A 288,358-nucleotide genomic window follows, 5' to 3' on the forward strand; every position below is an offset into this window, starting at 1 on the left:
GAAGAAAGCAAAGGCTTTTGGGCAAAGAGACTTCAACACTATTCCTGCTTTTCTACTTAGTAAGCAGAATTAGTAATTTAGGGGAACATATGGCTCATTTCTTGCCAGTTGTACACTGTTGTAAAAAGTTTCTCTGAAAAAAAAAAACAACCCACCAAAAAACCCAAACTGCTTTATGAGATGTGAATTGCATATAAGGAAAATCAGTCAGAGGCCATAACAAATGAGAACAGACGAAGAAGTGGATATACCCTGCAAGTGTGTGAAATGGGGGTTCAAACTACAATTGGACAATTTAGCAGAGAAAACAAGGTTACCCTCTCCCCCCAGCTGAGAAAGTGAGCAGACATTTGGGCAATAATGTACAAATTTTAATGTACTAATTTTCTTCCCTGTACCACATACTGGAAGGCGGCACTGAATTTCTTCTTTACCAAACAAAATGAGATATCTAGAAGAACCAGGACTTGGCGTATCCCAAGGTGGATGAATTCTTTCTCACATGACTGGTGGCTGTGTATGTACAACTGAGTTATGGAGAAGTCATTGGCTGCTGCTCTGAAAGAGAGCTGAAACCTGCAAAACAATGCATTCATTTAGGAAAATAATACCAGGAAAGAAAGTGAGTGGAGAAAATACTCCCTTTCTTACGTAGCTTGGTTGTATGTTGTGAAAGGCAGTCTCTTTTTTCATTTTCTGAATATAAATTCTGTGTCCAGAATACTGTGTTCAGTCTCCTCTTTGGTTGAACTCTGCTGCAATTAACTTTTCTTAAGTTGACCTTTATTCTCATGGTAAGAAAGATCTTAAATGTAAGAATGTTACAGGCTCATGATGGAAGGTATAAGGTGAGATTGAGATTTGGGATGAATTTATGTGTCATTTTAAATTGATATTTCTGTATTTTTCTAGCTTTGAACATACAAAACCATGCCATTCCAGGGAACTTGGAGCTCAGAATCCAGTTTTCCCAAAGGCATTGCTCTTTTTCATCTCCCACCAGCATTTCCTTGAGATTTCCTCCTCAGTATTTGTGCAAGTCTTGAAGAGAGAAGTTGACAAAATAGAGCATGGATTCACCCTTTGCTTGCAGGGTGGTTTTTGGACCTTTGTCACTGACTGTCCAACATTACTTGCTTGAGCCCACTGACAGTCTCTCCAGCACGCTTGTTTCTGAGGGTCCCAAATTCCCCCAGAACTGCATCAGGTTCACCAAGTAGATGATTAAGGTGCCTATTATTAAGCATTATGAAAGAGTCATTTACAAATTCTATGTGAAGTGTTTTATAACTAGAGAAGAAAGTGAGGCAATAGTTTTAAAGCCCAAGCTGTCAGAAATTACAAATGCTGACATACCCTGTGCTGAAAAAATTTCTAACACTTACTTAATGTCATTAATTGCTCAGGTAATAAAAATCAAACAAGTAGTACCTCTAAAAAGAATATGTACATATAAAAGTAAGACTTGCCAACACAGCTGGAAAGCTAGAAAGGAGGGTAGGAAATTACTTAGCTCTATGCAATCTTTTTGTAGCACATTCTGTACCACTGGCCAGTCGTGGTATTTCACAACACAAGTAGTAAATCACATCTACCATAGTGTGTCACACATAACAGATTAAAGAGGTGAAGTCCTGTTTTCAAACCAATGGTGCTTTAAAATCATCATTAGCATCTATGATCTATTACTGGGAAACTGCTATCAAACGGTATAATAAATCAATGGGTTAGAAGCACTCAGTACGCTGCATCCACATCACACTTGCACTTTTTATAAATGTTCTTTTGCAACTGTATCACTTGTAGATAAATACAGATAGGCCTCTTTATAGAGTTCATTGTCTAGTAGCTCCCTCTGTCCTAGTCTTTTGTCACAAAAATCTTTCAGCTTTGGCCCTTGTTTTCATTTCAACGTAATGTGCAGGTTGACTAGCACAAATTGTATTCCATGGCCTCTATTAGGAAGATCAGAACAAATTCCTATCTGGCAATACAGTACCTGGCAGTGGCACTGCAGCGTGTTTGCCATAGACATGGGGTAACTCAGAACGCTTTTCAAATGTGCATCTGCATAAGAACACTCCAGGCAAAATGTGAGGGAAAATATGGATGAAGGAGAATCATAGCTTGGTCAGGCAATGCTGATTCTGCATATTTTTACTATGATTCTTTCAAATGAGAAAAACCCACAGAAACTAATTGTTCTTTCTGCATATAACATGCTGATTATTCTTTAGATACAAAACATACTCTTACACCAGTTAGTTGACAGGTCTTCATTGCTTAAGAAATGGAACCAAGGACTCAGTCTACAGGGAAAACCAAATGCAAATATATACTACCTATGTGTTAAAGTAAGTATAGCCGTGTAATGAGTTCCTTTGTCTTTCAAAGCTCCAAGTGAGGTTCTAGATAAAGACCACGGACTCCTTTTCAGATACTGTGCTGAATAAACCCAGTTGACATGGGTTGAATCTTGTCCAACTGGATGTGCTGGATGCACTGCTGGATGAGTCTGATAGCCACATCCAGCAGCATGGACAGCACTTCGAATGCTCAGTTATTGTCATAACTTGTTTACAAGTTCAAATGCTCCCCAAGACTAAGCACACCATAAAGTTAACATTCAGAAAATTTTAGAAATAAATACCGAGTCCTGGAGGCTGGGACTCTGTATTGTCACTGTTTGAGGGAATTTGCTGCTACCCTTATTGACTGCAGGATAGAAACATTGAAAAAAAACTACACTGGGTCATTCTTATAACATTTTACATTCTGTTATGATCATTCATCTCTCTTTTAAGGGTCTGTACAGTTGAATTTATGATAGTAAGTCAGATAAGTAGGAGAAAGAATATGAAAAAGAGAAGCTCACACTCTTTTTTTCCCCTTATTTTTTTAGGACATACCAAAATATTACTTCCTCTAAAATGTGAGCTAAACATAGCTTGTGGTGATGTGGTGTAGGATTAGGAATTTTTTTATTCTAGATCTTGCTGATCTGAAACTCACTCAGGACTTTGCAGCTCATTGCATTATTCTTGTGTATATATACACATAAAATTACCTTTAAAATAAAATAAACATATCTTCTTACAAAAATCCAACAACATGACTGAGTTCTTTTGCCAAGAAAAGCATAGCCTTCAGTGCAAAGGTGTGACAGTGGTGACAGTACAGGTCAGAGTATGCAAAGTAATGTTCATTATTCTGTAATTTTTCCCTAAAGACTATGACCGTCAGTGAAAATAAATAACATTTTGAAAACAAAGTTAACGCAATTATTCATAGACTGGTTTGGATTAATTGGCAGAAAAGCAAATATTTCAGTTTCATCGAAAATCAAGCCCTTATTTAACTCTCAATGTGTAGTTCCCATGGTAAATACATTTTAACGGGATGGTGTGCCTGGTTTGTGCTTGGTCATTCAGCTACAAGAAATCAGAGCTGTGCCCCATAAATCAATCTGAATAGTATGCCATAAAACTGCAATAAATTTATGAGCTGCCTTAAAAAAAACAGAGCATGTATTAAGTATTTCATGTTGTACATGTATGTTGTACAGATCACAAGTCAAATATTTGACTCTAGAAATATAACTGTGGGTGGTTTTAAAATGGTAAAATCTCATTTGGGTCATCTGAAATCCTTTGTATTTTAGTATACTCCCAGCCTGAAACGGATCTTTGGGATCCCTCTCAGATTTATTGGAAGATCTGGCTGTGAGTCACTTCCAGGGAGTCTTGCTGAAGTACCTTGAAGATAACATACATTTGTGCTACTGGAAAATCTTTACTAATGAGAGAGTGTAGCTGTGTTTGTGACAACTCTGGTTGTTTCTATACGCCATTCATTTAATGGATGACAGAAGGGTCCCAGAGTTGTATGATACCTGCCCCTCACGGAGGCTTTTTATTCTCTATCTTAATGATTAGTATCTGATGCTCTCACAGAATGATGCTAAATGCGCAGAAGGCTAAATAGGTGGAGTAACCTTTTGCTAGTGTTTACAAGAAGAGATGATGTAAAAATATAGAAAATGAGAGTTGCTTAAGTTTAAAAATATGAAGACTTTTTAGTATTGTCTGCAGACAAATTAAAAATTTACAACATCTTAAGAGATACATGGAGGTTCAGATATTCTAGGCAGTGGTGACGAGGCTGCTTCTGACAGCTCAGGTCCAGCAGAACCAATGCCAAGCCAAACCTCGTATACATGCCCAGACTTACTACAACTGCTGCTCAGCACCTCCATGTTCTGCTGGAACATTTATTAATTGAGGTTTAACAGCGTCTCTATGTGTGTGCGTGTGCTACTGCGCTTCAGCCTTCAGCCAAGGCTCCTGTGTTGAGTTGTTTGGGCTGGCTCTGCTGTTGGCTGGCCAGAGGCTGCAGGTGCAGGTGGCTCAGCCTGGTGGTCCTGAAAGCTGCCAGGCCCCAGTGTGCTGAGGTAGAGGAGTGCAGGGGAGCAGCGTGGCTCAGTTAGGAAACCTCGTGTCTGAAGACTGGTTGGAGTCCTTCTGAATTGCCACTGGGGAGCTGACAGCAGTATGCTTTGGGTGCCAGAGTCTCTAAATTGTCTGAAGCACAGTACTGGTAACAGCACTGAGTGAGCACAGGGAGCTGCATCTTTCCTGAGACACCAAGCTGGTTTTGGACAGCCACAGTCTCTCCCATGGAAACAGAGGAAATATTATGCTGGGTGGCTTTAATGACTGGTTCATGGAAAGTTAAATATCTGACAGAGCAAACAGTAATGATGTCATTATCCTCTTTCTACCTAGAGAGAGTAAAATAAAGGAAGGAATTTACTAATTCTAAAATCCTGAAGGACCTACTGAAAAGGGAACTTCTCAATTATAAAATGCTTGAAATGATAAATCAGATAATGATATGCTGTGTTGTACTGAACTTTTCCTCCTTTCCTTGTGTATATACATGCCTTGAATTAACTATCTCAGGTTCTGTTTGAGATCATTTTTTAAATGAAATCTAATTTTTATTCAAACATACTTGGTCCAAACCATGGCAAAAAATAGTAATTCCTTATTCTGTAAGGATTTCAAAATATAAAAGTTAGAAATATGACTGAACATATGACTTATTATATCTAACATGAGTTACCATGTTAGATATATGATAACTGAAATAAATATTCATGTACATATGTATCTGATATTATTTTATACCAAAGAAACATTCTGTAAGGGACACAAATTGAAATTTTTTTGACTTTTCATGTTCTTGAGAAGTAATATCATGAGTGATGCTGGTGGTGTAAGTGACTTCTGTATGAATCAGTTTATTTAGGCTGACATATGTGGGATAGATTTAAGGGGGAAAGGTATGAACTCGAATCTTAGATGAAAGGTAGTTACAGGCTCAACCCCCATTACTTGTATTTCCATTGAGAGATTAATGTGTTAATGTTTCAATTTTCAGGATGCAAAGGGGTGTCTCTTTTTTTCAGCATCTGGATATTTGCTCAGGATCAAGATTACTCAGGATTGGTCTACATGCTTTGTTTCTTAGGTGCTACTAACCTACAGATATTTTGAACCTATTTTCCTTCAGAAAGCAAGAACTTTAAGTTATAATTCATCATACTTAATTTTTCATGCAAGTTACTGAACATCTTGTTTAAATCATGCAGAAAATGTTGACAGGTATTTCAATGAAATGAAATTTCCCCATTAAGAGCTGCAGTTCATTTGGTTATTTAGCATACTGACTAAAATACCGAAATTAAAAAATCAGAAAATGCATCATTTTTCCAAATGTGCGCCTGTATTTGTGCCATCGGTTTCTGGAAATTAAATACTTTTCCACAGTTTTACATATTTAAAGTTAACAAAGATTCTGAAAAAGCTTGTTATCTTAGAAATGAGTGATCTAAAGATAGAAATCTGTTGCGGTGTGTACATTGTAGGTATTCTACTGAGACAACAAAGAGATTAGAACGGAACAGAAGAAAATAAAAAAGAAATAGAAAAGAAACAGAAAAAGAAATAGAAAAGAAATGGAAGTATTCTATCTGAGAGGGACCTTCAATGACCATCTAGTCCAACTACTACTCAGAATCTTCAGATAATGAGATTGACTATGTGACTTCATTTTTACAGAATGTAGAGAATGTAGAATTTTAATGCTGTAAGAAAGGTAATATCAAAGTCAAATGGAAATCATTATAAGCAGACTGCATCTTCCAGTTGAAAAACAAAGCTTTGTGTGTTTCATGTTAACTTTATAATGAAAACAGGTTGTAAACAAGACTGACAAAAAAAAAAAAAAGATTCAAATGGTGAAGGAGACTCTTGTGTTCTCAGCAGCAGTGGTGAGGTACTAGATGAGATTCAGAAGCCATCCATCCAAACAAGTATAAACCATGCTGCCAGCTGTTTCCCATCATCTGCCTCTGTGCATCCATCTGCATATATGGTAATGGCAACATAAGGTCTTCTTTCACTGAGTACAACCCTTTGTAGGGCTCTGCTTTTCTGCTAGTGATACACTCAGGTGCCCTATAAACAGCCTATGAGAAAACAGTGACTTTGGCTGATCATGATCATCCTCTACTAGTATTTCTCCTTCCCTGCTCTCTCTTCTACAAGTATGTCCTCACCCACAGCAAAAGAAGAGAAATTCTGAAAAGATCTGAGTAAAAGGCATACCTGTGTCTATAGCATTCATGTGCCTAAAGAAGGACAGTCACACCTGTAAGACACATCGCTTCCAACCTCCATATCTTCCTTACAAAACTGGCAAAAAATTGTATTCTGTGTGCCCTCTTAGGGCTTTTGCTACCTTTGAAATGTAGGTAATCAGCTACACCTCCTGAAGTTCTTCATGATGGTGAAACCTGTAATTAATATTTTAAAAAGCCCTGTTTGACAAAAGACAGCAGTATTTCATTTTAATCTCCTCATGTCTTTAAAACAGAATTTTGACAACATCTGCGGATTTCCTGCCCTATTTCTCTCACTCCAAAAAACTTTTTATAAGAAGTGTGGAAACATTTTTTTTGAAAGAAATCTGTAAAGCCTGTTACTTTCCTCAGATGTTTTGAAAAGTAGCCAAAGAAATACCACTAAAAGAAAATATTTTTTAACATCTTTCTAATTTTGCTTTCCTCAGTAACTTGGTATTTTAATACATGTCAGGGGCTGCATGCCTCCAGTTCTTCTGAAAAGACAGAGTTCTGAAGGTAAACATACTGGATACTGTGCAGAAATAGTGTTTTTCATGAAGTGTAGACTTAACGTAGCAATATAGACTTAATCTCGCAGAAACAGCAGCAGATGATATTCTCCAAGATTATAAAAGCCCTCTTCTGAAGCCACAGTAGAGCAGATCCCAAACCATTTGGGTGCTTCAATCTCATATATCGTAATTCAGCAAGTTTGGATTTCTTTTAAACTGAGCTTCCACTAGTGCTCCAGGGCAGCCTTGGTTGTAGCGATCATAAGATGGTCGAGTTCGAGATCCTCAAGAAAGTGAGAAGAGTGTGCAGCAAGCTCACTGCCCTAGAATTCAAGAGAGCAGACTTTGGCCTCTTCAGGAACCTGCTTAGTAAGGTACCATGGGATACAGCAACAGAGGGCAGGATGGCCCAAGACTCTTAGTTGATATTCAAGGATCACCTGCTACAAGCTCAGGAGTGTTGCATCCCAACTAGAAGGAAGTTCAGCAGGAGGGCCAGGAGGCATCCTTGAGTGCATAAGGAACTGCTGAAGAAACTTTGAGGGAAAAAAGAGGCTTATAAAAGGTGAAAGCAAGGACAGGCGGCCTGGGAAGAATACAGGGATGTTGTCTGGGAAGCTAGTGACCAGGTTAGGAAAGCTAAGGCCCAGTTAGAATTAAACCTGGCTAGGGATTCTATAGTTATATTGCAAATCAAAGACAGACTAGGGACAATGAAGGCCCCCTCCGGAAGCTATCAGGAGAACTGGCTACACAGGATTTGGTGAAGGCTGAGGTTCTGAATGATTTCTTTACCTCGGTCTTCACTGGCAAAAGGTCTGACCGCACCACCCAAGTCTTGGAAGGCAGACGCAGGGACTGTGAGAATGAAGACCTTAGGCCCACTGTAGGAGAGGATTGGTTCGAGACCATCTTAAAAGCCTGAAAGTACACAAGTCCATGCAACCTAATGAAATTGATTCAGGGGTCCTGAAGGAGCTGGCAAAGGAAGTTGCTAATCCACTGGCCATTATATGTGAAAAATCATGGCAGTCAGGTGAAGTTCCCGATGACTGGAAAAAGGGAAATATAACCCCCATTTTCAAGAAGGGAAAAATGAATGACCCGGGGAATTACAGACCAGTCAGTCTCCTCTCTGTGCCTGGCAAAATCTTGGAGCAGATTCTCCTGGAAGGCATGCTAAGGCACATGAAAAACAACAAGGTGCTTGGTGACAGCCAGCATGGCTTCACTAAGGAGAAATCCTGCCTGACCAATTTGGTGGCCTTCTATGATGGGGCTACAGAACTGATGGACAGGGGTGGAGCAGTTGATGTCATCTACTTGGACTTGTGCAAAGCGTTTGACACTGTCCCACACGACATCCTTGTCTCTAAATTGGAAAGACATCAATTTGATGGATGGACCACTCAGTGGATAAAGAACTGGCTGGATGGCCGCACGCAAAGAATTGTGGTCAATGGCTCAATGTCTGGCTGGAAACCAGCAGTGAGTGGCGTCCCCCAGGGATTGGTGTTGGGACCAGTCTTGTTCAACATCTTTGTCGCTGACATGGACAGTGGGATTGAGTGCGCCCTCAGCAAGTTTGCGGATGACACCAAGCTGTGTGGTTCGGTTGATACGCTGGAGGGAAGGAATGCCGTCCAGAGGGACCTTGACACACTTGTGAGGTGGGCTGAAGTTTAACCATGCCAAGTGCAAGGTCCTACACTTTGGTCAGAGCAATCCCAGGCACAGCTACAGGTTGGGCAAAGAAGAGATTCATAGCAGCCCTGCAGAGAAGGACTTGGGAGTGTTGGTTGGTGAGAAAATGAACATGAGCCAAGAGTGTGCACTTGCATCCCAGAAAGCCAACCATATCCTGGACTGCATCAAAAGGATCATGACCAGCAGGTTGAAGGAGGTGATCCCGCCCCTCTGCTCTGCTCTCGTGAGACCTCACCTTGAGTATTGTGTGCAGTTCTGGTGTCCTCAACATAAAAAGGACATGGAAGTGTTGGAACAAGTCCAGAGGAGGGCCATGAGGATAATCAGGGGACTGGAGCACCTCCCGTATTAAGATAGGCTGAGAAAGTTGGGGCTATTGAGCCTGGAGAAGAGAAGGCTGCATGGAGACCTCAGAGAGCAGCCTTCCAATATCTGAAGGAGGCCTATAGGGATGCTGAGGATGGACTCTTCATTAGGGACTGTAGTGACAGGACAAGGGGTAATGGCTTAAAACTTAAAAAGGGGAAGATTAGATTGGATATAAGGAAGAAGTTCTTTACTGTGAGGGTGGTGAGGCACTGGAATGGGTTGCCCAGGGAAGTTGCGAATGCTCCATCCCTGGTGGTGTTTAAGGCCAGGTTGGACGAAGCCTTGGGTGACATGATTGAGTGTGAGGTGTTCCTGCCCATGGCAGGGGATTTGGAACTGGATGATCTTAGGTCCTTTCCAACCCTAACTATTCTATGATTCTATGAAGCTCTGCATCACTTTTTGTTACTTGGAAAATACAGCATTGACGGAGAAAGAAAAGAGCATGTGGTTGTCCTGGCTTCAGCAGTAGCAGTCATTTTCGTCCTTCTTGGTAGCTGGTGCAGTGCTGTGTTTTGACTTTCGGCCTGGGGACAGAACTGATAACAATGATGTTTTGGTCTGGCCAAGGACTTTGGGAGCCTCATGCTCTGCCAGGGAGGAGGGGAAGCTGGGAGGAAGCAGAGACAGGACACCTGACCCAAACTGACCAAAGAGCTATTCCATACCACAGCACGTCATGCCCAGGATGTAACTGGGAGTTGGCTGGGAGGGCTGGGAGACTGCAGGGTTGGAGGAGGTATCGGTCGGTGCTTAGTTGGGGCTGGGGGGCAAGTTATCGGTCAGCTGGTGGTGAGGTGTTGTATTCTCTTCCCTTGTTATTTCCTTTATCATTATTATCCTTGGTGGTAGCAGTAGTGATTTGTGTTATACCTTAGTTACTAAACTGTTCTTATCTCAACCCGTGGGAGTTGCATTCTTTTTGATTCTCCTCTCCATCCCTCCGGGAGTAGGGGGAGGGAAAGAAGGGGGGGGAGTGAGTGAACGAGTTACCTGACTGGGTTTAAACCATGACAGCGGTGCATGACAAAACATCCTCTACTGCAGTAGCAAGTATTACTTTGTTTTTATTTGTATCACAATATATATAGACTTGGGATGTTATTCTGTACAGCTGACACAAGTGTTTCAAATGAAGAATTTTCAAAGCCAGTTTGGACAGAGCCATAGGTGACATGCTTTAGTGGGAGGTGTCCCTGCCCATGGCAGGGAGGTTGGAATTAGATGATCTTAAGGTCCTTTCCAACCCTAACTATTCTATGATGCTATGATTCTAAGAACAATAACTGTATGCAACATAAATTAAATGATTTTTCATTGTGTAACTGTCATAGATCTTTTTTTCCATGCATAAGAACTGATTGCTGGCAAATTTTGCAAATATGAAATGATCTTGATTGAAAAATATCCCATTCATTTCCTTATTTTCAAAGGAAACATGAATATAAATTATTTCTTTTTAAACATTATAATTTCCAGGCACAATAACCAAAAATAAAGGAAAAAAAAAAGCCTCTCTTCTGTTTCACTGACATCAGCAAGGTTCTCAAAGCACTTTGGAAGGCTGAGTGAAATAAAACTCACTAAACCAATGTGTTAGGGCCATAATGTTATCACTCGTGTATTACAGCTAGGGAAAGTATGGAGCAGAGCTACCAAGAAGAACTCGTGAAAGTCAGAAGAACCAACATCTGTCTCAACTTGCTTGTGTGTTTTATCAGCTCTCCTGTTTTTCAGTTAGCTCTCCTCGCTTTTAAAAAACAAAGCAACAAAGCATTGTTGCATAAAGATTATCCACTCTTCCCCAAAATCTGGAGTGAAAAGCCATCCACAGTTAGTAGCAGCAATTTAGGTGAAGCTTGTTTCCATATGAAAAAAAAGGCTGTCTACTGAGCTGTGCAAAGGATACAAATCTTTCCTTGCAAAATTGGGTATTACAGATGGAAATATTCAAGTTCGAAAAATTCAATATATATTCAGATGGAAAAAATTCAAAATTCAAATATTCAACCCAAGTTGCACATGCGTTGAAGCTGTATTGTCCCTTTACAAAGCTGTCAGACTTGTTTTGTCAAACATCTTTGCATAGAGTACTCTGACAACTTTAAGGCACAAGATAAGAGGTATAGGTTAGATGATGCATGAAATTAGCTGAAGAATCAGAGATCATCAACTAAAGGGATTAAATAAAAAAAAAAAAATCAACTATGTAAAACTGGTTTCCATAACACATTAGATATATTTCCACTTTTATATGTTTCACCTATGAAATACCTGCATAACAAATTAGATTGACTCTTAACTTCTGCATAACGCCCTTACTCTGAAAGGAAGTGTAAACAGAATAACAATAGGCGCAGACATCATCTGGGAGAGCCTGCAGCTCCCCAGAGAGTCAGTGGATTACTTCTAAGAGATCTGATAGAGATAGTGTTATAATGGAATTATGTAATCAGTGGATCACAATTGAGCTTGCAATAGTGGGGATAGTGACCATCCTTGAATTTGAAAGAACACAAATACGTGTTACCGAGTATAAACTCTGCTGTTATTAGCTGAACCTCTGGACAAATGTTACGGTGAGTCCAAAGCATCAGATGGATACAAGAAATAAAGAAATTATTTAGCCTGAGAACTGATATCTGTAGATTGAAGGCAGACTTATACCTCAAGGCTACCATTTCAATACCCTTGAGGAGAGGAGCTACTGCTGAGCTGTGTAGCAGCCACCACCACCACCTGCCTGCTGGGAAGGACTACGTAGAACCTGCAGGGCTGGTCTCTTCATAGCTAGCCATGTGATACCATTTCTGCATGTTTTCTCTAAAAATGGTCAGAACACTTTCCTGTATTAAATAAGGACCTTTCTAAGAGGTGGGAGAGAAGTGAGGGGTTAGAGCAGAGGAAAGAGTGTCTGATGTACCCAGTCTCTAACCAAGTGCGCTGTTGAGCTCCTGAACATAACATCTAGTTTCACTGGGTTTACATGAAAGACATCTGCAGGAAGGATCTTTCCTGTTTCATCACTTTAGGTGTGATTAACAGTGCTTGTACTTCCACTGTTGCACCTGCAGGTAGTGAAGAGATGTATTCACAACAGCAAGCAATTTCACAGCGGGAAAGCGTTATTTATTACTACCATTCTAGCTAAAAAGTTTGAGACTGCAAAAGAGTAACACATACAAGATCTCACCACTCATCTGTAATTTGCATTTTTCATGGATACAAACCTGGCTGGCTAATTTGGAAGTTATTTGACTTGAGACGCAGCACACTTTTACCTTTTGATGGATTCAGTATGAAGAGAAGATGTTGTGTTTTCATCACTTAGAGCTAGGAACAATTTTCAACTTTGTGTCTTCTAGTTTCAAACAAGAGAAAAGAATTACTTGCCAGAGTAGCAGACTGTTCTGTATAATTCAGCATACTTCCAGCAGCTGCCATCAATGCTGTGGCTGTTGCTGAGAGCCTGCCCTTTCCTGATAATATTTTTACAAAATTATACAAAAGCAGTGTTAGTGGAGCAGGGGAAATTCCTGCAGCACAGGTGATGAGCATTGCAATGAAGGAAATGAAATCTCCAGCTGCTGTATTTTCTTTGATCAAGGACTCAAGATTGAAGGCCCTCTCAAAACACTGGTTTTCTTCTTTTCCAGAGCTGCTCATATTTAAATACACATAAGCAGATTGCTCTTCCTTTTTTGTCCATAACTCAGAGAAAGGTCAGTTTTGAAACAAGAACACAGATATCAAGGCTGGGACAGCAGCTGGTTGAAGAAATGCTGCCAAGAAGAAATATGACCCAATACACAGATGCTGTCTTGCATGGGCTGTGGAGGGTCTCCTTCTCTGCAGCTGCTGCCAATGGAGGCACTGGACTCATCTCCTGTTATGGCTGATGTTGCAGAATGACTCTAAGAGCAGGACCATAGAGCCCTGGAGGACTGTGCGAGCAAGGCAGGGGGTGGCCCCCACAGGTAACTGGAAACCGGACATGGGAGGAGAATGTGGAGGAAGCTGTGGGGAGCTAACCAATACTGTTGTGCCAAGGAGGAGTGGCTGAATACCACTCCTATATATGTGTGAACTGCGTCACAAATAAAGTAGAAGTTTGCTTATCACCCATATTGGGTTGGCCTGCCTGCTTCTCCTCGCCGCTTACAAGCTGACTTGCTGGGTGGAGAGTGACCACAAGTAACTACAGAAAAATAGAGAGGAACATTTGGATGAATCTAGTCTCATCGAGCAACCACTGATGTGATTTGACTTTCTAACAGCTATGACTTTGTAAATAGGTTTACCCCTTTACATTGCCCCCAAACCAAATCAAACCCGTAATTAATTTTCTCCTCCCTCTCTAGAGGGAGAAGAATGCTGTAGCTTATTTTGCTAATTATGTGATCAACATATAACTGTGAAATACAAAAATAGTAACCTGATGCCCATCTACAAAGACTGGTAGTAGGATCAGGGGATGGAATTTATCAAGCGATACTTGTTGAGGCCATACAGGGAATTTTCTCCACTCAGCTGTATTAGGCCCATCTTGCTGCTTTGGTTGCGTTTCACTTCCTTCATGAAACCAAAGTTATTAGGACAGAGAAAAGAAAAATCAGTGCTATGCAGTCTACCTCTTTACATTTCAGTTTGAGTGGCTGTGCTTTTAGTTCTTTATCTCTTGTTACCATTTATCACAGATATCACACTGGATATTACACTAATATCCCCAGCTTCTTAGTACCTGTTACTTCATTTATGCAATGAACTGTACAGCCCTTGTGGGAGCCGTGAAAGTGTCATACCTACATTTTAGTAGTCTATGAACACTTGAGGTCTCTAATATCATTCAAGCAGCACACCAGGGATGTTGCCATGCAGAAAACAGCATTTGTATTATAAAATTCATGTTTCATGGTTGCTTGTCTTCGTTTTACAAAACTCTTTTCTGCACCTCCAGATCTCTATAGGGTGCTGTCCTAGCAGCTTTTGCTAGAAATTCTTGCATGCAAAATCCACCTAGTTCAAGCATGTAACTAAAGACCAAAATTTAAGCAATTTGAAGCAAAAAAAGCAGATCTTTTCAGTCAGCATGAAGAGGGAAATGCCTTTGAAGGTTTCCAGTGGGAGGACTTCCTGAGGGAAAGTTTCCGTGGGGGAAATCCTACCCACTTTCTTGAGCATCTGAACTGAAGCTGGTGGAAAGATGGTACACATTTGAAATACGCCACAGATAAACCACATATAGAGTGAATGTTATCTGTCTTTTCTATGTGACATTCCATACCAGGACCCAGTACAGGTCTGGCAAAGGGCAAGCTAAAAGAGCAAAGCTTACTTGTAGTTTTGGTAATGACAAAAAGAGATGAAGGGTCTTCCAGGTGGAGATAGACTGTCAAAAACTGAAAAGGTGGAAGACACCAGCATCCTTCCCCTCACTGTGATGCAGCTCTCAGGGAAAAGCACCCTGTGTTTCTGAAAATGAGTGATGCCTGTGCATAAAAAAGATTGCACTGTGTCTTTCCTAGACAGCTTTCTTCTTGGAAAGCTTACTTGAAAATCTAGTTAGAAGATTAGTCTTGCATGGCTTAAAGCTATATGTAGTCTAGGATACCTAAAAAACAAGGCAGCCTTCTGTGTCTAGCTTGAAAATATACCTATTAACTTTTCTTCATGTTCCTTACTTAAGTACAGCCCCAAAAAATTATATATTACAGTAGATAATTGTCATGGTTTAAGCTCAGCTGTAAATCACGCAGTCTCTCTCTCACTCCCCCCCTTTTCGTTTCCCCACTCCCGGAGGGATGGGGATGAGGATTGAAAGAATGCAACTCCCATGGGTTGAGATAAGAACAGTCCAGTAACTAAGGTATAACACAAATCACTATTGCTACCACCAATAAGAATAATGATAAAGGAAATAACAAGAGAAGAGAATACAATACAACCCGCCGACCGATAATACCCAGCCCAACCAAGCAGTGAACTAGCCCTTCTGGGTAACTCCCCCAGTTCTGCATCCTGGTCATGACTTGCTGTGGTATGGAATACCTCTTTGGTCAGTTTGGGTCAGGTGTCCTGTCTCTGCTTCCTCCCAGCTTCCCCTCCTCCCTGGCAGAGCGTGAGACTCAGAAAGTCCTTGGTCAGACTAAACATTTGCACAGTAACTAAAAACACTGGCGTTATCAGTGCTGTTCCCAGGCCAAAAGTCAAAACCACAGCGCTGCACCAGCTACTAAGAAGGAGAAAAATGACTGCTACTGCTGAACCCAGGACAATAATATATATTGGAAAAAATGCTATGTTTGGACTGTTACGTATCACATTTTAATTTATTAATAGAATACATATTTTAGGGGCAGGTAGAAGGAGTAAAATTTACAAGTAGCTGTTGGCTGTAGACTACTTCACGGTCAAGGCATAGCCTAACAACAAAAATGAGATTTCATGAAGGCATAGTTTTACTTACACTGTCTTCCTTCAGTTTAGTCCCTCAGCTAGCAAAGAAGGTCTGCACCTGCTTCTGATGTGACTCAGAAGAGTGAGTCCTGCTTCTGCTTAATGCTGCCTCAGAGTTCAATCTCTCCATAAAATAAACCTTGTCAGTGGTGAGTTTGGTTGTGTCATATATTCTCAACTCAACAAAACATGTTTGTAAGAGCTCCCATAGTGCAATTGCCACAGGGATGCATCAATCAAATGGGTAAAGTTATAGAAGCATAGCAACCCATTAAGGACTTTTTATCCTATTATTTCATCAGTTATGTACATTATGCACAGTGGTAAAATATGCAGTCTTTGAAATAGGAAGAAAAAGTAAAAAAAAAAAAGGAATATACTTGCAAAAAACATATCCGCGTACTATGAACAGTAGTTAAACAACGCTACACGCAAAAGCAGGGTGCCCTCTTGTGGCTACTGGGACAAGCAGAAAATAGGAATTTAACGTATTTTTTGTGTTACGGAAATATTCTGCAATAAGACTCTTCTATACTGGAAGTTATTTGTACATATTACTTCCATTATTTCTGAAGGATTTTTTTTTAAATTATTCGGGTAAGCCCCAGGAAACACTTTAAATTTACACAGTTCAAAGTTTTTTTGTTTTCAGTTTTGCAATAAAATGCTGTATTATTTTTCATGAATGAGACTTTCTTTTTTAAAAAAATGCAAGGGGTATTATCTGGCTACTCTTTTTTCCCCCTGTATGTTATTAAATATTATTTTAAAAATTTTGTTTACTTTTCAGTAGTAGCTACCAAAAATGTGTATGAAAATATAAAACCATTAAGATCTCAAAGCAAATAAATGACAATCACTATGTATGCTAACTTATATCATTAATTTTCCAAAACACACTTTTTTTTTGACATTTATTCTCTCTTTTTTTCCTCCCACAAAAATATATTTGAGATAGTTCATTTCACAGCTGAAATGGGAACTGAAATGGGTTTCATCTGTGGACCTGACAAAAGATTGTATGCCAAAATAGTACTGATGAATGTACTTTAAAAAATGTATTAAGATATTCTCAATTTAATAAAACATCAGTTTCATGAAGATATGTTTTAATTATAACATCAGAAAAAAAATCACATTTGGAAAATAAATCTTGCAGAAGGCAAGATCATTGAAGAATAGAGTTTCTGTATCTTTCCTCTTCAATTTCTAGACTTCTGCTTAGGTCTATATGTTTTGCATTAGGAATTAACATAACTTACTGTATTTTCTAGCAATTTATCCTTATTTAAAAGTTGAATTATCTGTATGCTTTCATAGTTACTATCATATTTATGAATACACAGATATTCAGCATTAAAACCTATTTCTTAACAGTTAATACGGAAGTCCTAATACAGTAAAATAAAACTATGCAACTCTTCCTTTTTTTAGTATGTCTACATTTGAATGAAAATTGGTTTTCCTTTATTACAAAATAACACAAAACAATTACTTCTACAAATGAATCATTAACTGTACAATGATACAGATAAATTGAACTAATTAACTACCATATTAAGTATATTCTATTATTTATCTCAAGATTCACCATGAAGTATGAGTCTGTTCTCAGCATTTCAATAAAGTATTTAAGAGGAAATGTTATTTTATAACATTTCTTAATGCAAATCAATCACTTTCAGTGTTGACATCCTCAATCAATTAACATATGAAACAGTCCTAAGTATAACAGTGCTTTCACTCAGACAGCAAACAGATGAGAAAAGAAAGAAGATTAAAAAAAAAAAAAAAAATAAGAAGAAAACCAAAAGCTATTCTCATCCTCCCATGAATTTCTGCTCAGAAATTGCAATAAAATTTACTGTTTTATCAAGGCTTGCTGGAACTTAGTTTCCAAGAGTTACCAGAAAACCAGACGCTCAATTTTTCTGTGTCATGCAGAGACAAGATGGGAGCTAAAAGCTGCACTCAGCTGTTTTTCTTTTTGGGAGAACATGGTAGGATTAAGTAATCACCATTTACTACATATTTTTGTAGCTCACTGTATTCTGTGAAATTTGGCATCTCTGTTTGTATCAAGTTTTTATAAATACTATTTTTCATTATATTACTAGAAACGTGTGTAAATATGTCTGGAACAGTAGGTGCCAATCAACAGACATGTGCATACCTATGCACACACAGGGAAAGAAATTACTTTCAACTATCATTGCCAGGTATGTATCTTTCTAATCATTGGTATTATGTGTAAATATTTAGCAACGTAGCAGGTTGTCGTTTGTTTTTTTTTTATATACTTCTGTATTCTAACATCAATTGTGAAGTGAACAACTTCACTTTTGCAAAATTAGCAATTTTTTTAAAAACTGAAGCACTGGAAAAGTAGAAACTAACATTTGCTGCGTGAGACCTTTAGTATGTTAAAAGAATATGTTCTCATCAACAGAGGGCACTCTACGGTTTTCAAAGGATCCTAATAGAAGCATAAAAGGGTTGAGTAGGACTCACTCTGGTTTTCGAAGAGCCTTTAATACTGATCCATCTATAACTTACTGGAAATGCTACTGATTTCCACAATACCATAGAGCACAGCAATGAAAGAGAACCCCATCATTTGATAAAGTCAGATACTAGGATTAAGCCTGTGATGTACACAGCTCTTAGTTACATCTTCAAAATTGTAAATTATATGTAAAAGTTGTAATGTACTCTGAGTTAAAAGTGTAATTAGTAGTGCGGAGTTTTACTCTTGCTGGTTGTCTAAAAATTATGACTTTGAATATCTTAAGTGTAGACAGGTCAGACACCATTGCTGTTCCATAAGGGGTATTTCTTCCAGTTCATAGTTTCCTGGCACCAGTCTAACTTGCGCTATCTGTTTTACTGACTATTTTGATTTCTGTTGTTAACCTATTTTCAAACCAAAATAATTGCATTTAATCTAGAACTGTGAGGAGAATTTCTTCAAAGCAAATTAGGTATTTTTAGCTTCCATGTCTAGAATGCATGGAAGTAGAGTAATCTAATAAAGATGTAACACAAAATAATTCATTGACATAATGTAAGACATCACGAATTACTTAAAAGGAAACTGATATTTTCAAATAGAAGCCAACCTGTGAGAACTTGGCAGGAGTACTGCACAGAACTATCATACATTAAAGCAATGTGCCTGCTTTTATATAAAGTAGACTGATCCTGCTAAATACCTTAAAACTCAAACTGGGAAAGTGATGCTGCATGCTTTCCCTGAAGACCACAGGAGTTAAACAGCAACATAGTTTCAAGTATGTGCTTGTGTGTCGTTAGTAAATCCTGCAGCCATGTGATGCACATGTAAAGGTGGGTGCACATATGATAAGCAGTACAGGCATCTCTAGATAGAGATAAGATGCAAAGGGTTAAGGCGGAGAAAAGTGCAGGAAGTCCTCATGTTATCCTTTCACCTATATTAATCCCACCAGGAATTACTGTATATTATGTGTTTGTAATTACAGACAGTAAGAGAGCCAGTGAAGAACTAGGCAAAGTTTAGAGGGCAAATTTTTATCTCTTGGCCATGCCTGTGAGCATGGAATGAACTGAGGGATTTCAGTGAAGCTGCTGGAAGTGTACATGGATCAGAGCCTAGCCTTCATAAGGAAAAGGGATTCATTTATTGCAAACCTGATGAGTGGAAGTTAAAAGCTGTTTTCCTTGCTTTAACACTTACGTTTGCCAACAGCTCTTTCCACATTTATAAACACAATTCCCACTGGCTGCCAAATAACCCTAAATTCATCTCAGCATATTTTTGTGTAGTAGGCATAAAAATAATTATGCCTGATCAAATCCTTTGATGCTTTCACATCTTACAAATCTATAATAGATATCAATTCTTGTGATATATCTAAACAAAAATTTCACGAGTTTGAGGCAGGTTATCTTCAGAAGGTTACAAAGCAATAATTTATTAGGTAAGCCAGGTTGTATTTTATGATTTCTTTCCAGCTTGAGTCCACAGTGTCTGGTAAGCAACAGCATAACTTGGGGCAGTATGCTGTGGGAGATTCAGGTGTTCTTTCTGTTTCCAGTGTCCTGTACGTGGACTGTTTTAACATTGTAGGTATCTCAAAAAGAGCTGTATAAGAGAAAGGGACTTTCAGAGTGATGCTACAAAATACCTCTTCTCTGAGGTATGTTTTTTCCTCCTGTAAAACTGTGTCTAGCAAGTGCTGCTGAATACTGTCCCTACAGGAATATGTGTATCTGACTTGCTCAAATATGAAGTGTGCGTAATGCTAGCCATGCTTGTGAGTGTGGAGCTACAGAGACTGAGTTTTGCTTCTTCCTGCTGTGCGCATAATGCCTTTCATCACATAATATTTAACCTTATGTGTTCTACCACAGCCCTGAATAACACTTCATTTTAAGTGTGCCAGCATTAATAACTCATTAGGTATGCACTGTAATAACACTGATCATAATTAACTCATTCTGTAGCCTTTGAATGTTGTACGTACTCACATGGAATTCCACTGAAATTCAGCATTAATTAAGGTATCGCCTAATTTTCTCAGAGAAACACGAGCATGCAACCTGTCTCATGAAGTAACTCCCTTAACATCTCAGATTGGTCCAAATATTTGGAGTGTATAGGTGTTGTGAATATGTTGGAAGTATTCCCTCGCTAAGGAAAACTGTATATTGCATGGATAAATTATGCATGAACAACAGTGTCTAAAATACAAAACACATATGCCTATTCTGTATGTCATTATGTAAATAGTATATTGCACTGCATTTAATAGTGATAAATGTGTTTCTTTCTACTTTACAAAAGATGAAAATAGCCAAGCTGCCTTTTTAGAACTTAAAACCAAAGCTATACAAGAAATACCTTTAAATTAAAAAAAAAATCTCCTTTTAATTCTCTAAAACTGTAGTCCACATATGCATATTAATATATAGCAGCTCAAGTAATTTTGTTATATCAAATACCACCTTAACCACCTTGCTTGCTGCAATGATGTTGTGAGTTAAATAATCTCTTTTAACTTCAAATAGGCATAATATTGTCATTGTTTTTTAAAACATGGAAATCTGAATATTAATACACTGTAAAATAAAAAGACATGTTCAATTTCATAACAACTTAGTGAAGCACATAAACAGCTCGATGATGTCAATGCATCCTTTAAAATTTTCAGGGATTATTATCTTAATTGAGGAAAGTCATTTTAGGCAAAAATGGGCAGGGAGGGTCTCAGCTTGCAACTTGATTTTCTGTACTACAGTTTTGTGAACATTCTTTCAAAATTGCCCACTTTTGCTCATTTTCTAATGAGGGAGATGGCAGATACACGTAAAGCATATTTATATATTGTGTATTCTCACAAAGCCAGATCATTATTAACAATATATTTGGGATGTCTGTTTTAGCTTGTTTGATATTCCTAGGTTTGTGGGGAAATGTATCTGAATTATTTTTTTTTGCTATGTTAAAAACCACCTTGGTTATAAAAGCGAAGTTTGAAAACTGAAAGCAATGCCATATGATTTAAGCTATTGTCTCATATGTCTAAATCATATTCATTAAACTATCAGACCACAAAGTCCTCTGAATTAATTTCTCTTGGTCTACATGAAGCAACCAAGGAATTAAAAATAAACAGAATTCAGCCATTAAATGTCTTAAAATAATATTAATTTCTTTTACAGTTCAAACCTGTATTGGGGAACATTCTCACCACTGGAAATCAATGGCAAAGTTTTAATTGACTTCAACAGGGCCAATATATCATCTACGAGATTTAAAGTTGAGTGCTATATTTTTTAACCCACTGCTCTGCAAATTGCAGCTTGATCAAACATCTGTTCTTCTTTAATAAGTAACTATGACTCCCATTACCAGCAACAGGTGTTATTTCTAAGCAGAAGAGGAATCCCAATATTACATACAATATTAATTAGTGAGACAGCAAATATGAGACAGACATAGCATAGTAAGTTTCTTAGAACGTACAGCATAAATATTTTGATATGAAAGGTGAATTTTCTTCAGAAACACTGAGGAAATATGACCTTATACTAGTATAGCCTGCATTATTCAGTTTATTATTTCTTAGATCTGTCTTAGCTACTTTGTGGGGAGACAAACTGCTTCAGAGAATATAGACAAAGGTGTTTTATTACCCATCATGTCCACCTTTGAGTTTTTCAAAATTTATTAAAGTCAAGACTTGAATTCAGCTCTCTAATTTGAACAGATACGTCTTTCATTCCAGGCTTTTTATTTTCAGAGTTCAGGGTCTTTATTTTCTAGAAACACTAAAATTAATGCCATACAATCTTGCTAGATTATATAGTCTGAATTTATTTAGGCAACCTCTAAGAGGGAAATTCACTTTGAGAGCCTTACTGTAGCAATAAACATTTTTTAGCTTGTCCAGTGATCATCACCTCATGATAACTCCCAGGGCAAGAACTTTTAAAACCCATTTGATCAAGTCACTAGGACAGCATATTTTCCTTTAGTCTTTAATTTCTGTAACGTTTATTATGTGGAAGGAGAAGTAGATCCTGAATCATGCAGCTCAGCTACCAGTTTGACCTTCCCAAGGGCCAGATGGATCTTCATCACATGGATGCGGATCTAGTCACTTCTGTGGAAATGATCTAGGTGCAATTTTCTGTTGGTGTATTTGGCATTTTCTTATTATTTAGGTAAGCAAATCTATTTCCTTTCTCTCAAAATTCTCTAATTCAAAAATAAGTGAAATATTTTGTCGGTCTCAAAAAATTCAAAGAAACGCTTTAAATATATGAAAGACCTATATGCTTCTTCTCTATGTTTTCTGTTATGCAGTGGTACATCAAAAAGCATCAGAGGGGCATTAGATATCACTCCTCCTTTTGCTCCTTGCTTATGAAAAGTAGGCTGCAACAAGAATAATTTAGACTATGTATTTTGGAAAACATGGCAGAATACTGTTTCCAATAGGAGAAACCTGTAGTTGAAGCAGAATTAGATACTGCAATCAGAAAATAATGCTTTCTCTTCATATTGTAAAATAAATTAATAGGTGAAAGCAAACAATAAATGTAAAGTTGTAAGAATCAAAATCGTGGAAAGAATGTTAAACAGATAGGGTTGGTATGAAAAGAGTAAATAGAGTTGGAGAGAATACCAGAGAACTGATTAACCCTGCAAAAATCTCCTGCTAAGGTAGTGTTTACCTTAGCGGGTTAGTGCTATGTTAATACATTTAACTATAATACAACCTCAGCATCAACACAAAAGGGGCATTCTTTCAAATTAAATAGAAGGAATGTGAAAGCAACACTGTCATATGCTTTTGCTTCACTTCTGATTTGTTTAGTTTCTTTTCACTAGTGGAAAGAACTCATTTTTCTTCCAGATAAGTGTAGCTGTTTATTGCAGTAATAAAAATTAAAGTCATAATGATAATAAAAAATTATGATACCAGAATACAGACTAGAACTCAAGCTCATCAAGAGCATGAACTATCACATCATGTAAGAAGTATCTCAGAAGTTTTTCAGTTCAGAGAGAAGTCACATCAATGGTTATTTAGTGGGGCTCTTTAGGGTTGCCACAATAAGCAAGGTTTTCAAAATGTCTTTAGATGTGTAAAGATGCTACTGAGTACCCACTGGAATTTATACACATACCTCAGTGTCACCAAAATATGAGGGAATGATATGCTTAATCTACTTCAGATTTTTTTTTTTAAATCACATGCAACATATATCTCTGTTTATCCCTCAAAACAGCTTTGTATACATTTGCACATTGTTCCCAGGTGTCTTGCACTGGCAATGCCTACTTCATACTGCCCCTTCAACATCACCTTGAAAAATATGTCATTAAAAAGTAAATAGTCTTCTCAATAGTAATCTTTAGATGATCGTTGCCTGTTTGAATTCCCATGTTGAAAGTGCCTCCCAGAAAGTATACGTGAGAAAATAACGCTGCTAGTTTATTCTCATACCAGTGAACAAAGAAGGAGGAAAGCACAAATGAGGTGTTCCTGCTTAGAGTAAGAAATGTGATTGAAAAAAATCAGTAACTCTTTACTCACCAAGGAATGAACTTCTGCTTAAAAGGCCAATGTTGCTTTGAGCATATAAAAAACACAAATTTTAACAGAGGCGTGATGTCTGCATCAAATATTTTCTTTTTTGGTATCTCTTTGTGGCAGTACCTGTAGATTCAAGTGGCATTAGTTGAAGTCTAATATTCATGGTAAAGGAGTGTGAGGCAATAAACTGCTGTTTTGAGTGAAAAAAAGGTAGTCTGAAGGTGAGGTATTCATCATGCACATAGTGATGTATTGCAAATGTAGTACAGACTAATGGAAAAGATCCTCAGGTCCATCTTCTTGGTCTTCAGTGTAGCCTTGGGCAGTGGGAGATAAATCAGAAATAATTGACACAAAATGAAATGTAACTGAGTGACTCTGGCAAGACTATCAGACAAACCCCATGTCATGTCAGTGCTGTTCTCCAGTCTGTCAGGTTGACCATGCAGCTTCAAGACCTATTCCATACAGAAAAAATAAATAAAAAATATTCTAGAAAAAATGCAGAACTTGTTCAAAATACAAACAGCCCTGAGATTCGAGGACTTCAAGTCTGTCCTAACCAGTGCATTACAAAGTTTTTCACAGTTCCTTACTGATTTCATAAATCCAGTGCCACAGGCAGGCTCAATACCACAAACTTAAAGACTAATGTCTTTGGTTCAACAGGCTAATGTCTTTGGTTCAGTTGGTCCTGAAATGTTCATGTATGAAGAACCAGAAAACAAGTGCTGCCATATCTTAGCCTCATTCAGTGTCTAATTTTAAATACTGACTGCAGACTAAAGGCAGAATTAAAAATATCTGAACAAAACTGCATGTCATTAGATCTCTCTTTGTTAAGGACATGCAGATAGGGAACTCGTGCTGACAGCAGGAACTCAGTCACCTACTATGAAAAACAGTGAGTGCAGTAAATGCAAACAAATGTCTGGTCTAAGTCGTTAGCTAAAGAAGTCATTGTATAAAAATAAAAATTAAAATATATTATCAAGGAGTCACTCAGATTAAAAAAAAAAACAATTGCTGGCAAACATCCAGTGAAAGGCAGAGTAATACTCCTAGTTGTCAGGGACTGTGGGATGTTCACACCACCCTTCAATCTATACCTTTATTTTAATACATTTCAAAGGAATTCTTCATAAAGCCTCTAAGAACCATGAATATGGCTAAAAGAGTAATAGAGTGATTTGTGGTTTGTCCCCAGCTTTCCATCCCTCAGGGGATACTTCATTCATATTTTTCAGAATTTGTCTGTAACCTTTAGGTCTAGGGGTTTAGTTTGGGGATTTATTTTCCTCTCTTCGGCATCTCTAGAGCTGGGTATCTAAGTCTGTCCTTTTTATCCTTAACTCTCCTTATAGCCAAGGAGAAGTAGAAGGCACTTTTAGTGGGGATTTACTCCAGCCCAAGAAAAATGTCTGAGTTGTGTGAAATAAATTCTTTCTGTGGTCACTGCTCCTCTTTATCTTCTCTAGCTTTAGATGAAACCAAGAATAACAGTTGCAGACTTCAGCATCTACCTCTGGGACATCTACAGTCAGATGAGATGAATCTCAGCTCGTAAAAGAAGTATTTCTCTCAGTGCTAGCTGAGTTTATTACACAACATCCTGCTTTGAGGAGCTGGTGGTGTCTGGAAAAAATATTTAGGAACCAGACCACAAAATCTACCTGGTACTATTTACATTATTAATCATTTCCTGATTGTTACTTTCGAGCAACTGCTCTATTTTGATGTTTATTTTAAGAGGTCCCACCCTGCAACCCACATTCTCAAGGAACCTCTGTCCCAAAATCTGAACAGGTAGAGGCATCCACAGAGAGGGAGGACAAAGCCATCATTTGGGGGCAACCATAGCTTCCAAAATAGTGTTATGTTGAGGGTGACAGGCCTTTTCCTCACATCTTTTTCTGAACACTTGATTGAATGGATTATTTCAGATTTACATCTGTTCTACATTTTTATGAGGGGAAAGAAAATGAAACACTTCACAATGGATGTGATGATTTTATTTTATTTTTTTTTCTAAAGAAATTACGTGCTTAATATTAATGATGAACATTAAAAAATTCAGTCACCTCCTGTGCAATGGACATTATGCTCTTGGCATCCCTGCAAGAAACAAAGCAGAACAATTATGAGTCATCAAATGTATTTGTCAGAGGATTTTGTACTGCAAAAAAAAAAAAAAAAATCCTGTTCATGTTAGCATAGTGTTGAAAGACAAGGAGTGAATTATAGCTTGGAAAGTGATGGGATAGATATAAACTCCAAGGGTCCAGAGGCCAACTGACTATATAGGCTCAGCTGGAGACAGAAAATACATGTTATGTATTTTTTCAGTGGATTCTTCCATTTATTCTGTTAGGAAGTAGTGACTCCCCAAATCAAATGTGAGTTAGGCTAGAATTTTAATCATACTGGAAATGTTGCCATTGCAATTGATATTTGAAGATCTCCTAACTGATTGTTATGCTATTTGTTCCACTGTGAATGCAGAGAACCAGCGACACAGGAACAGGAGCTGTGGATAACAGTAGAGACACAGCAACAGGCATGCAGCTAGCCGAAAAGTGTATTGCTCCTGGTGAAGTGGTACTTTTGTGTCCTTTGTTCATGGATGCCAATATCAAGGAAACTCCTGGACATTTCTAATAACCAAGAGAGTTTACAGAAGCTTTCTCATAACCTTTAAATCTCCTCTGTATTGTTGTCATTGCTCAGAGAGTGCTCTAAGAGGTGATTCCAGGGGTACAGGCAGATAAGTATCTCTCTGTTGGCATTCTAATATAAGTGACCAGGACTAATTTAGAAAAATCACATAACAATTTTGTTAGGTATAGCAGAAGAGCTTTAATTACAGAAGGAACGTGACTGGTATTGGAGATATTCATTTTTTACAATGAAGACATGAGTTAGGCAATTAGTGCAGTTTTATACCCACATACAGGATGTGATTTTAAGATAGTTAATGAAGACTTTGAAACCTGATGGGTTGGGATTGAACTTCAGGTAGGAACTGATTCTCTCACCACTTAACTCCATTTGTAGGCTTGCAGAATATTGGGAGGCTTTAATCAATGTTGGAAGTTTCAGTGGGTGCATATTTATTTTCTGTCCCATAGGAAAAAATAATTTTTATAATAAACCAGCTCTGACTCCATGAGAATATTTTTTATAGAATCATTGTAAGATTACGGAAGTAACTTTTAGAATAAAGTGAGGACCTACTGACTGCATGTCGTGGTTTAAACCCAGTCAGGTAACTTGTTCACTCACTCCCAGTGAGTGGTGCCGAGCTGACAACAATCGAGGTCCGTGTCCCCCCCCACCGGGGTTCTCCCCTTCCCCACTCCCGGAGGAACGGGGAGGAGGATCGAAAAAGTGCAACTCCCATGGGTTGAGACAAGAACAGTCCAGCAACAAATGTACACAAATCACCACTGCTACTATCAACTACAACAATGATAAGGGAAAATAACAAGGAAAGAGAATACAATACCACCGGTCAAGAAAACGAGTTCCACCTGGAAGCCCGTGTCCTGCCGGGTAACTCCCAGTCACCCCCCACCCCGGCCATGACGTGCTGTGCTATGGAATACCTCCCTGGCTAGCCCGGGTCAGGCGCCCCGTCTCTGCATCCTCCCGGCTTCCCCTCCTCCCTGGCAGAGCATGAGCCTCACAAAGTCCTTGGTCCGGGTAAACATCACTTAGCAACAACTGAAAACATCGGCTTCACCAACACTGTTCTCAGGCTGGAAGTCAAAACACAGCACTGCACCAGCTACACAAAGGAAAAAAAACATGACTGCTACTGCTGAACCCAGGACAATATCCACCCCTTATTCCATACCATTCACGTCATGCTCAGATCCCACATTTTCAATACACCATCGCTCTCCCATATATATACATCCATATACATACAGACCAAGAGGAAAAGATCATTTTCTTAGTGCATGGACCAATCCCTATAATGCTGCCGAGTCCATTCGGTCCATGATGTTCCAAGTTCATTCTCTGTTGGGATGATGGCTGGAGGGAAGTCAGGGCCAGTCACTGGTGACCTGGAGACATCTAGTTGATGGGCTATAAAAGCATTACACAGCAGGCAACAGCATACAATTGAGTTCACTGGCTGTTTTCCCCTAAAATCAAATCCCCTTGAGGTATACATCGGACTTCCTCATCTTCCCGCATTACCCACCAAGTATATCCAGGTCCCTGAGCAAAAGCAATCCCACGAGTGGGTTTGCCTTTACCTGAAGCAGGAATTACCCAGACTGTCTTCCCCAGCAAATTCTTCATATGCACCACGGGAAAATTGTCCCCCTCTACAATATGTAAAAGTTCTGACTGGGCTGGGCCAGCCCTGTTGGCAGATCCTCTGGTGTTGACCAACCAGGTGGCCTTTGGTAAATGTGTATCCCAATGCTTGAAAGTTCCCCCACCCATTGCTCTCAGTGTAGTTTTTAACAGCCCATTGTACCATTTGATTTTCCCAGAGGCTGGTGCCTGATAGGGGATGTGATACACCCACTCAATGCCATGCTCTTTGGCCCAAATATCTATAAGGTTATTCCGGAAATGAGTCCCATTGTCTGACTCAGTTCTCTCTGGGGTGCCGTGTCGCCACAAAATCTGTTTCTCAAGGCCCAGGATAGTGTTCTGGGCAGTGGCATGGGGCACAGCATGTGTTTCCAGCCACCCGGTGGTTGCTTCCACCATGGTAAGCACATGGCGCTTGCCTTGGCGGGTTGGTGGCAGTGTGATATAGTCAATCTGCCAGGCCTCCCCATATTTATACTTCAACCATCGTCCTCCATACCAAAGAGGCTTTAACCGTTTGGCTTGTTTAATTGCAGCACATGTTTCACACTCATGAATAACCTGGGCAATAGTGTCCATTGTTAAGTCCACCCCTCGATCACAGGCCCATCTATATGTTGCATCTCTGCCCTGATGGCCTGAAGTGTCATGGGCCCACTGGGCCAAAAATAATTCACCTTTATGCTGCCAATCTAAGTCCACCTGAGCCACTTCAATCTTAGCAGCTTTATCCACTTGTTGGTTGTTCTGGTGTTCCTCAGTGGCCTGACTCTTGGGTACATGGGCATCTACATGACGTACCTTCACCACCAGGTTCTGCACCCGGGCAGCAATATCTTTCCACAGTGCAGCAGCCCAGATGGGTTTACCTCTGCGTTGCCAGTTGATCTGCTTCCATTGCTTCAACCACCCCCACAGGGCATTTGCCACCATCCATGAGTCAGTATAGAGATAAAGTACTGGCCACTTTTCTCGTTCAGCAATGTCCAGGGCCAGCTGGATGGCTTTCACCTCAGCAAACTGACTTGATTCACCCTCTCCGTCAGCAGTTTCTGCAACTTGTCGTCCAGGACTCCATACAGCTGCCTTCCATCTCCGATGCTTTCCCACAATACGGCAAGAGCCATCAGTAAACAAGGCATACTGCTTTTCACTTTCTGACAGTTTATTATATGGTGGGGCCTCTTCAGCGCGCACCACCTCCTCCTTTGGTGACATTCCAAAATCTTTGCCCTCTGGCCAGTCCATGATGACTTCTAGAATGCCTGGACGACTGAGATTTCCTATTCGAGTTCGTTGTGTAATTAGTGCAGCCCATTTACTCCATGTAGCATCAGTTGCATGATGTGTAGAGGAGACCCTGCCTTTGAACATCCAGCCCAGCACCGGCAACCGGGGTGCCAGAAGGAGCTGTGCTTCAGTGCCAATAACTTCCGAAGCAGCTCAAACCCCTTCATAGGCTGCCAGTATCTCTTTTTCAGTTGGGGTATAGCTGGCCTCAGATCCTTTATATCCCCGACTCCAAAAGCCGAGGGGTCGACTTAAAAATTGAAATCTCCTGTGCAGGTCCCTTGACCTTCCTCCGTTTTATGGCAAAACCAGCTTTCAGCAGGATTTGGATTATTTTCCTCCCTTTCTCAAAGACTTCTTCCACTGTATCGCCCCACACAATAATGTCATCAATGTATTGCAGGTGTTCCGGATTTTGCCCCTGTTCCAGTGCAGTCTGGATCAGTCCGTGGCAAATGGTAGGGCTGTGTTTCCACCCCTGGGGCAGTCGGTTCCAAGTGAACTGGACACCGCTCCAAGTAAAAGCAAACTGTGGCCTGCACTCTGCTGCCAAAGGAATTGAGAAAAATGCATTGGCAATATCAATCGTGGCATACCACTTGGCTGCCTTTGACTCTAGTTCATACTGAAGTTCTAGCATGTCCGGTACGGCAGCACTCAATGGTGGTGTGACTTCATTCAGTCCACGATAGTCTACTGTTAGTCTCCATTCTCCATTAGAAGTCTACTGTTAGTCTCCATTCTCCATTAGACTTTTGCACTGGCCATATGGGGCTATTAAATGGTGAGCTGGTCCTGCTGATCACCCCCTGACTCTCCAGTCTACGGATCAGCTGATGGATGGGAATCAGGGAGTCTTGGTTGGTGCGATATTGCCACCGGTGCACTGTTGTGGTCGCAATTGGCACTTGTTGCTCTTCAACTTTCAGCAACCCCACAGCAGAGGGATCTTCTGAGAGACCAGGCAAGGTGGACAGCTGCTCAATTTCCTCAGTCTCCAAAGCAGCAATACCAAAAGCCCACCGGTACCCTTTTGGGTCTTTGAAGTACCCTCTCTTGAGGTAGTCTATGCCGAGGATGCATGGAGCCTCTGGACCAGTCACAATAGGGTGCTTTTGCCACTCCCTCCCAGTCAGGCTGATTTCAGCCTCCAGCACAGTCAACTCTTGGGATCCTCCTGTTACTCCAGAAATATAGATGGATTCCACCCCTTGACAGCTTGATGGCATCAGGGTACACTGTGCACCGGTATCTACTAGAGCCTTATACTTCTGTGGGACTGATGTGCCAGGCCATCTGATCCACACAGTCCAGTAAATCTGATTGTTCCCTACCTCCACCTGTCTGGAGGCAGGGCCCCTCTAATGGTCATCACAGCGTTGGACACTTAAGTCGTGGTGAAAGGGATTATTCTTCGTTATCACAGGAGCTGGAGTAAAATCAGCTCTTCCACTCCATCTGGGAAACTGCTCACCAGAGACTGAAGCCGTAGCTCTCATGGGACGATCAGTCTTGGCCCTTGCTCCCCTCTTCAGTTCACTCACCCGTTCCTCCAAAGCTGAAGTAGGTTTTCCATCCCACTTTGTCATGTCTCCTCCGTGATCCAGCAGGTAAAACCATAGGGTACCCCGTGGCGTATACCTCCTGTATCTCCTCTCTTGAACAATAGGACGCCTTTTGTTAATAGCTGAGACGTGGGTTGGTACACGTGAGGAGCTGGATAAATCAGATAGATCGTCCCTCAATTGTTCGAGGTCCTGGGACAGTTTTTTCACAGCTGAGATGACGGAAGGGGTGGGATTGTCTTCGAACTCTCGGAGTTTATGAACCATTTCATCCACTGTTAGTGGTACTATGTCATTCCAGGTTACTGTTGCCAATGAATGGGCATATGATGACGGTGCATTCTGTGTAAGTTTTCGCCACATGGGTCGTGTACATTCAACTTCATCTGGATCTATGGGTGTATCCCCGTTATTCGGCTTGATGTGATAGAGCATCTCTACGATGGCCGATTCCCTCAGAGACTGGATGCCTTTGTCTATAGGAGTCCACTTGGCCAAACGACTCATAACATCGTCCTTGTACGGAAACCTTTCTTTCACAGCTGCCAAGAGCCGCCTCCAAAGGCTGAGGGACTTTTTCTCTCTTGCAATTGCTTTGTCAATTCCCCCTTCTCTAGCAAGTGATCCCAGCTGCTTGGCTTCTGTACCTTCTAGTTCGTGACCATCGGCGCCATTGTCCCAGCATCAGAGTAACCAGGTGATGATGTGCTCCCCTGGTTGACGGGTAAAATCTTTTCGCATATTCCACAGCTCGGTTGAGGTCCGAGGTCGAGAAGTTACCTCTTCTTCTTCTTCTTCGTCATGTGATGATGACTCCTGATCAGATTCTGGACCGGGTGGTGAATTCATTGGTTCTTCATCTCGCTTCACCCTTTTTGCCTCCTTTTTGCTTGTTCTCTTACGTACAGGGGCAACCGATATTGGTACGAAGTGGTCCTCTGGTTTGGCTGCAGTGATTATCACTGTGGTTTGAGTAGCAACTGTACTTGTTGCTGGGGGTGGTGTAGCTGCTGTGCTTTGAGCTGGGGTAACTGCACTGTCTGTTGCAGTTGAAGTTTGAGCAGCTGCTGTACTTGCCGCTGGGGTAGTTGCGCAGTTCATTGCAGCCAAAGTTTGAGTAGCGACTGTTGCTTTGCCCTCAGATCCGCTGACATTCTTTTCCCTTTGAAGGTGCTGGATAGTGTTGAACAAGGCCCTGTAAGCATAGGCCAAGCCCCAGCACGTTGCCATGATTTGTCTATCTCTGGTATGGCCAGAATGACCACACACCTCATTTAAGTGTTTTACTAATTCTTCTGGATTTTGCAGTTGTTCAGTAGTGAAATTCCAAAGTACTGGAGGGGCCCACTGACCTAGATACTTGCCCATACTATCCCACACACCCAGCCACTCATGGCTGTCCAGCCTCAGGGAAAATCTCTCGGTCCTCCTACATCGTTGTTTGACCCCAGACAAGACCCAAACCTGACTCTGCTTAACTCTTGAAATCAGTAGTGGGCAAAACACACTCTGTATGCATGTTAGCATGGTGATTCCCATCACCATCAGCAAACAAGTCTCAACAGCATTAAAATGCCATTCAAAAAATTCAAAACTCTCAAATGTAAATGGTCTGGGGGGACGACTAGGAGGGTAAAAGGATGTCTCCTTCACAGGTTGAGCACCTGAGAAGGAGAAAAAAGATGTGTAATTGCTAAGCACCTCCATCATATACCTCCCAAAGTATAAAGGTGGTGACCACACTGGGAAGATAAGCCAGATCAGTTTCATGATCAATGATTCTATTGTATTACAAGTCATTACCATAAAGTACAATGGGACAAAAACCTTAGCCCAAGCCCCACACTTGAAAAACACTAATACAGCAAATACCGGATGGACATAAGATACGATATACTGAAACTGTGAGATCAAGAGGAACAACCTTGAGAGCCAATAAATCAGCATTGTGACGAGTGACTACCAATCCAGTCAGATCTGTTCTTATCTCAACCCCTCGGGCCCCATGTTGGGCGCCAAAAAGAACTGTCGTGGTTTAAACCCAGTCAGGTAACTTGTTCACTCACTCCCAGTGAGTGGTGCCAAGCTGACAACAATCGAGGTCCGTTTCCACACACACACCCCCCCCCCCCCCCCCACACCAGGGCTCTCCCCTTCCCCACTCCCAGAGGAACGGGGAGGAGGATCGAAAAAGTGCAACTCCCACGGGTTGAGACAAGAACAGTCCAGCAACCAATGTACACAAATCACCACCGCTACTATCAACTACAACAATGATAAGGGAAAATAACAAGGGAAGAGAATACGATACCACCGGCCAAGAAAACGAGTTCCACCCGGAAGCCCGTGTCCTTCCGGGTAACTCCCAGTCACCCCCCACCCCGACCATGACGTGCTGTGGTATGGAATACCTCCCTGGCTAGCCCGGGTCAGGCGCCCCGTCCCTGCTTCCTCACAGCTTCCCCTCCTCCCTGGCAGAGCATGAGCCTCACAAAGTCCTTGGTCTCGGTAAACATCACTTAGCAACTTAGCAACAACTGAAAACATCGACTTCACCAACACTGTTCTCAGGCTGGAAGTCAAAACACAGCACTGCACCAGCTACACAAGGGAAAAAAAACATGACTGCTACTGCTGAACCCAGGACACTGCATGTTCATGAAGTCTGAGATTCAGCTTTCTGCAAAGGCTTGCAATAGGTCCTAGATATAAGTCCTTGACATGAAGCTTTGGTAAGACTTAGGGCTTTCTGTAAAGAAATAGAATTTTAAAAAGATGTAGGAAACATCCATTTTGATACAGGAATATTTTTCTGTTGCAGTACTTCCCAGATTTTTTTTTTTTTTTAATTTTGAATAATAGTGTGAATTGAACTTAGTTTAGCATCCAAACTAACCACTGGAATTTTATGTGCACTGGAGTTTCTGATGCCTACAAATCAGGGAAGAAAAATCAAAGTGGGAAGAATTATGATAATTCCAGATACTTCTATCCCAGCAGCTGTCTGCCTTCTATTAGGAGGGTATTGTTCAGACACTCCAAAAACTATCCAAAAGCAACTTGCAAGAGAATTTTTGTTTCAAGCATGTTTTTTTCTACATGAGAAACTATGAAAGCTCCTCTGTGGACCTCAGTGACATCTTGTGGGAGCTACAAGTAGGATTTTGTGTTTCAGAGGGTTTCATGCACTGATTTCTTTCTTTGTAATAACACTATTTCATTATCATCATAGGATAGGTTTCTTGTTATGAGTGCTTTCTTCCTTATCTTTTCTCCCATGAAAAAAATCAGACCTGCAGAGAAAGAACATGAAGGTCTTAAATAAACTCCATCAAGTTATGAGCTCAGTACAGTGTTGCTCTCAAAGTTGCAATGTTTATTTGACATGCATAAAAATAATGCATGAATGAAGAGAAATAAATATCTACAGAAGCTTTTTCTCATGCTTTCAGACTAAATCGCTAAGTTCATCTGAAAAGAAGTTTTTATCTCTGTCAGCCAGGTTGGCAAGACAATTGTTCCATTTCTCAAAACTAAACCATCACAAGAAAGGTTTAAATTAACAACTCAGCACCATGAATGCGCTCAAAAAACCCATAAAATGGATTTTCATATAGCTCACAATTGTGACCATCTACCAGCTTTGGTGGAGCTTCTCCTGATTTAAGATAGCACACTGTTACAGGGATTCTCATCCCACTGGCAACTCATTTAACTTTAGTTGTTAAAAAATGGTGTTACTTCTCTGATTTTTTAATTTAGGCTTCTTCTACAGGCACCTTCAGAAGACACTTCATCTTGGTTAATCTTAAGGGTGGCCCACACAGATAATATCCTGAACTGCTGCAACTAAATTTGAGAAAGATACTGCTGCTCCTGCCCAAGGCATGATTTAAATTATTTTGGCAATTCTTAAAGGCAGAAACTATGTTTTGTGCACTGAAAAACAAACCGCTAAATAAAACTTAGAATAAATTATGACATTGTCTACTCTTGCACGTTCCCTAAATCATTGGTACTGGTGTAATTGTGAAAAACATCGTAGTACTGAAAAGATGCTGATTGCAAGAACTTTTAAAATCATTCCCGATGTTACAGTTTAACTGGAAAAGTGGCTTTGATCTGGAAGGGAAGAGGCAAATCCTGCTTTTAAATAACTGCTGAATTAAAAGAAGAGCAGGGGACCTGGAAGAACCCTGTGGGTCAGTGAGCCCAGCTCCTGTGGGACAGTCAGCTACCTGGATGTTACAAACCAGGACTATCATTTCAGCTCTAATGTTAGGCATGCAGCCAAAGCAATTCCACAGACTGAAACAGCCAGGATAATCCTGGCTAAGATTTATGTTACTCATGGAGACTAGCTACGGGAAAATGCAATTAGCACAAAGCCAATGCAGTGAGTAGTGCAACTGTACTGTTCCCTACTATAATTCTGCCATTTACACATGTTAAACCAAAGATACATAAAGGTATGCTATTAGCCAGGCATTCACAGATGCCTGATACATACATTTTAAAAATTATCCATAGTTAGTTACAGTGCTCACTGGTAAGATTCCCTGTAGATTTTAATAATAGTAAAAAAAAGGTCTTTGTATTTTCTGAAAGGGATTCCTATGGCATTTCTTAGTTTGACTTTAATTCTCCAGCTGTTCCACTTTAAGATGACGGAGAATATGCAAATATATGGAAAATATAATTTTAGGCTTATAGTTAAATAATTAAAAAAGCCTAATAACACATTGGCTTATAATATGATTTCCCTTGTTATAAAAATGTCCCTGTTTTGGTTTCCCTGGTTAGATATACCAGTATGTTTAGTCACCAATTTACAAGGGAAATACATGTTTCTGTCAGGTGTTTAAATAACACTGTAGTGATTAAAATGTATTTAATAAGAAAACATATATATAGATGTGGTGTTTTACAAAAACTCATTAAATCTCTGGGTTAGTAATTTCAAATATTAAAATATATTAATACACCTTGTCTGGTCATTTGTGCCTATATAAATATACAATGAATTGAACATGCTGTTATGATGTAAATGGGGTAATATTGGCCATTAATAATAGTTCATTAAAATGTATAGTTACTATTTTTCTAATCCAGTGAATCTGATTTGCTATTTTCAAGCATCTTGTAGTACCTGCCAGCCATACAAGCTATGCAAGAGCACCACCAAACTTTAATTCTCCCACTGGGATGGAGGCTGGATACAACTGGACACTGCCAGTGAGTAGCTGAGCTGACAGTAAGCTGAGGACTGCCACATCCAGCTGAAGGAAGATGGAGCCCTTTGACAAGACTGTCTAAAAAGCTCATGAAACAGGTCCCAAATCATTGCCATCTTCAGCTCTATGCATGAAACAAATTCGCTCAAATTTCAGCTTCCGCTTTGTAAACCTGTATGAACTCTGGAGTTGTTTTATAGACTTTCACTTTTATAGCCAACCACAGCAATGGCTGGATGGATGCGTCTCATAGCAGTCAAACCACACAAAATTTACAAGTGTGTTAGCACTTCCATGCACTGATTTTATTACCTTCACAGGGTGGGACTGCATGCCATGAAGACTGATCCTGATTTTGCTTCTGTTCATAATAGCATAAATTCACAGACTTAAAGGTAATCCTTGTTTAAAACAGTGTCTACCAAGAATCTGCTTTTGATTCTACATGCACAAAATAAAGCCCAACACATTTTGTTTATAATATTGTCAAAGGTAAAGCAAACTCCAATATGACCCTAAATATGAGTAGGGTAGCAAATATGCATACTTATAACTAGTAAGGTTTTCCAATAACATTTTTAATCCCCCCCCCCCAAAAAAAATCACGCTAATTAAACCACTTTGCAGTGCTTAAAGTTTCAAAATTTTTGGCTCAAATGACAAAATATGACAAACAAGGTAATTCAAAACTGACACCAGTAGGCAGAATACTAACTTTTCCAGTGCAAACACTTCACCTCAATGCAATACACAAGGAAGAAAGGTCAATGATACCTGTTTTTCAAAGAAATAATACATACAAGTATATTGCACAATATACTACAGTAGTAGCAGATGCGGTTATCAGGGTTTGACAGCATTTTCACATAAATTATTGTGTAAACACAGTTAATCATTACATACAGGTGGTTAGCCACCTGTTTAATTCAGTTTCAAGCTGATTTACACAGATTTTAAGTCAAACAACCCCCTCCCTCCCCTCCAAAATTATAGTTTTGCCTGTGTATCAACTACTGTGGACAATTTTATTTCCCTTCATTTACCACTGCCCCACAAAGACACACAGAGAAAGTAGCAGCTTTGGTCCCCCTTACAGCCTTGCTTTAGCTGATAAATTGCAAGAAGCGCCATTACACAGGTAGTACAGATGGTGCCAAGCCACTCCAAAATGATTTTTTACCTGCTGCATGAACAGTGTCTATTTCATTACTTGTGTTTCACCACTGTGTCTCTAACTCATGTTTCTGGTTATATACTACAGCCCATGCGGAAGACCTGTTACAAATAGAAACAGCTCTTCCACAGGTGTTGTGTAGCCCAGATAGTTATGACTTACAAATCTCAGTTGTTGTTTGGGTACTCCTGATCCTTAGCACATGCAAGTTGTAAGATGTCGAGAAATGCTAACAAGCAGCTTTACAGTAAAGTAAAAACAAAGCAAGGATCTCACTGCACCTGGAGGTGGGAATCCCAGCATGAGCTCAGCACACATAGCTCTGCTTATGCTACTACAATAAGGGAAATTGATTCTCATCCTGTTGTTGGACAAATTAGACCTGAATCTCAGTCTAAATTTTTCATCCTGTGTTTACCTGATTCAGCTTGTTATTGTATCCTGGTCAGGTTACAGCTGTCACTGACCACTGGGGTTTTTATTTTTCTTCCCTTAACATGGGTTAAAAATCTAAAATTGATAAGCAGACCGTGTTTTCACCAAGTATTCTAAAACCTGTCAAAATACCCAGGGAACTGTTAACATTATTACGCCCCTTCTGACTTCATAACTACATATATCCTACTTGATTTTTGGGATAGCAGAAGTCTTTTTTATCAGCTCTACGGAACTGGGAGGGGCACTTCAGGCCTCTGGACATGTGACATGTGTCCCTGAGCTCAGGCAACAAATGTAGGTGCCGCATCCCAAGAAGACATGCTCAGTGCAGCTCTCAGGTCCTATTTCCTCTCACTAAAGAGGCTGGTAGCAGCAATGACTTTGTCACTTCAATAGATTTGAGTCTTTAGAAGTTTGTGACGTTAGAAGTTTTGTTTCTTTTATAAATATTTTTGGAGTGCTGCCAAGCTTTCCTGATGAGCATAAATTCCAGGAGGGAATCAGTGATTTTCAGCACTTCATCTTAATGAATGCTTAGTTAAATTTCATGAACTGGAAAACATAAAAACAACTACAAAAGGAGAGTCAAAGCACATTATCCTGGGTCCCTTATCAAATTTCAAAAACCTGCTGAGCTAATCAAGGTGCATTATCCTTGATCCCTCCAAAAACCTGCTAAGATAAGCAGGGTGTAAGTACATCTTAAAGGTTGCGAAAACTTTTCCTCATAGAGAAGTTTGTTTCCTGTTGGTCTCTATCAATGTACAACAGAAGCTGTGTCCTTACTTTAGAGCTGGATATCGCACTGCTGACTTAACTAAGAAAAAGGTACACAACGATTGATTTAACACACCCATAAAAAAAATCTTTTTCTATTCAGTTCTATAGGCCTAACGCATGTGTGGAAGGTGATGAGGTGGGGAATGGTACTAATCAGAACAAAGCTGTGTTCATTTGCAATATAATGTAACTTGGATATGAGTTTTACCTCTGTGCCCATCATCCAACCTTCCTGTGGCTAGGAGCTGACAGAGAAGGCAGACATGTTTCACAATATGGGAAGAATTTGGCAGAGAGGTATGAAGGGGTCATGTAAATGAATTACAGAATTGCAGAAGTTTATTCCTTCTCTAGGTTATGGAGTGGGAAAAGGGACAGCATGTGATTAGGGAAATACATCCAGTATCTGGAAAGGAGATGGGCTGATCTGAAAGGCTTTTGCTGCTGTGAAGAAGGAATGAGTGGCTGTGACAAGTACATTTGTCTTCAGTTTCCTTGTCTAATTTACCAGAGGGTCCCTAAGGGTTAAGTCTGCCTGTTAGTTTCAAAGTTCATGCAGAATGGTGCACCAGATAGCAGACATTAGGCATCACCTGGATTTTCGGGGCTATTTCCCAGGACACACTAGCATGAATTTATTTGCATGGAATTGAACATAGATGGAACTTTACTTGTATATTTTTGTGTTTTAAGTAAACAGTCTGAAATGGATTTTCCTAGTTAGAACTGTATGTGAGGACTGTAGGTTAGTGTATAGGTAACATAGGTGGCCCATTTTATTACAAGCTGTTGTTAGCTCTGTTGAGAGGTTGCAAGATTCGTTTGATTGTACCTATCATCTTAATGTGTCATTTACCTTACTGCTTCTCTATCACTGCTCTCTGTCCAAATATTAGCCAGTGTGTTTACATTATTATAAATAAAGAACAACAGAAAACATTCATGGCAACCATCACTTAATGAGGGGATTTATTTAATTGAAATCATGAATGTAACTAAGTTCGTACTCTGATGTGATCTGACAAAAATGATCATAGGATAAAACTGCTGCCTGCTGATCCCCACCTATCTCACATCTCAACTTGCAAGATTGAGGCAAACTGCACCAATTTACTGCTCCCAACTGCCTGATAATGGACACTTTGCTGTGCACTCTCCCTTCATTATAGCACAGGTCAGGGCTGTTAAGAGTGGCTCTTGCCACTTTTGACAGATAGTCACTACCAAGATGAATGGCACTAGCCACATGACCACTTAGTACTATGCTTTTCCTTTCTAGCACCTTGAAACCACTTATATTTTTTAAAAACTCACTTTATCCTTTAACTGTTTATTAACTAGGAGAATCAATAGAAATCTGCTGAAACTGACCTCATGCAATTCTTCTAAACTTAATTGGGTACATAGCTATGAATACGTCTTGCCATTTGTTGCATGCCAGTAATGAGAGATTCATTAAAGCATTTATTTGAAATTCCTTAAAGACTTTCAGATAATTTACTCAGATTTACTGTATACCCCCTAGTACTAGGGTTTCAAATGACTAACTGCATAAGGACTGCATGGACTGAATCAAAACTAGTCATCAAATATTTTGCCTTCCTAATGAAAATCTGGGCTTGAATTTATGGCTTCTTGAAATGTAAAGTATTTCCATTTTTCAAATTTCCTATGTTTGCTATTGACACTGTTAGCCTAAATATTAATAATTTTCTCTTTAGCAAATTTTTGTTTTACTAACAGACTTTGGAAAGAATAGCTTAAGATGTAAATGCCAAGCACTTTTAAGTTTCTTAGGTGCATTCAGCTAGCTAAAACAAATCGTTTTACAAAACAAATTCGACAGTGCCAGGCGTGGTTTGAGCACGTTTTCTCAGCTCACCTGATCACATGACGTATCAGTAAATAGCCTTTAGTTTTAATAACAGCAGAACTGATTAGGCAGAGAAACTTTTTTAACAACACTTTATTTTTGCTAATGCTACTTTTTATTGAAGTCTCACAGAAATCCTATGTATGGAAACAGAAAATTACTTCTTTGTATCAACCAGGATGCTACGCACTTGGCATGGAGCAGGCCATTGCTAGAAGCTGGCAGAAACATGATCAGCCAAAACAGGATCTTTGTATTGGAGGTCCTGAATGGTCTGAAAGTCTTTCTTAGTGGTCACTTAGTGAAGGGACTTTTATGAACTGAAAGCATAAGTTGGATGATAAGCATACTTTGGGCAATGGTGTGCCAGGAACATCAAGCTAATTTTTTAAAAGTCAGGTATGAAAGTTTTCATGAAACTGACATTTCACAGACAATTACCATGGAAATTCTCTGGCCAGCTTTGAGTTACTGCACCTAGGTGTGCTGCTTAAGAAGCAGCACACAAGAAACTGCTCTGAATCTGCAAGAACATCTGCACACGCATGTTGATGAGCCTTTGAGTGTTGTTCAGATGCATACAGTTCTCTTAGGGTCTTTGGCAGATGCCTCAAAAAAACATGTCTGCTAGCGAAGACCAATGCATTCTCCAGTCTAATGAAGATCTTCATTCCTTTCATGACATCTATTTCTTTGTTCAGCCTATGTATGTATCTCTTTCCTATTTCAGCTTTGTGTTGTGCTTCCTCCTGTACAATTAATAGGGCCGACACCCCAGAAGTCCATACCATGGGGTACATGCAGGCAAGGAAGCTTCTGGTTTGTTTCTTCTCTTCTCACTTCTCCAAATTCAAGGGACCCAGCAGAAAACTAGGAACTTCTGGTTTTCTTTCTCCCCCAACTCAAGGTAAGGTCTTGAGGCAGCGTATATCTCCAAAAACACAACTATAGTGTAAATCTATCTTTCCTACACAGGCAGCTGGAAGTGCTGCTGGGATGACAGAAGTGTGTATAGATGAGAAGATTCACAAAAGATGGTGTCTTGCCTGGTTAAGGAACTTCCAGTAAGCCTCCACATCCAGCCCTGGATGTGAATATTATTGTCTCCCATCTGGTTCTGCAGTTCCAGGATGATGCTCAGACCCTGCTTCTTCCATCTTTCTATTCAGTGTACCAAAACTACAGTCTGAGCTGCTTCTCAAAGGTGAGGTGAGGTTTTTCACTGGTTTTGGTAGAGCATGTGGAGAATCAGCTTCTTCTGTCCTTTTGACATAGCTGGCTGCTGTATTTTCATACCCTGTCCTGGCAGCTGCTTCATCTTCCGTGCTGGCCTGTGCATCCCAGCTGCTCCTAAAGGTAAGAGGGAAGAAAGCACACATGCTATATGTCAGGCTACATTTTCTCGCTGCAATTAGAGTAACTAGACTTTTTTTTCAGACTATAAACAAGAGAAATCACCCACAAAGTTACAATTCCTCTGGATTTTGTTGTAAAAAGAAAAGCACTTTGAGTCTTTATGTTATTCTTTTAAATTTTTTTTTTGCCTACTAACACACAGAATTGTGATGCTATAGGTTACTACAGTGTCATTACTGAGTAGGCAGAGACCATTACTATAAAGACAGACCTGTATCCATGGCAACACATATTTGAACGTTTATGTTTTCAAACATATACAAGGACAATCTTTCTATATAATGCTCATGCTTTAATATGACCATGTGGCCTGTGGCACATAAGGTGTGACTACCAGGATCTCACTATGTTTGCAACAGACTGGCACTCGCAGTTGCCATTTTGCTCTGTGTGATATGGGGAGACTTCACTTCGGTTCTTTCCTGATATGTTGCTTTCCTTAATCTGAAATAAATGCCACTCAGATGGAAGTCACATGCCTGTGCTCTCTGCATGGAATTAAAAATCATAACAATTATCAGGACTTCAATTAACAGCAACAGTGACCCAGGGGTCAGGCTTTTCCCCAGTGTTAATGACTGCCCAGGTTAAGGGCCCCCTGCTCAATGTCAGGTCTTAAACTCTTCCAGCTGGTCATTAACAGGCAGAAATGCCTGCTCTCAGGGTCATTATTGTTTAATTAATGCAGACTATAAAAAAATTTTTGCATAGTTTCACTCAATAAATTCTCTGGCAACTGACCTGCATCTTTAAATTGAAAGCATGGAAAAGTTATTTGGTATTATTTATTAATTTGCCTGCTTAATATGAATACATAATTAATGATACAGCACAATTTTAAGGAAAGATGTAATAGAAATATTTACTTTGAACTCCCAGGCTTTTAGGGTTACAAGAAATTGTCACTCAGTTCACACACAATTAATGTTTTTATCTCTGTGCAATTCTTGATCATTTCACTATGCTTTGCTCTTGACAAACAGTCAAATTATGTGGTTACAACTGCTATTAGATTTACACTGCATTGTCAAATTCACTTTGCCTCATGAAATTAGATGAATTATTAAACACATAATCTGTTATTCCCTATTAATTGATTTTCATGTCAGTTTAAAACTAATGAGTTGTCAAGGGATATTCTCATAAACCTCATCACATAGCAGAAAGATTATTTTATTTCTCATCATTTCTGATAATGATCTTTAGAATATGATACCTTTATGCCTTCACAGAGAAGCAAAAATACAATTACACCACTACTGGCTTTTCAACTCTTTTAAACAGAATGCTTTCAGTTGTTCTGCATCAGAAACAAAGTAGAAATCTGCAAAAGTTATAGATTATCTGAAAACCGGAACAACAACCTGTAAGAAGAGTTCCTTGAGACTGACATGAATGCAACAAAGACCACAGGCTGGTCCAAGTTTATAAATTTTCTGAGGATAAGTTGGTGAAATTAAAAAAAAAAAAAAAGAAGTAGAAATTAGAAAAAGAAAGCAAAATTACCACACCAGATAAATTGCTGTCCATCTTTTTGCTGGTTAAATAAGTGGTGAGGTCATGTCCTCCCCAAATTAAAACAATACTTAACAGATTAAAAACCAAACACTGTGTCATATTGAAGTGGAGAAAACTATGAGCCGTAGTTTCCGGGAGACACATTTAATATGTTATTCCTCAGAGTATTCATATTTGAGGGATTTGTCCAACTGTGTCTGAATTTTGCAAGTAATTTTATTAATTAGTTCTTTTATTCAGATATCCTCCCCTCATCTTCTCTCTCCCCAGCCACTTTTTCAGCCTGGTTACTTTAATTTTGCTGAATTCAGGTGCATCATTTGGTACATTTGACATTGTTATATTCCTACAGACATCTATAAAACCCCATTCAGCTTTTGTCTGTAAGCAGCTCCAATGCTTCATGTGATATAATTCACCATCTTACTTTTAATACTCCTGATTGCAGTGCTCACCTAAACCAGTGACACTGGCAACAAACAGTGGTTTCCAGCATGTAGCATTGACACAATAGCTTCCCAGGGTTTTGAGAAAGCTGCTAATTTCACCTTTCAACCGAGAGAAACACTTGCAAAACTGAAGCAGTCCAAAAGTGTTCCACAACATTAAAGTTCCTCGGATTTCAGTTGAATAGGCTTTCTCTTTATTTATTTCTACAGCTCCTTCCCATTTATGCATATGATTGCTATTTACCAGGAAAGAAACATTATTTATACCTCGTGTTTTAATCTTCAAAGGCTGTGTGTACCCTGACTTCCTTCTAACTCTGACTTCTAATGCATTCTTTGACTTTTCTTTCTTTCAAGTCTCAGAGAAATAATTTCAAACAAGCCCAATTACACTTCCTTCAAACATGTGTCTGTTTTTCACTTCAATCCAAAAAAATGCAATAACATGATGAAAATTGAAAACATTTGAAGGAACAAAATAGTATTTTGCTACTGTTTTCATAGACTTATTATGTGTAAGCTTACAAATATGTCTAAATAATATTTATAGTATAATTTTAAGCAGTTTGCAAAGCTTATTGATTTGTACTCTGTATTAGCATTCTGAATTCCTAGGAATTTTAAATCAGAAAAAGAGGAGTTAGAACTCTTAGAAATATTTGGCTGAATACGAAGAGTACTGCAATGGCAGCATGAAAATGCTTGTAGTAAATCTGTATACTGATATCCAAACAAAGGTTTTGTTTGTAGGGTTTTTTCAGACTGCTGAAAGAGTCAAGGGGGGTGATTGTTTCTCCCAAAGCCAACTTGTCTGATGTGCTGTCTGGTTTGAGTTTCACAGCTATTCTTTACAACTACCACCACCATAGGATCCAGATACTTTTTGCATAAACCGCATCATCAAATGAGTGATGCTGGGGGGGTTTATTTCCCTTTGAGTCCTTCACAAAGGTCAGTATCACCCAGTTCTGCTAATGGAAAGTCTGTATAAAATAATCAATTTATTTGGTTTTACTTTTTACCATCTCTCCCCATTACAATTGTGATGATAAGTCTCCACAGTCTCATCTTCCCCAACAGTCACACTGCAACTTAACAATATTTTCTCTTGTAGTCCTTCAAAAGTGCTTCATCACTTGGGCTCTGAGCTGAGTTGTCCTGGATAAGCACAGCTGGAGACAGACCCGGTAAATATTTCAAACAATAGGACCAGGGACCTGACGTCATATTTTGTCCAGAGAAGAAACACCTTGCATACTCTCTGCTTTCTGTTTTCCCCAGTACCAGCTACATCTTGCTAACATCTTTCCTACCTCTTCTCATGAGTACTGCTTCCTTGTACCCGAAGTGCCACATCACCAGGTTTCTGTAAGATGCAACTGTCAGATTGCTTTCAGTGGGCTCTGTCATTTCTCTGTGTAACAGTGTGAGGGCTCCTGTGTTTACTGAAGCACAATTCACCCCTATGGAATATATTCCTGTGGGATTTTCAGTTTTTTTTTTCACACACCACAACTCCAGTTAGATGTGGTGAAACCAATACTGTTTCAGCTACTCCAATGGTCTTGAAGACAGAAGCCAGTAGTAGCTTGCAAGCAAAATCTGAGGTGAATAGGATAGTCTCCACAAAGAGGTGACTTACATCATCAAAGCTACTTCCACTCTGTGGCCTTTCTAATAACTGAGTGCAGCTGCTGTCTTGTGATGGTGAAGTTTAGTTGAACCCTAAGTAATTTGTGTCTCAAAACAGGGACAAGAAGCTTTCCACAGGAGGCATAAACTTCTGGAGGGTGGAGTAGGCCAGTGAAGGTGCTTGGTCCTTGCTGACTCCATTTCCTTTGCACATGATGAAGCACGTGATTTGCTCAGGGAGTCACAGGAGACTCAGCCCCTTGCCAAGAAGCAGCCACTGGACCTGACCCACAAACCTATAGAGCCAGGGCAGGGCAGAGCTCTCTCAGGGTTTGTGAAGAATGTCAGTTTAAAAGTTGATGTCCCTTCCAGGGGGATACAAGATGTGAGGAAGAGAAGGAGCCCAAGAAATGGCCATGTCTACGAGGGATGAGGATCGCCCTGAGTGAGCCAGTGGGGCCTTCCCAATCTGACTTTAGTGACAGCAACACAATCACTGTTCCATTATAAAAACCCACCAGTCTCAATGAGAAATAAGTTCTCTGTTTAACTTTAAACTGTGTATGTTCTGAACTTCACATGAGAAATGGTAAGTTCTCCTTTTAATTTTAAACTGAGTTCCATCGCTCCAGTTGTACAATTGCTTCTTTCACTATAAGAGAAAGTAAGGAAAAGCCATATCTGTATCTTGAATTCCTCCACCTACTACAATATTCAATATGAGTTTTCTGAAAATTGTGTAAACAATAAAACGGTTGTTGTTTATGAAAGACAGAATACAAAATTAAATGAAAAATTTTGAAACCCAGAAAAGAAATATTTTAAAAAAGATTCCTGGTTGCGCAGGAATCTTGTTTTATGCAAGCTGTATGAAAAGTCTTAGGATCATTTTGGGTTCAAAATGCATGCAAAAGTAAGTCCCTGTGATAGTTTCAGTTACTGCTGGGCTGATTCCTACAAGAATGCTAATCTATTGTGTTAGTGTTAGATTTTTCTATCAAATTCTTGAAGTAGAAATTCAACCTATTCCTTTCAGAGGCCAAGAAAATTCTTTGCTTTGTTAGCGTGGATCTGAATATCAAAATTTCTCTTTGTGCACAGTGTAACCAGTTTATCAGGAAGAGCCAGCATGGTGTCAAATAAAGTTTTATGTCAGGCAACCTGAAACAAAAATTCTCCAGCATTGAATATTCAAGTGCTAAGCAATGAGGAGTGGGCTGAATGTTGGCTTTGATGCCAGTAATAATATATAAAGGAAAGCAAATATAAAACTTTAATACCTTACAAATGTAAAAACATACAAACTTCACCATCATACCAGATTGCTGAAAAAAAACCCCACTGAGATGCATAAGCTCGCAAAGAGAAGAAAGGCTTCTATAAATATTCCAAGAAGCTAATAAAAAGACTAGGAGTGGTTAGTTCTCCTCTGTAATGGGCTGCCATAAATGCTTTTATTGTTAAGGGAGTTACTTTACTAAGAGCTGTATGAAGAAAACTGAATGAGTGTGAAAAATTGCATGCAATAACCTGAACTGAAAGATGATTATCAACCTCTAAGTTCAATGCTTTTAAGTGGGTGTTTCTGTTAGAAGATTGCCGTTGTGGTTAAAGAAAAGCTTGTTTTGTACTACTATTCCTCCTCCAGGTGTACAGAGAACCAGTGTGTTCTTCTCTTGTGCCTTTGTCTGTCCAGATTAGATGTCATTTTTTTAATTGAAGGGCTGATCCTGTGGTTTTGTTTTCAGGAGGCACTTCTGTGTGCTGGAATATTTCTGTTGGAGTAATTTTTAGGACTTAAGGTCTGATGGCCTGATCCTGGAAGGAGAAGCAATCATGATTCACTGTGACAGCTATGTTGCACCGAACTGAGAAGAGTATTAGCCTGCAGGCCAGAGTTTGTAAGCAGAGCTTGACCTGAAACTGCAGAACACACTCCCTTGTGTGACTCAGACAAGTGCTGAATCCACCAATTCCCAGGAATAAAAGCAGATTTTCTTTCTGTAACTGTTTTAGACTTTGTTTGGGTTTGGTTTTTTTTGCTTAGTGAGGTATTTACAAGTACACCAAACACACATATGGGCAAAAAATAAACCCCCTAAATGCTGTTTCTGTTACAGCTGTGAAGAAAGGAACTAAAAGACGAGGTTATTTCTATACTTCAGTATATGGGAGGTGGTCTGAGTGCAGTGCTAATTAGGACCTTATCAGTGGCTAAATGAATAGGCAGATATCATATGCATTCCATGTCACTTCAAAGGGAGTTCCAAACTCTGAACATTTACATCAGGATTTTAGATATTGCCACTTTAAGGAATATCTTTCTGCCTTTGATTCTCTGGGTAGGTTGGTTGGGCTTTTTTTCTCCTTCCAGCACCTAGCAAACACAAAAAGAATGGAGGATGACAGCAAAATAGAAACCCAGAAGATACATCTGCCTAGTTTCCCACAAAAAGTGCTAAGGCACTGTGTTTGGAGCTGCATGTGTATTCACAAATCTTTATTGCTCTTGCTGACATTCTCATAGACCAAGTAAAAAAGAAAAGCACTAACATCAGCTTTATTATCTGTTTTTCTGTTATGTTTCCATGGAAAAGGTAGTTTGAAAGAAAAATTGAAAGGAAGTTCTTGTGTGAAACAGCCACAACGAAAATTAAAAGCATATGCTTTCATAAGAGAGATCCAGATTGTCATATATATGCTGAAATTTGCTTCTTTTTTTAATAAATCTCCAAGAATTGTTAGATTGTTAATATAGTTGTAAGTAATATTGATATTTACGCCTTTAATTTATCATAATAAAAATACCATTCAGAAGGTCTGAAACACTAATTAATTTTTGACATTACCAGGCCACATGGAAATTTCAGCTAATTCTCCGTACCAGACACTGTTCTTTATACAAATAAGTTTTGCCCTGTGTTGGCCATTAGATTAGTCTCCTCAAAGGTTAACAAATCAATGCCACTGCCAGTGTACCTTGAACACAAGGGAGGAAGTGCTATGCCACAGCAGGAGCCCATTTCAGTGATGTGAAGCTCTTAGGAAGAATATCTAGCCAGAAATCATCTCTCCCCAAGAAGGAAGCATTTCTTGGACTGCTTAAATGCCCCCTGGGGAGAGACAAGGCTGGTTTCAGACCACTTGATTCCTCAGATACAGTTTCTGCTAAGCAGCTCTAAACTGTATAAACCTCAGATTCCCTGGGAAAAAAAAAAATCCCAAACAATTCATACTTCTCTTTACCTGTATCTGCTTTTTGGAGGAGGTTCAGAGGCTATAATCATATACTTTGGGCTATTTTGACACCTTAAAATAAGAGCAGCAGGACTAGCCCTTCATTATTTTCTGGTAGTGTATGTGCTTTGTTCTTAGGAGTAGAAGGGTACTGTCTACTCTGACTCTTGCCTATAAATCTCACTGGATCTCACTAGGAGAATAGGCTTCCCATGTCAGCTTGAAATGTGCCCTCTTTGCTTCTCAGCATCAGAAAGTTCTCTGAACTCACATCTCCAAGAAGGGATAGAATGTCCCTAAGAGGGAGTGTTTGGTCCCTAATGGAGGCCACATTTGGCATGGAGGTCCTTTGCATTTGCCTTATTCAGCTCTGGACGTGCAAACCATTGATATAACCGTCAGGCTGAGAACTGAATATTAGGGAGGACATGTATTAGTAGGATATGTGTTCTCAAAATATGTGGCACTCCCGGGAACATTGGTGGAGGGTTTGACATGGTACTCATCCCATCTGACTTCTGCAGATCCAACCTGAGCTGCTTTTTGTTGCTTGCACAATAGGCCCACTACAAATCCTGGCCAACCTTAGTAAACACATAACTTGTTTGCAGAATTTCCAGGTAAAATTAAGTTCTGTTTCTCTCACTGTCATTTGTCTGGCTGAGATAAGAGGTTGCTGCAGACCAGCTACAAGAACCTGGGAATGTTCCAGCCTTTGGGAGCCCTCAGAACATTGCACTGAGCTGGAAATATCAGGTGGCTATTCCGAGCTTGGGGTTAGAGGAACAGCTGTGTAACAGTGGTTGCATAGCTTTCTTGGGGAAAAAGCTCAGCCTTTGAAGCTTCCCTGCAGCATACTTTGAAATTTAAAAGGTGTGTTAAATAACAATTTTGCTTAAAGTAGTTGTGTAGGTGGATCCGGCTGTAATATTGCCAATACTATGCATGTGCTTTGGAAGCCTCAGCAACTCCAAGCATGCCAGAACTACTTAATTCTGGTCAACAGAGTTTTAAGGTATCATGTCATTCTCATCCTCTCACTCCTGAGCATTGACTTACTGTTTTTCCATGAGTTGCTTAAGCTGCTTGTACGCCAGCAGTCTTAACTACTTGTCATTTCCCCAGAAAATGACGTATATTTTTAAAAGCCATCATAATAAAAAACTTGCTGATTTAAAGAAGAGTTATGGCTAAACAAAAGGAATTACCTTAAAGGCCAGTGCTGCAGCATCCTTCAGGCAAAACTTCAATTGCAATTAATGAAAGTTTTATTCAAGAAATTATTTAATATTGGATCTATAGAGACATAATTGAGGAAAAAGACATGATCACGTTGGGCTACATATGGTCACTTGAGCAACAATAGAATATTTCGTTCATATTGAGATCTTATGGAGTTTTGTTGCCTTAAGTTTTCAGCTTCTAATTATGGTATTTAAAAGACAATGGAGACAGCTTAAAATAATAAGAATGCTGCTAAAATTACTTACAGCTGCTGCAGTATTACAAAGACAAATGTTGGCTTCCTGTGTATAGTATACATTTAACCTGTCACCAAACACAGAGCATTTTACAGGTAAAGGGATGCATTTAGTGGCTATCAAAAGAACGTTTTTTTTTGTTGTATTTGAAAGTAACTACTTAAAATACTAATAAATAGATTTTTAATAAAATTATAAATTAAAGTGTGCTACATAAAAAATGCTTTCAGTTTCCTTCTGTTATCACATGAGCCATTGTAATGTAAAGTTACAGGTTTCTGAAATATAATGAAATTCAAACTTGCATTCTTAGTGCAGTTGCCATGGCCAATTTGGCTGAAAATGAGAATTATAGTGAGAGCATATCCTGGTCTTTGATCCCTCTTATAGGGTTTTAAAAACCAGGTTTTTTTGAAGAGAGTTAACCTTATTGTGAAGCAATTAATTTCTCTGAATAATGTGAGAGGTGTTAAAACACTTCAATAAAAGGAAAAATATTTAAACATCTTTTCTTCTAAGTTTCAAAAGAAGAGGAGACATTTAACTTGGAGGATTTCCTCCTTCAAAAGAGGAGACATTTAACTTGGAGGATTTCTGGCTGTATAATGCAACAGACTGTAATAAAATAGAGTCTCTGGAGTATATACATATTTATCAAGATAATGCCTCATGACAGCTAGGCAGTAAGAAAGACATATTTGACAAGTTATACTTACATGTATATTATATTTGTGTATTTGTCTCTATTTTACTGTTAACAGTGCACAACAAGAAGGGGAGAGGTAGGGGAGAGAGAGCGCTGTTGATCCTGGACAATGAAAGGGACCTTCATGGGTCCTTATGGTATTCTGTGAACCCTTCTATAAAGTTGTTATATGTCCTATAATCCTAGAGCACCAGCCAACTCGACCTGAGCTAAACTGAAATGCATACTTTGAGTATGTTCAAAGTTTGTAATTTAATTGAGTTTGCTTTCAGAAACTTCATACTTGCACTAAATTATGCCCAAGGTTTCTTGCAGAAGTGATTTCTGCTGAAGTCAATGGGAGTTGGTTTATATATATGCATATATACCAGATATTATTTTCCTCTCTGGCATAAAGATTAAACGCATTTGAATAACAAAACCAAAATTACTAAATATTAAATACTAAACACTGAATGCTAAATATGAAATATTAAATACTAAATAATTAGCCTGTTCAGTTCAAACATTTTAGCTGTTTTATGGCAGAGGTAAGAATGAATCATTGCAAATACCATGTTATTAGCAAAACAGACTGAATTGCTGATTACAAAGTTAGATCCTAGCCATTTTTTGTCCCTGTGAACTATATTGGCATTTTGTGACTTTTGATTTCTTATTTTTGAGCTTTGACAAACAAGCACCAACCTGTGGCCTGTCATAGTGTGTACTTTCCAAACAGTATTGGAAATAGCAATTAACTTTCTATAGAAAACACTAGAGTAAACTAAAGAAATGGTCCAACATAGAAAAATAACAATATTTTATCGTTCTGGAAAAAAAAGTCTATAAAATAGAAGTGTAAAAATTTAATGCAGAGTGAGGGGAGATTTAACAAGAAGATTACTTGTTTTCAAGTCAGGTTGCAAAGACGTGCGAAGTATCACCTAATGCAGACTGCAGGCTGGAGTGTTGCAGGCTTTTGAGGCAAAATAAATAGCAGAATGTTGTTGTGTTACAGGGCACGTCCAGTCAGGTACTGTTTTGTGTGCATAAAGTTATGCTTCTGATGGGAATTAGTGAAATTTCTCAAAAAGAAAACAGACTGGCTGTAACTGTATGAGATTGCCCCAATATTTGGGAAGATTATATTTTTTTTTTATTCTCAGCATGCCTGATGTCCTTAAAAATCTTTTTTGAGTTACTGGTAGATATCTACCAACCCATGAGCCTGATACAAGGATGCACTAACTGCTATGCAAGAAACCAATGTGCAGCTCTTAACATTTCATTTCTGGGGGCACAGAAGGCATCACAGAAGGGTGCATCTCCTAGGAAGGGTGGAGTTGCAGTTCCTTCAGGAAGCCAGATAAATTCATGGACATAGTGCCTCCAAAAGAAAGTAGCAGAACACAGGGGAGCTCTGTGCTGTTCAGAAGAAGATATGTCTTACTAAAACGTAGGGCTTGAGTCGCTTAGTGAAATGTATGTCAGAAATATCCTTACAATGGCACCACTTCTACATACAGGGAAGACAATCCCAGTCAGGGAAGAGAAGGTACCCAGGTGCTGCTATTACTGAAGATCCAAAGGAGACTGACAAACTGAAAGCTACTAGCTCCACAGCTGAATCCAGCTCTAACAGGAGCATCTGTGCTTTGTGTAAGGAGCATTGAATCCCTCCTTTCCCTTTATCATGCTGTGCTCTTGATCCACTCAGGTGCATCTATCTGAAGTGCTGCTTCTCCTTACTGCAAGCGGAAGCACAATCTATCCATTGAAAAAAATACAGAAAGTGTTAAGAATGGAATTGCTGCATAGATACATTATTGCTTGCTTTATGCTACTGGAAAATAAGAACATCAGTTGGAGAACTGGTTTACAACAGAATGACAACTACTCAATAACGTATATTTTTTGAGACGTGTATCTCTTCTGGAAAAGAGGAGAATGTAACTTAATTGACACTTTTGCAAGCAAGGGTTGTTTCTTTTTCAAGCTTTCACCTTGCTGAGGAAAAAATTGAAATGCAGCCCAAGACGTAAAATATTGATGTTGCATTATTCAAATGAGAAAGCTTTAGTATGTGTCTCTTTTTTTTAATCATGCTAAAAAGCAGAAGTGCATGGGGCATAAATGACAGAACAATAGGGCTCTTATGTATTTAAATTACATCAGATTCACAATGCAGAGCAGAAAATAAAATGCCTTTAAGCCTAACATTTCACAAAAAATTGCAGACATATAAAAAGATTTAGGTTTATTAAAAAGGTCTGAATTTGTGGTTGTTTTTTTTTTAATTATTACTTGAATAAAGCAGTCTTTTTAAGAATGCTGTTATGTTTATACGTGCTAATCTACACAGAGGAAATATTGCTGTATATATTAGTTTTGCCAACTTATAAGCATTCAAAGTTAGGTAATTCCTGTGTAATACTTATTTGGACAACTTTAGTTTCTACACTAAACACAATTAGGAATGATGTGATCATGTATGTGCCACGGCCATCTTCCTCTTTCAGGATGCACGATGAACAATGCTCACTTATCAAGCCAGTGTTCAAATTACATTTTGTCTTTATTCAGTATGTAGCCTTATGACATGTTTATTGCACTCCTTGCTCTAAATACCAAATTGTTAATATTCTTCTGTTTTAACTTTTATTGTACTCCTCACTGCAATATTTGAATGCTTCACAAATGACAGTGAATTTATCTCGCAGTGCTTCCGTGAAGCAAGTTGACTTCTGTGTTGCAAATAAGAAAAAGGTATTCATGCAGGATAAAGTCTCTGATTTTAAGTATCCAAACAGATTCCTACAGTCTGACTTTTCACAAAGTTTCTTTTTTTATAATACTGAACAAGCCTGCATTATTCACAAGCATTTCCTGACATGTTAGTATTTGAGTGTGGCCAACAATTTATAAGATTAATAGGAATGTATTATTTCTATTGTTTATAAGAAAAGCTAATTAGAATTATATTTAAGCACAAAGTAAAAAATGTTTACTACCAGTGTGATTGAACACTGGAACAGGTTACCCAGAGAGGTCGTGGAGTCTCCATGCTTCAAATATGATAATCAAAACCCCATTGGGCACGGTCCTTGGTAACTTGCTTTGGCTGACCCTGTTCTGAACAGGGAATTGGACTAGATCATCACCAGAGATGCCTTCCAGTCTCATCTACTCAGCCAACAATAATAAAAGTGAAGAAACTGAAAAGTACAGATCTTAAGTAAGTTATTTCTGACTGGATCAAATTTGTTAGACTAAAAATACTTTACCGGAGTTCTTTTTATGTAATTGGATGCTTCAGTTCAATCAGGATGAATTCATCATAAATTTAAATTAATGAAAAATATATAGCTGTGTTTAATCAAACATGATTAATATTCTATATTTATTTCTCTTAGACTTAGTACAAACACTGTGAAATGAAGCCAAATATTTTCATGTGCTAAAAGGCACCTTCAATCAAGGAGAGATGACTAGTTTAAGATCATGGAATTTCGCAGCTTTGAATTAAAATGAGAAGCAGTTTCAGTGCAGGTCGAAGGAGGTGATCCTGCCCCTTCACTCCGCTCCTGTGAGACCTCACTTGGAGTATTATGTACAGTTCTGATGTCCTCAACATAAAAAGGACATGGAACTGTTGGAATAAGTCCAGAGGAGGGCCACGAGGATGATCAAGGGACTGGAGCACCTCCTGTATGAAGACAGGCTGAGAAAGTTGGGGCTTTTCAGCCTGGAGAAGAGAAGGCTGTGTGGAGACCTCATAGCAGCCTTCCAGTATCTGAAGGGGGCCTATAAGAATGCTGGGAAGGGACTGTTCATTAGGGACTGTAGTGATAGGACAAGGGGTAATGGGTTAAAACTTAAACAGGGAAAGTTTAGATTGGATATAAGGGGGAAATCATTTACTGTAAGGGTGGTGAGGCACTGGAATGGGTTGCCCAGGGAAGCTGGGAATGCTCCATCCCTGGTGATGTTCAAGGCCTGGTTGGACAAAGCCTTGGGTCACATGGTTTAGTGTCAGGTTTCCCTGCCCATAGCAGGGGGTTTGGAACTAGATGATGTGAAGGTCCTTTCCAACCCTAACTGTTCTATGATTCTATGATTCTAAATTGAAGAAAATTTATGGAAATAGTATTAATTGCATGATTTAATCTAAGAAGGCAGATTATTAGAATTTGGAAAATATAATTATACCTAGCTATCTATCTGTCGTGGTTTAAACCCAGTCAGGTAACTTGTTCACTCACTCCCAGTGAGTGGTGCCAAGCTGACAACAATCAAGGTCCGTGTTCGTCTCCCCCCCCCTCCCTGCACCGGGGCTCTCCCCTTCCCCGCTCCCGGAGGAACGGGGAGGAGGATCGAGAGAGTGCAACTCCTACGGGTTGAGACAAGAACAGTCCAGCAACAAATCACCACCGCTACTATCAGCTAAAACAATGATAAGGGAAAATAACAAGGGAAGAGAATACGATACCACCGGCCAAGAAAACAAGTTCCACCCGGAAGCCCCTGTCCTTCCGGGCAACTCCCAGTTACCCCCCACCCCGGGCATGACGTGCTGTGGTATGGAATACCTCCCCGGCTAGCCCGGGTCAGGCGCCCCGTCTCTGCTTCCTCACAGCTTCCCCTCCTCCCTGGCAGAGCATGAGCCTCACAAAGTCCTTGGTCAGGGTAAACATCACTTAGCAACAACCGAAAACATCGGCTTCACCAACGCTGTTCTCAAAACTAGAAGTCAAAACACAGCACTGCACCAGTTAACACAAAGGAAAAAACATGACTGCTACTGCTGAACCCAGGACATTATCCACCCCTTATTCCATACCATTCACGTCGTGCTCAGATCCCACATTTTCAATACACCATCGCTCTCCCACATATATACATCCATATACATACAGACCAAGAGGAAAAAAATCATTTTCTTAGTGCATGGACCAATCCCTATAATGCTGCCGAGTCCATTCGGTCCATGATGTTCCAAGTTCATTCTCTGTTGGGATGATGGCTGGAGGGAAGTCAGGGCCAGTCGCTGGTGACCTGGAGACATCTAGTTGATGGGCTATAAAAGCATTACACAGCAGGCAACAGCATACAATTGAGTTCACTGGCTGTTTTCCCCTAATATCAAATCCCCTTGAGGTATACATCGGACTTCCCCATCTTCCCGCATTACCCACCAAGTATATCCAGGTCCCTGAGCAAAAGCAATCCCACGAGTGGGTTTGCCTTTACCTGAAGCAGGAATAACCCAGACTGTCTTCCCCAGCAAATTCTTCATATGCACCACGGGAACTCTGTCCCCCTCTACAATATGTAAAAGTTCTGACTGGGCTGGGCCAGCCCTGTTGGCAGATCCTCTGGTGTTGACCAACCAGGTGGCCTTTGGTAAATGTGTATCCCAATGCTTGAAAGTTCCCCCACCCATCGCTCTCAGTGTAGTTTTTAACAGCCCATTGTACCGTTCGATTTTCCCAGAGGCTGGTGCATGGTAGGGGATGTGATATACCCACTCAATGCCATGCTCTTTGGCCCAAATATCTATAAGGTTATTCCGGAAATGAGTCCCATTGTCTGACTCAATTCTCTCTGGGGTGCCGTGTCGCCACAAAATCTGTTTCTCAAGGCCCAGGATGGTGTTCCGGGCAGTGGCATGGGGCACAGCGTATGTTTCCAGCCACCCGGTGGTTGCTTCCACCATGGTAAGCACATGGCGCTTGCCTTGGCGGGTTGGTGGCAGTGTGATATAGTCAATCTGCCAGGCCTCCCCATATTTATACTTCAACCATCGTCCTCCATACCAAAGAGGCTTTAACCGCTTGGCTTGTTTAATTGCAGCACATGTTTCACACTCATGAATAACCTGGGCAATAGTGTCCATTGTTAAGTCCACCCCTCGGTCACGGGCCCATCTATATGTTGCATCTCTGCCCTGATGGCCTGAAGTGTCATGGGCCCACTGGGCCAAAAATAATTCACCTTTATGTTGCCAATCTAAGTCCATCTGAGCCACTTCAATCTTAGCCGCTTTATCCACTTGTTGGTTGTTCTGGTGTTCCTCAGTGGCCCGACTCTTGGGTACATGGGCATCTACATGACGTACCTTCACCACCAGATTCTGCACCCGGGCAGCAATATCTTTCCACAGTGCAGCAGCCCAGATGGGTTTACCTCTGCGTTGCCAGTTGCTCTGCTTCCATTGCTTCAACCACCCCCACAGGGCATTTGCCACCATCCATGAGTCAGTATAGAGATAAAGTACTGGCCACTTTTCTCGTTCAGCAATGTCCAGGGCCAGCTGGATGGCTTTCACCTCGGCAAATTGACTCGATTCACCCTCTCCTTCAGCAGTTTCTGCAACTTGTCGTCCAGGACTCCATACAGCTGCCTTCCATCTCCGATGCTTTCCCACAATACGGCAAGAGCCATCAGTAAACAAGGCATACTGCTTTTCACTTTCTGACAGTTTATTATATGGTGGGGCCTCTTCAGCACGCACCACCTCCTCCTCTGGTGACATTCCGAAATCTTTGCCCTCTGGCCAGTCCATGATGACTTCTAGAATGCCTGGACGACTGGGATTTCCTATTCGAGTTCGTTGTGTAATTAGTGCAGCCCATTTACTCCATGTAGCATCAGTTGCATGATGTGTAGAGGAGACCCTGCCTTTGAACATCCAGCCCAGCACGGGCAGCCGGGGTGCCAGGAGGAGCTGTGCTTCAGTGCCAATCACTTCCGAAGCAGCTCGAACCCCTTCATAGGCTGCCAGTATCTCTTTCTCAGTTGGGGTATAGCTGGCCTCAGATCCTTTGTATCCCCGACTCCAAAAGCCGAGGGGTCGACCTCGAGTCTCCCCTGGAGCTTTCTGCCAGAGGCTCCAGGTAGGACCGTTCTCCCCAGCTGCAGTGTACAGCACATTTTTTACATCTGGTCCGGTTCGGACTGGTCCAAGGGCTACTGCATGAACTATCTCGCGTTTAATTTGCTCAAAGGCTTGTTGCTGCTCAGGGCCCCATTTAAAATCATTCTTCTTCCGGGTCACATGATAGAGAGGGCTTACAATCGAACTGTAATTTGGGATGTGCATTCTCCAGAACCCCACTGCACCCAAGAAAGCTTGCGTTTCTTTCTTATTAGTTGGTGGAGACATTGCTGTTATCTTGTTGATCACATCTGTGGGGATCTGTCTACGTCCATCTTGCCATTTTATTCCCAAAAATTGAATCTCCTGTGCAGGTCCCTTGACCTTACTCCGTTTTATGGCAAAACCGGCTTTCAGCAGGATTTGGATTATTTTCCTCCCTTTCTCAAAGACTTCTTCCGCTGTATCGCCCCACACAATAATGTCATCAATGTATTGCAGGTGTTCTGGAGCTTGCCCCTGTTCCAGTGCAGTCTGGATCAGTCCATGGCAAATGGTAGGGCTGTGTTTCCACCCCTGGGGCAGTCGGTTCCAAGTGAACTGGACACCCCTCCAAGTAAAAGCAAACTGGGGCCTGCACTCTGCTGCCAAAGGAATGGAGAAAAATGCATTGGCAATATCAATCATGGCATACCACTTGGCTGCTTTTGACTCTAGTTCATACTGAAGTTCTAGCATGTCCGGTACGGCAGCACTCAATGGTGGTGTGACTTCATTCAGGCCACGATAGTCTACTGTTAGTCTCCATTCTCCATTAGACTTTCGCACTGGCCATATGGGGCTATTGAAGGGTGAGCGGGTCCTGCTGATCACCCCCTGACTCTCCAGTCTACGGATCAGCTGATGGATGGGAATCAGGGAGTCTCGGTTGGTGCGATATTGCCGCCGGTGCACTGTTGTGGTCGCAATTGGCACTTGTTGTTCTTCAACTTTCAGCAACCCCACAGCAGAGGGATCTTCTGAGAGACCAGGCAAGGTGGACAGCTGCTCAATTTCCTCAGTCTCCAAAGCAGCAATACCAAAAGCCCACCGGTACCCTTTTGGGTCTTTGAAGTACCCTCTCTTGAGGTAGTCTATGCCGAGGATGCATGGAGCCTCTGGACCAGTCACAATAGGGTGCTTTTGCCACTCCCTCCCAGTCAGGCTGATTTCAGCCTCCAGCACAGTCAACTCTTGGGATCCTCCTGTTACTCCAGAAATATAGATGGGTTCCACCCCTTGACAGCTTGATGGCATCAGGGTACACTGTGCACCGGTATCTACTAGAGCCTTATACTTCTGTGGGACTGATGTGCCAGGCCATCTGATCCACACAGTCCAGTAAATCCGATTGTCCCCTACCTCCACCTGGCTGGAGGCAGGGCCCCTCTAATGGTCGTCACAGCATTGGACACTTAAGTCGTGTTGAAAGGGATTATTCTTCGTTATCACAGGAGCTGGAGTAAAATCAGCTCTTCCACTCCATCTGGGAAACTGCTCACCAGAGACTGAAGCCGTAGCTCTCATGGGACGATCAGTCTTGGCCCTTGCTCCCCTCTTCAGTTCACTCACCCGTTCCTCCAAAGCTGAAGTAGGTTTTCCATCCCACTTTGTCATGTCTTCTCCGTGATCCAGCAGGTAAAACCATAGGGTACCCCGTGGCGTATACCTTCTGTATCTCCTCTCTTGAACAATAGGACGTCTTTTGTTAATAGCTGAGACGCGTGTTGGTACACGTGAGGAGCTGGATAAATCAGATACATCGTCCCTCAATTTGTCGAGGTCCTGGGACAGTTTTTTCACAGCTGAGATGATGGAAGGAGTGAGATTGTCTTCGAACTCTCGGAGTTTATGAACCATTTCATCCACTGTTAGTGGTACTATGTCATTCCAGGTCACTGTTGCCAATGAATGGGCATATGATGACGGTGCATTCCGTGTAAGTTTTCGCCACATGGGTCGTGTACATTCAACTTCATCTGGATCTATAGGTGTATCCCCGTTATTCGGCTTGATGTGATAGATCATCTCTACGATGGCCGATTCCCTCAGAGACTGGATGCCTTTGTCTATAGTAGTCCACTTGGCCGAACGACTCGTAACATCGTCCTTGTACGGAAACCTTTCTTTCACAGCTGCCAAGAGCCTCCTCCAAAGGCTGAGGGACTTTTTCTCTCTTGCAATTGCTTTGTCAATTCCCCCTTCTCTAGCAAGTGATCCCAGCTGCTTGGCTTCTGTACCTTCTAGTTCGTGACCATCGGCGCCATTGTCCCAGCATCGGAGTAACCAGGTGATGATGTGCTCCCCTGGTTGACGGGTAAAATCTTTTCGCATATTCCGCAGCTCGGTTGAGGTCCGAGGTCGAGAAGTTACTTCTTCTTCTTCTTCGTCATGTGAGGATGACTCCTGATCAGATTCTGGACCGGGTGGTGAATTCATTGGTTCTTCATCTCGCTTCACCCTTTTTGCCTCCTTTTTGCTTGTTCTCTTGCGTACAGGGGCAACTGATATTGGTACGACTTGGTCCTCTGGTTTGGCTGCAGTGATTATCACTGTGGTTTGAGTAGCGACTGTACTTGTTGCTGGGGGTGGTGTAGCTACCGTGCTTGGAGCTGGGGTAACCGCGCTGTCTGTTGCAGTTGAAGTTTGAGCAGCTGCTGTACTTGCCACTGGGGTAGCTGCGCAGTTCATTGCAGCCAAAGTTTGAGTAGCGACTGTCACTTTGCCCTCAAATCCGCCGACATTCTTTTCCTTTTGAAGGTGCTGAATAGTGTTGAACAAGGCCCTGTAAGCATAGGCCAAGCCCCAGCACGTTGCCGTGATTTGTCCATCTCTGGTATGGCCAGAATGACCACACACCTCATTTAAGTGTTTTACTAATTCTTCTGGATTTTGCAGTTGTTCGGTAGTGAAATTCCAAAATACTGGAGGGGCCCACTGACCTAGATACTTGCCCATACTATCCCACACACCCTGCCACTCATGGCTGTCCAGCCTCTGGGAAAATCTCTCGGTCCTCCTACATCGTCGTTTGACCCCAGACAAGACCCAAACCTGAATCTGCTTAACTCTTGAAATCAGTAGTGGGCAAAACACACTCTGTATGCGTGTTAGCATGGTGATTCCCATCACCATCAGCAAACAAGTCTCAAGAGCATTAAAAGGCCATTTAAAAAATTCAAAACTCTCAAATGTAAATGGTCTGGGGGGACGACTAGGAGGGTAAAAGGATGTCTCCTTCACAGGTTGAGCACCTGAGAAGGAGAAAAAAGATGTGTAATTGCTAAGCACCTCCATCATATACCTCCCAAAGTATAAAGGTGGTGACCACACTGGGAACATAAACCAGATCAGTTTCATGATCAATGATTCTATTGTATTACAAGTCATTACCATAAAGTACAATGGGATAAAAACCTTAGCCCAAGCCCCACACTTGAAAAACACTAATACAGCCAATACCGGATGGACGTAAGATATGGTATACTGAAACTGTGAGATCAAGAGGAAAAACCTTGAGAGCCAATAAATCAGCATTGTGACGAGTGACTATCAATCCAGTCAGATCTGTTCTTATCTCAACCCCTCGAGCCCCACGTTGGGCGCCAAAAAAGAACTGTCGTGGTTTAAACCCAGTCAGGTAACTTGTTCACTCACTCCCAGTGAGTGGTGCCAAGCTGACAACAATCAAGGTCCGTGTTCGTCTCCCCCCCCTCCCTGCACCGGGGCTCTCCCCTTCCCCGCTCCCGGAGGAACGGGGAGGAGGATCGAGAGAGTGCAACTCCTACGGGTTGAGACAAGAACAGTCCAGCAACAAATCACCACCGCTACTATCAGCTAAAACAATGATAAGGGAAAATAACAAGGGAAGAGAATACGATACCACCGGCCAAGAAAACAAGTTCCACCCGGAAGCCCCTGTCCTTCCGGGCAACTCCCAGTTACCCCCCACCCCGGGCATGACGTGCTGTGGTATGGAATACCTCCCCGGCTAGCCCGGGTCAGGCGCCCCGTCTCTGCTTCCTCACAGCTTCCCCTCCTCCCTGGCAGAGCATGAGCCTCACAAAGTCCTTGGTCAGGGTAAACATCACTTAGCAACAACCGAAAACATCGGCTTCACCAACGCTGTTCTCAAAACTAGAAGTCAAAACACAGCACTGCACCAGTTAACACAAAGGAAAAAACATGACTGCTACTGCTGAACCCAGGACACTATCTTTGCCCTGTGTCTCCTTGTATCATTTTCAATTGCCTCTTCTTGTAATATTATAGAATAAAAATACAAGTGCTTTTTATTACAATATGATTTTATGGTAAGTGTATTTTGGAGCATACTGTATAACATTTAAAGATTCTGTTGCTCAAGACAGACACCTAAACAAGCTGGGGTTACTTGCCTACCCCTTCATTGTCCAGGTGAGGAGAGAGTTCAGGTAGGACCCTCAAGGGAATTGCACCACCTCTCACCCATCAAGGGAGAGGGGAGCATCTCAGTGTTGAAAGACAGGACAGAGAGCACCTACTGCTACCTGTTGGGAGCTGGGATCTATGTGATGGTGTGAAATCTCTACACAGCGAGAGTGGGGCTCTGGGCAATGGCACTGGGGCTCTACATAATGGGCTGTGGAGCTAAAGAAAACAAACAGGGTATTTCAATTGGGAGATGGGAATAACAGAGGAGCTGAAATTCCCTCAGCAGCTTCATCCCTCTGGCTAATGCCCAGCTAGCCATCCCTTACTATACAAGTGTCTTCCCATAAAATAACCTTCTAAAAACTTTTGACCAGTAGCCTAGTATCCCCATAAGTCTTAGCTCTTACAGTCCTGTGTATTAGAGCTCTTCAGATCTTGTACAGATTCCTCCATCCATGCTCAATGGGAGCACAGTTTTAGACAACAGTTTGAAAATGCTGTCCTAAGCCCGGAATATTAGTGGGATTTTTTTATCATGAAAAGAGTCCAAATGAAACCAAGGTGGAGCCTGCACACACCAGGGAAGACTGTAAAATTTTGTTTGCCCAAAAGAGGGTACAGCCCACACTGCACCAGTTCTATCAGTATAAAAGTTCAGTCAATGAATGTGATGCGAAACTGGTGGCACTTTAGATGTTTTGTCTCTTACACTGAAAAAAAAATAAAGAAAAATAGAATTCATTGTGTAGAGTTCTAAAGAGAAGCAAAAGACAGGAAGATGTAAAAAATTCTGAGCTGAAAAAAATCATCCTCTTATGGCTTTGAATTGAATCAGGATGGAAAGAGGGAAACAGAACAGTATCATCATACTTTCTGCAGGCCAGGATGCTATTATACATAACAGTGCCAACCCACAAACACATAAATCAGAGAATATTTGCCTTATTTAACTGTCAAATATTCATTTAACCTAACAAAAATATCTTTAGAAATATTTCTTTTTTTTTTTTTTTCAAAATCAGAAAAAAAACAGAAATTACTAACTCCTTGATTGACAGTTAGCAAAAATAAACGAACTGAACTGCAGGGAGACCGTGGGGCGGTCTGGGGTGGCTGAGTGTTTTGATAACCTTCTCCTCCTCTTTCGTCCCACTCTTCTCCTACTTTTTCCTGTGGCTTGAATGCATGCATGTTGTCTGCTGTGCTGCTTGTGCCCCAAGAGTGTGCACACCCTCTTTGTATTATGGACAAGTAGCACTTGACACCTACATCAGCATCAGAGTAGAAAGGATTTATTTCATCTTGAACTTAGCACTAAAGGACAAGTTCACTAAGGCTAGGGAGCATTTGTTGACCAAAGAGAGCTCCCTAACTCTGATGCTTTGTTCAAGCCCTTAAGCCCTTGATAAAGCAAAGCAGAGGCATAGCAGAGGCTAGGCACAGAATTGCAAACTGCTGCCTCTAAAGATTATTTTATTTAAAACCTTTTGGTTTTGCTACATTACACTTAGCAGCATGGCAGCTATGGATGAAGAATTCCATGCATGCTATGCTAGTTCTGACAGTTTAAAAAGGAGTAGCACATTGCGCTTGCAGCCACCATGAAATCTCAAGAGCTGTATTGCTTTTCCACAGCTGGTTTGCTCTACATCATACTCCTCCACATGTATATGCACACACCTTTGTTCACACTAATGCATTTGTAGGGTGAAAAAAAGATTTAAATAAGAGCAAGTAATCATACTCCTCCACATGTATATGCACACACCTTTGTTCACACTAATGCATTTGTAGGGTGAAAAAAAGATTTAAATAAGAGCAAGTAAATTTTTGCACATCCCAAACTTTTTTCCCGAGTAGCCTAATGTGCGTTTCTCTAACTCTGAGCCTCCCAATGATTTTTTTTCCACAAGATCCCATCCTTTCACTGTGGTGGCTATGAAGGAAATCTCACAGGTGTTTCTGAGACCACTAGAGTCCCTGTGCAAAACCACAAGATACCTGGCTTTTAGACTCTTGACTAGTAATGCCTTAGTTCACATAGTAGATAAAAAAGAGGGGTTCCAAAAGAAATGGTTGTTTTTAGGATTCTTTATATTCTCTTGGACCCACCAAACAGTTATACTCCAAAACAAACAGGCATACAGCACTACAGAAACACAACTGAACTGACTTAAGTAAGTGTTCCTCAGTATCTGATAATAAACAGAAGATCTGAAGGGAAGGAGAAAAAATATACATACATGGACTTTCTTTCTCTATTTGTGCATATCTGCAATAAATGCCTTTAATTTTAAGGGAAGTTGCATGGCTGCCTATATATCTCTATATCTTCAGCTTTCATGCCATGTCTATTGCACTGATATCAGCAATGGAAGACCATGGGTCTTTAACAAGACAGAGCTACACCTCATTCACTTATCACATTCAACGGAAGAGGTTGTTTCTGAGAATTTGTGGTCTTCCAATACTCGTGGGAAAAAATAGAAATGACAGACTGTAATTAAAGACTGCATTAATACGTGTACAAGAGGAGACAACATAAAAAAGTTAAGGAGTAAATTTAATTCTCCCAGTCCTTAACATTAAAGAGTTTGGCTTTGTACTTTCAATATTTTAACATAATTTTTGTTATGTTGTGTATATCTGTAGGACTCCACTTTTTAGTTTACACTTCCTGAGGGACTGAATGTTTCAGAGTTAATGAACTTTCTCATCAGTTGTACACTAGTTTGAACTGAAGCCAACTCATCAGGATGAAAAGCATCTTGCATCTGATGGATGTTTGGGGTTCTGTATAGAATGAGTTTGGCAGGTCTCTTTCTCTAGCTGCCACAACACAAACATGCCGTAATGCTCTGCACTAATTGGCAGATTCAGTGAAGAGGCCAAATGGTGGCTGATCTATTGAGTCTGATCTACCCTTTTTGCCCCTGGAGGAAACCTTCCACCCCAGGTAACACTGCCGGGCTTTGTTAGTGTTTGTTAAGCTTACCAGACTGCCTTCTTTCAAAATCCAGATTGTATCAGTCATGAAGGCTGTCCGGTGATGCCTCTCATTATTACTAAAACCACACAACTATTTAAAGAGGCAGTTTACTATGAATACATATTTTTGCACATAGGCAAACATCTCATTAGCTAAACTGCATAATATGTCATCCATCTCCATACAAAGTTTGGTGGCTACATATAAGTTTGCAAAACTCGTGCTTGCTTCAAGGAGAGTTTATTAGTTTATGCATGTATGAGTTTGTATCCCAGTCTTATATCTACAAGTGTTTGTGTTTGCCCAGAATTCCCTTATATTGTAAACCTTCAGCCTTTTATTTATATATTGAAAGAGTGTGTGGGTGTGTGTATAGGTATGGATATAATTTCAGTACATTCAATATTCCTCCTTGGAGGAGAAAAACTGGTTGTCTACATTAATTGGAAATTCTTGGAATGTCAGTGAATGGACAGGTTAAAAAGCATTTTCTTCAAAAGCATATTTTTGATTCTGCTCCTTTTAATCTTAATTTAACTGAAACTTACTGCTTAGCTTTCACAGATTTGTATCCTGAATTTAAATTCAGGATTGATACAGAATCAAGCACTTCACTATGTCTGGACCAGACATAACAAAATGGGGATGGAAGGAAATAGTAACTGAAGGATGCAAGCTTGTCTTGTGTTTTCCTGCTCAAAACCTGATATTGCAGCAGGACTTCTCTCTCCTGAATACCAGCTCCTGCACTTCAACTGGGTAGTCATAGAATCATAGAATAGTTAGGATTGGAAAGGACCATAAGATCATCTAGTTTCAAACTCCCTGCCATGGGCAGGGACACCTCACACTAAACCATGTGACCCAAGGCTTTGTCCAACCAGGCCTTGAACATCACCAGGGATGGAGCATTCCCAGCTTCCCTGGGCAACCCATTCCAGTGCCTCACCACCCTTACAGTAAAGGATTTCCCCCTTATATCCAATCTAAACTTTCCCTGTTTCAGTTTTAACCCATTACCCCTTGTCCTGTCACTACAGTCCCTAATGAATAGTCCCTCTCCAGCATCCCTGTAGGCCACCCTTTAGATACTGGAAGGCTGCTATGAGGTCTCCACACAGCCTTCTCTTCTCCAGGCTGAGCAGCCCCGACTTCCTCAGCCTGTCTTCACAGAGGAGGTGCTCCAGTCCCCTGATCATCCTTGTGGCCCTCCTCTGGACTTGTTCCAACAGTTCCATGCCCTTTTTATGTTGAGGACACCAGAACTGTACATAATACTCCAAGTGAGGTCTCACAAGAGCAGAGTGAAGGGGCAGGATCACCTCCTTCGACCTGCTGGTTGCGCTGCTTTTGATACAGCCCAGGATATGGTTGGCTTCCTGGGTTGAGAGTGCACACTGCCAGCTCATGTTAAGTTTCTCATTGATCAACACCCCCAAGTCCTTCTCTGCAGGGCTGCTCTGAATCTCTTCTCTGCCCAACCTGTAGCTGTGCCTGGGATTGCTCTGACCTAGGTGTAGGACCTTGTACTTGGCATAGTTAAACTTCATAAGGATGGCATCATCCCACCTCACAAGTGTGTCTAGGTCCCTCTGGATGGCATTCCTTCCCTCCAGCGTATCAACCAAACCACACAGCTTGGTGTCATCGGCAAACTTGCTGAGGGTGCACTCAATCCCACTGTCCATGTCAGTGACAAAGATGTTGAACAAGACCAGCCACAATACCAATCCCTGAGGGATACCACTAGTTATTGCTCTTCAGATAGACATTGAGCCATTGACTACAACTCTTCATGTGCGGCCATCCAGCCAGTTCCTGATCCACTGAGTGGTCCACCTCAAATTGAGGTGGTTCACATCAAATTGATGTCTCTCCAATTTAGAGACAAGGATGTCATGCACGACAGTGTCAAATGCTTTGCACAAGTCTAGCTAGACGATGTCAGCTGCTGTACCCCTCTCCATCAGTTCCATAGCTCCATCATAGAAGGCCACCAAATTGGTCAGGCAGGATTTCCCCTTAGTGAAACCATGCTGGCTGTCACCAAGCACCTTGTTGATTTTCATGTGCCTTAGCATGCCTTCCAGGAGAATCTGCTCCAAGATTTTGCCAGGCACAGAGATGAGACTGACTGATCTTTAATTCCCCGGGTCATTCGTTTTCCCCTTCTTGAAAATGGGGGCTATATTTCCCTTTTTCCAGTCATTGGGAACTTCACCTGACTGCCATGATTTTTCACATATAACGGCCAGCGGCTTAGCAACTTCATTTGCCAGCTCCCTCAGGACCCATGGATGGATTTCATCAGGTCCCATGGACTTGTGTACGTTCAGGTTTTTAAGATGGTCTCGAACCAGATCCTCTCCTACAGTGGGCCCAAGGTCTTCATTCTCACAGTCCCTGCGTCTGCCTTCCAAGACTTGGGTGGTGCTGTCAGACCCTTTGCCAGTGAAGGCCGAGGTGAAGAAGTCATTAAGAACTTCAGCCTTCTCCAAATCCAGGGTAGCCAGTTCTCCTGATAGCTTCTGGAGGGGATCTACATTGTCCCTAGTCTGTCTTTTATTTGCAATATACCCATGGAATCCCTTCCTGTTATCCTTAACATCCCTAGCCAAGTTTAATTATAACTGGGCCTTAGCTTTCCTACCCTGGTCCCTAGTTTCCCAACCAACATTTCTGTATTCTTCCCAGGCCACTTGTCCTTGCTTTCACCTTTTATTAGCCTCTTTTTTCCTTCGAAGGCTCCTCAGCAGCTCTTTATCCATCCAAGGATGTCTCCTGGCCCTCCTGCTGAACTTCCTTCTAGCTGGGATGCAACACTCCTGAGCTTGTAGTAGGTGATCCTTGAATATCAACCGTTTGCTCCAGTTCTTTCCAAGGTATACATCTGCAGGTGAACTGTGCCATCTCTGAGGGCTGGGGATAGTATGGCTGCTGCAGTGTACAGTCTCCCCCCTCTTAAAGACATGGTAGCTGGTGATCATCCTCCTCTACTCCCTTCACTCCTGCTCCCTCAGAGTTTGGATATGCTTTGGACACTCTGCTCCATTTGCTGCCTTCCTTTTGTTCCCTTTTGGGTTTTACTTCTGACAATGAAAGAACACATTGGGTTCATATTCATGACTTTATGTTTATGTCACAGCAGCACTAAGCAGTGATGTATTTATCTGCTTCTGAGCATACACATGGCCTCCTATGAGGCAGGAATGCTGTTTCTTGGACCATTCCTTTTGTTTAAGTAAGAGATTATTTTTCTGCCTGGAAGTATTGATTTCAACTCAGGACACTTATCTATTACTGCTCAAAAAAATTCCTAAGTATTTAACGTTTATTTAGTTCTTTTAACAGGGAAAAGTTTGGTGATGTCCTTGAGAGAGCAGGACAAGGATCACCAACATAACATTACACATAATTTAAATACTTTTGAAATGCATAAAATTAAAATACACAATCATATGTGCTAAACTTATAATTCCAGTTTTAGAACAACACATTGCTATTAAACCATTAGATATTTTAAATTAATTGTTAATTCTAGGTTATTTTTTGCCTTTAGCTTGAACTATATCTTATATCAAACATGTAATGAATGGAATAGAAGATGGACTGTAAAATCTACATGTTTAGACTAGCAGCTGAGCCTGCAACTAAAAAAAATTAAACCTATCACACCTAAATACCGTGTGTTTTCCAGTGTCAGCGACTGAAGTCTAAATTTCCACAAATGTTGTAAATTTGCTAGTAAAATTAACAAACATTACTGCTCTCACTTACTCAGCTCTTGCACCAGTTCCAAAGTTTCTTTCTTTTCCTCCAAACCCACCAGAAGTGTGTCCACTTTTGGGGCAGGATGGGGTTGACAGACTAGCTCTGGCTCCCATACTTTCTTGTCATTGAGCTGTCCTCGAACTCTGCCAAACTCTTTGTTCTTCATCCAAAATTCAACAAAAATGAAGGATCAACCCACAAGTCTACCAAGAAGTACATAAAATCAAAGTTCTCATGGTAGAAGCAGATGGACAGGGACTATCAGGCTTGTCCTTCACATCTTATACCTTGAGGTTTTAACTTTCTTTCAATAACAGGCTTCCAGAGTTTCTACCACAAAGACCCCAATTTAAATTAAGCTTAGATCTGCCGTGAAAGCACATGCCAATGAGTTGCATTAGGCAACATCTTCACATACATCTGTCAAATACACTACCACTCTTTCCCAATAGAACCCTCTTATTGCACACTTTTTTACAGATTATGATTTTTCTTTGAAATATTTTTGAAAAACTGCAAAGGTGGTGCTTTCATCTGTTTTCAGCCCTCCTCATAGGTTACTCTTTTTCAGTGTAGTCTATTGCAATTTGTTGAGTCTTACCCCTTTTTCTGCAAGGCCTGAAAGAGAAACCAGAGAAAGAGAGGACTGAAAAAAGGGGAAGAACAACTGAAAGTGCAGGAACCTTGAAGAAATTAAGTTTCAAAATTTCTCAAAAGACATTGGATGAGCTGTAGTAATAAAGGTAATGTTCTAAATTCATATATGAATCAAAATCAGTAAGAGATATTGTGTCATTTTCTTCCTGATTCAGGGCCAGAAATGGCTCATCTTCTAAGAACTTTTAAAAAAGCTATTAATATGTTCAAAGCAGATGAGACTGTTACCCTATTTATTTGAATTTATATAGACATTTTACTTGTATTTGTAAAGACTTTTTAAATGCTTACCCTCAATTATCTAAAATAGAGAGGTTTAGAAACTGCTTGTGATAGGTAGGTATGTCTCAAACTCTTCATAATACTTTTGGTTTCACATAAAGATATTAATCTAGAAATAAACTATGTAAGTTATTATAGAGTGATCTATATTAACATTTCTACAATTCTTCCACAGGCCTAATTTTCTTTTGTATTTTTCATATTTCCTACGCAAATGTGTGCAATACCACAAGAGTGCAACAACTGCTATCTGCAAGTAATTAAAGGGTGCCTCAGTAACTAATGTTGTATATTCAGGATACTGTAGAATAGCCCAAATATTGTATCTACAAAATGGTGCTCAGTTATCATGTGATTACAAAGTGAGCTAATAATTTGTATTTTACAATATTTACTGAGTAAAAGGGGTCATGCTACACTTTTCCTATTCATAAGCTTCTGCTCCAGACTTTCTAACCCTTTATTTCTCAAAAATGAAATATTATGCTAAGCATGACCTTTTAAGAACAGCTTATTCGTAGTGGCCAAAGGTTTTTATTGCTGACCTATTAATCTATTATAAAACAATAATTTCCCTTGGTCACTTTTTTAAAGGAGAAGCAAAACAAAACCACAAAGATTTAAAGAGTAAGGATTGAAATTCCCTGAAACATTCACCAAATGCAGAATTTCTTCTTGTTTCTTTTGCCAGAACACATCAAGCAAATGCTATAATTTCTAGATTCCCCCCCCATATAAATCATGAATCTACACAGAAAAAAAAAAAATCAGTTCTCTACATACCTCTCTTCTAGTAATTTTAAGTTTTCCCATGTCCATTAGGCCCTTACAACCTAATCTTGCTCTGCCAATTGCTCCCATGGTGAGATCATTAAGTAAATTATTTAAAGATCAAACAGCCTGCAGTGACAATGGAGTTCCATGTAAGGTAAATGCTTCAAAGCCCCCCTCCCCCTTCTCAAATTATAGCTTTACAGGCTATTCATCACCTCTGGATGGGGCATGCCCCACCATTACTTGGCTTTTTGCTGCAGGCTAAGGTAGCACCACTAATTGGCCTTTGTAACAAAACTGACCTGTGGACAGGATAAAACTTGTTTGGAGCTTTAGAGACAACAATTATTCAAGGTTAAAAACACATCAATGACATAGCTACGTCACTATAATAAGGGTGAATGAATTTCTTCCTCTTGGGTCTTAATGAGAAAGAATGCGTTCATGTTGTGCCTATGCCAAACAAAAGCTCCTTCAGGTAGCTGAACTAGTCCACTTTTCTTTCTTTCCCCCACTCCTTCTTTTTTTTGCTCAAGTAGGTCTATCATTTTCTTTATTTCTTCAGAGCCTCTCACAGTGAGGGCCCTTTGATCTCTGAGAATAATGGTAGATGGAACAATTTAACTGCTCCATTCAGGTGCAGGAGTTATTCGACAGGTTGTGGCTTTTATTTCTAGCACATTAGCTGCGTGCATACAAATAGGCTCTTGACAGATTCAAGCAGGTAGATCAAAATGTATTTTTTTTTCTTTAAAGAAGCCTCAACAAAAGCCTGGCCACACCTGCAATGATGGCACGATTTAAAATGCTGCATAAATTAAAGGCAGGTAAGGCCACTGTGTTCCCTGCTGCGAATGATTGTTTACAACTTGGGAAGACAGCAGGTAGGAGGAAAAGCAGTGCTACCAGGTAAACAAAAAGGAATCCAGTAACTTGTCTCAAAGAGACTTTTCCTGATCTGAGTTATTTTAAAATAAGCAACTCTGCTAGAAAAGCCCTTCTGTTGTGTTGCTGTTAAGAGAACTGAATGTAGGATAAAGCAAAGTGACGGAAGACATTTTCAAATGACATTTACTTGGACCAGCACTTTTTTCCCAACAGGAAGTTTATCTGTATGAATTATCTTACATTTGCAGTTACTCGTGATTATGAGTGGTGTAGTGAAAATCTCCCCTTAGAAGCTTTGTAAACAGGGAGTTTCTTTCACTCTTTATTTTTTTTTTTTCACTTAAACTAAGTATTTTTGAAATGGCCTGTGTAAGGAGATGCTATTCAATAGCCTATCAGCTAATAAGAAGTGTGTTAAAGATTGCTTCTCAGACTGTTACCACTGAAGCCACACATGCATTTTATGTTTATTTATCTGCCCTCTCCTGTTTTGAGCTTGACTTTGTTTTTAAAACACATTGCAGTTTTTCAAAGAATATCCTGCCCTCAAAGTCATGTATTCAAGAAAAATAAAGCCTAGGAATGCACACATCTTGTGCTGGCATAAATAATTTGTTTGGAAGTGTTATATCAAGTAGTACAGGCACAGTAATGCTAGTGTCAAGATATTTTATACTGGTTTAGCTTATTTGACTTGTGGGAATACTTATTCTAGACTAACTGTCTTTATGGCAATATAAGTGCTGTGGCACTGCAGGACTATATAAATGTAAGCATGCTGCTGTGTTTAAAATAATAAACCTCAAGGTCACATTTACATCACTATCCCTGCTGACATGGTTGTGACAGAGTGTGAAGGGGTAAGACAGGTGGGCAGCTCTGAGAAAAACCTTGCATAGCCCTTTCCAGTCTCAACTACTGCACCCTTAGCAAGTGCTTTGCTGCCTCAGTGTGCTGGTAATGTACTGCTTTATAGCTATCGAGCTCCTGGGGGACACAAGGCCCGTTTATCACCTGTGTGGTAACTATAGCAGCTATTAAACAGATTTGGTGAAAATTACACCCCAGTTCTCCAGGCAATATAATGTTCTCAGAGAGGTAACAGAAGCACAAGACTACACAGAGGAATAAATACTGAGGTAACTATTAGTCAATTTAACTGTTTTAAGTATGTGCATAGTGGGTAACATTCAAATGTAATTGAAACATGGAGTATTTATTCAGATGATAAACTGGTGTTTTACTCCACATAAACAACCTGTTCCAGAAGAGAGCTTAAGCCACGCTTAAATGTTTTAGAGGAAAAGTCCTAAAGTGAATGTGAAGTTCCTGGGGTGAGTACAGAAAACTGAATTGAAGGCAACCCACATTTTTTTGCACTGGTCTTTGGACAGTGTAATTATCCTGGGAAGACTTCTGCTACTGGCACATCCTTAGAGGATTTTTGGGATTAGCTGATGAGAAAGGTAGTTTAACTATGTTGTTTCATGCTCTTTTTGGCTATTGCAGTTCCTCTTGGGGCTCCACATGGCTGCAGGGTAAGCAACAGTTTTGTGTACGCTGCCTGCAGAGTTTTGCTCTTGACAGTTTTCTAAGATGTTCTGCCACTCAACAGCTGGACTGTTAAGAGCATGCTAGCAGAGCTTCTGCTGTGGCCACTTCACCATGTTAAGACACCACCCAGTAGCGGAGCAGAAGGGACACATCCTGGCCCGAGAAGCAGCAGTTTCTGGAGAACTTGTAGTTTCCATATGGCTGTGGGAAGTGCTGCCAAAAGCCCGCGGCACAAAGGCAAACAGGTCCCTGAGGCCAGCCCTCAGGCTCTGCTGTGGCTGGCTGTCCTGTGGAGGGACTCATGAGAGATCAGTATCTGAAAGCAAACTCAATTCTTTATTAAATTCTTTCTTCTCCACCCTGCGCCAGCTGTCCTAAGATGCTGACCAACAAGCACTCCTTGTTCTAGAACTAACAGCCTCCTTCTTTGTTTGTTTGCCTGTTAATTAAAAAACAAATTCTCATTTGGAAAAAGCCAAACATCAAGATGTGAGAAAGACTGGCTCAGAGACATAACCATGAGTCCTGTAGGCAGCCTGCTGCTCTAACTCCCACTGCTGGAGTCCAAGAAATAAATGTGAGGTGTCCCAGCTGCCAAAATAGTTTCAGTAAAAAAGGGGATGTGAAATGTATTAATGATCAGATCTTTCAGAATATCTAATGAAAAAAAAAAGTGGACACTTACCCTGCTCTGCTGTTTTGCCTTTTCTATTTTAACACAGAAAATAAAATATACTGCAGCAGATTGTATTTCTGTTAAAGCTATTAAAGTCTTATGGCAGTTCTAAAACAGTGCAACAAACATGGAAATTAGTGGTAGTCTTTTTGGGTTCTTCATTGCTCTTATTTAACCAAATATATAATAGCTTTGTGGCACTTAAATGTAAGTAATTTGGTTTGGTTTTCAAAAACTTGGTTTTGTGTCCGGTAACTGATCAAACTTCATTTCCAAGTATTTTTAATATATAAAGCTTAAAGGACTCTGGAACACGTTTCATAATATCCAGCGGATTAGAAGGTGGGTTACAAAACTCACAACTTCCAAAAGAAGTTAGTATATGATGATACACTGTACCAGTTACAACAGGTGTCTGCGATAAATACGTTCTCAATCTTCATTTTTCCTGAGGAATCTTGTAATTTTAAATCAGTGTTGGTGTGATATTGCAGTCAAAGTTTGTCCTGGGTTCAGATATTATTATTTTTTTAAAATTGTTATTCTTGGTTTATTTTCAATGGATTTAAAAAAACAGATTGGTGCTTCAGTGGGCAACATTTGCCCCGTTAGAAGATAATTAATTAACAGCATGAATTCATGTTTTATGTCACTGGCCAACTGAAATGACACTTTTTTCATACCATGGCACTGACCATGGAAATATCCGTAAGTAGTTCTCATGGTCCTCATGTTCTGTCCAAATTGCTGACTGTGAAAAATATCTTCATTGACTTCCCCTGGAATCACCTTGACTGAGTGATTTCAGCTGGCCTGATTCTGCATTGATTTTCATGCATGTGTAGGAGCTACTGTATTTCCAGGCAGACTCCATTAGGAAATAAGGGAAGTAAGTAATTGCAATCATTCCTAGCAGAGGTTAAGTTCATATCACAGAGTATATGGATACCTTACACAGCCATCTCCAGGCAGTTCAGCTGCACACTCTTGTTAAGGGTCATGCTGCAGCTATCTGTGGTTCCCAGAAAACATGACCATTCCACAGTGCTGCTGAAAAATACCACTTTTCTCTGCAATTTTTGCACCTCATCTCAGTATGGATCCTAGCTGGACAAAGTACTTTGCTGCATTTCTGGAGAGTTCTACTTCAAAGACAAGAAATAAGTGGTTCAGGTGTTTTAATTGTAAGTTCTCCATCTCTGGCAGATAATTTATTATAGGGAACTTGGGAAATAGCAGAGTGATCCAATCTTTGGCTTCACTACTGAAGTTGAAAAGTTGTCTCCCTTCTATGTTTTTCATAAATCTGGGATTATTCTGCCATTTAAATGAGATATGTAAGTGAGAACTGAAGTGTATATGAGCCCTATCAGTGAAATTACATCATCTTTGTTTTTTATATCTAGTTGAGGCTGTGAACATCTTACCCCATAGCAAACAAAGCTGTATTTGAAGTTAGAGAAAAAGACAGAAAGCTGTTATTTCTCAAAAGACCAATGGAGAACTGTCATGACTTGTTTATCCTAAGATCCTGCTCCAAACTCAAATGAATTTCAGGGATGAAGGACCAGAATTGGAGTTGGCATGAATGGTTCCACTCGAGCAATCAACTAAAACAGCAAAGACTGTGGCTTGCTAAGATCTGTATAGTCAGAGTAAGGAGAATTTTTCAGTACATACCAGCCATCAATTATATACTCTATTCAGTTCCTAAATATAAAGATAACAGTTAACATATGAAGTGTTTCTTTTAAGTTAATATTTAGTCATAGAAATTAATACAATATTTATGATTTTCACAAGACTATCTAGATATAGAACATTAAGCAGCACCAAAATAGTTTTTTTCTCATCCACTCTGAGTAACAAGCATTTCTTGGATTTATAACTCCTTGAGTGCCTGTTTATTCAAGTTAAATTCAACATCTCTTTAGGCCACAACCTTCTTCATAATATTCCAGACCAAAATCACAAACTTTTCTGATAAAAAATTAGAAAAAAAAAAAGTTTACTCACAATTAAAGTATAATCAGTTGACCTTCTTATAGCCCATTAGACATTGAGCACAGAATGACAGTGTGTTGCTACACTGCCGTACAAACACAATAGCAGTTTGAGTATTGCTGACATGCAAGTTCATTGTGTACTACATAGCTGTGATTAAAAGTTTTCCCCTATTCATGAACAGACCTATAGTCATCAATTATACTTAAGAAAGTTTATAAAGCCCAGATGTTTAGCACATCTCCTCATGAAATATCATGCATCACAACATAAGACACAGCATATGACAAGTTCTTTCAATGCTCCAGCTAAAAGGTACCCAACATGTTTGATCCTGCAGTTCCTGTTTAATGTTGCAATACTTTTCTGTTGAGCAAAGTTTTTTCAAATTAATTCAGTCAATGAAATCAATGAGAATCTTTCCAGTGACTTCACAGGCTTTGAATCTGAGTTCTAACTGAATTTGCAATTTTCCACATTTGGACTCACATGCATATTCATACAACCCACCAAACTTTGTTGTCTTCATTTGTCAAAACTCCTACTGTCTTGTATTTGGTTTTGTATGCCAAATAGCTTGAATGACTATTTTCCCTATTTGTTTTTTATCTATTTCACAAGCCTCCTCCAAGAGGTTTTCATGTTAGGTTAGCTGTATTTTCCCAAAATTTGTTTGTCTGCTTTCAGCAAATTTTGTCTTGCAGAGCAAGCTGCTAATTCTGGTCATAAAAGAACATTTTCTCTGATTATTTCTGAAGGAGAATCTTTGGGTTTTGGAATAAACTTTGCTGACTATTTTGTGTCCTTAATTGTGCAGTTACATCTCATTATTTGCTAGAGCTACACTTGAAACTTCCTGTGCTCTTGAGTGCTCTTCAAAATCCCATGGCAAAGCTGAAATGGATCACAAAAAGATATAGAAATATCTACACTACTAATTGGTAAAGTGCACAAAAAGAAGGTGTAGGGTTTGATTTGCTGCAAGGCACTTTCAATCAAGGACCTCATGTCTGCCTCATAACTTTACTGGCAATGAAGTTTGCTTTGGACACTGGTTCCAAGCAAACTGGCTGTGCCTGGCTCTGCCTCACAGGTAAGGCGGTCTGCATGATGCCTCTGTGTGTGACTTCAACCCTGCTTCCACCAAGGGGGAAATCATTTGAGTTGCATGAGTGGTACATTCAAGTATGTATCATTAGACTCCTACAGGTACAAAGCAAATTTCCAGTAAAAATATCCTGCACCAGCTCACTATATCACTAGTGTAGCTGTATCCATTAGGTCCCACAGTTATAAGCTGGTGTCAAACTGTAGGATTTTCAATGGATGTCTCCAGGTAAAACTTGTCTTTGAAGGCATGAGCAGAAGTCTAAGTTGGACAGGGTGTCACCCTCTGTGCAGTTTAGAATTCTTCCTCCTTTAACAGTTATTTGCAAAGAACTGGCCAGGCACAGGGATTTTGCTGTTCTCACTTCCAGCTGATAAGCTGCACTAAAGAGCACTGCAGCCCTGACAGCCACCTTACATTAAAAAAAAAAAAAAAGGTTCAAGATGATACCAATTTCTTAGAACTTTAAAGCAAATTTTGATACTGAGCCTTTCACTGCAAATTAAGGTCAGTTTAGGACATTATATGAGCTGAAATATCAGCGTTTTGGCATCTTTGTGGGGAAAACATCAAATATTTTTTAAAATTGTTATATTCTTAATTCTTCTCTTTTGACAGTTTGGTTTGGTGAGCACCGATCACTTACTGTGGTGAGCACAGTTACAGGACTAACAGTAAGTCTTCTATTGCTAACTGGTGTCTTTAATAAAAACAATGTTATCTTATTTACCAGTTGCCGTGGTTTAAGCCCAGTCAGCCACAGCCCCTGGCTCGTTGCCCCCTCTTTCCTCCCCCCAGCTCCCAGAGGGATGGGGAGGAGACTCGAAAGAATGTAACTCCCACGGGATGAGATAAGAACAGTCCAGTAACTAAGGTATAACATAAACCACTGCTGCTACCACCAATAATAATAATGATAAGGGAAATAACAAGGGAAGAGAATATAACAGCTCACAACCCACCGAACGATACTCAGCCCGACCGAGCAGTGATCTCCCCTTCCGGGTAACTGCTCCCAGTTTATATAGTGGGCATGACTTGCTGGGGTATGGAATACCTCTCTGGCTAGTTTGGGTCAGGTTTCCTGTCTCTGCTTCCTCCCAGCTCCCCTCCCCCCTGGAAGAGCATGAGACTCACAAAGCCCTTGGTCAGAGTAAACATTACTGAGCAGCAATTAAAAACATCAGTGTTATCACCACTGTTCCCAGGCTGAAAGTCAAAACCACAACACTGCACCAGCTACTAAGAAGGAGAAAAATGACTGCTACTGCTGAACCCAGGACACCAGTGCTATAGAATTATGTAAGTAGCCTATTGCAATTAATTGGAAGTGCATTTTCCTGAATATATGGATTTTTTTCTTTTCTTAGCTTATGAATACTAGAAAGTATTGTCACTTTCACCCCTCCAGAATCTACCTTTGCACTGCATAATGCTGCTTCAGTCCATTTTGAGATGACTGCAAACTACCATATATTTTTCCTAGAGCAATGATCAAATATTGACATTTCTTCAGTTCATGTAAATGGATACAACCTTTTTTCATGCAACTTAGTCAGTATGTTCTAATGTTCACATTAGGGATTTGGAAATCAATGTAGTTTTCCTGTTATTCTTTTACGATTAAATCCATTGGAGTTATTTACTCATAGCAGAAAATATGGGTGATTGCCAACCCTACGGCTTGGTGAATTGCTTTCTCACTAGTGCTGCCCTGTAATGAGAAGGTACAGGTTCTTTTCAGGGGTTGACTAAACTTGCTCATGTATAGCAGCAATTTGAGGTGTAGAACTTGTTTATTATTAAGGGCTAGAAATGTTTCCTTCCAAAGGGCATCTTCATCATTTGCCATGACATTAACATTGACAAAGCATGGTAATACTAAGGCCCAGCAGTGCTGACCATATGGAGAAAAATAGGAGATACTTGGCATTTCAGCTTAAACCAGCACATTTCAGACTCTTGGGGAAAAAAGGCCAGTTAAAAGGCAATAGAATAGTCATATAAATGCATAACAATACTTTTGGAAATACCATTCCTGAGATTTGGAGCTATAAAAATATAGGAGACTGTGCATTACAGAGATTCATATTAAAAGTTAACATAAAAGTACAGTGGCTTAATCTGATATTCTAGACCTGGCAAACAGATTTTGTTTATCTTTCAGAGGTAAGAATAAATATTACTTTGCACAGTAGCTTTAAGTGAAGCTACAGTTAATGCATTGGAAGCCAGAGTCTAAGATTCCGTATTAATTTTATTGCTGTGTGCATTGTCTGTACTTTTCTTTTGGAAAGGTAAATGTACGTATGTATGTAATGTACATAAAGTGGGAGTTCCCTTGGTGTATTTAAAGGAAAGCACTTCATTCATTCCAATTATGTGAGTTCCAGCCTACTTGATTAACCTAAAACCTGATTAAGCAAAAAATCCCACTATTCTTACTTTGTGCAGCTCATTCCAGTGCCTTAAATTTGGAAGCACTATGATCTAACACGAACTCTTAAGGAAAAAAAAAGAATGTCCTGGAAATACTTCTTTTTGCTATAGTGCCCTCTGTTTGCAATTAAGACAGAGAAAAAAATGGCATAATGATGGAGTTGATGAGCCTTCAAAGCCTTGAGGAAACCACCCTTGTAGAAATCATCATGATGAGCACTCCTGTATCTCAGGTACTGTAACTTTTACATGTGATTTTATGAAAGGGTTGCATATCATTGAGAAAATCAGTTTAGGTTTTTGTTAAAAAAAATCTTCTAAACATACAGATGCCTGCAATGCATACATTTCTATCTCACCAACTTCAGCAACACTTGAACTTAGACGTTGGAAGAATGCCTTAAAAATGTGAGGGTTGTGGCAAAATGTTTGAAATGGACAACAATAAGTGATTGGCAGCATGTACAGAAGTCTGCTGACAGCATCTGCCAGGGCCCCTGTTAGCAGGAACAGCAGTAATTCAGGCTGGAAGTAGTGAAGGTATATATATACAGGTGTCGAAATATCCAAATGCTTAAGGAGCACTCAAAATATTTTTTAGCAATGGTAGAAAAGTTACTATGTAGTACACTGAGCTGATTCCTACCTTGACTTGTATAACTGCAAATCTAGTTTAATTCCCTTGATTTCACTATTGTACTAGAAAAGCAGAATGTGTCTCAGTATCCTTAAAAAAGTGATGTCAAAATTGACCACAGATTGTTCTGAAACAAAACACTGCAAAATCCATGCATTTAATAAAACAGCTTTTCACTCATGCAGGTGATTCCTTAATTTCCTCTTCCTCCTCCCTTCTGTGAAATGACCTTGTGTACTCTTGCCAGACAGTGAAGGAAAGCTCCACTAACAGCTTATGGAAGGATATATTCAGAGTCTTGTGTCAGTGTGTATTGGAAAAGGACTGCTTCTCTCCTTCCCCAGTACTGTCAGCACCTCATCAGCATCCTCCTTCTTCATCAGCCTGAATGTGGCCAAGCATTCCAAAATAATTTCCAAACCTGGCTGTCCTTCATCCTCCATCCTGGCACACGTGATAATAAAATGCCAGTGGCCAGCTCTCTTTAAGTAACCAATCTTCCTAATGAAAACAGATCTGAGGTCATTATCAAAAATAGCATTTTGCATATAAGCAACACTGTTAAATACCTTGATGGAACCTAGTAAATTTTAAGTACAATCTTTTAGGGTGCAAGTGATAGGTTCTTTGAAAAACAGTTAGGAAATATTACTGTTCTGTGACTGCAAGCTCCATTTGCTAATAAAGACAATACCTTGCCCCAAAGGTTTTTTCCAGCTGCAGACCCTGAAGCACAAACATTGAGCATGTATCGCACAGAACTGTCAGTTACTACTGGAGCCAGAAAATTGTTGTTTCAAATGTTACAGTACAGGAAAATCGCCTCTCTGCACTTACTGCCAAAAAAATGACAGCTTAATTTATGCCATGCTGAAGCTACATTACAGAGACATTCAGCCTGGCAGTTAAGTACACTCCATGCTCACATCTTCCTCCTGTGCAAGTGCACTGGGGAGAAATACACAGGGACTATAATAAGGCAATTGGCTACAGTGTTTTCCATGTCACTGGAACTAAATACAGGGGAAACAGTATCAGCAATAAAATACATCACCTGAACCTCATATGCAAAACACAATTCAGCATGTTGATTCAGGAAAGATCAGGAAGGACGTGTGACAGAATTGTTATGCATGAAGTGGATTATAGAGAGGTTTTCTTGTGTCAGACCTCTGGGTTTTATGTTGAAGGGAGGTGCTGAGGTATTACCCATGCCTTTGAAAATTATGTCAGTATCCTTGGTTCAGACCTTCAAAACTTGGCAATGTTTACACTTTCTGAAATTAAAAATCTGACAGTATTAAAGCACAGACTAGTGTCGATATTTGTCATCGAGGTTTTCAGAAGATATTAAAGATGCACATGACATTATTTAAAAATGAACCATCAGCCAAACAAACCCCATGAAATTATCATGCTAAATGCATCCTAAGATTGCTATGTAGTTTTTTAAGGCCAAAGCTTAATTTTGTTTGACATTGAAACAATAGTCATCCATGTAATAGAATGAAAGGAAATTATTATGTCTGTTCTTCTGCTTAGTTTATTCATATTAATCACATGGTTATTATAACCAGAAAGATTGATCTTAAATAATCTTGCAAATGAATTCTAATTCATTTTATGAACTCATCAAGATCAATTGATCTGGATGTCAGTTAATTTATTTCCCTTCTCCTTCCTCTTCTACTCAGTGTTTGTGCAAATATTAATGTGTGCAATATTAACATTTACCACTTACTATTAGAACACTTTTGCTAACAACTAATTCACAGCAGACTGGTTTCACAGTCGCCTTGTGAGGTGAAGGGCAATAAAACAAAAGGCTTCATGAAACAAATCAAATGCACTGACTGGGATTTTTAAAGTCTAAGTAGTCATCTAATCTACCCATTCTAGTATTTGCTATGAAAGCTACCCACAGTGAATAGGACTGTATGAAACCATTGTGGGTGGTTTGAAGAAAATATTTCTTACTAAGTAATAAGGACTTGCAAATTCTGGGTATAAGTAAACTTTAGAATTCATTATTGTGTCAGAACAATGTTTCTCTGGGAGCTCTTGTATCTTGTGTGGGCTTGTGTCCACATTTATTTTCACCTGAATGAAACATTTCCCATTCTTGTTTTCAAAGAGTTTACATTTTGAATGAACCCCAGATCAGGGAAAAAAAAAGAAGTCTCAGTTAAAATGAGTGAAATGTGTCTGTTAAACTAGAAATAGTCAACAATTTTCATGGTCTTTATGCTGAATTGTAAACCTTGTTCTGGTTCACCCAAAAGAATCAAATGCTAAGAAGTCTTTCAGCAAAGTAAGATCAAATCTGTCATTTAGTAAGGCAAAGCAGATGAAAATAACATAATTCCATAATTTCACTTAAATTTCAATTGCAATTTAGTACATTAATACTAAAATATGTTTTAGTCTTTTCTTGAAAGCTCTAATGAATTTCTAAATGCAAGTCTTTTCAAGCTTCTGTTATGTAAAAGCCCACTCACTTCAAATTGGGCATATAGCAAGATCTTACAGTTCTTGGTTGGTTTTTTCCCCTCTCTCTCTGTATAATATCCTTAAATAAGATCCTTTCTAACCCTAAGTATTCTACGATTCTAAATTGAGTCAGTGTATTTTTTGTGCCTGATCATAGACTGACACTATCAAATCCATAATCTGTTAACACATAAGGGGCATTTCACACAAGACATTTTCTGTGTGGTTAGGAATGCTGTAAATTATCCATTTTCATTTCACATGAAATAGGTTCCTGTATTACAAAGGTCTGTGTCAGTCCTATTCTTTGCAGAAAGAAACATGATGTTCTGTTTCTTAGGAGTCATAACTCATCACTAGTTCTGCAACATAAACAACAGGCTCATTTTTAGAGTGTGCATGTCTGCTAATATGTACATGTACAAATTGTTTATACTTCAACTGTGTCAGGATTTAGAATATTATTATCACCCATGAAATAAGGGAGGCAATGCACTACTGGAAGAATGAGTTTCACATTCATCAATGATTAATGACCAGATAATCAGACACTGAATGTGTTTCCTCATAAAATTAACCAACAAAGACATAGGAAGGTGCAGAGATGTCCTAGTCTTCAACTATGTAGCCGTAGTAATTTAGTATATTAGCAAGAAGAAAGGAGCTTTACAAATATGAGATCATATTCTATGAGAAGACAGAAGCACACTGATGCCAAAACATCAATCCAAAGTTCCTACTTTGATAGCATTAGCTAAACTTTCATGATTTAGGCAAAAGATTGGAAGTTTGGGAATACAGTTTGTCCTAGGAACTCCCCCAAATCAATGTATGGTCATCAGGAAGTCATGAGATGAAATTTAGTGTTATGAGAGTGCTTTGGGCTTTCAAATTCCTAATCAATGAATTCTAAATGTACCCCACCCAGTACTGAGGTCATTAATTTAGGACTGGAGTGAGGTTTCATAGACTGGTAGGAAAGAGAATTGGAGTGGTTGTGGATGAGGCTGAGCCACTATTTAATTCCTCTGTGCCTTAGTTTACCCATCTGTAAAGGAAGATAATTGCTTATTTCAGACTTATTATGATTGTATAGTGTCAGAGATATTCCTCATTTCTCATGGAGGAATAATAAAATGAGCCCAAAGAACTTTGCTTCCTGTAAAAAACAATACAATTTTTCAGGTATTTTTAATGTTTCTTTCATTTATTTGAAATGCTTGTCACTATTTGCCAGAGAGTTGTGGGAATAAACTTCAGTTCATTGGGTGAATCTTGACTAATCTAGACTATTATCCTAATGGACATGTGTGATTCTTTCACCACATATCATATTTCTTTTTTTCTGAAGCTCTTTAGAGCAAATAGGAACTAGAAAGTAGCGAATGGTCATAGATTTTCAGGAGAATGGCTGTTTGCAGTAAAGTGCCACAACTGTATGTTCAACATTTGATTGAATAGTACTGAACAACAGCTGGCTAGCCTAAAAGACCTCCCTGTATTTTAAGGCTGCCTTTGATTCACTTAGAATTAGTCTGAAAAGTGTAAGGGAATCAGTTTCATGAAGTTAGAAAACAGTCATATGATTCACCAAAAATTTCAGCAGCATGAGTACTAACCTCAGATCTTTTGGCCCACTTTAGTCATCTGTACTACATAGTCCATACATATTCCTGCAAATATAAGCAGTTTGGGTGTGAATTAGGCATAATCATTATGGATGAAGCCTTGGCCTGTTTACATCAGAAGGATTTCAAGGGCCATGATTTCTCCCATTGATCTGGCAATTTTTATTTGGATGAGAGCACATCTCATATCATTTATGATCTAATGTAAAAGGAGACCAATTACCTTGTAATAGTTTAAATGAATGTGTAGTGTAGATGAAATACAGTATTCTTAGAAAGAAATATTTATGCTCTCCCTTTAAACCATATTTTGTCATATTCATTCATTAATTCTATTACTCGCTGGAAGACTGACAACTAACTTCAAGCAACTACAAGTGCCCAACAGATCCGAAAGCTAGTAATATTGTTTGCACAAATAAATTATATTTATTTGTATATTACATATATTATGTATAAAAAGTTATAAGATGAGGCTTAATTGTGAATATAACTTGTTACAATGAGAAATATAGAGCCTGAAGACTGCAATTAGCTGCTTAAAAGAACATGCTCAACTTAGTTTTTACCTGTGCATTTCACCATTGTCTCCAACCAAAGCTAAAGAAGGTGCCTGGTGACTTCAGCGTAGCAGACATGCAGTTTTAGAAGAAGTAGTAGAAAAACAGCTTCCAGAGCAGAATCAGATCCTACATCTTTCACTAGGAGATAACAAGACATTAGAGCTGGATTTGTTTATGCCATGCCTATCTGAATGAGGGTTGCCTGCAAAACCTGCATGCTTGCATTGGACTCCCAGCCTGGCTGAGAGATGAGAGTGCCCCTGTGAAGGCTGCACGTACCTGCTTTCACTGGTGTATTAAAACTGGTAGGTTGTTGGTCATTGTCACACAGACTTCAATAAGCATCACAGTTTTTATTTTGCTCGCTATTAAGTAACAGAAATCTAGATCTAGCCCTTCTAGAGGTTATTGATGAAGAGTCTGAGAACTGCATACATGAATTAATTAATTGCACAAATATATGAATGACTTAATTGCATATTAGATTAAACTGATGTGGACATACCTGATGATATAATTATTGAAAAGATAAAATTCTCTTCTTTCGTCAAAGTCATTATTGCATGTTTAATTTACATTTTAGAGGAACATAATTAACCAACATCTTTTGGCAACTGGTAACAGATTACACCATTTTTCTTCCTTATACTGAATGAGAAATGTAGATGGAGTAGGTTTTGTTTAATGTCAACAAGCAAAAGGTATTCTGTACTAAGGTCTGTGAAACAACAATTAAATAAGCATTAGCTACTGTGATTTTAGTATTAGGATGCAAGTTTTGGGAGCCTGTTCAGGCCTCAAAGCTGAAATGCTCTTGCCCTTGGTGCAGGACAGATCTATATGCTGCATTGGCTGGCCCATGGCATGCTCCAGTCCCACTGAGGCAATGTGCCATTGGCTGGAAATACCCCGGCCAGAAGGTTAACTGGACATATTGCATATTAAATCTTGTCATGGGGAGCAGATGGCTAGAGGCATTCATCACATGCCTCTGACATTTTTGTTGCAGTGGAGTTTGCTCTTTGCTATATCTGTGTTCAAAGGCTAATTATTAATTCCTTTTGTATCACGTGGTCTCTCAAACTAACAGCATTTTCCTTTCCTAGTGCCCTCAGTTTTGCCAGGTAGACAATATGCCAAACAAACTTCTTGATTCAGTTAATTATTTAGGAACAGGGAGTGTAACAGATAATAAGACATTCATTGGGAAAGCCAGATTTTGCTTTTTTCACTTTGGTCAGTCTAATCCTTAGGCTACAAGAAGTGCTAGGATTCAGTTACAAATGAAATCAGTGTCTGTACACACAACAAGGTTTGTGTGATGGCAGCCTCAAGCTGACTTTTCAAAACTGGCGGCATCGCCTGCAGTACCACAGAAGCAGTCTTTCAATAGATGCAGAAGACAGTGGTACACAAGAGAAATCCTGTTGTGATTTTCCCTTTTTATTAGGAGTTTCAGCCTTCCCTGTACCTTTCAAACCCAGCTCAGACATCCCTGATCTCATTCAGGCATATCATTAGGAAAATAAGGTAACAACAGATGTTTCTTCTTTCAGGAACATGACCCATAGCCAATATCTCTAAACTATCCAAACAAAAAAAAAAAAAAAAAAGTCTTTGTAAGGAAGATGGAAGCTTTGGAAGGCCTTGATTTGTTATGCAAATAAGTAAATGAATGAAAAAAATAGAAGAAATGAATCTCCACAGGCTACCTCTGAAATTGTGTATTAAGGGAAGTACAGTGTGCAACTACCATTAGGGCATACATTGATTTCTGTAATACCATATAATTTGTTCAAATATTCAACCAATTTGAATTTTACTTTAGTCTCAAGAATGACAAGCTTACTAGAAATGCTATACAAAAATTTAAAAAATATTATTATTACTAAATAGTTCCTTTCAGATAAAAAAAACCACTTTAAATTATTAATAGACAAATGATCTTGTTTTAATAACGTTGCCAGAATATCTTTCAATAAAAAGGCAAATGATGAAATAATAAAAAAATCTACTAACATGTCCATAAATTATTCTTAAAAGTTTATAGCAGGTCAGTATGAATGCCAACAGTAGACCTAGTCCCCAAAACTCTACTTGTGTCAGTTTTCCATCTTCAAGTGTAAGAAATTAATAAACTAATGGGACTAACCATGGTTACTCAGGTAACTGTTTTCCTTGATCGGGCACACATATCCCATCAGTTTGCAGTAGATGATCAATGGCAATGACATCTTGTTTAAAATTTTTATCATAAGTTTATTAAACCTTAGAATGTAAAATTTTCAGTGCTGCAATCCAAAGTCACAAGTTTTATTTTACATAATTGTGTGACTTACCTAATTGAAAAAATGCTGTATATTCAGCTGGAATCTTCCTTCCCTATCATCAGCTTTGGATAAAAAAGCGCATAAAATCAAATCATGGACCTCTCCACCTTTACTTCTGATTGAACTATCCTCCTTCTGGTTAAGCTGCAGTACCACCACTTCCCTTTGGCCACAAACATAAACTGGATAGATCTAACTCCTTTACTGAAATATGGGCTTACAGTCTAGTCACTTAAAGACCAAGAAGCAGGTACCCAGACACCCTTCTCTGTGCAATTGACAACTGTATTGCAAACAGAATAATAAACACCTGTATGGTCTTCCTTTCTTCAGTTTTCCCACCACTTAAGTATAAAATTTAGGATTGTTTTTCCCCAGAGCACTCCATTCCCTCTATCTCCATCTTCAGTTAAGACCTTGTGGTCTTTTCTGGGGTCCTCAGAGAAGCACAGATAAAGGTGGTGCAATTTTCTCACAGGAAATTATTATTCGCTTACTTCATCTGAAACAATGATTAGCCCATCTAACCTCAACAGAGGGAAGTATAAATTGTATTCTTGGTTTTATTGGTTAATAAATACAAGTGGATTTTTCTGCAAAAAGAAATAGTAAATTTCTATCAAAACATTAGTTTCAAACACAAAAGTTGTCCTTTTTGAATCAAGGATATACATTAGCTCACACACAGGGTTTAGTTTAGGACAAAACTCCATTAAATGTTCAAACATGACAGTACTCTAATCTGTTCAAATGCTTAATAGAAACTGTTGTAGTTTATTGTCTGAATTGCATAACTTTGTTCACTAAGGTACTTTGCTTTCATTAATTTTATAAATCACATCTTAAAATAGTAGCTTATACTAAATCCAAATCGCTACAGATCATAAATTGCAAAATTTATAGCAATGAAAATTGTTTTTCTTTTTCTGGAAGTGCTAGATATTGGAGGCACTGATCATTTAATATACCATTAACAAAAAACATCTTTTAATAGTAAGTATTAAGATTTTCTTGTCCCTTAAAAATATTGTAACTCATATTTGGAAACAACTTCTTTTTTTTAATTTTGTTTTAGCCTCCATTATGGCAGATGGAGAGGAAGACAAGGAGAGCAACTAAAATGAGAAATGTAAATTCTTTCCTTCAAAATTGAACTGTTTTATAATAAACAAAAAGCTAATTTTCTAATTGTTAAGACACCTACCTCAGAACAACTACTTTTTCCTACCAAATAGGGACCCAGCATAGGCTACTATTTAACTCTTTGTGGTTTCCAGCTTTCTACATCATAATGTTGAGAATGAGCAAGGGAATAAAACCAAAAGCAAACAAAAACAAGAACAGGTTCATGTAACTACAACAAAGACATTTAATAAAACATAACGTACTTAACTATTTCATTCACTATCAAAGCTTCCTTTTTTCCTCAGGGAAAAAAAATGCAAGGGTATGTCAGACTACATAAAATTACTGTGTTTCTTTTAAGTAATAAGATAAACTGTCTCTAGAATATGACCCTTTAAAGAAACAAAAAGGAATGTTTTTGAGCAATATGTTCAAGTAGTGCCTGTATTGTATTGACTTACTCTCACGGCCTTGGTGTCTTTGATCCACCATGTAAGAGAATGTGTAGCTGCAGGCCAGCAATAACAACCACAGAAACTTTAGAGTCAGGAGATTTTCCTTTTTTTCCCTCCCCTTCTTTTTATGTCAAGGAAATCAAACACACAACTAAAGGACATCATAAATATATCTGATCACTGTTCAGAGGGTTTCCAAAATGAGCCACTGGAGAAACTATCTTTATTGCAAGGCCAATCCCAGTTTTAATCAAAGCAAATATGCTTTAAAGCCTAGCTGATTAATATGGAGTAAATGTCAAGACAAAGACCAGGCAGCAGTATTTGCACAGAAGACGTCCCTCTCATTTGTGCAACGCCAAGGACAAGTTTCTGCACTGCTCTGAAAGCTGTCCTATTCTTTATGAAATTTGTCCAGAGTACCCTCTTCTGGGCTTGGGGAAAGGATGAAAAGGAGGCACAGCACTTGCAGTTAGCTTTTCAGCTGCTTCAGTGTCTCTATAGATAATTTATAGATAATTCAGATGTTGTCTTCCTCATTCAGCATCCAGTGAGCATCCCTCCCTTCTTTAACCTCAGAACTATGAACCATACTTATTTATAACTTTGGGCCCAGATCTTTAAAAAGCCCTGCCTATGGAGCCAAACTTCCTCACCTAGGACCAGCATGTGTGGTATATGTGTTCCTCCAACTGACCTTGTCTCACTTAAGGTCTAGGGGAAGAAAAAAGTGCCACCTTACAGTTTGATTTAACTTTAGCTCTATAGACAGTATGCCATCTAGATGATAATTTCTGACACTGAAAATGGTGCCAGAATCTACTTCCAGATTTTTGCTGACTGTTGAGATGCTTGAGACATTTTTCTGACAGAGAAAAGAATATCAAAAGCAGGAGATATAGGTTAGCAGCCCATGGGAAATTTGTTGCCCGCCTCAACCACATTTAAAGTTGCACTTTACGTATGATAAACAAATAGGGTATAAAAATGTATGCACAGGAAACATAGCTGGGAAGAAAGGAAAAAATATTCTGAGAAATTGAGTAGTAACTAGCAAAAAGCTGAAAAGCAGCAGGGGGTTCATATATAAGCAGTGCTACCGTCAAAAGTTGACTCTGTTTCTTCCAGCTTCCTAATGTACCTGCAAGCTTTTAGGAATGTCGTGGTTTAAACCCAGCCAGCCAGCTCGCTCACTCACTCCCATCCCTTTTCCTCCCTCTTTCTTTGCCCCCCCCCCCTTCCCCGCTCCTGGAGGGATGGGGAGGAGAATCTGTCATGGTTTAAACAAAGTCAGCAATAAATCAAGCAGTCTCTCTCTCACTCTCTCCCCTTTTTGACCTCCCCCTGCTCCTGGAGGGATGGGAAGGAGAATCAAAAAGAATGCAACTCCCATGGGCTGAGATAAGAACAGTTTAGTAACTAACGTATAACACAAACCATTACTGCTACCACCAATAATAATAATGATAAAGGAAATAACAAGGGAAGAGAATACAACACCTCAGCACCAGCCAACTGATAACTCGTCCCCCCAGCCCAACCAAGCACCGACCAATACCTCCTCCAACCCTGCAGTCTACCAGCCCTTCCGGGTAACTCCCAGTTACCTCCTGGGCATGATGTGCTGTGGTATGGAATACCTCTTTGGTCAGTTCGGGTCAGCTGTCCTGTCTCTGCTTCTTCCCGGCTTCCCCTCCTCCCTGGCAGAGCATGATTCTCACAAAGTCCTTGGCCAAACCAAAACATCAGTGTTAGTAGCTCTGTTCCCAGGCCAAAAGTCAAAACACAGCACTGCACCAGCTACCAAGAAGGAGAAAAATGACTGCTACTGCTGAACCCAGGAAAGAATGCAACTCCCAGTGGTTGAGACAAGAACAGTCCAGCAACCAATGTACAACACAAATCACCACCGATGCCACCTATGACAACAACGATAAGAGAAAATAACAAGGGAAGAGAATACAATACCACCTGCCAAAAAACGAGTCTGACCCAGCAGACCCCGTGTCCTTCCGGGTAACTCCCAATTACCCCCCTGGGCATGACGTGCTGTGGTATGGAATACCTCTTTGGCTAGTTTGGGTCAGGTGTCCTTCTCTGCTTCCTCCCAGCTTCCCCTCCTCCCTGGCAGAGCATGAGACTCAGAAACTCCTTGGTCAGGGTAAATATTACTTAGCAACAACTGAAAACATCAGTGTTAGCAGCACCATTCCCAGGCTGAAAGTCAAAACACGGCGCTGCACCAGCTACCAAGGAGAAAAATTGACTGCTACTGCTAAACCCAGGACAGTATCCACCCCTTATTCCATACCATTCACGTCATGCTCAGGTCCAACATTTTCAATATACCATTGCTCTCACATATATATACATCCACATACACACACAGGCTGAGAGAAAGAGATCATTTTCTTAGTGCATGGACCAATCCCTGTACTGCTGCCGAGTCCATTTGGTCCATGATGTCAGGTTCCATCTCTTGTAACAATCTTTCAGTGCAGGAAAGGCTGTGTGCTATGTTGGATCATTGCCTGCTGATGCCGATTGCTCCTTTACTGCAGAACTCGTCTGGTTCTATCAAAGTTCATTCTCTGTTGGGATGACGGTTGGAGGGAAGTCAGGGCTAGTCACTGGTGACCTGAAGACCTCTAGTTGGGCTATAAAAGTATTACACAGCAGGCAACAGCATACAATTAGGTTCATTGGCTGTTTTCCCCTAAAATCAGATCCTCTTGAGGTATACAGCGGACTTCCCCATCTTCCTGCTATCCAGGTCTCTGAGCAAAAGCAATCCCACGAGTGGGTTTGCCTTTACCTGAAGCAGGAATAACCCAGACTGTCTTCTCCAGCAAATTCTTCATGTGCACAACAGGAACTTTGTCCCCCTCTACGATATGTAAAAGTTCTGACTGGGCTGGGCCAGCCCTGTTGGCAGATCCTCTGGTGTTGACCAACCAGGTGGCCTTCGGTACGTGTGCATCCCAATGCTTGAAAGTTCCCCCACCCATTGCTCTCAGTGTAGTTTTTAACAGCCCATTGTACTGTTTGATTTTCCCAGAGGCTGGTGCATGGTAGGGGATGTGATATACCCACTCAATGCCATGCTTTTTGGCCCAAGTGTCTATAAGGTTGTTCCAGAAATGAGTCCCATTGTCTGACTCAGTTCTCTCTGCAATGCTGTGTTGCCACAAGATTTGTTTCTCAAGGCCCATGATAGTGTTCCAGGCAGCGGCGTGGGGCACAGAGTATGTTTCCAGCCATCCAGTGGTTGCTTCCACCATGGTAAGCACATGGCGCTTGCCTTGGCGGGGTGGTGGCAGTGTGATATAGTCAATCTGCCAGGCCTCCCCATATTTGTACTTCAGCCATCGTCCTCCATACCAAAGAGGCTTTAACCATTTGGCTTGTTTAATTGCAGCACACGTTTCACACTCATGAATAACCTGGGCAATAGTGTCCATTGTTAAGTCCACCCCTTGATCATGGGCCCATCTATATGTTGCATCTCTGCCCTGATGGCCTGAAGTGTCATGGGCCCACCAGGCCAAAAATAATTCACCTTTATGTTGCCAAACTAAGTCCACCTGAGCCACTTCAATCTTAGCAGCTTTAGCCACTTGTTGGATGTTCTGGTGTTCCTCAGTGGCCCGACTCTTGGGTACATGGGCATCTACATGATGTACCTTCACCACCAGTTTCTGCACCCGGGCAGCAATATCTTGCCACAGTGCAGCAGCCCAGGTGGGTTTACCTCTGCGTTGCCAGTTGATCTGCTTCCATTGCTACAACCACAGAGCATTTGCCACCACCCATGAGTCAGTATAAAGTACTGGCCACTTTTCTCGTTCAGCAATGTCCAGGGCCAGCTGGATGGCTTTCACCTCAGCAAACTGACTCGATTCACCCTCTCCTTCAGCAGTTTCTACAACTTGTCACAGGGGACTCCATACAGCTGCCTTCTATCTCTGATGCTTTCCCACAATGTGGCAGGACCCACCAGTAAAGAAGGCATACTGCTTTTCACTTTCTGACAGTTTATTATATGGTGGGGCCTCTTCAGCATGCATCACCTCCTCCTCTAGTGGCATTCAAAAACCTTTTCCCTCTGGCCAGTCCATGATGACTTCTAGAATGCCTGGACGACTGAGATTTCCTATTCGGGCCTGTTGTGTAATTACTGCAGCTCATTTACTCCATGTAGCATCAGTTGCACAATGTGTAGAGGAGACCCTGCCTTTGAACATCCAGCCCAGCACAGGCAACCAGGGTGCCAGGAGGAGCTGTGCTTCAGTGCCAGTCACTTCCGAAGCAGTTTGAATCCCTTCATAGGCTGCTAATATCTCTCTTTCAGTTGGGGTATAGCTGGCCTCAGATCCTTTGCATCCCCGACTCCAAAAGCTGAGGGGTCGACCTCAAATCTCCCCAGGAGCTTTCTGCCAGAGGCTCCAGGTAGGACCGTTCTCCCCAGCTGCAGTGTACAGCACATTTTTTATATCTGGCCCGGTCTGGACTGGTCCGAGGGCTACTGCATGAACTATCTTTCATTTAATTTGCTCAAAGGCTTGTTGTTGCTCAGGGCCCCATTTAAAATCATACTTCTTCCAGGTCACATGATAGAGAGGGCTTACAATCAGACTGTAATTTGGGATGTGCATTCTCCAGAACCCCACAACACCCAAGAAAGCTTTGTTTTCTTTTTTATTTAGTTGGTGGAGACATTGCTATTATCTTGTTGATCACATCTGTGGGGATCTGTCCAAGTCCATCTTGCCATTTTATTCCCAAAATTGAATCTCCTGTGCAGGTCCCTTGTCCTTACTCTGTTTTATGGCAAAACCAGCTTTCAGCAGGATTTGGATTATTTTCCTCCCTTTCTCAAAGACTTCTTCCGTTGTATCGCACCACACAATAATGTCATCAATGTATTGCGGGTGTTCTGGATCTTGCCCCTGTTCCAGTGCAGTCTGGATCAGTCCATGGCAGATGGTAGGGTTGTGTTTCCACCCCTGGGGCAGTCGGTTCCAAGTGAACTGGACACCCCTCCAAGTAAAAGCAAACTGTGGCCTGCACTCTGCTGCCAAAGGAATGGAGAAAAATGCATTGGCAATATCAATCGTGGCATACCACTTGGCTGCCTTTGACTCTAGTTCATACTGAAGTTCTAGCATGTCCAGTACAGCAGCACTCAATGGTGGTGTGACTTCATTCAGGCCACAGTAGTCTACTGTTAGTCTCCATTCTCCATTAGACTTTCGTACTGGCCATATGGGGCTATTAAAGGGCGAGTGGGTCCTGCTGATGACTCCCTGACTCTCCAGTCTATGGATCAGCTGATGGATGGGAATCAGGGAGTCTCGGTCAGTGCGGTATTGCCACCGGTGCACTGTTGTGGTCGCAAATGGCACTTGTTCTTCGACTGTCAGCAACCCCACAACAGAAGGATCTTCTGAGAGACCAGGCAAGGTGGACAGCTACTAAATTTCCTCAGTCTCCAAAGGAGCAATACCAAAATCCCGTCGGTACCCTTTTGGGTCTTTGAAGTACCCTCTCCGGAGGTTGTCCGTGCCGAGGATGCATGGAGCCTCTGGACCAGTCACAATAGGGTGCTTTTGCCACTCCCTCCCAGTCAGGCTGATTTCAGCCTCCAGCACAGTCAACTCTTGGGATCCTCCTGTCACTTCAGAAATACAGATGGGTTCCACCCCTTGACGGCTTGATGGCATCAGGGTACACTGTGCACCAGTATCTACTAGAGCCTTATACTTTGGTGGGACTGATGTGCCAGGCCATCTGACCCACACGGTCCAGTAAATCATATTGTCCCCTACCTCCACCTGGCTGGAGGCAGGGCCCCTCTAATGGTCATCACAGCGTTGGACACTTAAGTCGTGGTGAAAGGGATTATTCTTCGTTACAACGGGAGCTGAAGTAAAATCAGCTCTTCCACTCCATCTGGGAAACTGCTCACCAGAGACTGAAGCCATAGCTCTCATGGGATGATCAGTCTTGGCCCTTGCTCCCCTCTTCAGTTCACTCACCCTTTCCTCCAAAGCTGAAGTAGGTTTTCCGTCCCACTTTGTCATGTCTTCTCCGTGATTCCGCAGGTAAAACCATAGGGTGGCCTGTGGCGTATACCTCCTGTATCTCCTTTCTCAAACAGTAGGACACCTTTTGTTAATAGCTGAGACGTGGGTTGGTACACGTGAGGAGCTGGATAAATCAGATAGATCGTCCCTCAACTGTTTGAGATCCTGGGACAGTTTTTCCATAGCTGAGATGATGGAAGGGGTGGGATTGTCTTCAAACTCTTGGAGTTTATGAATCATTTCATCCGCTGTTAGTGGTACTATGTCATTCCAGGTTACTGTTGCCAATGAATGGGCATATGATGGTGCATTCTGTGTAAGTTTTCGCCACATGGGTTGTGTACATTCGACTTCGTCTGGGTCTATGGGTATATCCCTGTTATTCAGCTTGATCATCTCGACGATGGCTGATTCTCTCAGAGGCTGGACGCCTTTCTCTATAGTAGTCCACTTGGCCGAACGACTCATAACATCGTCCTTGTATGGAAACCATTCTTTCACAGCTGCCAAGAGCTGCCTCCAAACACTGAGGGACTTTTTCTCTCTTGCAATTGCTTTGTCAATTCCCCCTTCTCTAGCAAGTGATCCCAGCTGCTTGGTTTCTGTACCTTCTAGTTCGTGACCATCAGCCCCATTGTCCCAGCATTGGAGTAACCAGGTGATGATGTGCTCCCCTGGTTGACGGGTAAAATCTTTTCTCATATTCCGTAGCTCGGTTGAGGTCTGAGGTCGAGAAGTCACCTCTTCTTCTTCGTCATGTGATGATAATTCCTGATCAGATGCTAGACTGGGTGGTGAATACATTGTTTCTTCATCTCTCTTCACTCTCCTTGTCTCTTTTTTGCTTTTTCTCTTGCGTACAGGGACAACCGATATTGGTACGAATTGGTCCTCTGGTTTGGCTGCAGTGATTATCACTGTGGTTTGAGTAGCGACTGTATTTGTTGCTGAGGGTGGTGCAGCTGCTGTGCTTGGAGATGGGGTAGCCACGCTGTCTGTTGTAGTCAAAGTTTGAGTAGCTGCTGTATTTGCTGCTGGGGTAGCTGCTCTGTTCATTGCAGCCAAATTTTGAGTAGCAACTGTACTTGTTGCTGGGAGTGGTGTAGCTGCTGTGCTTGGGGATGGTGTAGCTGCTGTGCTTGGAGCTGGAGTAGCTGCGCTGACTGTTCCTTTGCTCTCAGATCCAGCGACATTTTTTTCCCTTTGAAGGTGCTGGATAGTGTTGAACAAGGCCCCGTAAGCATAGGCCAAGCCCCAGCACGTTGCCATGATTTGTCCATCTCTGGTATGGCCAGAATGACCACACACCTTATTTAAGTGTTTTACTAATTCTTCTGGATTTTGCAGTTGTTCGGTGGTGTAATTCCAAAGTACTGGAGGGGCCTACTGGCCTAGATACTTGCCCATACTACCCCACACACCCTGCCATTCATGACTGTCCAGCCTCGGGGAAAATCTCTTGGTCCTCCTATATCATCGTCTAACCCCAGACAAGGCCCAAACCTGACTCTGCTTAACTTTTGAAATCAGACAAAATGGTCTTGGGCAAAATACACTCTCTATGCGTGCCAACCTCGTGATCCCCATCACAGTCAGCAAACAAGTCTCAACAGCATTAAAAGGCCATTCAAAAACTTCAAACTCTCAAATTATGCTGTAAATGGTCTGGTGGGGGGACTGGGAGGGTAAACATTACTTAGCAACAACTGAAAACATCGGTGTTATCAGCACTGTTCCCACGCTGAAAGTCAAAACACAGTGCTGCACCAGCTACCAAGAAGGAGACAAATTGACTGCTACTGCTAAACCCAGGACAAGGAACAATGTGGTTTTCCAGCTTCAAATCCCAAGTAGTTCAAGTACATTGACTCTCTTAGAGAAAAAAACTGTCCATCATTCCATACTAGTGAACCTTCATTGGAAAGATGGGACATTTATCTCCTCACCCCTGTCTGCAGCTCCAGATCTTTGAGAAATATAATACAGACCTCTTAATTCTGTCCAGTATTAGGAATGTTTTGGTCATAATAATCATAACACTCTCAGTCGAATGTACAACTGAGGTTGTCTTTCAAAAAGATTGTGGGAAATTTTAAGTGTGGCTGATCTCATTAAGAATATAGAACTGAAAACATGAGTTAGCAGAGTCAGAGACATGAAAAATGTTTATATTTTTTCCTCAACAGTCGGCATGAGACAGCTTACTCTTTCATTTGGGTTTTATCACCACATGGGCAACTTTATAGGTACACATGGAGGTATTCTTGCTCTTGGAATCAGCTGTCCCACATTCCTGAATTAATCTATTAGTTAATGAATTCTGAGCTATTTAATATTAAATACGGCCTCTAGAGGACAGCACTGTGCATTTGGGAGCAATGTTGGTGGCTTAGTGATTATCCATCACCGTTTTCAGTCATGATAATTTTGTCTTCATTTTGTTAGGTGATAATTCTGTGATCCCTGTAAAATATAATAATATTAATTTGTTGCTCTAAAAAGGTAAAACAAATTACTTATTTAATCTTCAATTTTCATGCATTTTCATGATGGTGATATCCATCTTCTATCAAAATCACAACCTCAGTGCCATCTAAATGCATTTTTTTTAATCCAGAATTATTACATTAACAGGACCAAAATAAGCCACCAAATCAGAAATGGTGTCCTAATTCATTATTTAGGCCTGGTTGTTTTGTAAAGCATTTGTAGATACTCAAGTTCTAATGCTGAATGTTACATCAAAGGAAAAAGATTAGATGTTTTCACATCCTATGGTATCTGACTGTCACTTGCCTTTGTCACATTAACCATGTTGTGCCTACCATTGAATGAAGTGATACTTCTGAGGGTCAGTGTTTTTTCAAATCTAACACTGCTGGCCAGAGTCCACAACCTGTTAAACCAGTAGAGGCTGAGCTGCTTCGTGGAAATTACACCAGAAATGCGCAATGCAATTGATGAGATCAGAACTTGTCCCTCCTCATGGCAGGTGATGGAAGGAAAATAGAACAGCCTGGAGTCTTCAACCTCATTTCCTTCTCTCTCAAATCAAACAGATAGCTATGGGAAATATTTACTGGAAGAAAATGCTTTCTAGAAAAATAGCAGGTGCTTAATATTTATTTTTCCCTGTGAGAATCTGGAAATTTATGCATAACTGACAAATTCTGACTTTACGAACACTTCTTGTAACTGTAACCATCAATGTTAGAAGCTTCTGGTAGGGTCTGTGTCCCATTTCACATACTTTATCCAGAGGCAGCTAGCAGACAACTGAAAAAGTTGTTAGCATTGGATAGGTAAGTGCCTTGGAAAACAATAAGTATGACAAAACACTGAGCAAGTCATGGAGCTGTGGATATTAACTGGCATGGGAGTTATCATATTGTGCCTGCCCTTGTGGTTGAGAAAGTAGCTGGTCTGTCAGCTGGATACAACCAATGACGCAAAGTAGGAGGGGAGAAGAAAAAGTTGTTTTAATCAGAGCTATTTAAAATGAGAGTGGTCTCTTGGCTTTCTAGGCCACAGAATCTAAATTAAAGAAAGAGGGCTCTGGAAAAGGAGAGAGAACCTGAAGATGAGAAGAAGATGAGACTGTGGAGATCGAAGGGATTAAAAAAAGGGCCGGAAAGTCAAAGGACTTCCATAGTGGAGAGGAAATTAAACCAAATGTCTTTATATGCAGATTGTGCTACCTTTGTATGGACCTGTAAATAGCTCATTTTGCATATGAACAGTGGGAATGTGTTAAAAAAGTTAGTTTAGAAAGCTTCCCTTGTTTGTTTTAAATGAACTGAAAGACACAGAAAAATAAAGGCAGAGAAAAAAACAGTCCTAGTGAGAAGGCAGCAATCTACAGAGCAGACTGGGGGAAAAGGAAGGTGCCAACACCTGTTTTGGGAAAAAAAGGACAGGAGCACCTCCTACCCCTTCTGAACAGGAAGGCTGAAGCAGAATGACTAACCCTGCAAAAAGCCAGAGGCACCCAACTGGGGTGCTGTCAGTGTCAATAAACCCAGAAACACCAGTCCTAACATCATTTTCTGAAACAAAAAGCTGTTATGAAGCCTGCCACAGTCCATTTAAGAAGGTTCTTTTCATGGAAGTAGAACCTTTTGCTTTTCATTCACTTTTGAGGAAATAGGCTGAAGCCAGTTCCCTTCGGGGAGTGCTGGGTTGGAATCCTGCCTAGCTATGGGTTGAGAAGAAGACTAGGATGGATCTTATTTTTAAATAAGCACATTCATGCGAAGTGCATAGGAGTCTATTCATACAAAGCAATGTCAATATTGTTTATAATTAGGCTAATGATATACTATCTTTCTTTTGTTATAGTCAGAAGCCTAATTGCTTGCTATGAGTTCCAGTACTCCATATGTTAAGTATGTTAAATATTCAGAGGAGTGGCACACAAAATGCTTTAAAGATAAGGTTGGGTGCTTGGCTTTATTTCATTTTCCAGGTTTTGTTCCTTGCTTTTAAATACAAGCTTTGACTTTAGCATATCACAACGCTTCAGACACATGACCCATTTTATGGTGTGCTTCAGTGTTAGTCTAATCAAAACATGTTACTCACATGAATGTTTGAGAAACACACAGTTGAGAGCTTCACTATATGCATCCAGGATGAACTATCTCTTCAAATGAATGACATAAATGTAATCTCTCTGAATTCAGCAAACTATAAGTCATGTCAGCTATGTTCTACTAACTTTACAAGACTGTAGGACCCTAATCAATCTTACAGTCATGTTTTTAATCCAAAATGTTTAACCTTGCCCATTTACAATGTCATGCCTTGAAACTCACATAGCAAACCAGACTCATTTCCTTTCTTAGAAATTGTCTTTAATAATTTCTGTATGTGCTGACTCATAAACAATATGATTGTCAGGGAAGTGTAACAACTACTTCCTGAAAATTACATTCTTTTATGCAATATTGTTTAAGGTGTGATTTTAAACTGACTGAAAACAACATAAAATGAAACATTAAATATTAGAAAGAGGCCTTATTCTTTAAAGGATAAAAATATTTTTCCTATACTTTCACAATTTAAGAGGACAATTAAATCTTCTAGCCACAATAATTATATACCTCATAATTCTTGTATGTTAAAACCACCTTGTGTGATGCAAGCGTAATCCTGTCAAAAAAATTTACATAAGGCATGCTGTCTTATTAAGTCCTCCATTATAATTAACCAATTAATTTTAAATTGTGTAATTTTAAAAGAAGCAAAAAAAGACCCAATAAAATGCTCAAAATTCAAAATATCAAATTTTACAATATGAGCTCAAACAGAGAATCACACATCAATGAAGCTGTTAAGTATATTTTTGCATTAATTTCAGGGGCTATGCTATTAAGGAATTACAGTATAGGCAATATTTTCTAAGACTAAAGAATGTTCCCCTGTATGGTAGGTGCTGAAGAGAAAGCTAATGAGAAAAAGAGTGATTGTGACAAGCAATTATGTCACCTATGTGAATGGCTTAATTTTCTAAATTAGCCACTTTAATAATTATGACATCTCATTTGTCTTTTAATTCCATGAGCTGTGAAGTTTACCTTTGATTTTTTTCCAATCAGATAAGAGGCTTTGATAAGGCAAGGGTCTATTATGTGCCTGGAAAACTCACATTTCAGTCTGATTGTCTGCTCATCTGCTTGAACTGCAGCAAATAACAGTCTTCACAAGAGCTCTCCAAACAAGCTTCTACTCCTATTTGCACTAGTTATTAAAAAATATTTGCTAAGCAAATTAATAATGTAAATAGGACTGCAAGTGTGAATGTTTAGTCTGCTTAAGTGGGAAAGCAAACAAACTGCTTTCAAGCACTTTTTAAAACACTTAAACAGGCCATTTGCACCCAAGCAATTAGCATGTTAATTACATATGGTTCTTATGCACTTATTAGAATATTTCTGAAATTTGCTGACAAATATAGGCCTTTCTTTAATTATCTTGAGTCACAGGGGGAGTCATGAAGCTTGTATTTAATAAAATTAAAAGGAAAGAGTAGTATTTTAAAGAATTGGAAGAATAATATTTTAAAGAAGTAACTGCTCTGGGATTTACCTACAGTAACTCTTGTAACTTCTATGTTTATGTGTAAGACGAATGTCCACAGCGCTGTGTATGTGTATGTAACATGTAAAATAAATCTTTTTGGCAATTTATGTGAAAATATGTGCTACTTCACTGAACAGCCATGGCTTTTTCCTTGCAGGGACTGGGTTAATAACTGTGAGGGAGAACACAATAGTTAATAACTTATGGAGGAATCTGACAAAGTAAAATACCATTTAACACATAAATTCACTTAGTGCCATCTTCTCCTCTCTATTTGGATGCACTGGTTGCTATTCCACCCCAGGGGGAACAAGAGTGGACAGATTGTTATTTTCAAAATAAAAATACTCTGCATTGTCATTATTTGGTGCTTTCATATTGGCATCAAACCAGTAGGAATTGATAAAAAGTAGGTTTTACTCTCTGATAACAGCCACAACTGGGCAGGATAAGTCCAATTATTTTGACCAGGATGTAAATATTTGTAATATTGAAGCACAAGGAATGCAAGCTTTGTAGGGGGCAAAAACTATGATCTTCAGTTGAAATGCAATAGTATGTATGCCTCCTGGTGTAAAGTGCTTGTACAGCTGTTACCCAAAGAGCCTTTTCTGTGTATTTGCTATATAGCAAGGGAGGGGTTTTTATTGCTTGCTTTTGCTAAAAGCATTTTCCGCTTTCATTCTAAAGACTACACAGGTGTAAGAAAGACATTACAAACTCTCCTGGCCAAAGCTAAATGACTTGTGAGCCAAAGTTATTGCTGTTCCAAGCTGTCTTTTAACTGATACTAAATCCCTCTGCTCTCCAGTAAGTACCTAGGTGAGACACCAGTTAACAGCGATGATAGACTAAATCACAGCTTCATGAAAGTAGCCAATCCATTTGAAATGTTGTGGGATTTTGCAGTATATTCTTTTTTTCTGACAAGTTTGAGTGAGTGATGATAATGTTTTTGGAAGTGTATTTAAAACAAAGATCTGTTTTTTTTAAAAGCCGTATGCATTTCATTTGGTTCACCGTATTTACAAAAAAGAAGTATTCTCATCTAATATTCTTTAGCTTCGTCTGGTAAACTTAAGTAAACACCTGGTGATCTCACCTATAAAACCTCATTTGGCATGAGATACAGGCTGATGTCCTCAGTGTGCACAGACCTCTGAAGGTTTTGTGAAGGTTTGCAAAATAGATGCCATGACATGCACCTGTCTGTGCATACAGCTGTCTGTGTTGAGCACTTCTATCCTACAATACTCTTTTGCATTTTTCACTGTCCTTCTCAATCTAGATCTTCTGAAGGATCTGAGCATTCTACTCTTTGCTGGGTAGAGTGAGGCATCCAGAACTAAGATCTGGATCTCTCATTTAAAGGGTTTTGATAATTTTATGTTTTCATTCTTTTTTTTCCAGAGAAGTACCTGAAGTAGTTTAGCTCAACTTCTGTCCTTACTGAAGTAATTGATTGCAATTGCATTGCGAGGATATTGCTTCCAGTTGCCTACCCCATAGTTCCAATACTTTTTGGGTTGAAGGCCTCAGGTTTCACAATTTTTGTTGCTTGTGATTTTTACTAGAATATTTATGAGCTTTCTTAAAAGTGCACACTGTTATATGGCATTTTAAAGTTTCTTGCTTGTTAAACAGTAAGAGTAATGCAGCTAGAGACATCTGTAAAGCTAACTAACTTCTGCTTCTGAAAAGAAAATAAAATCTTTAGTAGGGAATTACAGATTGCTAATGACTCCCTAAAATTTGTGTCATTTTCTTAGTCTATCCTTACCTTAATGCTCTTTTGTTTTGTAATATGGAATCAGAGAATCACAAAATGGTTTGGGTTGGAAAGGACCATCTAGTTCTAACCCCCTGCCAAAGGCAGGGATGCCTCACATTAGATCATGTTGCCCAAGGCTCTGTGCAACCTGGCCTTGAACATGGCATTTACCACTTCTTTGGGTAACCTTATTATGACCTTATTATGTTGATATCTTAAAAATATAGTATTAATAATTACATTTTTTTTCTACAGAGCACTCTTTCCATGCTCCAGAGCCAGGCTATTTACAGTTGGACATTAAGTAAAGCCATCATGATTACATCTAAACTGTACAATACAACAAACTTTGAGTGCCAGTGAATCTTTTTTATTAAAAGATAAAGCAAGCTCTTTTTTTGTTTGTTTTTTTTTTTTTTTTAAAGCATCCTCACCACACAGATATTTAAAACCTCTTAAAATGTGTAAGAAATATTGGAGGTATTTTGCAATGAAACATAGATAGAAAAATAAATCCACCACACTTGGGCAGAAACCCAACTTTATTCCCATATAATTGCTTTTTTTTAAAATGCAATTTAAAATTTTCACAGCTTTACATGTGGCTCTGGCTTTTATTTCTGACTGCTTACACTTAGATCCATTCTGGATGTCGAATTAGCTATTTCCACCATCAGCTTCTCCTGTCCCTAGTTCTGTCTTCTATTTTGTATTGCTCATAGATATTGAATTACTGTTTAGCAGATGTTCTTACCTCTTCTAGTGTTTCTTCTGAAATTCCTACTGCATCTTTCTTTCCTTTCTCAGTTCCTGTTCAAGCTACTATTTATTTTCTTTTCCACTGGAATATTTCCAACCACACATATTTGAATGGTCCTAATTTTCAGTTAGGTGGGAGACGAACAATGGCAAACTTTTTCAGCTAATCTCCATCTTCAATCTATCTCCACTACAAGTGATTAAATTTTAGCAAGTGCTTGTCATAGTAAAAGCCAATGACTAGAGCAAATACACATTGCATTATAGAAAATAGACTTATAGACCTGTTTTTTGTGAATTATTTTCCCACAAAAATGAAGAGACTTATGCATGTATTTAGGAAACAACCTCAAATCCACTAAAAGAGAATAGTAATATAAAATATCAATATATAATATGGAAAACTGATTTTTTTTTTTTTCAGACATGGAAGTGGATAATCTGAATTCTGAAGACTAGTGAAGCAATTGTGTGCCTTTTAATACTTGGGAGTTCCTTGCCTGCTGACTTGAGCTTTCAACAGCTGCTTGTCCTCTCTCAATTTTCCTGTTTTATTTTCTCTCAAGTGGTCTACCTTGACCAGCCTTGGAGAACAGCTGGTGTGACACATTGAGTATGATTGATGGCTGCAGGACCCAGATGGTGAAATCTCAAAAACGTTGCTGGAAGATACTTTTACTGCTGGAACAGTTTGGTTTTTTTTCTGTGGGTCCCGTAGTTGAGGCTTTACAAAATGCTGAGCAGTCACTTCTTGGCTGAGGTCCATTCAAGCTGCATTTGGATCTTGCTGGGATGGCTACAAACTTATAAAAGCTCATTGTTTATACTCACTCTTACTTATGGAGAGTTTGCCAGCATTTGTATTCTTAGGAATTCTTCAAAATAGCTGCTGTCAATGAGATGTTTTGACTTTACTTTTACTGCAGAGAAAATCCTGTCAGAAAATCTTTGTCATGCTGTTTATACATACTGTGCATTTTACATGGAGCTATTTATAGAGCTGTGAGAGTTTTGAAAGACTGAAGCTTTCTTTGTTTAACATGTCTTTCAAGCAGGAAGCATATCATAGAATCATAGAATGGTTAGGGTTGGAAAGGGCCTTAAGATCATCTAGTTTCAACTCCCTGTACAGGTCAATAAAGATTCTCCAAGCTAAACAACTTCTTTTGTAAAGTAATTCTTTCTGATTAGTCCTCTGAAACTTCCATTCATACCATAATACAGAAATTCTAGTGTTTTTCAGGCTCCCTTTTCTCATGCTTGGACTTACAGGTGACTAATGCCTAGTTTTAATCTATTTCAAACTGATCATTTCAGCAAAGTAATTTTGTGTAAATAGGATATCCCTCGCTGACGACTCATCAAGCAAGGTCTGTCTACTGAATCACTGCTAACAAATGAATGCTGCTGAATGGTGAAATTTTGACCTATAATACTGAAAATGCTGCTTGTGAGGGAAAAAATAATAGCAAAAAAAATGTCTACAAACCTGAAAAATGGTCAACAATCCTGAAATCGTCTCAGCACATTTTGCCTAATTTCTGTGTTGGTATGTGCAGTGAGATTCAGTTCTGAAATTTTTTCTTCCTCTTTGAGTAGTCCCTCTAAAAGCTACTTACAGCATCACAAGAAATTGGTGTTCTTCAGTTCTTCTAGATTTCTAGGTAGTGCTGCTGTGTTCTATTCAGCATCATACAAATGCCCTGAATACATGATATCAACTTGTGAAAAAGGCAATCAGGGATTTCTATATCTCTAATATTACTCTATGGAAAATAATGAAGAAAAAGGTTTTTAAAAGAGCCACACTGAGTGACCATAAGAGGTGAAACATGAGAGTGCTAACAAGCAATAAAATACATTTATATTGAAATATTTGCATCTATGGACCCAGTATGAAGCCTGCTGAGTTCAGTCTTTCTGTTCCTCTGTCGTGCTTGGAGGTAAGATGAATTGGACCTTTAAATCTAAACTATACAAAATGGGGTAATTCAATGCAGATGCTTCAAAGCAGAATGCAGCAAAGGAGAATTCCCTATGTCAGAGGGAGGGAGGGAGGGAGGGAGGGGGGAAGGAGGGAAGGAGGGAGGGAGGGAAAGAAGGGAGGGAGGGAGGGAGGGAGGGAAGGAAGGGAGGGAGGGAGGGAAGGGAAAGAGGTAAGGGAGGGAGGGAGGGAGTGAAGGAGGGAGGGAAGGAAGGAAGGAAGGGAAGGAGGGAGGGAGGGTAGAAGGCTTCAACAATTCTGACAGGAGTTTGAGCTACTTAGAGAAATCACCCTCTGAAAAGATAAAAAAGAACATAGCACAGGCAAGGCAGGCAAAAGAGGGTGTTAACTACAATAAAAACAGTTTATCATATGATTATGTAAATTTATAACACGGATAACAAAAAATATATTTAGTATAAATATCTATAAATGTATATGTAGAAGCATAAATATTAAACTCAAAGATTCTCTTGCTTTCCATTGTCACTACATTCCCTAACAAATCTATATCTAGTAATAGCACTCTTTCCTGTTAGACTATTCAAGATATGCTTAGAGTGAATTTTTTACTATTCCCTGTGATTTTTTATCTAATTCTCTTACCTGTGTTAATACATTCATCATTTTCTCTTTATGCTGTCATCCCTGTTTTATTGTCATTCCCAGCAGCACATTGTTTGCATCCATCCCCTGGTGTTTTTATGCAGTACCCTGTCATGGCAGGAAAAATATATGGTTTGTTATTCATTCTTTTTATAGCTTGTTGAGCTCTTCCATATTGCCTTTTTAGGCTCTCACATTTCAGTTTCCTTCTATTAATAAATCCTAACATTAGAATCAATTCAAGGGGGGGAGGGGGGGAGGGGGAGGGAATCCAAACCTATAATTTTTTTGTCTCTTCTTACAAATAAACAAATTTTTGTTCAATGAAAACCTCAAGTCATAATCAGTATTTCAGAAGGTAAAGTTTGTAACATTGCATTTGCAGTTTTAATCTTCTATTAGCAGGGGTGAGAAATGAAGGTAGGCTGTTAGAAAGGTGGTAAACTAATGAAGCTCTCTGGCCTGAAAATAGTACACTATATTGCATGCATTTTACTGCATTTCCCTCAGTTATTACCTTTCCTGTGATGTCTACAGTGTCTTGCTGTTTCCAAGCAAGATGCATTTATAAGGAATTTCTACAAGTAAACATTAGCAAATTTAATTCACAAATATTGGATGAGGTCTTCTTGACCACCAGCTTTGGTCATACATTCTTCATCACAATGACACAGTATTTAGTGATTGATAAGTCCTTATTGGCTGGCTCCTAGAAACCACAGTCTCTGCTGCAAATGAGATGCATATAATGCAATGCTACCTGGGGGATATTTAGAAACATGAAATAAAATTTGTTCAGAGATAATTAGTGAGGTATTTAGCAAGAAAGAAAGAAAAATATGAAAGAAAATTAAGAAATTAATGAAGGAACAAATTAACCTAACCTTTAGTATGTTAGTGTATCTTTTATTTCTTTAATTCAAATTTACTGGTTTAATGTGTTGCCATGTGTGTAATGTGTAGTGCTGGGCCCATTCAAGTCAATATGAGTTTTGCCATTAAATGTAATGAAAACTCAATGCATCTTACAGGTTGGTGGGGTTTGTGTTGTAGGGTTTGTTTTTTTCTTATGGAATTTGAGATATTTTGTTTTCATCAGTACATCTTGATCTATCCACTTTTGCTCCTGAAACCTGAAGGCAGTTTTTCAGGACAAAAATCATTATAAAACCCAATAATTACTTTCAAAACCAAGTCTGTGGTTTAGTTTCATATTAATGATTTTATTTATTTTTCAGGAAGTGATTCACCCAAAGAGTGGAAATGTTTGATACACATTATTGAAAGTTAGTAGTCATAATATCAATATTCAAAAAGATAGTATCCTTATAAATAATACATTAATTTTAAAAGTCTAGGGTTTGGAGGGTTTTAAAATCATGATAAAATAGATTAGTTTCAGGTTTCTACTGAGGGGAATAAATGCTAGGAAAAAAGTAGACTTCTGCTATACCCTATTTTTCTGACAGTCTGGGGTCTGATTAGAAGGGAGATGAATAATAAGCCAGGTAATGCAAATATATTAACAATGCTGATGTGGTTGTCATGTACTTTTTATAAAGTGTATGCCAAAGAAAAGTGCTGGCATGCGTTGTGTTGAAATATCAGCTTAGTTAAAGGATTCATGATGAACCATTTGTTTTTTACCCTTACCTCACCATTCCTGCCAGCAACAATCCATCTGCCAAAATGAAAAAGGGACAGCTGCCAAAGGGATGGATTTCAAAGTGGGATTTTTTTTTTTTCAGTTTTACTGTCTCTCATCTTTGAGATTTTTTTCCCCCTAGAAAATGCAGCCTGTTGGATAATAAGAAGAGTTAATCAGGAAATCTGTTAGCTTTGAAACCTCTGTTTAGGCTGACTTTTCTCTGAGTCATTTCACAGAAATGGATGGAAGACCTGCAGACATCATTGGCTTCCTCTAAAATGTCTCTGTATACAAAGTAAATTCAATCCAGAAAATATGTAGTAGACAGAAAATGCCCATAAATTTTCCTGTCCCAAAACCTTTAAGGACTATGTGGTCAAAAAGTGGTGGGTCAGGAGCGTTGGCTCTGTGTATACCTTTGTATCTGCAAATTTTGTTAGAATAGGACCCTATCATCTGCAATTTAGAACATGCTTTATTTCAATGTGCTGTGTTGAAGGGATGAGGAAAAGTCTGCTCTTCCCAGTAGCACAGGAGAAACTTGATGATTTTGTAGGTAAATTGGACCTCCTGACCGAACACTGACCCAAATCCATAGATTTAATATGTGGGTGGAGTATTTTAGCTCAACAGACACGTGGAAGAGGCAGCCATGGAACAGTGTAAGTGGATGCCAAATGTCTGAACTTTCACAACTCATACAAAAAGGTTGGACCTTTCTATCAATCAGATTTAATGGATAAAGGGGAAAACAAGGCAAAAGAGAGCAGGCTGTCCCCTACAGCATGTGCACATCATGTGGAAAATTTGCTACTGTGGTGGTAAGTGCCAAGTTCTCTTCCACTTTCAGAAAGGACAAAGGTACAGAAAGAGTGGCTGAGGAAACCATAGACTTTTTACATAGGGCTGTATTTTCTTGAAAAAAATGATAGATGAGCCTAGAATGAAGAAAGTGTTCCTGTGTGACTGGTGCCTGGTGTTCAGGTCCCACAGCTGCAGTACATCTCCTCTCCTGGCTCCTTCTGCACCACACATGAGGCTGGGGTGCTCCCTTGTTTTATGTGTCTATGGCCTGTCCTCTCCCAGCTCCATAAGCAGGCATTCATGAGAAAGCAAACCCTCTCATTTTGTAACATCCTTCCAAAGAGAATATTCGTTTTTGCTAAAATAATAGCAAGGAGAAGGTCCAAGACTGTGATATGAAACTTGAATGTTGACAAAAATTTTGCACGTGAAAGGCTCTGAGTCTCAGATTTTATGACACAGTAAAATATTTTTCACCATTCAACTGCTTTTTCAGCTCCTCTCTAACTTTCATGTCCTGGTGGCTTATATCCTCATGCCAGAATTTACACTTCCTACCAAATAGCATTCTCAAGTAGCAATGCTGAATGCTCAGATTGATGAACAGACCTATTGAAACCCAAAGAAGAGCTGAGGTATAAAGACACCAGTAACTTGGAGCGAAGGTTTGTTATAATATCTGGTTGAATAGCCCAGCCAGTACTCTTGATGAGAGGAAGACTGCGCTGTAAACTCACTTCTCAAATTAGATGTTGAAAAACCCATATGGCAGAGCAGCTGTAAGACTCAAATTCACAGCAAAACATTGTGTAATGAAAAGTAGTAATTTTGTTTTTCACAGAATTACTTGCTTTCCTTCTATAAGGCTGGCTGCAACATTATACTTGCTAGTGAAATATTTGGTATAAATTGAATATTCGAGTAGGATGGGCAGCACTACTGATGAATCTCAAAACCAAAATTGGTCCCCCTCCCATGCAAGCTGTATTACACAAGGGTCATATAGAAATGCAAATTCCTGTGGAGAATGTTGATCTCAATGATAAAGAATAAAAAAATTAATTAGTTTTTATATTGCACTCTAGGGATGACATTTAGACTTAATCTTGCAAATAAACTTGTAATGCCTCACTGTTATTGTCACAAAAGTTTGAGCTATGGCTCATAAAGGCATCCAGAATACCTTTACAAGTCATACAGTCCCTAAACTATTTACTGCTGACACTACAAGCCTTTTGTCCATTCTGCTGTAAAGTAAATGGAAGATCCAGGGTTGCCGGCTGTTCAACACGTAATGGCAGGGTTGCTTTTTTTATAGTTCACCTGCCATACTCATGTGCAATTGAATGTGTCTCCCATATACTGCTCTTGCCAATTCTATCTCCAGCAATTATCTTGTTCTAGTACTCCATCGCAAAGTACCTGCAATAATGAGAGATTTGCAGGTGGTAGCTACAAAGCAATGCTTCTCTCTCCTCTCTGCAGGCACCCTGTGGTGGCAGCTGGAATTTGATGGCGCTGAAGTTGTTCACATAGAAGGCCATGACACAGGCCAGGACAACGAAAGTGCTGCCTCTTTAAACTAGTCCAGATGACAGCTGTACTTTCTTTTGCCCCTTATTTTGAAGTGAAGGAGGGTGCTATCTTCAAGAAAGTAATTTCAAGCTACATGCTATTAAGTTAGTTTTTTCCCTTGGTTTTCATATTTTTCTTATTTAAAAATAATAAAGTTTTGGGTGCAGGAGTTTTCAGATTATGTTTTAGCCAAGAACTGAGTATGTGACTTTCACTGACCACTGAAATGCCTCCAGCATCAAGCAGCTCCACTGCTGGTAATAATCACATGCTCTCGAAATAGATACTGGAAAGGACAGCAGGAGGTCTCTCATCAAACCTCCTGCTCAAAGCAGGGCCACCTTGAATGTCAGATCATCAGGGCTTTATCCAATCTCTACTTTAAAATCCCCAAAGGATGGAGACTGCAAGCCCTTCTGCTGCTCCTGTGGTGTCCGCATGGTGAAAATGTTCTCTACAAGAAGTCTGAATGTCTCTATTCAACTTAGTGTCTCTTGTCCTCTCAGTACACATCACTGGGAGGAGCATGGCCCTCTTTTCAGTAACCTCCCCATAGGCCCTGGCAGGCTGCTGTCAGTCCCCTGATGCCACCAGTTCTCTGAGCTGAGCAAGCCCAGCTCCCTCCACCTTTTCTCAATAGGTAAGTGTCCATCCCTGACTGTCTTGGTGGCCCTCCACTGAACTTGCTGCATGTTATCAATATTGTAATTATACTGGGTGATCAAAACTGGATGCAGTATTTTATATGCGGTCAAATATATTGCAAAGTAAAGGGGGATAATAATCTAATGGCTTTCTTTGTGTTAATACAGCCCAGGATGCTGTTGACCTTCCTTTCTGCCAGAGGATACCACAGCCCATGTTCACCTGTCTATCAACACCTCCTGTGCCTTTCCAGCAGAGCAGCTCCCCAACTAGGCAGACCCCAACCTGAATCAGTGCAAGAGTTACTCTGTCTCAAGTGCAGGACTTGGCGCTTGCCTTTGCCAAAGTTTATGAGGCTCCTGCTCAATTTCTTGCAGGCATACTGCAAAGCCCCCAGTATCTGTCACCAACAAGCAGTAAGCTCAGTGAAGGAGATGGCTTCTTCTGCGGCCTGCACCTAGAGAACTACTGTTCTCAGAAATACAGGAACAACAATTCATCCTTCCTGATCTCCAGCAAAGCTTTCAGGCTCTGGATCCAGTAGTTCTCCTTAACACAACTGGGAAATCTGCTTTTAAAGTCAAGGGACCTAAGTAATCAAAAGGCGCCAAATAATGGTTAGCTGCAAGCTAACAGGCTTTAAAATCACAGCTTTCATTCTGGACAAGCTACATCAGAAAATTTTTATGGGTCATTTTTCTCTCTCTTCTGAAACTTGTACTCACCACTTGTGATGTTTGTGGTTGTGTTGTTTTGTGGATTGGTTTTTTGTTTGGTTGGTTGTCTTCTTTTTCTGGTAACAAGGTAGTAAAAAAATGTAAAACAGAAAAAGAAAAAGTTATCAAGAATATTTTTCCCCCCAAATGTGTGAAATGTCTAGAACTCTGATGATAAGGAGTTTAATAGTATAAACATTAGTGCCATATTGATCTTGAGTAAGATGGCCAACCAAAAATCTTGCTTTAACACTTTATTTTGAAAATTTTCATGACTGTGCTTATCCTTAACCATTGGATTCCACCCAGTGTGGCAAGAGCTTAAATGAGTGACAGCAGGATACTTTGTAATCAATTCCTTTGGATAATCACATAGATCTGTTCTGTTCCATAGAGTACATAGAAATATTAGCTGTAATTCAAAGAGGACCAATTTGAGGAGGAGAGAAGGCTGCTGAACTGTCACAGGTTCTTATGTTAGTTCTCCCAGACTTTCCATCTCCTGGACTTACTTCAGGAGAGGGAGTACTATGACCATACAAGGTTTTTTATACCTGCAGTGTCTGCCCCAACCTAGGCAGCAGTGAAAATGGCTGCTCAAAATCCTGTCTCAAGCAAGGTTAGTACCAAAGCAGCCTAAAGTGCATTAACTCAAAGCTTAAAGAACCAAATCAAGTAAAGCAAAATGGCACCAGCCCAGCCTTTCTGGTCCCTGCTTGTCTGAGGGGTGAGTGATCACTTCTCATCCATCAGACCCTGTAGAGGTTTGTGGTTAACTCTTTGCAGGTGCAACTTCATAGGGGGTGTTTGTGTTAAAGTGGCCTCTCATGGAGAGGTGTGATTCCCATCTGCTTCTTCCTCTTGTTTGGCCAGAGGCTGCTTTTGACCTTTGCAGGCTTTGAAATTTGATTTATTTTGTATTACAAAATATCCATTCCTCTGGGCAGTGAATAAAAGGTCTTTGAAGTCACCACCTAGGGCTCCTGAATTGTTTTTCCTAAGGAAGTAGAGATGCCTGCTGGCTGCCATTTCAGTCACCTTACCTGCTTTCCATGGAAGCACCAAGCAGCACAACCCATGCAGCTCTGCCCTGCTTGGGTAGAAGAAGGGGTCCAGGCAAGAATCTGCTACTGACCTTGTCTTCTTCTCCTCTAGGCATAAAGCAGCCAATAGCAAGAGCTGTTCATGATGATGTGCTGAAAATCTGAGGAGAAAAAGGTGATAAAGGAGAATCAGAACAGGGATAGGACAATGATACTGCCACAGAGACAATACTTAAACATGACTGCTTTTCCACCTTGCAGCCCAGTGGAAGTGCAATGACTATGGAAATTACTTTTAACCACAGTACGTTGAGAGCTGGAAAACAGCATCAACAATAACAGGATTTTGCTTCCTGTTAAATGATTAATTCCCTCCTTATCCTCCCTATTCCTTATCCCTCCCTTAATAAAAAAAAATTATTAATTCCCTCCTTATCCTCACAGACAACTTTCCTGCAAAATCCGTTCATATGCCAATATAAAATTTGGTCTTAAAAGGTGTGTTGTTGCAACATTCTCTGCCTAATGCATGCAACACTTTTCCACAGCAACTGACTGATTCCCAGCCTTCTCCCAAGTAACCGTTTCTGTCTCCTCTGGACAAGAAAGCACTTTATGTTCAGCATTTTTACCTCTTTCACAGCGCTAGAAAAAAAATCTGAATAGCAAGCTCAGCAATATTAGCTGACATTCAAGGCTGACATTTGTACAGTTTCAAGTCAGAGCATGTTAGTGATAACATCCTAATGGAGTCACAAGGAGGCAAAAAGATGAATTTTCCATCATGCATAAAACCCTGAGTTTACCTCATCAGCTCAGTGTTTGTTAGTTTTAAAACTATGTTTCATTCTTAGCTTTGTACTGTATAGAACACAATATGTTACTCAAAGCAAACTGGGAAAAGGAGGCATTGCACATAGCACAGGAATTTAAAAAAAAAAACAGTTTTTATGCAGAGCAACAGAATTACTTTATTACACTGAACAGGCCCATAAAAAGATATAGTAAAGTCATTTTAAAATCTTTCTTATCAATCTTTTAATGGAATAGTAAAAATTCTTAAGAAGTGCGAAAAAGACACATTCACACTGCAGAAACTAATTTAATTATTGTTTCAATATTTTTCAATGTCTTCATCAGATGTATATAATCACACTCATTACAGTACACATTTTTCATATCAGTCATATTTTTTCCAGTTTAAACATCACAGCAAACATTTAAAACAAGCTAGTTGCTTTGCATACTAACAACATTTCAAATAACTCAAGCAATCACAAAATCTCAGTGGTAAAATGAGTTTTTAAACTCGCAAACTGGCTGTATGGGAAGTTATGAACCATATTGCATGGATAATAACTGAGAAAATCATCCTTATTTTACTAACACAAGACATTGCTGATCACTCAAAGCATTACAGCAGATTCTGGGTCTTGCAGACATAGCACATGGGCAGAAGTAGGAGAGCCCACTTCTGTGAAGAACCCTCACGAGCACCCAGTGATTAGCTTACAACTTGGGAAAAGGTTGATCCATGTTGCACAGCTCCATGATATGCATATCCACTGGTCTCTCTTGCCACTCAGCAAATGTGGAAGAAATGCAGGCAGCAGGCGCAAAAAAGTGGAGTTTGGCCACCCTGACCTGAATATCCCAAAGGCAGGTGCCTGTGGTTGAGCTAAATATGCAAAATTACCTCTACAGTCATCAGGAGCAATGCACACCTCCAAAAAATTATTCATCTGGCCTATCTTAGGATATGGTGAATCACCATTTATTGGTATGTAGTGCCTCTTCATAGATGCCTAACAACTAAGGCCAGGATGAGATATTTAGACTAATATATCTTTTAAAGGTTCAAAAATCAAGTAAGAAAATCTAAAATAAGTACTCTTCTAACTCTGCTGATGTTGTTTTACTGCTGCTGCAAGGTTTAGAATGCAAATTGATTCTACTTTCCTCAAAGTTCTTCTGCAGAGGTAACCACACTGTAATTCAAAAGTAAGGAAAAGCAAGATTTTCCGTAGAAAGATTTTGGTAATGAGAAGAAAGTATCCTGGCTACTGCATATATTACACAACCCTTACCCTAGCATGAATTTCACAAAATAACTTATACAGTATTTATCAATGACACATGCAAACAGTATTTCAACTTACTTCATTTAAACTCTTTATGGTGGCCACTTATCTCACTTCCTTTACATTTTGTAATTTTCTGATTCTTTTTCTGTATGATTTTGGGAATGGTCAAAGCACTAGTCCTTATTATTTACAGGAGCTCAGCTTTTCAGCTGGTATTACCTAAATCAAGATTTATTAAAACAAATAAACTATCTTCTGAATTCAGAAAAAAAGAATCACAAGATCCAGAAAACCTATACTACCATATTGCCCATCCCACTTCTAGGGTAGAATTAGTTCTTTGTCATACAATGATGGTGAGAAGCTAAGCTAAAACATCTGAAACAGCAAAGAAAGCCGGCTGGAATCACACACTAAATTAGCCCGGAAAAATGGACATTGCTACCTGTGAAGTGATATCATTCCTTTGAGAGTGAGGAAGAGAATAAAAAAAGGGGGAAAGAATTGCAGATTAGCATATATCAGAGTTAAAAACAGAAATATGTCTTCAAAAGAAAAGCCCAGTGGGAAGAAAAAAAAACTTTGGGGAAAAAGAATCCTGATTAGAAAAATACAGCTGTAAGCGTACATTATTTCAGATGGAAATACAAATTAATCTCTGTGTGGGAAGGGAAGAGAATAAGACAATGGCACCAGTATTAAAACTTAACCATTCTCAGTAGGTTTACAGCAGAACAGTACTGAACAATTTTTAAAAGCACCTGCATGGAAGACTGTTGAGTGAACTACAAGATACGTTTTTGTTGAGCAGCAATTTGTAAGTGCAAACGGGGGATATTCATGATGCAAGTCAGTTTGTACACACCAGTTATAGGAGACAAGTTACGCACAGTGCTAGAAAGAGCTGCTCAATTGCCAAAGGCTCTTTTTTCAATTGTTATATATGGAAAATCCTTATTACATGTAACAACTTTATTACTATGGACCCAGGTAGTGCTATAGCTGTCAGGGAGGAGTCAGTCATTGGGTGTCTACCGAAAGCTTTCTGAGAAGGTGAGAATGATTTCCTCCTTTGGATAATAAAACCAGGTTCATGTGCTGACCTGAACAATACAAATACACCAGGCAGCAAATATCCCATTAGTAATTAAAACATGCATAACATTTTATTTTCATTTTTAAGTCAAAAGAATGAGAAGAAATATGTTTATTCTTGCACTGTGACTTTCTGTTGTCTGCTCAGCAGCATGGATGAGCACTAAAAGGCAGCCACAGTAGGACAGCTTTTCTCTAGAAGCTCTATGTCGTGTTAAAAGCTGCTACAAGCCACAGTAACTTCCAGATATAAAGAGAAATGATTGAAATGTCAAGCCAGGGAAGTAAAATTAAGAGTTCAAGAGAATAAATAAACAGTTTAGAAACAAACCTGATAATGTCTCCCTAGATATGTTTCTAAAATACAGGTCTTTTAAAAGAGATTTTGAAATTATTATAGTAAAAAGTTGTAATAACAGAATATGCTTTGAAAATTTGATCTGTGGAAGAAAAACTGAATTGTTCTTGTATGGGTTTATTGAGTTCCATCTTTCCTTATTCAAATAAAAAGTAAATCAGAAAATTATCTCACACCAGGTGTCAAGTCTTCACATCCTCTGATTTCAAAAGTCAAAGTTTCACATATATTGTAGATCAAAGATTTGTTAATGACCTCTTTCTTCCTGGCAAAACAAATCAGAAGTCTCAATCCATTGCATTCTGTATTTTGAGTTGTTTAAAACTGTAGATTAAATTTCAATTTATTTTTTTTAAGAGCTACATCTATAATATTTTAATTAAAGAGATAGTGAAAACAGACCTTGAGAAATAAACCTGAGGAGGAAAAATACTGTGTATTCAAACCTTGGAAGTATGCTGTCAAAACGAATGCAATTAAGCATATAAAATAGCTTACTTGTTTTTGCAACCACAACTTAAGGACTCAGATGTCTGTCTCTGCCTTTTTTCTTACAAGTCTAGGATAAATTCCAAAATACATTGCAAATTCTATCCAGAATTCCCTATTAGCTGTGTGATGATATTTATCAGAATAATTTTCTCTTTTGTTACTAGAACTTATCCTTTGCATTTTTATAAGTACAAAGCAGAAACAACAGGTTGTGAGTTCTCATCACCTGCAGCAGTGACAGCTGGAATGAGCACAAATTTCACAAAGGGATTCAAAGTTCATATATTCCTGCACTGTGATCTCACATTGAGAAAGGAGAAAATGTATTCATTGTAGCTGTCACTACTTTTCAGCCCCTTCATGTTGCCTTGCTAATTTATCATTTACAGCAGTATTTGCCTAATAACAGCACCGCTTCTCTTTTTGGAAATTTTATAATGCTTTTACAGAATTCTTACTAGCTGCTCTTCTGCTGAAATCAGATTTTTATTTATTGTAAAGTAAAAGAACAAATGTCAGGTTAAGCCCAGCTAAATATAAAAAAAATGGAAGAGTGTTAGTTATTTCAAGCAAAATCATATGTCTGAATATGATGAATATGCATCACTTGTACTTTTAGAAATAGACACATCCTCCATGATTTCAAGGAATTTAACCAAAATAAATTAGAATTTCCCCCCAGAGATATGGCTGCATTATCATACTGTTCTCTCAGATGGCTCTATCACAACATCACACATTCTTTCAAAACAAAAGCACACCAAAGGTTTATACCTGTCTTGCCCTGACTGCCTTAAATCAATACAATGATGCTGGCGTTGAACCTTTAAGAAATCATTGTTTTTAACTACAGGCCATTTGCTGCAGTAAATCACTTGAGGAGGGGAAGAGGTTTTGACAGGTTTTCTGAAGTATCCTTCAGAGATGAACTTGGAAGCCAGTTACTTCCTTTTTAAGATGCTGTCCAGTTGTAAAAAACAAGGGTTTTAACAGACACATCTGTTGTTTCAAAGCATTTTCCCTGTGAGGTGTTTGTATATTATCCTCACTGCTACATCTAGACCATGAAGCATAGCTCAATGAATAACTAACAGATTATTACATTTATGAGTAAAGACTACTCATAGCAGACAGCTACTTCCTACAGGTGACAAGCAATCTTTGGCTAGGGCTTCACCTGACTAGTTGTTTTGGGACATGATCACAAGGGCTGGAGACTGATGAAATTATCCTGTCCAACATCAAACACAAAGTGGTTGTAAATTAGCTGAGGCGAGAGGAGGAGCAGGAGAAAAACTCATTCTTTATGTGGCACTGGCAGCTCTTTCACCTAGTAGCTACATTAAGAATCCTAACAATGTCATTATGTTAACCCAAGAAAGAACTTAGTAAATTTTTATTATTGACATTCGTATGAATTTAGCATTCATTTAAGGGGAGGAAAATATCCTGTGAAACACAAAGCTGTGTTATTGTAAAGCAGCAAAATGGTTTCTTAGGTGGGGTCAGAGCGTACTGGGCCAACACTCAGAAGATACATACATAAAATATGCCTGTTGTATAACTCTCTGTTTGACCTTGAAGAGCTATGTAGGTACTTAGCTGACATACCATTATAATATCCCCATGGCTTGCTCCATAAAAAGAAAATGACAAAAGTCTGACCTCTGCAATATAACCTTTTCTTCCCTCAGAATAAATAATCGTTTTTCAAAACAAATGTAAGTTAAAAAGGCTGCTTCTGGTGATGATGGCCTGACATACAAATGATGTAAAGAAACACATTTTAGAAAAGAATTTGGGTGTTACCTTTAGAAAGATTCAGATCAATAAATGCATTCATAGCTGTCCATATGACCAGGAGCTTTTTTTTGTAAGTTCTGCTGCTACTATTAGAGAGGTAATATGTAAATCTGTACACAAACAACAAAATGATTAAAAAAACATTCTCTTTATAACTACATGGGAAAATAAAAAAAGCAACCTTGTAGACATAGCTGACCAACTCTTCAGTAAAGAAATATATTCTGAGGGGAAAAAAGCCACCACAAACAAGACTATCCAGGGTAGACAGTGATTTAATAAATACCGTTTTTTTGATCACTGTAAACATACACACCTGCTCCACAAGAACATTTGAGCAGATCTGCATGAAAGGAAAATGCACATTGTGATCAGCTGCTTGGTTTGGGAATGAGAATGAAAATGATGTTTGTATATTAGTGCATCCTTTAACTCCAGTAGCTAATTCCCCAGCTTACTCTCCCCTTCCCTTTCCAACAGCATTTTATCTATTAACAAGCAGACTTCAAAGTAATAAATGTTTCATCTCTGTTAGATTTTGTTACTGAACAAACACAGTGATACAAAATGTGGTGTTGCATTATTTGTGGATATTAGATATTCAACTCAGGTTGCCCAAATTACTAATAAGGTGACTGTGCATTCAGTTTAGTAATGCAGCCCTGTTTGGAGAACAGTGGGAGTGACACACATGGCATGGGACATCTGACTTCTTAAGGGCTTTCATTTTGATGAGCAGAATTATAGGCCTTGTTTCAGTATTTATACATAAATGTGTTCAAAATGATTTCTCTATACAACATTCTGCAGCATGATATGCATATAGTGCACCCAATCCAAGTATTTTATGAAACACTCCATTTCATAACACAATTCCCAAAGCTCTTTCTCTCTGATGTCCTCTTGCCTCAATTCTTATAATAGAAAAATCTGTCTTTCCTGCCCTCTAAAGGAAAATTCCCTCCTCACCAAGTATTCCCAAACATCTCTAAAACATAAAAATACTGAAGAGGGAAAAAAGGGATCCCCTTCATGGAAGACATTAAGGGAAAGAAATGAATGGATGCAACAATAATCCTCCAATATGTCAAAGAAATGGATTCTCCAAGTGCTTTATGGCTATTTTTGTTCTCTCTCTTTCAGCAGTGATCCTTCAGTGCTTGCTCTTCAATTGCCCTGCACTTTACTTGTGGAAGGTATGTGTTGGCTGGCAGCCAGTGTTGGCTAAGATTCATCTTGTCACTACAGTGTCTAACAACGTGTACAGAACAATATCCCAACTAGATCCCTAAATACTGGAAGCATGATATATAGATGTTATTTTTCTCTGGGACTAAGAGGTAGGAAGTTTTGAAAAATAGATTGATCTTGAATATTCATTCTGATCTCCTGCATGGTAACAGTAAAAGCCTTGACAAAACTGTTCTTTAATATGCTTTTAATTTTAATTAAAACACTTCCAGTGTGGGTTAGAGGAGACCAAGCATGCCCCTATGTAGACCTACATCATTAGCAGAGTTATCATTTTATCTTTTGAATCATGGGTTAAAATTAGAATCCCATCAGCATTTTTCCTGAAGATTCCCTGTCACATATTTCAGCTAAGGGTTCTCTTTTACCATTCATGATATAAATCCCACCTGCACTTGAGACTATTTCAAGTAAGAAATGTTTAAAGATCTGCTCCACTAACTTATTGTTGAAGTGCATTCTTGAATGTTCCAAGAGAAGTGGGGAACTCTTCCTAGTATAACAGAAGGAATGGAGAACACCGAATATTGTAATGAATTTGACTTGCAGAATTTCCTTCTTTCCTCTTTTTTTTTCTTAAAAAAAAAAAAAAAACAAAGAATGCTGCTATGAAAAATGGCTAAACAAATTAAAAAAATAAATAAATAAAATTTTAAGCCTTCCAGGCTCAGTTTGATCTTCAGTGTAGTATTCTGTCTGTTCTAAACAGTCATTTTTCCTTTCATTGTTAAGAAGAAAAATAACTTTTAAGAAGATCATTTTTATTAAAGCTCACATTTCCAACTCTGTCCTATCTTTAAAAATGCACTGATCTAAACACTTTTGTAAGCCTATTTGAAATACAAAGGGGATTGGATATTTTTGAAATACAAAGTGAAATTGAAATACAAAGTGAATTGGATATCCTGCATCCTTCGTAACTTGCTCATGGTGTCTCAGGAATAGACGTTGACAGAACAACAGTAATTTAACTGCAGGGGCTTACATTTTCACAGGAGAATTTGGTGCTTGTGTGTGACAAAAGACAAAGTCATTCTCTTGTGTGGGATCCTATGGATACATAAAGGGGCTGGAGCCCCACAGACTTCCTTGCACTTGTTATTCAGTGTTCCAGTTCCCATGTACACCAAGGTCTTTCACTGCAGAGGATTCACAGAAAAGTGCCAGATGTCCCAAGCACGAACAGTTTTCTAGCTCCCAACCAATTTTTAAATCTCTCATATGAGACCTAAAACTCCTGGGCTACATTAACACCTTGCTTTATGTGTGGAAATCTTGCAGATGCTCTAAGCACTGACTTTATAAGGGGGGTGTGGACCGAAAAACTGTTCTACTGTGAAGCAGGCTGAGCAAAGCAGACACAACATGGTCTCGCTGGGAAGATACATGAGGCAGCTTTGTCTTGAATGACTTTCTGTGGCTGTGAAACAAGAGGCCAAGAAATTTCTTTGGTTTGCATGACTCTTACCAACCTGATAGTATTAAACTTCAACACACAGATATACTGATCTCTGTACCTTCCTGCCTGTCAAATTATTTACAACGGAGTCCACATAGGCTTAAAGGGTTAACAAGGGAAGGGAAGCCAAAAACATTACCCCAGACTAAAGCCAGGAAGCTGACTTGACCATGGGGCTGCCTAAAGAGATGAAGGGAAGAGGGAAGACCTCCAGTCTCTCATCCCTATCCCACATAGAAAGAGTGCAGAGCATGTGCCCAGTGTGAAGTGTCTCTTCACCCCTTCATCCCCTGTGTGAACTCCAGACCGACAACAGTGGGACACCTGAGGCCACTCACTGCGCCTCTTATTTACCTTCTCTGTTCCTTTACACTGTGTTTGCTGCCCTGTCACGTCCAAAACAAAACAAGCAGAAGGGTCTCACTATTTCTGTGCAACACCTAGGGCTATATTCAGTTTGATGTCAAAGTGTGATCCGCATATTTGTAGATACATGTGAGACCTTTATTCATTCAGGGTACATCTGCTCTATACTCAGTACCATGTGCACTGGGATTTCTGCAAGGCGCTGATAAATTGCTTTTCAATTCCCAGAATTCCTGTAACTCTCAAAGGCCTGTCATCACCTTTCAGACATTTTCTCCTCCCCATTCAAAATAACCCCAATGCTGTTGCATCCAGTTTGCAGCCAGTGGAGCAGGATTCCCCTCAAGGAGGGATTTGATTGTAACATTTAAAAGAAAAAGATACTTAAAACCAGCATAAATATCAAAATCGAAGGTTAGGTGGCATGTATCTAAATTTTTATAATAGGTAAAAGTGCATGATATAGAAAATTCACCCACATTAATCTGTGGTTGAGCTCTAGATAATGACTGAGTATGCGCAATCTATCTATGTGAGCCCCTAATCTTTAAGGAGATTCAATCAGTTATAATTAAAGGTTTCAATCAAAATACTACAAAATGAGATACAAACTGTCTTTCCCCAAAAGAAGCTAGGTTGCAGCAGTGCAAACTACTGCTTATTTTGCTGTTTATTTTCATGTGCTAGTGAAGAAGAAATACATAGATTTAAGATTAATTCAAGTCTTAACAGCATAAAGAGTTGTAATTTGCCCTGTAGCCTGTATGGTTTTTTACTGGTTTACAGGCATAATATCAGATTCTAATATAATACATGCAATATTACTGTTTTGCTATTCAAATAGCAGTCCTAGATGTTTAGAAGAGTCTGCTTTGCCACAGGTTACGCTCTTCGCTGAATTTACGGTAAAGTTGAAATGTGGATTAATATGTTGAGCCATTCATTTGATGTGGTAGCCATAAATTATTGTTCATGTCTGTAAGTTGTTGTGATTCCAAGGAACAAAATTTTCCAGTTCCTTGAAAATTAAGTCAGACAAGTAAAGAGTAGTAAGAATCTTAGATCTGAGAGAAATGGGATTTCTTACAGTTTTCTGAAGTGCATCTGCCACCAAGAGTTTGCATATTGAAGACAAACAGTGAAGTCAAAATTAAATAAAAAAAATAATAGATTTTGTGATAACTTAATATTTCAGGCATCTTTTCCTTCTTTTACTATATCACATTTTTCTACTTTTAACAAGTTAATTTCCCTGTTGTAAAAGATTTATACAAGCAACAAGGAAAATTATCTAAAACTACAATATTTCAAGGGGAGTTTGAAAGATTAAAAACTTACTAAAGTTTAATCCAGAAAGATGAAGTATCTGCCCAAGTCTTGGAACCCATTAAAATCAAGCCTGCATGTGGGATAGTAATTGATCACACAGAGCAAACAAGAATATGTAATTTTCATGCAAACAAGGTTTGCATGTATTCAACAGAAAATATATTTACAGCTAAAGGTTATTTGAACTGTATGATCTCTGTACTAGTAACCTTTTTCTACTATTGCAGTAAAAATCAAAATTTTTTGAAATAGAAATGTGGGATTAAATCTGAGTTCAAATGAAGTCAACAATAAATTTCCACTATTTACAACTGGAATAAAGGTTTCTCCTGACTGGCTTTTAAATGTTCAGTGACACAAACTTACATAGCTGGTCTGATCAGTCACACACCGTCCCACCTTTGTCTCTGTTGATGAGGAGGAACTAACCATTAGCTTGCACAAATCAATGGCCATTAGTTCACTGTTTCATCTATTTAAAAAGGAGAATGTAGATCCTACCAGCATTTGTGCTTCTTTATCTAGCCCAGGGAAAGAAAAATGATTGGGGCACGTGTCCAAAAATGAAACAGGTCAGAGAGATGAGGAATCAGATAAAACTTCTGCACTGTGACAAAATCCTAAATTAATAAATCAGAAATAACCAAGGCTTTCCAGAAGGAGCACAACCTGAGTGTATAAATGGTGTGTGCCCCAGTGGTGCCTAACTTGTACAAAGGAAGAATTCAAATGTACAGATCGCTGCTGATACTGATTGGCCTTAAAGCTTCTGCTGTTGTATTATAAAAGTTTCACCCATGCTGTCTAGAAGACCGCTTCTCTTGCTTCTCCTCTGGGTTCCCAGAAGCCTGACTGCTATAAGCATCACTCTGGCCTGTGTGGGGGCCCTGTTACCTAATCAAATCCCATACCATCTTCCTGGAACACAAGTGGATCATTCTTGAGGACTCTATAGAAATTTGAGTGGTGATGTTCATTCAGATATGTCAGGTTACATTGATCCTCCCTATCTCAATCTCAGCCTATCAAAAAATCCTGCACTTCATCTCTCCTCCTTATTGGCCTCCCCCCTCCACCACCACCCATTACTTTAAAACAAATGTAACTTTATTTCATTTAAAAAGATAGAAAGGTTCTTGAAGAACTTTAGCTGAGGTAAATGTGGCTTGACATGAGCTTGCCCACTTCTAGTTGGTCAACATGGGTTTTGGCTCCTTCCTCCATATACCAGAGTTGGGTTTAGTAATTCTTATATATATCGCTGTGGTATAAGGTCTATGGTCCTGTTCCTCTTCCTCTTTTTCATTATTTCCATAATGAAAACTTCAAAACAAATTATCATTATGTAGAGGGTGGAGGAAAGAGAAAAGAAAGATAGGGAGGGAGAGAAGGAGAGAGAAAAAGAGAAGTACTGCTAGTCTTTGCATCTGTGGTCTTTAAGTTAACTCTGTTTTCATGATTCCTGAAAGCTTATATTCCATGAAGTTTTCATTTTATTTTAGATAGCAGTCCTCAGAAAGGCAAACACAGTGAGTAAGGGGAAAAAAAAATCATTTGTGTATGATAATAAATGGATTTCTGCCAATGACAGGTTATGATACAGAAAAAAATATCTGTGATGACCCTCTTTCCTCTGCTCTCATTTATCTCCTACTGGTGTCCACTGATAGATTTCTGCTGTATGATTTATTGCAGAAAAACACCACCTAGAAATGGGCTTTTGACAAAATTGTTCAAGGATTCCTGGAAAATAAATCCTAATCTTTACATGCATGCTGCAAGATGTTTCACCTTTCTTATGCTATAAATAATATATGCCAAATGTGATAATAAATCCATACATCTAAGCACTATCTATGTAGTTTAAGAAATAAAATTACAAGCCTGATCTTAATAGCAGCTATATAATGCTGGGAATATTGATGGCAATATTTGTTTATCTGAGATCCAAATTTCTAGCACTGTGTTGTACTGAAATTTTATTGCTTTTATCAGCCTGGATGGTTATGTTGTTATGTTGTGTTAAGGAAATCTGTGATAAATAAACACTAGCTGTCTTGAATCAAAGATGCTTCTGTTGGCCTACCAAGAACCTTGCTGAGGAAATCAGCTGAAATTTTCAAGTCTAATCTATGCAAAGACCTCTTTTCATAATTATAAAATAATCATCTACAGTAGGAAGTGTGTGATAGCATCTGTCACCTCCCTGTGACCCTACAACTGCTACAGTAGGGTTAAATGTGCACAAGCCAAGTATTCAACATGCCCTATAAACCATAGGCTCAAGGTCAGGATCTGGCTTCATTTTACTTGAGAGTCAGAACAAAGTATAACTTCTATCTAGAGCATATGTATTCTGCTAATGGGTCTAAGCCAAAGACTGACTTTAATTACTGAGTCCTATACAAGCTGTAAAATATTGTGAAATGTCTTTCACTTTATGCATCCAAACAAAACACACAAGCCTTTAACCAGAATATGAAAACAGGCAAATCAGCTATTTGCAGTCAGAGCTGAGCATTTGGGATGTGGAAAAAGACAAACTATACCAGAAAAATAAGAATAACCTTGATCATACAAGACAGGGGCAAAAGGTTATATGAGTGAATGACAGAGAAAAGAAAATACCTCAGTGAAATAAACTACTCAACTGTTGTTTCTGTAGAGACAAAACCTGGTTTTGGTTTTGTTAAGAGTCTGATGCAGTTAATGTTGACTGATTTTTCCAGGGAGCAGGGGGGAGAGGGACTGAGAAAAATTAGCAGTGCAATATTTGGTTGCTTTTATATTTCCTGCCTAAAGGAAGTCTGTCATGAACCTGTGCAAAAGAGAGAATGTTACCACAGTATTTTCTACACATAATGACTTGTAGAGGATTTTTTGATAACATCTGTGAAAGAGGAATGTATTCTACCCAGTAAAACCAAGAGTGCAAAATGTGGCTAATAATACTGGAATACTGAAGAGAACAAGAGTTGGGAAAACTGCAAGGAAAAAAATCCTTTAATTGGAAGGGGCTAAGCCCACATAAACAGTGTGTTTGTTTTCAGCTGTGTCCTCTGATCTACAGTGAAGGTCAAAGAAGGAAATGCCACAGAAGTTATGATTATGTGCAATGAAGTGAGAAACGGTGATTCAGCGTAATAAATACCTCCTGCAACTACAGAATGTTCTGCTTACTGAAGTTGTCTCCCAGGTGTCTGCTTGTCTACAGGACTCATGGATAATCCCAGGCTGAAATGACAGCAAGGCATGTTGTTTTCAGAAATATGTGACTAATGTTGGTTTATATGAAAGGAAACTCACCTCGCCCCTTTAAAATACAGCAGAAACCTCTCTCTTCTGGTTTGCCCGAGTCAAAACATCAACTTTCCACCTTCAATTCCTGGATTCGAATTTCAGTCAACTGTAAAAAACTATACAATTTTCTTCATAAATCCCCCTGCCTCTCAGATGCAAGACAGACTAAACTACTCCTCTACTTGAACCATGTCCTAAAGGTCACTTATTTCTCTACGAGCAACAACTCTTAACAATTCTGAGAGGAAAAGCTTCTGACAAAGCATTACAGGCCATCAACCCTCTGCTGTCATGCACTTGCAGTTTCTGAAACTATTGAGCTCAATTTCTTGTTTTTACAAATGGATGCCAGATTCAGTCTAGGTTCAAACCTGTTTTCTCAAATCAGATTCTGCCCTCTTTCATGACAGAATTCTTAGTTACTTATGGGGGTTTATTTGGCAATTTATTTCTGAATATAGAATAAGACCATTAATTTATTAAATTTCTTCTTACATCTCCATAAACAGTTTCCTTACCCTCATTTTTGATGACATTTGAGTAAGTTTGTATTGATTTTTAAAGAAATAAAAAGATAGAAAAAAAAAAAGAAAATAAATATTAAAAAAAAAATTAAAAAGAAAATTAGCACAAATGCAGAGGATGTATTCTAAGAAAATTTAATCTTCAAATTCAGAAGAATATTTTGCACATTCTCAGAAAGAGCTCACAGAAATCTTACTACAATGAGAGATAAGGCTGAGTAAAGTCCTCCACAACTGCCATGGTTTAATCCTAACCAGCAACAAAACCATAGTCCCTCCCCCTACACTTCCCAGTATGGGAAAAAAGAAAGATCTGAGCTGAAAATTTTCTCATGGCTGCAGAAATCTATATGTGTGGAAAGTGAACAGTGTCATTATTTTACTTAAAATCAGGTCATATGGAAGCAAACGAAATCCTCACACTCCTCCTTGCCTTGGGAGCTTCTTCATGAATGCACTTAGCATTCTGAGCTGAAAGTGCCAGAAAAGCAGTACAGAGCTGGACATGCCATTTCCTTCACCAACATGACCCAGCTTCCCCAGTTCCCTTTATTTCAGCAGCTCTGGCCTGAAATATCTTCAGGACCATTAGCAGCTGATATCTACTATACCCATTCATGTGTGGAAGTTGTAAGCCATACCTGCTTCACCATTCTAGGGAGCTGAGCCAACCTTAATGCATTTTCAGTCTTCATGGATTATAGTGAGATATTTACTCATCCTGGATCTGTCTACGATTTATTTTTAAATCCAAAGATGTCTGACTAATGAATTTTCGTGCATGGATGGTACAGACATTCTTGAGCCTGCTTGCAATAATGTTGGTGTCTTGCAAGAGCAGCATATTACGATAGTCACTTTGTTCTCCTTTACTTCATTTGTCTTACATATAAAACCTTCTTCAAGGTTCTTTCTTTGAAAAAATTTGGATTGCAAATACATGTAAACCAAAATACCCCTGAAGTTTGGTTGAAGAAAAACTGCAAGCTGAACTGAAAGCTTCCTGGGAAACATCTGTTCCCCAAAGAGTGACCAGAGGTTTTTTTTTTTGAAAATTTAAAAATGGAAAAAGTGAAACTGTTTGGCCTAGTATTCAAAGATTATTATTAAAGATTGCAATTTGCTTTTAGTATTTTTATCTGTTGAGTTGGGTTAGGGTTGGGTTTTTTTTTCAGAAAAGAATTATATCTTGAAGCTTTGTCTTCTTAAGAAAATTCAGAAATCACTTGATGAATAACTATTATTGCGTAAGCTTTTAACACACTGTGTTATACAATTGTATTAATTCTTACAACAGAAATTTCATGAAGATTTGCAGCTGGATAGCATAGCAAATTCATCAAAGAATGAAGTTTAAAACTTGAGTACTAAATATATCAATAGACAGTTTATTCAAAGAATTTTTTCTATTTCAGTGATCAATCCATTGAGAGCAGCTAATAAATTGTACACCAGCACAGGTATAAGGTCAGCAGAAGTAAATATTACCTTGCATGACCACTGTATTTTTTTTATTAAAATTGATTATGATTCACTGAATTAATAATAAAAATTTAAAAGCATATCTTTCCTACTTCTCACCAGACTGGGCTACTATAAAACATTTATATAAAAGAATTCTGGCTTAAAAGTCAAGAGTAACTTTCAAAGACAATGGTACTAAACACAATAAATTTTTTTAGAGTTATTTTTTTTCTGCATTCTGCAGGCAAGAGGAAAGTGGTACAGGGGAGCAAAGGAAGAAAAAGAGTGAAAGGGAGAAACCTCTCCTGTCAATATCTGGTTCAAACCCTGGCTCAGGTACATCTGAGATAATTTATGGGAACATAATAATCTGCATCAGGAATCTCAAGCTCAGCCTGCCGCATGACTGAGCTAGTTTCTATAAAGGACCCATCAAGCTGGCGCCAAGGCAGATGAAGAAAATGAGTTTAAACACTTTACAAGGTTTCTGCTTGTGGTCTTTTTGGCTATATCTGAATGAAACATAGGAAGAAAATAGTCACGAAAAGGTATGCTGGATGCCTCTGTAGTTGATGATTGTTGGTATGTGAGGGGAAGGCGGAGAAATTTGTGTACCTAAGGGGATGTCAGCAAGTGAAAACAAGGATGTTTTACAAGCAATACATTGGAAGTCTGGGGATCACAATGAGAAGGTTGTAAAAGCAGTTAAATGTCTGTCCCCTAGAAGGGAGCCAAGCAGCTCTGGGGCTAAGGGCATAATAAGAGAGTAAGTAATGGAGCTGGTAGCAAAGGCAGCTTCTAAAGCAAAGTATTCAAAATCAAAACAGATCTACCTGTCTGCACATGCAGTATTTCTAAATAATATTCTTCTCCGACCCCACCAGTTCTGTAGTCATTGATCTGTAAAACAGCAATGATTAAAACCACATCTGGCAAGATCTCTTTTAATGTTACATAGTATAACTGCTCTTTGCACAGCCATGCAATAATTCAGATTAGGTCAGCATGAATCAGACAATGAAAAGTCTTATGGTTAGAAGGGAGATAGAAGGAATATTATTTTGAAAAGGAATATAGGATATTAATTTGGAATTATTTTGTGAAATGGTTTTGAAAAAAAACATGATTTGGAAAGCTTTTTGAAGTAGACTTAAGCAGAGAAAGAACTAGACCCTTCTTTGTTGCTCTCTTTCAGAGCTTAAAATTTAAGCAACAAAACTTTAACAATAACTGATGTGTCTGTAGCTTAATGAGGGGAGACACTAAATCAACAGATTTAATTTTTTAACTTCCTGACCACATATTCTCTGTCCTGTTAACACAAACACGTGCTATCAGGATCTAATACATGCTAAGGCCCTTAGAGGCAAGAAAGTGCTTCCAATAACTCGCAAACTGAAAAAGTCCGTGTCAACTAATGAGTCCTCATCAACTAACAAATCCAAGCAAGCTGTATCAGATTCAAGGTCAGTAATGGCTAACGAGAAGCAGGGCTTTGCTCTTCCCATAATTATTAAAAAGTCTACCTTCCCCATTTATCCTTTGCCTTGCTATTTTTTCAAGTAACCAAGATATTTTGTCAAAGCAAATCCAAGAAAAAAAATCTTTTCATTAAAATAAATAAATAAAACAGGACAGGAAAGCTGCTACATTGTGATTCCTTCATTGTCACAATATTGAGTCACAGACAGTTTTCATTTTTCATTTTTCACAGAAGAACAGAATATTTGAATGGCTGCAATGCTTCTGACACTGCAGCCTACACTGCTTTGCATCAGCATTGATGGACATATTAAGACAGAGAGGAAAAATAAAGAGGCAGAACTAGATGGCCTAATAAGCCTAATAAGGCTTTCTGACATCTTTTGTGGTGGAAAATATCTCTGTTGATAGTAGTGTCATTATTAACATTTAGTGCTACAGGTCATATTCACAAAAGCATTTACACTAAAGTCAACACTTACACTAAACATTTACACTGAAGTCAACAGGCTGAAATAGATAAGGGGAAATGGCTTTAAACTGAAAAATAATAGATTTATATTAGATATTCCGAAGAAATTCTTCACTATGAGGGTGGTGAGGTGCTGGCACAGTTTGCCCAGAGAAGCTGTGGTTGCCCCATCCCTGCCAGTGTTCAAGGCCAGGTTGGATGGGGCAACCTGGTCTAGGGGAAGATATCCCTGCCCATGTCAGGTGGGTTGGAACTGGGTGAGCTTTAAGGTCCGTTCTGACCCAAACCATTCTATGTTTCTATGAATTTATACCTGGGATAACTCCATGGTAGTCAACACAAGCAGAAATTAATCTGATCAGGTAAACGTCACAGAGTCCAAGCCTAGCTTTCCAAACATGAATATAGACACGGTGTAGGGAAAAATATACTTGTCACTGTTTTCACTGTGACTTCTGATGTCATTGCTTTCCTCTGTGTAGCTGCGGATATAAATTCACCATACATATTATTCAATACAGACCTTGAGGAACATCATGTGTATTCCATACACTGAAAAGGTTGGGGTATCCTAACCCACCTGGCACATGATGCTTTGGGTTGATACAGGTCTTTGCAGCAGCCCTGAGACTTCAGCCAAAGGTGGATTTCTAAGAGCTCAACCAGATGAGGCACTTGGTGCCAAATGAGACATCAGCAGAAAAAGTTTCTGTTTTCAGGGGCCAGCAATCACTGTGGTCTGAACCTGACCCTCCAAACAGACTAATGGAGTCATTGCCTGTAGCACAGGCCCTTTTACAACATCTGACTTTCAAACTCTCTCTGCATTTGACTATGTCTAAACCTAGCAAGCAAGGTCAAGCTACCACTGACTATCATCAGCCTTCAAATCAATTAACAGCTTTTCTTTTCTGGACTCATTGATAAAAAAAACTGTGAAAAAAGTGCACATTTGATGCTCCAAGGGAGTGGTGTGAATAATGAGGGAGAGCAATCCAGGAGAGAGAGGATGAGCCAGGCTCTGTGCGGACAGAGGCTCTCCAATTCTTCTTTGATGTCCTGGAGATTTTAGTAGTATTTAATTGACAGAACTTGACTGTCTTCACTGTGTTACTGTTAATGTGCATGCGTGCCACATACATGCAAGTCTTAGAAACTCATATGTGTACTGAAATGCATTTGGATTTTGAAGATTTTTGAATACAACAGGAACACATTGGAGAACACAATTTGAGGTAATTATCATTGATGCCCAGAGCAGGACCCCTACTATCATCTTGTGTCACCCCTTCATCATCATGCTCATGAGCATCTCCTATTCAGCCCAGAGGTTAATTACAAATTTGCTATTCTTACACATCCTCTCCTGAACCACATGGCAAGTCCTCTTTCCAAGCTTTTAATTTCATCTTGAAGATGTTAAAGGTTTTCATGGTTTTTAAAAGTGACCAGATAGATAGATTAACAGAGGAAAGACCCATTCTGGGCTATGAAACATACAGGCACTGCGTGTGGTAGGTGGTTCCTCCCATCAGACATTGTGAGGCTATTCTATGCTTTCTGCTTACACAACTTCATGGACAGCAACCCTCAGCTGATGTTGGAGACAAGATGTGAGGCTAGGTGGATATCTGGTGTAATCTGATACAGATATTTTGTGCACTGATCTCACCCCTGTTGTCATCTGGAAAACAATGAACTCTCTGCCTTTGACAACTCAGGAATGTCAACAAGCTCCCTTTGCTAGCAGAGAAACATAGAAAAAGAAAGAATACATAGCAGTCCAGTATGAGGCATAAATAAAATATCTCTAAGGCTCGGCCTGTCACTGTCAGCATCTAATTTAAGAATAAAGAAAGATTTTTGTTTACTCAGGGTTGGCATTGGAGGTAAGACTCTGCATGACAGCAGCAGTCTGGTAGGTGCTCAGTCTGTCCTCACAGTGTGTATTTCTATAAAACTATACATGCAGCTTTGAAAGCAAATCTGTATAAGCAAATTAATATTTGTGTGGAACACTGATAATTGACTTAAGTAAGCAGTTTAATTTTTCAATATAATACCATTATGCTATAAGCTTTGCTGTGAAAATTGAAATTTGTTCCATTTTTCAAATCACGACCGACTTTCCCACCTCTGATTTGTAGTGTAGTTCAATGATTCAGTCTAAATACACAAAAAAGGTAACTGAAAATATATCAGGGCTTGACTAATAATTGATTTTCAGACTTCTAAGAGCTGTCATGACTTGTCAGTCTTAGAAAAGCAGGTAAAAATTAGTTTTCCACCACTAAACAGAGTCACAAATAGCAGCGGTTTCCTTGGAGACTTAGCAGTTCTCAGAACACTGTTGTTGCAGGAAAAGAGGAACTTATAAAGATAAATTCTCTGTCCAAACTTTAATTAATCTCCTTTCTTAATAACATACACTCACATCAGCTATATGTATTTGGTGCTTATGTCAATACACCCTCCTCTCAAGTCATCTTTCATGATATATAGTGTAAATGCATAACATATAGTGTAAATATTTTAACTTGCAAGAATATTTTTTTTTAATTGATTATAATGTGCAAAAATCGTCATTCTATGGAAAAGTATTGGTGATTTTTTAAAAGAAACATATTTTCCTTCATTGGCTACAATGAGAAAAGTAACAATCAGTTCAGGAGTTCTAAGGTTCCTGGCTATTGACCTAAAAAATGCATTGCAGTCGAAAAGAACATTATTGTCTCCTAAACAAACATCATGAAAATAAAACATTCAATTCTCCCTTGAGGACACAAATAACAGAAAGGCAACACAAACTGACAGGAAGAAAGTTACATCTCATCGTTCCTCAAGGTGAGCTGTCTGCAAGCTGCTAAGTCAGACATAATTTTTTGTTATGTATGTCAGGGGGTGCCTGAGCTTTAAATTGTCAAACCTTTACTAAGTACTTTTATGGTAGCTTTATAAGGCTGTGTGAGGGGGGAAAAGAGTGACATATTTGTGCAGATTTTTCACAATACAAAAATCCTTTTTCTATACCAAGAGTAGATTATATTCACGGTACCTTAAAAGACCATTATTGCATTATAGGGACAGAGGGCAAAAATGTTAGAAGACACCCAGACAAAGCATGCATATTCCCCTTGTTCTGTTCTTCATACCAGCGTTTCTCTTTTTTAACATGCTAACAAATCCCCTACAATTTAGACACCAGTCACAAAACAATCATGTCACTCATGGCTATTTGTTCTGGTTATCTTCTGCATCCCCATTTTCTCAGGCTGCACAAGCACAAGTTAGAAATCTCTTTGGAGCTCTTAGCTGCATATTGTGTTCACCACCTGAAGCTCAATTGAAAACATTAAGCACTAATGCAATACAAATGAAGAATACGAGGAAATAAATCTGTCTTTTCATCTTTTGTCTCATCATAGTGAGAAGAATACAGACACACAGCATCAGGACTGGTGATGAGCTGCTACATCTACCTCAATGAAATATACAATTTATATTTTAGTTCTGTTTTCGCTCTTTACAGTGTACTCACTAGGTTCATCGTTGTTAGGGGAAACATCTTTATACTGAAAGAAGGAATACCTCTTCTAATGCTCCTATCCCACCTAAAATCAGGCTGACACAACAGAGGACTATAGCAGGTAGGACAGAGCAGCAAGGGATGCTCTCTCTGAGGGAGATTCTCTCCTCTGAGAAAGAAGGGCATGCAGGGATACATCTCAAGTGCTTGTACACCAACACACATGTTATCTTGAAAAACAAACAGGAGGAACTGGAGGCTCGAACATGGGTGCAGTGCATGGCCATCACTGGTCTTACAGCAGCGTGGCAGAATAACTTGCACAACTCAGGTGCTGTGATGGGTGGATGGATGAAGGCTATTTATGAATGATCAGCAGGGAAGAAAGGTGTGAGAAGTTGCAGTCTGCACAAAATCACACACTGAATGCCTAGAATTCTGGTAGGAGTTTGGAAACAGACCTGTTGAAAGCTTATGGGCTAAGATTACAGGGGAAGCCAACAAAGTGGGATGCACTGTTAAGATTTAGCACATACATTCACAGAAAAGGGAAGACCAAGAAATATCACATGTTCCTGATGGTGAACAGAGCAGGCGACTTTGTAATGTAGGACACAGAAAAGGGGTACTAAAAGCTTTTCTTTTCCTTAGCTTTTACTGGCAAGTTCTCCTTTCAAATGTCCTGGATCCCTGTGCCAAATAGCATTATTCAGAGAGAGAACAGTAGTACTCACAGTAGATAGGTGTTCTGCATGGACATATACAAGACCATGGGACAAAATAAGATGACTATTAGGCGTGAAATGTCATTTCAAGGCCACTTGTTATTATCTTTGAAAAGTGGAGGCCCATGTTGACCAAGAGAAAGTAAATTTTATGCACATCCTCAAAATAGGCAAGGAGGAGAATTTAGGAAACTCCAGGCTGGTCAGCCTCAATTACTTCCTGAGAAAATGAAGAGTAAGTTTCCAAGAACTTGAAGGACAAGAAAATTAATAGGAACACCCAGCAAAGATTTATAACTTACAAATCTCACCTGACCTAACTGTCTTCTGTGATGATATGAGTGGCTTGGTGGCTAAGGAAAGCGCACTGGATGTAATTTACCTTTAATTTAACAAGGCTCTCAACATTATTTTCCATAGTTTCCTTGAAACCAAACTGGGATTTGGACTGGGTAAAACATGGGTGAAAAACGGCTTGATCATAGGTTCAAAATATTTGGGTTAGCTGTTAGAAATCTAACTGGTAGCCAGTTATACCTCTCAAAGGTCAGTGTGAGGTTAGCACCTTCTAATATCTCTGTCAGTGAGCAATCAATGGGATGCTATACACCCTTCAGCAATGTCACAGCTCAAGCCAAAATGGCAGTGAAGGGTGGGCAGGGTTTGCCCCCACCAAGAGGGAGCTTGACAAGCTGAAGGACTGACTGAACTGACAAGAACCTAATGCAATTCAACAGATAAATGTACAGTTCTGCATCTTGGGACAGCATAACCCCTTTCGTTGTTACAGGCTGGAGAGTAACTAAGGAGTAACTCACAGGGAGGCAGCAACTCATCATAAAAGGATCTGAGGAGCTTGGTGAAGATTTCATCATCCAGGCCAGAGAGAAGTGGTTTTGTTGTTTGTGAGTTTTCCTCTCTACTTGGCCTTAATGAAGCTGTGTCTGGAGTACTATGTCCACTTTTAGCCTCCCTAGAACTAACTGTAGTCCAGAAAGGGACCAATGAATGTGGTTAGGAGGGTGGGTTTGTTATGCTTCCAGAGGAGCTAAGAGGAAACCTAACTGGTGTCTTCCATTGCATAAAGGGAGGTCAGAGAAAGTTGAGATGGACTCTTCTCAAAGATTCATAGTGGAAGGTGGAAAGTACCTGACACAAGTTGCAGAAAGGAAAATTCAAGTTGACTATAAGGAAAATATTTTTTGCCATAAGAACATATAATCACTCTAAAGGTTGCCCACACAGGTTGTGAGATATCCATCCACAGAGATATTCAAAACTGGACTGCAAAAGTCCCATAATAACTTGATACAGCTTTTAAGTTAGCCTTGCTCTAAGCAGGAACTTGGACTAGGTAATCTCCAGGGGTCCTTTCCAACCTAAATTTTTCCATGATTATAATATGCAGCATTTTTATCTCATTCCAAATGTATAGTCTTTATTTGTGGGTAAACCACCAAGTACAAAGTTGTGTCTGTTAAATAACAACAATAATAAGTGAATCATGTGTCACTGCCACATGGAGCTAATGCTTCAGGTCCATAAGGGAAGTGGCACTTCCCTGAAAGGAGTTGCCAATCGAATACTGTAAATCTGCTCATCCGAAACTATTGTCATTTGTCCACTATGTCATATTAAAACAGGCAGTCTAACTTGTCAGTAGAAACTATGTCATCCTAGCAGATGGAGCTAAATGCAGGCAATAATCCGTCCATACTGAATTTATGGAAGTGCAAAATCACATGGTATTTCAGGCTGGAAGAGCCCTTAGGTCTCCAGTCCAAAATACTACTCAAAGTAGGGTCAGCTCTGAGATTAGATGAGGCTGTTTGAAGGCTTTATCCAAAGTGGTGTTAAAAAATCTACAAAAAATCTACAGGAATGAAATTATAATGAAACCATGCAAAAAGGTGGACTTAACAAATGGGCCAGATTCAATGATGCAGTGTGCAAGGATACCCGCTTGTGGCCTATTGATGAGAGGTGTCACTGTACAGGTGGCAATGACTGTTGCAGAGGACATGGGTGGCATTTTATAAAGGTCAAGGGTCACTGAATATTACACAGACACAATCATAGGTTGTGTCAACCAAGAAACACCCATGAAAATAGACAAACGTTGCTACCATTAAATGGGCTACAACTGAGATCTCATTTGGAGCACTGGGTATGGTGGCCAGCTTGTGCTGCATGGCTCAAGCCAAGAACTTTTCTGATGCAAGCAGCTGACTCATAGGGGACAGTGCCAGGAGGAGCAGCAGCACATCAGTCCACCGCTAAAGGTCATTTCCCAAAGTGAGTATATCCAGAGAGGAGCTTTCAACACCACAGCGAGGGGAAACACCGCCTACAGGAGAACAGCGCAGCCACAGAAGCCTCAAGCCCTCGACAGGCCTTGCGCAGGAGCCAGCAGCTCCACTGAGGCAAGCAGGGACCCACAGGGGGCAGCGCCAGGAGGGACAGCACCACCCAGAGTGGAGCAGGAGCACGGCACAGCAGTTGGTGTGGAGGTTGGCTCCGGCAGTGTGAGAGGGCAGCGAGCAGGATGGGAAGCACTAGTATGAAACTCAGTGTGATCATCAGGCACGGTGAACATGGGTTCACAAAGCAAAAGTCCTGTTCAGCAAATTTGAGATCCTTCTGTAATCAGGTCACCTGCCTAGTGAGTGAAGGGATGGTGGTGGATATAGTTTTTGCAGGTTTCAGTGAGGCTTCTGGTACTGCCCTTCACTACATCCTGCTGGACCCATTGTCCAGCTGTGAGATGAACAGATACATAGTGCATCACAGGCATTGGCTCTGTCACTTTGTGAAAAGGAGGGCTGTGCCTTCTGATGGGGGTGAGAGATGTAGATTGTCTCTGGATAATTTGAAGCCCTGAACACCTTTGCAAAAAAAAAAAAACATGTGTCAACTGGTTTTTGAAACTCTTCTGTCTCCATCCAGTTTATTTGGGTTTCCACAGGATAGCAAGAGACCATATCTCTGGCATCAGTGAGGCTCAAAGATAGAGCCCTCAGAATGAACCAGGATGTGCTCCTGAACTCAGTGGTTGTGGATATTTGCATGTGGGCAATAGCTGCTCATTTCCTTGTGATTTCCCCCTCTCCCAAACCCACCCCTCCCCCAAACACTAGGTTTTAATAGTGACTGACTTGTTGCTTCTGGAGAAACAGAACAGAACACAGGAGCCTGAGAACAACAGCACTCCATCAGGAGTCCATCTGGCCCAATACTCTCTCTACAGCGACGCCCCATACATGTCTGAAGGAGGGCATATGAGGAGTGCAGGTCTCTTTCTGTCAGGTCCCAGAGAGTGTTGGCAGACCTCAGTGCCTGGGACCGGCCTCCCCTGGAACCTGCACTGCAGCAGGTAGCTCCTCAGACCTAGCCAGAGCTTGCCATGCAGAACTATATGAATTACATATCATAGCTGTTCTGTTCTATTCTATTCTGTTCCATCCCATCCTGTTCCATTCCATTTCATTCCAGTGCATCCCACTGAATTCCATTCCCTTCTCTTCTATTCCATCTCATTCTATCCCATTCTCTCCCATTCCAGTCTATTCAGACACAAAGCAGACACAAGTCAGGTTACAGGTGGAAGAAGTATTTTATTTACTTATAAATAAAGTTATTTAATCTTAAGTTTGGTTAGGTTTGTTTAGGTGAGGTTAGTTTAGGCTGATTTAGTTAGGTTAGTTTAGCTTAGGTTGGTTTAGGTTAGTTTCTGTTAGTTAATTTTAGTCTAGTCTAGGTAAGATTCTATTTTCTTTTCCTAAACCTTGCAGAGCTGAAGTGCACAAGCATTAACACGAGGCACTTGTGTAGCCAGCAGCAGGCTGGTGCATCCTTCAGTTTATCTTGAAACAACCTCCCTTGCAGCCTGACAAAGGAAAGCCGGGGCAGGAGCAGTGTCGTGGTGACGCAAGAGTGGTGTAAGAGCCCAGCCAGAGTGTGCCAGGGAAGACCTGACAAGGGGGGTGCTCAATGCTACAGAGAGAAGCAGCAAGTCCCGGGGCCATGCTGAGGCCACCCTGGGAGTGCAAGAGGCTTCCTCCAGCAGGATGTGAGGCACAAGGGCCACCTGTGTGGAGCACAAGCAGCTGCCTTTGGGCTACAGTAGCCCAAAGGAACCCCATGAAGGGGCTCTGCTCGACTGCAGAGGAGGCAAAAAACCCTGGGGACACTTGCTAGTCCACCTGGGGACAAAAAAGCCTTCCCCCTCCAGCTGCACGACACGAGGGGCCACCTTCGTGGTGCATGAGCGCCAGGCAAGAACGCAGAGCACCAGGACCAGAGGAGCCCTGACAAGTGGTTATGCTCAGTGCTCTGAGGAAGGCAAAAAACCCCCGGAGACTGATGCCAATCTGCCCCAGGGGAAAATTCCTTCCTGACCCCAGGGCTGGCAATTGGCTACTCCCTGAGCATGTGAGCAAGACGTAAATGAATGTTTATGTTCAGACTCTATCAATAAAGGCTCTTGTACCACGTGAAGTTATTTGAGCATGGTGATCCCAGAGATGACAGAAAGGGATTTATGGTTCCCTCTGAATGAACTTTGCAGAAACATAGAGAGCAGACAGGTTTTCCTCACCATGCCTTACCAACACACCAAGTGTCATTTGCTACAACGCTGCTTATGGTGAGGTCTTCTTGGAAAGAAGAATTTCAGAAATCTTTTTAGAGGTTGTTACACAGGGTGCTTAGATATTTGCTTTATTAGCATTCTTGTGTCTACTTTGGGAGTTTACTTGTATTACTACTTGAATGCAGCACTTCGCTGACTGCTGCCTAATTCATGTTCTTGATAGCTCAATAAAGAGTTTTGATCCCAATTTGGTTTAAACCAAGTGCACTAAGCAGGTTTTTTCTGCAACACTCAGGCAAAACAAGTAACTGACTCAGCTGTGTAGAACAGTTTTCAAATCCTCAGCTAAGTATCATGCAAGGGCACTTTATAGAGGGCAGAGATTTAGAGACTGGCACCGAATCCCCCCAGCACATTTGGTCAAATCCTTGAAATGCAGAATGACTGCTGGTCTCTCTCCCATAGGCTTAATTCTTGAGTGGTCTGTCACAGGGGTAAAGCGAAAGCTTGTCATTGGCAATGCTGGTGTAGGCTGCAGAAGACAGCCCCACTGGGTTCCTATATGAAATGAGGGAATCTTTGTGCCTGCTTGAACAAACTGCTCTTTTAGGCAAAACACTTATGTTTTTCACATGCACTAGTAGAAAATGGTACTGCCTCTGCCCAGCTCTGCTAGAAAGTGAGCATAATCACATCTGGGAAGCAACAAGGAAAAAACAATATGCACAAACAGAGGCACACCCTTCTTTAGCTATCTGTAGCTATAGATATATCATTTGTATCTCTATATCTACAGCTGTGTCTACATCTATATCTGCACATCTATATCTACATCGCTATTTCTCTCTACCTTATCTCCTAGGTTAGTACAAATAACTCCTCACATCACAGCAGTACTTGTAAGTGCAATGAAGGGCATATGCTGTGGACACCAGTGTGAAACAGAGCTGCAGCCAAAGCTAAGGGAGACAAGCTGGAGGAAATGAGAGGAGCGTGACCAGCAGGTTGAAGGAGGTGCCCCTCAACTCTGTTCTCGTGAGACCACACTTGGTGTATTGTGTGCAGTTCTGGTGTCCTCAACACGAAAAGGACATGGAACTGTTGGAACAAGTCGAGAGGAGGGCCACGAGGATGATCAGGGGATTGGAGCACCTCCCATATGAGGACAGGCTGAGAAAGTTGAGGCTGTTTAGCTTGGAGAAGAGAAGGCTCCGTGGAGACCTCATAGCAGCCTTCCAGTATCTGAAGGGGGCCTATAAGGATGCTGGAGAGGGACTGCTCATTAGGGACTGTAGTGATACAACAAGGGTTAACGGGTTAAAACTTAAACAGGGGAAGTTTAGAATGGACATACGGAAGAAGTTCTTTAGTGTGAGGGTGGTGAGGCACTGGAATGGGTTGCCCAAGGAAGTTGTGAATGCTCCATCCCTGGCAGTGTTCAAAGCCAGGTTGGAAAGAGCCTTGGGTAACATGGTTTAGTGTGAGGTGTCCCTGCCCATGTCAGGGGGGGTGGAACTAGATCACTTAAGGTCCTTTCCAACCTTAGCTATTCTATCATTCTATGATTCTAACTACAGCAGCAATGCTGTTGCAAAAGCTTTCATAAGTGAAGGCAGGGAAAAGGCGAAGCTGTGCAAGGACAGCTTGATGCCAATTCACATGGTGTCCTGAGTTGGTGCCAAGAGGGGAGGGTGCACTCCAGAAAGAAAAGATCAAGAAACAGTGACATCCCTAGATGGGAGAAGAGCAGGGCCATGGGGAAAAGGAGGTGATGGATTGAAATCTCTTCTCACTGTTAGAGGAACACATTGCATGGTCTGTAAGGAAGTACTGACTTCCCAGGCTTCCCAGTGGAAGTGTTCAAAAACCACGTAGATGAGGTCTTCCGTGACATTGTTTAGTGGTGGTCTTGGTAGTCTCGGGGTAACAAACTTGCTGATCTTAGAGGTCTTTTCCAAGCTAGTTGATTCTATGATTCTATAAGAAGGACGTGGAGTTGTTTGAGCAAGTCCAGAGGAAGGCCACGAGGATGAAAAGGGAGCTCAAGCAAGTTCTGTATGAAGACAGGATGAAAAAGTTGGAGCTGTTCAGCCTGGAGAAGAGGAGGCTGCATGGAGACCTCATAGCAGCCTTCCAACATCTGAAGGGAGCCTACAAGGATGCTGGAGAGGGACTCTTCATTAGGGACTGCAGTGACACAATAAGGGGGAACGGGCTAAAACTCAAACAGGGGAAGTTTAGGTTGGATGTAAGGAAGAAGTTCTTTAGTGTGAGGGTGGTGAGGCACTGGAATAGGTTGCCCAAGGAAGTTGTCCAGAGAAACTGTGAATGCTCCATCCCAGGAAGTGTTCAAGGCCAGGATGGATGGAGTCTTAGGTGACATGGTTTAGTGTATGGTGTCCTTGCTCATGGCAGGGGGGTTGGAACTGGATTACCTTAAGGTCTTTTCCACCCAAACCATTCTTGTGATTCTGTAATTCTATGGTAACTTGCATGTGAGCTCTTACTCATACCAATAGTTCAACCCAGTTTTGAGAATTCTACAGAGTTTTTGGCATATCTGCCCACACAGTGGTGCCCTGGACCTGTGTACTTAGCAAAAGACACTTTAGGGCTACATTTGCTTATCTCAAAATTAACAAAATTAAGCATCTAAACAATTTTGATGCTTTTGAAAATCTCTGTGTCCTTTTGGGTCTGAATAGATCTGGAAAACATGGGCTGTAATGCCTAGGATGCCATTAATAGACTTGTAACACTCACAGGAGGAAAAAAAATTACTAAACGACCTAACCTACTCCACTACCAAGAAAATCCATTTAAACCAAACTGGTTTTAAATAGACTTAAGTGATAGAGCTTCCAGCATTTTTCTCATAGAACTGGTAATGTAGCTTAATAGGTCTAACTAATATACTCTGATTGCTATCTTAGGGTTTAAAAAACCCTTATATACCAGCAGTCTTCTTATTAATTCTTATATCCAGCCAGCCAGTGCAGTAGTTGAACATACTAATGTCTCAAGACTTCCTCCGACTAGACCTGGCTTCACGTTTCTAAAAAAGCACCTTAAGACACTTCAATAAACTTAATACAAATTACTAATGTACACAACTTATAAATGCAAATTAAGAGAAGTGACTTATTTTAGAGTTTATTCATAGCATGACTTGGTTAATTAAAGTACACCTTTTTCTTATTTCATTATATGGACTCCATTACTGTAATGCAGGGAGCATTGAGCAGTAAGGGCAAATGAGCCTGGAGAGAAAAATGTGATGCATTTGCATCCTTTATATAAGTCCTGTGGTATTTTGGATAATAGAAGTTAATATGTTTCTCTCAAACAGGACTAAGAAAGAGATGCAGTACTTAAAATATATTGATAGATATCTAATGCCTTAGAATTGCAAGGATTGCTTTTTGAAAGAGTGTATATTTGTATTTTGAATCTTTATGAAAGCATGTCCCAAACTATTTTATACTAATACAATAACTGTACAGTAATAATACAGAACATATAGCTAATATTTGCTATTTTCAAATGTTAACTACATTATATTATCCTTAGTTTTAAGTTATACCATCACAGTTTGTGTTAACACATATTGTTTTTTTTTTAAATATAGCACATTAAAAACCTGACTGTAAAAGGAGATGGATTTTAGGGGTTCATTGACATAAAGCAGAAAATAAAATTTATAGTAAAATTAGAATTTTGGGGTGAATTGTTGTGATGTGTTTTTTACATTCATCAAGACTGTCACCTGACACAAAGGGGACAAAGTTAGCCTTGTAAACTTCAACATACCATATTAAAATAACAGTAGCTTTGACAGGTTTCAGTTATTTCATTCTTTACTTACTGATGAAGTAAAACATTCAGTTGCTTATTGAAGTCATTGGTGGTCTGAAATTTGTAACACCTGTCAAGTTTTTGCAGCTACATCTTCTGCAGTTTCTTCTTCAAGGTTCCCATGAAAAATTGTTTAATCCTTAAAGCTTTTTTCGTAACTCAGAAGTATCTAGCACTACTGATCTGATAAATACATGAGAACACAAATCCTTAGAACAGTCAAGCAGGAAAATAGGTGTGTTGAACCCAAAGGCTGAAATTTTTAAATTATCCAAATAGATCTTGAATAATCTTTCTAAGGATAAGTCCAGCTTGTGTCATGAACTTTTAAGGGAATCTTAGTAAATGCAGCATTCATATTCATTCAAACAATAGGAGAACACTCAGATCATATGAAATATTCGTGTTATGCCAAAATACAATGACAAAATGTAGTGCTGCTTTCTTTTAACATATAGTTTTTAAGAGGACAGAGTAAATAGTTTATAAATGAGAGAGAGAGAGAGAGAATGGCCAAGATGAGAGGAGGTTTCATTAGAGATTTTTAATAATCCATTGTTTTAAAGACTATATTCCCAGCCATGGTTTTAAGCACATTCTGTATGTCTATCCCATATAGCTATAGCAACATACAAAAATATCGCACAGCTGTTTCTTTGTTGAGAATGCTTCATGAAAACAGAAAATAATGAATATTTTGTCATTTATTTTGGTTTGTTTCAATTCAGGCTATATCAGTCTGAAATTATGGAGATACCCATGGTTCCCACCTTCTCAGAGAAACTAGGTGATCTCCTGCTTAAAACATAAACATGATTTTTTTTTTTTTTTAAGAGGGAACTATTAATGATAGCTATGCATCTGAAATTCCTCATGCATATCAAACAACCTGGTGCAAGAGTACAGAACAAAAGATCCTTTTAAAGACTTTGATATTCTTTGTCACCAGGAAAGGATTTCCTACCTAAATCAAGGCCAGGTATATGAACTGTACCATGCCAATCAAACACTGCAAATTGGACATGAGAGGTCTTGAAACCTTTAAAAAGCTGGCTGGCCTGGAGGCATGCATCAGCAACCTAATTTTTACTTAAATGTATATTTAATGGGCCTATGTGCAGCATTTGCTTCTCTTGCTGTTTTTAAGTAGGAAAGTCCCCTCATTCTTTAAGGAGAGCTTTCCTATCAAGCCAGTATAACCAATCCAAGATACATATAGTCAATAAGAAATAGTAACAGAAATAGTAAAATACAACCTATACATTGTGAGTCAAAAGGGTGGATTTTTAGCCCATGAAAATTTGCAGTAGTTTTTCATTGCTGTTTTTTACATGGTGGCAAAATCTCTTCCATGTGATCACTAATTGAAAAAAAAGAAGAAAATCCTGTATCTCATTCAAGGCATACCAAAAAAAAAATGCCCAACCCATTACCCACATTGCCTCCAAAAGTATGTTTCCCTATTTAAAATAGTGGTATCACATTTAAACAGCTTTGCCAGTTTTGTATACCATAAAAACAAGGGTTATGGAATCTTATTTAAAATAACTGCATGCAAGAAGAAGGAAATAAACTACATTAATTTAATCTTCTTTCCTAAATGTTAACAGCAGTGTAAAAAGATGCTCTCATCCTTGTAATCAGTTGCACGGTGCACAAGAGCAGGAGTCTCTGGTGCCTCATCTGTGAACTAATCTTTCATTTCATAGCAGATCTTTCCATATCAAACAACACAAATGACTTAATTTGCATGACAGGATTTGTAACGGGGCAAATCTAGTGTCAAAGTCGATTAAAGATTACACCGGAGAACCATCATAATCAGTACTCTAATGAGCCTAAATAGTACATGTAAAGTCTCCCCTTTTTGCCATTCCAGTCATGTATAAAAGGGAATGTGTTTCTTTTCATCGGTGAGCCAGTCCTTTGGTTTGCACATTACGCCCTACGTTGAGCTAAAGTCATGTCAGTCTGGTTTCAGAGGGAGAGAAAGGGAAATAATAAAGCAAACATCACTTCACAAATGACATTGCTTGGTATAAGCCAATGTTTGAAGCCCTTAATTCTTCTAATCTGCAAAATAGTCAATGCTAATGGGTTTTTGCCTTTGTGAAAGCTGATGCATAGAAAGAAAAACTTTAATGAGCTGCCTGGGTTGTATGCTTACAGATACCTGTCAAATGTCTGTCATCTTAGCTATCGTTGAGGTATTATAAAGAAAGTAAGAAGGAAGGAAAGACAGTATTTGTACAAGCATTTTCATGCTAAAATGGTACAATTTTCTTCCTGTCATAATTTCATTGTATCTGAAAGTCAGAAAAGCTTAACCCTTTCAATAGCACATCCTGTACAGAATATCACACATAAAATTTGAAATGGTAGCTTTAAAAATGGCATTGCAGTTTTTATTAAATTTGTTTCATAAAACTGAATTATCTATATTTAAAATAATGTGACAACAGATTATTGGAATCAATTTCTACACTTTGGGGAGATCAAGAGTTTACTAAATGTAACAAACCCTTAGTGTGAGAATCTGTCATCAGAATAGTTCCCTTCTGAGTTCTTAATTTCGTACCTTTTTGTGTTTTTATGCTGGCAATATGAATAACAGCACAAAGAGGTCAACAAACTCCCTATTCTTACTTTCTCTTTTATTGAAAGAAATGGGAATTTGAATGCATCTTATTACAAGCACACCTGCTAACTCTGTTGTTTTAAGTTATAGTTGAGCCAGCCTTGTTTTCAGATGTTTATTATAAATGTAAAAAATTATCTATGAACTGAAATGTGTTCAGAAGTCTTAGCCCAGGTATGCTGATTTGCTTGTTTCTCTTTCCAGGTTCATGGTCCATCCTCACTATATCCAAGCAATTTAGTCGCCTAAAGTATGGACATATGAGTGCAGAAATTTCCCCCAGTTCCAAGTATCAATCTCTAATCTGAGGATCTGCATGCTCTGTAAATTTGAATGCGGCTTTGGGAATCAGGATCAACAACGCACTTAGGTACAGGCTGGAATCTGTTCGTGCACAGGACTGTTTGTAGAATGGGGCCTTTGTTTGGACAGGGGACATACCAGAATATGTGAAAAAAAGGGTATTTTTTACAGTCACACCTGCCAAGCCTGGCAGAAGGCATGACTAAGGTTTGCAGTGGCAGGTGCTACTGCCTTGCTGTGTCTGTCTGGGTAAGTCAATTATACTCAGTATTTCAGTATCCACAACATAAAACAGGATAAATATTCTTAGCACTTTCTCACGAGTGCTTGGAAGCTTCATTTATTCCTGCCTGCAAGTCATTTTAGTGATTTTTTTGCTTATTTTATCCAGCTGTGTCAGTACTTCAGAAAGGCATTTTTGTTATTGTTCTGTTATGTCTCTGTTGTTGTTTCTACCTGTACTTCTCATTCTGGGGGCTGTGATACTGTATCAAGGTGTACTAAGGCATGACACACTTCAGTGCATCTTAAATATTCTTGAAAGGTCTCAGGCACTGGCTCATATGTTTTCATTGAGCCATTACAATCCAAATAGAAGAACTTTAATGAGTGTATCACATCTGTATTGCTTCCAAAGGACTCGCTGGGAGCTCACTGACAGAATCTTTTATGCTTCTGCTGCTGGTGAGGATCTCAATGGAACATTTTTTTCGCTTGCTCTCTTTTTTATTCTTTAAGCAAACTCAGAGAGAGTAGAAAAACATAAGGAAAAACTATTTAGGTGGCTTTAAAGTTTGAGATTAAGCAAACAAAACCAGGGAATGATAATTACAACTGAACTTTTTCATCCAAGCTGCACTGGGTGAAATTTGTGCTGGTGTCTCCCACCACCTCCATATCTTATCTAAAAGAGTAATGTGGGTAGGGAATCAGTGGATTTAGGGGAAAAGATCTGCTTTACCAGCAAACTTGCTTCTCTCTTGCTATAATTTACATGTATAAAATGCCCAACTACTCAATTTCTAATATTACTGAATGTCAGGCATTCACATGCTAAAAGAGCAGCAAAACAAATAGAAACATTACTGCTATGGTAGGTAGAGCAAGAGGAGGTTTCCACACAGAACTGGTCTATTTAATTTGGAGGGGTTTTATCATTTTATGCTACTTGTTTAAAATTAGAAAGTTTTCTCCTGTATGGAGAGGAGCCAGCTGTCAGAGGGGAAATACAGCTCCCTCTAAGGTCCCTTTAAAACCACAGCATCCTGCCAAACTATCCTGAAATGAGGAGGTGTTTGAGAGGATGGGGAGGGCAGGAACATCTCAGTGTTTTCCCAGAAGTGATCTTTTCAGCCCATCAAATAGTTGCTTCCCAACTTTGTTGAGAGTTTCTTTCCTGGTGTGTGCTGGGCACAAGCAGGCAATGGAGGAGCCACCAAGGAAGCCCTCTGGTCCCCAGAAGAGACCTAACCCTCCAACACATCACCTGCCAGGACTTTAAGGAGGACTCCTTCTGCACGCCATGATGGTGTGGGGAACACACTTACTTCGGGGGGAAACGTATACTTATTAATCACCCTCTATTTAAGCTTAAGCATGCTGAGCACTGAATGATCACTCATGCCTCCTGACTGGTATGCTTGTTACAGCAGTCAGTGCCAGCACCATAATCCGGAGAGCTGAACTCTAAGGGGTTAGTGTACAAACGTAAATAACATACATTAGCGGCGCGTGTTTAGCTCCGACTTGGATTTCATCCACTTTCAGATATGAATTATTCATCCCCCATCTCCCTCCAATTGTTCTTTTAATTCATATTGCAGTTGTTAAAAGGTTAGAAGCCACGTTACTGAATAATCCTTTACTGTTTCCCCATGGCAATTTGTGCCCAATTTTTGCAGATTTCAAGCCTCCGCTGTCCCTGCTGCAGAGTTCATTTTTATTGCAATTCCCGCTAGCCTTTTCCCCCCAAACACTACGTCTCTGACCTAACTGCTATACCTCTGATCCCATGCACCCCAGAAGCTGTCACAAGTCTCCCTCCTTCCCAGGAGTTGAACACACAATACAGAATAGGCCCTGGCTGTGAGGTTCAGCAGCCATTAACCCCTACCAGCTGTTCCTGCAGGGAGCCTTCTGTGGTTGAATGTCCTTTCTCTGCGGAGGCCCTCATTTCCACTAATCTAACTATTGTTGGGTAGGAATGCTGACAGGAGAAAAGAAATTTTTCTTGTGTCCATGCAAGTGTGTGTATCCATGTGTAAGTGAAGGAAGAGTGAAGGCTAATTTCTATAGTAGGCATGAATGGGAGGATTGGGGAAAAAAAAACTAGTTAAAATGTGTTTACTTGCTTAAAAGGCTCAGACAATTTAAATAATTTCAGTAGTATGCTCTGGTTTGGGGGGGATAGGGAGGAGGAGGAAGCGAGTTACTATTATCACTTTATGTGAAAGGCACTGAGCTATTCCCCTGCAATTCCTAAACACTTCTTAAAATATGAAAATAAAATAGGAGAAACGTATGGAAACAAACTGCAAAATGAGCAGAAACACATCACAACAAAATCTCATTTTTTTAAAACAACAGATCTGGGCATCCAAAGAGTTACCTTTTTTCACATCGATTATCCGTTTTCAGCAGGCAGATGATTCAGACTCTCTTGAAATACACAAAATGGCTATCAGGTTTTGCTGACAAATTCAGGATTCTGTGCTAATACGCTTGGAAGAAAACAAAATCAACTGGAAAGAAAAAATAAACATTTCATTTAAATGATCAACACTTTTAAATAACCAAACTGAATTCTTCACATCTCACAATGGCATGATTTCTAATCACATTTTAAACTTGCAGTTTCAAATATTTTCATGGAACACTGGTAAACAACTTAATAAACCACAAATTAACATTAGTGTTGCTTTTCCTTTTCAAGCCACACAGGTGAAAGAAATAACAAAAATTTAATTAGCAAGAAAGAAAGCTATTTTATTTGCTGGAAAACAGCATGCCATTTTAAGTTTCAATTAATTCATCCTTTTCTCTAAAAAGACTGGTAACAGAAACTGCTTTGAAATTTAGTGCTCTGTTTTATCACTTGATAAAGTTCAGCAAAATACAACAGTTGGTCTAGTTCAAATCAAATTAGAAATAATTCATGTAGAAATATATTTTCTGGGCAATTAGACTGTATCATAGTAGGGCAAATGTCTGATATAATAAAGCTCTACTTTGCATCTGTTCCTGTGTCTAGACAGCTGCAATTACTAGTCCTTACAACAGCAGCAGCAAGATAAAGCACTGCTTACAGGTTATCACTATTAAAATTCAACATTTTCTTTCTCTGTCCCCCTTTATTACCTAAATCATTTGACTGTTATAAAATTTAATTTAATTTAATGAAGTTTTACTTTTCTCATCTTCAATATAAACACAAACACAAACAAACAAACAGTACAGAATCCAGCTCATTGTTTCTCCCCAGCATTATCTGCCATGCATGGGTACTGTTCTCATTGAAGTTAAATATGTGCAAATAATACTTGCTCAGAACCCAAATGGCAGAAATGGCTCTGTGGATAAAGAGAGGACCTGAAGCCTCCTCACTGTCAATCTGGCATCCTTCAAAGGCACTATTAAAAAAACCCACACAATGTAGTAGAGAATGCACATCCCTAATTAAAATTATTTGGGAAGACGAAAAGGTCCATGCCAAGAAGGATATATTCCTAGGTAGGTTTATATCCCTAACAAAAAGAAAAGTATCAGGTAGCCAAAGACAAAGGAGGCCACGCACAGCTCAGCATCTACAGCATGAACCCCCACTGACATCTCAGGACACCAGTAGGAGTTCTGCTCTGCACTGACTTCTCTGCTCCTTCCGTAGAGCAACAAGCAGGGTGTGCTGCATCAGATGTACTTCAGACATTGTAAATCAAGTAATATAGGGTTGGAAGAAATCACACATGAAAACAATGTGTCTGATCCTTGAGGTCACATGGAAGTACCACTTCTTTACAATTTTGGCTTCCTGAGTACGCTGAAGGATTATTTCAGCACAATTTCTGAAACTGTAGTTTTACACAGGTCATGGGCATAAACAGTAGTTCTGGTGTTAATGAAACTGCTTTCTCCTTCAACTTCTCCGTATAATTGCAGGGCTTCTGAGTTTCTAAGCAAACCTGAGCAAATTTTAAGTAGGTCTTTGTTTAGACAATCTAAGATATTAAATCATAGTCTTGAAGCGCTGCAAAGAATCAAGCACGTAGCAATAAATGGCATTTGTGAAATATTTCACGCAAAGAAAGGCATTCATTGAAATGAACACAGGCCTTTTGGCTAAACTCGGAAATAGCATGATGCAGAGTATGTTGCACATTAAACGACTCTGATGGTAGTTACAGGATCCCAGACACATCTTTAACCAAGGCATGCTGATATAAACAGAAAATCAGTCCTGCTTGAGGAGTCATCCATTTGTGGCTATACCCATTCAGACTTTGTCCTTATCATATTCATATATTGAGTCAGGTGGTGTCTATGCTTACATGGCAAATCTTCAAGGGACACTTGAGTGGCATAGGAGAATTTTTTTTATGCTGTTTGGAATAACCTAAGTTCATTGACTAGGCCACAGTGACATGACAGCTAAATGCCTATCACCTTTCTGCATCAACTTCTCCCAGCAACTTTAAATGTCTACAATGTGTCTTCAGTATCTCATCTTTGTTAAACAGGCTGCCTTGTTAAGCCTGAGATTTCTCTTTGCGGGCAGATGTACTTTGTAATACAGATCATGTTTCAGATGGACCAGAGCAGTCCCCATGTAGAATACAAAAAGCAGATCAGAACGTTCTGTAACCCTGTTTAAAACAAAATCATAGACTGTACATTCTAGTATTAGTGACTCAACTGACTGCCAAGAGACTGTCTGGAGTTGACCCATTAAGAGTTAATCTGAAATAAAGCTGCCACACAGTATTTTCAAAGGTACAATATGTTTCTTCAGTCTCATAATGCACATTCTATCACAAATTTAATTTCCGATCTAAGAAGCTGGAGTTGATTTCAGCAATGTTTCAAAGAATGGTGACGGACCTTTTGTTCCACCTGTGTCTATAGCTTCCCACACAGGAAAAGTGTCACAGAAAGCTCCACTTGCAGAACAAGTTTCCAGCTTTCAGGTCCTCAATACCAACATGTCATGTCCCTAAAAGGGAGGAACTCTACTCTAGAAATATCCACTAAGGTAGTAATACTACCCAAGAGTGCCACATGCTATTTTTATTTCTCTTGCAGCTCAGAACATGGCTTTGACATAATAATCTAAACAGACGTTTCTTTGAAATAGCTTACCCAATAATTTATGCTGTATTTTTCATTACAATTATATAAACTGTAAACCAAATTTGGCAAAACCCAGGGAAAAACACTTTGCCAAATCTTAGACTTATTTTTTGCATGCTCTTACTTTGTTGGGATTATGAGTGAACATAACTGATGTCTGAGTCTTCAATGAATTTGGAACAGCAGCTCTTAGAGGTATGAATTTCCAATCCAAGCAATTGAAGCTCAGAATTCAGTTTTTATTTCCTCCTGTACTCCAAAACTCATATCTTTGTGCCAGAAGCTTTTATTTTGTAGCAGGTGGGCACCCAGCTCTTTGATATCTGACTTCTCAACCTTCTGAGGTTTCCCCCTTGTACTTCACTTCATGCCTGCAAAGTATTCAGGTTACAGCACAGGTTACTGTCACTGTTCTGCCTCAAGAGTGGGAAGGGAGAGTGTGACTATCCAGCTCACTGCCAGGATAAAACAATCACGTGGGCATATATCAAATAAAGTGTTTGCCAGAGGTGGTTTTTTTCCCAAATCATTTTTTCCCAACTGTGTGCTGCATTGCTATATGAGAGCTTGGTTATGGGACAGGTGAGATTACTTCTTAGAATCTATGCTGAGACCATGAATGGGTATTGCAAGCTAACATATTGAAGAAAGCATCAGATATTCATGATCAGATATTCAAAGGTGAATAAAAATTACAGTTGCATGTGCTGCCATCAGATGAATGACAACACAGGATATCAATACATACGCTGAAAGTGAGGGAGGAGTCCTCAGAATTAAAGTCTGCCTAACTTCGGGCTGGGTTGTTGAGGTTGTTGCGCATATTAGGACAAGGTGAGAAAGGGCTGGTCATTTCTGGAAGTTGTAATTAAAGTGTTAACAAACTGACTGCAATTAGACTGATACAAACAGAAAAATGATGACTGGCTTCTTACACATTCTGTTGTCCCTTTCCTAGTTCTGTTTCTCTTACTGACAGCTATTTGAAACATGGTATTTTCTTAAATGTAACAATTTACAAAATAATGTTTCAGGAAATGCTGACATGTCAAATTTTCTGTTTTTCAGGGGTAATCAGAACTGAAATGGTGCTTCTGTGTGGTTTTTTTTTTTTTTTAACAAGAGGGCGTTAATGGATTTCCAGTCATGAGGCAGTCATAAGGCACAAAAAAGATGACATTAAATGTCACCTGATGCTAAAGAAAATACAGGGACTGTTTAAAAAAAAAATACATTGAAACCTAAATTCTCCCCGTAATACTTTCTATCAGGAAGTCCAAAATTGTTTTTTGAATGTTTAAACACAGTGAGTACAAAACCAGAATGCTGTTTTGCAAAGACCACTGGCTTGGTATCTGTGTTTTTAGTAAAAAATTCTAGCACGATACTGCTCATGGTAAAATATCTTTTGAGCAGTGCCAGTTCTGAGAACTTTCGCCCTTGAGTACTGTCTGCTGAAGTAAAATGACATTGAAATGTACTATTGAATATTTTCCAAACAGTAGGCTAACATTATAGATAAAATTTCTAGCTGTAGCATACATTGTTACCTTCATCTGGCAAGTGGGAAATCAACCCTTACCTTTTCCATTAATTCAGAGAGTGTGCACATGTGTGCAAAGGTACATGCTCTGTGCTAGCATGGTGCAAATGTTATTTCTTCTAAAGGGGCTCTAAAATATAACCACACAATCATATTTAAATCTCTTATTAAATGGAAATACCTACATAACCTATATAGAGGCATCATTTGAATTTTCTATGGATTTCCAACTGCTGCATTGACATCCTGGTCATTAACAATCTTACCTAAAATCTTGGCATACTTTCTGCTATTTGTCGCTTTTAGAGATCCATCTTTCAAATCCATGCATGCAATTCTTTTCTTAAGGTGACATCCTCAGGAGACTAATAATATCCTGGATATTACTGAATCACTAGTTTGTACTAACACAGGTTTGGAGCAAGATGTTTTTAAACATCAGATTAAGAAATCTCCCCAGGCAGTAGGAAGTTCCTACTTGTAGAAGATCTGGAGATAAAATTACAGGTTTTACTGTTGCACTATGAAATAAGTACCCCATGTCCCTCAAGGGGGGGGGGGGGGGCACTTCAAATGAGTTTTAAGTCCCTTTGTTACCATTTCTTAGAGCTGCAGTCATAGTTAGAGACTAACTGACCTCAGAGATGTCTTAAATATCCTTCAGACTGTTAGTATCAAATAAATTTGTTTTGCACAACAGATCAATAGATACATTAGCTATTATTTAAAAAAGAACTACATAGTTTTTGTTACTCATAATACAGTATTCCCATAATATTCATAATACAGTATTCCCTAATATATCAATAAAACCATATGGCAAATCACAGTGGGTACTACATACACATACACATGCACACACACACACAGAATCAGGCTCCTGATAGACTTTAATGAACATATAAATTACAGTCTTTTGTAGTATAATCTTACTTGCTCAAATGGTGACAATATTATGCAACATTTATTTCAGGTCATGAAATACTGTTGAAATTCCTTTTAAAAAACTTTTAGGTCAACTGCTTCACTCCTGAGTTCTGTATTCCAAAATATCCAGACTTTGTATTACAGTGAAGAATGAGATGAAATATATTTAGAAAACCAAATTAAATAGAAATTCAAGATGACAAACAGGGAACTTCATTTTCTGACAAATTATATCTTTGACATGCTGGCTTGTGCTAAGCATTAAAAAGGAGCTATATGCTGAAAGTAACATACTTCCAGTTACTATCTTTTTATTATTGCATTTTTCCTAACATCAATAAACTCCTGGGAGCTATTTCTAGTGGTGGACAAGACAGCAACTTCCCTGTCCTGTGAGAATTTGGGATTTCAAACTGGTTTCCCATTGTGAACTGAAAGTTAAAAAGATCTAAATTGAAAAAAAAAAAGAAAAAAAGAAAATGTTAAAAGGAAATTAAGTGCATTGGGATACAATGCTCCATGTTAAGAAATCCAAAGCATTCTACTTTGATTTTGACCTTTTGATTTTGGGCAGGGGGGGATTTAAACTATTAAAGTAGCTAATATTCCAAACCAAATCCCATGGATTTTATATTTTTTCAACTACTTTACAAGGCAGTTTTGACAATTTTGAAGTGTTTCTTTGAAAAATATTTTAGAGTCTGGAGACTTACCAAAAACATCACTTCCCTGGGTTAATTTCACCAGTTCAGAATTTTCCAGTAACTGAAATACCAGCTCAGGCAATTATTGATGTACTTTACTTTTTTCTCAGTTTTTATTGGCGTCAGAAACATCAAATAAAAATAGTCTTGCACTGTTGATCATAATTAATTCAATAACACACAAGAGGTTACAGGCCAAATTCAGTTTCTATTTACACTGGTAGAAAAATATCCTAATACCATGAATCTGTACTGGTGAAGCTGAGAGGTGTTAGCAGACATACAACAGCTCCCAACCATATGCATTTGCTGATATTCCTCTGTTCAAAAGAGCATCTCCATTTGTGAACAATTCTGAAACTGGGTATTTCTGGAATCCATCTGATGACACACAAGATGCGCATTTTCAAGCACTCTGCTCATGCATATGGTTGGGAGCTGTTGTGTGACTGCTATATTGTATAAGGCAAGTATGCATGCAAACAAACCTGCTTTTCCCCAACTGGTCTCTTTGTCTAGTTAAGACCAACATTGCATGGGTTGTTTCCCTGCTGATTGTTGTTCAATTTTGCAGCCATTTCTGTGCTGGTAACACTTTCCTATAAGGTGAGGCTCAAATATTTACCCCTCACAGGGCTATAGGACTCTTATCTGTCTACATCTGCACCATCTATACCTCCCCACCCTCTTTACCCATCAGCGCATGGGCAAAGATTCACACACATACCCTGCAAGCAGAGAGATAGCAGAGCAAGACAGACACATTCCCTGAGCAGGGATTCTTTAAAATCCCTGCTCCACATGGGCTCGTGGATCTTTAGAGAGCTAGCATCTTTCAGTAAGCATTATATCTAAGAAAGGGTGAAAAAATACAACTATTAATACGCACATACACTGCTGGCACTGTTGTGACAGCCAGCAGTATCAGCGTCAGTCAATTATCTTCACAAATGCCTCTTGTGCTAATGAGCACTCACAAAAATCACCAGACTTTTCTGGCAAGGAGAAAAGATCAGTTTCATTGCTTGCAGAACTAATTCAGTGTACAAAAGTGAAGGCTCCACCATCACTGCCTCTTTTACTGCTCCTTTTGTAAAGGCTTTTGATGTGCACTGAAGAGATCGGTCTGTGTTTGGGTCTCTTCATCTCCAGTTCATTGCCTGTCATTAACATACATATCCATATGAAAAGTTTGGTAAGTCACTAACAGCTGTCCAGAATAGAGTTTCAGGAAAAAAAGGACCTATTCCTTCTCAAAATGCTGACAATACTATGTAGCCCTTTTTGGCAATGATATACCTAACTTTTTAAAGCCGCCTTTCACTCAAAAAGCAACTAGGCATAATACTACATTCAAACACATACTGGTTTTCATTTTGAAACAGTCATTTGCTGTATTCAGAAAAGGCCTATAGCTGCCAGAAGCAAAAAGAACTCCATCATTCATTATAAAAAAAATTAAATACTTTCTGAGTATAGTTTTTCAGTATCCCAGATAACCTTACATATCCTACTTAACACAGGGGAAAAAAAGCCCACAGCAGATGCTCCTGAAGGTCATTTTATGTGCACGGAGTTCCTACTTAAAATTATGAGACCTCACAGCTCACAGTCATGAGCAGTTGTGAGTATTAGCAATGAATGGGCATCAAACCATGTCCATAGCACTTTAGCCATAAGATGTTAAGGAAAAGCATGTCAATTTCTTTTCTGATAGAATTCAAAAATAGCCTGGGAGACTCACATCAGGAAAGGTAGAATACAGATGATATCAATATTAATTAGAGTACATCACATTATGTAGTCTTTGCTCCTTCCAATATGAGGCCGTAGTAATTTGAAGAAAATTAAAAATTACCTCATTGTATGTTGCACAGAGCATACTCAATAAATTGAGATTTTTTTTTATTTTTTTTTTTTCCCAAAAAAGAAGAGGACTGAAGAAATTTGTTATGAGTTTACTTTCTGCTGGTATAGGTATGCCTATAGCTATGTTCATAACATCAAACTTAGAAATGAAGAGCAACAACAAAAAAAAAGAACAACATAGTTTTAACATAATGGATTAAAAGGTTTTCTTTCCCAGTCACTTGGGCTGTAGCTTAGTCATGTCAAATTCAGAAAGAAAACTTCTGACTGATAAATGCTTTTCTGTCTATCCCTCTTCCCACCCCCCCACCCCCACCCCCCAACCACTCTGGAGTTCATGACCCCGAGCCATAATTTACAATGCATCGTACCCAAGGTTTTCTAGGTCTTAGTTTGAAAACTATAGTGGATGCATCTGTGTCAATTATCAAGGGGTTGGCATAGTTTTACAGGCATTTTTATCAGAAGCAAAATGCCTGGCAGGCTACTGACCACAAATTCTGGAAAGATTTTATTCCTGTACCGATCCTCCCACCATGCAAAACCAGCTTATGCTGCATAAAACCCAAGACTTTAATCCCACTTGTTGCTTCTTTTTTTCCTTCCCCTTTTCAGAAACATCTCTCTCTCCCACATCAGTCAATAAAATCTTTAACTCTGCCTATTTTGATCTGAAAATTAAATCTTATTTATTATGCATCCTGTTTGTTGTCTTTGAAGAACTTGAGCATTCATTTAAAGAGAGCCAGAATGACTTCTTAAACACATTTCTCTCTTTGCTGCAATTAAACAAAGTGGAGCTGTGATTAGTCCACCGCAGGGGGGAAAGAAAAAGACACCCTTGAATCAAAATGGGGGGACCTGACTGTGCATTATTGTCTCACAATGCGGGAGTTTATTGCTGAAACCTGCTTATAGCCTTGCACTGCAAACCATGGGAACTTCAGTCAGGTGGAAAGTTATTCTCTTCTCTTCCTGAAACAGCTTAAAGTATCGTAAGAACAGCTAAAGCCACTAAAGCTCTTCCTAGTAACTGAGACATTTAGGATAATCTTTATGAGAGTTTTGCATGAGCTTCTGCTTTTTGTTGCAGTTAGCAGTAGAGTTAATGATGAGCTTTCACTGGCTTTTTCTTTCTCTCTTTTTTTTTAATCTAAGCCAAAAGCGCCTGTTTAAGTTAAGTACCACCTCCCTCTAGCCCTTGGGAAACCACTCAAGAGGGATTTGCTTGGCTCTGTGTGCATGACATAATGAAAACAATTTTACGCTGTGGAGGGAAGTATCGGGCAATTACTGATGTAACAGCCACCTGCAGAAGCGAGGCCCTGGCTGGAGCACTGGGCTGTTCATGAATATTTTATGGTGTGATGTTATTTTGAATGGCTGAGGCAGGTGAAGGGGGCTGAGGATGTAATAAGTAACTCTGCTGGAGACTGTGTCACAGCTCTGTTTCTCTGCAGTGGTCCATAGTGTAACACCAAGAAGAATCCTGACCCTGCATAAGACTATGCAAGGGCAGCTGAGGCTGAGGAAAGATGATGTGACAAGTCATGGTGGGCACCCTTTAAAATCTGTTGTCTAGCGATTTTACACATGATGTCCAGCTTAAAAAGCCCCTGCATCAATCTTGTCCAATTTAATTTGATAAACTAAGTGTGGAGAAGGATTAGATGAGAATTTTGTAATGGAGAAAACTTGTTCTTATACTTTAATCCATGAAAGATCTTCTGAGCTAAACCACATAAAAATTTAAGCTGTTGCTGTGGAAAACAGTGTTGCTTCTTTGTTCTGTATTTGTTTTAAAATCTAGCATTCTCTTACGAAGTAGAGTTCAAATATATAGTTTTTACTGCCAGCACATATGCACATTTTACTCAAAATGGATGACTTCAAAGAAAGCTTTTTAGAAAGCCGTCATAAGAATTGCATTTATGATGTCACTTATTCCCAGTAGTGAACCTGAAAAACACATTTTAACTGAAGTACATTATTTTATACATATTTGTGTTCTTCACCACAGAGAATTTTTTCATTCCTGGAAGAGGCAGCGAAGAGTTAAACTGGACATAATACAATACAACATGAAGGGGATGCATTCAAGAGCCTTAAGAATTTGTGATGTTTACATATTTAAGATGTTCAAAAAAAACAAGAAAAAAAGAACCAAATTTAACAATAGGACTGAAATATAGAAGATACATTTTTACATTTACCTGCAGAAAATAGAATCATAAAATAAGCAATTGTCTCATATTATCATTAATATCAGAGAGATTTTGAATAGCCTTTAAAAATATTTTTCAACTTGAACATTATAGGCATTCATAGAACATGGTATTTGAAAGGAAAAGCTGAAGAAGGTTTCACTGAAAGCTGCAGAGTAAATAGCTGAAGGATTCTTTTTTAAGAATAGAACATGTTTAGAAAAAGGACACAAAAGATTTAGAGAAACCTTAAACAGAAATTGGCAACAAGAACTGAATTCCTGAAGAGCAACTGAGGAGGAAAATGTAGCTTACCATACACTGAAAATAATGTGTGGCAACCTAGGAATTCCCAGAGTGACAACTGGAAGATTATAACAATACTCATTAATTTTTGTAAGAGGTAGTTTTGTACATACACTCACAACATTTCATAACATTAGCTTATAGCTTGCACCAGTAAGAAATAATACAATGTTATGTTAATTTCCTATTCTAATAACAGAATACTGAAGTTGTGTTGCTTGAGATAGTCGAGATGACTGTCTATCGTGTTTCTATAACTAAAACTGCAGAAGTAGCCTGACTAGGCTGGTGGTACATTGCACAATCCAAGCCATGATTTTCTCTAAGATTTCCTGGCTAATTATCTACAGTCTGATCTAATCAATTGACATCAGCAGTAAATATCCAGTGAATAATATACAAAACTGAAAAAAAAAATACCAGACTGTTTTTCCTAGATTCTTCTTCCAACAGAAAATAAATTTTCAGCGAATGAAAAAAAAAACAGCAGTAAAAGAACATTAGACACCTCTATCAATAGTCTCTCTTCTTGGACTACAACCGATCCATACTTATGCTTGGAAATGTAAGATAAATGCAATAAGAAAACTCAAAAAATGTTGTTACAGAATTAATTATATTTAACACTGAAAGAGTGTCCAATAAAGAATGTGCTAATTCAGCTCCAGAATAAATGTTAAAGGTGCTGTGTTTTAGCAATTTCATGTAGACTGAATTATAAGACAGCAAACATGCTGTAAATTTTGGATACTTATAATTAGATTTTCAACGTAAGAGATGTTAAGCTCTGTATGCAAACGGCATTATTCAAAAGCTTGTCTTGTAAAAGAAAATTGCTGTTTGACAATTCTATAGAATATTCAAGAAAGGTAATTATACTGCACTGGCTGCTAAAGACGCAGGTGTTGAGTAAAGTCACTGCTTCAGCTTTTACAGAAAACTGTAGTACATGAACAGAAAGGAGACAATGACATTAGCTTGGTGAAATATTCACCTCTGCAACAGGAGTTATATTATCCAACTTTCTTTATAGATATACAAAAATTATGGACCACCACCCCCCCCACCCCCCCCTTAGGTTATCAGAGTATTTGAGCTCTCTCCACTTCCTTGCCAAAAAATATGAAGCCCAATATATACAAAGCCCTGATGTAAAATTCACCCAGGCAAAGTCTATTTCCACAAGTGAAATGGAAATGCAAGAAACCAGAGTGCCTTGTTTTTTAATGAAAGGCCACATAATTAATCTGGAAAACAAAAGTGATTGACTAGTACCAGTGTGAAAGAAATGTACTGACTGACCCCCAGTGACTACACAAGTACTCTGTGTCACTGTTGATCCACAGCTAACTGCTTTCTGAATTGCTTGTCCTTTGATACAATGCATCATTCAGAGAAGCAGTCTAAAACTGAGTTCATTATTAGAGTTACACTTTTAATTAAGATGTTAGAGCAATCAACAAGCGTGCATGAAACCAGAAGAGATGACATTTGGAAATATCAAACCTCATTAAGGTCTGCATTGCTATTACCCCTCTTTATATTCAAATGGCAAATGAAAAATTCAGCTGTTAAATAAAGGATGCCTTTTGTCCAGTTCTTAGAGCCAGATTCACCTATGGACTTGCATGTGGTGATTCTCAGCTATGCTTCACTTCAAAATGCCCCATGCCAGGAGCAGAAACACAAGCCAGATTTCAGAGCTTCAGTTTGTTAGGCTGGGCACCTCAGAGATGCCACAGACTTCCACAGGCTCAGGCACCTAATAAAAATTCCACTTTTCCTACAGAAATGGGAACCACACTGCACTATGTTGGGCAGCGATGTTGCATGGCATTGCAAGAGGCCAGCAAGTCTCCTGTTCTCCTGACATCCAGGTTATCTCTATGGGAAAAGACGACCTGGTTGGCACAGGCAAAGGCAATGCTTTCTAGTGGTTAGAGCAAGTCTTAGATCCCAAACAGCTTACATTCATTTCCTGCAGCAACAAAACTGCCTAAAGAGCCTATTTATAGTCAAACTGCTTTCTGTACTCTTTGTGGAGACAAGGATGCAAAAGTCAGTGGTAAGGAAATAAAGGAATGGGAAGGGCAAAACAAAAGGGAACAGGCACTCCTGCTGGGCTGGGAAAGGGAGTGCAAAAATTGGTTTACTAACAGGTTTACAGAAGAGATAGGCACCAAAATAATTAAGGACATGTGTATCTGCTTCTACAGAATTCTGTGACTGTCCAAGCAGGTTTTCTGGGGGTCATTTGAATATAGGTGCCTACATTGTCCTCACATTGCATTTGAACCACCAATGTAAGATGCTTTTCCAGGGCTGCTCTAAGTCCTTGAGGCATTGCCCGCTCATTTTTCCCAAGAGCAAGAGTTCTATTCTACCAGAAAAAAAAAAAAAAAAGAATTAATTAATAAGGGTGTGCTCATCATACAACTCAAACTATGAATTTATAAGAGATGTTTTCAACTAGTGAGCCAACTTCAGGCACCTTCAGGTGAAGATCCCCTAGGAAAATGAAGGGTTTTCATTATATACATTGTTCCAATCAGTTTCTATATAGTCATACTTCTCAACAATACAATCACGAGTGTCATCACAGTAATGGAATGGTAGCAGAGTAATTTATCTCAGTAGCTAGTCCTGAGATAAATTTATCAAAAGCATCAGCTTCACTGAACAGTATAAATAAGCAGGCACTTCAGAGAAGACACCCTGGGAAAAACAGAGTTTAAACTAATGATAAAGACAGCAAAGTTTGTTATTATCTTACACAAGAGCTAAATGGGATCACATTTGGGATACGAATACCTTCCTTTCTTGCTATGAATATAACTGAGCAGAAGGTTAAAAGATGCCTGAGGTGATGTCTAGCATCTTTCAAAGCTAGAAATACAAACCTGAAACACCAGCTTAAAAATCTCCAAGGGTCTGAGGAAAAGGCTGTGTCATGATAAAGAAAAGCTTCATTCTGTTTAGACTCATATTATTTCCTAGTGGTAAAATCCAACAAAATGCATGAAATAGGCAGGTTCTGGGCCTCCCTTTCCTACAAGAAGCTTTTTAAATCAAAAGGAGTAGGCTAAACTTAACAGCCTCCATTATCAGACTTCTTCACAGCGCTCTGTTATCCAACAACCAACTCTACAGAAGGCAAAGATGAAGGAATGCTTCAGCTACATGCAAGAAGTATAACATATCTTGACCTGATTAAAAAATTCTGTTCACATAAAAGTACCATAGATCAAGGTTTTATATTGCTCTTTGAGAGCTTGTGGTATGCTTATGTCACAGACATAGGATATACTTATAGATCTAGGAATAAGACTGTGGAAGCCAGGTTGACTAAGTAACCACAGAACTCTGGTTGCTAATAACACCAATGTAAAATTGCTGTTGCTGTGAAGTCACTTCAATGCCTCGGTTGTGATGGAAAGACTTCACTTCTCCAAAGTGTGGAGGTGTCCTACAGAGGCTTTAGAAGGTACAAAAGTCATGTTCCTTTTCCCACAAATATTTATCTCTACTCTCTTTAAAATCAACTGAATCAGAATCATAGAATAGCTAGGGTTAGAAAGGACCTTAAGATTATCTAGTTCCAAACCCCCTGCCATGGGCAGGGACATCTCACACTAAACCATGCACCCAAGGCTTCATCCAACCTGGCCTTGAACACCACCAGGGATGGAGCATTCACAGCTTCCCTGGGCAACCCATTCCAGTGCCTCACCACCCTCACACTAAAGAACTTCGTCCTTATATCCAATCTAAACTTCCTCTGTTTAAGTTTGAACCCATTACCCCTTGTCCTATCACTACAGTCACTAATTAGGAGTCCCTCCCCAGCGTCCTTCTAGGCCACCCTTCAGATACTGGAGCAGCCTTTTCTTCTCCAGACTGAGCAGCCCCAACTTCCTCAGCCTGTCTTCACAGAGGAGGTGCTCCAGTCCCCTGATCATCCTCATGGCCCTCCTCTGGACTTGTTCCAACACTTCCATGTCCTTTTTATGTTGAGGACACCAGAACTGCACACAATACACCAAGAGCAGAGTAGAGGGCCAGGATCACCTCCTTCGACCTGCTGGTCACGCTGCTTTTGATGCAGCCCAGGTTATGGTTGGCTTTCTGGGCTGCGAGCACACACTGAAGCCAGCTCATGTTCATTTTCTCATCAACCAACACCCCCAAGTCCTTCTCCCAGGGCTGCTCTGAATCTCTTCCCTGCCCAACCTGTAGCTGTGCCTGGGACTGCTCCGACCCAGGTGTAGGACCTTGCACTTGTTATGGTTAAACTTCATGAGGTTGGCATCAGCCCACCTCACAAGCATGGTCAAGGTTCCTCTGGACGGCATTCCTTCCCTCCAGCGTATCAACCGAACCACACAGCTTGGTGTCATCGGCAAACTTGCTGAGGGCGCACTCAATCCCACTGTCCATGTCAGCGACAAAGATGTTGAACAAGACCAGTCCCAACACCAATCCTTGAGGGACACCACTCGTTACTGGTCTCCAGTTACAGTGACCTTGACATTGAGCCATTGACCACAACTCTTTTCGTGCGGCCATCCAGCCAGTTCTTTATCCACTGAGTGGTCCATTCATCAAATTGATGTCTCTCCAATTTAGAGACAAGGATGTCATGAGTGACAGCGTCAAATGCTTTGCACAAGTCCAGGTAGACGACATCAACTGCTCTACCCCTGTCCATCAGTTCTGTAGCCCCATCATAGAAGGCCACCAAATTGGTCAGGTAGGATTTCCCCTTAGTGAAGCCGTGCTGGCTGTCACCAAGCACCTTGCTGATTTTCATGTGCCTTAGCATGCCTTCCAGGAGAATCTGCTCCAAGATTTTGCCAGGCACAGAGGTGAGACTGACTGGTCTGTAGTTCCCTGGGTCATCCATTTTCACCTACATGGACAGTGGATTAGCAACTTCATTTGCCAGCTCCTTCAGGACCCACAGATGGATTTCATCAGGTCCCATGGACTTGTGCACGTTCAGGTTCTGAAGATGGTCTCGAGCCAGATCCTCTCCTGCAGCGAGTCTAAGGTCTTCATTCTCACAGTCCCTGCATCTGCCTTCTAAGACTTGGGTGATGTGGTCAGAGCATTTTCCAGTGAAGACCGAGCAAAGAGGTCATTGAGAACCTCAGCCTTTTCCAAATCCAGGGTAGCCAGTTCTCCTAATAGCTTCTGGAGATGTTGTCCCTAGTCTGTCTTTTATTTGTAGTGCACCTATATAATCCCTTCCTGTTATCTTTCACATCCCTAGCCAAGTTTAATTCCAACTGGGCCTTAGCTTTCCTAACATGGTTCCTAACTTCCTGGACAATATCCCTGTTTTCTTCTGAGACTGCCTGTCCTTGCTTCCACTTTTTATAAGCCTCTTTTTTTCCTTTGGATTTTCCTCAGCAACTCTTTATCCTTCCAAGGAGGTCTCCTGGCCCTTGTGCTGCCCTTCCTTCTAGTTGGAATGCAACACTCCTGAGCTTGTAGCAGGTGATCCTTGAATATCAACCAAAATTCTTGGGTCCCCCTCCCCTCTAGGGCTATATCTCATGGAACCTTACTAAGCAGGTTCCTGAAGAGGCCAAAGTCTGCTCTCTTGAAGCACCCATAATAACATAACATGTTATTATTCTCTATTAAGCACCTTAATAACATAGCATATCATGTTGCATATAGTCTTAATTAGGCAGTACAATGCCAGGAATTTTTATTCCAGATAGAGGTGATAGTTTTTTGGCCATAAAAGCAAAAAGAAAATTGTTGAAGAAAGAGAAACTGGATGTAAAGCGTGGAAGGATTAGCAATACATTTGCTAGTGGGTTTGCCAGAGGACAAATGTACTTTGCACTGACCACTTTTGTGAAGTGAGAACTGGACAGGCAGTGGAAACCCCACTGAGATAAGGGTCACTGGTAATTTTTCAGGCATGCTACTTTTATCCTGTTTAATTTTATTACTACACTGTAGAATGTGCTTTTTTTCAAATGATACTTTGTTTAAGCTTACTATATGTAGTGTTTATTTAAATTTTTCTTGCGTTTTACATATTTAAGGACATTCATCTACCTAAAATCTTTCCCTGTGCCTGAAAAGGCTGGACATCTTGGACCAGAGAAATGGCATGGTCCTATTTCCACAGAGATCTTTCTGGAGTACAAGTGGACCAGCACTATGGCAATGGTGAAATCAGACCTGATATGCCACTGGCTCTGTGGTGTGTTACACATTACATGTGTTGTGTATATATATGAGCTGTCTTGTAAAGGCAGCTTGAAGTCATAAAGATGGCGGAGTGTAGGATTGCCCTGCCTTACAAAGGCGGAGAATTCTGGGTATGAGCATGAGCAGAAGGAAGGATAAGAACTATTTTCCAGTCACTATTGCAGGTGGCCTGTCTTAGAAAACGGGTGCTGGCAGCAAGGAGGAGCAGAATGTAAAGAGCAGAGAAGACAGAGGCAGGGCTTGGCTATGTTTCTATCCTGCCTCCAACAAATCATCTTTAGTGCATTGAATATGCTCTATATCATAAATAGCTATATGTAGGCGCAGGAGCTCCAACTGCCCCAAGGAGACCAAAAGTCCAGACAGAAGTACTCTGCTGCTGTGGAAATGGACCTCAATTCCAATAGTCTGAGCAACCCATTGGATGGGAAAGCAAAACTGCTTGTGCACTTGTCTCGTGATTTGAGCCCAGCCAGTAACTCAGCACCATGTAGCCATTCATTCACACACCTCCTCTTCTTCCCCCCCTTCGAGTGGGATGGGAAGGAGAATAAATAATAGTAACGATAAGAGAAATAACAAGGGAAGAGAATATAAAAGTAAAAAGGGAAAGGAAAAAAACAACACAAGTGATGCACAATACGTTGCTCAACACCCGCTGACCAATACCCAGCCTGACCCAAGCAGCAATCTGGACCTTCAGGTGAATCCACCCAGTTTATATACTGGGCATGACATGCTGCGGTATGGAATACCCCTTCGGCTAGTTTGGGTCAGGTGTCCTGTCTCTGCTTCCTCCCTGCTTCTTGTGCCCCTCCTCACTGGCAGAGCGTGAGAGACTGAGAAGTCCTTGCTTATGGTAAGCACTACTGAGCAACAGTTGAAAACATCGGTGTGTTATCAACATTGCTCTCGGACTAAAGCCAAAACACAGCATTGAACCAGCTACTAGGAAGCAGAAAAGTAACTGTTACAGCTGAACCCAGGACAACTTCCTGCAGCTCTTATTCCCTTGCTTCCATTTCCTCAAAGTACTTAGTCAAAGAGTTAATCTCTCTTAGGAGGAAGATGTATTTTGTTAACTACTGAGTCAATGTTCCAGAAAGGTGAACAGTGTGGTTTGGAAGCTGCTAATTACTCTTACAGGTCGTACAGTGGAAATACATGGGGTTTTACAAATAAGATAGGTACCCTAACATAAGTAAGTAAAAGAATGAGTAAAGACAACAGCAACATCAAGACTGAAATTACAGAGATAACAGAATGAGGGCATCACAAGTAAATATCTCAGTAATACATTCATTTTTATCCTTATTTTGATTTTTCATAAATGGGATTTGGTGCTTGCAGTCATTTGAGTTATCAAATTATGTCACTACCCTCTCCGGGCTCGATTGCCTAATGAGAGTCTCCTGATGAGTTTTAGGCAATGTTGGGTGCCTAAGTGAAGGCAAGAGACACAATAAAAAAGAGTGTCAGAAGAGTGATTGTGAAGATGCATTTGAAGGAGAGTGGTGCAGCTGCTGCCTCTTTGTCATGTATTTTATAGAATACAGAAAGAATCAAACACTTGTCTTCCCAGTCATGGAAACCAAATTACAGACAAGCATTCTGACAGCAACTGATAATACATGGAAAAGGGGCCAGGCAGAAAAGAAAAAGCATAAGTAAAAATTATCTCCCCCCTTTCCTCCATAACACAATAATATACCCTTTAACACTCGTGCTTGACAGAGGAGTTTATTCCCTACCAAGTTGTTTTTTTCTTTCATTGTTGGGGTTTTTAACAACTTTCCATTTTTATTAAGGACTGACAGCAAAACTACCTGAAGCAACAACTGTGCTTTCAGTTGCTGTATCAAAAATGTATCTCAAAAGGATATCTTATGAAGAGGCAATTGTTTCAAATATCTAAGATTATGAATACCAATGATTTACAGAGAAATATTTTTTCTCTTTTGTTACCTTAATTTGAATGATAAATGACAGGTGAATTCTGCTTCAGCATAGGAACTCAACTGCTCCCCAAATTAAGGCAAATTGTTTAAGAAAACACTGGAAAGGGGGGGAAGATATAACGATGATTTCATAAAGCCACTATATTAAGATCCTCACAATAGCAGTCACTATTGAAGACATCCTACTTTGTAACAAGCATTGCTTTAGAATTCAGAAAATTAAATCATCTGCTGCTGTTTCAAATATTCTAGTAGAAAAGGAGATTCGTGCCACAGTAAAATCATGTATTTTGATTTACTGATGATATGCATATCCAAAAGGGTGTGGATTCCAGTCATACCATGGCTATATAACTGTACAGCAGTTCTGAGGTCTCTTGGGATAGGAAGCACATGCAGTACACATACTGTAAAACATGTTCTCATTGTTATTCCTCAGTATGCACAATCATAAAGAACATCAATCTCGTTACATTCTCAGATCAATCCTGTCCCCCACTGAAGTCAAAGGAAACTAACCTGTTGGTTTCAACAGCACCCAGCCTTTTATAACTTTGCAGACATTCATATGTAAGAAGCAGGAGTTCATTGTAAGAAGGAATGAATTACTGTTCAGAAAAAGTGGTGAGTTCTTGGAGCTATGTGCTGAGTGCTATGAAATGTTGTGATTGGTATATCAGCTTTCTATTTCCACCAGTGTTCACAGAAAAGCTGTGGATAAATTTCACTGCTTTGAAAATTTATTCCAAAATGTTTAATAGCCAAAATGCAAAATTCAATTCAGAAATATTGGATTCTTCAAGACACTAACAAGACAGGTAATTCTTGTTAATTAATCTTGAAATCTGCATAGAACCCTTTCTATGCATATTTCTCATTGTAATGATAAACCTCACATCAGTTTGACAGAGCCAGCTGAATTAACCATGACAAAGTTCAAACTTACCTTAACTCAACTTATGATTTGTGTGTAAATTCTTAGTTTTCCTATTTCCCTTTTAGCTTTTGCCACTGGGGTCAATGCACCACTTTAAAATCACTTGGATATCCATCTGGATATCCACAGCTCTTCTTTATCCTTCTATGTCCCCATCCCACAGCAATTTGCATGCCATCTTCCTTTTCAGCTATCTATCCCAAACCAATCCGACAGAAATCAAAACATGGTTAAAAAAAATCTCACGAAGAAAGAAACGTGTGGCATTCTATCATTAACTATTCATTGTGTATAACTAATACCTCATTGTAAAGTTGTACAGCAATATTCCATTTTCAAAATCAAAAGTGTTTCCTATCTAAAAAATTTTGTTTAGAACACCATGACATGATTGCACTGATTAAAAAACCTTTAAGTAACCACAGATAGTAGAGCACATTAGGTCTCTTAAGTTATTACCCCTTTATTAACAGATCCACATCAATATGCTCTGTGCAACTAACCTCTTTTTGCCAGTGCTTAAATCAGCTTGATTTAACTTGATTTGAATTTTGTTGTTTCCATGGAGTCCAAGTAACTCTGAGTGAAAAAAACTTTAAGAGACTCATAAACAAATCCTTAGTATAGGTGTAATCCTATTTAAAGAGATAGTTAGCCATGTCAAGAATTGTGATTGAAAAGCAGCTAGCCATCATTTTTGCCACTTTTTAGTAAATCCCTTACTACTTCTAGAAGAAAACTAGTTTAAGTCTCTTGGCCCAGTCCTACATTTCTATCATCCTGCTGGCTACACTAATTTCAATATCAACTTTTGGATCACAACTATTGCTTTTTTAGCTTTGTCACGTGATGGAAGAACAGGACAGGAATTAGTCAATTCACTTATTTAAATCAGTGGGAATACTAAGCAAATAATAAAAGCAGCAGACATCACTTTAGCACTATTTTAATTTAAATAAGGTTATTTTTGTTTCTTCTTATAATAAAAGTGTGGTTATTTATTTTTTGACTTTTTTTCCTGTGCAAAAAAAAAAAAAAATTTCTTCTCTCTAAGCACTAAACATGCAAATCATCTAAATCACTAAACATGAAGTTAGAACCACTCCTCTCTACTAAAATAAGTTCACAAAAAAACATGCTCAATCCTTCAATTATATACAGGCACAATTTTTAAAACTTTTGACACTTGCAAGGGATATCAAGTGTTACCCTCTGAACAAGGATAAATGAACTTGCACAGGTTTGACTGTCTTAACTGTTTAAAGTACGCACAGAGCAGAAGCTCTAGAGAACAGGCAGAGGGCCTGGTATAAATATAATACAATCTAGGATATATATGTACTGTCATTTGTTACATAGCTTTATATATTTACTATTGGTATTTATATTATATATTACTATTAAATCCATTCCATCCATTCAACTATAGGTGCATTTTTTCAAGGACAGAATAAAAATGTCTACCATGATACAGTTTATAAACTTACTGCAGTATTTCAGTCACATTCAAAATGTGTTTGAAAAATATACTTGTTCAGTAGTGCTCAGTTGGAGCAATTCTATTTTGATGGAGATTTTCTGACTTGACTCCCAAATTCAGCTGATCTAGGTATGCGGCTGGGCAGCATAACCACTATGAAATCCTTTCCTATCACAAATGCTTATTGCTTTTGCAAATAGCTGGCTGTCAGAGGGGTTTACAGATTCGTAATTCAGACAATAATCAGATCAGTGTTTATCTAACCCAGAGGCTATTCTGTACCTTCTGCATTTACTTTGTCATAATTTTCCCCCTAAAGTGGAATGTTATTGTCCTAGGGAAGTTTGTATTTTTTTGTGTTTAAAAACCTAGGCTATCTTAATGGATGGTTTGGATGATTCTATATCCTGTCTCTGCCCTGAAGGATTTTTGGCCATGACCTCACCTTTGCTTACTTGTCTTGAGAAAATAAATGCCAGTGTTAACACTAACCTCATGAAGTCAAGACTTTCCAGGAACTTGGAGATGAGGCCACACAAATCAAGTGCAAATCAGGCAGCTGGTTCTATCCTCCTTACACAAAAAGGCAATACAATCCACAATTTAACTTAAATACTATAAAAGATGTTTTGACTGTGTATATAATAGAAGCAACATTCATACTTTAGATGTTACTGGAAGTCAGTCTTTTGGTAAGAACACTAGATTAGGATCAAAGCTCAACGTCTTCTGGAGAGCTACCATCTGCAGTGAGCTATTCCCAAAGAATGAATTTTTGACATATAATCAGAAAAAAGACCTACTGGTTGACTTAGAACTCTTTTCAAAGATAAACACAGATGTAGCACAAAACGTTTTAGAGTTTAGCTGAACATACTCAGTTCTAGGTATAGTAACTGCAACTCTAAAATGCTTTTATGAGTTTCTCTAAAAATTGTAAATTCAGTGAATACATTAAAAACTCCTGATGGATAATTTTCAGATAAAATGTTACAGATTGCTTGGTGAGATCGTTGAATCCACTCCTTTAGCTTAGGTGAAGCCTGTTCAACTAGGAAACAGACAGGCCAAGATCTAGTTTCACCAATGACGTCTCCATGAAAATTAGTTAATTGGCATGTCTTGCACTTTGTTAAGGAACAGGAATAAGATAGTTCATGAATATGAATGAAATGCTTATTGAAGCCAAGAGGTCTTCTTTTTTAACTACTGCTGTTTTCCTAATCAAGGCACCCTAGAGGTACATAATGAACTTGTAAGTAACTAGCATATTTAGTTATTAGGAATGGCTACAAGGAGAAAGAAAGAGATAGAAAACATCTTTTTTCTTGCCAAAAATTATTTACATTACATTATTATTACATTATTCATCATTAATAGCCATTGCATTTGAATGTGCAATGACAGTAAGGTCATTTGCATCCTGATCTTAACATTGTGAAGGAGAAACAGAAGCACAAAATGAACATTCAGTTACATTTAAAAGTTATTTCTACACACAGAAAAGGGAAAAATGACAGCTTGGCTATGAAAATAGTCCTATATTTCAGCATAACAGCATCTTATCCTATAATATTTTTTACATTTACTCATCTGAGTAGCCTATATTATCCTTAGCAGACCCTTTTACTTCAATGTGACTGCTTGTGCATGAGAAAGTTGTGGGACTAAAGTGACTATTGTTATTTTTAAGAGACAAGTCACTGTGCTCATATTCACACTTGCAGAGAGAAGAAAGCCACCACAGAGTGGAATTAAATCTGCAGCAGCACTGGGTGACTTCATTTGAAGATCATAATGGTCAGTTTTAGCATCAAGCTCCTGTGCGTGCTATAAAAATGTTTAAGAGGAAGCCGGAGAGTGGGAGATGGGAGGGACTTAAAAACATGTCAAAAAAGTCTTAGTAGACAAAAAAGAAACAGAAAAAGAGCAGAAGTAAATTAATCTTCCTGAAGTATATTACATAAGGGGAAATGCTTGGTAGTCATTACTGTAACAACTCAAGACAAATGAGCAGCCACTGTGTTAGTTCTGATGAAGGACATGCAAGAAAGACAATGGCTTTCCATTTTTAAGTTAATCAGTACCCAAGTGATGTATTTCTGAAAAATAATAAAATGGATTAATCAGGAACTAATGGAAAGAAGAGGTCAGACACTTTATTTCCACCACATGTGGATGAAATATACATAATGTAATAAAGGGCTGCTGTCGACTATCTGCAGGAAGAGCACCTGGAAGATTAAAGCTGTGGATATAACATTAACAAAGTACAGACCACACTGAATTAATGAGCGCTGGAGACAGACATTCAGTGGAGTCTTAATTTATTTTCCTTTTCTAGCTCATCCTTTAAGAAAATGACAGTGTCTTCTTATCGATTTTGCACTCAGAGATCAATCAGAATTGCCCTGACTCAGACAAAATTTACAGCACTCCTTGACAGTGCCTCGAGCATCTGGGCCTAAACAGACATTACAAGGAAGCAATATATCATGTTTGTATGTAGAGCTTGACATCCTTAAAAATAAGCTAATCTGTAGTGGAATTTCCTTCTTTTTGACAAGTTGCTCTGCCCAGCTCTTCGGCCCCATGTTACGAATTTGTTTCCCAGCTCTACTATTAATTATAACATGCACATAGGATTCATGTATTTAGACCCTGAGGGAGGTTATCTGCTCCACAGTTTTAGACAAAATATAAACTAACAGATCACTCCTACTTAAACAATGTGAAATGTCACTCTGATGCACTCCATAAAAAAAGCTAGAGGTGCTCTGTCAAGAGCTATGATCAATTCTGACAACCCAACAATATCAGAGCTAAATGATGGTCCTCTACATTTCCAAACAGCCCTTCATGGAAATTGCTGTATCTGGAAGCTCTTTTGTGCAAGTAACTAGACGTATTAAATGCAATAATTACAGAAAAGACATGAGCTGTGATGCTTAGGAGTTGTTGGCTAAGCTAAGTTGCTTCCACACTACAATTTAGCTTGTAGCTGGAGATCACTTCCCAACTGACTTTTTACACTAAAGGAGGAAGACGGATCTCCTCTGTGCTACAGACCTCAAGATCTGCTAGTGGGCTCAAATGTGAGACCTGTTTTACAAAATATTTGCCATATTTTCCTTGAAGGAAAACATCAAGAACAGAGCTGAGAAAGAACTAACGTATCTGGTAAGGATTGAGGATCAGCAGGTTTTTGTAACTTCAAGCCTGTCATCTCCTTCAGGCAGTGATTTGTTGGTCACTTCAGCACCTAAAAGAAACGTTGAGAGACCAAGAGCTGAAATGGATAGGGAATGACCCAAAACCCAGAATGCTTTTTGTAGGGTTTTGGTAGGGGGTCATTGATCATCTGATAAAATAACATGGGGAAAATCCTTTTAGACATTACAAATTTTTTGCATAACTCAGTACCTTCTGTTCCTTTTGCCTTCATTAGGCGGACTGGGAAGTTCAGCATATCACAAAGTTCAACCACTTATATTTAGTATTAAAGGACTTAAAAATCTATCTAACATAACTGGGGTGCCTGGCAGTATAGTGTAAAACATTCCCGTGGAACAAGCCCAAGTGCCTCATGCACTGCTAAGAGATAAGAATCTGTAGATCTCCATCCTCATACACAGATATTAATTTTAACATCACTCAGTAAAACATCTGTTTCTGTCTTACAGACCATACTGCTTTCTTACTTGGATGGGGTTTTATTTATACTGGGTATTTCACCTGAGACCTTTTATTTGGTCTGTGAAAACAAAAGTTTTCCTAGTTGAAATGAACCTGGCTGAACCTGCCTTTGTGATACCCATGAATCCACAGCCAACACTTCCAAGTCTTTCAATTGGTCTTATTACATTCCTACTTCATTAAGGGTCCTGTACACACTTCACTGTGTTGAAAGCTAATAAACAAAAATATGAACTTTTCTTATTTGTGCCACCAGAATGGAAGCTGTTGACAAAGGTTTGCAAATGCACATAGTAGCAGAGGATTCTGCTCTTTTTCCATGCCCTAATTCTTCATGCTAGTGGAAGTAAAAACATGTAAATTTTGGATTGATCTTGAATCAAGGATGAAGAAACAAAGCCAATATCAAATGGGTAGAAAGATAAAATGATAGCTGATTTGCAATCCAAACTCTGAAAAACAGAAGTATGACAACATGCAGAAAAACAAATGCTATATTTATGAAACCTTAGTATGATTTGTCCTCAACTACTATGATAGCAAATTACTATGGTTTCAAAAAACAGTATGACAAGCACTGATTTATTTTACTTATTCTCTTTTCCCTTCATTTGTGATTGTCTGACACAGTGGGACCAACCCTCAAGAAATTAGAAAAATAACATCTTCCGTGAGGGATATTGCACTTCTCTTTCCTGCAGAAGTTTTTCTCCTTGATACTGTCTCTGCCTTTTTTAGCTCCCTGATTCTCCTCTCTTATGGAATAGTCTCATGTGATCTGGGCACTTGGCTGCTCTCAGTACAAGCCTGAAAAGAATTCTGTATTATCCAAAATGAGGACAAGTTCTAAATTCACAAAATTTTATTTCACTTTTCATTCGCAGACACTAACATGGACATATGTCACAACCAGCAGATTACCTTATACAAAAGAACACTGAACTGGCTTGTCTTCCAAGAGAGTACAGTCTCTGACTAATGGCAGCGGCCCTGTTTTTAATCTAGAAAAACAATTATTGAATAACTCTGCCAACAATCTCTGGGTTTGGGTATAGATTAAGCATTTCACGTGCGACTGTCTGCTTCTGTCAGCGTAACCTGAAGCCTCTTCAAGGAACCTAATCTCAGACAATGTTGAGTACGTATGTGTAAAAATTCTGGACTGTTTAAAGATACTGTGAGTTATCCAGGGCACAAGTCTCTCAAGGAGTCTCAGGGCTCAACTCTTGTGCCTGTCTCTACAACAGACTAGTTAGCATGACAACAGACAATTCATTGCTTGACTTTTGAATTCTAAAAATTCCTGCCTCAGCTGGCCTTCTAAACTCTCTCAGCAATATGTGAAGAGAAATGTTCTACCCTGGAAGTCAATTCATTCCAGCCTCAGTTTTAGTCTCTTTAGACTAATTCATCCCTTGCTAAAGCCAGGCAGGGTTGTTCAGTTTGCAGCCTGTGCAAAGGGTGTGACAGGAAGCCTGTCCTGGCAGACGCACTAGAAGGATAGCTCTCCAAGGGATGCAGTGCTCCCACAGCACACATCGGATGTGGGAAATGTCTTCACTGGATTCCTGCCTCACAGGATCCTCTAAATCTCTGAGATTCATAGGGCTACTTGGAACAGCAAACGAAACCATAAAAACTTCATCCACTTCTGAAAAAGAAAGGTTCACTTTCACACAAAATTTGTAATCATTTGCATTTATACTGAGAGTCTTCTAAGTAGGAGACAGCATTCTTCATGAAGGTTTAAAGTTATACTCACTAGTAATCCAGAACACTTGCCACCTGCATAAATTGAATATTTCTGGCTGAGTCACAACAAATGCAGCATCACACATGTCATATTTCCTTCAGCATCTTCATATACCTGAGCTAGCTATAGAACATATCATGCAAGATACACCACATCAACTGGAAAAACAATAGGGACAGTTCTGAAAGGTATCCCTATCTTTGCCTGGAGAAACCTCAGCATCCCTTAAACCAAGAGACAGAGGCACTGGAGTATGTTACACTGAAGTCTGCTGCACTTCCACGAAAGGTCATAGCTCACCAGAAGCTCACCATGCCCTACATGAGCAACTACTCAACACGGGATGAGTGGCCTCAAATCATCAGCCTTCCAGTCTAGGATGATAACCCCCACTGCTGCTGAGATTATTTACTAATTACATTACTCAGATTTGCACTAGAATTCCCATTACATTCCAAGAATTCGTGTTGCTTAACCAAGGTTTTTTTTTCCAGGAGTAAAAGAACATGTACACTTCCTTAGCAATTCAAAATGAACAATTATCCAAAGGAAATTATACTGTTTAAAAAAATGGCTTTATATTTTAGTCTATTGACCTTTTATAATCTCTTTGTTAAAATGTATTATAATTGATCAAGCTATATTTAGTGTATATTCATTGAAAAGATGAATCTCATTTTCTGAGAGCCTGAGGGCACATGGAGACAAAGCTACACTCAATCTATAAAACCACAGTACAGCTACACAAAGAAATCAAAAAGTACTGGATTCACCAATAATTAGAGAGCTCTGAGTAAAGATATTGAATGTCCTACAAGTTCATAGCTTTCTGTTACAAAGAGGGATACTGAAAGTGGTTTAGGAAAGTAAAATCATTACGGATAAACACTTCTTAATATCAATATCAACATTTGTTAATGGTAGGAATAGGCATCATTCGTGATGTATTTTGTTGGGGAATGTGTCCCATCAGTGATCTGTACTGAAGTAGACCTGTTCCTTTGGAATCATGAGAAACCATAAAGTTTCCCAGTCATCTTTGGTGGGCTGCAAATAAACTATATATCAGAATGAATATTTAGTTTATAAAGCTGGCAAAATACTTACAACATGAACCTGAGTGATGACTTTAATGCTACTAAAACTACAGTTTACTCTCCAGTTACTCCAGTATTGCTGGTGCAAGCACAGTTTTGTTTTGTTTATTCGTTTTACAGTAAGCATATTTTTCCTTTCTTCTTTTTTGTAAGTTAAAACCACAAAAAGTTCACTTTTCAGGCATAGCTATTGCACTGTACCAGACTGGACTCACAGTTACATGCAAACATGCTACTACAGTTTGCTAACTAAATCAACAACATCTCTTCATTTGTAGAACCTTGTAATATGATGCTTATGTAGGGTCTCAAACGCAGAAGTGTAGACAACTGTGGTGCCTATCAGACTGAAAATAAGGTAGGAATGTAATTATAGAGTAGTAACCGATACCACAAGAAAAAGTCATAGCAGGCTAATGTGATAAGTTACTGCATCATCCGAGTTAGTAGGAGTACTAACATTTCTGTATTAAAATGGTATTAGTGGTATATTAGGCTAACATGATATGACAAAAAAATTGCAAACAAAATACTATAATTTAGTCTAGGGCATAAATGTGAGAGAATAAAACCAAATATTGTCACAGAGGAACACCCTCTTTTCATTTACAGGAACATGTGGAAATTTTGTGATAGAATTTTACTGTCGTGTCATACTGATAAAGTTCATGAGAGATTACATATTGCTATGTGAATTGTAAGTTAGTACAAATGATATCTTTTATCTACGTATCATTTTTACTCCAAGGGATATCAAAGAGCTTTACAAACTTACAGAGACACACAAAGCAGTCCCTCAATGCTTATCACCAGCCTGCAGCTGAATAGACTTCCAACGGTACCCAATTTTTTAATTAACCAAAGTTTTACCCAGCTGCTGATGGCATGACAGAATTTATAGAGTGGTTGTCTTTTTAAACATTAAGTTTTACACAGGAAAACAAAGTCCCTACAGACTCCAGATCAAAAAAGCGCTGAAAAAGCTTCTGTTTGTATGAAATAACTGGCAAAAGCTGTATATCCATATAAAAAAATAGTATTAATTTACAGAAATAGCATACAGATGCTTAATTTTGGGATGCTTACTCTGGATAAATAACATTATTTAGACATAATGAAGATTCTCAAGACAAGTCGTTGTTTGATTCCTGTCATCTACACTCAGTTTGAACTTCAGTGACTTGCCCACTTAGCTTTTTGAGTAGTAAACAAGCAAGGAGAGGGACACATCTAAGACAGTTTCTACTTAGTTCAGCTTAGAACCGTTCATCATAGAGCTCACACTGCCAAATTTCCTCTCACCATCAGGCATCCTGAAAATCAGAACATACATTTTATATAAACACACATATAAAGGTACTTTAAAAATAGATGGATCTCATTAGGCTTTCATTTATAAACTCAGCAATGCTCAATGACGTTCCATCATAAAATGGCTAAGATGTCAATATGTGTTCCTCTGAATGTATTGATTTGATCTTACTTTTTGTAAAATAAGATAGAAAAAAATAGATGTGCAGGCCTTGTGGATCCTTGCAGCTCTCAAGAGGGGGCAAAAATTTGTCCCCTAATTTTACTATTATTTCACAATATCTGTGTGGGATTTTTAAACTTAACAACAGTATAAGCAAACATATCAGTGCAGTGAGGCAGAAGTTTGGTAGCTCACCAATAAATCTATTCATTTAAAGGTGTATTCAGGACAACAGTGTAGTCATGGATCACAACACTTACTTGCTGTGACTATGCTAACATTATCCCATTTATAGCCCTGAAGCAAAGAGTCAATCCTGAAAACTGGAACAACTAACTCTTAAAAAACATTATTCAACAAAGAACTAATTACTAACAGGGAACTGTGGACAAGATTTACATAGGAGTTCCTTGTTTCTGTTTATCTGTTTTATACAATCTGGAATTTTCCACTTTACAGTATGGAGACAGAATCTATTTTATGCCATGAAACTTCTTCACACGCACATACAGTGTTTCACCATCAATGTCAATTTACTGTAGCAAATTCCTTGAATTTTCTGTCATTCCCTATATGCACGTTGTAACTCAGAAAACCCTTCAGCTGACTTTGACAGCCCAAAATTCTTGTATTGCTGTCTGTCTTTTATCCCACTAAATCAGCCTATCTGAATCTTGCCACCACTTCTATTATTTTGATGCTTTACTGAACCTGTATTGCCCCATCTGAAAGCCACAGCCTCTCTTTGCAGATGCACTGCACCAAGGTGAAACTCCCTCCTCACCTTTTGGCTCCATCAGTGTCTGCTGTATTCAGTAGTGATTCAATTCTGTGCATTAGTTCAAACTCCAGGTTTGAACATCCTCCTTATTCACTGCTGCTGCATTGTCATGTTGTGTTTTGAAGAACAGAACACCATTCTGAGGTGACACCTTCATTTGGGTGCCTGTACAGCACTCATGGAGTAAGTTGAGGAGTAACAAGCTATACTTGACAATGTATATGTAAAAACATAAATATGAGAAGAAGTTCCAATTTTTTTTATTCCTGGATTTCTTCCTCTCAATCACTTCTCCCATCTAAATATTTTTGAATTAAAAAAAAAATTATTTTACATTGGGATAATTCTCATTGCTGAGATATGAAGAGCTTCCTCTCCCCCTGCACCCTGAAAACTATAAGCTACTTAGAGCTGGGAGATGCTCTGTGTGCGTACATGGGTGGCTGTACAAAGAATGACTTACACATAGAGATCCCTAGTACTCTATGCAGGCATCTATGCTATAGGCGCAGAACAGGAGGAATTCAAATGTGTAAGTCCCTCAATATGCAAATTTATGCAGGAAAGATAGATTTGAAGATTTCTGCCATTTTCTAAAATAAAGAAAAAAAGGATTTGGCACTGTTTTGAAATAGAATCACACTGCCATACAGTAGATTTCCATAATATTTGTCTTACACAAATAAAAAATGTGCAAATATAATTTGGAAGCACTTTGCTTTGCATAAGAATACAGTTGTAAATAAAGCATTACGTTGCATCAAAAGTACTAAAATCATCAGGAAGCTTGGTCAGAATATCTGGGGTTTTAATTGGTGAAAGAAAAGAGAAGGCAAAGAGTAAAATAAATCCTTTCAATTTTTTGTCATTACAACAGAATTCTTAACTGTAGGGGGTAGAATGATGCATCCATTTGCACTTACAGTACCATATTAGGGAATGACTAGATTACTTGTAGAGCCCTTTCTGTGCCGCCACTTATGAGTAATGATATAATTTCCTAAATCACATAAATAAATACACAAAATAAACTCTTGGAATCCTGTGTTTTCCTGTATCCTGCATTACAAAAAAAATAAATGAGAATAGTGATTTTTATAGAATTCAATTTTATTTTCTGCATAGAAACACATTCAAACATTTGCACCCTATTATTGCTGAAACCAAAGTAGATAATATACAGTTTGAGAATTATATTTTTCTTTCACTATGCCTGTATTTACAAGACAAATAGCTGACATCCCTGTTCTAGCACAAGGAAAGGTTTATGTTTACCTTTATTTATACTGCCCACAGTATTTCAAAATATTTTATGCCTAAATGTCTGGAAAAGCTAAGATTTTCTAAAAGTACATTTTTAGAATGTAAATGCATAGTGATTTGAGTTATCATTACAACTAAGATTCTGTATATTTATTTCCATGTCTCAAAAAAAGGATCTTGTATTATTAGTGAAGACAATGTATATGTCAAAAAAGAGGCATCAAAAACACTTCCTGTGCACTTGACAGGGTGACAAAATATTTCTCCTATCCTTTCCTAATTGAGCTGCTGTACAAAGGGAGACATTATGATAATATTAATAATAGTTACATGGATATTTGTAGGTACTGTGTAACCCTTCAGTCCATTTTCCCAGACAATGGTGACAACAAAGAGGCTTCAAAATAGAACATCACACAATATGAATGCCACTTTTTTCTATCTTACATTTTAAAAACATCATTGAAATCAGAAAGTTCATTTACAAAGGACTGGCAGTTGCAATCACAGCAATAATGTAGTGCTGAGAAAAAAAGGGTAATTGGTTTGGTAAAGATCGCTTTCCATTACACCATAAAGCACTATACAATAGGAAAGGTCGCCAATTAAGCAATCATGAATACCAAGTACTGAAGCTGATGAAAATAGGGCAGTGGTTTAAATAGATTTGCAAGCAATTTACCTTTTCACAATGTTGGCAATCTGATGCAATTTGCTTGCAATTTTGTCTGCTTTCAGTAGCACTTGAAGCTGACACTACACAGACCAAATGGCAAGAAGGCCTGCATAGAAAATGTAAAACTATCTTGGCTGCATCAGGGAACCAGAATGGTGGTTCATCAGGAAAATTACAACAATTAACATAAGTGCTGCAAAAATCAACACTTTAAATGTCACACTCACTAGTCTGTCCAAAGACTGTAAAAGTAACATCTCCATTGCTGGACTAACAGTAAATATGAAGCAATCACCAACAAGCCTTGAGGCTGATGGCTTTACAATTGATGTGACATTCTCTGAGTGATAAAATAGCCCCTTATTTTACAAAAGTAAGTATTTTTCTTTTTTAGATTTAACCTGGATTATGTCAACCCAAAACTTACATTTAATTTTTTTCAACTCTTCTTCCAACAGATCTGTTTTGCACTTGAGTATGTTCTTTACATGTTTTGATGTCAGGGAATTGGGACCAAACTGATAAAACTCAAATGTCAATCCACTCTTTTTCAATGTAAATTATACCCAAGATTTATACTAAAATGTGTTAGCTGCATGAGGTGTTGGGCTTGTGATTAGGGTTCAGTTTTCAATCTAGGGGAGGGGCCCTCAAAAGGTAACTGTAGGTACTCCCTCAGGTATTGGTGCAGAATGTAGGATACCTTCACGTATCTCTATCAGTATAAGCCTGGCAAATGTGAAAGATGACTTTTGAAGAAATTGATATCTCATGTAATGGCTCCCATGTTAAAGATATATAAATTTGTCAGATTATGAGGGAGAATTGATGTATGGTGTACATTTAATGATTTATTCTTTTTTAGTGATCTGCAGTGACAAATAAAGCAGTAATGCCTTTCTCTGACATCACACAGGAGAGTAACAACTTTTCCTCTGATATCACATCCTGAAATAACCCACCTCCTTCATCAGATGCTTGATCCCAAAACTTTATTAAGAGAATAATTGTCACCATTTATGGTCTGACTCAAGATATGTTCAGGTCAATGGAAGTTCAGGCATCTAGGACATTGTCGTTCTGAAATTCAGCTAGATTCAGAGAATCAGAACACTTCTGCCATTATTTTTTTTCAGAGCTCTATAAATGTACTCTGAGGTTCTAGAAGCCAAGTGTTGTTAGCTCCTGGAGTCATCTTTTTTACATCAAGCATGCAGTCAGAAATGGCTGATCCAGTGAACTACTCTGGGCATTGCTATTCACTTGACAGGACCATTACAATGCTGCACACTGAGCTGCAGTAAATCTGTAACTACTACATAGCTTATATTCATTTAAATGGCTGGCCTTGAACAGCATCAGTCAGCTGTTCAGGAGTGGTAGCACTAGAGAACTGAGAAGAAAGAAAACAGCAATTCTTCAGTGCTATAACACAAAGTGAAAAATGCTTAACAATCTTTTGTTATCTCTATCAAAAGGAAGAAGACTATATTCAGGTTTGAATAGCATTAGCTGCTTGGTTAAATATGACACAAGTGCAAACATTAGATAAGAAACAAGAGAGATACCTACTTTTCCTTTGATATGTTTGAAATGTCCCACCAGACATCTGCTAGATTTTTTACTACAACTTGACCAATATTTTGATCAAAACAAAATAAATTATTATTGCAATTAACATTGCAGGCAACTCTATTGATATTCATATAGAACAATAAGCTACGAATAAGGACAACAGAAAAAGTACATATTTAAACTACTCAGAAGGTTTTGCTGCTACTCCAAAAACCTTTCAGCTGAATCTTCCTTTTACAGGCTTCCCTCAGTGCCCAGCCCTCACTAAGGCTACATATACAATTGCAGTTCTAAGGTAGTTTTGATTCCAATCTGCTTCTACTTTGAAGTAAGGTTCCTCTCCACTTATTTTTGCTCCCAATCTTTTCTTGTCCTGTTTGCCTTTTACAATATCCTCCTTTATTGCCTTTCTCCCATCCATGCAATATGGCACTAATTTGACATATGACAATAAATGTCAGCACTTTCTTTTTCACTGGTCCTCATTGTTTACGTCTCAGCATCCTAACTTCAAAAACTTCGTGAATGTTCAACATGCCTCATTGCCAAACCCATAACACTACGGGCAACAAAGTGCCACTTTCAGCTAAGGGAATACTACTGGGAGGCAGATCCTAACTGCAGCCAATATCTGAACATAAATAGCATCTTGATTACTCTTTCACCTGCTACTTCACCATCCCTGTTTGGTTGGTACCAGTTCACATGAATATTATTACCACATTTACTTGCCTTCCTTTATGATGTACATTACACTTATCAGTTGGACCATTCCTTTTTAATTACAGTGTGTTCTCTTCTAATGCTTCAGCAGGACAGCAGTACCAACCATCACAAACATGTATATGTATACCATCCACAGCTGGCTGAAAGAAGAATTTTTCACTGTAACTTCTGCAGAGCAATTGTTCCTTCTTTAGCTATAAATTCAGATGTTGAAACACAATCAACTTTAACTGTATCTCAGTTATGCTTTGAAGCTTCCTATCATAATCACTGCTATAGACACCATTTAATGTGAAGGTCAATGCTCAGTAATAATTTAAGTTTAGTGAGATACCACTGCAGCAATATTTGAAACAACAAGTGAAATAAATACCTTGAATCCATTTTAAACTGACACAAGCTGAAGAGTGAGTATGGAGTTCATACTAGCCACTCTGGTAGTTATTGCAAGCTGGATGTAGAATTAAAAATGACAGAATATTTGTTATTAATTTGCTGATAATAATTTTTACAAATCAGACTGACTACTGCTTTCCAGGAGAAGCCATTTTCTCAACAGGATGTGTAAATGCAGTCTTCTTGTGTAAACTGAGAATATCAAGGAGCCTGAAAGCAGGCAGAAATGGTTCTGTGATATAAAGAGTGAGCATCTCTAATGTCACAAGTGCTCCAGAAATTCTCACCAATTTTATGCTTACTAGTCACAGACCAGAGTAAAAAGGAGTTGCCTGGTATCCAGAGGGAAAGCTATTCTTACATCAGGTTCTCTCTTCCAGCCCTCCTCTCATAATCAGCTGTACCCTATCTGGTCTTTCCTGGAGCTCTGAGACAAATCAGGAGAAAGAAGAGAGGATCTGTATTACCAGTGAATGCAGGAATCAAGCTGGAGGTCTCCACATCAATTCTTTTGGTGGAAAGCAGCAGAGATACTGCTCTTTTTTCCAGAGGATATAGGAGGGAAAGGAGGTGAAACAATTCTGTCCCATGAGGATGCCTGGTCAGAAATTATGCAACTCCAAATATTCAGCTTTCAGTTCCCTGCATAGGGCTACGTAATGGAGAAGACACCTGAATGTAGAAAAAGAATTCTTTTTAACATATATTAAAAAATCTCACAGGACCAATTTCTAGACAGCTAACAGCCCACAAAGTTACAACTGAAATTAAAGGACTATATCCTAATCTGAAATTGTATGAATGAGGATGAATTACTGTGTCACTAATCAATCTATTATATGTTTTAACACTTTGCTTGTATACGTGTAAAACTATTTTAGCATCAAGAAAACTATGACTTTTGACTGAGGACTGAGCAATGTTTTGGCAAGTGTGAGCTGAAAAAGCCAAAGAAATTAATTTAGGAAATACGAGTTTCTCAGTTTGGCTTTAGTCCTTACTGTTGGGAGATAGTAAAAAGCCAGTAATCAAAATATGATTTATTTTCATTTAATAGAACTAGATTCTTCGTCAATGTTAAGCCTGTGTACCTGCTCTAACAGACTCACAATAATTTACTCAGTCTGAGTTACTGAATTATTGTATTTAGCTGTTACCTGTATTATAGGACTGCAGTATAAAATAAACTTAGTAGACCCTTAATAAATAATATTTCTACCATTACTAGCAATAAGCTCTCTCTAACAATACAAAATAAAATATCATTAAAAAATATAAAAGAACCCCTCCAAACATATTCAAAATGGTTGGAACACCAAGCTAAAGGATAACCGTCTACTATGGAAATTTAAATATTTGCATGCATTAATATATATTAATATAATACATATCAGCGGTTGACTCTATGATCTTAGAGGTCTTTTCCAACCTAAAAAATTCTATGAAACAACTCTACATAGACACTAAAGCAGGTGTATTTTTTCCATACTTGCTTTAGTAAATTGTTTGTCTAGACTGTAAAAAGACTGTTGCCTATAGCAGGGAACACTGTTTTCATGGGATTTCTTTAATTCCTTGACACATTTCATGTTCAACCTAGAAATACCCTTATTAAATCAAAAACAAAAGAAAACACCAAATTGGTCAGCCCATTATTGATTTTCTTGCAATCACTACAAAGTGTTGGCTTTAGGCGAATGAAAAATCTTCAGATTAATGAGTGGATTAGGATTAGAAAAATATATAGACCTCTTTGCCTGACTGCTAGCACGGGTTTATGTCAGTCTGTAAATTATGTGAGAATAAAAAAATTGCACAGATGGGACTATAACTGACCATAACCTGCTCTATTGTATTTCCAACAATCTCTAATTACAGCAACACACCAGAGGAAGAGATTTGAAAGGGCAGGTGACAGGATAGGAGAGAAACCTGTTTGACTTAAACAGCACAGGATCCCTCACCATCAGGGCTGATGTACATCAGACTGACAGCTAATTAGGGTAGACATGAATTTTTCCAATGTAACAGATGTTCGCTAATCAGGCCAGATTTGGAGCCCTTGCGCCAGCAACATTTCATGCACAATTTAACTATCTAAAAGGAATAAACTACTTAATGCATTGTACTGGAGGCACAGCTGTTTCACAATCAGAAAATTTGCTGTCAAAGATGTTCTCTTTAAAACTGACATGTTTTTATATAACTCTGATGGGGTGTTTATAATGTATTAATAGTTGTCAGTAAGAGCTGCTGTCATCATCAAGAAGTAAAATATTTCTGAAGGTATGTTAAAATGAACAGACTCCTTTCTCTTTCCCAAATCTATCTAGATAATTTACTTTGAATATGGCCTGCTTAATTCTAAATGTACTTTAAACAAAAGGCTTAACATGTATCTCTCAAGTTACATCAATAATAAAACATGCAGATCTACCTTCTGACTATGGAGTAAAGCTGAAATACCTTATCTTCTCAGACCTATAGTGAAAATACATTTTATTTGCAGGAAAAGCATAAGCATACAGTATATCATGCTAAAATTATCTTAATGGTCTCTTTTCATAGAAGATAGTTCACTTGATAGAAAATTCAGATTAAATGTATCCAGAGGATATATAGTTTCATATAGACCATTACTTAGGAGACCTAGGAAATAATGTGAGATTTTTATTCTTGCATGTAAATTTCATAGAATCATAGAATAGTTAGGATTGGAAAGGACATTAAGATCATCTAGTTCCAACCCCCCTGCCATGGGCAGGGACACCTCACACTAAACCATGTCACCCATGTCACACCAAACCATGTCAGAGACCAGGTCCAGAGATGAATAGCTGGATCTAAGTCAGTTTACAGAAAGCTAAGGTTCTCACATTTTGTGATTGGAATTAAGATACAATATCATAATCCAACTAACACAATTTCTTGCTATGGCTCTGGTCTTTACAGGGTTTGTTAATTTTTTAACCATGAGAAAAACCAAGTGATCTAACATTTTACAGACTTCTAGAAAAGTTTGGGTAATCATTGCATAACCTGTAAATCATAATGATTTACATAATGAGACATAGTATAGAACTGGAAAGAGTACACTTTCCTTGTGATAATGTCATATAAACACTGCAGTAACACAGTCCCCAGTGAGCTTAGTCTGGATTTGAAGGTAACAGGGTACTGAAGCTATCAAGCCTGGAAAAGATGCCCATGGATATAAATCTGTAAAACTCAGCACTGTTTTTATCACCCCATGAGAGACAAAGTCTGAACCCAGTTCTCATGAACATGTGCTGTGTTTGCAATCTAACTTTTAATAAGCAATGCAGAACAGAAAGTTGGAGTACAAGTGAGCAACAAGTGGGGAGGGTCTGGTTCTTTTGAGAGAAGGCTGAGTCAAAGAACTGTCCTTTCCTGGATCCTTGAGTCCTAAGTTTAAATGACGTCATTCTTGTAATCATTGCTTTAGGAAAGCTGGCAGTATTTTGAGGATTCAGAAATTGCTTTAAGGGATTTGGCCAAAAAAATACCAAGTTCTCTTTTAAAAAAAGAAAGCGGAGGGGAAAAAAGTTAGCAAAGGTGAATTTATAAGGAAAGTTGCTAAGAGCTCTGAGTCCACAAATACTTTTCCTAGACTAATTAGAACTCTTTTGGAAAAAAAAAAAATTAAAAATACCAATAATGTTTTAATCCTGGAAGTACATGTTTAACTTTATTCACTTGAGGAATCCCTTCAACTTCAAGCTAATACATGTTTGCTGGGTGGAGCTATTGGCAGTGGGACACAAAGACTGCAGTCAACTACAAGGAAAAGGCAGCATATTTCACTGATGAGAGTGTTCTGGGAGGTTTACCCAAGGAAAGAGAATAGTTTTGTCTTGCTTAACATCTTCAGTAATAATCTGAAAGAAGTAATGATCTTAATGAATTCACTATCATAATGAGTTAACAATAGTAATTTAGGAGGAGCTGGAAGTATCAGTAAGAACAAAGGCAAATAATACAAAGGCATCCTGAGAGATTAAAGCATAGGCAAAAACACTGTAACAAAATGAGGTTTGGACTGGAAAGACACAATTCCCAACACATTTGTTGAAAAACAATCCAAAGCATGAATATTCAATGACAGAGTCAGACATTAATTGGCAATGCAAAATGGCAGAGGAAAGAAAAAAAAAAGACAAGCCTATTTTGTGCTGCCCGTGCATCAGCTTCAGAGAACAGGGAGTCAGCCTTTTCTGCAGAGCTGATGAACGTAGAGAGGAATGACCGTGCTGGCCCTGGCCATCTATTGCAGTATCCTATACCTGACCATGAACAGTAACATCCATTTCAAGAAATGCTTAGCCTTTTCCACAGCAATAATACGAACATAATAGATTCTCTTCTCTAACTGCAGGAAATCGAGGGACGAGGCTCTTATTCTTGTTTTTATGCATCAGAAGCATTTGAGTGCTTTAAAAGAAAAAAACAAACAAAAAAAAAACAAAAACAACAAAAAAATCCCACAAGAATTTACAGGTTGACAATCAGCCAGAGTCTCATACTATTATGGGCACTGTGTTATCAGGAAAACATTCATGAGATGGTGAAGTGTGAACTATGGAAAAGCAACAACAGTATCTGAATATGAAGACTATTTTTCAGGGAAGAAGTATATGTATATTCACTTCCATTAAGAGATGACTAAGGTACCAGCAAGATAGCAGTCTAAAATATCTGAAGGTCATGAACACCAAAGGCAAAGAAATAAACCCTGTGCTACCATACTGGTAGATGATGGAAAGAGGTGAAGGTAACAATTCTGTGGTCAGTAACATCTGATTCACTTTTCAACTGCAGCCTATTTTGCTCTTTTTTGCCAGCCTCACATATACCCACTTTCACAAGAGCTGTAAGTGGGGCTGTGTACCCTGTGTGGTTCCATCTCACAATGTAAAATCAAATGCTACGTTCTTTTCAGTACTCAGGGTGAGGCCAAAAAATATCTAACTCTTCCTTCCATCTTCACCCTAGTGAATTCATCCCCGGAACAGCAGTTTAAAAGAAGCAGAGAAAGTCTGAATTGCATTTAAAGAAGATTGAACAAAACCCTAGAACATGTCGCTCTGTTGTGAGAAATGTCGTCATACTGATCAATAGCATCTAATTGTTACTTAGGTTCCTCCATCTGTTTGTAACCATCTGTTGTTTCTCATCTTACATTTAGGGTGTCTACTGCCCTGGTACAGAGATGCCCAAGCTGTCCCCACACCCTCTACCAGAAGCACCAAGGAGTATGTACGGACAGGGGCTCCCTCGGAGGTCTGGAAAAGGGAAAGCTGTTTGCTCCTCTCAGTCGAAACATGTGGCAGGGACATACTAACATGCTGTACTGTTTTCTAACCACATGGTGTGTCTGTATGGAGCAAGCAGCCATTCTTCCATGACCAAGCCTCATACAAATGGCACATATAGGATTCATGCTGCTTCAGGACTTTCTTTATGTGCAGCTTTGTTAAATACTGAAGCCAGTTACAACTTATTTTTCCAACCCCTAGTTTACAAATTGCATAAAAAGTTTTCTGCAAAGGATGTCTAAGAGTTTAATATGGCAATGGATGCATATGGAAGCTCATACACAAAACCTGCTCAATGACTGCACACGCGCTTTAGCTAAGATTATTACTGTAGACACAAATTCATGCATACAGTTAACATAAGCTTCTACAGGGGCTCTATGCTCTGCCCTTTCTTCATAGGACCTGTACAGAGTTCTTGAAATTCATCAGCATTTATTCAAATAACAATATCTGATTATATTCTCTTTTCAGGTGTCTCAGTCTTTAGCCCTGATCTTGTAGGCTGTGGAAGTTGGTATACCTGAGTGAGTTTTTACGTGCAGAGGAGAGCAATCAATATACGACTGAATACATCATGTTAGTGTTACCAGTGAAAGAAAAGATCAAGTAAGATGCGCATAAGAAGCCAACAACTAACAACCAGTTTTCAAAACCAAAACTTAATGGTATGTCCCATATTTTCTTTTCAAAACTTTTTTGTTACTTACCAAATCCCTGAAGTAACACACTTGCTTCAAACTGTGACTGAGTGTATTTGGTTTTCGTTCCACTGCAAACCCTGCATTTTAGCCAAGTGCACAAAAATATTGTCTAGTGAATATTCTGAGAAAACCTGGTAAAATCATTATATATAAATATTTTCAGAATAGAAAATATATATAAATAATGGATTTCATGTTTTTAGATAGTAATGCTTCAAATAAAGATCCAAATGTTTTGCTATTCCCCCAGATCCATGCTCTGCCCCCAGTATTGTGGACAATGGGTTTGCAGTTTGATATTTTTTTATTGTGTATAAGTGCTAAAATACATCTATGCAACTCTCTGCCTAATGACACCTTATTGTAAGATCAAACTGGTGAAAATACGAGGCACAGAAATGGTAGCTAAGCATATCTGGCTTGGGAGAGAACTCTGATTAATGTGCTCTGAGAGCCTTTGCAAACCAATAGACCTTCCAGTAGAATATGGCTGCAGATCAAGTGTAATCATTTCAGCCAATTTTCGATTTACAGACAGGGTGAGTAGATGGCTTATTCCAACATTTGGCTTTTTGGGGACCAAAAGCCTATATAAATTAATGCCATGTATAAGTACATACTGCTGCACTGTAATGATGCAAAGCAGGAGACATCCTAGTCTGTTCTTCTTTCAGCAAAAGCTGTGCTATTCTGCTATTCAGCACAGTAGTGTTTTATCTCCATTAATTCAAGCTACTCATCGTATTGCTACTGTTTTATCCTTTTCCTAGTTACTTCTGTTCATGAAAGATTCCTTTTATCTTGCAAGACCTAGTGCAAATGTTAGTAAATCTCTCTTTTTATCTCATTTTAAAAGCTGGCTAAAGAGAAAAAGAAAAAGAATGAAGTAATTTTAACCAGTTGTTTATCATATATGTTGTTTAATCAGCAGGGACTTTGTCAAAAAAAAGATACAGTACCTGGATGTGATCTGGGTAATAGAGTGTAAGTCAAACATTTAGATCAGTCTGTGTCCTTCTCCATGAAATCAGACATACTCGCCTCTAGTTGTTCTTCTCTCGCTGCCTTCTATTTATCTTTTTGGTGTTATGCTGCACACAGGCATCTGAATAAGCAGCTTGACAGAACTGGGACATGTTACTACAGCTGTACTGTGTCTTTGTAGCACTTCTCTAGTGCTAATAATTCAGTAATAGTAATAATAGTAATAGTAATATAATACTGTAACATGAAATAAATGAACAGTCCTTTCCAGTGGCTAAATTTAGGGGGCGGAGGAGGTGTGAAAAGGCAAAACAAATTGCCCAGATCTCTAAGAATCTGGAAGCTGCAGTCTGCTTGGATGGTTTCACTTGGTCTACTTAACAGCAGATGCAGTGAGCAGTAGTAGCTCATGAATCGCTATTATCTTCTTAGATGCGTTTCTTGTTTTTTACTTATTTGATTTGGATTTTCTACCTCTCTTAAAAAAAGACTGCAAGCCTCCCCAAAGCCTGCCTAGCTCCTGTGTCAGCTAAGTAGCCTCCTCATTAATGACATTAATCTCAGCTCTAGCATTTAAACTCCTTTGGAAATCTACACATATCACAGACTATCAAGCTATTCAGGTGGTGCTAGAAGCAACACAAGATTTCCAGTTATTTCCTTGTTTTACTGGTGGAAAAGCAAGTATCCAGAGCCTGGTTTACCCAGGTTCTAGATCACTTCATACTGCGACAAGTTCAACTTCTAATAATAATTATATGTGCATTTTCATATATATGTATCTTATCCCTATACATGATTTACACCCACTTTTTATTGTCTCTTTACAGTTCCAGGCAAATGAAAAGAGATTCAAGCAAAAAGAAATATTATGCAACTGTTCTTATTTTTATTCCATTTTCATACTGAGCCAAACATCAGGACATACTAATCTGACACACAGGTAACACACAAAGAAACCCACCAAAACCTTGTTATTTTCCCTAAAGATCAGAAAGTTAATCTTAACTTTAGAAGTATAGGGGGAAAACATGGTTCCCTCTCTAGTTTGTTATACCTGATGTGCTAGATCATGACTACATCTGGTCTAAGAATTATTGAGGATGTATGTGGAAAAAGAAAGATCCCTCTTTCCTTATACATTGGTGAGGATAACATGGACCCAACTGTCTTATGGAATAAAATCCAGAGGAAATTCGTAAGAACATCATCTGTGTTTTCCCCACCCTCTGCATATTGAGTAAATTTGTAGCCTACTTCAGTTGTGTTTTTAAATGCAGCTATTTATTTTCTTTCTATGAAAAAGATTAATCAGTTTTTGATATTTCAGCATCACAGAGCTCACCACAAGGCCTGATGGAAAAAACAATCTGCTAATTACCTCTGTTAAACGCAGACATCTTTCATACAATCCAAATTCACTGATGAGCTTTCATTTATGGCTCCTGTCACATACTGCGTGGTGGCTGAGCAGGTTACCTACCACCTGCAGTGTTGTCTGTGCCAGAGGTAGGTGCCTGCAGCAATCCCTCCCTCCCTGCTGCTGGAGGTCACCTTCCCCAATGGCTGCCACTGTCACTCTGCCAGGGGCCATTGCCTTGGGAGCACAGGTGGACAGAGAAGCCAACACCATTCAGAGCTTAGTGGTATGAAGTGCTGCTACATCAGTTTGCTATAGACTGTGGGCTGTGAGGAATAGATGTGGTCTTTGGTCTCTTGCTTCTGCTGCAGGATGGGCACCTCCTGGCCAAGGGACAAGGTGGGCAGTGTGGGACAGTGGCCTGCAGCCACCACAACTGAATGACAGATATCATGAAATCTCTTTATAATAAGTTGTTATAAATTTATTTATAACAACCCATTGTTAAAATTCTTCATATGGAAATCTAGAGCTGTGAACAGCTGACCTCTTAATCTTTTCTGCAACAGACAGAATTGATTGCAGTTCCTGGTAAGATCCTTCATCATTACATAAAAAGAAGCTGTGGCACTTCTTTCATAATACCAAAAATGAAAATGTATATATTTCAAGCCTGAATATGCAAAAAATCCTGTATTTTCTTTCACGAAAATCATTATTAATAGTTTGCAGCATGAGCAATAATGTGTTGGGTCAACATTCCTTTACAGATACCATTTGGAAGTTAAAAAAGGAGACAAAGGCAAAACCTGGGGGAAAACAACACTTCTTCCCACTGATGCTTTTTTGCCAATCCATTTGATCTCTCAGTGTGCTTGGTTACCCATCTACAAAGACAAAATAAAAATACATCTCTCTCAGAATCATTGTAGGGCATGGAGTTATTATCAACATAGTCAAAAACCAAAATCTTACAAGACTGTAGGTTTAATCATCTTCTTCACTTTCCAAAATTGTTTTCTACTCATAACTTTGACAACAAATCTTTTAACAAATTCAGAATACTCAGTGAAACAATAGCAACAAACAACTGCAGTCACATTCTGAACCTTTAGCTGCCAAGTCTCACCCCAGAGAGAATTTTCATAGCTAAACTACATAAGCCTTAGAAAAATAAGCATTTATAATAGAATTACTGACAGACCTTCAAATACAGTACTAGGAATAGAACTATTTAACAAACTGGTGGTTATGTTCTTATTTTATTATTTTTTAGAGTTTGCTTATGTTTTATATTTTAAAGAAAACTCACAATAGATCTCAACCACCTAGAAGGGAAGATAAATCAAAGCATAGATAACACAAACAATTTCTCTATATTTAGGAAATACAGCACTGGAAAGTAATTTCTAAAGAACAAAATAAAGTCTGTATAGAAAATTAAAAATATAAGATTTATAAAGTGCAAATCAAACTCAGGTAATTTTTGTACATTTACCAGTTTACTATGTTCAAAAAATAGTCCAATTTTGTTCACGGCACAGACCTGTTAGTAAAACTATATACATTTAACATTTGATACTGATAAAATGCACTGGTTGTTAGGTTTATAAAGTTGTCTGAATGACCAAAAAATAAGTAAAACTTTTTACAAAGTAACTGAGCTATCTGAAGTTTGGGAAAAAAACTAACCAAATAAGTAGAATGAAATCGGAATATTGAGATATACTCAAAAAAGGAAGTTTTTTCTGTGTCTAACTACAGATTGTACTTTGCTTTTAACATACAGAAGTAAATGGATAGTCAAAAGCAGTGCTTCAGCTACTACCTACAGTGAGACTGACTATTTCTTTTAGGATTTTTCCCCCTATGAATTTAACAATGCAAATTTAACAATAGATTCTGCCCAATGATTGCAAATTTCAGCAGTGACATTCTTGACGAAATAGCCTGATTAGAAAATAATTGTACTCCTATTCAGCTACTGTTACCTCACACTTTTTTTACTGTTACCTACACTTTTCATTTCCTATAAGGTACAGTGGCAAAACTGCATCTTTCAACTCTCTTTTATCTGATGTAGTGGATGACAGGTAATCTAGCTGAAAGTTCCTACAATTGCACCACCAGAAAAACACTGGCTGATGAAATCCGAGCAGTTATCACACTAACCATCACCTGTCAAGCCTCCTGCTTCAATTTAAGGGTGCATCAATTTTCTGAAGAGGAAATCAAGGGCAAAGAATAAAAGCGCTACAGATAAACACTGACAAAGGCCCTTTCTGGTTTTTTTTTTATTTATGATGGGATGTACTATCATAGGTTGCTCTGTGAGGTTTTATCAACTGTCCTGATACATCCCAGATAGCTTGGAATTCTTTGGCCATTGATGAAGTGCTATACTTGCACTTACTAAAGGGCAGAAGATTTCTAACTGAAAATTACTTTCACTAAATACCACAAAGATATTGAAGTCAGAAAGAGCAAGGAGATGGAACAAATGACAGCTGCATATAACAATGAACCTCTCTGTTCTCTGAACAGAGACAAGGCTGATTAGAGAACATGAAATAATGTTTTCTTAAAGCCAGAGAGCATATTGTGTAAAGTGTCAGGTACAAAGAGTTCATATGTTCTTTGTAGTGAAATGCGAATGCATTTGCTGCTGATTGCATTTGCCGTGTACTCACCCAGTTCTCCAAAGTAAACAACTGTACAAGGGGACCTTCTATAACAAGGGGAAAACTGTGAATTTCACAAGGAAGAAGAAAAGGTGCTTCCATCAAAGTGAGCCAAATTTAGGTTGAGAGCAAGTACATTCAGCATCAGTAACTTCAGCGGAATTATATTCTCTAACAGCAGGTCAGAAGTTGACCTGACTTGTGGATATAAATTCTGTTGGGGTTTTCAAATGTTATTCCTTTTCTTTGTAAAAGCAGCAGAAGGGGAGACTCTCAGTTAAAATGTGCCGTTTGGTAGATATCCTGGAGGGTAGAAGATGAAACGAGCAATAGAAAGAGAAGTAATAACTAAAAAAAAATCTCCATGTGTGTTCGCACCTGCCTATGAATAGCTCGTGAGCCCCTAATTTTGGTCCAGTGGTTCCTGGTTTCTTCCCAGTTAATAGAAGAGGAACAATTCCTCCCAATAAAGCCCATGGGTGGTTTCCTGATGATTTCCACAGTCTTTCAACTGAACATGAAATATTGAGATATGTACAACCTCTGTTCCAGACAAGCATTAACTATAGTAGATTGTGGGTACATTAAAAGCATGAAACATATGACTTCACACAGGGTTGATTAATTCAGAGTGGCCAATTTTTGTAACCTTTTCTTCATTTCTTGATATTCCAGTCCACAGTGAAAACAACAAATCTGGTTAAATGCTACATGTAGCCAGCAACTTGCAAAAGCTAGCTGCTTTTTCAGTAGATGATATGTCAACTTTGGGATTAAATAAGAGGTAACGCAGATAGATCAGTTCAACAAAGTTCAGTCCTCAATGGATAATATTCTTACATTCATGTCAGGTGCCATTGACAAGGCCCTTGATTCTAACAGCATTGTCAGGTGACAGATTGTAAATTCTGACAGTGTTGTTCCTGTCAGGAGTATTTTAAACAAGGCAACCTTCAATGGAAAAAGTGATTGTCATCCATAAAGCCTGTAAATGCCCACTGACAACAGACCAACACATTAACAAAAACTTATTCTTCGTTAGCCTGAATTCATCAAGTAATGTGCACAAATCATTTTTGACTGCTGCATCACTTGCAGGTTCTTTTAGGTGACAAGTCAGCAAAATAATCACAAAAAATTAGGTTTGCTCCTTGACTGGATGACAACATTTCTAAACAGAATATCAGTAGTTCCACCAAAAAGATTTGTCTCTTGGATTTCTCTAGTAATTCTTTGAACTTCAGCCTTCAAAGTTAAACAATTTCTCACAAAATATAGCTTCCAGATTCAGAAAGTAACTTCAGCTTTTCTATTTCTGGAGAAAATTTGAACATTATTGGACTACAAACTGTGAACTTCTAAAGAGAAAGCAAGTTCAAAGTACCCAAGTCTAGTATTTTTCATTTATGTTTTAGAGGATTGACTTATAAGTTTGCATATCTAAAGTTGTCAAGAAACAAAACTACAAACAGGAATCACTAGTGTCTGGTAGAGGTTTCAGCTTAAAAGCTGAAATGTATGACATCTTCTGGGTTCATCAGTCTTTTCTCTAAATTCTGGATATTATCTCAATAATCCCAGAAGGCAAAAAAAAAAAGTACAAAAAGAGAACTATGACATCAGGTTCATCCTTAGGTGGTCATATCCTTTACCTATTTAGCCAGCTTCGTTTAGCAAAGATGCAGCACAATTATTTCAATAGTTCATCTTAAATGATACTAAAACTGTATTATTTACATTTAAAAAATTCCATGTTTTGAGAGGTTTTCGTCTTGCACCAGTTACTTACATGACACATTTACCAACTCCTTTCTAGGGAATGCGATATTTTTATTCTGAGTAATAAAAATAAGGGATTCCAATCCAATCTCAAGGGCACCCAGCTACTTCAAATAGCTCTGTACTATGTTTAAGTCTGCTCTACAGAGAGTTATATCAAAGCTTCTTACAAAAAAAACCAAGACCTAGCAAAATTTTCCTCCCCATGCTTGAAGCCCATGGTCAGATTACCTCTGTCTTGGTAGACAAGGTAAGAAGTAGGAGTAGACTGAGAGGATGTCCCTGGAGCTGGGGATGTGGAAGGGATTGGAAAAGAGGGGATAATACATGTGGGTTTAGTAACTGGTGCTAGATTATAGACACACTGCAAGCCATATGACAGTTCAAATAGGTAAAAAGTAATACACATTCCTTAAAGTTTTCTGAATAAAAGCATCTTTCTACTATGCTAGGAGGTGTCCTGTTACAGTTTTAGGGCTGGTTTAGACAACTCCTGGGCATTTATTGAAAAGAACACAAGTCTCCAATATTTAAAGAATTCATATTTGCCCAGCAGCAAAGGTCCACATTCAGGGAAGCATGAGAGCGCATGCTTGAACTCATAACAAATCAAAAATTCTCAGTAAATATTTGCTTAACATAAGTGATTTTCTGAGAACTCATGTTCTCCCAAACCAAATTTACAGTTCTTATGCTTAAACAGTGTTATTAAACACTGTTTACAGTTAATAACAGTTATCTCCTGGGAAAATAGAGACTTAAGACTTTAGTGGCTAGGCTCAACCCTGGACTCTATACAGAGCCTGGGCCTTTCCATCAGAGTTAATGCATACTTTGAATAACGGCTTGTTTTAATCTATTGCAAGACAGTAACCATTTCCTGAAATTTGAACTAGATTTTGATCCTAAACTCATATAAATCCCAAAGTTGCTACATCCAGGGCCTTGATTTGAATCTATCTATCTATATCATATGGTGTTTGTCCCTGTAGGACTTTAAGAATATGCAGAAGGGATCTAGACTATGAAAACAGTATTTTGAGGAACACATTGGAGGATATGATCATTCAGTAATAATGAAACCCAGCAAAACCCAAATATAACACAAATTAACAAGCAACAATCAAACTCTTGAATTTATTGAACAATTTGTTGAGCATTTACAGTACAATATTCTACAGTATTTAATCAGAGGTTTCAGAAAGAAGCCTGTCAAAGCAAATACTGTTAGTAAAACTGTTTTTTTTATGAACCACTGTGAATGTTAAGTAATTTTCAGGTAAGAAAAAAAAAGTTTTTTTGAAAAAACAATAGCCTATCACAGCTGACAATATCCAAACTTCTTTTACTTTTCTATTTGTTATCTATGAACAGGCCTATATTCAGGTTGTCTGAAAAAAATGTCTCCTAGAGACGGGGGTTACAGCTATCCTAGATTTCCCTGAGCCATGACTCCTTTCCTAGAGACATGTGGAAGCACAGTATAGGTGTTAATGGAAAAGAAATAAAAGAAGAAAAAAATAAAAGGAGGAACAAAAACTAAAAAATAGAAAGGAGGGAGGGAGAAAGGGAATAAAAAGAAATCCTAAAGCAATGCCCACTCTTTGGCAATTCAACCAAATCATATGGATCAGCTGCTCCCATTAAAATGAGGCTAGTTATTAAAAAAATATTTTACTGTTATTCTGTGAAAAATCTTTGAGTTTTACTCCCCAGATTCTGACAAAATTCCTACTTTCACAAGATGAGAGGTTGCCTCTGCACCTGTGATACTGTACTACCCACAACTGATGTTGCTATGCTGCAGTGGACAGAGTCCACATCCCCTCAATCCTGAAGAAGTGCTTTACTAAAAAGTATGCAATGTCAGAGAGCAGACTCAGTGAGATCCATGTGCCATTTATGCACTGAGAACGCTACAGTCCTATCTGAGGCCTGCCAAGTACATTTACAAAAGGCAGAAGCCAGAAGAATTTCCAGACTTTCTGCGGTGCTGGGCAGTTTGCACCAGAAACCATATTAACATCACCAGCAGATATAGACGGGCACCCAGGTGCAGGAGTGTCTTGCAGTGTGCTGTATAATGGGCGGGAATAGATTTTGTAGGTCAGTTTGCAATCTTCTCAATTTGTTTTAAACAAGCAACGTTTTTTTTTCTTTTTTTTTTTTAACTAGTGCTGTACTATTTCGGGGCTGTTGAAGCAGGTCAAGAAAAATCACCCACAAAGCAAAAGAAACATGGCAAAATGTTCCTGCAGTGTGTTGCCTTAATACATTTAAATGATTTAATGACAAGTAGGGGATTACAGCAAAATACAATGCACGCTGGAGGTAGCAAAGAACACCCGCTGCCTGTACTGTGAAATTCAAAACGGATTCCAGGAAGGGAGCACAATGCTGGGCTGCTTTAACTACTGCTCCTACTTCCTATACTATTATTACTGCTCACCAGTCTTGAAGTCTGAATTGCAGTGGTCTGAGCCCTTTCAAACAACAGCAAGAAGGTCAATTTTTGTAATGAGGAAATGGAAGTGGTGGTGCAGTAGATCACTGTACCTTACAGTTTCTTCTAAGATAAAGTAACAGTGCTCAAGCAAATTATGGTGTAGGAACACAGTGACACCACCACCACAAAACACACAACAGATGAGCTAACAAAAGCACTTAAATTTGTGTAAAACCACTGTGATATTGAAGCTAAGTTTGTTCCTACTTTCACACTGCAGGGTCATTGGAACCTGCCAGCAGCACTGCAGAAACCTGCAGACCAAAGGAAAATCACATTGCTCACAAAACCACTCTTCCTTCCTCAGTGCTTAGATCCCAGTCACACAGTAAATGAAATGTCTGGTAGGAAAGGCTTATTTAACTATCTGTTCCAGAGAATTAAAATGTTTCATGTCTACAAAAGGCTGCTTTGATTACTTACTATGTTAGCTTCACTCATTCTGTGACTTTAGAACTTACTGCAGGTGAGCAAGCTAACAACACAAATAACCTTCAAGCTTTTAAAAGATCTGTCAACAGATCTGCAATTACAGTACTCCAAGACCACAGTATTTTTGTGCTTGTGCATAAAGCTTCTTCCAAAGAACAAAAATTAACAGCTGTAAACTACAACTATTTGACCCCTGAAGTCTTGCATGGTAGTTTGATTTCAAAGTACCTCTGTATCCTATTCACCTCATCTCTCCCCGTTCAGATACAGCAATATTAAGGGTAATGTCTAGCAACAATATTCACATATTCATCAGCTTTACATTTTTACTTTGTGCCCCTTTAGCAGCCTAAGTGATTCCAGTGAAAGGGAACAAACCTTAGCAAAAAAAAATTATGAAAGAAAATTATAGATAAATAAGAAATCTGAAGAATAAAGCAACTACCACATCAGTAAATTAGTAAGAAATTATCTAGCACATCTGAAGTAGGCTGATCACCAGAGAATTAGCATTTTTCACCTAAGCACAAACCAGATAAGGAGAATGAATTAGAAAGATTTGATCAACTCAGATATAACTATGGCTTCGAAACTGTAAGATGGGCAATGTTTCCTCAGATTTCAGCCTACAACTAAATCATCTACTTCCAGATGTATACACAATTTTTACCTAATTAATTAAAAAAATATGGTACAATAATTAATAAAAAATATAATATGAAATAAAGATTAATTTGCAGTTCTATTGTGTTCTGTGTTCTACTGAAATTGAGACACTTTAAGGAATCTCAATTTTGGTATTTTGGAATCAAGGAACACAAGCTCACCAATGACTTCTAGAAGACCTTAGTTAACCTTCTTATGATAATTATATTTAGAAAGAGTTAGAACCTTATTTTCTGGCACAAGACTGGTGCAGATTTCACTGGGAGATCTTCATGCTCCTGGCCAGAATATCCAGCTCTTAGGCAAAAGCTCTTTTACTTCTGGATTTATTTTCTCTATGTGTGCAAGCCAATTATCTTTTTTTTTTCCTTTTGTGCACATTTATTGGTCTACAACAGGGGTGATGTTTTTCTTTTCTGGTCCAGCAGTACATGGGAATTCCATCTGGAGTTCTCTAGGAATTTTGGGGGGTGATGTGTTTTTTTTTAAATGGTATTGGTTGGCTGAACAAACATGGTAGCTGAGTCATAGCACTGTCTCTGTTCCCTTGGTTAGTGAGGTTTGCCATTGTTCCTTTGCCATTCCCACCCTCCCGCAGGCCAAACTTTGATATAGAATTAGGAGTTCATTTAAATGCATATTAGCAACGGCAAACTTTAATATTACCTATTTATAGGATATTTAAACAGGCATTAATACTGTTGAAATACTAGTTTCAACAACATGTTGATTGTTGGTAGGAAAATCATAGTAACTTGTGAGAAGCACACACTACAAGAACATTATACAATATTTACGATTTCTGAGAAGCTTTAAAATACAGATAGTTTATTAGAAGTCATTCATGTTCCCATTCATGCAACCAGAACAAGAATTTTTCACATATTCTCTGCAGAAAGCTAACAGGTTGGCTTTCCAGCCCCTGACAGGGGGCACTGCCTACTAGCCACACAATTTTATTCTCTTCTTCACTTACTACCAGATCTTGGGTATGATGCTTAGTAAGGGTCCATGGGAAATAGCCCTAGAGGGCAGGGGGGCCCCAGATTGTTGGTTGATATTCAAGGATCACCTGCTACAAGCTCAGGAGTGTTGCATCCCAACTAGAAGGAAGTGCAGCAGGAGGGCCAGGAGACCTCCATGGATGGATAAGGAGCTGCTGAGGAGCCTTTGAAGGAAAAAAGAGGCTTATAAAAGGTGGAAGCAAGGACAGGCGGCCTGGGAAGAATACAGGGACATTGTCTGGGAAGCAAGGGACCAGGTCAGGAAAGCTAAGGCCCAGTTAGAATTAAACTTGGCTAGGTATGTGAAAGATAACAGGAAAGTATTCCATAGGTACATTGTGCATAAAAGACAGACTAGGGACAATATGGGCCCTCTCTGGAAGCTATCAGGAGAACTGGCTACACAGGATTTGGTGAAGGCTGAGGTTCTGAATGACTTCTCTGCCTCGGTCTTCACTGTCAAATACTCTGACCACATCACCCAAGTATTGGAAGGCAATGTGGAGACTGTGAGAATGAAGACCTTGGGCCCACTGTAGGAGAGGAACAGGTTTGAGACCATCTTGAAAACCTGAATGTACACAAGTCCATGGGACCTGATGAAATCCATCTGCAGGTCCTGAAGGAGCTGGCAAATGAAGTTGCTAAGCCACTGTTGACCATATTTAGCAAATCATGGCAGTCAGGTGAAGTTCCCGATGACTGGAAGAAGGGAAATATAACCCCCATTTTCAAGAAGGGGAAAATGGATGACCCGGGAATTACAGACCAGTCAGTCTCACATCTGTGCCTGGCAAAATCTTGGAGCAGATTCTCCTGGAAGGCATGCTAAGGCACATGAAAATCAGCAAGGTGCTTGGTGACAGCCAGCATGGCTTCACTAAGGGGAAATCCTACCTGACCAATTTGGTGGCCTTCTATGATGGGGCTACAGAACTGATGGACAGGGGTAGAGCAGTTGATGTCATCTACCTGGACTTGTGCAAAGCATTTGACACTGTCACTCATGACATCCTTGTCTCTAAATTGGAGAGACATCAATTTGATGAATGGACCACTCAGTGGATAAAGAACTGGCTGGATGGCCGCACGAAAAGAGTTGTGGTCAATGGCTCAATGTCCGTCTGGAGACCAGTAATGAGTGGTGTCCCTCAAGGATTGGTGTTGGGCCCAGTCTTGTTCAACATCTTTGTCGCTGACATGGACAGTGGGATTGAGTGCACCCTCAGCAAGTTTGCCGATGACACCAAGCTGTGTGGTTCGGTTGATACCCTGGAGGGAAGGAATGCCATCTAGAGGGACCTTGACACGCTTGTGAGGTGGGCTAATGCCAACCATATGAAGTTTAACCATGACAAGTACGAGGTCCTACACCTGGGTCGGAGCAATCCCAGGCTCAGCTACAGGTTGGGCAGAGAAGAGATTCAGAGCAGCCCTGCAGAGAAGGACTTGGGGGTGTTGGTTGATGAGAAAATGAACACGAGCTGGCAGTGTGAGCTCACAGCCCAGAAAGCCAACCATATCCTGGACTGCATCAAAAGGATCATGACCAGCAGGTCGAAGGAGGTGATCCTGCTCCTCTACTCTGCTCTTGTGAGACCTCACTTGGAGTATTGTGTGCAGTTCTGGTGTCCTCAACATAAAAAGGACATGGAACTGTTGGAACAAGTCCAGAGGAGGGCCACAAGGATGATCAGGGGACTGGAGCACCTCCCATATGAATACAGGCTGAGAAAGTTGGGGCTGCTCAGTCTGGAGAAGAGAAGGCTGCATGGAGACCTCATAGCAGCCTTCCAGTATCTGAAGGGTGGTCTAGAAGGATGCTGGGGAGGGACTATTCATTAGGGACTGTAGCGATAGGACAAGGGGTAACGGGTTCAAACTTAAAAAGGGGAAGTTTAGATTGGATATAAGGAGGAAGTTCTTTAGTGTGAGGGTGGTGAGGCACTGGAATGGGTTGCCCAGGGAAGCTGTGAATGTTCCAGCCCTGGTGGTGTTCAAGGCCAGGTTGGACGAAGCCTTGGGTGACATGGTTTAGTGTGAGATGTCCCTGCCCATGGCAGGGGGTTGGAACTAGATGATCTTAAGGTCCTTTCCAACCCTAACTATTCTATGATTCTATGATCCTGTGCCGATGAGCTGAGCAAAACAGAAAAGTCTCTCCAGAGCATATTTTGGTTTTAAGGAATATTAAATAAATTGCTTCTTCACAACATTCTACGTTCCCACTGAAATCAATGTCAACTGACAGCATTTAGCAATTCCAAGGACTATGATTTTAGCAACTACCTAAATACCCTGTTATCTTTTGCTTGGACAGCATTATTTTTTAGTTTCAAAGAAGCCAATACACACTCAAAAGTAATTTTCTTTCTCCCTTTGGTCTAAATCTCCTTTTAAGATGAGAATTATCCTTATTAACGTTTATTTTATTTTTTACATCTAGTTGTCAGAGTATCTCCTTATTGTAAGTCTTATGATAGGCTGTCTGCAATTACTGCTACCTTATAACATACATTCAGCTATTTATTATGCAAACAGCCTGCCTTCACAGAACATAGGTGTCCATTTGATTTCTCTCCTTATGTACACCTGCATGTTTCATTTCTGTTTCTTAGTTAATTAGCATGCATTGTGTGGTGAGACACTGGCACAGGTTGGCCAGAGAAGCTGCAGCTGCCCCATCACTGGCAGTGTTGAAGGCCAGGTTGGACTGGACTTTGAGCAACCTGGTCTAGTGGAAGGTGTCCATGCCTATGGAAAGGGGTTGAAACTGGATGAGCTTTAAGGTTCCTTCAACACAAATCATTCTGTGATTCTGTGATTCTATGAATATTGCTTAGAATTCATCCCTTTGGGGCAAGAACCGATTTCTGCTGAAAGTTTGCTATGAACCTGGCTACGCCTTACAAGAAGTAATCACACAATTATGCTGAATTTAATCAAATTCCCCTGCACTGATCTTCAAGATGTCTACAACATTTTGAATCAGATTTTACAACAGTCAAGCTATTACTGAAGAATAAAAGAATTTTGACATTAAATTTATGCTCATGTAGACCAAAGTACCTAATAGAAACCTAATAGAAATTAGATCTAATGGATGATTGGCTGTAGGTCACAGGAATCACAATATCAGACTCACCAGACAAGATATATTCTGTGTCCCAAAGGGATACCTGTCTTAGCTACTATCTGATTACTAGGTGTACTGTCAATAAAATGCGTGACCTAGCAGGCAACCTTTAAGTACAGGCCACCTTGAAGTAGTAGAGGACTTCCATAGCTGCTGAGGTAGCTCCATAACTTTGTCTTGGCGAAGCAGAGTATTTCATTCACCCTTTGTATCTCAAGGGATCATGTAGGAAACACTTGGCATAGCTTCTGAGAATGCTGATGCTCTTTCACAATAGGCTGAGCTCAAAGTCGTATTTGCTGACTTGTGTCTGCACAGAGGAAGGTGTCCCCATAGGCCTCTGTATGTAAAAGTCAGAATTAGGGACTGCAGTAGACTCTATCAGCCCACATAGCTTCAGTCTTCCTAGAAAACCCACTTTTTTTTTTTTTTTTTAATGCAGCTGCTACAGTCCTAAGGCGGTAAAGTAAAAAATTCACTCTCTGTCCTTGTAGTGGGAGCAAGAAGACATACTAAGAAAGAGCTGTAGCACCCTGAAGACTGATATCTTACTATTCATGGTTTGGCAGCTGGACGGCATCACTGAGAAAGACCTGTTAAAACCATGCTGCAGTTAAGGAACTTGTGTGGGGGCAAAAAAAAATACAACAAATTCTCCCCCTCCTGTGTTTTGTGGGTTTTTTTGAAGAATTACAGTAATTAGATTTTATTAAGCACTGTCCTTTAAATCATCTTTTGTACTTATCTCCAGATTCAAGGATAATTAATATTTCATTGTCTTAATATTAATCTAATCTTTAAATTAAAAAAATGTAGTAAGCAAGCTTGCTAAGAAATTCTTCTCATCAGAGGCAGTGTCACCAAACAGTATTTTTGTCTGAGAGGCAGTTCTTGCTATTCCATGCACTCACACATATTACTGCAAAACTGAACTTTCCCTTATGCGCTGGTATGCTCAGAAAGGTTATCCAGTCTCCTAGACAGTCCCACCCAAAATGACAGGCTCATCACTGCTATATCGAAGAGTGACATAGAATTAAAGCCTGGAAGTTCATGCATGGCCTATTTCTCTCATCCCACTGAATTTATACTCTTGGAGCCTTCATAGCATGTCTTCATAGCTCATTAATCTTCATTGCTGTCATGGTGTGTATGTATATATATATATATACATATACATATATATATATATATATATATATATATATATATATATATATATACCAGTCGGCAAGGGCTAGGTGGGAAGTGAGGTGTTGGAAACAAGCTGAACTGAAAAAACAGTAAGAGCTTTATCAGCGGGGTGCATGTCTTGATTCTTCAATGCATTTTTGTGAAAGTAAGGACAAAGTAAGGAGCTCATCAGACTGGAGAGCAGATAGGTCACAGTCTTGACACTACACGCAGTTATGCAAAATATATATGGCAACTGAGATTTGGACAGAAAGGCAGAGGTGCCAGAGAGGCATGTTCAATCAGTCCCATCAAAAACCTTCTCACTGTTTCAGAGAAGAAAGTCAAATGGAGGTTGACTCTGTCCCATATAACACAATTTTACATGGTGCACATTCCTTGCCAAGTGGGGCAAACAACAGTAAACTTGCCCAGGAGATTATTCCTCTGTTTCAGTTCATGCACTTCTATGGGTGGTGTGACCCTTGTACATCAGCTTGTCCTGTTTAAAACAGCTAACTTCATAAAACAGTTTGGCATTTCTACTCATTCCGAAAGCTAACCTACCCAGCAGCTTCAGTAAGGCCAGAGATCGCTCACAAACAGCCTTCAGGTATTACAAAAACATCACTGCTCTTTGCATTAATAATCAGTCTTTCCTTGTGTAGGAGAGACAAACTCTATTTTAAAATAACTCTGATATGAGTTGTTTGATCGAAGGGAGTTTATAGTGCAAGACATAGGTATGTTTTCAAAGGGAAGAGAACAAATCATATGTGACAGATGTCAGTCATGTTACTTAATGCAGTACTGGAAACACACTTGAATGCTAGAGGATAACAGTTTTATCCAGACATCTTCAGGAATACTAAGCACAGCATGCATAATGGACTCACAGACAAACAGTCAAATAGATGTAATTAGTTATCAGGGTTGTGAAGTAAGCCTTCAGGACAACACAGCTTATCATCTGGAGGGTAAGGACATACATCTTGTAGCTACTTATCTTCTTCATTTCCTGCTTCCTTGTCAAGCAGCTTGTTTTGAGGGAAAGCCCATGAGAATGCTCACAAACCTGAGACAATCTAAGAGGCCTTGTGGTCAAGCATCCTCCTCTAGCAGTGCAGAGAAGTAGACAACAAACATAAGGCAAGACGTGGAATTACTCCCATTATACTTTACCATGCTCTTAGTTTTACTTTGTGGAACTTCTGTCACCAGAGCCTCATGCCTTATTCATTTCTCCATCATGCCAGCTATAGTCCATCAAAACCAGGTTTTGCTCATTTTAAATCAACTTGCTTCATCCAAGACTCCATTCCTGTCTCTCTTCCTCCCACTCATCCCACAGCACACAAAATGTTGAACAGCAAATCAAATGCCAGTTAGTGGTTTCTGAGCTGGTAGAGGAAGGACCACAGGGGTACAAATACCTGTCTTCAAATATAATATGGCACAGAAACAACAGAGAGGGGGAGAGGACATTGCAGCTTCTTGCCAGAAGGAACCAATCTCTGGAAAAGGGCAAAAGTAAACCAGACAACATCTTACATCATCTTCTGTGATTAGGAACTTTTGCAGGTTGCCAACCTCTAGATCTCTTTTAATCACCTGAGGCCTTGAATGGATGTTTGATTCTTTTTTGGACAGGCATCTAATTAAACTAGTACTAAAATCTATTTGTTCAATTAGCGAGAGATTTAAGATGGATACTAAGAACTGTTTATCTGATGTTTTTATTCCCTAGCAATTGCACAGATCTATTACGACTCTTCAAATAAAGCAGTAGCAAGAAATGCAGTATCAGTTTATCAGCAGTGCTCAGATAAAATCCTTGTGTCCAATAATCTATACACACACTCTCTCTTGTAATGACTTTTGCAAGGTGAATTCATGCAAGAGCTTTATTCTCAGGCTGTGTCAGTAACGCAGTAACCACACAACATAACTGGTCGTTTTACTTCAGTTGTGTATGAGGAAAAAAAATAAGATTGCCATATTTGCTCTCCGTATTCCAGACAACACTTTTGTGTCTGATTTGTGAAAGGCTTCATGCTGTCAAATAGAAAATGAAACAAGCACTCCTTCTACATTAAAAATTCTTAACTAAAGACAAAAGCATTAAGGCAGAGCACAGCTAGCTGTTCAGTAAGTGTTCAAAAAAAAACAGCATTCAAAAATGAATGTCCATCTTATTACAGCCACAAGCAAAAGCACTGTTTGCTATTGATACAATTCACATAGCACGACTGTAAAAACCAAACACTTGAAATTTAGAAGTGCTAGAACAGACAACATAGTGTGCCTGAATTATCTAAGCTTAAAGACTGAAGATACTAGAAGAGACCTGCTGGACCACTGACTTCAGTCGTAGTAGATCACCTTGTGGCATTATTTTCCATAAACATCTTGGATGTATTCGAGTTCAATTGCATCACAGTAAACTCTTTTCTCATCACACACCCCGTGAATGTAACTCACAGGGTGAACCTTCTCCAGGGGCTGTGTAGTGAACTAATCTGCTGTCAATCAGAGCCTTGCCTCACGTGTTGAAGAAGCTGGAAAAGGCATACCAGAGACCGAAAAGAGTGTAGGGAGAATGAGGCAGTCATGATAAAGAAAATTACTGCTGAAGAACAGCATTTGTTCCATGATGTTCAAGTTTCAGAAATCAGCATTACCTTTTGGAAAATGTCTGGAGAACCTCAGCCTTAGTTCCATTTATTAGGCTGTGTTATGCCAGCCACAAAACACAGTTCTCTGGCTCTAAAATTTGCATGTGTCTTTGGGATTTCCTGCTCTCCACTGGATGCATTTCACTAAACACTAGATTTTTGTAGGACTAGTGAAATTTTACTGCCCAGCAACTATAAAGTGTTTTATGCATGTGCAGTTTCACACGCACAAACTCCAGAAAAGTTACATTTATCTACCATTTTTAAAATTAAATTTGAAAATTCAGATAAAATTGATTATCTCTGCTAATTCCACTAAGTTAAATTCCACTAGGTTTCACAGACATGTTTTCCATTCCTTTCTACCTGTACATACTACTCTGTCTTTCCCTGGTGTCAACAAAATAGAGCAACAAGACAAAGAGGAAACTTGGTGAGTTTCTTGTATCTGCTGCATTTTCATAAGACTTGTTATGGCTATTTGCTGCAGGTTTACTGCCCAGAATGGAAGATCTTCATTCATAAGATGTAAGACATTTTCCCCCTCTCACCAATTTAGGTTCCCGTTCCAAGCTCACTGAAATTAATGGAACAAGCACTATTGTTTTTATATAGGCTTTGAGTGGGGGATCTCACTGGTTGTTTATTGGCGGGGTTTGTTCTGTTTTTCTTTGCTGTATTCCTACATAAATCCTTGGAATAATATGAGCAATTTTTATCATTTCACTGCTCTCAACATTTCCTTAAGTTCTAATGCAGCGCATCTGATACAAATGCAAACATATTTTTTAGCCCCATTTAGTGTTTTCCTTCTGCATTTGAACAGACCACTTTGTCGAGTCAGTAAATTTGGTACAAGGAGACAATTTGTTACCTCCTTCTGGGGTCCCCAAAGGCATCATTTAATTCAAAGAGTGACTTCTGACAGAACAAACAGGAAGAGTTAACCCCCCACAGTTATCCTTTATATTAGTCAGTCCACCCTCCTCATTCCCTCTGTCCCTCTTCATTTTCCTTCCTAATGATCAGGGACAGATATCTCTTTCTACTGAGATACTTCTACTACAATGACAATTCGTTGGCTCTCCCCAGGTGATTTACTTTTCAAGCAGGGCCCACTTATTGATCTCTCCTGTGAGAAATTTCAACACATGCACAGTCCTGCCAAATATTTCTGGAGATGAATCCTTCCTGCTCTTCAAAGAGGAGGATCATTTTTATATCATACATTTCAATAAACTGTTCCTGGTATCGAAACAATTTTAATAAACTATGTGAAAGAATTCAGCTACTAAAGAGTTAATAACAAGTACAGCTGAAATTCTTACCTTTGCTTAAATATATTTTTAAAGGCTAATCTGCCTTTTGTTCTTTTGTTATTTTTAAGCATTGTTATCCAACAGACTATGTAATGCCTTAGACCTATTACAGCTGAAAAACTGACAGCAAGTATGAAGATATTTTGTAGTTCACAACTAAATGGCAGTTAAAAATTACTTTACAAGGAAGACATTCATTATAAAACATTTATTTCTAAAAGACATTGTCCTGGTTTCAGCAGTGGCAGTCATTTTTCTCCTTCTTAGTAGCTGGTGCAGTGCTGTGGTTTTGACTTTCGGCCTGGGAACAGCGCTGATAACACCAATGTTTTTAGCTGTTGCTCAGTGATGCTTACTCCAATCAAGGACTTTCTCAGTCTCATGCTCTGCCAGGGAGGAGGGGAAGCCGGAAGGAAGCAGAGACAGGACACCTGACCCAAACTAACCAAAGAGGTATTCCATACCACAGCACGTCATGCCCACTATATAAACTGGGGGCAGTTACCTGGAAGGGACAGAGCACTGCTCGAGTCGGGCTGGGTATCGGTTGGCAGTGATGAGCAGTTGTATTCTCTTCCCTTGTCATTTCCCTTATCATTATTATTATTGGTGGTAGCAGCAGTGATTTGTGTTACACCTTAATTACTGGACTTATCTCAACCAGTGGGTTCTTATCTCAGCCAGTGGGATTTACATTCTTTTGATTCTCCTCCCCGTCCCTCCGGGAGCAGAGGGGAGGAAAGGCAGGGAGTGAGCAAGCAGCTGCATGGTTTTGAGTTACTGGCTGGGCTTAAACCACAACAGTTCTTTTTGGCACCCAACGTGGGGCACAAAGGGTTGAGATAACAACAGATCTTCTCTCCTTCTCTTTACATATACATTTTGAAGAAGTAGTTCAGCCAATTTATCAAGTCTTGCACCTCAATAAGTACATCTTCCTCTTTTGAATAGTCCAGCTGAATCAGTAGATCATCTCACACAGCAAAGCTGAGAAGATTTTCATTCAATTTACTCAATGTATCTCCTCTACAAAGCTAGCCAAGACTTTCACCTAGGATGGTCCCTAAATCTGTAAGCAATTGATCCTCATGAATAGCCAAGCAAGAAAACCAGCCCATCCAAAAAAAAACCCCACAAATACTATAAAAGCTATTTTCTCAATATAGCAACAGGTTTAAACTTAATCATTAAATAAAATCAAGTTCTTACTTGAGAGGAAAAGTTTAAAATAGCCGAAATTAAAACCAGCTACTTATGTCAGGGTTAAAGATTGACTTTGTTTTAATAAGACTGGAGTTTATCCCAGTGTAAGTTGTTAAGAAACTTCAACCATTTTGAGCAGCTCCCCCTGATCTGCTGACCTCATAAAAAATCAAAAGAATGTCACAGTCTGGTAACTAGAGCAATATAAACTATAAAAGATATTTAGCCCTCACCCTCCCCATTTGTATTGTAACTGTATCTGCCTTTAAATAATTATATTTTCCATTTGCTTATCTGTTAATGCTTGTTGGTTACTAATAGTAAATAGTTGGCTGTAAGGTACGTATAAAGCTTGCTACATATTGGATAAGTTTGGGGCAACACCTGCTTTTATTCAAAGCAATAAAAACCAATGCAGGGTTTGTTTTCATTTTGATTAGTAATGGTATTAATCTTAAGAGTGACCTGAAACCTTGATGTCTTCAAATACAGCAGCACTTAAGTTCATAAAGTTAAAACTTTTTACAGCTTAAGGGACACTTGCAAAAATTTCCCAGCCTGCGTAACAGTCACTCAGTTTCTGTTGCCATGCAGGCTATTTAAGGAGAAAGGAAATCAGGCTTTCAAAAGACCAAAGGTTTCTTCTCAATGTGTGCAACAATGGGAGCAGAAAGTAAAAGTGGAGCTGCACTTTCTTCCAAACCTATGTCCTTTTGCAACACCCCTTGTCTCTGCAGCCTGCAAATGGCAGTGGGCCACAATTTTGGCAGCTCCCTCCCAGTTTCACATTTTACACTGAACTGACTGCTAGAATTTCAAAGCTAGTGCCATCATCCACTCAAATGTGCTGATTTCCCTGTCCAGAAACACACACACCAACCTACCCCAGCCATTCATAAGCAAACATAGGCAACAATCACAGTGAGTAACAGTCACTGAAGTAATCAAAGAAAGCAGGTGAATAGTGATGTGCGGGTAGACTCCACAACTTGTTAAAGTTGCAAAGTAGGTATGCTTTGTTCAGTGCTGAGGTGCATGGGGGATCACTCCTCCGAAAGCATGCACACCTCAGCGCTGTTCTCCTTCATATTTATCCTCTAAACTATATTCATGAGGTTATGCAACACTCCTATAAATATTCATGACCTATCCCTGCTTCATATTATAATGAGGTAAAAGGTCCTTGCTTGTGTAGTGTCTCCTGGTGGTCGTGGGCAAGGGTCTCAAGATGAAGTAAACGAGTCTTCCTAGAACTTTTCATGTCTAGTAGTTGTGCATGTTCCCTGGTGATTTAGTCACTGTCCAAACTGCAAAGCTGATTTCAGCCAGTTTAGGGGTACAGAGAACAGGAGTTACTGTTCCTTCCTTTTATCTATAGCCTTGGTCCTCCCACCCCGTTCCGGCAAGTGCAATAAGTATTGAGCACACATTTGTTGAGTAAGCACGAGTAAGCAGTAACATTGTTGAGCAAGTGGCTTAACCCTAACTCCCCTGTACATCGGTTAACCCTTCGCATCAAATAGCACTCAGAGGGGGAACTGTGTACGTTTGAATGTGGTTGGATGTCAAGAAATCCAGTTTGGGCACATCTGCATTTGAACTTTACATGACCTCTGTGGTCTGTATCCCTTAGGTGGGAAGGTTCAAGAAGGGATGGTACTTCCTTCTTCCTGTCACTCCAGGAGCAACACATGATTAATTTCTCTGGTGTTTTAGTTCAGTACATCTGAGCTCCACTAGAACTAAATGCTGGCAGAATTCAGCAAGTTTTACTGTACTTCAAAAAGTTTAATATTTGGATATGGGTTGAGGAGGATTCTGTGTTTATTCAAACCTGATTCCCTCCTCTGAATTTTACACGAACACTCTGACTATGCACATCAGCCAGGTGAGCTTTGCATTGCATCAATTGAAATAAATATGCTAAGGAGCTGAGTGAAATTTGCCATGGAGCATCCTGTGTAAATGAAGCAAATATTTTACACATCCTTTTTCCTTCATCATTTAAACAAAATAATGTTTTGGTGTGAAAAACATTCACATATAAAATCATAACAGGCTATAAGAGCACTTCCAGCAGTTGAGATACGTAACACTAGTGAGACTGTGGATAAACAGACGCAGCATCACGGTGGCTTTTCCCACCACCTCACACTGGCAGACATCACCCTGGCCCTGCAGTTCAGCTCACGCCTACAAGAAAAGTGCAGGAAAGGGGCAGTAGTGGTGGTGTGGGGGAGATGCAACAATATAGGAATGGCAAGAGAGTGGGAGGGCAATGGCAAAGGCCCAAGGGATGGTGGGAGTGAGAATGAAAATGGAAATGAGGGAGAGAAGAAAGCAATAGCCAGGAGGTTCACATAAAGCAGGTTGTGAATTACAGGGCTATGCATGGTAAACCATCTGTCACTTCTCAGGCAAAGATACTTTTTTGGTAGTGAGACGGATAATACTTGGCTGCACTTTTGCTTCCACGGTAAACATTGCCTTACTCCAAGAGTGACCAAATTTTAGTCAGGACTAGCCACACTGCCTTTAAAGATGCATGGGAGGACCATATGCTTTGACCAAAGCCATCTATGTTACCAAAATCACAGAGAAGATGTCAAATCACACCACAAGATACCCAAACTGCCTGTCACAGCGCAGTCAGCAAATTCATTCTCCGTTTGCAACAGTCACAGACTCAACACGTGATTGGCCATGTCCTTGAAAAAGCAGTGTCTTTTGATTTGTCAGTCCACCTCCTTATCCATCTAAGGGCATGACTTAAGTAGAATCTCTGTCCTTATTATCAGATATCCTAGTTCACTGCTCAAAGTAGGTCATGCCCAGCTGAGTTTTTAATAGCTCCAAGGGTGGAGATTGCACAGCCTTTCTGGGCAACCTTTTCCAGTGCTAAATCAGCCTCCTTATGGAGAATGTCTATTCTTCAGAGGAATTTCCCTTCAACTTGAGTCCACTGCCTCTTGTTCTGCTGTGCACCTGCACAAGAATCTGGCTTCATCTTCCCCACAACAGAGATAAAGACAGAATATAGATCTCTCTTTATCCATCTCCTCTTCATGCTGAAGAAACCCAGCTCTCTCAGCTTCTTCTCATATGCCATCTGCTCAGTGCAAATTATTGCATTTTCCTAAACTGTCAAATCTTTATGAAGTATTTTCACTGTTTGCAATTATAGGTCCTAGTGGATGGCTCACAGTGGGTAATCCTGCCTGAGAGCCAGTACGCAATTGCACTCTGGCTAGACCCTAAGAAGCCCACTCTTTATTGCTGCCAGGGTTTCACTCTTGAGAGCTCTCACATGGTTTGTTTTAAGGCAAAGGCCAGCACCTATGGCTTTTTGTTTTCTGGCACAATTGCTTTTCCAGATCTTTCTATCAATCACCTAAATTTATCTTGATTTCCTAGAAAGGCCACTGATTTAAAATGTCTGCATTCCAAATCTGGTTGCCACCTGTGCTCCTGTTATCATTACCATATTTGCAGTGGCTTATTCCTCAACACTATGATTTGATCTTGCCCTCAAAATATGCAATACTGCACCCAGGCAAGTACCCTGGAAAAAATCAATTACTACACATGCATTCACAAACTCAGTAGCTTTTCTTTTGATGACACATGACACTGCAGATTACATATACAAGGGCAAATTGAGCTTTTAAGATACAAGAACATAAAAGCACTTAGAGGATTTCGTTGTTTAACAGACACAGACTAATCTCTTCCTCTCTGACAGTCAGGCTTCAGAGTTCACTGTGTGTGCATACAGATACAAGCTAATGAACAGATGCTTATTCTATACAGAATTCAAAAGCAGGGTGGAAAATTCTCCTGTTTCCACTCTTCCAGATATGTTGCTGCAGTTAAGATAAATTGTTACTATGTATAACACTTCAGCTATTCTAATACTCTTTCCCAAAGGTGGACTGTGCTTCTTTCATTACATGCCATTTACAGTCTTTCTCATGAAATATGTGCCCTTTTCAGTATTCCTTCAAAGATAACTCAGTAGTGCAATGAATTGTTAGACCATTCACTGCACATGTCTAGTCTGTCTCTTTGAACAGAGAATGAAAGCTTCTTCTTACAATTTGAAACATTTCTCTTCCACAATGACTAATTTTGGTCTCTTAATCAAACAAGAGAGTGCATTTTATCATTTAATTTATTCTTAGTTCTTGAAATGAGCCAGCTGTATAATGGGAAGTTTGTTGACTTCCATCTAAATTCTTATCTTTATTAGATTGCTAATATTATTAGAACAAATAAACAACTTAATAAACACACAAAATGTTTGTCTAAATGTAGTTAGTGAGAGTTATTGAACCAGATAATTTACTCTTCATTTTCTGAAAAAGACAAAACTATGCTATCTCCCTTAGGTCACCAGGAAAATTAACTCCTCCACTATCCAATCTCTTTCGAAGTCCATTCCCACTGAATGGATACTTATACTTCCTTTGATTATTTCCTTTCTATAGATATTTACAACAAGCATTTAATGACCTTTCTATAATTGCACTTTTGGAATATAAGAAAGTTGGAGCCCTGCTTTCTTCAGCTCACTTTCAGTTGTTCTTTACACAGAAAAATAACTTAAAATCATAGCAATATTTTAGGTTTCCTCAGAACTTTGTTTTCATCATTGCCAAGCATAGAGAAGAAAATAGGTCTTGTTTTGTGCCAGTGTAGACAGGGTTGGGCATTCAGAGTCAGTAGCTTAGCAGCTCTAACAGCTCTATGTCAGCCTGAGGAGTCTCATAAAGGACCCAAAGAGATTCAGACTGATCCTGGTGATGCAAAGCACTGTTGTTCTGCAGGGGGGGCTGGATTTCCCCTTCTGAACAACATGGCAGCAACTGCCTCCAGAAATAGTTGTAATTCACACTACTCAGGAAAGACATTTAATCTTTGCATGTTGCTGAATGTCTTTAGATATTAGTGCACTTCACTTAACTAAATCCTGGAACTTCTACCCTACAAACATTTCCTCTCCATGGTATATACAAATGGGAAGATCCAACACAGCCTGCCAAATCAAAGATATTTCTGAATCTGCATTTCATAAAAGCAGATTTTTAAAATTCCTGAAGACAACTGATTTTTTTTATGAAAAAATGTCATGCAAATGCAACTATTTGTAAACAAACATGCTTTTACACCAGCCAAGAATCAGGAGATGAAAAGCAGTTACCACCACAAGCAAAACCAGCACAAACTAGGTAGTATGTACTTGATTAAAAAATTGAAACCCCATCCATATCAGAATACGACTAAGGCTTATTCACCACTTATTAATTCTTGCTAATTCACTTACTACATAATGCACCATAAATAAAGTTGCAGGGATTCAGAAAGTATGTCTATCTAGTTCATCAGCAACAATATTTCAAATACTATATATTATTATATAATACTATATATATTAAATAATATATGTAATTATATATATTATTAATATAGAAGATTTAATCCTTAAACCCTTAGATTAATAATCCAAGGATTTTTATATATATGTATATAAAATCCTTGGAGCTCACCTGCAAATCAGATGCTTCCACACTGACAGCAAACCTCCCTGGAGGTGATGTTAACTTAAGCATCTCATCTGAAGCACATAGATTTGTCTTCTTTTAAAAGCAATGTTAGTATTAATGGTCTTTCAGATTAAAATTAAACCACAATTCTCTGCTCATATTTCTAACCATTGACCACAGTTTAAATATTCTGATGATCCACCTTTAAAGATTAGCACTTAAATGCCTTGAAAGTGTAAGATAGGCTTTTCCAGTGTTCTTGTCTTTCTATGGGTCATCTCTTGCCTTTGGGTTCGTCCTGTCAGTGAGTCAATGGTGTTTAATACTAAAATGGCTGCATTTGTGTTGAGCTACATCTGTGCTCGGATGGGAGGAAAGAATCAGGCTCTGTTCCTGAAATCACCTAAGAATGTACTTAGCTTGAAACTCATGTTGTTTAACAAAAGCAGAACTGTAAGACTAGCTTTTAACTGTAGTGAGATTAGTCAGAGGTTTGAAGGTTAAATTCTTCAGTAAAATTCTGGCCTTAATTACCTTTACTAATGTGTACATAATTAATTGACTCTAAACTGTCCCATGCTGTTTTATCTGATCTACCCCATAAATTAAAACAACAGCAGCAAGAAGAGAAATGAGTCTTTATGTTTGGCATCTTCCTCACACTACAAAACATTCTGTTCAACAATAGCAAGTGCAATGTCTCACTTATTTGAAGCCCAGCTCTCTGAACACAATCCTTTTTCTGTCTGTGGTACATGCATTCTGATGCAACAGGTAGCCACAGGTTACTTGCACAGATTGTCACAGCAGATTTTTAATCTATAAGAAAGAATGAGAAGTTTGCTTTGACTGAAAAGTAATGAAAATTCCTGTCAAGATAAATTTTACGCATTAAATCTGCTCCAGGTTTAGATCAATGCAGACAGTGCCAAATAAAACAAAAAATACAAGGAAAGATTCACAAAAATTGATTGTGGCCAAAATACGCCCCAGCGCTGTTAAGAGGTTTACCTCAGTAATGTCTGTGGGTCATTGGCTAATCAATGAAACTCATTCTTTCAACAGCATCCAATTATCAGTTTACTGTGTAGTGAGCTTTCTAATAAATCAGTATACTATACATGAAAGTAGACAAAGTTACAATGAAACTTAATAGCAAAGCACGAAAACATTTTGGTTCCAGGAAGCGGAGGTTTCTATCACACCCAAGAAAAAGGGCATGAATTATTACTTTCTTTATTCAAGGCTTATCCATAGTTAGTAACATTTTGAGGCAGTAACTTTCTGTTAGCTAGTTTATGGTTAGCAGGATAATAGAGTTTGATTAAGCACTTAGGGCAGGTGATCAATATGCTTCTGTCATATTTACACAATAAAAAATTGGCATGTACAGTATGTACCAAACAACATAAATTCAGGCACAATATCAGAAAGTCAATTAAGAACCACTTTCCACAAGGCAGGATCTGGAATACTGTTTACTGATATTATATGTCTCAGGTATATGTTTTTTCGTACTGTTGGGTAAACAGGTAGCCAGTAAGCATTTGGACTTTACAACAGCACTGTGTACAGTGGCAGTCTTCAGGCCCTCCATGGCTACTCTTCTTTTTTCTCTCCAAGAGATAGCAGTGTGGGGAGTCCCCAGAACTTCACCTCACAACCTGTAATGTTTTTGTCACACCATTTCTGTATAGCACAGATTTTCTAACTATTTCAAAGCTGAGAAATCAAAAAAAAAGAGATGAGAAACTACACACTGGAAAGATCTTATGTGGATCATTTCAGAAGTCCCAGCTCGCTGACACATAACCCTAGGGGCAACTGCAGAGAGACATCTACAAAAAGCACACAGGACTGACAGCAAAAGAGCTCATAACCCAGTCTCAGAGGATCAAGATTCATCCTGATTAGCTGTTGGAGTAGAGGTCACCTAGCATGAGATGTTATTTGAAAAAATGTACCAGCAATCTTACCCAGTTCAGCGACGAATGAATATCTCAATAGTGATTATAGGCACAGAAGTGCCAGGAATGGAACAGCTGCACCCATGTTGGAATCCACCCCTAAAAGCCAGAGGAAGTGTCTATAGGATGCAAAAGGCCATCAACATCTCCTCTGCTCCTTGAAGAATACATGTGCATTCACCCAGCATTACTTAGTCCATATTTTTACACCAATAAGTATATTCTACAGTTACAATCTCATTGATATTACTGGTGCCATTAGCCCTTCAGAGTGCTCTGAAGGATTCTACAAGTATGTAGAACATGAGATAAATCACAGTGTCATTGTCAGTATTTTAGACCTCTGCGTTCACATCACGCTCGATGCTGAAGCTAGGCTAGCTTTGTTACAGCACTAGAATTAATAGGGGCAAATAAAAAACCTACAGCATCTGAAGATGAGCCTGACCATTGCTCTGCACTGAGCAGAGCACTCCTGAAACATGCCTTGCTGCTGCACTGCACCGTTCCTACCTGTCTGAGTTTCATTTGTAGCACTCGGAAATGTGTAGGGAGCTGTGCCGCATACCCTGCAGGCATCTTCTGCATCACAGCAGCCAAAACATGTGCTTGGAAAAAGACCTGGAAAATGCCAAACCCCAAATACAAATGCCAATTATTTAAAAACCTGACTGATCAATTCAAATCGATTCTGCTTTGCTTATCATTGAATGCCAGGCTCAATGTAAGTGAGGAAAAAGAAATTATTCTCTTGTACCCTTGATCCCTAGCTACAGTTGTGGCACTGTGGCATACAGCAGTAGACTGTTCTTTATAAAATCTACACAGGATACAAATTCCTATTGACATTAGCATGAGAAAATGTCTGACAACTCCTTCATCCTAAATTTGGTTCCACTGAAAAACTCCTCACAAAATGTACTTCTTTATATATGCACTGGAGATGGCATATTTGACTAGAACAAATTCTATGGTTATAGGAAGTACAAAATTGCCGGCACAAAGTTCTCATTCAATTCAGATATTGGAGCCAGTGAGTCACTTTTGCCTGAGGCTGGTGTTTGAGGGGATATGATTTTTATTCTGTAACTTGAACTTACTTGTGAAGACAGGAATGGTGCGCACTCTTTTCAGACAGCAATAAATTTGGGCAGGTTCCCGTCTCCTTTCAGCAGCAGAATTCTGTGCCTCTGTGGATCCTTGTGACAAAACCACTGCTTTAAAGAAAAAAGAAAAAAAAAATACACATATATATGGGTTAACACAGTGGGGCATAACTCCCAAGAAGATGAGAGGATGAGAGACTACAAAAGTTCACAAAAAGCATAGTTATTTATCAAAGAAAATGCAGTAAGGCCTATTCTGAACAATGAGACATACTTACAGTTTTGTTTAAATACAATGAAAGCAATGAGTTTCTGGCCTAGGAAACTTCTCACATAAGTTGAAAACCTCTGAACTCGATCTTGCAGTTACAGGAACAGCCCAGTAAAGGCTCTGAGCCAAGTGTTTCTACTGTGCTGTTAAACATTCAATCGCTGCTGATGCATTTTAACCCTATGCTGCCTCTAAGCCTGCAAGTTGCCTTTGGTGTACTTTATGTGCCAGATGATTGCTCCTAGGAGAAATTTAGCTCTGCTAGTTGCATGTGCCACAGCAGCTTTAAAAATTCTAAGTCATGTTGTTGACCCTACTTGTGGACACACGGAACTTTGTTACTGAGTAACCCTGGATTTTAAATCCATAAAACACCTAGAGTGAGAAAGGCTAGAGTGAGCTAGTTATTCAGTTTCAGAGGTTAGAAACAAAATGAATTCTTTGTGTTCTAGATCAATACATTGACTGTATGGTTTTGAACATCTATATAATGTTCACATCAAATGTTCTCTGTCTTTGCACCGAGTTCAAGTGCTTGTGAGACCCATTCCATAAAACAGGTAACATATAAATCTGACCATAAAAACACCTTCCTCAGCAGCCTTAACAAGGAGATGAGAAGCACGTATGTTCAGACACAAAGCAAGCTGTGACTGGACTGTGCCTCCCCCGGGACACATGGCAGTCCCTGGAAAGCTGCCCTCCTTGTCTTCAGCTGCAGCAGTGTGTCCTGGGGAAGGAGAGATGCAGCCCCATTCCGACACCCCCGACAGGTAGGAGTTTAAAGATGAAAGCAAACATCTTGAATCTCATCCAGGAATATACTGGAAACCTGAGCAGATATGGAGCATTTTGTCTTAGAATTAGGTTAACAGTGACACAGTACTTTTAAACAGTAGAGACATTTATTTTAAATGCCTGTATGTATGTCTGACTAAAAAATCCTTAATCTATATGATACTCATAGCTGAAATAACAAAATATAGATTTAGGTATTCTCTCTCATGCACCTTTTTTCACATTTTAGCCCTAAACTCTTCCTTCACTTTCAGCTTAAAATCCTTACTTATTCATATTTTCTTATTATAGTTTACATCTTCATATATATTTTTCCTCATAGCTTCAGTTTCTCTATTTAGAAAGTAATAATTACTTAAAATGCAATATCCTTCTCTCAATTCTGAAGCACATCTCTGAAATATCCTCAAAAACATACTGCTCTATTGTCTCTCTACACAAGATCCATTTGTATACAGATAATTAGATTCCAACATTAAACCATCTTTTACCTTGTCTGTTAAAAGTAAATTTATAACAGACTGATTAAATCTCCCCTACAAGGTGCATACAAGCAAACGCAATTGAAACTGATTTGTTAGTTTAAAACCAACACTAAGATAAAAAAAAAAAGAGATGATAGAAAATAATGATTACTGTTGCATTCTTGTAGCTTACTATGAGAAATGAATTAATGAAAGTTATGCACGTATATACAGACAGACATACAGACGCCCAGATATTTACCTCTCACTCAGGAGACATGAAGGGTCTTTTGTGTTTTGATCACTTACCAGCATTTCTATCTCACACAAAATATTATTGATGTGAGACTTTCTCTAAAAAACACTTTAACAGGTTTCTTGTTAGATGATGCAAGAAGAAAATAGCCAGTCCTCACAACTGTCTTAATAATGCATAATTTACTATTAATAATTGCTACAGTCAACTAATTGTTATTGCTCATATTTTCATGTACATAGCTTTATACACTATAGCAGCTTCTATCCAAGCATCCTAAGGTGCTTACAAAGTTTATCTAAAAGTCACAGTGACAACATTGACCAGAGATTTTTTCTTATTTACAGATCTCAAAATGGGAAAACTCTGATGTAAATAAGGATTTTGGTTCTGAAGTTAATTAGTAATAGATATTTGTAATGACCTAGTCAGGACACAGTCAGGTGATATATTAGTTCTATATACCAACGTCCTGGATAAGCCACCATTTCTGCAGTTACTGTTACAGGTGATCAGTGACTCATATTCACCAAGTCACACCGTGAAGTATTGGGTAGGTTATTTTGCAAACCTTGACCTGGTATCACTTGCTGAAACTTTTCCTGTAGTCAGAAGTAGAGCCTGAAGAATAATTCAAAGAAGCAAAAAGCAGTGGCCATTGAGAAAGGATATTCTCTGTGCTGCCAGAATAGTATCAGTAGCAATCATAATCAGCATATCTAAATTACTGGTGTTAGAATGCAAAGCTAATTCCTGACCTAAGAAGATGTGTAGGAAAGGAGCAGGACACAGGGTCTTGAGGACTGGATCATACTGGATCAAATTTTGAAATTTATTCAATTATATAAAAAAGACACTTTTTGAAATATTTTGATGAGGAGTGGGGGGAAAGGTGGGTGCTCCCAAGACAGAAGAAAACCAGCTTTAAATATATACGTGAATTGGATGTGCCACAGTTGAAAGAGTAGCCAAAGTAGCTCTCTGGCCTAGAGCATTACACAGTTACATGCTGAAAATTTTCACCAGTGTTTAACTTTAAATACCAAGGAGAAAAAACACACCCATCTGCTTGAAATCAAATGCTTGCAAACCATAGACCAAAAACTTTGCTATGATAATTACTTCAATACTGCATAAGAAACATTGGTTGTGTAACTAGTTCTAGGCTGTATCCCACATGGATTTTCTGTTGCTTGATAATATGAACTTACACTGAAGCCATTTTATCCGTGGGGATCCTAATACATGTCTTTTTCTACTATAAAAACACCTATTTTCATGAATTTCACTGGAAATTCATATAATTGACCCATTTCTTCCTTTGTTATGTCCATATCAAATCGATCAGTAAGTTAAAACTTCAGTGAACGAAGTCTCTGGGCATCCTGGTAGACATATCATATTAGCCTCATTACCTTAAGTAAGCAGACCAAAATACATATAAACATCTTTCCAAGCATGTTACTGACCAGGTAACGCTATGTCTATAAAATAAACAGCATGCCTGGAAATAATATAATACTATGGTAAGATTAGACTATTTAACCTGGGTGTCTCTGTGCCTTGCTCCTATTTCTGTATGAGTGCAGGACATGGCAGGACTGTATGACATTCACCACATCCCATGTGAGTGGTGAATGAGTAAAATAGCAGAAGAGATTCAGTAACATCTCTGGGCCTTGAATGAAGTTTCTTGCAAGAAATTAAATAATTCCACTTAGAGTATCTTGTACCACATGTTGATACTTACCAAATATGATATAATTAAGCATCAGGGAAATGTTAGAGATATTGCCTAGAAATGAATTTCCTATTAAATTTTTTGTGGTAGCTGGACAACTGTACCAAATGAGCTAAACTATCAGTTGGCCTGCAAATATATTTATGTTTGTTTTCCTAAGGCTGCTTCTACTGTAGAATTAACTTTTATTATCAACTAAATCATTGCCTTGCTTAGCATTTACAACACTTCAATGCTCCATATAGCTAGGAAATACCTACCAAAACTTAACAATCACCATTTTCCATCCTTCTGTCTTGCATTGCTAAAAAAAACAACAAACAAACAAAAAAAAAAAAGAAAAACAAAGAAAAACAAGGCCTAGCAAAGGTAATAGCTGAAAATCCTGTATATTGATACAGTAAGAACACCCTGATAAAATGAAATATGCTTGTGCCATCAGCCAAGAACAGTGAAGTGGTAGAAGCATTACTGGGAAGAAGAAAATCAGGTTAAATAATTACTGTCAATTAGCCCCAGCAAAATCATTCTATAAACAATTGGTCTCTAGTACCCTGCTTAATTATGTGAGACTTTCGTCACTTCTTATCAAGTCTGCTTTGATTTATGTTAGACTCTTGAGCATCCCAAAAGTATAATTAATTGTTGTCTTGTAAATAAATCTTTGGTAATTAATGGTATCAGAAAACAATACAGTATATTTCAAAAAGTACTCCAGTATGGAACTAGGAATACTTGAAAAATGTTTTAGATCACAAGGTGAAAGGTATTCACACTGCAGCAGGAGACAAGACAGTTGTAGCTAAAGGCCAACTTATTAGAAGCAGTGCTACATTAACTACCATTATATTAAACCACCATTCTGTGTTATTTACTATAACCAATATACACTCATAATCTGGTTTTAGACTGCAACATCTCACTTACATTTAATTCCCAGTCTCTATATTGAAAGAAATTATACTTTTTTTTTTTTCTCAAATGTAGGCAGCAATTCTAATTTCTGAAAATTAAATATGTAGCTAAGATAAAATTCTTATTAAATTGAAAGTTCTGGCATAGTCAGTCTTTCCCAGATAAAACCACCTCAGCTAATCCCAAAACTAGATGAAAAAGAATAGAAGAAGAATGGAAAATCATTTCAATTGCTTGAATAAAACATATTACATAACCTGAATTGTGCTATTTGAATCTGTAGATGTTCCTCCTGTAAATCACTTGTTCCTATGATTCCACTATTTGACAGTTTTGTTACACTTGGAAAAATAAATGCAGTATCTTTTGCCTTGAGTAGATTCCCAGAGCTAATGCCAGCAATAGCACAGCAAATAAATAGGCACTGAAAATCATCATCTAATGAAAGTGTGTAGCAGATCTTTCCTAAAATCATCAGGATCAAGATAAATTTTAAAAGTGCCCATAGCTGGCCCATGCTTTACTTTAAACAGGTCATTATTGAAGAGGTACTGCATGCACCACTCCACCTTACAATTCTGTCACTGTTGGAGGGTTTGGAGTAGAACAAAGGCTACTAAAACCCTAAGTAAAGCCTTAAAGACTTAGGAATACCATCAGTTGACCCACAATCCTGCCCACTGACTACCCAGATACTGTAGATCTGCCTTCTCCTCTATGAGTTCAGATTTCTCTCCCACTGAGATCAGGGCAGATGGGCCTAAGGGTGAACATAGGGAGGAAATGAGGCAAAGGGAGAGTGTGTTCTATGGCATTTCCAGCCCACCATGGTCTTGGACATAGCCTGGGCGTGCATCCAGATACACAGCTGGACATGCCTACAGTTTCAGTTGCAATATAGCAGGGAATTAGTAGGCCATTGCATCTTTTTTTTAGCAGCTGCCAAAACTGATCTTGACTCCATCATTTCTACTAATCTCCACCAAGTAGTTTTAGGATGTTGTTACACTGCTGCTCCTTTGCCTTTTCTTTTCCAGATTAAAGACCAGCTTCCTCAGCCTCTTCTTGAAAGGTAAGTGGCCTATGTCCCTGACCTTCATAATCTTCTGCTGGCTGGTCTCCATTTTCTACACATCCCTTCAGAACTGGAGAACCCAAGGATACAAATATTCCCAGTATAGCCTCATCAGTACCCAGCTGTCCTGATTTCAGCAGTAGCAGTCATTTTTCTCCTTCTTAGTAGCTGGTGCAGTGCTGTGGTTTTGACTTTCAGCCTGGGAACAGCAATGTTTTTAGTGCTGCTTAGTAATGTTTACTCTGACCAAGGACTTTCTGAGTCTCACACTCTGCCAGGGAGGAGGGGAAGCCAGGAGGAAGCAGAGACAGGACACCTGACCCAAACTGACCAAAGAGGTATTCCATACCACAGCACGTCATGCCCACTATATAAATTGGGGGCAGTTACCCAGAAGGGCCAGAGCACTGCTCGGTGGGGCTGGGTATTGGTCTGTGGGTGGTGAGCGGCTGTATTCTCTTCCCTTGTTATTTCCCTTATCATTATTATTATTGGTGGTAGCAGTAGTGGTTTGTGTTATACCTCAGTTACTGGACTGCTCTTATCTCAGCCCGTGGGAGTTACATTCTTTCGATCCTCCTCCCTATCCCTCCGGAGTGGTGGGAAGAATAAGGAGGGGAGGCAGTGAGAGAGGCCTGCGTGGCTGAGATGCCGACTGGGCTTAAACCACGACACCAGCATAACAGCATAATAAATTCCCTCAATCTACTGGCATCAGTACTATGGTTCAGCAGAGTACTGTTGGCTCATACTCAGCTTGACGTCCTCTGCACCTTTTCAGCCAATCTGGTTCTCCCCACCGGGACTGATACACAAGGTTACTCGGCCACAAGTGCAGAACTCTGTACTTCTTGATGGAATCAATAGATTTTATGTTGTCTCAATCCTCAAATTTCTCAAGGCCCCTCTGGACTGAATTTCTACTGCTTAGCATTTTAACTAATACTGGTTTGCTAAGATCACATTTGGTTTCATCACTTTTGTTGATGACCACATTGAACTGTGTCAACCCTGGTATCAACCTTATTGGTAGTCTGTTTATTGTCACCTGCTAACTGAGCATGAAGTCACTGATAAATGCCTCCAGGTAAAACAGTCCAGACAAGTTCCAATGCATTTAGCAGTCCCTTTTATGAGAACGCTGTGGGAGCTGGCACAAGAACCTTGCTAAAGTAAAACAACACTGCATCCACCATTCCACCCCGATTCACATAGCCAGTCATTCTAGTATATCAAGTAATCAGGATGGTCAAGCATGATCTGGTTGGCATCTGTGCTATGAAATTCCTCTCAGCAGTCTAAAAGCTTCCTCGGCTGCTTGCACAGTGCTATGCTGCCTTCTCAGCAGATGTCTGTGTGGTTGAAATCCCCTAGGAAGGTAAATGCCTGTAATCAGAACATTTCTGCTGGCTGTTTGTAGAAAGTCTTGGGTGCTCCATCCTTCAGAGTTAATGGTTATGTGGAAAGCTGTGTGTCTCAACCTTGTATGGAGACGCAGCCCTTCACTGGGAAATGAGGTGGCTGTTCTCTCCCAAGATCAGGACCTAATTCTTTTCATTCTGACTGCCTTGTTCAAAACCAAGTGCCCAAAATGAAGAAACACCTAAAAATCAGGTAAAATCTAGGCAGTGAAGGACACATTGCTTGCATCTCTAACATAAACCTTACCACATTACACATATATTTAGACAAGACAGAAAAATGGACAGCTGTGGAAATTGTGTTACATGAAAAAGCAGAATGGTCATAAGAAAGGGACTGGTGAAAAAGCAAAATGTTGAGCCAAGCCAAGCATGACAAACTCTGGGAGACAGCACCTCAGGTGCAGGGCTGATACAAGTTCTGAACATTGGGTTATGCAGAGAGTTAAAGCAGACAGCAGGCACAATGACATGTTAAATTACCCACATGATATATAGTTTAATGAACCCCCTTGTGTTGATCATGCTTGGCATTAATCAAGAGCCATGAACAGATTCCCTTATTTTCTCAATGCTGCTCTGATAAACTGCAATTTCATTTAACCTTGGACAGGAACTTTAATAGCTTCCACAGGACAACTGTCAATACTTTCCCTGGTATACAGTGATTAAACTGCAACAGAAGATGCATGTCATGAATTTTCTTCATTTAAAATTAGAATTTTCATTTTTAACAACTATTTGCATAAAGCATGCTGAAAATATGGAAATATGTAAAGGTTTGCATGATCCTTAAACAGAAATACACCAAGAAAAAGGTTTTCTTTTAAATAAAATAATTAACAACATATCATTTAACATATTGAGAATTTCAGATAACCTTCTGGTTGGGAAACTAGACAAGAATTCAAAGAAAGGCCTGACAATATGTCCTTAAGTAAGCTCATTATGTATCAGATATTTGACAACATTACACACTTCTTTAGCCTTCCCACAATACTTAGAGGCCAAGGGTTTGGCAAAGATGGAGAAATCCTTTGTTTCTCAACTTCAGTGGCTTCTATAGACAACTTTGGATGCTTTTCTTCTCTAAAAGTGGAGGCTCATTTTTCCCTGGGGTGAGTCTACCTGCCTAAAAGGCACTACAGAAGAAAGAAATAGTAGATCTATTTAGACTGAGTGCCTGAAGGTTACTAGTCCAGGGACAAAAATGAGGACAAATAAGGATTCAGTGCCTTTCCTAAGCAATCAGTTCTGACAGAGCTCTACAAATAAGTCCTTTCCCTCTCTTAATTTAAAAGCTAGTTCCATTTGTTGCCACTAACGACAATGACAGAACAAATCTGGCTCACAAGTGACTGAGAAAATTCTTATTACTAATTCACAAAAACCTTCATTGTAAGTATGGACTACGATTACAGGTACAAGTAAATTACATCTCCCCTCAGACATCATCTAATGCTTTAGTAATTTTTTTCTGTGTTTTCTTTTCTACAAAACCTAATTACTTTAGCTTTTTTTTCTGTGTTTTTTTTTCTACAAAACCTAATTAATCTTAATGAGAAAAAAAATATATTCTACACTTTCCCAGACTGCACTGGTAGCCATGAAAAGCACTGCTGACAGTGCTGGTAGCAACCTATCTGCAACAGCGCCAACTAAACTGAACTGGTTTAACTGCTGTGAGAGATTTAACAGCAATTGCCCTCAACAAAATGACTTGGCAGAGCAGTAACACCCTGAATATCCCACAGTCTCAATCATTCTCTTGCCCTGGTTTGAACCTTATCTCCGACACAGGATCAGCATGGCCTGGGACTTCCAGAAAAAATTAAATTTCACCATTAAGGCAAAATTCCTCACAGAAGGCATAATCTAAATGTGTTTTCATTAAGACCTCTGTATGGTTGATTGACTGATTGCAGGATCCTGGTGACAGACAAAATCTAGCTGTTCTAATCCCTGTGAGATCACAGAGACTTATGGCATGCCACCAGTGGGAAATGAAGCTCTTAGTCTCTCTCTAAGAACATATTATTATTTGTGTTTGAGGCTGCTGGTGCCAGGTGCTGTACAAATGTACACGCATAACGGGGAATGGGTGGGAAGCAAATCACATACAGACACTATCAAGATCATGCACAGGCTAAGATCAGAGATGGAAAGAGAAACCAGGAATAGGGTGAACGGGGCCAACGTAAGCACATAATTTAGGAGCAAATATTCCAAAACTGCACACATGAAGGTAGGAGAAGGTGAAGTTTCCAATATCTCCAGAAGCAGATCACAACTGTCAGGCTTTGAGAATTCCCATTTGTGCAAGCTGGTTCATTTGCAGGTAAGAATGCAAAAATCCTTCAGTAAGAAGGAAAAGTAAAAAGATGCTCCTTCTCATCAAAGACAGAGCAAAACTACGGGAAGCACTGGAAACAGGTTGACAGGATTGATGCCTGGAATGTGTGTAAGCTTTCAAGTACTTGTCCTGGTACAAACCAGATATAAGCAGACTGAATCCCAGCTCAGACTCCTCCAACCAGCCATACTGGTGCTAACTCACAGCCCAGAACACCAAAGAATAATTTGTTGTTATTGAATTAGTGATGCACCAATTAATTAAATACTTTTTAGATATCTCAACAGGTCTTTGCCACAAAACGGACTGCAGCTCTTCAGGGCCTGGAAAACCCTGGGCAATCACAGCAGCTCTGATGCAAACCTATGAGGTGCTCAGGAAGTGCGCTGAGCTACTCATTGGAAAGAAGGTGAAGTTAACATACCACAGGAAGTAACATGAGGTAGTAGCACAGAAATGCATTCATAAATGATTCATTAAAGAAGGAGGACCCGGGTAATTATAAACCGGTCAGCCTTACCTCCATCCCTGGAAAGGTGATGGAACAACTTATCCTTGACACCATCTCTAGACATATCAAGGATGAGGGGGTCATTAAGAGCAGCCAACATGGCTTTACCAAGGGGAAGTCATGTTTGACCAACCTTATAGCCTTCTGTGAACAAGTAACTAGGTGGCTGGACGATGGTAGAGCGGTAGATGTGTTTTTTCTTGATTTCAGTAAGGCATTTGATACTGTCTCCCACAGCATCTTCACAGATAAGCTAAAGGAAGTGTGGGCTTGATGATCAGGTAGTGAGGTGGATCAAGAACTGGTTGGAAGGAAGAAGGCAGAGAGTTGTGGTTAATGGGGCAGAATCCAGCTGGAGGTCTGTGACTAGTGGAGTCCCTCAGGGGTCAGTGCTGGGACCAGTGCTGTTTAATATCTTCATCAACGACCTGGATGAGTGAACTGAATGTACCCTCAGCAAGTTTGCTGATGACACTAAGCTGGGAGGAGTGGCTGACACACCAGAGGGCTGTGTTGCCATTCAGCAAGACCTGGGCAGGCTGGAGAGTTGGGCGGAGAGGAACTTGATGAAATTCAACAAGGGCAAGTGTAGAGTCTTGCATCTGGGGAAGAACAACCCCATGTACCAGTACAGGTTGGGGGCTGACCTGCTGGACAGTAGTGAAAGGGACCTGGGAGTCCTCGTGGATAGGAGGATGACCATGAGCCAGCAATGTGCCCTTGTGGCCAAGAAGGCCAATGGCATCCTAGGGTGCATTAGAAAGGGTGTGGTTAGTAGGTCAAGAGAGGTTCTCCTCCCCCTCTACTCTGCCTTGGTGAGGCCACACCTGGAATATTGTGTCCATTTCTAGGCCCCTCAGTTCAAGAAGGACAAGAAATTGCTTGAAAGAGTCCAGCGCAGAGCCACAAAGATGATTAAGGGAGTGGAACATCTCCCTTATGAGGAGAGGCTGAGGGAGCTGGGACTCTTTAGCTTGGAGGAGACTGAGGGGTGACCTCATCAATGTTTACAAATTTGTAAAGGATTGTGTCAGGATGAGTGTCAGGATGATGGAGCTAGGTTTTTTTCAGTGATGTCCAGTGATAGGACAAGGGGCAATGGGTGTAAACTGGAGCATGGGAGGTTCCATGTGAACATCAGGAAAAATTTCTTTACTGTGAGAGTGACAGATCACTGGAACAGGTTGCCCAGGGGGGTTGTGGAGTCTCCTATGTTGGAGATATTCAAGGCCTGCCTGGACAAGTTCCTGTGTGATGTACTCTAGGTTACCCTGCTCTTGCAGGAGGGTTGGACTAGATGATCTTTTGATGTCCTTTCCAACCCTTAGGATTCTGTGATGTAGTTGTTGTTGGAAATGTGAATAGAGTGGTTTTACTCTCCTACTTTGGGATTGACCCCATGTAGGATATTAATGACTAAAAAACTCAGCTATGAGAACTGAAGTCTATTGCTAAGGATCAAATAATCTGCACAGAAGTTGCTTTATCATTTAAACCATTCATTTCTCAAGGTATGTCTACACTGAAGATGGAAATATGAGGCAGGGGTAACAGAGGTGGCTTGAGTACCACTGGCAATCCAACCACACCTCCAAAATGCACAGTCGTACCCTCCAAGTGGGTATATACATTTAAGTACTGTTTGCTTTGCTTGGTCTGGCAGTAGCTCAGATTTCTGCTTTACAAATTCACTGTATCTCTAGGAAATTAAAAACTTATTTGTAATATATTCCTTTGGGCCCAGCACAAATCTTTCATACAAGATGGAAAACTGAAGTTCTGGGAATCCCACATGTCGACAGGTCACACACTCTTGAGTGAGTCCTAACCAAGAGCTTAAATTGCATGCTGTGTTAAAGAAGACAGGGCTGGGGAAAAGGATAGTGCAAGCTTTCATACTCAGCTGCCTTTTCTCTACTGAAGCTGCCCTAAATGAACCAAGAAAAAGGTGTTCCTGTAGCTGCTGGAAGAAACTGAGGAAGCTGATATGCTGACTTGCCACCCCCCAATTACCCCATGAATTACATTTAAAGTTTTCCCCTCCCCCTAAGAAAAAGATTCTGTACTCTATATGCTGAAAAATAAAAAAAAGGGCAGTCTGTAAATAACTAGAGACTCGTTAATCTTTTTAAAGGATTGTAATGACCTCACAGCTCTTAATGTAAATTCAGAGACACCGCTGAAAGAATGTCTCGTGCTTGCACTTGAATATGAATCACAGAATCTCAACCAAGACAGTTACAGTCGTGCATTCTGCCTTCTTGCATAACACATGCTACAGGAGTTCTCCCAACAATTCCTCCCTCAAGCCAAAACTTGTGGTAAAACTGCAGTGTACCTTCAGAAAAAATATGCAGGTTTGATTTAACATATATAAAACTGACTGCATCTTTTCTACTGGTTAATTGCTCTCCTCAAAAGTTTCTAGTTTGAAACTACTGACTTTGACTTCTGCCATTGAATCAAGCTATATGAGGCTTTTTCTTTTCTTTTATTTTTAAAAAAAAAAGAATATTTTTGCCTCAGCTTATGCCTTGCTATACAGAGGGTTACAGACCACAGTCAAGTTACTTCTTTACCTTTTAAGCAAACTAAATAGATTAAGTTCCTTCAGGCTCTCACTATAAGGAGTGTTTTCCAAGCCTTCAATCATTCCTGCAGTTTTCTTCTGAACCTGCTCCAATCTTCCATCATCCCTTTAAAATGCTCGTATCTCAATGGGACACAACATTCCTATAGCAATGCTGATGTGCATACGCTCTTTATTAGCGATAACCAAATCTCAGGTACCTGTCTAGTATCAAAGAACATAATGTAAACTCAGAAAAAAATGGATTGAAGTTAACTTAGAAAGACTTTCTTCTCATTATTACTAAAGAAATCTTCTACTAGTAATTTAGCAGCCCATCACAGTACAATGAAGCCAGGAATAAATATGCAAAAGTTTTAATTGAAAAAGAACAGCATGAAGCTTGAAGGCTGATTTAACAGATACCACCAAGGTTAATCACCTGATGTTAACTTGGAAAACATTCCTTGGTGCTATGAGAAAACACTATTGGCTACAAAACCGGGGCGGAACTAATGTTGTTAGATTTTCTACATATTGAACAAAGGAAGACTCCTGGTCCCTAACCTATAACATATTCGACAAATCAGATGGAGAACTAAACGAAAAGAGCAAGCAATGAGCAAGAATACTTGGAATTATTTCAGCATGATTCTCTATAAACTCCAGTTTAATAAAAGCAAGAGACACAGTTAAATTGTACGTCTTCTAAATAAGTTACCTTTAAATAAGAGGGGGCTTTTTTTCATTTTCTTTTTCAAGCTGCAAACACATTCTATATCCCATGACAAATCTAAGGATCTGTAATTAATGCTGGGTGCAATAGCTGTACGGCTATAGTAACGTTTCTTGGCACAGAGATAAGGGCTCTTCTGGGACGGATTTTGTGATCTTTGGCTTTGCCTGAATCTTCTAATTGATTTGGCTCAGATTATAGCTCCAGAATCCTGGCTTTATTTTGCCCCATCTTCTTCCAAATGCTTCAGGTAAAGAGACTGGCTAGTAGTCACAGGTAGCTAAGTGACAGTTTACACTGACCTCTTTGGGTCTCCATAGCTACCAATTTTTTACTCCACACTGAGGGAACTGGTGGGAACATATGCATCCAGAAAGATCCTCTCTGCTCCTAACCCAAAGCAACAAGCAGTGATTTGCCAGAGATCTCAACAACAGGGAACTCCCCCTCCCCACCACAGCTGGTAAGAGGAGCAGTGCATATATCCTGCCAACCAAGTGTGCATACCTGCATCTGGTGAGGTCAAATTCAGTCCTGAAATAATTTGGTTTCATGACATAGTATCTATATAGCTATATTTTGAGGGGAATTTCAAACAGGTTTGCATGCTATTTGTTCTGCCATATTAATGCTATTACTAGCTTTACTCTTATGTACATAATGAACATAACTGTATGACTGGTTTTGATTTATCAAGTTGTCAGACAAAGTTTAGAATTACATTTATGACGAGTTCATTTGTGCTGTTAAGAGAAATGCTTTCCACAGTAGCTGCAGTAACTAGGCAGTTACACAGAACACTAATGTGCAAAAGAGAGGAGGAAGATCAAAATGTTTTAAAGCAAAAGAAGTGAAACAAGATAATCTATTTAGGTATGCTAGCACTGTCTCTTATTACCAGTCAAAAGTCATTGACTAACACGAATATTAAGGTAAACTACTCCTGAAAATGAAAACAGAATCTGCAATCCAGTCCATAGATGCAAATTACTAAGTCATTTTTCAAACAGATGTTTGGAATAACTTTTTACAGAAGACCTATTTAAGTAGGAAAGTGTGTAAGCTGAAATTACTTAAGTCAGTCTGTTTACTATTTAACAGCATATTCTGAAGATCAGGTATTTTGATGACTAAAACACTGATGATAATATACATTTATATAGTACCAGTGATCTGGAAAAAACAGATCTCAAGGTGATTTAAAGACTGTAGGTCTGAACATACCCCTGAAGCCTCAGAGGTGAATGGATGACACAAGCAAATAGAGAGAGCTGGAACCAGTCTGTACTTTGCGGGGAGGGCAAGGCAGGGCGAGGGGAGGGGAGGGGAGGGGAGGGAAAGGGAAGGGAGGCAAGGCAAGGCAGGGGAAAATCCTGATATGCCTATACTTCACATCAGTGTTCTGCGAGATTCTTTTGAATACCCTGGAAAACACTAATATGACAGAAGACCTACCATCTTTTCTTATTGCCAAAACAAATTAACTAACTTGAAACTTCTGGCTGATTCAAAGTCTTCTGTAGTGCAGCATACTTCTGAGGTAGCCTTGAGATCCTCTGATGGATCTTCAGGACATGACATTAACAATATATAACAGCATCAAAAAATAACCCCTCTCCTGGGTTCAGCTATAGCAGTCATTTTTCTCCTTCTTAGTAGCTGGTGCAGTGCTGTGGTTTTGACTTTCAGCCTGGGAACAACACTGATAACACCAATGTTTTTACTTGTTGCTCAGTAATGTTTACTCTGACCAAGGACTTTCTGAGTCTCATGCTCTGCCAGGGAGGAGGGGAAGCCAGGAGGAAGCAGAGACAGGACACCTGACCCAAACTAGCCAAAGAGGTATTCCATACCACAGCACGTCATGCCCACTGTATAAATTGGGGGCAGTTACCCGGAAGGGACAGAGCACTGCTCGGGTCGGGCTGGGTATTGGTTGGCAAGTGGTGAGCGGTTGCATTCTCTTCCCTTGTTATGTCCATTATCATTATTATTATTGGTGGTAGCAATATTGGTTTTCTGTTACACCTTAATTACTAGACTGTTCTTACCTCAACCTGTGGGAGTTACATTCTTCCGATTCTCCTCCCCATCACTCCAGGAGTGGGGGGAGGAGTAAGGTGGGCAGGAGTGAGTGAGCATCTGCGTGGTTCTCAGTTACCGGCTGGGCTTAAACTTCTTTGTGGTGCTCAACGTGGGGCTTGAAGGATTGAGATAACAACAGATCTGACCAGAGTGTGTCTAATCATATTTGTGATAAGCATTCATTGTTTTGGATTAATAGTCACTCGTCACAATGCTGATTTATTGGCTCCCAGAGTTGTTGCTCTTGATCTCACAGTTTCAGCACGTTGTACCTCACAGCTGGTATTTGCTGGTTTAGTGTTTATTGGCTGGGGGGCTTGGGCTAAGGTTCTTGTTTCACTGTACTTTATGGTAATGACTTGTAACACAATAGGCTCATTGATCATGAAACTGATCTAGCTTGTGTTCCCAGTGTGGTCATCACCTCTATACTCTGAGAGGTATATAATGGAAGTGTTTAGCAATTACACATCTTCTGTTCCCTCCTCCGGGGGTCAACCTGTGAAGGAGACATTCCCTTACACCCCTAGCTCCCCCACCAGACTATTTACAGCATCATTTAAGAGTTCTGAAGGTTTCAAATGGCCTTTGAATACCCTTGAGACCTGCCTGCTGATTGTGATGGGGATCACCATGTTGGCACACATAGAGTGTGTTTTACCCACGACCATTTTGTCTGATCTTGAAAGTTAAGCAGAGTTGGGTTTGGGTCTTGTCTAGGGTTGGACGACAATATAGGAGGACCAAGAGATTTTCCCTGAGGCTGGACAGTCATGAGTGGCAGGGTGTGTGGGATAGTATGGGCAAGTATCTAGGTCAGTGGGCCCCTCCAGTGCTTTGGAACTTCACTGAACAAGTGCAAAACCCAGAAAAATTAGTAAAGCACTTAAATGAGATGTACTGTCACCCTGGTCATACCAGAGAGGGACAAATCATGGCAACGTGCTGGGGCTTGGCCTATGCCAACAGAGCCCTGTTCAACACTATCCAGCACCTTCAAAGGGGAAAAGATGTCTCTGGATCTGATGGCAAAGCAATAGACAATGCAGCTACTCCAAGTACAGCAGCTACACCAAGTACAGCAGCTACACCAACCCCAGTGACAAGTACAGCAGCTACTCAAACCATGACCACAACAGACAATGCAGCTACTCCAACTCCAAGTACAGCAGCTACTCCAACTCCAAGTACAGCAGCTACACCAACCCCAGTGACAAGTACAGCAGCTACTCAAACTCTGACTACAACAGACAATGCAGCTACTCCAACTGCAAGTACAGCAGCTACACCAGCCCCAGTGACAAGTACAGCAGCTACTCAAACCCCAACAGCAACAGACAACGCAGCTGCTGGTGCTACTCAACCCCCAAGCAGAGCAACTGCACCAACCCCGACAACAGATACTGCAGACACTCCAACCACAGTGATAGTCACTGCAGCTAAACCACAGGAACAATTCATGCAATATTGTTCGCCCCTGTACGCAAGGGGAAAAGCAAACAAGAGGCACAGAGCAACCCTTACAGTGAAGAAAGATGAAGAACCAATTCACTTACTACATGGGACAGCATCTGAACATGTGGATCAGAGGAAGAGGAAGAAGAAGAGGTGGCTTCTTGACCCTGGACCTCAACCATGCTATGGAATATGCAAAGAGATTTTACCCGTCATCCAAGGGAGTGCATCGTCACCTGGTTGCTCCGATGCTGGGACAACGGGGACAACGGTCACAAACTAGAAGGTAGGGAAGCCAAGCAGTTGGGATCACTTGCTAGGGAAGGGAGAATTGACAAAGCAATTGCAAAAGTGAAATGGTCCCTCAGCCTTTGGAGATGGCTCTTGGCAGCTGTGAAGGAGAGGTTTCCCTACAAGAATGATGTTATGAGTCGTCTGCCCAACTGAACCATGGCAGAGAAAGGCATCCAGTCTCTGAGGGAATAAGCCATTGTAGAGATGATCTATCGCAGGCCGGATGCCGGGAATGCATCCTTAGATCCAGATGAAGTTGAATGCGCACAACCCATGTGGCAGAAATTTACACAGAATGCACCATCATATGCCCACTCACTGGCATCAGTAACTTGGTATAACGTATTACCACCAACAGTGGATGAAGTGATTCAAGAGCTTGAAGACTATCTCACCCCTTCCATCATTTCAGCTGTGGAAAAACTGTACCAGAAGTTCAAACAATTGAGAGATGATCTATCTGATCTATCCAGCTCCCCACATGTACCAACCCATATCTCAGCTATTAACAAAAGGCGTCCTACTGCTCGAGAAGATACAGGAGGTACACGCCACGGGGCCACCCTATGGTTTTACCTGCAGGATCACTGAGAAGATATGAGAAAGTGGGATGGAAAACCTACCTCAGCTCTGGAGGAAGGGGTGCGTGAATTGGAGAACAAAGGTCAAGGATGATCATCCCATGAAAGCTGCAGCTTCAGTCTCTGGTGAGCAGGTTCCCAGATGGAATGGAAGAGCTGATTTTAATCCAGCTCCTGTGATAAAGACTAATCCCTGTCTACAAGACATAAGTGACCAATGTTGTGATGACTATTAGAGGGGCCCTGCCTCCAGCCAGGTGGAGGCAAGGGACAATCTGATTTACTGGGCTGTGTGGGTCAGATGGCCTGGCACATCTGTCCCACCGAAGTATAAGGCTCTAGTAGATACCAGTGCACAGTGCACCCTGATGCCATCAAGCCATCAAGGGGTGGAACCCATTTATATTTCTGGAGTGACAGGAGGATCCTAAGAGTTGACTGAACTGGAGGCTGAAATCAGTCTGACTGAGAGGGAATGGCAAAAGCACTCCATTGTGACTGGTCCAAATGTTCAATGCTTCCTTGGCATAGACTAGCTCAGGAGAGGGTACTACAAAGACCCAAAAGGGTACCGATGGGCTTTTGGTATTGCTGCTTTGGAGACTGAGGAAATTTAGTAGCTGTCCACCTTGCCTGGTCTCTCAGAAGATCCTTCTGTTGTGGGGTTACTGAAGGTCAAAGAGCAACAAGTGCCATTTGCGACCACAACAGTGCACCAGCAGCAATATCACACCAACCGAGACTCCCTGATTCCCATCCATCAGCTGATCCGTAGACTGGAGAGTCAGGGAGTGATTGGCAGGACCTGCTCACCCTTTAATAGCCCCATATGGCCAGTGCGAAAGTCTAATGAAAAGCGGAGACTAACAGTAGACTATTGTGGCCTGAATGAAGTCACACCACCATTGAATGCTGCCGTACCGGACATGCTAGGACTTCAGTAGGAAATGGAGTCAAAGGCAGCCAAGTGGTATGCCTCAGTTGATATTGCCAATTCACTTTTCTCAATTCCTTTGGCAGCAGGGTGCAGGACACATTTTGCTTTTACTTGGAGGGGTGTCAGCTCGGCACCACTCACTGGGAGTGAGTGAACAAGTTACCTGACTGGGTTTAAACCACGACAGATGGATACTGTCAGGTATCCAGGTTCAGCAGTAGCAGTCATTCTTTCTCCTTAGTAGCTGGCAGCGCTGTGGTTTTGACTTTCAGCCTGGGAACAACACTGATAACACCAATGTTTTTACTTGTTGCTCAGTAATGTTTACTCTGACCAAGGACTTTCTGAGTCTCATGCTCTGCCAGGGAGGAGGGGAAGCCAGGAGGAAGCAGAGACAGGACACCTGACCCAAACTAGCCAAAGAGGTATTCCATAGCACAGCACGTCATGCCCACTGTATAAATTGGGGGCAGTTACCCGGAAGGGCCAGAGCACTGCTCAGGTTGGGCTGGGTATCAGTTGGTAGGTGGTGAGCAGTTGCTTCTCTTCCCTTGTTATTTCCCTTACCATTATTATTGCTGGTGGTAGCAATATTGGTTTTGTGTTAAACCTTAGTTACTGGACTGTTCTTATCTCAACCCGTGGGAATTACCTTCTTTCTATTCTCCTCCCCATCCCTCTGGGAGTGGGGGGAGGAATAAAGGGGGAGTGAGGGAGCAGCTGTGTGGTTCTGAGTTACCTGCCGGGCTTAAACCACAACACCCCCCAACCATCAGTGCTTTATTTTTACTTTTAAACTGTAAGAACTAAATGGAAGATTATTTATTCAGAACTTTCTGGATGTGGTATATGATCAGTCTCAAAAGACAAAAACTGTCTTGCAGAGTATTTGTATTTCAAGTGTTTATCTGGGGTTATATATATTCTTGTCAGTCCCCCCCACCCCCAGCTAACATGGAGGCAGGTTCTATTCTCAGCCCAATGAAAGTCCACTGAAACCAATGGAATTACTTTGGATTCACTCCAATATAACAGAGAACAGTGGCACATCACTATTATACTTTTGCACCTAAGCTGCTCCATCAAAATATAAGTATTAGAGTCATTCCCACTTTTTAATTTCAATGGAAATATATCTGCTTTTTCTTCACTGGAAATTTTAAGTGAGAAGCAATGTCCAGTCTATTCACAGTTGCACTCTCTTCCAGCATGGTTCGTAAACAGTCTAAACTGACCTCCCTTCCCCCCTCCCAGTACCTGGTTCCAATCACACTCAAATCATGTTACTTATTATTCTTACTATGAAAATCATCAAATACAGTAGGTAAAGATTTATTGTATCTCTTTAAGAAATAAATAATTCATTGAATACATTAGATGGAGTATTGTGGACTTTCTGAAAACCAGAAAATGCAGCTTATATGGCTTAGAATGCTTTTAATCTTGGAGTAGATAATAAGTTATGTTTCTGAAAAAAAGAGAAAAGGCAAAAGGAGAGTTATGTAAATAAACAGTAAGCCTTGCTCCTCAGAAAAATAGCTTTGCTCAGAAAAACATTGAAAAATGCAAATAAGTTTAAAGGTTTGCTTGAAACAATATGACTTAATATTTTAAATTTTCTCCTGACAAGGAATGGCGCAATTTTATCTGAAATGAGCTTTAAATTGGCATAACAAAAAAATGTAACCTGGAACAGGGCTACATTTAGTTTGGAACACATCACATTTACTGTGAAATCTGGGATAAAGTGGGAGTAAAGAAAGGGGATAAACAGATACTTTTAACTTTGTTTAAATGACCAGTCAAACAAAATTTTACAGTATCACTCTTATTCTTTCCCAGCACTTGAAGTGTTAAGTAGGTGACAGGTTTTAAATGACCACATTGTGGTTTGGTCACAAATAATAAAAGACCACAATGTTCAATGACTGCTCCAGGTCACTATGAAAACCCAAGACTTTGGTCTTTGATCTAAAGATAGATGACATACTAAAAATAAACCTACATCCTTGGGCAAAACAGAAGAGTCATCAGTCTTATTTTTTTATTGTAAAGGTCTTACAAATTCTTCATCTGGGATCAAATGATCTTCTGTAGGAATCTGGTCAGAATTCAGAAAAGGTTTAGAAAATATTATTCATTTGGATTGGGTAGAATTTCTGAAAGACTGGCTTTGCATCCAAAGATATGTACAGTCAGTTTAATCTAACATCTGTGTCTTCAAATTTGATTGTTGTGGATGTTCCCATTTCATTATGAATGAGAAAGGTATTCAGTCATGCTGAATAGCGATATTTATATGTAAATATAGGAATTTTTGCTTTGGCAATACTTCATTTCTGGGATGCAAGTTTATGTGATTCTCCAAATGCTACATTAACCACCAAAAAAACCTGACACAAGGTAAAGCCAAAAGACAAGCCTGTTACTCTGTCCCTGAACATGCTTAATGCCTCACTTCTACCCAGCAGCCACCATGAAACTATGCAATGAGACAAAGATAATTTGAGCCAAATTTGGTCCTTGTGTAGGTCCCCTGGAAATCAATACCTTTGTTCCCAGAGTGAACCAGGACACATGGCTGCTTTATGTAAGTCATCATTGGGTTCACTGACACAGAAAACCCTTTGTGTCTTTGGGAGGAAAATGTGAAAATACAGAGATACGCAAAATATTTATGCTGAAAGTATGATCACATTGCAAATTTAAGCCTCTTCAACTTCAGAACAATCGGAATTAAGCTTGCCTTTGCAACTTTAATTTGAGCTCATTGCACATATGCATGGTAATAAATCTTTAACTGCACAGACGTACATCATTCAGTGCATAGGATGGACGATGCTCCCTGAGTGAGCAGCTGTTCAATATTCTTTTTATTCTTATCACTCAATATGTGGCTGCATGCCTTCCTTACTGCACATAATTCAAATCCTGCACAGAATACTGAATTATTAATATCTTTATGGGTGTTTCTATAGCATTCTCTTCTAGGGTTTCTGAGTGCTTTCCAAACATTAATTAATTTATCTTTACACCTGTGAAGCGAGACTGCAGTATTAGACCCACTTTTCAGGTAGGGAACTGAAGTGCTGAGTGGTTATGGCCAAGATTGATGAAAACGTCCACTGATTTGGGGTCCTCAATGTGATATGCTTAGAGCTGGATTTTCCAGGATGCTTAGCATTTTTACAGTACTTCATACATTTAAAACATAATCCCATTGGTTTTAACAGCATCTGTGAGTACTCAGTACTTCTGTGAATTGGTCCTGAGTATCTGAAGTTGTACACTTAGAAAATAAGTAATACACAGCAAGTGCACCTATGAAACCTTCACTTGAATCACACAAGGAACCTGAGTCTACCACAGGGACAATATCAGGACAGATGAGGGGTTGATTCTAGCACTGAGGTTCCAGGATAATTCTTTTATCCACAGTAATATCAGTTGATTTCACCAAAAGGGCTTTCTTTCTCCCTATTTTAGTTTCATTCCTGGCAGCTCTCATTTTTTCATGATATTCCAGGTTTTTACATCCAAGCACCATGGCTTGTTTCCCAAGAACCCCCTGCGCCTGTGCTGGAACAAAGTGGGAATGCTGTAGGGAAAAAAAAAAAAAAGAGTGACTGTATTTTAAGATTAATTCATAACATGGAGGGGGAAAATTAAGGCTAGCAAGGAAAGCTTAATTCTGTCCATTTCTAATCCCTCAATTGAATTTTCAACCTTTAAACTCTTTTGTGTGCTAGGTTTTAGTATACAGGGGTTTTAACCTTCCTTTTTATTTAAACATGGTGATGAAATGGGATTTCTGCTCTGTAGAACCACACTGTTGCTCAGAATGGCTCTTCGGCATGGCTGGCATCTTGCTATTGACAATATCTTCTACAAGTCAAGATAACATAGGGGCCACAGCAACAGTAGTTACTGAGCTGCATATGAACCTACCGTAGGGGTGAACATGATATCCTGCCAGCAGATTTTATGGCTGTTTGATTTGCAGCCATAAAATCTCAAACCAAATCTTGAGGGGAGTTTGTGCTAGTAGCATCTTTCTCCTTCTAGCACACTCCTTGTGATCCTACCTCTCCCTTCTAAATCCTTCTAGACCTGTTCAACAAAAGAAAATTAGTTAAATTATGCTTGTTCCTAAACAATTTGGAATTGATGGGATTATAAATTCTGAACCTTTCTTATTTTTTTTCTTTAAACTTTTTGAAAGTTTTAAGATTTGGCAGGCCACTGGTAGGGAAAATTTACAAGTTTTTATAGAAATTCTGACAACATTTTAAGAAGCCTAAAAGTAGAGCCTTAGAATGGAAACTATTGAACTATGTTAACCTCCAAATTTTGGAGAAGACACAGGACAGACAATGACAGTATATTCATTCCTGGTCAATTCTGACTGTTCTTATTGCCTAATTTTCTTACATTGCTATTCATACCCCTTGATTAAAAAAATTACAAAATTGTTTATGCTGATAGCAATGAGCTCTTTGTTGTTCTTGTTTGGGGTTTTTTTGGGGGGGTGGTACAGGGTTGGTTGGGGTTTTTTTTGTGATAGACTCTCTTTATACATGGCCATGTTTTAAATTTGGCTAGTTGGTGATTTTCACCTTATTTTGTAACCTGGTTTCCTTTCAAAGGACATGTAACTTCTGTACTGGGATGCATTTAATACCTACTCAGAGAGGCAGTCTGTGAATGGGCAAGGATTTGGCAGCTATAGCCACTGTACTCTACTTCTTAGCAGCCTGTTGAAACTCTAATGGCTGATCTAATAAACCAGAAGTAGTAGAAGGTCAGAGTGAACAACATTGCTCAGTTTGACCTTCCATTATTTATGGTTTGTCACAACAGCTACCAAAGCTCCAAGCCAGGGGCTGATAAGGAGCTGAATCAGCAGCGCAGGCATGACACTGCAACATTCTGGCTTTGTATGAATAGTGACCCTGCACTGTGGTGACCTGTGCAACCACCCATGACACACGTCCCTAAAGGCGGTCCCTGCCTGTTCAGCATTTCATGTAAAAACTCTTTTTGCAAAGTTCAGCATTAGCAATATAGGTGGCACTCAACTATTTTATTTTTTTTCTTTTACCTAAAAGGCCTAGACCCCTAAATAATCTTTGGATTCAAAGGTTCTTCTTTTCATAACAGATCTATTTTCATGCTGTTCTGACCATAATTTAACCATTAGCTATATTATGTGGTGCTAAAAAAAAAACCCAAACAACCAAACAATCTAAAACTCAGAGGCATCAGGGCATCAGACGCAATCACATCTCCCTCACCTGAGACAGAGGGAGCTCACTCAAGCAGCAAAATTGTTTGGGGGAGCAAGGAATGGGCTGCAAAGAGTGACCTACTACCTAAGGTTAACTCCTGGCTGTGTTTTAGCACAGATTAAAATGGACTGTAGTAGGGTTGGCGCAATCCAGTGGGTGAGTTTTACAGTCTTTGGTATGTTAGATTCTCAGTGGGATCACAGAGCTAGCAAGAGGACATCTGCTGGAAAAGCCCCTGTGGACTAGTTGTTCAGCTGTGGGATAGTACAGATGCTAAGGAGTCCAAGGAGCCAAACACACTCTAATCCAAGCTCGGAATTAATGTGATACAGCTGCCCATAAATCAGGCATTCACTGTTTTTTCACTTGTGTGTAGATCAGGTAACCACATTAACAGCTCTGAAGGTTTTGTTACATTCATTTTATAATTTTTATACTGTCAGGATGCAACTGTGAACATTATTTTAACAGATTCTGATGTAATCAATAGTAGTGTTCCTTACTTCAACAGTGAAAGCACTTTTCCTGGAAGCAAAGTGGCAATCTTGGTCAGGTCATTAAAGGCTGTGAATTTGTCTCTGCCCATTTCACATAATTTAACAGATCATGAAAACATACCTTTGAAGGCTGCCAATCCAAAGCACAAACTACATGCCATAAGTAATGAGGAGTTTAAGTATGACTCCTTTTCAGAAGACATAGACAAATGCTCTGAATTGCTTCAGTGTCTATATACTCATTAAACTCTTCCTAAGCTTATTAACTTTCAGGATTTGCTTCTCCAAAGATTTAGGAGTGGTACGCAGTTAAAATATCCCTAAAGTTAGTTACAATGCTGATAATTCTCGAAATTTGATTGTGAGTGTTACAATATTTGGGGGGTTTCCCAAGCTTCAGACCCCAGAATAAAATGCTCTTGCAAAATTCTCAGCTCTTATTAGAAAGGCACACAACAAAACCAAATTCTGTTCTGTACTGTTTCACTAAAAAACAGGCTTAAAACATGTATACCCCAAGGTTATAAACTGGAAGGAAGATGAGAAATACTTAATTTGGATCATCTCATGAGAGACATCCATGCAGAATTGGCAACGCTTTGTTTGCCTTCTGTTACAAAGCCCACAGAAATTCCCATACACAGTGATCTGGAGAAAACTTAACTAGAATATTTCTATTGGAAAAATGAAATTTACAGGCCAGGGTTCACTTAGTTTACTTTAAAAATAAGGCAGCTAACAGGACTGTCTTTTCTGAGGAATGAGTGAAGGCCAACAACCAACTACATGTTGCTTCCCCCAGTCAAGACATGAAGGAAGATAGTCACCTTTGGCCAGTCTAAGTCCCTTTCCTTCCTTTAAGTTATTGTCCTTTTGACTAAAAACTTCCTTCTTGCTTTGAGTATCAGATTCCAACACTATGGAGATAGAGAAGCAGAGACTTGAGGATACACCAAATCAATTGCCATCTCCAAAACTCTGGAGGCTTAGATGACTCCACACAGGGCAGAGACAAGTTTGGCATGTACATGGAAAGAAGTGGAGGAAACGGTAGGCATTGTTTCAGTTCCTGATCCAGAGAGATTGAGAGGAGCTCATAGTTCATGATCCTCTTCTTCAGTGCAGGATATTTTCCTGTTTCTGGGGGTTATTTTCCCAAATTCTGTGATAGAAGCTATGCACCCAAGCCAGTTCTTCTATCTGTAAACAGTAAGTACTGATAACAATTTTGATGTAGTCTTTTTATGGAAGTTTGGATACCATCTTTTGCCACCAGTAGTGACACATTAAAGTCTTCCCTAAATATGATCTGATATGGTCCACTAAGGTTTCTTTCTTCTAGCACTTGCTAACAATAAATTCCTTGAGATTAGACTGGCATTTCCGTGGAAAGTGTAATCCATTTATTTTTACTCAGAAGACCTTAAATGAATCAAGATGAGCCTTTCTGAGAAATTGCCTCCTTTCTGCAGCCATTCTTCTGTTTCTAAGACCAACAGATAAAGAGTGAGTAGGACTCTTGAATCTAAGTAGGAGGTGACTGAGCTGCTGAGACTCTGCTTTCAGTGGCAACATGGGTGTAAACCGAGTCAAAAATCACCATGTAAACACAGCCTAACTATCACCATGCATGTGACAGGCAGCCTGACAACCTAACTTCAGATTGCAGACTCCCCTGGGCAGCAGAGATGGGTTTCACAACGTCTAAACCTCTTTGAACATTCTGCACTTCACAATGCCTTCCCTAAATCTTAGGGCTGTGAAGCTGAAATTGCAGGCTACACAGGTGTATGCCTAACACAACTGCCACTGGATGGGATTTTGGGATTTACTACAGTAGCTGTAGTGATTATACAAAAAGCAACCCACAATCTACTAGTGCGTACTACTAGACTACTAGTTTGTCTATTTTTGGAAGACGATAATTCATTAATTCATGACTTGAATGTCTATTTTGGTTTTTGCTGCATATTATACCAAAGGTGATGAGGTTATGTGGCTAAATGTTTCTGGTATGTGGTAATGTATTTTTCCCAGCCTTTTCAATGCCCTTCTCTTCCTCCCCCTCCCTCTCTCCTTTGCTCTATATGGCCATATGTCAAAAGATGCCATTTTTGAGCTGGCCAGGAATCAGCTAATTTAGGTCACTTGTTTTCATCTTCATCCAGCACTCAGCAGTTGTAATGAAACTCCCAACCTGTAAGAATAAATATTTTCTGCTTTACACTCATGTATACATCTGCAATTTACATGTCATGTGCCACGTGCCTAAGTATGGTAAGAACCATTGCCAACCACTTTCATTTCAATTAAAATGCATCTTAATGAAAGGTCGTGTTTAAACTAAACTAATTAGATATTTAAAAAATAAAAATAAAATAAACAACCCACCACATAGTAGGATTTAAATTCCAAAGACCTTTTATGCTGCAAATTCTACTATTCAAGCAGTTGGAAAACAATTCAATTACATGCAAGGGCTTGCAGCAGGGACTTGCTTAATGCATGATGAACACGCTGACTGAATACTCAGTTCTCCTACCTCTATCCCAGAAGTATCTGAGAGGACCAGGACAGCTGTAGTCTTCCTGATTTTGGGCCATCACAGAGAATGGGATGACAGATGTTGAGCTACTCTTTCAGTGCAGACAGGAAAACCTCTCTATCAAACAAAGATGATTGACAGTCTCAGAGCCCAGTTTATTTGTATAAAAAATGCAGCTGCTTCTTTTAACAGTTGAAGGCAGTATTCCTAGCATAGCAGGAAGTAGATGAATAAATTAATAACTACTAACATGATGTTGTCTGTTGAGTGACTCTCTGGAAACAGTAATTCCACCAAAATGTAGCATAGACTTAACATCAGTTTTCCCCATGGAATGAAATGTATCTGTACTACTAAACATACCAGGTTCCTAAATTCCTACTCGAAGCTGTCCCCAAGTTTTGTGCAAGATCTAATTAATACCTTCTGCTATCATACGTGAAACACTGAGTGCAACTTCTCTCTAAATACATATATATAAAAGTAATTTTACATTCTGTCTGGTGGGCAGTATGTTTCAATGTAAACATATTTCTAATGTAAAAATGAATGTCCAGAAAACCCATTTAGCTATTCAATCTCTTTTATTTGCTTTTAATACAGCACGATACAAACAGATATTTAAACAGCAGTCGTTTACTATTCGATTTTTCATTAGCCAAGAACATCTAAGGGGGGGAAAAAATAGCTTATCTCCACATAATACGCGGATTTCCGGGTATCACATAAAAGTTGATATTGAAAGGCAGTACCTGAAAAGCACAGAGTCATCGTAAAAACAGATTATAGTCCGATTATAAGGATTTCCTAGTCACTAAATCTGCAAATTCCTTCTTATTAACTGAGCCTTAAGTATTCAGACCCCAGCACTCAGAGGCGAGTGATTTACTGCTATCTACTCCTATGAGCTCGGCTGGTATTGCTTTGAAAAAAATAAAGTTTGTTTCTGTTGGTACTGAACAGGTTACAAACCGACGCCCGGGCAAACAGCAGGCCCTCTGCATCCCTGGTCGCCGACTCGCTGCTCCCGGCCACTCCTCTGCACGGCAGCCGAGGCCGAGCGGGGCAGGACGCCGAGTTATGCAGCGCAGAGCAGCGGGAAAGGCGGGACGACAGCGCCCCACACACATACACCTGCCCCAGACAAAAATGGCGCCGCCGCTCGCACTCAGCAGCAACAGCCATCCTCCCCGCCATCCCGGTGTGCGCGGTGCGGGGAGCGGTCTTCAGCACACTCAGCGGCAGCACTCGAAGTGCCCCCCCCTCGGGATGGCGGCGACGTCCCCAGCCCCTCTGCCTCGACCGCCTGTGAGGGCGCGGCTCCTGCCGAGAGGGCGGAGTGGGGCGGCAGCGGGCGGAGGGGTGGTAGCGAGGGGCGGACAGGGGTTAGGTAGGGTGGGCCTCGCCTTTTGCGCTACGCCCTCTCAGCCTGCCAGAGCGGGGGGTGAGCGGGATTAAAGGAGAGGGTCGCTGCTGGGTGGGGGTTTGTGTACGTACTATGCGTACGTACGTGCGTGTGCGGCGGAGTGCGCCGGGGACTGCGGGCTCGGGGTGCCCTCCTGGCAGCGGGTTGTTTTGGAGGGGTTGGGTGTACTCTGACTGTACAGATGGATGCTGTCGGCTCTTTACATACAGGTGTGTTTGGCTTGTGTGTGGGTCAGTAAGACTCGGAGGGCAGGCTGTGGGTCGGGCAGAAGGTCACGTCTATCGTATGATGGGGAAAACCCAGGCTCTGCCTGAATCCGTCTGACAGGGAAAACCCAGGCTGTCTGAATCCCTGCGACAGGTGTAAGGGTGTTTCTTCTCGACATCCTCAGGCCTAGCCTTCTTCAGCGTGACCCAAGTGTTTATCTCAGTGTTGTTTCCAGGACAAGGACAGCCTCTCTCCCACTGTGGCAAAAGTCTGTACTTATTTAATAATTATTTTTCCCCCTCTTTGAAACAGGTAACCACAGTGAACTTGAGCTCAGATTTTGCTCTGTTTGAAGAACAATTCTCTATCAGCACAATAGTAAGTGGTGTTTTGGAAGAGGGGTACATTTTACTACCAGCTGTGTCTACTTCACCGAGGGTCACTCTGGCCTTTTGTCTTGTAGCTCTTGTGCAGATCAGTTGTTGAACATTAGCTAAACACACCAGGAGCAATGGCATTGTTTTCTCCTCAGTGCTCAGTGTCCACTGGATCTAAAATGTCAGCCTGTGTGTTCACCTTGAAGCTGGGCTCCTGGACTCTGCACTGCTGTCACCACTTTGGCCATTTCAAGAGGTCTCACTGTATCCCTTCTACAGCAGAGCTCTTGCCCTTCACTGCCATGTTTTCCTCCAGTCAGTCATGGCAGAAACACTGGATCCAAAGGCCAGAGGAAGTTATTCAGAGTTTCCTACTGATTTAAACCAAACCTGCCTGTTCACAGTTGCCAGGTAAACAGGGCACCTTCTTGTTGGGTAATAAATAGCACAGTGATTTACACTCAGAGAAATAGCCCTATGTTCTGGGTGCTTGTGGACACTGACCCTTCTATGAAATCTTCTGGGCATCTCAGAACTTAATAAAGGTAAAATGGACCCAGTCACCCAAACAGACACAACACATTAGACTGCTTCAACATGAAAGCTCAAGATCTTCTCACTGCATTGGTCTTGAAATGTCATTCTAGCTCCCAGTGGGGCTATCCTCCATCACTTCACACATGTCAGGAGTGAAGAGATGTTTGCGTTCAACAAGGGTAAAATCAATGAAATACATATCCACCGTGAGTGTGATCAGATTAAGGATAGGGCGAACATCACACAAGGTAACTGTACTGGGCAGTTGTGAGCAGGGTAACATACTGGTTGTGAGAAAACGACTTTGTCAGCACTGGCTATGTTCCCCCCAGGCACAATCTCAGTGGTGACCTGCCTGCTCCCCAAGCAAAGGGGGAGAAAAGCGACCCTGTTAAAGAAATATTGAATATCATACTTCTATTCCACAGGTCCTAGACTTAGTCCAATGAACCCACACCGCACCGAACTAGCTTAAAAAAAAATTGAGCCACTTGGGTTTGGGGTTATCTTAGGAATTGGCAGGCACACGGTTTATTCTTGAAGATATGAGCAGAAGTCTCCTCTGATGGAAAGAAAAACCCGTCAGGGATAAGGAGGTGTTTCCAGCCTATCTCTTCAGGACTAACTGGATTTATGACGTGGAAGTGACCTTGGAGAATTGCCAAAGTGGTCTGGATCCCTGGGGTAGGGGGGCAAGATCCGTTCTGCCCTCACAAAGGTAACACAGGCCCCAAGGGACGAAAGCTGGATCGCCCCCCCCGGCCCCGGTAATCGCTCCAGGCGAAAGGTGCCTTCCCTCCGCTGCTCTGCGGGAACGGAGTGCTAGGGAAACTCTCGCCTACCACACATCGCACCTCTGTTCGCCTAGGCCATGACATCCTCTTAAAAATATATATTTATTTATATATATATATATACGGCCCGGCTGTTGTGAAGGTGCTTACCCGAGGAGCCGGCACTGCGGCAGCGCTCCATTTCAGCGTAATGCACTAGGGACAAAAATAGAAGGGGCTCATTATTGTGGTTGATAAACATAGGAAAAGCACATGCCTGACCTTTCATTTGTACAATTAATTGTTCCAGCTGAAAGAAAATGAGTCGTAATTGTGCGCAGCTTCCTAGAGGATCAGCTGTGTATGCCCCTCCGCGCTCAGAAAAACGCGGTGAAGTTTTCCCGGAGGCTTTTACTTCCCGCTAGGGCAGGAACAAGAGGGCTATACCGCCACTCCCTCCCCCCCCCCCCCCCCGGTTCTCCCCTGGAGGGAAAGAATACTGAACGATAGCCGTATTTAAGCAGCCTGCAGCATTTCACTCAGTTTTGTAGGGCGGTGTTTTCATCATGCGTTTGCAGTGCTATTGCGCGCCTGTAAAAAGGAAATGCCTTATAATGGGCTGTCAATCCCCGTTTCAGAGATCGAGGGATAGCTCGAAGCAGCACCTTAAACCCGCACTCTGAATTTGGCTGTGAAATCCAGCCGGTAGCAGTGGGTGGTCAGGGTTAGTCGGGGGACTACCTAAGCCCTGGACGGGTATCCAAACAGGGCACCCCATGCGGGCTCCGAAGGAGCCGGCGACTGTGTCCTCTCACGATCCCCCAAGCCCTACTAGGGAAGCGAGCCTTCGTGAGTCTGGGGGACCTCAAATTCCTTCCACAGCACCGACAGTTCCGCCGGCCTCGGTGGGGACGAAGCCCACGGGAGACTGAAGGCTTGCTTCTTTCAGGACGGCTGGAAAAGTCTGTTTGTCTAGCCCCAGTGGATGATCAACCCCCCGGCACCGATCCTGCCCTCGGAATCGCAGCGAGGCTCAGCCCGCGGAACGGGACAGGGATCGGGCCCTTCCTGTCTCGCGGATGAGATCCCATCCCTGGGATTGGGACCGTCTTAATCTTTCCGACACCGGTTTTTAATATCTAAATCCCAAAGGTACACATTCTGTGCTCCTTAATAGAGCACAATACCCATTGACTTCTATCCCACTGACTTCAACGGGAATTTCGCTCCATTAAAGACTTGCAGAACTTGGCCTAAACTTACCGCAATAATTTTGCTGCTGGTAATGGAGCTTCAAAGCCGTCCCTAATTAGCCACCGAGCAAGAATCGTTAAACACGCTGTGCAACCTGGTGTGTGCTACGAGGGGATGAGGAAGAGCCGAGCGGTCCCGCTCACACACGCAGAAGCTTAGAAACCACGTTCAGATGCAACTGCAACTTCTGCAGGTACAACTAGGGAAAAAGGGTGTCTGACGAGCCCCTCCATAGCTGCTGCCCCTTAGCATGGGAGCAGAGGAAAAAAAACCTCTGAAAAGTTATGGAAGATTTGACCAGACACTCAGCTCCCGCTTCCCCCCTTTTAAAGATGAGTTTAAAAGAATCACAGTCTACGCTGCTGCTTCTATTTATCAAAGATAAACCTAATTAGTTGTGTTTATCCATCACTCGGAGCACTCCTAACTAGTTATACTAAATCCCAGGGTGCCTCCGAGTAGTGACTTGCTGTAGTTTGGTCTGGCTTAGTTTCAGCTTCACGTCTAGCTTCGTGACTAGCAGTTGTCGCAGTACGGAGTGGTAGAGGGGAAACACAGGAGAAACACGCTCAATCTGCTTTAGCTGGATTCAGCGGGGACACGACGCGCTTTCATGACACGACGGTCCTGTAGTCTCCCTGTCCTCAATTTCACAGCTGTAGATAGAGAAGCGTGAAGAAATAACTCGTTGTTATTTAATAGCCTAACTTAAGGGCTTATACATGTACATCTAAACCCCTGCAGGATGCTTATTACTTGTGAATTTTCATTTGGAAAACAGCATTTTTCTCTTGAGATAAAATACTCAGCCGGTGAGGATGGTGCAAAGGCTTTCGATTCTTCAAGGTGAAATGCAGAGAGGATAAATAAATAAATAAACAAACAAATGTTTAAATACCATAAACTTCTAAGGCTGTTATGCAAAACCTTCTAGAAGAACTAAGCCACATGAGAAGAAAGCCCGGCCGAAATCTCTAGACATACCCAGTGTATCAGTCATTTATTTTTTAAAACATGGGCTCGGAAGTTTTGGTCATTATTCTAGGCAAAATATGCTCAACAGATGATAGCGGAGATGCAGCCAGAAAACAACTCCAGCTATTTAAGTTGCCAAATGAGACATAAAGCCGCATTGTAAAAATCATCTGGAAAACAGGTTTTCCTATTGAAGTCGCTATGTGTTAATTACTGTGATCTGGAAGAGCTCTGTATCTAAACGCCTGGAAGCCGACTTTCACCCCGCATATGTAAATGAAGAAAGTGCTGAATGTAAGCCAGAGGGTTCATGTTCGGATTCATTTCCGTGCATGCCTAGACATTAATATGTGTTCATGTAGGGTTCGTACAGTACGAGGTGTTATTTCCTTATAAAGAAACACCAGGTCTCGCTTTCCATTCTCCTTACAAAATTATTCGCATTATTTATGCTACATTGAGCGATCTAATTTCTTCGTGATAGTCAGCTAATTGCTCTGGCAGGTAATTAGAAGCGGTTTACAACGCAAAGGGCTTTTGCGGTGCCCCTCGGATTATTAAGTTGCTCTGTAAATTATACCATATTTGCCGAAGAGAGGGAGGGGGAAGGGGCTGACGATCTTTTGAGAAGTTCTTCTCCTGCGATCAGAGCTGAAACACGTCCCCGTCCCCCGCAACACTTAAAAAAATGGGGGTAGGAAGCTCTTCCAGGGCTCGGAGTCGAATTATTCTCAAGCACGCGATCTGAAGCGCATTTTGTTCGTGCTCACTGGTCCAGAATAACTTGGCCATAATGGCCGGGAACGGGCCAGGTCTGCAGCAAGCTTCCTGCGCCCTGGCAGCATCCAGCAGGCATGTGGGAGAAGAATGGCTTAAATGGGGACATCTGCTCAGTGCTGCTCATCTCGCTCCTGCGGCCAGGTCGGCTTAAGAGAATAACCTGTTCGCCACCTTGCCTCCTTCCCGCTGCTAGCTTGCCTCCCCTCCCTCTCCTATCAAGTTAATAAGGCTGCTGGAAAGGAAGGTGGGGTTGGGGGTGAAAGGAAAGGAGGGTGACAGAAGGAGGGTGACCTGATCGCTCTGCTATATAGGCAAATAACGACAGGGAAAGGTGGCAGATACATTGTAAGAACAGTAAATATATCAATATTAGGGTCTCTCAAGCCAGGTCGCAGGAGTTCTGCATTCAAGGGAAGGCTGTGGGGCAAGCTGAGTGCGCAAACCGACGTGAGCAAAACCTTCCTAGTTTTACTGCTCCGGGGGTACATCTTTCCCGAGGACCAGGGGTTCTTCCACATCCAAACGGCAGCTATCAAAGATTTTATTATTATTATTATTGTTTATTGCCTTGTGGGTTGGGTTTTTTTCTTGTTTTTTGTTGTTGTTGTTGTTGTTTTGTTGTGTTTTGTTTTTTTCTTCTTCCAGATTGACACTTTTGCGCAGTTGGCAGAAGAAAGAAAGAAATAAATACATACATACATGCGTGGAAAGCTTTCCTTTTCCGCTGTGTTCTCCGCAAGCTGTGCCTTTGGGTGCTCTAGGATTTGTATGTGCGAGTGAATGTAACACCCACACATAGATAGACAAGCAAATATACACCGGGGCGCATGTACATATCTATATCTATATAGATATAGATATGTATATTCTATATAAATCGCATGTATTTCGATGCATGATCCAGCTTCAGGCAGGCTATCGGATGGGAGCGTCCTGTGCTGCCAGACAGCGATATTTCAAACATTTGCTTATGGTATGTTGTTACCCGTTTGTAAAGCTTGTGCGATGAGCTGAACACGTGTGGTTAAACCACCGGACCCAAAGCAGCTCCGAGATTATTTGTAATTAAACACAATTCCCAAAGTAACATTTATCTTCCCGAAACTGCGATTGCAATTGTCAGCCGTCTGGAGGAGACGCAGCGTAATCTGGAAGCATTACCTCCTCTCCTAACAGAGCAGAATGAAAAGAAATCAATACCGCTAAGGGGAAGAATTTAGTAGTTTTTAAGTGTAAGTGGTGCCTGGGAGAAAATGATTTATAATAGGAAAAACAGAAAGCAGCTTAAAGCTAGTCTAGGAAGGACCGAAGCCACAGGCTCTGCAGCCGAGGAGGGAGCTCCTCATTCTGCACCGCCCGGACCGTGGATTCGGCCCGGGAGTTCAGCCAGGGGTGCTCGGTCTCCCTCCGGCGCTTCCCGGTACTTACATGAGCGCTCACGAACCGCCGATGCGTGCGCAGAGATAACACGGGGTGGGGAAGAAGAGAGGGAGGGCGAGAGGGAGCGTAAGAGAAGGGGGGGATGCAGAGGAAAAAGGGGAGAAGAAGTTAAAAATAACAGATGCGGGTCGGATCTGAGCGCACATCGGCGATGTAAACAGGGAGGGTGTGAAGGTGCCTTTTCCTCTCCCTTCCCAGGCACGCACACGCCAGCCTGTGCACAGTGGCTTCCCGGACTAATCTAATTATAGGGACCTTGAAGAGGCGCAGCCAGCTTGCTGCTTGTGGTTTGTTTTTTTTTTTCTTTCTTACACAGGCCCAGACAAATATATAAATAAAAGCCGAAAGACACCGATGTGAATCCCCTCAGCCGGCTGGGAGCAGGCAGGTCGGGATGTGCCCTCGCCAAAGTAGCTCAGCGAGGAGCCGGGGGCGGGAGCAGCCGGGCTGGGAAACACGGGGAGCCTGGCAGTTTTAGTGGGTACCTGGAACGGAAACATTTGCAGTGCTGGAAGAAACAAAGCCGGTAACCTGCATAGCGATAGACACAGGCATCCTCGCATGGACACCGTTTGCTGCCGCCGGCGGCAGTGGGTGCCTGCTGCGAGCCCGGGCCAACGAAACTACCCAGTGAGGTAGTGACAGTATCGTCCCAGGTAAACCACAGCAATGCAGAGGTGCGAATGGGGGTTAAAAACCGGCTTTAGTCACCGTCTTTGCTTAGTGACCGCCAACCATAGCACGGTCCTTGCTAACTGATGGCTATTTTGTTCCGTTTACATGATATTCCTTTTTTCTCTCTCCGTCCAAGCCGAGCCTTCCTGCGCCTGGAGAGCTTGTTGTCACCCCTCGGTAAATCTCCAGGTGAAGGTGGCGCGAGGCCCCAGGCGAGGAGGTTACCTCCCAGACCCCACAGCCATACCTCCCCAAGCGTCAGCGGGCGAGGTGGGGCAAACTCGGGGGAACGCAGCGTCTGACAACTCCCGGGGAGGGCGAGGGCAAGGCCCCTGTCCGGGAGCTTCACGTTCAGACCCCGGGGACAGAAGCGGAAGCCGAGGACGCATAGGCTGAAGCAGGCTCGATGCGTGTGCCCGAAAATTAGCTCAAGGGTGGCATAAAACGCGCTCTCTCGCTTATCCTGACATTCAGCATACGGCGTGCTCAGCACTCAGCTTAATCGTCCCAGCTATGGCTTTTCAAATAGCACAGACCTCTGTTTCTCCAAATAGAAACCCCACCCCCCCTACACCCTGGTAAAGCTGCCTGCAGACGGCGAAGACCCCTGGTACAGAGCTGTATCCATCTCTGTCTGATGGGCTGCCGCAACGCGGAAGGTTGGGGGCTTCTCCGAGGAGAATCCCCACTCCCCCGGCAAGGTTAGCGACAGCTATCATTGTGGCTGAAGTTCTGAAATTGCTAATGTACATTGTAGACACAAGATGTTAGGTAGACTTGAGCAAGTTGTTCCCAGGATGTAAATTAGGTCCCAAAAGCTGTTGTCCAAATCGAGGAAACAGAGAAATTAATCTGGGAGACTATCCATCATAGCCTGTAATAAAGGGAGTGACATGGATGAGACAGATGATATGATTAAGGAGCTGTGGTCGTTTTAATTAACTTTTTGCTGTCCTGTAATGATCAAACTGGTCAACAGACCCGGTCAATAAGCATGTTAATATCAAACAAATAAAACCAGGGATGATTAAAAACCTCCTGGTTTATTAAATTTGAAATTCAAATGAAATTTATGCTGCAGATGCATACAGAATGCTAATAGATTTTAGCTTTATTGAGAGGGGATCCCACAGGTTTTCAAGAAACAGCGCGAACATTTATCTACTCCCTTACATTAAACTTCAAATGGGGGGGGGACGGGACGGGACAGGACACACTTTCAATTTATTTCGGGGAAACCTCTCCTCTCTGATTCTCCCCAGCCCCCCACCTGCATATTATGTTAATGTACTGCACCCTTAAGTGCAGTGGTCAATAACGCAAATGCAAACAAAATTGTAAGCTTCCTTAAATCCTTCGCGCAGCAGGCAATGTATACAAAGCGGGAAGGTTACAAAAGTTTCCGTGGCGAATTCAGGGAAGATCAACTCACTGCTAGCAAAGTTGAGAAGCTGCTGATTTTCCAGGTTCAGAGGAATTATCAGAATAGCAGGAGGATGCCACTGACAGGAGTTTTGTGACTTCTGTTCGGGTCTGATGTGTTTGCCTTTTTTCCTTCCTCCTTCTTTGCTGAGTTCACCTGTACCGACTCCCACGACTATTTTTACAACGAGTTTTTCGTAATTTCCAACACGGTGCTTTCAAAGGAAAAGCTCACTGAAAATTAAGGTCTTTCGGCCCCAAATCAGAAGAGTCAGGGCCAGCATAGGAGCAAACCACAACCAAAAAGATCAAGAAAGGCCACGTTTCCTCTAGGCAGGCAAGTGGATGCAAAATGCGAACGCGACTGGAAGACCCACCCGGCGAGGCTTTCCTTAAAAGAGATATATCCCTAACGCCTGTTCCTTCCTCGGAGGATGGCGAATTCGCTCAGACTTTCTGGGGCTGAAAGGAATGCGTGTCGATCTTTTTACCTAACCTGGCACACCGCAAAATGTGATTTTCTGTCCCTCTGAAATCTAATGCTCACGATGCTTGTTTTGCTCTTACGCTTTCTGATCTATGTCTTAATAGTTCCTCCTCAGCTCCAGCAGATAAAACAAGTAGAAATAAAAAGTTAATAAGCATTCATACAAGGGAGTATCTCCGGGAAAAGTTCTTCCCCTCTTCAAGGGGGATAGTATTGATTAAATTAAGCTTGAAATTTAAACAAGTGTGCATTAGGTCTGTAAAATGAATATCATTATAGAAGGAGACCAAAGCAATGAAGTTAATTCTTTTTTTATTTGTTAAACGGAGCTCCCTCCTTCCCCCCACCCCTTCCTCCTTCTGGGCTGGCCTGTCACGCCTTCTCAACAGGCTAAAAACATTCAGAGCCGCTCGCGGAGAGAAAACGCGACATTTATGGTAACCGCCAGCCTTCAGAGAAAGCAAGCAGTTCATTAATTTACTTCACTCTTACTTCAAAGTATGATAATATACGTTACCCCCTTGATCAATAGATATGATGGGCAGTCAATATCCCTACGACACGGAAAAGGGCCAAACCCGAGGCCGAGAGAAGGAAAAAATCATGCAGCATAAAGCGCCGTGAGGACTTTTGCTGCGGAAAACTCGCGGGTGAACAGCTTAGGCGAGCGGGGCAGGGACGGGTTGACCCCAGTTGGGCAAGGAGCTGAGGGGAAGGAAACGCTCACCTCCCCCCACCCCGGGGCGAGGCGGCGGGGTCGGCGGGTGCCGCTCTGGTGCGCTCAGCCGGGGACGCGCTCCTGGGGCAGGGGGCAGGGAGCGTTCTGCGACCTCGCCACCGTGAAACGGCAGGTCTGAGAGGGCCGAGGGGGCCTGAAGTGTGTGTCCCCCCGCTCCTTGATGCTACAAGTACCGAAAGGGCACAGCGTGAGGGGGGGACCAGGACCGTGGCCCCCCCTGCTCGACGACGTTCCCGGTTCGGCGGGGCTCGACGGCGCTGATGACCTCACGCAGTCACGTCGTCGAGTGATGCGGCGGTCCCAGGGATTGGCTGTCGGGGGCTCAGCGGCACTTCAAAGCCGACGAGGGAGCTACAATTGTGGTGGAATGGGCGGAACTGATCATTGTATTGCACACCTCTAAAAAAAAAACACTGCCTCTGATTTATCAATATAAAAAAGATCCTCTCAGAGGAGGGCACTTTTGTGTGATGGCAACTTCACTTCTAGGGGTGAGTCTAAGGATTTTTTTCTCTTGCTGGTTTAATTGGTTTCTTTTTATTGTCGATTGGAGGGGGTTGAAATAACCCCTGTCTTGACCGGGGCTATCAGTCTCTTCTATTCAGCCTTCTTTTTCTTTTTCCTTTTTTTTTTTTTTAACTTAAGTACAAGTGAGTTTAGGAGAAAAGAAAGAGCGAGAGGGGGAAAAGGGGGGCAGAGTCACTTTCCAGTGAGCAGGAAAAAGGGTTTAAGGGCATTTTGTAGAAACAACCCACAGTGCCTAGGCTGTGCTGTTCCTGTGCCCCGGAGAAGTGGCCTTTCTTCTTCACATGTGGCTGCTGGAAGAAAAAAAACCCAAAAAACAACAAACAAGACCCAAACAAACAAAAAAACAAACCCAAACCAAACAGAGCACTATTTTTTTGTGTGTGTGTGTTGTGTGTGTGTGTATTTTCTGATTTGCATTAGATTGTGGCTTTTTATTTCCCTTTAAAATAACACAGCCCGCCGTGTCCAGCAGGTACGTTGAACTCGTGTATACATGTACATATGTTAAAATTTTATATATATATTTAATTGTCGTTGATAAGTAAATGAGGCTTATTTTAATTTTTTTTTTTAAGGCTTAATTTGATAATCTCAATTCTAGATTTAAGAAAAGAGTTTTACTGGCCTGAGGGACGGGGACCGGCCAGGTTCCGGTCAAAGGGAAAAGGCTGAAACGTAGCTGCCGCCGTGCCGGGGGCATCTTTAAAGCTACGGTAAACGGCGCAACTTTCCCCCTCTCTCTTTTTCCCCTCCGTTTTTTTAACCCTTCCTGAGCTCCTCCGTGGGAGGAGGGTTGAATGGTGACAAAAATCCCCGGAAGGCACTCGGCAGCAGAGCCGCGGTGCCGGCTTCGGCGAAGGGGTCCTCCCGCGGGAGTCGCGAAACTCTGTGCCCGGAGCCGGGCGGCGGAGCGGGACCGGGCACGGGCGGCGGGAGGCGGCGGTGGGTCCGCTCCGTCTCTGACGCCGACGGGGCGGCCCTTTCCCCTCTGTGCCCGCAGGAGGAACCGCGGGTAGGCTCCACACCGTTGGCCATGCTCGCCGCAACCTGCAACAAGATCGGCAGCCCCAGCCCCTCGCCGTCAGCCCTCTCAGACAGCGCGTCCTCCTTCGGTAAAGGCTTCCACCCCTGGAAACGCTCCTCCTCCTCCTCCTCGGCGGGCAGCTGCGGCGCCGTGGGTTCCGGCCTCCCGGGCTTCGGCGTGGCGGGCGCTGCGCGCAACGGCTCCTCGGCGGCAGCAGCGGCGGCCGCTCTGGTTTCGGACTCGTTCAGCTGCGGCGGCTCGCCTGGCTCCAGCGCCTTCTCCCTCACCTCCAGCAGTGCGGCGGCCGCCAGTTCACCCTTCGCCAACGACTACTCCGTCTTCCAGGCGCCGGGCAGCGCCGGGGGCGGCGGCGGTGGCGGCGGGGCGGCGGGACAAGAGGCGGCTGCGCACCAGCCCGTCTTCATCTCTAAAGTGCACACGTCGGTGGAGGGGCTGCAGGGCATCTACCCACGGGTGGGCATGGCACACCCCTACGAGTCCTGGTTCAAGCCCTCGCACCCGGGACTGGGCGCCGGCGAGGTGGGCTCGGCGGGCGCCTCCAGCTGGTGGGACGTGGGCGCCGGCTGGATCGACGTGCAGAGCCCCAACGGGGCGGCTGCGCTGCCCGGGTCGCTACACCCGGCGGCCGGCGGGCTCCAGACCTCGCTCCACTCGCCGCTGGGCGGCTATAACTCGGATTACTCGGGCCTGGGCCACTCGGCCTTTAGCAGCGGCGCCTCCTCGCACCTTCTCAGCCCCGCCGGGCAGCACCTCATGGACGGATTTAAACCGGTGCTGCCCGGCTCCTATCCGGACTCGGCCCCCTCGCCGCTGGCCGGCGCCGGGGGCTCCATGCTAGGCGGCGGCCCCTCCGCGCCTCTGGCCGCCTCCCCGCGCTCCTCTGCCCGTCGCTACTCTGGCCGCGCCACCTGCGACTGCCCCAACTGCCAGGAGGCCGAGAGGCTGGGGCCGGCCGGGGCCAGTCTGAGGCGGAAGGGGCTGCACAGCTGCCACATCCCCGGCTGCGGCAAGGTCTACGGCAAGACCTCGCACCTGAAGGCGCACCTGCGCTGGCACACGGGCGAACGGCCGTTCGTCTGCAACTGGCTCTTCTGCGGCAAGCGCTTCACCCGCTCCGACGAGCTGCAGCGGCACCTGCGGACCCATACGGGAGAGAAGCGCTTCGCCTGCCCCGTTTGCAACAAGCGCTTCATGCGTAGCGATCACCTCAGTAAGCACGTCAAGACCCACAGCGGCCCCGGCGGCGCCGGTGGCCCAGGCGGCGGCGGCCCTGGCGGCGGCCCCGGCCCCGGCGGCAAGAAGGGCAGCGACACCGACAGCGAGCACAGCGCGGCAGGCAGCCCGCCTTGCCACTCCCCGGAGCTGCTGCCAGCCCCGGAGCCCGGCCACCGCAACGGCCTGGAGTGACGGGCGGAGGTGAGGGGCCGCCGCTCCCGCCCCGGCCCGCCGCCTCCCCGGGCGCACAGCCTCGCGGCGGGGACGCGGACACGTAAGTAGTCGGCGCGGCTCCGCAGGGGAGCCCTAAGTCCCCCGCGGCAACCCCGCTGTCCGGCCACAGCCCCGCACGGGGTGGGCGGTGTGGCCGAGCCCGCGGCGGGGCAGGGGGCTGCTGGGCAAGGGGCGAGAGCCGCGGACACACCCGTGGGGCAGCCCCGCGCCGCCTCCCCTTCCCCTTGAGATACCCGCTTCGGGTTGCATTTAGAGCTGATAAAACCCACGTTCCCTCCCTCTTTCCCGCTGGAAACTTGCTCGCGCCCCCTCCCTACACCGCCAGCGCTGGTACAGCAGGGGTGCCCTCAAGCAGCAGGCGGGAGAGCCGGGGCTGCCCAACAGCGAGGGCACCGACGGCAGTGCCCGCCGGCCGCAGTCGCTCTCTCGCGCAGCGCCGAGCGCAGCCTCAGAGATATCCCCACCTCGTACACTGCTTAAAGACCCTATGCTTTCCGGACTGGAGCGGCAGTGCACCCTCCCTCCTTTTCCCCCTCTCCCCCCCTTTTAATTTTAACGAATCGTTTACCTCCCCGAGCTCAAATTCGTATTATTCCTGTTTGAGTAGGAATCGCGAAATAATCTGAAAATAATAGGTTGAAAGTCGTAGATTTTTAACTCCAACCACATGAAGAAGCACCGTGGGTTTCAAGCGAAACTGTAGTTCCAATGCCAAAAAGGGAGGCCGGGAGGGGGAGGATAGGAAAACAAACTATTTGTAAAATACGTCTGAACCTTTAGGTTTGTACAACTGGGGAATCGTTTTAGATTAGCTAACAATTTAATACTCCACCAATGTATCGGTGTGAGGTGCAGTTGTCCAGGAGACGATTTTGTATAGTATTTTTCTTGTAAATTACTTCCAGTAAATATTTGAAAATATATTGAAGTACACTTGAGCCTTTTATTTTCTGTTTGTGTCGTCCCTCGTCCGTCCCGTCCCCCCCCCCCCCCCCTTTTTTTTTCTTTTCTTTTTTTCCCTTCCTGTCACGAGAAAGCATTACTGTCGCAGTCCTGGTTCACTGCATTCTTTTTCCAGACTCGTTCCTTGACGAGTACATCAAATCGCACTTCAGGATATAGGTTTTGCTTGAATATTAATTTAGGTAGGCATACAACTGTAATTAAGCAAACAATATTTGATAAATGTTGAATGACATTTAATTTAATGGAGCATGTACTTATTTGCATTTGCTGGCAGTTCAGGTATAGTTACAGTGAGAGTTCTCCTATATTTCATAAAGTGGGTTTGCCACGACCCATGTATTAAATAAACTGTCCAAGTGAAACTGAACTAACTTTGGCCTATGTGTATTTCCTGAAAATAATATTGATCGATGTTAATAAACACTCCTGACACTACATTAGCAGTTTGCAAGGCTGCAAACTAATTGTCTCATTGTAATGTTGAAATAATTTGGATATTTCACATTGAAATGGAAAGCCCTTCGCTGGAACATTTTAGATTTGCATTTAAAATGCATGAAATGTAATTGATTTTTATCTGTAATATTTTGAATGGTATTAATAAACTCCAGATAAAACTTTATACCTTAGGTCAGCCAGTTGTTTTTCTTCGTTTTAATTCCATCGTTACAGGCAACGATTTACTCTGAACTCCTATGTCATGAAGTGTTCTTTAGGGTGGAGAAAAGTGAAAATACAACGAATTCAGTCCCTTTGTAAAGTCTAGCGCCTAATGACAGCGGCTCTGAGGCATTAAAGTGAGTAAATTGGCATTCCGTCGTGCTTTTTGTAATGCAGTAGTAGAGGAAACTAAGGAAATAATAATTATTATTAGTAGTAGTATTATGATTAAGATTCGGTACCTCTTGCAAAACCAAGTCGGTATGACCGGGCTGCTTTGCATGTGCCTCCTCCTTGGACATAATTGTTCACACTGTGCCAGATCCACACTGAAAAGAGATTTAATACTGAAATGGGAAGGGTTATTATTGCTTTTAAAGGCAAAACCAGCAGTGGTCCACCGCTTTCGTTTTCAGGAAAGGCGTTTGTGGCTGGGGGCGATGACAACTGCCGTGGTGAGCGCTAACTTCTGCGGATCTTGGCGGTGGGAAACTTCGCGGTTGTGTGGGAAAAGCTCCCGGCTAGTCCAGGGGGATTTTCCCAGCAGAACTGGGAATCTGGGCTGTTTCCAGGGCCGCAGGGTGCTTCCACCCAGCCGGGCCAGTTCTACCGCCAGCGCTGTGGCCTTGAAATCTTGTCCAGGGCTGTCCCTGAACACTAAAAGTGCAAGGCTTTCCTCAAAGCTGTCATCTTTTGCAGTTACAGCATCTACTTAGCGTTCTGGCAAAAAAAAAAACCCCAACAAAACAGCAACAACAACAAACCAAACAACCCAAACCCCACTAATATTTCCTCTTAACACTTTTTTTAATTATTATTTTGGAAAGGTGGGGGGTAGGGAGAAGTGAAGGACACAGGGCAAGTGTTGTTCCTATTTGGAAATCTGGCCTCTTCAATTACACAGGGAGGTTATGCTAGCAGTCGGGATACTGAAAAGTCAGGGCTAGAGCCTAGAATCTGCATGGCAGAAAGACCTTTGGTGTGTACATGTAAAGCACATTATTAGCAATGACCTAACCAGCAGGTGTTAAAATGTGGTGCAAGAAAGCGCAGATGAGTCAACTCTAGATGCATTCAAGATTTTGGTTCTCTGGGTTGTGTAGGGATTAGAAGGGGCTTTTAACATGCACTGGAAATAGGAATAGTTTTGGTTGAGTTTTGCTGCATTTTGTTTCATTACAAATGCAGCCCTCAGAGGCCTGCGAAGTTTCCTACTGAAACAAAGCAACAGTTTGCTTCTCCACTCTCCCCTTTCTTTTTCTTTTCTTTTCCTTTATTTTTTTATTTATTTAACACCATGTAAATGGGGTTCCATGCCAGCACTTGATTTCTCCAGTGGGAACAAGAAGCAGCCTTTAGTTACCTGGAAATTTCAGTCCAGATGGAACTGGCTGAGCACAAAGTGAAGAGGAAACGGAGCAGTGGGTAGTTCCCAGTACTGCTTCTCTGATATCCAGCTGAAAAGAAAGTGCTACCAAAATGCCACTATCCAGGAGCTCAATGGTTTCTTTAGGGCACTGTTTGCAGTTTGCTAGTGGGATAGAGCCAGCGACAAAACTTACCCTTCCTCCAGGAAGGAGTGTGTGCTTCTACTGCTCAGGAGCTGTCGGTTTGGACCTGGGCTGTGTGAGAACACACATATTTTTCTTTTACCAGCAAAACCCAGCACTTGAAGGCTGAATAGCTACTTTTTGTAACAGATTTACTTTTACTAAACCCTTCCAGATAAGGGCATTTAGTTGTTTGATAGGAGCCAGGAACTTGTCTCTGCCTTGTGCAGATCAAGGTAGAATTAAACTAGTTTGCTGACCCATGGGTCAAACTGGTGTCCATCAATTTTACCTTCCAAAGGCCTTCAGATGATTGTGGCCCCTCCTGTTTGCTCTCTGACCTTGTAAGTTTCTCCCCTTCAAGACTGTAGCAATGTCTATCGAATTTCGTGTCCTGCTTTTCCCATTATTCTGTTTTTTCATTGTCATTTTCCACTTTAAGTTTCCAATAGAGCTGTGATGGGAGATGTGTGCAGCTGAAGCAATGTAAAACATCACTTCCCTTTTGCCTGCTGTAGTGCCATTCCCACTCCCCTCAGCCTGTGCCTGCTGAGACTGTATAGCAGTCAAAGGGTGTTGGCTTCTTCTTTGCTTCCAGTCTACAAACATGAATGTAGAAAGCAAGAAATGGAATCTCAGACATTTTATTTGTGGATGTGATGGCTAATCAAGCCATCAACACCTTCACAGCTGCAAAGGCGGAGGAGTGAGGATTCTTGATGCAGTCCAACAAATCTTTCAGTATGAGCAGTTGTAAGTATGCACTTGCCAAAACCTGCCACACTTCACATGCATTCCATGAAGCAGTCTCTGGTTTAGCTTTGAGAAGAAAGAGCAGAGAAAAGGTGCGAACAAATTAGGTGTGCGGTTGCTCACACTTTCACCAGATTTATAACAAAAGGGCAAATCTCTTTTGCTGTATCAGAGTAACCTTGCATTTCCCAGCATAAATTAGGGTCTGCTCTCTCAGCACGAACCACTACATTTTGCTTTAGTATCCTAAAAGTATTTTAAAATATGTCCTCAATGTTTCAATGAAGGAAAGCATGTTCTGCAATGTCTGCTTTAAATGCAGAACACAAGTTTTATTTTTACTATTTTGTGTGTAGCATCTTTTCAGCCTAGCTGTCTTGTGCTAAAGCCCATGGGGAAATTGTTGCACATCAGGAAGGTGTGCATTCAGAAAAAAACGTGCCATTTAGGACAATTACTGCATTTCCAGTTTTACAGTTTTCTAACTGCTGCTTGGAATTATTCACTTTTTAAGAAAAAGAAGTAGGGGGTAATGGCAAGCAACACTGCATAGTGGCTTTAGTGGGGTGACTAAATGGAATAACTCCATTTTACACTTGTGGATTTTGAAACAAACTGGGATTCTGCATGACAACTTGATTGGTGAACAGTTGTGCAAGAGGCATATTCATACTGCCTGTTAGGCCCACTGAGATGCTGGATAATGGACCCACCTCCCGGGGAGAAACTTTGGTCTTGGCACTGGAGATATCCATCTTTAGGCTGATACTGCTCTGCAAAGTGCAAAGCACAGCCACGGAGAGCCACAGCTTTTGCAGGTGAATTGTTGGGAGCCCTAGGGACAGACATCCTGCTCCAAATGCTATCTCAGGGTTTCCCTTTAGATTGGGGATGGAGAATGGAGGATTGTGAGCTTGTAATACTGAAACTTCTCAAATAGTGACACAGAAACTTTGTCCTTGGTTAGGGAAAGAGTGAGGGATGGGCAGGAGGCTCCTTTTGAACATCTTTTGCTCCTGGGGAGATGAAACACCATGCAAGTTCCCTTTGAGTGTATGGAGAAAATAATAAAAAATATTCTTTTTATTTTTTATTTTATTTTATTTTTTGTGGGCAACACACGGTGCTTTGCACCTGGCCACATCTCTTGGGACAGAAGCATGTGTATGCGTGTGCCTATATACTTGGTGCAACCTCCAGCTGCTCCCCGCGTTACAATTGCGCAATAAAAGCCGCCCACTCGGCCATTCCGGTTGCTGCTGGGCAGAGGGCTTTGCACTTCGCCTGGACTGCTGGGAAGCAGAACTGCTTCTTTCGGGGGTGAAGAGCATAACTCCCCTTCCCATTTTTGCTCCGGCTCCTCGCTTAGATTCTCTCCTCATCAGTTCACATCTACCTTTTTCGGGAGCGGAGACCTGTGTCTTTATTCCTCCCCTTCACCTTTTTTTTTTTTTTTTGCCTCTGCTCGGACACACACACACACAAACACGGACAGACGGACACAGGAGTGCGGCAACGGGGCGACTAGTCCTGCCACGGGCTCGCAGCGCCACCCCGCGTGTACGCCCCGTCGGTGGCTGGTCCTTCCGCCCGTCCTCTTCGGCGCTGCCCCGCGATGAGTGGGGGACACAGATGCGAGGGGCAGCGGGGGGGAACCATCGCCTGTTGCCCGTAGCTCTGTAGATGACCCATGTGATGCTGGGGAGGGGGAAGGATGAGAGGCGCTTCCCCGTCCTTCCCCCTCCAGGTCATCACAGGCGTTCCCGCACAGGGAGGCGGTCTGCGTGTGTTTTGCAGGAATATATTCTGATCGAGTGAGGACTGCCTCTGCGCTGTCGCCTTATCCCCGCGAAGCAGCACCCCCTAACCTGCGACCCTCAGCTTCGCAGACACCAGCCACAAGTATCTTTCAAACTCATTCTATTCTGTACTCCGCACCCAATTGTCTCTCCCTGAGAAAGAGCTCTCCTCGCCACCCTCCTTGCTCTGCTCCTCCGCAAGCGACACTCCGCGGTGCTCGTTAGGAGGGTGGGATTATTTATTTAGGGAGGAAATGGTCCAGAAGAGGCCCTCGAGGGAGAACAGATCTTCGTGGATCCTCCTGGAAATAAATGGGGCGGGGAAGAGACCCTCAGGGCCCGGCAGCGGGAATAGGGCGATGGGACTGCCGGCGCTCTCCGCCGGGGAGGGACGATGTCCTCATCGCAGATAAAGAGACCCTGAAAATACGAAAGCAGGCACTAGGGCAGCATTTGGGATCCCTGGTTTAGATGTTTCACCTCCGTATTCCTTGAAAGCTGCTGCGATAGGGAGCTGACAGGGTGACAAAGGCTTTTGACCGAGTTGCTAAACTCATTCGTGTTTAACGCTAGGCTGGAGGCGGCTCTTTTATTGCGAGTTATACTGGGGGCAACTCATTCGCGAAGAGACGCTTCAAAGTACTCTCCTATATTTTGTAAACTTGTCTTCTCGAGGTAGCCTGGGTGTTCCCTATACCGGCTGGTGCCTTCCAAAGGCTTCAAGTGTATTCCTGCCGATGAAAGTTGCTCCACATTTAATTAACGCTGCTCCCGAGCTCTCAGTCTTCTTAGGAAGCTTTTTATATGCATTTAGTTTTCTCCTGCCCTAATCAAAGGCTACAGCGTGTTGTTAAATTCTAACAACCCCGTTGGCATAGATCTGCAAAGGGCTCACCGAGAGGAAGGGACCGGCGGCAGACCCCGGGATCGGGGCTGGGGCTCGGGGGGGGACCCTGACGGACACAGCAGCGGAACGGGCACACCGAGCAAGTGTCCTCTCATAGAAAAGGTGGCCAGAAAGAAAAATGCCTTCAGCCTTCAAGTGAGATGTGAAAGTACTAACACCACCTGCTTTCCTGCCTCCCATTGAAGGTGGTCAGGTTTTGAGCTACTAGGAGGAAGAAATGTCAATGCCCAGAACTTCAGGGGCTTTCCCCTCTTCGCTGCTGCCCCTTCTTACACAGCTCTCGCATTGTTTTTAACCCCTCAGCCTCCTTCTCTCCTTCACTTTGTGTGTGTATGTATATATTACATATATAATTCCCATACCTGAAGATCAGACATGAGTGAAACAGGTATGAGGATTTCTTTCTCCATGACAGTAATCGACCTGGTGTGAAGAAGTTGCCTATCCCTGCAAACGTTGCTTATTGAAACCCCCCAAAACCAAATCAACTGACACCTCCCTCCCCCCCAACACCCCAGCAAACAACTGCCTTCTCAGAGTCGCCAGGCAAGACCTGCACAACTTGCCTCTAGCAGGGAACAACAGGCAAACCACAACTGTTTGCCTGTAACCATTGCTTTCTCCAGACAGATGGATCACATATAAAGTGGAATTGCTGAACAGCAAAGGGTGAGGAATTTAGCTGGACAATGCAAACAGGGTGTCTCAAGGAGGAAATGCCTAACTGGTAAGAAATTGGTACCTTAAACATGAGTATGAGCCAGTATTGCTGTCTGCTCTGTGTTTGCTTTGCTTTGGCTAGTCCAACCGTTACCATGCTGAGAATGAGGCTTAATTTGCTTATCCATATACATATGAAAGGACAAAGCCGGGGGAGGGGGAAAACACTTGCCAAATACAGATTTCAGTTGCTTACTGTGCTGAATGTGGTGCACACTACTTGCTCTGTACAGACATCTTCTGTGTTAGGACAAGCACAGGTCTCATCTTTAGAGAGTCCAGACCAGGACTTCATCTCTCCAGAGCATGAGTAACACAGCTCAGCAGTCAGGGAGTTAATCATGCTCATGCATGAAGCCTAAGATTTCCAGCAGTCTTGTGGTTTAATGCCCACTTTGACACTGGGTCACTTCTAGTTTCAGTTAAACTCAACGGCCTGTGGGAACAGCTGCAGACTAAATTTACCTCCCATTTTGCTAAGCACAGAATTTTTATGAAAATGAATGCATCTAAAACACATGCAAGCAGAATAGCTTTATTAGAAAAAAGTTTTCAAAGCTCTGTGAATTCTAAACACATTGGATCCTGAAAAATCTACTCTCACTGAAGACATCCTCAAAAAAAAAGCAGGTGCAATATATTTCTTTGTAGTTCTGCCTAATCCTTTATGTCTCCCTCTTCATGACTCAGAAATCCAAAAATTCCAGCTGACCTGTGTCTGCTCACAAAACTAAAAAATGTACTTGATGTCAAAACCATGATGTGGATCTTGCTTCTGTTCTGGATAGTTACTGCATACCCAAACATGAGTTCATCTACAAAACGCACGGTATGTAAGAGTACGTATAATGTTTTATAGACATTAAGTCACAACACGGCTAGCATTTATATTCATGTCAGGCCCTGCTAATTTTTACTTGCCATGGTAGACATTAGTTTTTTTCTCACTGTATGAGTCAGGCAAGAAAGATGATGGACTTCTAGTTATTAGCCGAGATCCAAAGTTTCCACATCTCTACCCTCTTGTTTCTTGGGAGGTAAATATTCCACAGTACATTTTATTCAGCATCATGGCATAACAGAGAGTGGATGTAAAGAATCTGTTACAAATAGTTTTTTAAATATAGATATATAGAAGTATAGACAAGCAGAGAAAAGATCTTCCTCTTTTTGCCTCAGTACTTTTTGTTTGTAAATGTACAGTAGGCAATGATATTTCCTGGTATCACTAATGCTATGTAACCTCACTGCAGACAACAGGAGAAACTGTTGCCTGCTAGAGATAATGCACATTATACAGGATGGACTACCTACTTTCAGTATCTTCCAATCAAACTTTAATAAAAGGTGAAATCCAAGAACAAAACATGATTAATGTTCTTAGGTAACAAGCCTTTTGGTATGGTAGTATTTATCTGTTTTGTTTTCATTTTGCAATTTGGTAGCGCAGAGACAAGTTTGTTTCATAGTATAATTGCTGGCTTGCTATCAAAATGCTCATGGGAGAATTAACAAGAGTTTAAGAAAACCCCGAAACTCAAGAAAATATTTGTATCAGCACTTCTTTTCATGTAAATGGTGGGAAAGGAGTGAGAGAGACACCAAAGAGCTAAATACGACAGAAAAGTGTGTTCAGCTTTTTGTAAAATGCTTTTTGATTTTTTTGGCTGAGCACACATTTTACCTGCTGTAATACGTTTAAAATAAGTTTTGTGGATTTCCCTATTTGGTAGCAGAGAAAAATGCACTTGTGAAGTCAGGCTTAATTCAATAAAGTTATGTTACAAATGCTTTCTTAAAATTTATTGTGTTTCTTCAGGCAAAGAAGGGATCAGAAGGGAATAGCTGCATCTACTAGAAAAATTTTTGGTACATAATTCAGCCACACCTCCCCTATTAGTAGTAGTTGTCATGGTCTAGTTAAACCAGGTATTTTTTCCTTACTTTTTTTTTTGTCAGCTGTGTTCTCTAGTCTGACTGCAATAACTTCTCAGATAAAATCTGTGTTTAGTCTTTGTTTTTTAGACAAATTTTCATTCTCATTGAAACACTGATTTTACTGGGAATTTGCCTGGGTGAAGATCGAGCTGAAAAGTCAATAAGACCTCAGGCTGTGCCTTCATGGTGTTGTGCTTGCGGACAATTGGGAGAAGCAGGGATCTTGATTACAGGTATATATCAAAGTTGATTTTGCTATGGTGCTTCTCCTGGCAGCATGGGTTTCTCTAGGCTGGCACTGAAGTTTTAACCTATATTTCCAGAAAGTATAATACCAGCAGAGAAAGCAAGCAAGTTGTTTTTTTCTCTTCCCACTGCTGCCAAAAAATGCAAGATAAGACCCAATCAAGAGAACAGGAGTAAGAAATAGAACATAAGCACTTGGCTGTTGCCAAACCCAGCAAGCACTTATAGGTACCTTACTTTACAGGTCCCTGCATGTCTAGGTATGCCTCTCCACACATGCCCCCAGGCTCTACATGTCTGACCACTTTGGTATATTATCCTATTCGGTTCCTTATGAACTCGATCCTGTTGATATACTTTGAGAATCCCCCACACTATCAGGGCTTAACTCCCCACACAATGCATAGTAAACTGGTTTTAATGAATAGTGAGAGGAAGGACATAGAGGTGTATCTCAATTTCCTGTGAAATTATCATTTGCCTGGGACCCTACAAGGAAGGTATGACTTCCCAGTAGTTGAAACAGAGGTGGTCAAACTGAGAAAGGAATAGAATTTCAGTCATATTGCCCCTAGTTGTTACCTAACTGCTAAATTCACACAGGCAAAACTAAGCATTTACTCCAGAGATTAAATGATGCTCGGTCTCTCCTGAATTCATGCCAATCCACAGCGATCTGTATCTTCACAGAGACTGAACTGCTATAAAAGCTTCTTTCGCAATGGGAATGTTTACAAAAACTGCTGTGCTAGATAGATACTCTAAAGCGTAACGATGTGAGCTTGGCCTTCTCTTTAATTAGGATCCAGTAATAATCTCCACTACCTAGCTGTCTACTTTCTTAATTTTTAGGGAGCTAATTGCCCCTCAAACCAGCCAGGAGAGGTAGAGATACAGAGGCAGACAGGCAGTTCGATCACATGAGATTTGTTTCCATAAAAAATCACTTTAAAATAAAGAAAACTTTAACTTTGCATGTGCAACACTGGAAATCAGAACCTCATGAACGCCAAGTAAGCTTTCATTTTTTTTTTTATTAGTACAAGAATATATTTCCAGCATGACTAAAGACTGCCTTCTTGAGGTTACATTTACATTTGACAAGTACCTTTCTTACTGCACAAAGCTGATCTCTGTAACTGAGGTAGTAGGATGGATTATTCTAATAAGTAAAATGCAGAAGGAAATTGTAGCATACTTATCCCAGACTCATAAACTAATTAATTAACAAAAGACTGTTCAATGCAGAACCTGGTACAAAAACGTTTGCAAACTGAAGTCACTGAACTGCACATTACTTGTCTTGAAAGGTATTGCCTTATAACCTAGAGTTTCTGCACATGGAATCCTTCCAGAGTACTTTTGGTTTGATAAAGTTAACTTAGCAATTTCCCCTGAGCAGCCAGAACCTTAGATTTCACTTGTAACTGATGGGAAGACATCACATACTGCAAATTCTGCTGCCAGCACAAGTTTGATTCTTCAGTGTCAGAAGCTGGGAATATAAAATCACTTCTGTAATGATATTCTCTATCACAGAACTATAGCAATGTGGAAAGCAGTATATTTAGCATGTATTTAGGGATGTTTAAAAGATACTCATTAAAAGATACTCTTTCCCACTGATTAAGGAGCAGCTCTGATCCTCCTTCTGAGTGTCATGGAGTCAAAATGCAGCAGTCGTAATGGTTAAGTACACGTTTGAGTAGAAAAAAAGTAGAAATGTGCCCAAGTTACACTGCAGTTCAAATAAACTACAAGAGTACCTGAAATTTACAAAATTTAACACAAAAACTATATATCTAAACATGTATCTATATCTGAGGGTTTGAGAGAAATCACAGCCACACATGCGTATTGCATAATTGTCAAATATGCCTGCAATGCAATTCTATCAATCAGAGGCATTTATGGCTGTAACACAGTTGCCTTGGGAAGCCTTCCTCTCTGAAGGAATTCTTTGGCCAAATTGCAGCTATCAAATCTCACTGGGTTTGGCAGAAAAAGGATCATGGCAGTGATGTTTTTAAAATGAAAAAGATTGTTTCTCACTTTGCTGTCATTAAAACAAAATATAAATTAGCCAGTCTCTGTCTTCACTAAGCTCTGAACTTACTTAGAAAACCTTATAATTTCTATGACAAGAGAAGCCTTTTTTTGCTTTTTTTGCAAAACTATTCTCTTTTCAGGTTTTCACAACGATTTCCTGACGAAGTGTCAAAATTTATTTTATGAAAGTAAAACTGAAACACAGATGTTGAGGCAGGTATGTGAAAATCACAAGTGAGTTCTATAATATATAATACATTCATAGTCTATAATATATAATACTTTTTTTTTCTTGACACAGAAAAGGGCCTTTTTAACAGCAAGGTATACACTAATTAAGTCTATTATTGGCACAAGAAGGGCACATGAAGATTTCAGACAACATTGGAGGTCTTGTGCTGGTCAATACTTGTCCATCTACTGAAAGACAGTATATTTTTATGGGATGATAGGCTAGACTATCTCTCTCTGACAAAGCCTAAGTGGAAGCAACACTATTGCAAGAAGTGTCTGCGTCAGGATCTGTAAATAACCCAAGCACCTTTCACATAGTCAGATTCACTGTTGGTTCCCTAAAGCATCTGAAATAAGTCAAAACAAGTGAGCAGAAGAGGGTGGAGGGCCTGGATGAGCAGTTGTCTCTACTTGCAGGGTAAGTGACCGTCCCAGCTGAAGGTTCCCAACTGTTAACATGGTTTGGGCTTTTCTTTCGCAGATTTCAGAACACAAATCAGACATTTCCAGCTAGACCACTAATTCACTGAACTGTCTTACACAAGAAAAAGTATAACACTATGTAAAGAGGTAGCCAAAAGCTTCTGACAGTCTCAGCTTGCACCAAGAGAGAAAGACCAATTCGCAGAGCAAAGGGGTGAATAAACACAAGACTTGATGTGTAAGGTATACTAAAGAAGGCAATCAAGGTAACTGGAATTCAGAAAAAGACAAATCTTACTGTCAAACAAAATACAGAAAGATAAAATATAAGCTTGGATGTAAGAAATACCAAGGTGAAACATTATAATTTTGTCTTTAAAAATATGATCTGCTTATTCAGAGACGGGACTCTAGCCTGTCTCTCAATAGTCTTCCTCTCTTCCATCTTCCTTCCTATTTTCCTCCTGAAAGAGCAGTCTGTTTTGCATTTGTGTGTATTGCCACCTGAAATTTTTATGGGACAGTCTCCTGCCCAGTATCTCTGCTGGGCAGTGCTACTCAGCAGTGACTGTTGCCTTGCTGATATCCTGGTGTGAACAAGCTCGCGCAAAAAGAAAGCAAGAGATCTTTGTCATTAAACTCAGGGAGCAGCACGCACATAAAATACACTGAGGAAAGTTAGGTGCAGAATTAGATTATGGTATGCAGCAAGAAAGAAAAGGGGCAGATGATTTGGAAGAATACGTAAAGATGGTCCAAACAGTAGAAGATAAGTTATAATCAGAAATTCTAGTGAAGTCTGCTTCCAGTTTGCAAGAGCAGAGAACTTTTGTTTGGATGTTGTGGACATCTGGTGCTAATACAAATGATCCTATTTAAAAAAACCCAAACTGTCTTGTCAAGGTACACAGACCATGTATTTTACTCAGTTTGTTGTTTAGCGATAGCATAAAAGGAGGACTCTGATGGAACTAGATCGAAGGAAGATGCAAAAGTAAAAAAGAATTTAGGGAAGATCCACAGAAATGACTGAACAACTGGGTGCTATATAAAAAAGAGTGTAAGAACACTTGCTTCTAGCTTGTGAAAGATAAATAAGTGGTTACACCTGAAATATTTGTATGGAAAATATAAATCTAAAAGGCAAAGGTTCCTGTAATCCTTGAAGTATCATTATTTGCAAGCTTGGCTGAAATGAGCCCAGTTTAGACTCCAGGATGTAAAATTTTAACTGTTGATGTTAACTAGTCATAGGAGTTAAAATAACTAGTTACTGGAATCATCAGCAAGGACTACAGTAAAACTTTTGCTAATGGTAACTCCTTAACCCCTTTTATTTCTAAAGGAAATAAAATGTAATCTAAGTAGGTGTTAGTTTAAGGAACTCTCTGTGGAGGTAATCACAGCAGTCCTCTACAATGAGTTTACTATCTCTTAATCTATGGAAATTAGCCATCAAGTGATTAGCTTCAAAACTGCAAAAGTATTTGACTGCTGGAGGCTGTAGGACACTAATCCATATTTAGCATTTCAAACTCTGCAAGAGCTGGAAGAGGCTGACCCTGGACTCACCATTCTGTTCTGGTGAGATCGACCATGCTGAGATATTATTTGAGTAACTAGAACTGACTTGATTGTATATTTACCCTTAGATACTTACATAATAAAATTCAAATTTGTATTTATTCTTTGATTGTTTGGTGAAAATCCAAAGAAAAAAAGAAAAAAAAAAGAAAAATATTTTTTTGGCCATTTTTTTTCTAATTCATTCATTTAATTAATCAAAAATATATTTTTTTAATAAAATGCTGACTTCTGCAGAACTTTATTTTAGTGTTGGGGATCATGTTTAGCCTTCTTTCTGACCCTGATTCATGGCCCGCTGAAATTTATAAGGGCCATTCATTAACTATAATTAGCTTTGAAATGGGTCCCTTTTGAAATGGACTGTTCAGATGAGAACAGACGCAATCATCTTTGGATTTTTAAACCGTACAAGTTGAACTTGAATTGTTTGCATTCACGTCAAAGTATGCTGACTGAGAAGAAGAGGTAATTGTAGCAGTTAAATGCAACTGCCTACTAAATTTTATTGATTGCTTCTCTATGAATTCTGCCTGCTAATAGATGCATAAATGGAATTCTGTAAGAGTTTGCTCTGGTTGTATTATATTCAATATTTTCATTAATGACCTACAGGGGAAAAAAGAATATGGTTACTAAACTTTCAGAAAATGTCAAGTTGAGAGACAGGATGCTTGAGGGTTAGATTTCAAAATTATCCTGACTGAATTTTCTGAAAAAATAGAGTGATATTCAGCACAGACATGCTCTGGGAACTAAACTCAGTGGGAACCAATACAAGGGACTAGATGCAAAAGTACAGGCTGGGGGCTAACCATGGTAACTAAGTGGCATTTTTCTGGAAAGGAAGATTAAAGTTTACAGCTGCATGAAATCTTGACCCATTTCAACAATGTTATGTTGTTGCAGAACACCCTCCTGAGATACTTTAGACAAGAATATAGATTACAAGATATGGCAAATAATCCTTCTGCTGTGCTCAGCACTGGGAATGCCTCATCTAGAGTATGCTCCCTGGCTTTGGGCAAAAGACTTGATGAAGGGCATGTGCCAGCTGGAAAATACCCAGTAGAAAATAGTGATGATGATCAGCAAAGATGATTTTAGGCTAGATATCAGAGCAAAACAGTCCTTTCAACTTTAAGGAAAGTGAAGCAGAGATTGCTGATGGTTAGGTGTTGCCAGTGTTGGAAATCTTAAAGAATCATTGAACAAGCATTTTTCATGAATTATACTCGTGCAGCTGATCCTGCCTTGAGGATATATAGGGTGACCTTCTTATGTCTGTTCCAGCCCTCTGGTTCAGGAAGGGTTATATGGATGACTGGCTCTGGCAGAAGTCAAAAGAGCCACCTTGCTCACACCTGTGTGTCAGTGAATGGTTTTAGATTTGTCCATGCATTTTTTGGAAGGCTTCACACTTCTCAGTGACTGTTGCAGTTTTTTTTGCAAAGAGCACTGCAACTCCACTGGTCAGAGAGAATCAACCTTTTGGCTTATTCGCAGGTTTGACTCCGTCCATGCCTTGAGCAGATGCTCTATTTTTAGCTCCAGAGTTGATTTCTGTTGATCTACTCGCAGAGAGGGGTGAATGTCAGTTAAAATTGCACTGAGCATCCTCTTTGAACAAAAAGGCATTAGCTTATTTGCCTACATTCACATTATCTTGAATAACGCATTTTCATGACTGTAATAGAAAAAAACCCCAAGCTCATTATATTCAGCCATTCTTTTCCAGCTTATTCTTGATGATTAAAATGAATACTAGCCATGAGGTACACTGTGAGAGACTGTTTGATATTCTTACATATTTTCAGTCTGAATTCAGGGAAATGTTATTCAGCAGCTGCTTTTTTTTTTGTACATAAGATAAAACATATAAGATGCAGATTTAATGTGTTTGACTCAGTCTCCTTGAATAATTTTTGGCTTATGAAAAATAATCTTGATAAAGTTTCTGTATTATTTATTAATTTCAAACGCTAGCATCATGTGAATATCTTCACTCTTCTATTTTAAAGCAATATGAAACAAGAACACTTCATTCAATTTTATGCATTCCAGTTTGATATACTGTATATCTATCCTTATCTGAGAATGTTGAAAGTCTGCTTCAGGCACTCCACCTTCAAGTCTAATAAATCCTTTCAGTGAGGTTGGCCTGTGTTTATTCTAGTCTTTGCATACCATAGTGTGAATTAACTATGGTTCAATAAATGCTTTTAGAAGATATATTTGCCCTAAACTCAGAAGTGGGCCATGTCTGGAATATGCTGTTTAGAAGCATCTCAGGTATCATTACTTATGTAATTACTTTCAGTCAAGCTTATTCTTCATTTAAAAAGATGCACAGATTATTTAGCCATTAAAGTTTTAAAGATCTTTAGTACTTTGACAAATTTGAAAACACATTTCTAATTTCTTAAATCCATGACTAAGTCATAATTGGGACAATTAATAATAAGGCATTTACCACCCAACCCGCTCCCCCCTGTAACCTAATAATACTATGGGTCACGCAACAGATGAAAACCAAACCCCTTAACATTTTCCAAACCATTGATAACGTTGTGATCTTTTTTGAGCTGGTGGTGAATCCCTTAGTGCACTGAAGGATTCAACACAAGATCTTGAAAATTAAGCACTTCTACACCATATCATACAGAGAATTTATCCAGCTTGTCAAGAATACATGCTTTATTTACACTTCTTGAACTTTTGGTTTGGCAGCTAAGGGATTATGTGCATCTCTGAGGGAGTCAGTAGTCTTCTATCACAGATTATGATTTCCTATTCTTGACATCTAACTCTGCAGGATACCTCACCATAACAAGTGAACTGAGATTTTTTCCAGAAAATGAGCAGAAGGAAACTCTTAAGAAAACCATGAAACTTTGTTGTTGCTATATGTTGAAAATTGACTGCTAAAAATTGTAAAAAAATATTTTCCTTTCCAGTTCTCCTTCAAAGAAGTCCAATTTAGTCTTGAGGTTGTGCACGTACAATTACTTTATGTTACCACAATATGTGCCTACCACATTGCCAATTAAATTAGAATTTATTTATTTATAAATATGAAAAAGAAAATACAACTTCATTCATCACAGACCTCAAGCTTCTCTGCAAAATGTGAGCCTCATGACTGATATTTTTTTATCATATTTTCTCATTATTAAAATTTTGCTATCATCAGTTAGTCTCAAGGTACTTTACATGTAGAGGCAGCTAGCAGTGATACAGATTTGCACAGGGAGAAGTTGAAGATAAGAAGCAAACATTTGAGGTGTTCAGAGACAGACAATTAAAGAGCAGAATCCAGATCTCTAAAGCAGATCTGTAGCTGTTTAAATTGGGGCTGTAAATGGTTAAAGGACTAAGTATTAGCTTAAATTTGAGCAGAGCTGAGAGGATTTAAGCCAGAACAAACTATTTTACAAATTTTAATTTGTTTAATTTGAGCTTCCAGATCAGGTCCATCTCTACAGTTCTTAGCACCAAGAGTTCAATTTAGTGATTTTAACTCCCTCTTACAAAAATTAACCTAAAAACTAGAACAATTTAAGATTATAAAGCTAATTAATTATATCTTTCACTGTTAGCTCTAAGGGAGCCTGCTCAATTTCATATTTTATGGAGTAGAAGAAGAGGGGGTAAGCACTTGAGTGAAACTGAAAAATTATCTTCAGCCCACATTCATATTCAGCTTAATATAAAAAGTGTGTATTTATTCTCTGAAGGCAAGAATGCTGATAAGGTTAAAAGACTCCTAATCTTAAACAGGACTTATGTACTAGGAAAAAATAAAAGGCTGTAAAACCACCAGGTCAGGCAATGCCCTTTTGATACTAAATGCTCTTTCTCTCTTTTTTGTTTTAATCCTTCTGACAGCTCATTTCTGAAGAAGACCTCAAGCTACTGATGTTCTATAGCAGCATTTATGCATTTACTAAATTAAAATATGCGCCATGTCTTGCCGTCACTGATGGTGAATTTTTATCATTTCTTCATTGGTAACAGCAACAAAAGTAACTGTGCTCAGTGCTGGTGATTGGTTGGTAAGTGATCATAAGACAGGTCCTTCCATTCTGGGCACAGACAACGGCTTGTTCCATCACCTGAAGAAAAATAAGAAAAGCTGTAACATGTCTAGATAGTCAGGTAAGAAGTGAAATGCATTTGAAAGCCTCTAAAGGGCAGCTCCAGATGATAAGAAAATTTAGGCAACTTAGGACCAATGAGATCTGTTTCTGCAAGTCTGCAAAGCATCTCTATTGATCATCTCTGTCACTAACTAGATAAGAAAACAGTGTGCTTTTGTAAGTCTGCTTCACTATATAGATTGCATCCATTCAGGATCTTTGCTGGGCAAATCTGGCACTTCGTTGGCAATACCTTTCCACTGCAGGGATGGGGAAAGCACAGACTTCTTCATGAATTTGAGTCTAATTATTCAAATCAATTGAGTTTGGTTGAAATGGTCAATGTTTAATCTAAATAAAACTGTGGTCTCCATGTCTGCACTGAGAGGGCACAAAGTGATATCAGACTAGGTATGATGATAGCCCTTTATATGTTAGGATAGATTACAAAGTAACAAACAGGTCCCTTTGCTCTTTCCCCTAAGATTAAGCAGCTTTGCTATCTCTCTGCTGCAGCTTCATTAATTATGTCTTATGAATATCAGGTCTGAATTTTCTTGTTAAGAACAAAACCTGAAGGGTTTGTCTATCTGAAGAATTTACTGCCAGAACTATAGCTGCTTTCAGGGGTATACTTATTCCTTCCATCTCCATGGGGAATCACGGTGGTATTGTTAAGCTGGTAAATTTTTGTATTTAAACAAGCCCAGACATCTTAAGAAACACTGCTAAATTAAATATTTCCCCTGGGGAGTAGTATACATACATATTTTCATGAGGTTTTGGGTCATACCTACACACACTCCAAAGAAATTTAAGAGACAGCCACCCACAGTTGTGTTACAAGGAGGATTTTTCCTGCCATATTCTGTCTGGACTCATTCATCCTGTAAACCTCAGCCCAGCATTGCGCAGCATGGCTGTCTGTGACCCTGGGCCTAATTTTAGGAAGCAAAACCCCCTTAGAAGAACATCTACAGATTTTTTGCTCCCACAGAACTGAAGTATATACTGGAAATAGTGCAGTAAAGTTGCCAGAAGTGCAGGATAAAATGTGGGTAGTTACCTATTGAAAATTACCTCTTCTGTAGAAGTAGGACAAGTGTCTGGTGGTAATCCCATACTGCTGGTTTTGTAGCTTAGATGGATGCTGGAAAACCAGTTGTGTATTGTTTAAAATACATAAGTACTGAGAGAATAACGTTAGACCAGCATCAGAAGATACATTGAAAGGATTTTTTTGAACTGTGCTTACTTCTAAATATATTCTCAAGGGTGACAACTGATCTCACTAAAAGCCACAAGAATTTTTTCTTAGACTCTCCCATAAAAATCTAAGAATGTTTATGAAGTACACATAGGCCCATGTGCCATCAGGAACCATAATAAAGTGCTACTCAATGTGAATTTAGGGCATAAGTATCTTGGCTAGAATAGGCTCATCCACCCAGGAACAGTCGTCAAATATCACACTTCGGCCACACACTAATGCACACCTTGCTCTCTGTCACCTGCTCATATGCAGATCAAAAATCCTTGGGCCAGATGCCTGCAATTGCAGGCTTCATCTGGTTCTCCAGGAGTTAACTACTGAAATCACCGTCTAGATCTTCTCAATGATAAGCAAACTCATGCCTGCTTATCCCTCTGTGATGGTTTTATCACCTTTTGCTGGATTTTGAAGGCTTTTGGAATGCACCGGTTTAGCCATACTTCTGAGATTTTAATACCTGTCTTCAAACAGACAAAGCCAAAATACTCAAAGAAAAATCAAATCCTGACAGTCTCCCTCCTGTATTCTGAAGAATAACCCCGAACACAACCCAAAACAAAGCAAAACAAAATAACCATCAAAGTTTGTACAATAAGATTTGTACCAAAGATGTATTTGAAAGATTGTAATGTCACTGGATAGTGGATGTGTCCAGATAAATTCTAAGACATCAAAAAATACTATTGTAAAAGAAGGTAGTAAAATAGCTCTTTGTATTAAAATGTCACTTAACAGGTTTCAGCAAGGTCTACGGTGGTCTTAAAAAATTCTTGAGCACCACTTAGTTTCATCAGTTCATAACAACATCTTTGGCTTTGATTTGCTTTTATGAGGATGGCTGCAATTTCTCTCCAGTCAAGGAAATTGGTAGAGGGGTGTAATGACAGTAAAGAATTACCAATTTGGGAAATATTTCCTGGTTGTGTAAGAGAAATTAGACATCTGGCAAAGTTAAGTACACAAAATTGCAATGAAGCGGAAACTGAGGATTAAAAGAAAGTTCAGAATTTTGAAACCTAATCATTTAAGAGCCAAAAGGGAAGCACAAACTTAGAAAACTATTTTCAAGCTGAAGTAAGCATAGAACTTGCACCAAGAAACTCCATTTGCCCTGCAAAGTGTTAGATGAGCAAGTTTCTGAGCAAGCAGCCACAGTAATAACCCGACTTAGCTGTGTACAGTGGGGTAACATAAGAAACTCAAGGACCAGTTTTTATCCATTTTATATTTCCACTGTGGCAAGGCCACAAGTTACAGTTTTCATCTGGAGTATCCACATTGGATCAAATCACCCATGTTGTTCTTAATCTTTCCCCTTTTATTCCATATTGCAAAGGAACTCTACATTTTTATTAAAGACCATAAGATTTATCTTTTCTGAAGGCTTTGCATTGAAAATTCACAGATTTTCTTTTTTTTCCTTGAAGAAGCCAGGGAATGATGGATGTTGAACAGCAGCTGTCTTTGTTGCCTGCCATAGGGGTTCTCAGTGGCTGCCAAGCCGACCTGGCGTGATAACTGATTTTCCTTGTCAGGTAACAGCGATAGGAAATGCTAGCACAGTCCTGCTACATCTCTCCAGTGAAATGGAATAGTGACAAGAACAGGAGGGAACACTGGATGAGAGGATGTGACCAACCTAAGGGGTTGAAAAGAAGTTTCTAAAACCCCAAGGTCTGGCAGCTGATGAAGGTGAACCACCCTTTATTAAGTCTTTATCATTCTCTCTGATACAGAGGCTGAAAGCAGCATTTAATTTCCACTTATATCAACTGTAATTATTTCTCAGTAAGATTGGAGTGTCATGATGTGAAATGATGACAGTTTATCTGTCTTATCTGATGCAATCATCTGGTATAGCTCAATTGGCCTTAATGAAGTCATACTGAACCAGAGCAGAATAACATCTTTCCTCCTTGTAGTCTGCAACTTACTAATTTTTAAGATGGATAAGGAAAACTGCATCCTGTTTTCTTACAGGTAAGCAATATTAAACTTCATTAGGTTCGTAATAAGTAGCAGTAGTAATCATCTCTGAAAACCCTTCAAGACTGGGCGACAGTTTCCTTTCTACAGATGTGGGACTAGTTAGGTAAATCATAATGAAATCATCACTGCTGCAAATTGTAGATTTAGCATTTGGTCTTCCATAGGGCAACAGAAAAGAAGCGCTTTACCATCATCCACAGGTGTCAACAAATACTAATAAGTCCAATTTCAATTTTAAGGGACAAACCTTCTATAATGGGGAGATCTGAGTGAGATGGCTGCACAAAAGAAATGTCAGTGAGTTCTAAACTTCCATCAGATGTGTCCTTTGGGATGTGATTGACAATGCTTACATGCATATGTTCTGAAAACTAATAAATCTTTTTAGAGCTTTGCCTTAAAATGCTCATGTCAGATTATGAATCTATTGCAGACATATGCTTTTAGATAGCTCTGACATACTTGGTTGTCCAAAGTATGTTTACCAAAAGATTTCTGCAATCTCCTTGAAATGCTGGTGTGGGTGTAATGGTGACTAACGGCTCTAAATACCCCTCATTAGATGTTCCTCAGTTTTATTCTACTGCAATCAGCCTTTAATTTTAGTTCTGAAGCTGCATTCTCAATACTCCCAGGAAAATAATTTCCTCAATATTTACATGGAAAATAATGGCAAAAGTTGACTGTCTCCATGCATGGGAATATGTGATGGCCTTCTGAAGCTAAATAATATAAAACCACTCACATACAAAGCAATTATGCAACTATGCCACCCTCTGGGCTCTGAAACTCTTCTGATTGAAACACCACACTACTCTTTGTGGTCTGAGTGCCTGTCCTCTATGATTACTTCAAAATCATACTAAGACACGGTGACTCTGCTATGATTATATAAAGTAGCATTGTCAGGTCCTCTAGTCACCAATAAAAGTACAGTATGAAGGACAGCATTATACCCTCAGTATAATTAAAACACCCACTTCAGTTTGCTCAGTTTGTTCTGAGCTCTATTTTTGCAGGTTATGAACTTACTGAGAAGAAGACCACATTTTCTCACTATCAAGGCCTAAAATGAGATACAGTCTTTTTTTTTACTAGGTTTTTCTAGCTTTATGTTGCTGATTTCTGTAATGGAGCTACTTTGGGGGATTAAAAAGGGAGATGGAGAAATAAGCTGGGCATCCCACAGAAAAATAGATAAAAGGAGCTTTCTTGCATGGTTTCTGACTGTGTATCAATGTCCTGGGTTCAGCAGTAGCAGTCGTTTTTCTCCTTCTTAGTAGCTGGTGCAGTGCTGTGGTTTTGACCTTCGGCCTGGGAACAGCTCTGATAACACTGATGTTTTTAATTGCTGCTCAGCAATGTTTACTCTGACCAGGGACTTTCTGAGTCTCATGCTCTGCCAGGGAGGAGGGGAAGCCAGGAGGAAGCAGAGACAGGACACCTGACCCAGGCTAGCCAAAGAGGTATTCCATACCACAGCATGTCATGCCCAATATATAAAATGGGGGCAGTTACCTGAAAGGGCCAGAGTGCTGCTCGGGTCGGGCTGGGTATTGGTTGGCAAGTGGTGAGCGGTTGCATTCTCTTCCCTTGTTATGTCCATTATCATTATTATTATTGGTGATAGCAATATTGGTTTTGTGTTACACCTTAGTTACTGGACTGTCCTTATCTCAGCTCATGGGTGTTACATTCTTTTGATCTTCCTCCCCCTTCCTCGGGGGGGGGGGGGGGGGGGGGGAAAGGAGGTGGGGTATGAGAGAGAGAGTGCGTGGCTGAGTGAGTTTAAACCACAACAATCAAGTATTTTTTTCTCTCGGACAACTTCTCTCCAGATTCTGCCTCTGTTGCTGTCTGTCAGCAACTCAAACGACAGTGACAACCTGCTCTTGCACTAACCTGGTGTGAAGCAAGAAGGCATCAAGTCCAGTCTCTGAGACACTGAGCTCTAAAGCAGTCATGCAGAGCAAAATTGTTTTGGGATAGTGAATGAAGTTTCAGAACAAATTTAATTTTGAGACTGTGTGCATCAGAAAGTCAAGCACTTTTACAAAAAATATAGATGAGCATATAGGGCTATAAAGGAAGATAGCCCTAATGGGCTAGTTATTGCTCCAGGATGCTGACTGCAACCTTCCTTCTTAGGCTGGGGAGGACATGGTGCCTGAGGGTCTTCAGGAGATGCTACATCCTGTGGCCATGCCAGCCAGGGAGCTGCTGAAACCCGAATTTTACCTTGGTGATGCTCTGGCTGTCCCTGTACCAGTACTGCTGGCAGACAGGCTGGCAGTGGAAGAGGCCAGGGTGGTGACGTATGGAAAGCTGGTGAATCTGTGGGGAGCAAGGCAGAAGGAGCAGGAAGCCATGGGTTTGATTTGGTCAGTAGTAGTGAGAGGTCCTCAGTGACAATGGCCCAGATTGGCAGATGGCTGGAGTACCCAAGGGTCGTGGTTATGCTGGTGCCAGCATGTGGCTCAGCAAGGCTGTGTCATCCTTTTGTGGAAAAACAGGAGGGACAAAGTAATTTCTTAGCCAGATTCTCCTTTTAAAACAACTTTGCCAACAACAGTGTACTGACACCCTGGGCAAGTGAGGACAAAAAGTGAATTTTATAAGCTTTCATTTTAATAGTCAGCTACTAAAAAATCATCCTTCTTCACCAGTGGCCTCTTTTGTCTTGTGCTGGTTTGCTGTGGTCTGTCCATGGATGTAATTCTCTTCCCTGGCTCTGGGTGGTCATATTACTCCAATATACATCTCTCTGCAACAAGATGTATTTATGTTTAGCACTTAAACATTTTTAATATGGCAAACTTCCCTGCCAGACACTCCCCCTCTTGGGGAGCTATTTAAAATGTTTGATCATCTGCCTTTCAGATCTGTCTCTCACCTACATTGCCAATATCTTCCCAGATATTACTAGCACAACAAGAATAAATACAGTTTATTGCCAGCAGTATGACACCAGAATTCAAAAATGTGTCATCCACAGAAAAGCTTTGGATCAGTGCAGACTGTGCCTAGACCTTTTATTTTCCAGTAAAAAGAAAAAAAAAATATCTTTCTACGTATTTTACTAATTACCACAAAATTAAAAGTGGGAAGGGGACAGACGGGAGCCATGAAGAGGGAATAAACAAACACTGACAAGATGATAAACTTCTTTTATGTTTCAACTTAACTTTGAAATTCTTAGCAAGGCACACTTCATATTCTCCTGAAAAAGGTTCAAATCCTTTCCTCCAGGCTCCAGTTTACACATGTGCTTGACTCACTGTCAGCACATTTCCAGGCACATCCTGCTTTTGGATGGGCAAATACACTGGGCATGGGGGCTGTGTTATAGCAAGTCTTCACACTGCAAAGGTCTATCAGGCCTTGGCACACTGCTTCTCTGTTTAAAATCTCTGCCACAAGTATTAGGATATGCATACCCTTGGAGACAGCAGTTGAGTACCTGTGGCTGTCATTTTTCCAGAGTCTCAATCCTATACTGCAGCTCTGTGCTAGGTCCTGGGCAAAGCCTAACAGATCCGGCACAAACAGGCCCCTGGGTCCAATTAAAAATGGGAAGAAACTTCCTATGAAAAGCTCCCCCACTGTGCAAGCTCTCCATTGCAACTCTTGGCATCTGTTGCAAAAGGCTGCTGCTGAAATCGGTGCTGAAGAGCTTGGAGAGAGTCTCTGGTGTTTTAAAGAGCACAGATGTAAACCAGAGTTTATTTCCCTCTACTTGGAAGGCAATTTATCTTTGTGACAATGAAATATTCTCCAGGATATGAAGGGAGGTGTAAATCTGCACAGTCTTAATAAACACATTTATGTTTATTAATTTATAAAACCTGTGTGAAAACACCCTTTACAGTCAGTCTCACATGAACAATTAGATAAACACTCAACTGGAATCTTTTAGTACAGGGGAAATACAGAAAATAACAGACTGAATTCTTAACAGAACCTACCTATCTCAGCTCTATTCTAAGTAGTTCTGAAATAACCACTATTTATAAACATAAATCAATTATAAAAACTTGTTATCATCTCTGTTTGGAGAGGCAGGGAGTTCTGTAAATGAGACAGCTTCACTTGTAGATGTGGTTGCATATGTAAGAAGATCCTGGACATGGCCTGGTCCACCACACACGGACTGCATGTCTAAGTGGAATTACACATAATATTGTCTAATGCTACATCTTTCCCTCTGTTCCCACCAGGGCACCTGTATAAAAAGTGGTGAATTATAACCCAGGTGCAGTTAAAGGCAAATAACTGTTTGGTGAATACTTATAAATATGTTTTTTAATACAGAGCATTCACCACTACCGATCTGCTCTGATGAGACCGCACCTCAAGTATGGCATCCCGCTCTGGAGTCCTCAGCACATGAAACACATGGACCTTATGGAGCAAGTCCAGAGGAGGGCCATAAGAATGATCAGAGGGCTGAAGCACCTCTCCTGTGAAAACAGGCTGAGAGAATTGGTATGGTTCAGCCTGGAAAAGAGAAAGCTCCAGGGAGACCTTAGAGCAGCTTCCAGTACCTAAAGAGGTACGGGACAGACTTCTTAGTATGGCCTGTAGCAGTACAACAAAGGTTAACGTTAACTAAACCAGGATGGATTCAGATTATATATAAGGAAGAAAATTTTTAATTATGAGGGTGGTGGAATACTGGAACAAGTTGCTGATGGAAATGGTAGATACCCCATTCCTGAAAACATTCAAGGCCTGGATGGGGCTTTGAGCAACCTGATCTAGTTGAAGATGTCCCTGCTTATTGCAGAGGGGTTCGACTGTATATAAACATTAAAAATACCTTCCAACCCAAATCATTCTACAGTTCTATGATTTTATAATGCATTGATTCTGCCCAAAGTTTGTATCACCAAAGCCACTCATCACTAGAAAAGGGGGAGGGAAGCTTTCTGGAAACAGTAAGACTAGCATCCTTCAAGAAAGGCATCTATGCAGTGGCTGCTAACAATACATTGTTCTATTAGTACTTCATGGAGGCCTGTATATATCATTATATACCTGCAGTTTTAGTGGGAGGTCAGTTAATCTGAGAACTTCTCTTTCTGCTTCTGTCTAAGAAATAAGCAGGGGTTTGGTTTTACTCTTCTTGGGTCACTCAAAGTAAGAGATACTTCTCTTTCATATACTAGAGCAAAAGTATTTGCAGGGTGAGGTCACAAAACTACACATATAAATTCTGGTTTTAATTGTTTGTAATAGGACAGAATTTAACCTCTAGTCAGCTACGTATAATGTCTTTCCCACATAAGAAATACCCAATTATGAAAAATAATAGTCACAGGAAATAATATAATGAGCTGAAAAGGATTAGCAAAGAACTATGTATGATGCCACACTTTCTGTGCTGCTTCTGCATTCTTTTATTTTCACCCTCAAGTTTGTTTTAAAGACTGTTTACTCTGTAAGAAAGCTCTGTGTTCGTCTATACTAATACAGCTTTCTGCTAGCTTTTCCCTCTTGCATTTTGCTTCTCTGGAGTTTATTATATTGATTTATTCTTTAATTTTGTCAACAAAATTTAAAAAAATTAAAGGGATGATTGCAAAAAGGATGAGAAAACCATGCATAAAACTTTGCCCTGGTTTCATCTGTAACAGTTACTTTTTTTTCTCCTTCCTAGTAGCTGGTGCAGTGCAGTGTTTTGGCTTCAGTCTGAGAACAATTCTGATAACACACCAGTGTTTTAATTGTTGCTGAGTAGCACTTTTCCGATCAAGGACTTTCCGGTCTCTCATGCTCTGCCAGTGAGGAGGGACATGGGAAGCCAGGAGGAATCAGAGACAGGACACCTGACCCAAACTAACCAAAGGGGTATTCCATACCACATCGTGTCATGCTCAGTATATAAACTTGGGGGAGCCACCTGGAAAGGCAGACTGTTGCTCAGGTTGGTCTGGTTATGAGGCAGCTGATAGTGAGCAATTTTGTTGTGCACCATGTGTGTTTTTTGTTTTTTTTTTCCCTTTTCCATTTTATATTGTCTCCAACAAATTGCCTTTATTATTATTATCATTATTAGTGTAGTAGTAGCTATTTTATATTGTACTTTAGTTATTGGACTGTTCTTATCTCAGCCTGTGGGGTGTCCCCCCCTGGAGGTGGGGGGGGGGAGAGGGAGGGACGAGTGAAAAGCTGCATGGTGCTGAATTACCTGCAGGGTTTAAACCACAACAAACTTCAATGCTTCCAATGACTGAGATCACACAGGTTGATAAGACCTGATTACCTGAATCAATTCGAACACATATAGCCTCTATAGATTTTCTTTTCTCCTTTTTTCAGAAGTACTCTTTTGTTAATGAAATGTATTTTCTTCATAGTTAAGTTACTACCTTTAGTGAAACAGGAAAAACAATCATCCAAAACAAGATGGAAAAATAGTTACTTTTTTCAATATCATCTTGCCTTGATGTTTTCTTAGACGGGGTTTGGAGTACTTTGGTAGCTGCTGTACTAGACAGAGGAAAAGAAATATTTTGAGGTTATATGAATGGAAAGGGAGGGAATGTGCCTCTTTGCAGAGTGCTTCAGCAGTGCACTGTGGCTTTTCTCTCTTCATAAGGCAGAAGCTCTAGTTCTAGCTGTGATACGTGTCAGGAGAAAACCCACTGCACAAGATTCCTGGTCAATCCTCAAGACTTATGTGAGTTATCTCTAATTTTGCTGACTCTGTTTGGCTTGTCTCCTTTAATTCTCTGCTATAAATCCTAGTGATTTTTGAGAGTTTTAATGTGCTCTTTATAGAAGATAACATGTGTGCGTTCCTCCCTTGAATGGGTGACAATATTATCCAGTTTGCATAAGGTGTATATCTAAAATACAAGTTATTTGGTAATTTGTATTACTGTGTTGATACTGAACATGCGCCATTGTGGTAGCTCCAAGAGCTCCACAGTTCCACTGTCTGGTACTTGTCTACCACAAGTCTGGTAAAGATGGAGTGGAAGGTTGCTGTGAAGAAAATACATCTTAGGAAGGGCAGCATAGATTGCAGTACGTTTAAATCATGAAGATTTGGAGCGGTACTGGCTTTCCTTCCCTAATACCCTCAAATCCCTTTCTATCCTGGTTGGCCATGACACCTTTAGTCATGCTATAACACAGATGCTATAGAAAAAGATCAGCAGTTAACCATATATAAAAGAAATAATGTCAGAAACCCTAAAGATAGAGATGTTTTATGTTACAGCTCCAAGTCTTGTGCCAGTAAGCTACATTCAGGTAATTTTTAAAAAATTACTGCTTACCACTGGGTTGCTAGATATTAAATTAATTTTAAATCTCATCTTCTGGCTCACAGCAAGAATTACAAGAGGGTGGTGAAACAGAGAGGAGAAAAGTAAGAGACCATGAACACGTCAGAGAAGTCATTCTCCATGGCCTCATCTCCCTTGACAGAAATGTGTATTACAATCTATCAACCACCCAGTGACCAGGGTTTTTTTAAATACTCTTCCAGGCCACGTGCATCTGCAGTCTGTGCACAGAATTGCTAGAAGTGATAAGTTTGGAGGGCAGAATCAAACTACCTTTGTTAGGACACCTTGAGATTTCACAGTCTCTCTTCTCCCACACTAGTTTGCATTTTAACATCATTCTTTGTAAAGTAGCCTGTCACAGGATTTTATATTGCCTGGTTTCAGTTCAGACTGGAATATAGAAGTAAAGACATTGAAAATAATGGCAAGTTTTAGTCTGGCAGCTGAACTACAAAATAAGAAAATTAAATATAGCTCAAAGTGGGCTCAAATCAGAAAATTATTGTATTTTTTCAGTGATTAAAAAAAAAATTGCTTTAAAAAAAGTTTAATACTACCCAAAGTTCTTTCTTTTCCTTTTTTGAGTTACTCAGCCTTCCTTGAGTCATATTATAAAGTTGATTTTGAACTAAAGCCAGTTTTGAAACAGAAACTTTCAGCTTAAATATATAAAACAAAATGTTCTGACTTTTCCAAATTCATATCTTCCCTTTTCTATTCCTTATTATTTGCTGAATTTAGGAAATTGGTTTGAGTCTTGAAAAATGAAATTGTAAGGGCAGATTTACTATTTGCATTTATTTGTTTAATCTGTTATCTGTCTGGTATAAGTCTCTGTAACAGTTCAGTTGAAATACATTCATTCGTGTATTCTGCCTCCTTCCTTTGTACTGATTCCTTGCTCTTTTTGGAACTGGGGTAATCTGAAATCTTACCCCCAAGTATACTTAA

At 40.0% G+C, this 288,358-nt stretch overlaps 1 protein-coding gene across 1 annotated transcript; it reads left to right on the forward strand.

Moving 5' to 3' along the window:
- The first annotated feature begins 256,146 nt into the window (after window positions 1-256,146).
- On the forward strand, window positions 256,147-258,966 carry SP8 (Sp8 transcription factor). The gene is made up of 2 exons (XM_061469170.1): window positions 256,147-256,348; window positions 257,386-258,966. The coding sequence occupies exons 1-2, from the start codon at window positions 256,328-256,330 to the stop codon at window positions 258,835-258,837; spliced, it is 1,473 nt and encodes a 490-aa protein (XP_061325154.1). The 5' UTR covers window positions 256,147-256,327; the 3' UTR covers window positions 258,838-258,966.
- Window positions 258,967-288,358: the final 29,392 nt, after the last annotated feature.

This window comes from Pezoporus flaviventris, unplaced genomic scaffold (assembly GCF_033815535.1).
Source record: "Pezoporus flaviventris isolate CSIRO_AGI_PZ_B2104156 unplaced genomic scaffold, CSIRO_AGI_Pfla_v1 ptg000055l, whole genome shotgun sequence".
Classification (NCBI taxonomy): Eukaryota; Metazoa; Chordata; class Aves; order Psittaciformes; family Psittacidae; genus Pezoporus; species Pezoporus flaviventris.

Bases quoted from the DNA above. Each gene is read 5' to 3' on its own strand.
- SP8 (XM_061469170.1), top strand. From the start codon at position 256,328: ATGGCAACTTCACTTCTAGGG. The intron at 256,349-257,385 runs GTGAGTCTAAGG...CTGTGCCCGCAG, and splicing joins TGGCAACTTCACTTCTAGGG to GAGGAACCGCGGGTAGGCTC.